The sequence below is a fragment of the Dama dama genome, chromosome 12 (genome assembly GCF_033118175.1).
Source record: "Dama dama isolate Ldn47 chromosome 12, ASM3311817v1, whole genome shotgun sequence".
Classification (NCBI taxonomy): domain Eukaryota; kingdom Metazoa; phylum Chordata; class Mammalia; order Artiodactyla; family Cervidae; genus Dama; species Dama dama.
The window spans coordinates 35,723,323-35,977,388 of NC_083692.1; the positions used below are offsets into that span (position 1 = coordinate 35,723,323).

At 43.5% G+C, this 254,066-nt stretch overlaps 1 protein-coding gene across 3 annotated transcripts; it reads right to left on the reverse strand.

Moving 5' to 3' along the window:
- Nucleotides 1-14,058: 14,058 nt before the first annotated feature.
- SAMD4A (sterile alpha motif domain containing 4A) lies at nucleotides 14,059-235,695 on the reverse strand. Of its 3 annotated transcripts, none has more exons than XM_061157011.1 (13): nucleotides 235,570-235,695; nucleotides 233,715-234,348; nucleotides 101,867-102,385; nucleotides 68,171-68,434; nucleotides 56,562-56,671; nucleotides 54,294-54,380; nucleotides 45,126-45,459; nucleotides 42,816-42,901; nucleotides 37,320-37,438; nucleotides 32,548-32,749; nucleotides 31,090-31,216; nucleotides 23,682-23,765; nucleotides 14,059-18,463 (listed from the first exon to the last, which is right to left on the reverse strand). In XM_061157011.1, exons 2-13 carry the CDS (start codon nucleotides 233,908-233,910, stop codon nucleotides 18,435-18,437), a joined length of 2,157 nt encoding a protein of 718 aa, XP_061012994.1. In that variant the 5' UTR covers nucleotides 233,911-234,348; nucleotides 235,570-235,695; the 3' UTR covers nucleotides 14,059-18,434. The 3 variants fall into 3 exon arrangements, with proteins under 3 accessions (XP_061012994.1, XP_061012996.1, XP_061012997.1); XM_061157013.1 differs by lacking the exon at nucleotides 235,570-235,695 and adding an exon at nucleotides 234,485-234,663; XM_061157014.1 differs by lacking the exon at nucleotides 68,171-68,434.
- Between the last annotated feature and the right edge of the window lie 18,371 nt (nucleotides 235,696-254,066).

Sequence of the window (254,066 nt, forward strand, 5' to 3'; positions counted from 1 at the left end):
TGGTGTGGGTCTCCCTGGCTGACTATCTTCTGAGCTGATGAAAAGTGTCCTTGCTCACACCTCCAGTCCCCTCAGGAGTAAGACTGCTTTGGCCTTGGCTTACCAGATGTTCCTGGATTCCAGTGTGGACAGGGAAAGAGGAGAGGGCGCTCTGCTGCTGAAGGAGGCTGCATGAGGGGGCAGCGAGTCACCAGGGTCTTCTCTCGCCATCTCTCCTCAGAGGCGAATGCTGCTTTGTGGTGGAGGCGCCCAGCAAGACGGGCTCATCTGCGTGGCAGCCAGTGCAGTGGGACCAAAGTCTCAGAGGCTCCCAGCTAACAGAGCCGCCTCTGCTCAGCAGGGGCCAGAGTGTGTGCAGAGCCTTGGAGGATGGCCAAGGGAGGCGCTGGTGACTTGAAGGCTAGGGATAGAGGTCACTTCTCTGCCTCCTTTTAGATGCTTGGGGAGACCAAGGTGTGTCCCCAGAGGGTCTTGTGTGTTCAGGAGCTACAGCTTCATGGCTGCATGGACATTCTACCCCTAGAGCCAGGAAAACCCCCTTCGTCCATGAACCCTGGGCTTCCGAGGTGGTTGATGAGAGTCTGCTGGCCCAGCTCTGGCTCTGCCTGTCTGGTGGGTCTGAGTTGTAATTTTGAGGGTTTGTCGAAGTGGGGTGTGGGGCAGGGGTGGGAGCCTTGGTTGTGGAGTCAGGAGACCCCGGATTCCATTTTCTGCCAGTGGTGGGGCCTGGGTCAGGTGGTACAGCCATATTGGAGGAAAGCTTGGTGACAGCTCTAGAAATCACAGATATACATATCCTTTGACCCAGCAATTCCTCTTGTGAAAAAGGGACATACATGCAAGAAGGTTCATTGTGGTGCATTTGTGCTAGCAGGAGACTGGCGGGAAACCCCCACCTTGGGCAAGTTAAATGACCTGTGGTTACTCCATACAATAGACTTTCGAAAAGAATAAGGCAGCTCTATGCATTTGCTGCTACAGAATGGCCTTCAGTGACATTGTTGAGTGAAAAAGACAAGGTTGAGCAGAGTGTATAGCAAGCTGTGCTGAGCTTAGCTGCTTTATCCACCAGGCCCTTCTGTCCGTGGGAACCCTCCCAGGCAAGAACACTGGAGTGGGTTTGCCATGCCTTCCTCCAGGGGATCTTCACAACCCAGGGATCGAACCCAGGTCTCCCACATTGCAGGTGTATTCTTTATCATCTGAACCACCAGGGAAGCCCATGAATACTGGAGTGGGTAGCCTAACCCTTCTCCAGGGGATCTTCCCAACCCAGGAAATAAATCGGGGTCTCCTGCATTGCAGGCAGATTTTTTACCAGCTGAGCTACCAGGGAAGCCCTGTATAGCATGCTACCTTTTGTGTTTTTTAAAAATAATTCTTTTTAGATGCATAGAATATTTGTGGACAAGTTGCAAGAAACTAGAAAGTAAGGTTGTCCCTGTGGTGGTGACCTGGAGGGACAGTGGTGGTGGGGAGATTGGTTTTTACTGTGAACTCCTTTATAAGATTTGAGTTTTGTACCATGTGTATGCTTTTAATATAAACACCCGTGCTTAACATCTTTGGCATTTCTCTGGCATCTATTGGCTGGCTGTGTGGCTCTGGGCAAGTCACTTACCTGCTCTGAGCCCTATCTGTAAAATCAGATAAAAGTCACATTGAGAGGGAATTCCCTATTGTTGGGACTCTGAGCTTTCACTGAGGAGGGCCCAGTTTCGATCCCTGGTCAGCGACCTAGGATCCTGTAAGCCACACCGCGGTGTGGCCAAAGATAAAATATTCAATAAAATAGTTACAGAAGTGATGCATGAGAAGAGCCTGTGCAGGGTGTAGACTATCGGGTATTCAGTGAGAGGAGCTTCTGGGGTTGTTATATTTAAGTTGTTACCATCCAGATGCCAGGGCAGGAGGAGCAAGCCAGGCTAGGAGAGACGTAATGGGGAAGGCTGTGAGCATCTCAGAGCCAGCATGGCCTCTTTCTCATTTCTTCGCTGCGCTTCCACGCAGCCCGGAAACGTGAGCTTATTTGCGCGGTGCCGTTCCCCAGCCGCCTCCCTGAGCACACGTGCGGGCAGCTGAGCCCAGACTGTCCACCAGAGGGCGTCCGCTGCCGCGCTGCCTCGTCTCGTTTCTGGAGCCGCCTGAATGTGATGGGAGGTTTGCCAGGGAAAAGGTTTGAGGTGGCCTTTGCTTCCTTGTTAAGTCCACCGAATACACTGCTTATTGGTTTCAGTTAGGCCTGGGGGATGCTAGTCACCAACGTGCAGCTAGGCGTAACATCCCTGGGGATGTGTGCATGTGCGCACGCATGGGCTTGCAAGGTGTGTGTGTGTGTGTGCATATGTGTGCAGAACGCTGGGCTGTGAGCTCCAGGTCGTTTAGCATCTGCCTGTAGAGTGACTCTGACCTGAAATGACTGAGCCTCCCCAGGCTCTGTGGCCCGAATAGTCAGAATGCCTTACACCCCAAATGTCACCATCCCAACCTGGACCGAGTTCTCCCTCACTTCTCACCTCCCCGTGGCTTTGTCAACAACCTCTGCCTAGACAGGAGAAGGAAGGAAGCACCAAGAGAATCCTACATCCCAGTTCGTCATTCTCCAAATGCTCTTCTCTTTGCACGATGATGTCCCCCAGCCTTTGCAGGCCGGGGGCTCTTAACAGGCTGTATCTGAACCCTCTGACTCCACCTGCTTGCTCACAGCAGACAGGCGGGCTACAGGACATTTACTTTCAGCAGCCCCTAGGTGGCAACATCATGGGAACTTCCCGGTCCTGAGTTTAGATTGTGTCTAAGCCTACAGCCATGGTTTGTAGATTCCAAAGGGAAAGAAGAGATGGTCAGTCCATAGGATGCTGGGGTTGGTGGGTGCTTCTAGCCTGGGGAGAGTGCTGAGAATGGCCCCGAGTCCTTACTTTATAGCTTATGACTCTTGTCATTGACTGGTGAGGTGTGGACTAGACTGTATTTGGGGTTTGTAACGATGATGATGTTAACCACTAACCCTCAATAGTGCAACCTAGGTGACAGGCACTGTTCCAGGTGCTTTGCACACATCAACTCAGCTGGTCATCTGAAGAGAGGACTAACTATCTCATTGGGCATTTAGTACCCCACTGGGTATCACTCCTATTTTACAGATGGAGAAACTAAAGCATAAAGGAAGAGTAATTTACCCAAGGACACACCCAAGGGGGTGCTAGTGATAAAGAGCTGCGTGGCAATGCAGGAGATATAAGAGACACAGGTTTGATCCCTGGGTCGGGAAGATCCCCTGGAGGAGGGCATGGCAACCCACTCCAGTATTTTTGCCTCGAGAATCCCATGGACAGAGACAGTCTGATAGGCTACCATCCATAGCGTCACAGAGTTGCACATGGCTGAGTGACTTAGCACGCATGCATAGAGCTGGTAGGAGGATTAACTGGGAACTGAACTCAAAATTCGGCTTTAAAGACCCAGGAGTTTGAAGCCAGCCTGTTCAGTTTTGTAGCACTTTCTTCAAGGTACCCAGAAGGGGAGAAATCCCATTGTCCAGGTGGGAGAAGCAAGATTCAGAAATGGGCACAGAGTTTCTCAGAGTCCCAGTCAAGGAACATCCCCTTCAGAATAAATATGAAAAGGAAAGCATCTTGAAAATGTGCCTGAGTTGGGGTTTGGGGCACACCAGGGTAACTGGTGGCCTTTACCTGCTCAGGAGCCGGGGTCCTGCGGGCAGTCTCTCTGAAGGGGCATCCAGCTCGCAGTAGCAGCGGCCTCTCCCACGCCTCTGGGCGCTGTAGGCTGGGAGGGGAAGGAGGAAGCCAGTCCCTCTGGGTTGCAGGGAGGGGCAGGGCTGAAGCCTCTTCATTCCCGGCACATCCAGTGAAGTGGGTGGGAGGCTGCTGAGGGCACTTCTGCTCACTCGCACCTGTTCACTTTTATTTTATTTTTTGAGCCAGTCCCTCAGATGCTCAGGTTTGCTAGCTCCCTGCTGGTTCCCCATTGAACACAGCCTTTGAATGGGAGACTGAGTCAGAGCTGCCTCAAACGTGCCTGGAAGGTGAGAACCGCAGCCCATAAAAGCACTCTTTATAGCACTAAATTCCTCTGTTTCAGACTCTTTGAACCTGGAGTGATCCACAGGTTGCAGCCCAGCTGGAGAGGTATGATAAAAGAAACTGGTCTGCTTGGAGTCCAGTGGGAGTTGACAGAGGAGGAGAGTTTAACAAAGGGGAGGGTGGGCTTGGTGGGGCCTGGTGACTCCACGATGGGCCACAGGTAGGGCAGGAGGTCATCTGGCCGCCCGGGACAGCTGCTGGTTCCAGGACGCCACTTCTAACTCCTCCAGACTCTGAGAGCTCCGAGAGACAGTGAACCCAGGTGAAAAAAAAAAAAAAATACAACCGACTAGTGAATATAACAAAACAGAAACAAACTTACAGATATAGAAACAAACTAGTGGTTACCAGTGGGGACAGGGAAGGGTATATTGTACAACACAGGAAATTTAGCCAATTAAAAAAATTAATTTATTTATTTTAATTGGAAGATAATCACTTTACAATATTGTGATGGTTTTTGCCATACATCAATGTGAATCAGCCACAGGTATGCATGTGTCCTCCCCATCCTGAACGCCCCCTCCCACTTCTTTCCCCATCCTGTCCCCCTGGCTTGTTCCAAGGCACTGGCTCTGGGTGTGCCAATTTTTCTTATATATATAATTTTATTTATTTATTTTTGGCTGTGCTGGATCTTCATTGCTGGCTTTTCTCTAGTTGTGGAGAGTGGGGGCTACTCTCTAGTTGTGGTGTGCGAGCTTCTCATTGCAGTGGTTTCTCTTGTTACAGAGCACCTGCTCTAGAGCGTGCGGGCTTCAGAAACTGTGGCTCCTGGCTCTAGAGCACAAGCTCAGTAGTTATGGCCCACGGCATGTGGGATGTGGGATCAGCTGCTCTGTAGCATGTGGGATCTTCTCAAATCAGCCATCAAAGCCATGTCTCCTGCATTGGCAGGAGGATTCTTTATCACTTAGCTACCAGGGAAGCCCTAGCCAATGTTTAATAAATGGAGCATAATCTTGAAAAATTCTGAATTACTATGTTGTACACCTTTAATTATATAATGTGCTTAGTTGCTTGCTTGTGTTTGACTCTTTGTGACCCCATGGACTGTAGCCTGTCAGGCTCCTCTGTCCATGGGGATTCTCCAGGCAAGAATACTGGAGTGGGTTGCCATGCCCTCCTCCAGGGGATCTTCCTGACCCAAGGATTGAACCCAGGTCTCCCACATTGCAGGCAGATTCTTTACCATCTGAGCTACCAGGGAAGCCCAAATTATATAATTATATAATATTGTACAAAATTATAAAATTATATAATATTTATATAATGTATATTTATACAATATTACATAGTTTATATAATATATACAATTATATAACATCATACAAAATTATATAAAATATACAAAATTATGTAATATTGTACATCATTTATACTTCAGTAAAAAAATAAAATTCTCCAACAGTTGGGAATTGGCCAAACAGGGACCCCAGGACCTTACCCACCTAGGTGCAGGGTAGGATGGTGCCGCCCAGCTGCCTTGAAGTCAGATGTGGCCATGTGATTTGCTTCTGTGGATGAAGTATGAACTGCAGTGATACTTCTGGTGGAAGCCCCATCCTTCTTTTCCACTGTCATGGCAATCATCGACACCCCGGGAGGTGGCCGCTGTGCCAGCCTCAGCTCCAGAGAGAGCTGTGTGGATTGGGGGCCCCAGCTGAGCTGGGATAGATGTACAGCACAGTGAGAAATAAGTCTTTGTGGTTTTAAGCCACTGAAATTTTGGGCGTGCCTGTTAATGCAGCATAATCTAACTTATGCTGACAGGTATGTGGATAATCAGATTGCTGAGTCCTGGCTGATGGATCCCTCGGCTAATATGTTATGTATCCAGGCAACAACATTCGTTAACCTAATTAAAGTTCACATAATTTCCAAAATTGAGTCTTTGGGGTAGGTATTGCAAGCACTGTTGCAAGTTAGTGGGGGGAGAAATTTGGGAAGTGGCCATGAGCCTACTTAAACACCACTGCCCTTTCTGCCCAGCTTAGAGGATTCCTGTAGGTAGGTCCCAAGGACTGACAAGTCAGGCACTTAGTTCTCTAATGTGTCAGTGGAACACCCGCCTTTTACCGTCATCTATCAAAGAAACAGAAGCACGGTCACAGACCACTTTGGTACAAGAGGAGAAGCTGGTCCCTTTAATGCGTGGGTCTCACTCCTGGCTGCACATTAGAATCACCGGGAAGCTTAACATCCCCACACCCAGGCTGTTCCCCAGATAAGTCAGCGTCTCTGCAGGTGGGCTTGGCGGCAGCAGCTTGTGAAGCTCCCCAGGTAATCCGTGTGCCTGGCCAAGCACCACAGCCATAACATCTCCTTTTCCTCCAACAAGGGCCATGTTTTGAACAATGTTTGAGGCAGTCATTTTGTAGAATTCTCCTGCTTTCCCCTAGCCATGTGTCTTAGGCTGCTGCAGATGTTGGAAAGAAAATGTCTGGAGATTCAGTCTCTGAAGGGTAAGTACTCATATGGGGAAATCCTGGAGCCCAATAGTCCCCTCCTAGGAGGATGTGAGTGTAGACAGACCTGGGCTCGCCCCCCTGCCCCATAACAGTTCTGTGACTTTGGACAAGTTGCTTGACATCTCTGAGCCTGCATCTGCAGTGTGGGAATAATCTAATGCCAGCCTTATTGGCTTAGCACAATAGTCTCTGCATAACTACTAGCTAAATTATTATTTCTCCCAGGTGACTTGTCTTGAATGACGAGGACGGTCCAGTTGTACAAGTTCCACCTGCTGCCCTTACCTGCAGCACTCCTTCAGCGGTGAACGGAACCTCAACTCTCCAGTGACCCCAGGCAGAAACTGGGGAGGCATTCTGGACTCTTCAGTCTCTCCCTCAATCCCCACATCCAGTTCATCATTAAACATGATATCCTGCCTCCTAAGGACCTCACAGATCCATCCTGTTCTCCCCATCCATCCTGCAACTTCCTTGACTTTGAGCATTATCTGAATTATGCAGTAGCCCCTGGTGGGTCTCCCCAGTGCCTCTCCTCAAATCCCTTTCCCAAAATGTAGTCAGAATGATCTTTCTAAGCTATAAATCTCCTTATTAGATATTAAAGCAAAATTTTCAGTTGTAATAATTAAAACAGTGGGGGTGCTGGTGGATGAATAGACAACACATCAACGGAGAGAAAAATAGGAAGTCCAGAAATAGATCTACATACATAGAGGAAGTTGGTATATTACAAAAGTGGCACTTCAAATCAGTGGAGAAAAGACAGATTATTCAATAAACACCATAGGCACAAGTGGGTGGCCATCTTTGCATAGAAATAAAATTGGATCTATACTTCATACTTTACACAAGGAATGGTTCACAGATATAAACATAAAAAGGTAAATCCATAAAAGTCCTAGAGGAAAACATAGTATAACTCAAAGCAGAAAGGGCCTTTTAAAATAGGATTCAAATTCCAGAAGCCAAAAAAGAAAAGATCAAGAAGTTCAACTACATTTAAAAAACTCTCTGTGGAAATAATCACCATAGGCAAAATCATGCTGCTGCTGCTGCTAAGTCACTTCAGTCGTGTCTGACTCTGTGCGACCCCATAGATGGCAGCCCACCAGGCTCCTCCATCCCTGGGATTTTCCAGGCAAGAACACTGGAGTGGGCTGCCATTGCCTTCTCCGAGGCAAAATCATAAGTCTGGGTAAAAGATTTTAATGCGTGTCACAAATCAAAGGTAAATTTCACAATATACAATGAGCTTCTACCAATGATTAGAAAAAGACCAACAACTTGATAATAAAATGGACAAATACATGGACAAATATTTCAAAAGAAATTACGAGTGACTATTAAGCATATAGTTTTTCCAGGAGTCATGTACGGATGTGAGAGTTGGACCATTAAGAAGGCTGAGTGCCAAAGAACTGATGCTTTTGAATTGTGCTAGAGAAGACTCTTGAGAGTCCCTTGGACTGCAAGATCAAACCAATCAATCCTAATGGAAATCAGCCGTGAAGATTTATTGAGGAACCATTGCTGAAGTGGAAGCTCCAATATTTTGGCCATGTGATGCAAAGAGCCAATTCACTGGAAAAGGTCCTGATGCTGGGAAAGCTTGATGACAAAAGGAGAAGGGGTGGCAGAGGATGAGATAGTTAGCTAGCATCACTGACTCAATGGGCATGAATATGAGCAAACTCCGGGAGACAGTGGAGGACGGGGAGCCTGGAGTCCTGCAATCCATGGGGTGGCAAAGAGTTGGACACAACTTAGCAACTGAACAACAAAATCAAGCATATAAAACTATGGTCAACCTCAAATAAGTGAAATGCAAATGAAAAGGACATATGTTATTTTTCACATATTAGATTGGAAAACATTTTAAAAATTGGTGACATAGGAATTGCTGAGTGTGTGTATGTGCTAGGTCGCTCAGTCGTGTCTGACTCTTTGCGACCCTCTGGAGCATCGTCTGCCAGGCTCCTCTGTCCATGGGATTTCCCAGGCAAGAATACTGGAGTGGGCTGCCATGTCCTCCTCCAGAGGAATTGATGAGACGGTAAGAAATCAAGCACTGTCATCCATCGTTGCCAGACACATAAATCAATGGAAGGGAACCTGGGAAACTAGCCAAATGACAAATATTAACAACTGTGATGGTTATCAACTTTGCAAGGCTCTAGTACCAGTTATTTAATCAAACACTAATCTAGGTGTTGCTGTGAAGGTATTTGGTAGATGTGGTTAACACTACAGTCAGGTGACATCAAGTAAAGGAGAGAGCCCTTGATGATGTAGGTGGGCCTCATCCAATCAGTTAAAGGTGTTAAGAGCAAAACCCGAAGTTTCTAGGAGAAGGAGAAATTCTGCCTCAAGACTGAAGCACCAGTTTCTGCCTGAGGTTCCAGCTTGCTGGCCTTCACTACCAATTTCAGACTTACCAGCCCCCGAGAATGAGTAATTTCTTAAAACAACCCCCTCACTATATATCTATTTAGTATGTGTATATCTGTCTGTCTTTCTTCTCGGTGTTTCTCTGGAGAACACGGGTATAATCTAACAATTTCACTTTTCTATTTGTGGGAACTTACACCTACGTCAAGCGACCCAGGAACAATGCATTTCATCACAGCAGTGTCTGTAACAGGAGGAACGAAGGCAGGCCGAGGGCCCGTCAACACAGCGCTGGTGGACAAGTCCTGTCGGCCCACCGCGTGGAGCCCTAGGTAGCCACCACGGGTGAGGCAATGGCCGAGTAGTTTCCAAACCTGATTTAAGTGAAAAAAGAAAAGTAGCGCACAATGACAGCGTGTCTTTGTGTGCTTTTCTTCCTAAAAATCGAGAAACTAGACTAGTGTTTGTAAACGTGTGAAGTATCTCTTGGTGGCTACAGAAGAAACTTAACTCCGAATGCCTCTGGCGGTGGGTGCTGAGTGCCTGGGGCAGGAGAAGACATTTCACTGATGTTCTTTGTTCTACGAAACATAACCCCTCATATAGATCGTATTGCTTGCAGGCAAGGGCGACGGGGAAGGTGGAGCCCACGCTTTTCACAGTCGTTGACAAGGCTGTGATCCTCTGATTCCAAACCCGCTCCCAGCCCCTAAACCCACCACTCCCTGTTCTCCATTCTAGTTGTCTGTTCCCTTGGTTCCTCTGACTCACACCACTCTCTCTTGCCCCCAAGTCAGGAATGCCTTCAGGCTCTCAGAACTGCTTTTCCTCTCTTCAGAAGAAGCTGGCTGGTGTTTGACTTCCTTCACTGGGAGGAGAGCTGCAGGCTTTACTTCTACACTGCCCTCTCGTGGACACCTTGACCTCTGGGCTCATATCATTCAGGCTACGAGAATGAAAAGACCCCCCAGGGGGCCTGCGGGGCATCTCAGGTTTTCTCTGGTTGGCCTGGGTAGATAACTCCCTAGAGGACTTTCCTACCAGATCCACAAGAGGCTTGGTGCAAGTCCCCTGCACGGTATCTGCTGTTTATAGACATGCATGTGGTCAGCACCCAGTCAGCAGGAAATCCTGTTGTATGAGGAAGACAGCAAACCTGGGGCCTGTCGCCTGAAGTCTTTTCTGGAGAAGGGGTTGGATATGAACACTTTAGAAGTGCCTCTGGATAAATGCAGTGACTGAAAGTGAACAAGGGCTCGGACGGTGTCTCAGGAGAGCAAAGTGGAGATGAAGTCATCTGGACCTCAAAGCACAGAACAGGAGAAAGCACGCAGGGTGTGTTTTCTCTGCCCGGTTTGGATATATGCATTTGGTAATGGAGGGAAGGAAATGATGTCAACATATGCATTTCATCCCTCAATAATTTCTCAAAGACACAATTTGCTGTCTTTGGACATATTCCATCTTGGATGAGTAATAGGGTCATAGGTCCATGTCAAAAGGGACTCAGTCAGGTATAGGTACTGGAAATCTATGTTCAGCTTTTTCCCAGTGAGCAGATCTGGGATCAACTTAACAGAAAGCAAAGTGGAGAGGTTCAACTGGACAGGTTTGATCTTGGGGTTTGGAGGTTCATCTGACTTCACTTCTGAGCCTGCTAGAATTTTATGGCATGGAAAACTGCAACTATCTCCCAAGGATGCTGGCACAAACAGGGACACCCAATTCTGGCTGTGGTCCCCACAGGGAGGTTTAATTGGAACCTCTCGGCTGTCTTGAGTTCCAGTAGTTCTGGTGGGATCATTTCACTCATCAAAACTCCGATTTTGTTTCTCCTGGATTGGTCTTAAAAACATAAAACCTCAAAAAGCTGTGGAACACACTATTTAAAAACATGCGCTCTGAGTCAAACGTAAACACAAAGCTGTCTTTTTATAAAGTCTGAGCTTTATAACTGTGCCAAAATGTTTCTCTGTCGGTTTTAAAAATTGAAGTAGAAACCACTGAAGAGTGAAAAATATTCCACGGAGGAAATTCTCAGACATCAAACGGCCAGGTTTATATCACAAAGAAGTCACTGTCTATGCACAAGGTCCCCTTGGGCAAGGCTGGTGGGCTGACACCCAGGAGGACAAGGAAGATCATGCGCTCCAGCGGAGCCCCTCGGTCATAATGATGTTGTGCTGACATTTGTCAAACTTTCCAACTTCCCAGGCACCCACATTTCCTACTTCATGTACCTGTGATCCTAATGGGTAGACAGATCCCTCCACCCACCACACACAGAGAAGCTACCCTCCATTCTCTATCCACCTGGGCCAGGAACCAAGAGTGGGAAACGTGAAGACCATGCTCAGGGTTACCATAGAAACAGTGCTCTTTCAGGTGACCCATTTCCAAACAGTTTCAGCGGGTTCTAACCTCCCACCGCCGGTCCCATTACCTTCCTCCTCTTCCAACATGTCACCTTTCTCAACAACTGTGAACAAAAGCACTGGCCATTCTTGAGTCAACATCCGGGCATCCCACAGACCTGATGGTCACTCCTCTGCCATGCCGTAGGCATAGTTAGCACTGGGGAGAGGAGACGCTGACCTCAGGAATTCTACCATCTCATCCTGAGGGCAATCCCCCAGATTGATTTTGCAGGCTGGCCCCAGAACTTAGGGAGAGGAACAGGACTACTTTTTAGCAAATTGACAGAATAATTTTGTCCTTTGAATCTAGAGCGAGATGGAGGTGGGGGGTAGTTGTAATTTTTTTATTTTTCTCAAATTTTGAAAAAGAATTGGACTCTGGGTTGGAAATAAACAGCCACCTCCAACAACTAAAATTCACAGGTGGTTTGAGAAACACTGAACTAGGCCATCCTAGAGTGGTAAAGTGAAGATCCAGAAGCAGAGATGCCCAGGGGAAGGGTTATTTTCAAATTTTGTGAGGTGTGAGTGGAAGATAGAAAATGCGCGTGGAAGGGTGTCTGTGAGATGGGTGCCCAGCTTCCACGTGGCAGTGTGGCAGCTGGGAAGGGGGCCTGGACAGACTGTGGGGGGCCACACTGTGCGGCTGGCAGGGCGGGGAGGGGTGGATCACGCGGACCAGTCAGTTTTCCAGAGAAGGATTAGGTTCTGGATATAGGTGAGCTTCTCCATACCCCCAGGCCCTCCCCTCAGCCTCTGGGGACAAGAGGTCTTGGGCTGATCAGGAGTCAGGGCCACAGACAGATGCAGTGTCTGTTCAGGGGACCAGACCAAGGTCCTTGGACAGAAGCCTGGATCCTTCCTGCACTCCCCTGGCTGAGCTCTCATTAGCATGGGGAGTGTGAGCGGATTGTGCCTATCTGTGCTCCTTCTGGATTCCTGGCTCAGACCCACTGCAGCCTCTTCCAAGCCAGCCCCCTATTTAATAAATACCCCTTTAATAAATGCAATTAAATCTCTTCTTGGGAGGGGCTGTTAGGGGAGTCCTGAAAACTTTACTATTTAAGTAACCTTTTCTCCAGGATTCCCTTACAAAGATCATTGACAAAGAGCTACAGCTTTGCCGATGAAAACTGCTAACCCACCCATTCGCATACTGTGCGGAGCCCTTTATGGTTCCTCTAATCTCACAACTCTCTCGTCTCCCTTCATTCCACGTATTTCACAAGTGAGGCTCAGCTTTTCTCTTGTACACTATCCTTTCCCCTTCAGAGTACCCTGAGTCACACACTGATATACAGCTCATTTGGGTTATGGGAATATAACTTTGGGAGGAATTTCATTTAACGTCTCAGCTACAAGGCATTTCTCACATTTCCAGGGATCATTTTGGACTTTTCCAATTTCTTGAGCAGCTTGGGGGTGAAAAGGGGGCCACCGGGTGGCCATTGTCACAATGTGAAGCTGTGGTTGCTTAGGTTTTGGTGGTAATAACCTCTGTATGCTATGTTTTCTTTTGTCTTTACCTTTTTCTTTGGGACTAGGTTTCTAACTACATAAACCTTGAGTATTATAGTTTCAAACCCAAGGCTCAGAGAGGTTAAGTAGCTTGCTCAAGATCACACAGGCAGAGAATATATACAAAGACATGTGGGTTATATATTAGTGAGGGAGGAAGTCTTCTGTTTGACATTATTCACATTCCTGTATTCTTCCTTTTCCTCCCAGAGGAATACACATTTCAATTTTTTTCTTTTTTAATTTACTTGTTTGGCTGTGCAAGGTCTTAGTTGCATCATGTGGAATCTAGTTCCCTGAGCAGGGATCAAAACTGGGCCCCTGCATTGGAAGCTCAATCTTAACCACTGGACCACCAGGGAAGTTCCCATACCATTCACTTTTAAGTAGAGGAATTTTAAGTAAAGATAGAGGACCCTGATGCTGGCAAAGATTGAAGGCAGAAGAAGGGGATGACAGAGGATGAGATGGTTGGATGGCATCACTGACTCAATGGACATGAGTTTGAGTAAGCTCCAGGAGTTGGTGATGGACAGGGAAGCCTGGGGTGCTGCTATCCATGGGGTTGCATAGAGTCAGACACGACTGACTGACTGAATTGAACTGAGAGGAATTAGAAAGAATAAAACTCACTTTGCTGAAGCAAGAATTCAAACCCAGGTTTGTCTCTCCAACCATATGCTTAACTGACTCATTATTTAGAACTTATATTAATATACACCATACTGGAAGGATTAAAATGAGATTCAAGCCATGTGTAGTTAAAACCTCAGATCTCCAAGGAGGTTATTGTTTATGCTGTGGTTAAGGGGTAAAATGTGATTTCAAAGGCATTGAAGGTGGAGAGCAAGCTATAAACAATACCACCTGCAAGGTTCGAGTTTTTATTTAGAAACACGCCCCTAAGACAGGTGATACATGTTTTGGTTCCTTGGGGCACAGATCAAGCTGCATAAATGTTTAACACCTCTTTCCCTTTCTTTTAAAAAAAAAAAAAAAAACACAAAAAAACGTAGTTCATGGTTGGGAGATACAGCTTTCACAGAATGGTCAGGTGGGAATAGTTTACACGATGTCAGGCTTATCCTTTCTGGCTGGCTTATTCAGTTATTTTCTAATCAATCATATTGACAAAAAGGAAAAAAACACACACACCAGTGTTACAAAACCTTGTATTAATCATTTCCCTTCACTTTCAATATAACGTTGATATGAAATATAGCCATGATTCTTAGTTACATGGGAGGAAATGAGTAATAAATACATTGTAGCAAGTTTAAACCACAAGGGTGTTTCACTGGTAACAACATTTGAAAACTGTACACTTGCAAAGAACAGCATCTTCAAACATTAGTATATCTGTATATCAGTAAAGCTTTTACATGTAACAAACATGCTATTTCCATATATGACAAATTTAAAAAATATGCATTGCTTGGCAACATGAACTAGGCAAAAATAGTTCTTTGTTCACTAACTTTATACAGGAAAACAGGACAAAAGGCATGCATGTACAATAGGGATGCCTGCACGGGGCATGCAACAAAAGAAAGCTTTTTAAAAGTCAGCTTACATTAGGCATAAATACATGAGGGTTATATATTAATAAGGGAGGAAGTCTTCTGTTTGACATTATTAACATTCCTGTTTTCTTCCTATTCCTCCCAGAGGAATACACATTCACCTTTAAGTAAAGATAAAGGAATTACAAAAAAAAAAAAAAATAGTAATAATAATAAAACTCACTTTGCAAACATCTCTGATGACTTGTAAAACAAACAAAAAAATCAACGTTAGTGTTATCACAGCCCCATGTGCAAATTTTCCCTCCACAGGGCCTTCTTGTATCAGGCACACCCGAATGCCTTGGTTAGGCTGCTTTCCTGCACCAGGGTTGGGGCCGCCTGCCCAAGACATTTCCAGAGGACCAATGTGATGGGGGCTGCCTCTCCCCCTCTCACTGCCCTCCTGGTTGTGCGCCTACATCTTCAACCCAGCTCAGCCCCCAGCCCAGGCTCTCGGGAAGATCCCAGTTCCGGGGGCGGGGAGCGAACATCTACAAGCCCTGCACCAGCAGTAGCTGAGAGAGGGGCAGAAGAACAGAAGACCCAGAGAAGGCTCCCATTCCGCAAAAGGCAGCCGACGACACCTCAAAAGAAAACCTTGTTTCCCTCAGTGTCTCTTCAAAAGGAATGGGAGAGGGGGCCCAGCTGTAGCTCTAATCCTGAGTACCAAAAACGGACTGTCAGTACACAGGATTGGAGAGCTTGGTGCAAACAGCCGCCCTCTGCAGGCAGACCCAGCAGCATCTATTTTGCTTGCTGGCCCTTGGTTTAAAAAAGTGAAACTCAAATAGCATGTGGAAAACAAAACAAAACAAAACATATCAGCAGCAATGTTTCATTTCTTGTACACAATTCATGTGTGTCTTCCTACTGTTTCTGGTAAGAAACCACTATGAATAAAAAGCACCAATAAAACATCATACATGATAACAATATCGTAGAATACCACTGTCCCTGGGACAGTGTAGAGATGTCAAATACACACTGCTTAAATCAGAACGAGGGGGGGGGAAAAACCCATGTAGTGAAATAGATTTTACTCTGAGATTTTTAATGTTTACTATTTACTTAATATAAAACAGTTGCATTTGGGGGTCAATGGGTAAATACAAAAAAAGGCACTGCCGCTTTATTACTAAATATCCGACTTCACAGCCTTATGCATGCAACCATTTGAATTTTTTTTTTTTATAAATAAAGTTCTTTTGCTTTAGGATTTTTAGATTGAACTGTATACCTGCAGTCAACACAGGACTCAAAACAAGGTGGGGACAGGCTCCTAAAATTCATCAGAACGCTCAACTTAAAAAAATTAAAACACTAAGAGCAAAACACAACTAAGTAGATAAATCTATACACAGTCAATGAAAAATAAGCTTTTCTTTTAAAAAAAGAATTATGTTGTTATTAATAACAGACTTTATCATGGTTACCAGCCATAGCAAGTTAATAAGTAACATATCCAAAATAATATCTCTAATAATCAGATAACCATTGTTTCTATATTCAGTGAAGGAATAAATAGAAATTCAGATTTGCAAATGCTTTAAGGTCTTCTTCCTTTTAAAGGATTCATGCTAATGTGATTGTGTTCACAATCTGTTTTCTGAACAACCCGAGTCTTTATGGATACATGTGTTTTGCAGCAGATTTGAATGCTTTCTCACTTCTCCACGAGATGTGTTATACTCCTGCTTCTTCTATTAACATTCTCAGCATCCAAAATCACCTTCACAAACCGTCTGGGTCTTGCCTTTGGCCTTCGACATCTTTGACCTGTTCTTCCCGGCTCACACATGATCGTCCATCCTAACACATTCCCCAAGTAACCCTAAGCTCGCTTAGAAAAGGGATGTGGAGGATGAATGTTAATGGCACTTGGTTAAAAAAAAAATCAACTACAAAATGCTGCCTCTTTCTGCACATGAATTTGCATCTTTAGAACATAGTCGTCACCCAAGGAGAGCTTTTTTTCCTAATGCAATGCAGGATTGTTGTGGATTCAAGCCTTCTTTGCTTGCTAAAGGCTCTCTGTGGCTAAGATGTTCCCACATTTTAGACCTTAAAAGGATTTCACAAGCCTCACAACATCCAAGGTTGGGTTGGGTGTATATTTTTAATCTTGAAGGTAGAAGGAAGCTGTTTGGATTTCATTAAGGCCTTGTAAATGTATATTTACTTCATTAACTTCTTTTTAAAAAAAAAAAATAACTCTAAGAAAATGCAGTGATTTTCATAGTCTGATGTCTTAAATTTCAACTCTGACTTTGCTAAAACAAACAAATAAACAAACAAATGGTACCAGACTCACCCATTCAGTAAACAGGCCTCCTGCCATCTCCCTGATCTCGCCTCTGGCCGAGCTGGCACACCATCATTTACACAACCCAATTTTCCAGCGCAGAGCACAGCTCCTCATGGATTTTCTCCAATACCCTCCATTGCATTAAATTCCGAAACATAGTCTCTCTCGCCCTTAAGAAATAGAGCTATTACTTTGTGGTAGCATAGTTTGTTAATCTCTCACCATGTAAGGAGTCGTTCTGTCTCCCTTCCCTGTAGGTAGATAAATCAGCCCACAGCACAGCAACTCCCTGACGTCTGTCATAGAACCTTCTTGTCCATCATGGAGTCAACCTTTCCCACATCATCTTCCTCGGCTCACCTGCAACGTCTCCCCGCAGCTCTCTCTGCCACTTGCTGACTGACCGTTTATACACTGTTGCTAGACCTTGCTCCTCTCCTCCTTTTCCTAGGCGGTGGGTGATCAAACCTTGGGGGGCTAGGCTCGGCTTCCTGCGAGCAATCCCCCGTAAGTGGTATTTTGAGCTTATCATCTGGATATCAAGGCCTCCTGCCAGGAAAAAAATATCCATCCTTGCCTTTTCTCCTCCAGTGGAACTTGTACCCACCTCTGTGCGTGTGTGGCCAGGAGCGACAGGATGAAACCCCCTGGTAGGGTGGGGAGAAAGAGGTGTCTCTGGGTGAGACGCAAATTCATCACAGAAAGGGCAGCAAGATTCTTACTGACTCTCCAGGTGACTGCGCGCAATCCCGTAACCGATCACACGGTGGCGCCCTCCCCCGGTGCTCCGCTCACTCCAGCCACATCCTCAACTCCGCCTACACGCTCCTGCCACCCACAGGTGGGAGACACCACTCAGGCCTACCTGACCGCATCCTTCTTCCCGAGAAGCAGAGCTTGGCAGCCATTTAAAAAGACAACCCTGCTGCTATTATAAAAATAGAGGAAAAAAATGAATCCCTATCAACAAATCCTTTACAAAAACCATAGTATGAAGAAAAGTTCTACCCCAACTCTTTACACATTATGTACCCTTTAAAAGTGTTATGTAAACAATACACAAATCAAAGTTTATCTGAAATTTTGTTGGAGCGGATTTCTCCCTTGCTGCCCCAGTTGCCACGTGGACTTCTTCTTGCGGCTGGATTTCAAGCAGGGGCCTCAGGGAATCCAATCAGAGGAGACATAAAAGAGCGAGCCGCCGTCACTCGCGTTTTGGTCGCGGGCATCCATGCCTTCCTCCTAGGCTCTGACTTCGAAGGTAGGCTTCTGAGAAGGCTCCCAAGGCAGGGGCGTCTTCCTCCCTCCCGCATCTCTCATCTCTTTCCAAGCGGTGCTCTCCCCCTCAAACCCATTTCCATCCAGGAAGCCACCTGCATTCCCTCCACCTCCTCCCAGTCCTATATTTCCCTTAGAGACCCCTCCCCATGCCCCACACCACGCCATCCCATGACAGAAACAAATGACAAAATAACCAATCCCAGGTCTACTGATATGTTTACAAGGACGACCTACGCTCTCACAAAATCAAAATGGGAGAGGGACCAGGGGAAAAAAAAGGCTGCAAAGTATCTTGGAGGATTCTGTGCAACCCTGAAGATGGCTAACACTGGACCCGCAGCAGTCGATTTCACGGCCAGCGCGGTCACTCTCATCTTCAGCTTCTAGATTGTGGAGGTCCGGTCAACCCCGTCTGGGAGAGAAAGCAGGACACAAATGGGTGCAGGTGAGCAAAGCAATTCCGTTCATGCCCACCAACTCCAGCATCATGCATGTTGGACTTCCCAGTCTCTGAGGACAGATAAGGGTTAAATTCATCCATCCATCCATTCGCTCATTCTTCACACACCCACCCATTCAAAATAACTTTTTGCCAGGAGCTATACAGAGCCTGGGAACCAAGCTGGGAAGACCTAATCTTCACCCTTTAGTCCAAGTATATATATCCTGGATGGGACACAGACATGTGAATCGACAGAGATATATAAGGGATAGGTGCCTGATGGAGTATGTACCAGATACAGCAGGAACATGGAGGAAGGAGTGTTTAAGTTGTTCTTGGAAGTCAAGGATGGTTTCACAGAGAAAGATCTGATAATTCTGTAGATTGTAGAAAGAGCTGATAATTGCCAGATCTGTAATTCTAACCCATCATAACTGAGCAGACCAGGGGGATCTGTCTGACCCAAACTGATCCAGATTCTATCTCAAGAATCTAATCTGAGGCAGAGACACCAGTGAGATTGGTTTTTTGTTTTTTTTGGCACCTGGAACTGAAAGATCCAATGGATGTGGGAGAGTGCTGAGATCACCCAGCATATGTCATGTCTGGGTTATAGAGAATCAATGGAACTGAGAAAGTGGGGGGCATGCCTGTCAGAAAGGAGAGGTCATGAGTGAGCAAGGCCACAGAGGGAGCCGATGGCCACCCAACCCCTTTTCACGTGGGACTATGGGAGCGTCCACAGAATCAGACCGTAAGGGTCTCCTGTACTGTGAATAGGAGCTTGGACATAGGCAGCTGGGGATTTATAAATGGTATAGTAACCAGATTTGACTTCAGAATGGCTTCTCTGGCATGGGTGGTGGAGGGAGGACCAGTTAAGAGGTCCCTACAACGGTCCACGCTAGAGTTTCTCCAGTGAGCAGAAAGAGGCATGGGTCAGTCATAGCAGGTAGAGATGATTAAGTTCATTTGACCACTAACTGAAAGCTAGGATGGGATGCAGTATGCCTCCCTGGTTTCGCTGATATCCACATGTCAGTAGACGTGTCCTGGTCTAAACCTCTTCATCACAAGCCCCGTCTAGCAGAGGTGCATCCAGATGCAATAGGCAGAGCTCAGGTATGAGAGGGTGCAACTGAGTGTTCAGGGAAAACTCGAGGACCTAAGTGATATGGAGGAGCTCTGAGCTCACTGCAGGGTCTCCTGACCTCCTCATGGGTGGTGCCAGAATTGCATCTTGCTAGCAGGGACTTGGGAGGATAAATGTTTCTTTAATTCATATTTTTAATGAGATCACTGTAGATCCACACAAGAAACAGCACCCTGTTTCTAGGTTTGCCCCTAAGGTAGCATTTTGCAAAATTATATTACCACCAAGATATGTTGATGTAATCCACCCATCTTACAGATTTCCCCAGTTTTACTTGTACTTTGTGTGTGTGTGTGTGTGTGTGTGTGTGTGTGTGTGTGTGTGTGTGTATTAAGTTCTATATGATTTTTTGAGAGATTTTAAAGAAGGGAAGCAAATAGCCCTGCGAGCATCTCTACTTTTGGATGATCAATCCTAAAGGTCCCCAGGTGTGCACTAATCACCTCTCCCACCTTCTGTGCGTATCAGTTCTTAGCCTCTTGAGTGCTGGCTCTGCCGTGGTAACTAGTAGTGGGAGTACAGTGAGCATGTGTATGTGTGCACACACATGTGTGTGGGCGAGGTAAGGGTGTAGAGGCCACTCCCTCATCTGTAGAAGTGCAGTGCACAGTCTTGCTGGGCCTCACTCATCCACTCATTAATGCCAGCCTTTCATAGTTGTCAAAGAAAGGATCTGGAAACAAGGAAATCTCAACTAACCCAGCCCCAAGTTGCATTTTCATGGAACTCTATCCCTGTACTTCACCCTCCAAGGGTGACGGTTGGTATTCAACTGCAGGGAGATAACCAATCGATGAAGTGCGGACTCAACATGTATAGTGGTGCAAGTCATGCACTGCACAACTCAAAGGGGCACCATTCACATGCAGTCATCATAGGTTTTATAATCACGGTGAACTTCAAACAGAAGATGGAACAGTGTCTTGAGAAAGTGGAGCCTTTTTCCTGTTTGCACAATGTCTTCATATCCCCCACTATAAGCGGGGCTTTAAGTCACAAAAAGAAGTGAGGAGAGAAGGTAAGAAGGAATGACAAGGGGATCAGGTGATGCATGAACCTCAGAACACCAGAGGGTGGACCGGGCGTTCCTCCTAATGGTTTGATTCACTATGGACTGCATTCTGCTGGACGGAGCCTCGTTTTTGAGGCTGTGGACATTCCTGCCCATGTGACCCCTCTGTGGGAGGAGGAGAATGGCCAGGCTTGGCACTGAGTCCTCCTGAATACCTGGGGCTACCAGTTGGGAGCAAGCCATATAGTGTCAGGCTGAAAGCCTTAAAGACTCACAAATCAAGATGGCAGAGGCAACCCCCTCCCCAACCCCTGGGCTTCCTCACAGCTTCTATCGGAGGAGCATGGCAGGGAAAAGAAGAGATGGGTAGAGAAGTCCAGAGAAAAGTAGCTTAGACCCACACTGAGAGGGCAGCAGTTACTGGAGGAGACAGACAGCAGAGATGTCATCATGAAAGGATGGGCCCAACAGCCTTAGAATAGCCATCCTGGGATGTGGTGTCCCAGGAACTTGGATACCTCTCTGCTCTTTCCATGAGATGCATGCAGAGGAGCATATTTTACTACTCTGCTTTCCTCTCCCGAGTCATTTGTCCTCCTGTAAGATGACTTCACTCATTGGCAGAAATTCTGTCCCCAGCAAGGTCATCTCCCCTGGCGCCTGGCAGGGGTCGGCCGGCAGAAAGGTGCTGTCACAGGGGGAGGGCACACCGCCCCTGCACCTAACCAGGCCATCCTGAACCTAATTTGCACCCGCTGCTCAGGAAACTGCTTACAAGGCTCCTCCCAGAAAGGGTTATTGAGAAAAAAACACAGCAATAAAAAGGCTTAAGAGATTAACAAGATGAAAACATTAACAACAACAACAAAAAAATCAGTTCACAGAGGTTCCCTATAAAAATAAAAGAACAGGCTAAAAAATGAAGTCTTTTCAATGAAAACCTCCTTTTATGAGAGTATTTGGCATTCTTGCTACTAATGATGACGATGTTAGTACTCAGCAGATTGATAAGAGCTGCCAAGGTGCCAATTATGTGAGCTCTATCAAGCCCTGGGGGAGTGGCCAGTTCTTGCTGACTCCCACAGGCAAGGTAGGACTGAGCAGAGTCCCCCCTAAGCCAGCCCCAGTCAGGCATCAGGTGGGAGGGCACCTGGGTGCCTGCAACCAGCTGAGTTTGGCCTGAAGTCTCAGGCCTGGAGGCCTTCCCTTTAGGACATAATTGAGATATAATTTGCATACCACACATTTCACCCTTTGAAAGCATACAGTTCAGTGGTTTTGAGCAAGAGCTGTGCGACCATCACCACCATCTAATTCCCAAATATTTTTGTCACCCCCCCCTAAAGAAATCTGGTACCCGTTAGCAGCCACTCTCCATTCCCACCTCCCTCCAAACCCTGGCAGCCACTCATCTACTTTCTGTCTCTGTAGATTTGCCTACTCTGAACACTTTGCATAAAGTGAATCACATGCTGGGTGGCCTTTGGTGTCTGGCTTTTTCACCTATTAGCATAACGCTATGCCAGTTCAGCCATGGAACAGCACTTCATGCGTCTTCAAGGCTGAATGACAATCCTGTGTGTGGCTACAGGTGAATCCTGTCCATCCGTGTTCATCTGCGGATGGACCTCTGGATTGTGTCCCACCACGCCTCAGGGGCTGTCAGAATGTTGTCCCAGTCTCCCTGGTTACCTGGAGAAGAGGAGCTGGTGACACCTCCCCCAGAGGTACCAGGAGTGAACCAGTGAGGCTTCTAGGATCTGAACTGAATGGCCAAGGGAGAGTGTGGTGCTGGCCAATGGGATTCCCTGGAACCCTGGCAGGGAGGGGTCACAGAGGGAGCCGTGCACCCCACCGTTCATCTGGTCAGAAACCCTGGGAGGCCTTCAGCTAGCTCCCTTCTGGTGCTGAGCAGAGGCTGTCCCTGGGCTTCGGAGAGCCTTGCACGGGTGAGGTCAGGAGGGTGCAGTCCTGGTCTGTGCTCCACACAGAGCATTTATCTGCCTCATATTTGGTCTCAGGATAAGACTGCGTTTGCAGAGACTAAAAGTCTAAACACCCCTGGTCAGGAGGACAGAGCTCTCTGGAGCAGTGGCCGATGACAGCCTTTCTCCGCACCGCCACCGGCTAGCACACGCCGTGGCTCTGCGTGTGCCCATCTCCGGGGTGGGGGAGCAGTCCAGCCTGGAGACGGCTGTCGGGAAGGGTCACAGGAGGCCTCTCTGGATTGCCGTGACTCACAGCCTCCCCGGAGGTTGGCAGGAAAGGGCGGACATCTCTCCTCTGCCTGCCAAACATCCCTGGGGCTGGCAGCGAGTCCAGCCAGAGAAAGGCACCCGTTTAGTACCAGCAGGGCACTGAAGGCCTCCCAGGGCTGCTGTGATGACGCAGGGCTGCAGGCCAAGCTCACAGCGGGACGACCCAGCCACCTCTGGGAGCTCCTCTGGGGCTGCAGCCCCGCACGGCACGGACGCATCCAACTAGACTGTCCCTGTCAGACCCAGAAGGACGCCTCGGGGCCCCGGGCGCCGTGGAAGCCATTTGGAACAGGGAGGTATAAAAACAGGCAGGGATTTTGGTTTCAGAAATTCTATTTTTAGAGCACGTTGGGATATGCTTGGACCAGACTGGGGGATCTAGTGCCGAGAAGGAAAGAATCCAATGCTGCGGGGGGATGTTTCCACTAAAAGCCACGTCTTGTGTTCCTGACTCCTCCAGTGCCCACATTTGGCCAGGACAATCATGGGGCTGGGACTCCAGTGTGCCCTGGGGGGTGGGGCCGCTGGGGAAAGAGGAACAGCATGCTCTCCAGGGCCCCGAGTCACCCCCAGAGGAGGAGCAGAGCAGGGTGCTGGGGCTCGCTGCGTACGGTGTTGTGTGCCGTGGATGGCGTGGCTTGACGAAGATCCAACAGCCCCCCAAGGCCTCTCTCCCCTGCCCCCTGCCTCCCCCACCCTGTGCCCTCAGGGCCAGTGGTTCTCCCAGGTGTGCCAGGCCATGCCATGCCGGGAGGACGCACTCACCTCCCAGGGCGTGCTCGGTCATACTGAGGCACAGGGACTCCAGCCTGTTGTTGATGTCAGGTTCAGTCACCGGAAGCTGGAATTCTGCAGGGGACAAAGGCTTACGTTGGTGACAGGGGCTCTGACAACAAGGAGAAAGTATGCGCAGTGCTGCTGGCTCCACCTGCAGGGTGAGGGTTTGGTGAGACTCCCTGCAAGGACTTGGGGGGACCGCCAGGGCTGCCTCCCTGCGAGGACTTGGGGGGACCGCCAGGATGGCCACGGACAGTGTGTTGCACTCGGGTTCAACTGACCTCTCAATCTGTTAGACACCCTGAGTCCACTGCAGCTGGATGAAAACCGGTGGCTAAATATAGCTGTCATAGTCACAGTCTGCCAGGCCTCTGCTCAGACCCCCCCAGCGGCTTCTCCCTGGGGTAAAAGCCAAGCCCTTCCTGCAGACTGCAAGGCCCTGCAGACCTGGCCCTTGTCACCTCCCTGCCCTCAAACAGCTTCCCCTTCCTTCACTCCCTCCTCCCAGACCCTCTTCTACCCCAGGGCCTTTGCACTGTGATTCCCTCTGCCCAGAATGCTGGTCCCTGGACGATCCCATAGCTCACTCTCTGCCTGCTGTCACGTCTCTGGCTCTCCTGTCTCCTTGGAAAGGACTTTCTGTTCATTGCCGTGAACAGAATTTTTCCACCCCGTCCTTTTGCTCCATCTTTTCTCCGTCACCATCACCTGATGTGTTATGTGTGTATTTGTGGCCGCCTCCCAGCTGAGTGTTTGCTTCACCGGAGCAGGACTTGGCTCAGCTCCCTGTGCCCAGAACTGGGCCTGCTGCATTTCTGCTTCATTATGAAGCACAGGAAAGGAAAACCATAGCCTGGTGGGAACCTCTTCTGAGTCCAACACCCTGCTGGGTGTCCAGTTCTCAAGTGGGCCTCCCAGAGGCTAAGTGACTTATCAAGGCTAGCCGGCTGACACTAGCTGGGACAGGAACCCACATGGGTCTGACTCCAGAGCCAGTGTTCTCCTGCACACCACACGTCTGCCGGTGCCTGTCAAGGCTCTCGGTCTCCAAGCACTTTGAAGCAAGGTTTTCCGCTGCCCAGGACAATATTGTGCATCCTAACGACAGAGCCAGCTCTATCGTCTGGACCCTCTCCACCCCTCCAGGCTCTGGGCCCTCCTGCTCCAAGGGAGAGGCAGCCCGGGTGCCTCCTCTATCCTGCTGGGGCTCATCACCAGCACTGCCCCCACTGGCCCCACCTTGCGGAGCTCTTGAACATCCTTGACTAGTTTGGAAGCACCTCGCAGACACTTCCACCATCGTCACCATGATGCTTACAGATTTCTCTGCCTCTCCCACGATACCAAGACCTGGCCTTCTGTACACCTCATACATGTCTATTGAGTGATGAAGAAGATGGAGCAAGAAATAGAAGGAAACTGACAGCTATTGTGAAACTCAGACAAAATTGTGAAATCCATGGGGGAAGGCAGAAAAAACCCCGCAGTGGGATGTGTTCTGAGTGCCTGGGAAGTGTCAGCACTGCCGCTGCCTTCCCATGTGACCCTGAGAAGTTCTTCCCTTCCTTTGGGCCTCCGCTCTTCTGCCTGCAAAGTCGGGAAGGAATCCTGAGGCCCCAACTACAGGCCACTTCCTGGCTCCTAAGAGTCTCCACTAGGGGGCGCTTGGGGCCAGAGCCGGGGAAGGAATGAAAAATGAGGTTGGTGGTTTGGTGGGAGAGGAAGTTGAAACCAATGGCTAAACCAAAGTATTTGTTTTCCTGGATGAGCTATACATTTAGGTCTCCTTTGCGATCTATGTTCCCCATTACCAGCTAATTCAGAGGCAGATGTTGTTTCTGTTATTTAAAATTCTCAAAGAGAAGGTTGGCAAAATGGATCACTATGAGGAACACCGGAGAGCAGATAGAGTTCTTTCTGACACAAGTTCCAGCATCCATGGGTTTGAAAGACAACTCTGCCAATTCATGAGCAGACAGAGGATGGCTGGGCTTCCAGGGAAGCTGGGAGCCATGGAGAACAGGTCTCCCCGGCCCCACCCACCCCTGCTCTCAGAGTAGGGTTGGGGCAATTAGACAATCCAGGGAAGAGTATTTTAGTATTTTCATCCATTCATGTGAAAATCATATGCATGCAAAAATTAGCAGCCTTCAGGGTGTGAAATCTATAAAATAGAAACACAATTATATATATAGCCAGTTAGCAAATATATATATAAAAAAACCCTTAGCAATTATAGCCATCCATATGCTCATTGTAAAATTTAGTTTACTCTCTAGCACTCCCCTTTAAACAAACACTGTGGAGAGATTTGGATAAATAAAGATGCTCGACATTTGGAGAGAAGTGTTTCAGCTGCAGGATTTCTTGCCAACACGCAGCAAAATGCCATTTTCCAAGCCTGGGATTGCGTGTTCCAAAAGCAGGGGGCTGAGAAATGTGGGGCTCTCTGCTCAAGAATCTCGAAACCTTCGTGGCTGCTCTTTTAGGTTGAAAGTTGGCATGCTCGCTTTTAATCCTCCAGATCTTCCCTCGGGGGCATGAGCGGAGTCATGACCCCCACCAGTCTCGAAGTGCCTCTGAAAAATTCTAAGTCTTGGGAGAAGCCTTATATGTTCACACAACAGAGTTTCCTAAGTGTGACTTTTTAATTGTGTACTTGATAAAAACAGATCCGAGGCATCTCCCTGCACATACAAGACAGAGGGTGAAAAGCAGCTTCTATCTCAGGCTGGGAGCCCTCAGCCATGATTGGCTCAGAGGGCAGCACTCTCAAAGCCCTGGCTAAGTATCTGGGCAACTCCTGCCCACAGATCCACATGAACTACAGGCCAACTCTTGTCCTGGTTCCTGCTCACCCTAGGGGCTCATCATGTTTATCCCGGCCCCCGCAGCAGTAAGGGACCAGGCAGATGTAGTTTTGAGTCTTTAGGAAGACAAATAAGACTCGGAGCCCTCTGTGTGATTGTCCAAGCAGGCCTGCTTCCTTAGCTCAGGTGGCATCTCTGAGAATGAGGGATTCTTCCCCTCTCCAACAGACCATTCCAGGATTTAGGGTATGTATTTGAGGATCCCCAGTTCTAGGATGCCCAGAGTCGAGGCTGAAGGGGGACTTTTAACTTTGCCCTTTTAGAAGTCCTACAAAAACACGGACTGCTGCTCAGGCCCAGGGTCAGGAGGACTCTGGAAGGAAGCAGCACTGAACCTGAACAAGGTGCTGCTGCAGGGTCCGCCTGGGGACCTCCACGTGGCTCTTCCTTGACAGAAGCAGCCGTGGCAGCTGAGGCTCATGACCGTGGTACCCGACATGCCCTTCTGCTGTGCTCTCCGAGTCCCTGAACTGAGGTAAAGAGGCCAGTGTCTTCAGGACTTTAGAATAAGAAACAGGCTGGGGCACTCTTGGAGCCACCTTGAGAATCTCACTTTGCCAACTACAGCTGGAGCCACTCTGCTGAGTAACCAGGAGGGCTTCGAGTCTGGTTAAGTGAGGAGCGGCACTGCTGGAAGTCGAGAAGTCAAGAAAGTCAGTCTGTTGAGGAAGGGACAGAGAATGCAGAAGTGGGAGCTGGCTGACTGTGATGAAAGGAGTAAGGGAGATGAAGGCAAGGTGGGAACCAAGAGGAAAGGGGGAGAGAGATGCTGAAAGGAAAAGAGAACCCCATGCCTGCTTGGGTGGTGGAGAGACATGGGTACCAGCTGCATCCTGAGTCTGCTGTGGAGAATGCAGTGCTTCTCGGGGGGCCTCACTCATAGACTTGTGAGACTAAGCACTGGGCAAATCCCCCAGGACCCACGCTTCCATGAAAATTGACGAGGAGAACATGGTACAAGATGGCATTGCATCATCTCACCCTGAGTTGCTCTCTCTGAATTTGACTGTCAGACATGGGGGGCACGGACCCCGCCAGAGTCTTGGTGGTGACAGAAGTGATGCACGTGACAGCCTCCCTGCCCATCATCTGCCCATCCTGAGCAGGGCTCACTGGAAGGGAAGGAGCCAGCGTGGATCAGGTACTTCAAGGAGGTCCCTGTTCAGGCCTCTGTCTCTGTGGGGCAGCGCCTTCCATCCTCTGTGGAGCTAGTATACCGATGAATCTCTGTCTTTCCCCAGTCTCACTAAAGGCAGTTCTCTGGAAGGAACCTGGAGCTCGCTCACACTCACCAGGAAAGGGATAATGACAGCTCTGTGCAGTGTGCTCCCAGGTATTCTAATGGCAGGATTTCAGTCATGAGCCGCTGCACAAGGGCGGCTTGCGACGCAGAGCAGGTAACCTCACATCATGCAATGCCACCATGTAAAGCACTGCCTCACAGCTGGGTGGTCTGGTACCAACGGTCGTCTGCACGTGGCTTTGTGCAGGGGAAGGACGAGGTGCTCGGGGAGGCCGCCCAGTCTACCCTTCTGGTGCTTCTCCTCAGCTTCTGGCCCCCCTGCCCCATCCTGTCAGGCTCTCCAGGCGGTGAAGAGCCTCCATGGCCTCCTAGTGTCACGCCCAAGTTCCTTGGAGATACTTTCTGATCCCGAGAGTGGCGGAGCCCCAGTCAGCAGGATCTGCTCCCAAGATATGATGTCATTTCTGTGAGCAGTCTCCAAACTATTTTTCCAGTTGGGAAAACACCCTGCCTCTGGGAGGAACATGACCCCCACTGGCCAGGCATCACATTGGTTGTGAGCTCGTCACCCTTCTAGTGATGGTATCAGCCCTCACTCTGAGGGGGACCAGCTTCATCTTTCTTACTCATCCCAGAGGCCAGCAAGGGGCCATGATTATTAATGTCTCTCCTGGCCTGTCCTGGGAAACATCTCAAATCTGTCCACAGCAGAGTGAAGTGAAGAATCACCCCTACTCTGGCCTCCAAGGGGTCCACAGATTCCGTAGATCCAGGAAAGAAGGAAGCGTCCTGATGATTCAAGCAAGGTGACTAATGAGTTGACATACAATATTGAGGCTGGTTCTAGATCCCAGTCTTTTTTATTCTTTGGAGACATTCCATCATCTTGATGGGATTAAGTTCACAGAATCAAAACTTCCTTGGAATGCACTGATGCTTATGGTCTAGTTCCAACCCCTGACCCCTAGGTCCTAGATGCAAAGGCTGAGGATGAACATTCTGTGCCTGGAGAGGAGGAGGGAACTTTCTGCAGCCTCTTTTCCCTTCACAACAGTGTCCTGCCTCACCCTTCACTGTCATGTCTCAGGAAGAGCCACCTCACATGGGCCAAGGGAGCTGGGCAGGACTTAGGAGTGGCTCCTGCTGCTGCTGCTTCTGTGCTCAGATGAGTCCATGAACTGTAGCTCACCAGGCTCCTCTGTCCGTGGGATTTTTCCAGTCAAGAATACTGGAGCAGGTTGCCATTTCCTGCTTCAAGGGATCTTCCTGACCCAGGGATTGAAGCCATGTCTCCTACATCTCTTGCATTGGCAGGCAGGTTCTTTACTACTGCACCACGTGTATTTACAGTCAGGAAATATGCAGCAGCCCTGTCCTTATGCCATGGTTACTAGAAATGCTGTGGTTCATCAAGGCCTTGCTGGAAGTGGGTTTGTCATGCTTTGGTGAGAGGCTGATTAAAACAACAACAACAATAACCCAAGGGTTCCAGAGCTCTGAGTCCAGCAGCATGTAAACAACATTACTGAGAGACTTGCAGGGAACTACCAGGAAAACTGAAATCAGTTGTTAAGTGCTGCCTCTGGGAGGTGGGACTATGGGCTGGGAAGGGAGGTCAGGGGGATAGTCATTTTTTCTTACAAGCTGTTCGGTAGTGTTTGCTTCTTTAACTACGGGAACAAGAGGCTTCATGGGAAGAGGGTGGAAACGATCTTAGGGTCATAGTTGACCTGTGCGTAAGCCAACTGTTCAACATTGCTGTGTAACAGAGAGGGGAAACAAAGTGCAAATGAAAGATTCATATTAACAGACCCAAATGGTTCTTCTCCCAGAGACGGCCCATCTCTTCCCAGTGGGCGTGGTCTGTTCAATTAATATGAGGGACAAACAGGATGATGGAGGACTTGGAAGAGAGCCACAAGGAGGGAAAAAGAGGTAGGAAAGAATGGAAAAGGCTACAAGTGTATCAGGATTAGAGGACAGTGGTCGGCTACGCCAGGGTACCTGGGCTGCCGTCCTGGGGGTGAGGTCAGGGTGAGCTATTCATTCATGGTGAAAGATCTTGTGCCCAAGATGTCCTCAGATTTTGTGGCCTGGGTGGGCATGGGAGGTTCTTGGAGGTGAACTTCAGGGAGCAGAGGGTGAAGAGATGGAGAGAGGGTGGAGGTGTAAGTAGAAGGAGCTAAGAGAGCCAAACCGCAAGGATACCAAGTCCCACAACGAGCTCCGCAGTGGTTTGGTGGAGGGCTCAGGCTGAATGAAGTAGCAGTGCGTAGCCCAAGGGAGCTGGAACGGCTGCAGCTGATGGTGGGACCAGAGTCTCCAGAGTCTCACTTTGTCTCCAGAGTCCCTTTTACTGGGAGTAAATTATACATAATTTTACATGAAAGCAGAGGCTGCGACTAAATGACCTGGGATCAGGCCTTCACAGCCCCCAGATTCTATCAAGTATTTTCTTCCTGGGAAGAAAAATATCAAGTATCAAAAGGAAGAAAAGGAGCTTTAAAACAAGGGTGTGCAAATAGGTGGAGTTTTAGAAGTCAAGAAGCAACTTTAAATCAGCATCTGGAGCATGCCGACGTCCCTTTCCTGACATACCTTGAGCCTTGGTGGCTTCCTGCCACTGGCACCTCCCCGCCCCTTGTGGCCTCCCCTCCTCCCCTCCAGCCTGCTCACTCTTCACTCCTCTATGCCTGTCCCCCTGCTCAAAATCTCCTATCAATCCCCACCAAGAGCAGCTAGAGTCCAAGCTTCTTGGCCTTGGGTTCAGGGTCCCTGGTGCACACCAGGCTGCTCTTTAACCAACTAAAGGGAAGATGGATGGACCAGCAATCACGTGTGCAAAGCACTCCCAAACCAGGGGTAGGTCTCTCAGCATCAACACCACAGAGTTTTCTCTTTCTCTATCTACACATCTCCCTATGTACATACCAACCACACACACACGCACACACACACACTATACATGGAACCCCTCCCAACTTCCCCCAAAAGCCCTCCAGTGATGTTACTGGGTTAATCAATCTAGAAATATGACTAGGATCCAAAATGCCCCCGTGTCACATCGCAACCAACTCTGGGGCTCAGTGTGCTGGCTCCCAGCCAACAAGCCGCTGTTCATGCTGGCAAGGCATGGTTTAAAAAAGGAAAGGCTTCTATAAGCTCAAAAGAATGCAAGGTGGCAGTCGAGGCTAAGCACTTTCCGCTTGAGTTCACTGGGGCATCTATTTTGGTGACCTGGCCTCCCCGACAGGACGACGAGGGACGGAGGGCTGGGCCCTACCTGGCTGCTGGAACATCAGCATATTCTGTGGAGAAGTGTGCACAGGCAGTGAGCGGGTCCTTTGGACAGAGCTGTGGGTGCGGCTTGGCATGCTATTGCTGCCCCCGGGGTTGGCGAACCAGAGGTTCTAGGGAAAAACACAGAAGCAGAACCCATTAGTCCAGACACCTGGGGGTGGGGATGAGAGCAGGGCCACCAGCCAGAATCCAGGAGGCAGATACCCTGGGAGAACTCTCTGCTAACTTCTGGGAAAGAGCTCCTAGGCCAGCGCAATCTGTCTGCTTATTTAGAGAGAGGGGCTTTAGATTCCATTTATTTTATTCAACACTACCCCTCAGCCCCAGGCTCTTCTCTAAGCCTCAGCTTAATCTGGACACCAATCTCCCTCGCTGGCTCCAAAACTCTTTTTATCCCTGCTGTTGTCTCTGCTTTTCCTATCACTTTTCTAGGAAATGGGGGGAGTTCTATAAATGTCTGCAACGAAGAGCACAAACTATTTCAGGGCTCTCATTTGATTTTCTCTTTGAGGTTCTTACAATTTACTACAAAGGGAGAAGGAGGAAAAAAAGAACCTCTCGGCTGGCAACGAGCTGGCACAACTCAGCTTGTGTGTTTGTTATTACGCGGGTGTCCTAGCGGTGGTTTCCTCCTGGATCCATCTGGTGGCTTCCCACAATGGTCAAGACTGGGGTTTTCTCCTACCCTGGGCTGCTTCCCCGGGGGAGTGAATCCTGCCTGTCTTGCCAGGAACGGTTTCCTGTTTTTTAAAACCAAGCTGTCATCCTTTAGTTTCTCATGACAAACCCAGAACCTCAGACTCACTTGGCGTCCCTCTAATCCCAGCCCCCACCCGCAGAGCCCCACAAAGCAGGGGCTACACGGGTGGGAGGCATCGGGTGCGAGTGCGGGGGAGGGACTCCTGAGACGACTAGCCAGGGGACTGACGCTGGCTCTAAATCCCACAGCGAGAACCTCTCGGCAGCGTGGCCTTGACGGACTGACGGCCTCTCTCAGTCTCTTCCCTTCCCTGTAGGGTTTTCCACCACAGCTGGGACCATGTCAAAGGAGTTATCTGCCTCAGGTATAAACGCTAAGAAAGCTCCTTAGATGCTCAGGCTCCTCTGGAAGCCAAACCTGGAAGGCACTGGGATCTGCTAGGGCAAGTTGAGGATCAAGGCAAAGATGAAATAGGTCTTGCATTTCTTCCTAATGGCCACTCTGAGCACGGCCCCCAAGTTTACAGTGGCCTTGGAACAAATCCCCATGGTGCCAGGTGCCGCCATGGCCTTGCTTTATCTCCCAGAGAAACTGCAAACAAACCTCTGAAGCATAGGGGCAACTGTCTTCAACCTAGCCCCTCTGCGCTTCTCCCTTCACCTTTGGGTCATTTGGGGGGACGTCCTGAGCCTCAGGCCCTGAGCTTGGCTGGCCCACCCTCCTCCCGGGGGCGGAGCAGACCTGTCTTCCTTGCTTCATGATGGTGGGGTTGGCTGCGGTATTGCGCTGGGTAGAGCTGACGAATCCGCTGGTGCCCAAGAGGCCAAGGCGGGCGGAAGGGACATTCCGCGAGGGGATCTGGTACTGGCGTGGGTTCCGTCTGCCCATGCCACCACCCACAGAGCTGGCTGTCGGGAGGGAGTTGGACTGCCCAAAGCCGCGGCTGTGAGAGTCAAGAGAAGAAGAGAGGTCATCAGTCACCCCCGGCCCTTCCCAGCCCCGGGGATGCCTCCCTGGGATCTGCTCACACTTTGATTATTATGGAGGGGCATCAGGGCTCTATCATTAAAATGGTAGCTAAGAACTGAGAGCTAATATCAAGTGCCCTAGGACTTTCACATTGATTCTTCAATCCTCACGACAACCCTATGAAGTAGGCACTCCTTTTACAGTTGGAGAAGTAAAATACAGAGCTTGATAATGTCTCAAAGGTCACACAGCCATTAGGGGGCAGTGCTGGAATATGAGCCCAGAAAGTTAACCAGTGTGCGCTTCAGCCTTCTTTCCACTGTGTCACAGGCCCTGAGAACCCATGTGCCCACCCAGAAGCCACACGGCAAGAAAGGGGCAGCACCAGGATCCAGGCCCCTTCCAGGACACCACAGTCAGTCTGTCTGCTGTCGGTCTGAGCAGCAGACTCGGGAGGAGTGGCCTCTGGGCCCCACTAGGACGTAAGTTCCTGGGACAAGGGATGGCATCTGTCCTCAGCAATCCCGCAGGTCCCACGCCTGGATGGCACAGCTCCTGGCAGTAAAGGCAGGGTGAACAAGAGAATGGCTGAGTCTCTTCCCTCATGATCACCTCTCCAAATGGCAGAGCGGACCCCAAGTCTGGGGCTCTGACTCCCAGGTTCACAGAAGGGATATGAGAACGAAGAGGATGATGGTTGCCGGCTTCCTGGACCTAGGGTACTGACTGCTTCCTGCTCCTCAGGCCCTCCCTGTAGAAAGACCCGGAGGTTCCATGCTTCTCTAGGGTCCACGCAGAGAGGAGGCTGGGGACCCGTGGCCTCACGCTCAGACACCGCGCTCCCATTGGTCCGGTGACCTCAGCGCCGAAGAACTCATCCTCTCCGGCAGGCCTCAAGTTCTGGGAGGGTGCACAGCCGCCAGCAGGGCTTCAGGAACCAGCACATTCTTTCCAAGAAGAGTCAGCTTTAGTCATTCACTGATGTCTCAGTCGAAATGCTTTACCTCCAATGGCCACAAGATGGAACAGACTTGCTTTCGCAGCCACACAGGGGAGGTTCCTACCAAGCCCGTGAGGAGACTCCAGGAAGATAGGGCTGACGTAGTTTAACCCTATGACGGGGCGGAGGGCACTGCAAATCAGTTATTTCCTGAGAAAGAGAGCGTTATGTGCGTGATGGGGTGGAGCACCTAAATCATCAGCATGGTTCATCTCAGAAAGGGGTTCTTCCTCAGAATTCCTAAATTTCCCGGTGAGGGGGGAGGGGGAAGAGAATTCCACAGTGAGCTGATAAGCACTGACTTTTGGGCTGTGTTTTACCACTTCTAGGCTTTTCTGACCAGATTCCAGTCAGAGGCTCATCCCCATGAGGTGAGGAGGATACTCATGGGTTCTAAGTCTCCTTATCTCATCCTTTCTCAGATTTCTCCACTTCCTTCCTTCTTTTACTAAGGTTTAAAATGTTTGGTTTGAAAGAGGAAATTCGGGCCAGGAGGAGGAGAAATAATTTCACGCAATGGGAGAGACCTCCTTTGGAGAATGGACAAGTGACAGGTGGGGACAAAGATCAAGTGGCTGTTTTCTTGGTTTTTGTTTTTGCTTTTTTTTTTTTAAACTACGGAAACCAATCCTTTGGTTTTTGGAGTCAGAATTTTGGCCACCTGGTAGATGATTTAGTATTCTGCTAAGACTTTTCCTTATTTAGTGCAGATAGCTTTTTTGCTCATTTTCCTTTTTGGTTGGAATTTTTAAAAGTTATTTCATATGCAAAACAGAGCAGTCAGCAAGTGATGCTAAAATAATTTGTGCTTCCAGGAAGGCAAGACTATATTCTTAAGCAATATAATGTAGGCAGAGGCTTCTGTAATGGGACGCTTAGTCATAGGAGAAAACGTGGACTCCTAAAGTTGGGACTCATGGAGCTGGTAGAGCTAACATTTTGGGGATAGACTGCATGCAGGTGAGAATTTGGTTAGGGTGTCTTTCTAATGACATTGGTTCTCACTGTGGAGTCCTAAGCTGATTACTATAAAGACGGACTTTTTGAAGGTTGCCACTGCTGGTAACCAGAGTGAAAGCTTAAGTCACTTAAGATCACTAGGCTTAATGAAATGATCATTCTTTCTTCAGCGAGAACTCAGTGACAAAAGTTTTCATTTCTCATTCTCTTACTCTGCTCATCTGCGTCTTTCTCTGCTTTCTTAAATCTAACCAACTGATTTCATTACCTTGAAATGCATGAAAAGACTGATAAAATAACATTAATAAGAACCAATTAATTTGGGATTTGTGATAGTTCAAGGAAGGGCTGGGCTGCAGTTACCTCTGTATTATGGGGAAAAACAAGTCTTTGAAGAAAATTAATAGCATAACAAGATCCCAGAGGTAATATTTATGAAAACAAATTATTTCCTACAATTTTTGTTGTTGAGTTGCTCAGTCGTGTCCTACTCTTTGCGATCATGAACTGCAGCATGCAAGGCTTCCCTGTCCTTTACTAAATCCCAGAGATTGCTCAAATTATGTCCACTGAGTTAGCAATGCCATCTAACCATCTCATCCTCTGTTGCCCCCTTCTCCTCCTGCCCTCAATTTTTCCCAGCACTAGGGTCTTTTTCAATGAGTTGGCTCTTCACATCAGCTGACCAAAGTATTGAAGCTTCAGCTTCAGCAACAGTTCTTCCAATGAATATTCAGGGTTGATTTCCTTTAGGATTGACTGGTTTGATCTCTCTGCTGTCCAAGGGACTCTCAAGAATCTTCTCTAGCACCACAACTCAAACTGTAGCAACTTCCAATTGAACATCCATGATCAATGATTGAATTTACTCTAATCAATATAAGGAGGTCCAATCCGGCAAATCTTGAGTTAACCCAATTCAAGCACCAGTTAATAACACTCTAGAGAAATCAAGGTTAACAGGCACTCAGATGTGGACCAAGGACAAAACAGGGCAGACAGACGAACAGATGGCACTTTGGGGAGGAGGAGCAAAGAGTTTCAAAGCTCTCTCTTTATCTTCAACTTCTGAATTCTTTCTTTCTCTTGGAACTTGTCTCCCAAGGACCTGGTTTGCAAGAGGGGTGTGGATCTTCCTCTTTCTTAGGGGATATTGCTGCCCTTACAAGAAGAGGTAGAGTCTAGGGAAGGGGTAGCCCCAGGAGAGAAGGCTAAGGAGCAGGCCTGGCCTTTCATCTGGGCCCCAGGAATTCTCAAGGTACACTGGTGGTCCAGCCCAACCCTCCAGGGAGGCTTGGGACCAAGGAGCTTGCTACAGAATGTTGTTTTATCTGGCTTTTCTGCACATCATCTGGAGACCAGGAAAGTGGCCCAGCATCCGTAGTGCTTAAGAATACCGACTCTGGAGCTGGCGTTGACCTGTCCGGTCCAAATCCTGTATGCCTCCCGACTCCCCTCTAAATTGGGGTTAATAATAGCCCCTCTACCTCATGTGGTTGTTGCAAGGATTAAATGTAATAATATTCTTAACTGCTTGGATACTCACTTGGCACAGAGCAAATGCTAAATGTTTGTTTAATAAATAACTGTGTTATATATGCTGGAATATGATAACACTTCAATTTTTACATTAATTTTTAATGAAGACTTTTCTCAAATTCCAACTGGCCTTATCTCCCTGAAGTACTATGAAACAGTGATGTTTCAAGGCACATTTATGCAAATAAATGCCAAACATTTTAACAACACAGACAGAGCTTCTACATATGCACTGAGAAATGAATTCAGAACTTTCTAGGTGCAAATGATAAAAATAATTATTTATATGCTCATGTTGAAAAGAGTAAAAAAGGATGTTGATTTTTCAGCATGTCGGCACCATCATTCTCTTGTCTCCCCGAGACGCCCTGTTATTGTTCAATGGTTCACTCCACCCCTCCCCATGATTCCTCCCCTAGATTGGCACTATAATTCACCTTTAATATGCAACTGGATTCTTCAATTTAAAACCAGATTAAAGTAATGGGTTGTAAAGTACAACGAGGCTTTTTTAAGCTGCATCCAAGAAGCTGAAGTACTATGAAAAATCAAGAATGGTACTGCTCTACTCTTAGATTGCAGCTCAGACCAAAATAGACTAGCACTGGGCTCTTCACCCTGCCACCAACTATAATTAGCTTGTCTGCAGCAAGAAGGGAGAAAAAATTACACTACCACTTAAGGTGCAGAGAGAACAACCTGTTTTTGTCCTTTCAGAGCCCCCTGTTGTGGATAAACCACCAAGTGTTTTGCTGGCACTCATTAAGTTGTACCCGCTCCCTACTCCATGCCCATCTGTACTAATAACATCATTTTGACCATGTAAATTGAGTTGACAAAGATCACATTCAGCTCTTCCTCTGGGAAGTCTTTCCCTCTATAGCCTTTTTCCCACCCCACCTGTTCAAGGAATGTGGTCTGAACTTGTCAGAGGACACTCTAAGAAACAAGTAATGATGCCCTGTGTAGTCTTGACCCTGGAACCCAAGCAGACAGTGAGGTCCTGGAACCACCATGCATTACAAAGACTGAAATCCCAACATACTTTCTTTGCTGTCGATATCCTGATATGTCTAGAAGGGTTTTCCGAGGGAAAGACCGAAAGAGCTTCTGCACCTGCTGTTTCCATGACAACAATCTTTTTTTCTGTGTCTCTGTAAATGCCTGCAAAAACAAACAAGACTTTTTAATGGGTGACGCAACCTGGCATTAGAGGGAGAAACATGCAATTAATAGGGGAAATATTGGAGTCCTACAGTTGCCTTTTCTTCACCTTGTTTCCAACCTGGTCCAAATAGCAGCCAATTTCATTTGAGAGCCTCCTGTACTGAAAATTCAAGTTATTTGACATTGGAGGTGCCTGGTAAGGTACATGCATTAAGCTTTTGGCAATCCTCAATTTCGGTTGCATTTCTGGCAGATCCCTACCCTCCTTCCTCTTTCCCCTGACTCCACTCTGGGCTCTATTTATTAACCAAGAATGAATTGCAAAATTGATTGTTGACTACTCTGGCTTTTGCAGGCCCCCTGCATTTTCATAATCAATGGAAATGCTAAACCACTCCAAAAATCAATCTTTTTGATGGTGTGTGCTCACCCTGGAGTGGTCTTCAGGGCTTCTGAACACAAGAGTATACACTGTACGTGTTAGGACTCTGCTGAGAAATCTCCAGTTACGAGCCCCATGTGCTACACAACCCCAGTGCACCGATCATAACCTAAATTTTGTCTAAGGCTTAGGAAAATGGGTAGATCTGATGTCTTCTCAAGTCTTTTCTGGTAAAATTGGTGTTTGGGGAGGTTTTGTCTACTCCCCCATACATAACACTCTCCCATCAATATCATGTGTCCTTCTGTGTACAGCCGTGTACTCAGTGCAGCCCAGGGAAGGACTTCATGGGGCTGTAAGTCCCCAAGGCGGGGACTCTCAAATTCAGGATATATTAGGATCCCCCCAAGGAGACTGTTAAAACCTAGATTTTGGACCGACTCCCACACACCAGAGCCTGATTTCATAGATCTCGGGAGGAGTCTAGGGGGGTTGTGTTTGCAGCAAGTGCCCAGGGAATTCTGCTGCAGGTAGGTCATGGCCATGTAATGTTCTAGATTGGTGAGGATCACACACACAATATAATATAGGAACTCCCTGTCAAGTGTGTAGAACTGTGGTCTATGTGCTGTCATAAGTCCACCAGATCTGACTAATGAGCAGTAATGGTGATGGAGATACCATACCCAAGTAGTTTTGTCAATAAAGCATGAAATAAATACTTTTTAAGTAGCAGTAAATGATTACTTAGAGTAATAATAAACTACATGCCTGTTTCCCATAAAGGAAGCAGATTCCTTAAACAGAGAGAAAAGAATGACAGCTTAATGTTCTTCTACTGACATTTAATCTTTAAAGACCTGAACACAAGAGAGCTATGTGAACAAAAGCAAAAAGATGTTAATCATATTATGGAAAAGGTACTGACGATTTGCAAACCCCTTCCTCCCAGGTGACCTTGGCCAGATGCCATTGAGGACAATCATCAAGGAGGGCTTCCCCACCAGGCATTCAGTGCCCCGTTAGAGAAAAAGGTGCTGATACCCCTTAAGGTGCATGGTGAATGGTCTCAGGGCTAAAAGGTGAGGATGTGGTTCTCCTCTATGGTCCCTCTCATTTGCTGATGATAGTAGGTGAATGTCCAGCTATACATGAGTATCTCCAAAAATTGCAAAAGGCAAGCATTTCTGCTAGACCATAATAAAGGGATGGGTAGATTCTGCTTTTGACTAGCTTAGTCAGCCAAGTGTTGAGCAATAACACAAGATGCCGGCATGCAGGTCAACATGACCTGGGGAGCAGAGTCCAGCTCAGTGGTCAGTAGAAGGCTCTGGATGCAAATGGGCACGGCTCATATCTCTGCACATCTTTATGTAGGTTCCTCCACCTGAGACTCAGCTCCTTTAACTCAGGACAGTAATACCTTATCAAAGGGATGCTGTAAGGATTCAAATTAATTCACACACAGAGGGCACTTAGAACACTCACAACACACCTAGCTCTTCATTGTGGTGCATGTGGTACTGCCCACAGACACCCTCACCAGGTTTTTCGGCTGCAGGGACTAGCCCTTTGGTGGTGGCGCATGAAAGTCCATCACATTTGGTATTCAACCATCACCTTTAACACCAACAAAAGACTTCAAGGTCTCAAAACCACAATATCAAGTGGGTCTGGAGCCAGCCTGTGTTTCCAGGTGACAAAGGAGTAAAGGGGTCACTTTACAGATGTGCATTCAAAGTGCTGCCGGGGACACTGGTTCATAAGTGACATTTCCCACGGTGACAAAGAACACCCAAGAAGATGGAAATGTTTACGCCCCCTCAGAGAGGTCAGGTCATCCACTCAGCGCCAGGATATCAGACTCACAGTAATTGGGACTATAGATAGGAGTGGGCCCCTTAGCAGTGCTGAGTGTGTGGCTGTTCTCAGTCCTGGAAGACACAGTTGGGAGGCTTGGAGTGGAGCTAGACTATGGCTGGCAAGGAGTGATTTCTGAAAGCTGGTTCCTGTGCATGTCTGCAAATAGCACTCCGTTGTGGGAGCTCTGCTATTGGCTGGGAGGCCAATACTTCACCCCAGCCCGCTCCAGGCAGATCTAGGTGGGGCTGGCAGAGCTTCTTTGGGGCTGGAGGGGAAGGAAGATTACACTCTCCAGAATGCCCACACACAGCCAGTCAGCCACTTCTGAGTCTTCTGCCCCTCTCGGGCCCTGACTCAGACGTGTGTGTGGAGGCAGACGTGTCCTACAGCTCCCGTGGCTGGATAACAAGGCTCATGAAGGGGGCGGGCAAGGGCTCATCTTCAGGGAACTGTCCGTCTAAGACGGTGAGGAGCTAAGAAGCCTGGGCTTGTAATCCAGGAGATGAAGTGATGGACTTCAGAAATAAGATTCAGAACTTTCTTGGCCTTCCTTTTATTGTTCTGGGGAGTGGCTCCTTTGTCCCTGGGGAGGAAGGAAGGTGTCTAGGCTTGGTCAGCACCCTCCCTTTCAGCAGCTGAACAGCCCAATCGGGCTGTGCAAGGGGCCCCGTCTCCCGGAGCCCAGGGGAGTCTTCAGCGAGGATGGAGGCTGTGCTTGGACAGGGCCTTCCGGGGAGGGTGGGCTCTGCACACACAGAATACCCTCAGGCTGTGGAAAATTATTCAAACGCCTTTCTTCTTTCTCACACTCAACTAATACAAAGCCTTGGACAATGTTTTCCCTTCCCAAAGCAGTGCACAGGTGCCTCCGTCCTGACACGAAAGCAGGGGAGCAGACTGGCACGAGTCCTATCTGCCCTGTGATTCCCGTCAGCGAGGCTCCTCCGCGGCAGTCAGGAGAGAGGAGCCCACATGGTACCACCTTGGCACCTAGAGCTTGGAGCTTCCAAGGGAGTAAAGGGGAAAACACGGAAGGGAGAGCCAGGGTGCAGAGGGAGCGTGCACAATGGCAGGAAAGTGAGCAGCACCAGACCACAACGTGGGCGCTGCGGGCCAATGAGGACGCCTGTGCACCGCCCAGCAGAGGCAGCTGGAGGACTCGTTATTTCATCTCCTGGGCTCAGCAGACTGGAGATGAGGTGGAAGGTAACTCGTCCTTCAGTCTCGCAGGCTCAATGCTGAGCGTGGGTGTGGGAGCGGAAGCAGGGTTCCGGTTTGCTTTTTCAGAAGCTTAAACGCTTGGCGATCGGTAGCCCCCTAAGCCCACCCCAAGCGCCCTCCTCCCCTCCAGTGCTGCTCCGTCCACCTGGACCCCTCTCTGTTCTGCCTCCTCGTGGAACAAGTCTCTCCCACTACGGCTCTGTTTGTCCTTCAGGTCTAGTTTGGAGGCAGTCCCTCTGGCCTCTAGAGAAGTACCCACCACACCTCCTGGGCTCCAGCCCCACACCGGCGGCCTTATGGTCACACGTGTGATGACCTGTTTTCCTTTTGTCTCACCCACTCCCCTCCTACTGGAAGCCCACCAGCCGGGGGCAAGGCCTAGATGCTTTATAAATACCTACGGAATGAATGAACTCTAAAATCCATCTCCTGTTCTGGCCTTCCCTTCTTTCTATGGCTTTTTGCTGGCCCAGATGAGAGCTGTGTCATGAATGGACGCTAAAAAGGGTGAGTGGGAGTTCACAGTGCTGTGAGAAGAAATCGCAAAAATGCAGGTTTCAGGGATGGGGAGGAGGGGCTGGGATGGAAACCCAGTGGGAGACCACACACCTGCGTGTGAGGGGCAGGTGGAGGCAGTCACAGCACAGCAGGGCCGACAGTGCAGAAAACCAAACAAGCCTCCAGCAGCAGATGGCCTGTGGGCAGCTGGAATGTGGGAAGTGTGGCTCTCCCCTCCCCGGGACCCGCTGGACTCCTGGGGTTCCAGCTACCAGCATGGCAAAACCCAGGGGACTTGGAGGCCTCTACCATCTTATTTTCACATCTAAGTCCCACAAAAAGATCTCAGTGACCTAGGCTTATCCAGTCCTAAGTTTTCTAAAACCATGACCCTATGTAATTCTCTCAGGGGAGGGGCGCTCAAGAAGCCACTGGGATCCTGGGTCTGAGGCACAGCTGCCTGTCCCCGCCACATCCCTTGGGACAGCCCTGGCCAGGACCTGCCTCGCTCCATCAGGGTTGCTCCATCATTGGCCTGAGGGTCTGGGAGGCATAGCATCAGCCTGACTTTTGTCAAAAGGACTGAGATTGTCATACCGAGTGAAGTAAGTCAACAGAGAAAGACAAGCATTATATGATATCACTTATATGTAGAATCTTAAAAAATAGTACAAATCAACTTATTTTTACAAAAGAGAAATAGAGTCACAGATGTAATAAACTTATGGTTACCAAGGGGAAAGGGTGAGGAAGGGTTAAACTGGGACAGTGGGACTGACATATACACACTACTATATATAAAATAGATAACTAATGAGGACCTCCTGTATAGCACAGGAAACTCTACTCAATACTCTGTAATGGCCTATATGGGAAAAGAATCTAAAAAAAAGAGGAGTTATACATATGTATGTATAACCGATTCACTTTGTTGGATAGCAGAAACTAACTCAACATTGTAAATCAACTACATGCCAATACAATTTTAAAAAAATTTCCTATAAGAATCAGAAATCACAACACAGCAGAAAGCCCTCAAACCACACACACACACACACACACACACACACACACACAGACACACATTATTCTGAACACTCTCCCCTTTCTCCCCGCTTGGTCCACCCCAGGCTTTGTCCCTCAGGGAGGCTTCCGGAGTCAGAAGCGTCTCTCAGGCATTTGCCTCCATGTCAGAGCTCAGTCTAGGTGAATCGCTGAACACCAGAGTAACACACAAGCTGCATTTAGGTTTGAAGTCACCACAGCTGAGTTCTGCTCGAGCTATTATTAATGACTGTCTACTCCTCAAAGACAAGAAGTCAGAGACCCAAATGATCACCTCACAGAATCTCTGAGAACTACTTCAAAGGAATGAGAAAAAGCAGTTTCATGAAACCTGTCACTACTTACCTCATGGATTAGACATTTGTCTATGAGCTGTAAATAGGAACTTATATTTTCCTCATCAGGTCTGGAGACCAAGAGTTGTGTGCACACTGGGAATTAAAAAAAAAAAAAAAGGATGAATTAGAAAAATGCACATCTATTCTAACCCCTGAGATCTGCCTCCGATTTCCTTTCAGGACCAATATTTTGAGAGGTATGTGTGACTGTGGCTTTACGTCAGCTTCACAAAAAAGGCCAGGAGGCTCCTCGTTCCACTGAAGTCAAAGGCTTGGTCACCACAGGAGCCCTTGCCTCCAGAAGCCCCTTTGGTTAATTCCACGCATACCATTCTATATTAAGCCTTCTGCAACCCGGCCCGAGACAGACACTCTGGGAGAAGAAGAACGCAGCAGCGTCCCAAGCCCTGTCTTTGAAAGAGCGTCCTTTGAGAGGGAGTTCAAAGACCCTAAAGACCATCAGCCCTTATCAGAGCAGGCACCATCATTTTATGAATGAGTTGCACATCTCATTTGGGGGAGTGAGGCTGGCACACCTTTTAGGATGTGAGGTGTGTGGGCATGCACATGAGTAAGGAGCCTGCTACTCATTCACTGGAGGGTGATTTTCTCAAAGTGATACCCACACATTTATATATACACACAGGTTCACCTACACGCCCAAGTTCAGAGACAGAATCACAGCACACACACACCCTGGACAGCTCTCGGCCATGCTAGTGTAGTTCACTCTATTCCCATCCGAAAGATCCTGGTGTTCTGCTTCTGATGGGAATGTTTAGAAGGACAGGTGGAGATGGTTAGACGAAGACATCAGTTAGAAGTAAAAATGTCTTGCTTTCAAGGAGATCATGCTTAAAACCTGGGCACCATGATGCCTTTCTCTCCCTCATCCCACATACCTGATCTGTCACAGAATCCCATTTATACCATGCCTTGGCATGTAGATTTTTCAGTATAACACTGTTGGTAATAACAAAACATGGAAACCGCCTCTATATCCATTAATTGGGGCCCTGTCAAATTATGGTTTATGCATATGGGGGAATAGTATGCAGCCTTTAAAAAAGAATGAGATGGTACTTTTGTATTGATAGAAATATTGAAAGCATATAATGTAAAAAAAAACTGCAGAGAAATATATAAACAAGACCTGTTCGTGTGTAAAAAGGATGCTCATATGTGCTTATATATAATTACAGTGTTTCTGAAGGGATATTCCAAAATGCTTATAGTGATTACCTCTGGGGAGGAATCTGGTAGGCCCAAGGGTGGAGGTGGGGGCTATTTTCACCTTTCATCATTTTTCATCTAGCTTTGATTTTTATGTTGAGTGTGACTTGATTTCATAATTTATTTGAAAGTAGTTAAATTTTAAAAAGCAGCCATGCCACAGGAATCGTGTCATGGGTAAGGGGGTGAAGTACAACATTCTCAGGTAACCAGCTCATCGGTACCTCCAGCAGGGGGTCACCTACTCTAATCCACACGGCAAGGAGCCCCTTGGGGGTAGGGGAGACTGAGAAAGTGAGTAGGGGGGACCCGTGCTGACCATGAAGTGGGGCTGGCATTTCAGCTCCAAAGGATGCTACAAGTCACCTCCTCTGAACCAGAATTCTACAGATCTCAGTCTTTCTAAGAACACGTACCACCAGGAGTCTCTCAATGTACCTATATAAGACTCATGTGTTCCCTTTCTTTTGATTAGAGCTCAGTTCTTTAAAATGGTCTGAAATATTGGACAATAGAAAACACATTGTTCCCCTTTTCCAGAGGAAAAGTACTGGCATTCACTACATTTTTTAAATAATCAAGATTTCTTGAGAAGCACCTGCTCAAGCACATATTAGTGTTGGACATGATACAGGATACGTGCATAAGGGTCTGGCTCGGGGCAGTCACGGGTAGAAGGGGTGCTCACCCAGGGACCATGTGTGAATTCTGTGTTGCCCCACAGACACAGGCAGCAAGGCTGTGGTACCTTGGGTGGCCTGTAGGAAGCCTGCCTTTAGCCTGAGAGTCCAAAGGCTCAGTGAGCAGTCCACCAGGAGGGTCCTGTGGGCCCTGATCTGAGGGAGGGGGAGAGATGGGAGCCAGGGTGAAGGAAGAGGCCTTGGGCGGGGTGGTTTGTCAGAGAGCTTGGAATCCAGATCCAAATACCTTTCCCTCTCTAGGCTGCACTTTCCCCATCTGTAGAATGGGCTAATGACATGGACTTTGGCAGTTCACCCCACACCCAGGGGAAGCCCATGGGAATGGTAGCTCTGGTCAGAGGTGTTGAGAAGAGAAAAGGGCAGGTGGGAACACTAGGCTTTACCTTTCCCCATGACACGTGTGAACTGCCCGGGGAGATCCCCCTCCGGCAGCGGGGTGACAGCCAGCTCCCCGTCACAGCTGCTCAGCTGGTGCGGCTGGAGCCCGCCACTGGCCCCGGCCGAAGCGGTGGCCGAGGCTCCCGCGGCCGTGGCACTGTCTTTGCAGTCCGGGCTCTGGCTCTCGGGGCCCATCAGCGAAGGTGGGTGCGGGGCCTGGGGCTCCCGGCGGCGAGCCTCTGGGGTGGTGCTCGGTGAGCTGTATGCCTTGATGGGGGTCAGGATCATCTGGTGCAGCTCCTGGAGGGGGAGGCGCAGGTTGCCCCCCTCAATGATGTCCTGGAGGGTCAAAGGGAGAAGGCCTCTGTTAGGGTCAGGAACTGGGGTGACCCACCTCCATACCTCCCCACCTCTGCCTGGAGCTATTCTCAGATGGGGCTCATGGCTGCTGACACTTTCATTAGAACGTTCTTTGGAAGATGGGATGGTTTACAATGTAATCATTCTGGGGACGTCCCTGGTGGTCCAGTGGTTAAGAATCTGCCTTGCAACGCAGGGGACATGGGTTTGAGCCCTGGTCTAGACTAAGTTCTCTTGGAGCAACTACTGAGCCCATGAGCCACAGTTAGAGAGTACATGTGCCAAAATGAAAGATCCTGCATAACGCAACAAAGATCCCAAGTGTCGCAACTAAGACCAGATGCAGCCAAATAAATAAATGTTTAAAAATTAAATCATTCAATATTAGCCCAGGTAGAAAAATTGGAAAATACATACATGTATAATGAGAAAATATAATCACTTTAAAATCCCACTAAGTTGATGACTAAAATGATTTTGGTATATTTCCTTCCCTGGCATCCTCTGTGCCTTTCTTTAAAGTGCATTTGATATAGTTTACATCCCACACTTTAGAAGCTACATAACAAAATTATACAGGGTCACATGGTGGTTTCCTGTCGTGTGATTTGTTTCAGATGAAGGATCCTGCTCATTCACACTTTCATTCAGCCCACGACAGAGGCAACACAGGCATGGCTTGAAGCACAGACGCTAAGACAGACGCCTGGGTCTGATACAGCTGTGTGCCCTTGGGTAAATGACTTAACTTCTCAGTGCTGCAGTTTCCCTGTGTATAAAATGAAGATTACTGTAGTACTTGCCTCATTGGTGGTTGTGGTGAGGTTAATATTTGTAAAGCTACAGGTTCCTATGTTATGTGGTTCTTTGTTAAGTTTATGTTTTGGGTGCTCTGACCTGCTGTGCCCTGAGCTAGTTGGTGTGGGGGGATGGGGATAAGGTGGGAAAGCTGTTAAGGTTCCTTCGGGGAGTTCCCATGCTGGAGACTGGGAAGCAGGGCGGGGGTTCTGGGAGGGGAGGCTCTGTGAAGGGGTAACACTGGAGCGGAATCCAACGGAACATGGGTGGCAGGTTCCTGGGAAAGAGTGCTCCAGGCAGAGGGCACAGCGGGGGCCGAGGCACCGGGGTGGGAGCCTGGAGCCTGTGAGGACCAGCACCAAGGCCTGAGCTGGAGCAGAGAGGGCGAGGGAAGGGGTGGGGTGTGAAGTCCAAGGAGCCACAGGGCCTGAGTGCAGAGGAGTCAGCAGGCTGGGGCAGGGCTGCAAGAAAGTCTTCTACATGAGATGAGAAGTCAGGGAAGGTTCTGAGCAGGGGAGTGACATGTTTTAGAAGGATCATTGTAGAGAAAAATAAGTATTTTACACAAACACACAAACATATATATACATATTTAATATATACTATAGAGGCAGACCTTGGAGATATTGCAAGTTTGGTTCCAGATCACGACATAAAGTATCACTCAAATTTTTTGGTTTCCTGGTACCTATAAAAGTTATGTTTACACTACACTATATAGTCTATTAGGCTTCCCAGGTGTTGCTAGTGGGAAAGAACCCACCTGCCAATGCAGGAGACTTTAAGAGTCGAAGGTTCAATCCCTGGGTCAGGAAGATCCCCTGGAGGAGGGCATGGCAACCCACTCCAGTATTCTTGCCTGGAGAATCCCATGGACAGAGGAGCCTGACGGGCTACGGTCCATAGGGTCACAAAGAGTCGGACACGACTGAGCAACTTAGCACACAGCACATATAGTCTTGAGTGTGTCATAGCATTATGTCTAGAAAAACCAATGTACATACCTTAATTAAAAAATGTTTCATTGCTAAATACTGCTAGTCATGATCTGAGTCTTCAACGAGTTATAATCTTTTCACAATAGTAACATCAAATATCACTAATCACACATCACCATACCAAATATCATAATAATGAGAATGTTTGAAATATGATGAGAATTACCAAAATGTGACAAAGAGACATGAAGTGAGCAAATGCTGTTTGGAAAATGGGGCCAAAAGGCTTGTTAAACTCAAGGCTGCCACAAACTGATTTGTTAAAAAAAAAAAAAAAGGCAGTATGTGTGAAGTGTAATAAAATGAGGTATGCCTATAATGTATATAATTGTATGTAATACATCCATGACTTTATATAATGAAATTGAATCCTTCTGCACATACAGTTTGATATCCTGGGCATTATTTATTGGAGAAAGCAGTGAAAGTTGATTCTGATAGATATCTATCTGTCAGATGCTCACAGAAGTGCAGAACAGGCTCAGATGCTTGGGGATGGTAGTCAGGGGCTGGGGATCTCCCTGGTAAGGCGGTGGGCTCTGCTCTCTGCCACAGTGCCGCCCAGTGCTTATGCAGCAAACCTCTCCCTAGGACCCAGGAAGGACCTTGACAATCAGGGCCCTGATTACTAATGAAGTATTTAATCTTCTGAGAGCCCAGAATAGCAAGAACATAATTTTAAAAGCCTGAAGCATGAGTACCAGCCCGTTCCTGGGATCCTCTCTTATCAAGAAAAATTGCTCGATGATGTCAAGCAACACAAGCTGATGGGACACGATCATTTCTGCACCCAGATCTCCCATCAATCAGTTAGAAAGAGGAAATCTGAGGACGCAGGCCTGTTTCAATTCTGGGCAGCAAAACACCGACAGCCCGCCCGGTTGCTGGCGGGAACTTGCTTTGTGTGGGGGGGTTGGAAGCAGAGCCCGAATTGTGCCTCGGCCTAGTTGGCACCCCAGGATTCCGAGGGAACTGAAATGCTAAGTAGCCACCAGAATTGTCTCAAACCTGGCCAGGGCCACTCTCCAGTCTATTTTAGGGGAGAAAATCCATTTTCCTTTTAAAGAAGTAGACTTTGCAGAGTCTACGCCCTTCCTTCTCAACCTGGCAGACAGGGCCATGGTAAGACCTGCCTGCAGCCCTTGCCCACCAGCTCAATGCCTGAGTCAGGATACTCCTGGTCAGCCTGAGTTTTCCAGATGCTGGGCTGGACCGGCCCTTTGCAGAGTCTGATGCTGTCACGTGATTGGTCCCTTGACTTCGGACATGGTATCAGGGCAGGACCAGTGGAGGCAAGCTAGCCAACCCAGACCAAGAGTACCCCTGCTGCCTTTTCTGATCAAACTACGTGCCAACCAGACGACCCCTGCCTCGAGGTCCTCTAGTTCCTGCCAGCACCTGGGGGGTGAGGGGTTCTGACCTCCTTGTCCAGCCCTGACTGGGGAGGGGAAGGGAGATGAGAGAAGGGGTGAGGCTTCCTCTTGGGAGGGGGCTGGGCAGCCAGAGCTGGCAGGCTCCTCTGGGTGACCACATGCACCCCTGCTGTGCCATCCCACGTGGCAGTACTGCTGAGAAGAGCAAATGGGTGCCTGCTGACTCTGTCAACTGCTACCGACCTTGCCTGCTCTCGACACGTGTCATGAAGGCTTCTGCAGTTACTCAGTGCTAGGGGAGGAGATCGAGGTTCTGCTAAGAGCTGAACTCCTTCAAACTGGGCAGATATACTTGTCCCAAGTTCAAATCTTCTCCAACGCTACTGGGGACACCCACACCAAAAAGGGAACCCATAAACATAGTGAATAATGTCGTACACTTTCTGAAAATATCACAATCAGGAATCATGCTTAGCTTGGTCTTTTGCTTTGACTTCAAGCCACTGTCTCAGAGTTGTTTTTTCAGAGACAACCCCTGGCTTATGACCAGGAGTGGCTCTGCTGATGCCAGCCTCCGGGCGGCGCACTATGACCATCAGGTTGCATTCTTGACTCTTCAGAGCGAATTTGGGAACTTAAGGGCCCAGGTGGAGAACGAATCTAGCTCAATCCAGTGCCCTCGACTGGCTGAGGGAACAAACTCCCATGTTGACAAAAACAGGGGATCAACCCAAGTCTCTATGGATCCTTTGTATCATAAATATAACCCTGCATTAGGAATTCAAAGAAGCAGAAATGAACACAAAGCAGCACAGCTGCCCTTTAACTACTGTGCGGAGCAGAGGTGAGAGCGGAGTGGGAAGGCCAGACCCTCCTACACGGCAGTCGGTCAGGCAGACGCAGCTCGGGGCCGACAGCAGCAAGGTGCTCCATCCTGACTGTCCCAGGCTTCCTGGCCTGGTTTTCTTAGGTCTTGGAAGAGGACTGGGTCAGAGCCTCTCTCGGGGCTTGTAACAGTCACAGGGTACAAATCATCTGGAAAATGGCAGCTGGTGGCATGCCCAGCACTTATGCAGCATCCTGTTGCCCCAACCATCCTTCTCTCTGTGTGAGACGAACTAGACCTCTCACCCAGCAGACAGCACTCCTGTGTCTACTTAACTCCAACCTCTCTATGGGCTGGGCACTGTCAGACACTGGGGGGCTAAAAAGGATGACAGAATCCTCACCCTAAGATGCTTATGACTCCCGGGCTGGACCCATACATTGTGAGGATGCTGTCACAATGGGGTGGCGGGGGTGGCAGGAACACAGAAGGGTGTGTGTGTCTCCTTTCTCCAAGCCAGGTTCCCAAGCTCAGAGAATGGTCAGTTTCACAGTTTGGGAGTCAACTGATAAAAGACAGTAAATAAAAGCACATGGATGTGAGAGTTGGAGTATAAAGAAAGCTGAGTGCTGAAGAACTGATGCTTTTGAACTGTGGTGTTGGAGAAGACTCTTGAGAGTCCCTTGGACTGCAAGGAGATCCAACCAGTCCATCCTAAAGGAACTCAGTCCTGAATATTCATTGGAAGGACTGATGCTGAAGCTGTAGCTCCAATACTTTGACCACCTGATGTGAAGAGCTGACTCAGAAAAGACCCTGATGCTGGGAAAGATTGAAGGCGGGAGGAGAAGGGGACAACAGAGGATGAGATGGTTGGATGGTATCACCGACTCAATGTACATGAGTTTGAGTGAACTCTGGGAGGCAGTGATGGACAGGGAAGACTGGCGTGCTGGGGTCCATGGGGTCGCAAAGAGTCAGACACGACTGAGCAGCTGAACTGAACTGAACTGAAAAGCACATGGAAACATTTTCACTATTAAAGATAAAAAAATCTGCCCCAGTGACTGTTCTAATTTTACCTTTCCCACCAAACATCTTGAGAAGTCTGCACTGCCTCACCCCAAGGCCCCAGTACCATTTGCACTCCCCAGTTCTTGGGTTCCTGCTTCCCCTCCCATCTCCCTGAAACCCTTTTGCATTAGGGCTACCAGGGAGCTGCTGGTGGCCTGTTCCGGGGAGCAGTGTTCAGTCCTCATTAGGTGTGACATGTTCATGGCCCCTGATGGGACAGTCCCTCCTTAACCCTCCCAGCCTCTGGGGTCTGTCACTGTTTGGTCCCTCCATGTCCTCTGGCGCTCCCCATCCAGGGACCATCCTCAGCTCTTATCACTCGTCACACAATTCTGACCATTTACACATAAACGACTCACAACTGAGTCTTTCGAACCCTTGTGGACTCTAGACTTGTTCTCTGGGCCACTGAGTTGCTACTTCCAGCGGGGTGTCCTCAGGTATTGAAGACGCAACTCATCAAACTCAACTCCATTTCTTTCACATCAGTGAAGTGAAGAAGTCTCTCAGTCGTGTCCGACTTTGTGACCCTACCAGTCTCCTCTGTCTATGGGATTTTCCAGGTAAGAGTACTGGAGTGGGTTGTCATGTCCTTCTCCAGGGGACCTTCCCAACTCAGGGATCGAACCTGGGTCTCCCATATTGTAGGCAGACGATTTACCGTCTGAGCCACAAGGGAAGTCCTTTCACACGAGTAAGTCCTCCTTTATTTTTGGTTCCCAAATGGTACGACACCCAAGCCTGCACCTCCTGCCAATGCCCAGACTCCTGCTAAGTGACTCTCTTATTCTTCCTCTCCACAGTCGTGGCCCACCCCGGCTCAGGGCCCGCTCTCCCCCAGCCCTCCGCCGGCACGGATGCCCCTCTGCCCTCTGTCCTCACCACAGCGGAGTCCTCTGTTTCATCCCAGGAGGACGCCCCCACCAGCCTCAGTGACGGCGCTGACCACTCTGGGCTGTGACAGTACCGCCACGCGTCTGTCTGTGGCACCTCGTGTCCCCAGCTCTCCGGGGGCGGGGACTTCGAATTCCTCACAGTTTGCCTCCAGTGAGGACGGAGGGGAAATCGAGTCCAAGGCAGCTGCTTAGTAAAGTGCTCAGTAGCTGAGTGGAAGTGCTCTGGACCTAGAGCTTATCTGCAGTGGCTGCTGATTATGAACTAGCCACGGGCGGGGCCCCAGCCATCTCCCTAGAAATCTCTGTGTGACGTAAGAATGCCACCGGAAGCAAGAACATGATGACACCGCTTCCAACAGCACCGTCAGCTGAGGGTCTGGGAATGCCAGAGAAATGGCGGATGGGAGCCTGTTGCTGGCGGCCTCTGTGGGAACAGGTTACCCACAGCCCTCTTCCTGCAGGGCAGGAGAAGTGCGGGTTCCAGAGAAGAGGGAACAGAGCTGAGGCTGAGTCCCCAATGGACACTGAGGTTCACTCCCAGCCCCAGGCCATCAGCTCCTAACGGGACAAGCTCACAAGTGTCTAAACTCAGGCGTTCTCAGGCAAGCCTGAAATGGTGGTCCACCACTTTCCTCCTCAGAGAAGTCATACCAAATAAACTCATCATGCTTTCCTCTTGGCCAGTAGATCTTTCAGATTCTGTGTCACATTTGTCATCTGTTTTAACATGCCCAATCCATTGGGCCAGGGAGAAAGCTTTTTTTGTGTGTGTGGAGTCAATATTATTCTAGGTGTGAAAGATAGGACATAGTGTCACCGAATTATCAAAGGCTAGCTAGAAAGTCAGTGGCATATGAGGGCCACCCGAACCACCTTGCTGCCCTTGAGTTTCCATGTGCTGGTTCAGCCCAGCACTGCAAGAGGTGGAGCTGACAGCGGCACCATCTCTGTCTCCCAGGTGGGTGCATGACCCTCAGTGACAGAGGACATGAATAAGTTCTTGAAGGAAGCTCCAGAAATAAGAGCAGAAAACATCGCTCTTTAACCATAATCTTAGCAATCAAATCCTTCTGCAAAATGTTTTCTGTGCTTTTTAACAGATAAGGAGAAAACTGGCCTATTGAATATTTCCCAAAAGAGAAGTTATATAGAAATGGCAATAATCACTCTGTTAGATGAATGGCTTGGTAAAGGAGTTGGCATAAAATTAAGAACAACAACAGTAACTTCAGGTTCAGTTGGACAGGTTACTTGTCATTTGTGATTCACTATAATTAAGAACAGGTCTTTCATCATGGAAGTACCCATAAGTAGACTCTGTCTATCCATCCAGAGGTTTTAAAAGCCACCTTCCTTACAAAGTTACAGATGCATATTCTATATATTACTATATTTTAGTAATATAGTAAATAAACTATATATTAATTTATATTTTATATGATAATTCATTGGGCTTCCCTGGTGGGGAAGTAAAGACAGTAAAGAATCTGCCCGCAACACAGGAGACTGGGGATCGATCCCTGGGTTGGGAAGATCCCCTGGAGAAGAGAATGGCAATCCACTCCAGTATTTTTGCCTGGAGAATCCCACGGACAGAGGAGCCTGGTGGGCTATAGTCCATGGAGTCTCAAAGAGTTGGACATGACTGAGCGACTAATTATTCATTAATATTCATTAAGCATAATTTTATATGTTGTATGTAAAATTACATACACACAGATCTTTGGGAATAAGTTAAAAAATTTCTACCACACTGCAATGTTTATGCGCTCACAAAATTTGCTTTAGACTCACCTGCCTTAGTACTTTGATCACTTTCAAAGGTACCCTGGGGTTTCTAGAAGGGGTTACAACTCTAGCTCTGAAAGCAGCAAATACCTTCCCACCCACCACTCCCAACAGCAATGCACAAGGATCTCCCCATCGGGTCTGTGGCAGCACCAGCTTACAAGGTCTGTTCTTTTTTGGACCTTAAAAAAAAAAAAGTTGCTCAGTCATGTCCGACTCTCTGTGACCCCATGGACTGTAGCCTGCCAGCCTCCTCTGTACATGGAATTCTCCAGACAAGAATACTGCAGTGGGTAGCTTTTGGACCTTAGATGGAGTCATAAAGCCACCATGTCCTAAAAATGACATCCACACTAGGCTGACATCCAGATACAAAGGCGAGAAGAAAACATACTTAGGCAGCAAACAAAAAGAGATGGTAACAGCAGATGAACTGCTTTTAACAGTGGAATAAACTCTTTTTCAGCATTTTGCATTTTGGAGACAGTTCCTTTCAGAGTCACAGGGACCCATTCTGGTAAGTTAATGCCTGAAATCATTCTCTGGAGAGTCTACTACGTCCATCCACCAAAAAACTGTGATCTCTCTGTGGAAGCCGGGGGTTAACCTGTGGGTGTTTGCCATGCTGTGGGCAGCTTTTCTCAAAGTCAGGTCCTTCCCTGGGTGGACAGCAGGACTGAGGCACATCTATTTGTTTCCTACACTGATGCTTCAAAATTTCAGCCTCTGATTGTGGGCTGAACACCCCCTTAATCTCTACAGATGTATAAAAGGTAGAAATGAATGTATGTAAAACATTTCCTGAGAGCTATGGGAGGGCCAGTCTCAAGATGCCTGGACCCAAGGCTTAAGTACACTTAAGCGGTCAGGTTCCATAGAAGCGTGTATAACCAGGAGATAAACTTCAAAATAATTTCATTTTTTTCTGACTTTGGTAAGGAGACAACCTATTGCTCTCTGTAAGGCCTGCCGATGACACTTTCAACTGAGAATATAATTTCCCTTGGCCCATTTTCCCACCATGAAGGTAGAAATGGTCCATCACCTGGTGATAGCTTACCCTTTCCAAAGACTTCAGGAGATTTTGTCTCTCTTTGAGCTTCTGAATACTGATGACAATTTTGTGTCTTGCGCCTTTGGTAACATTCTGTAATGAAGTAAAAGTTAGATTTAAAAACATATTTTTAGGCATCAACTTAAGAAATTCTTGGAAGCTATTTAGTACATTACTGTCTTCTTGGTTCCTGCGTGTCTGCAGCTTAGTAAATAGCCATTCATCTCTTTCTTCAACATCCACTGTCATCAACCTCTTACTAAATGTTGTAACTCCTCAATATCCATTATCATCAACCTCTTCTTACTAAATATTTTAACAACTCCTGACCACACAGGTGCTTGTGTCTTTTCCCTGTGACCTTTAGGAGAGCAAGAAACAGCCAATCATCCCACCCAGCATGAAATTTCTTCATAGTCTTAAAACATCATTTTTAAGTCATACACTCTTTCCTCTGTCCAGGTTTTATCGTTTTGGTCCCTACCAGTTTCCCTGAAGGTTCCAATCCCATACAGAGATATGCATTGCTTTCTCAAAGCTTTTCTATGTTTACCCATCTCGAGGAGATATGAAATCCAGTTCAGTTCTCATCCGGTGTTAGACAACACAGGCTGGTTTTTATCAGTCTGTAGGCCCTCCTAAGTCTCCACAAGGAAAATCAGAATAGAGAAGAACTTAAACCTGTAATAATGCAGTCATCACTTCAGGTAGAAGATTGGGATTCACAGTTAGGATTATGGATTTTATCTTAATAAACTGTGTAGCAGCGAAGAGCCCTAGGATTCAGTTAAACATCTGTTGACTAGAAAGACCGAAGATTTCCAAATGGAAGGTTCTTTCTCAAATCAGACCTATAATATAAACTTCTAATGACTTTCTGCAAAGATTCATAAAATTTCCCTTAAAGGTGGAAAAGATGAAAACACCAGGGGTGTTGCCTTTACCGAGGAAAATTAAGACTCTAGTGACATCTAAATCCATCTTTAAGATGAAACACTGGGAGCATGTTACTATTTAGCCTTGACTTTTGGTTTACGTGAATTTTTACTCTGAAAAGTTTGTGCTGGCCTTGGGCTTTGCCCTCTGTGTCAATTATTTCTTGTTTTTTCCTCAAGTTGACCAAGTGATGACTGAACTTTTTTTTTCTCAACTTTGACCCAAACACAAGAATGCTCTTAGAAGCAGTTCTCATCAATCCTGAGGATCTCAAGGAGCGATCGAGATAAAAAGCAGTGGGAGAAGCCTTAGGAAGTTGAAATTAGGGCTTTTCATTCTCTGAGAATGTGCAGTGACTTTGGGCTTTGTCTTACATCTCAATACTGGTATTCAGCCAGGCCTGCAAAGGTTAACTGCGGGTACTGAATATGCAATGGGAATTCAGGATCTGCTGGGAGGTCTGCATCCAGACCAGCCATGCCCCAACTGGTACAATCTCCTCTTCCTGCAGGGGAAATACTATTAGCCCGTTCAGACCATTAATTCTCTCAAATCACCGCTCAAAGGAAACTGAGGTCAAGTTGAAAATGCAAATAGCATTTTAAACAAGGGAAACAAAGACATTGGTCAGATCTATTTGCTCAAGCACAGCAGGGTAGGAAACATGCTTAGTTTCAGGGGTTCTGTTGACTGGCCTGGCCTTCTGCATCCACAGAAGGAAGGAGGAACTTGCCCTTTTATGGCACACAGCAGGGGACTGCCATCTGAGACCTGGGGTAATGTCATTCAGTGTGGTTAGAAAATATTTTGTACAACTCTCTCCGTTCGAATTAAGATCAGCCTGAATGTTTTTGAGCAGCTTCTGGGGAAGGTCTGAGTCAGGACCTGGCGCTTCTGTTCCCTAACTACTGGAAGTTAGCTGATTTGTAACCAGACTGAAAAATTCACAACCAATCTGTCATCCTCCAAACCAGCACTGGCCAAGCAGACAGAGGGGGTGGGTATGGAAAACAAAAGCAGGGACACAGATTCTTGGAGGTCTTGGTCAATGCTGTTTCTTCTGATTCCTCCCTGGCACCCTAGGAGTGTACACCTAGGTTATTTACTTTTTTCATAACACTCTTTCTCAACCTCACTTGTCCTGTGGTTACCCATTTGCCTTCCATCTTGTACTGGACCCCGAAGGCAAGAACCCAGCCTTACCATGTGATGCTGGCCCGCAGCTGGCAGTTCCTAAAACAAGGCAAGCTACTAGGTGGGTAGAGGTGTGGGTCCAGACAAGGTCTGCCTTGGACTTGAATGCAAGGTTCCGCCTGGGGCACCTTCCCGTGTACATACCTGAGCCTCCAGCTGACACTCAGTGAGGGCCATCATCTCTTCGTAGGTCATCTGGGAGAAGAGTGCGGCATACTTGTGCAGGCGGAGGCTTTTTAACCAGGCGGGAACATCTGTGGTGCACGATGTGCAGGACATGGGGAGAGAAATTGAGAGGGAAAGAGAGGAGATGACCAGAGATGTGGGAACAGAGGAAAGGAACGGAGATGGTGGTCAGAGAAAAGAAAAGGGGAAAAAAAATCATCTTGACGTTACTCGTTGTTTCATTTTGGCAGCAAATTACCAACTTAGAAGGCTTGGTCTAGTTCTGATATTCCCACTGTTGGGCTCCCTTTGTTTTATACCCGGGGGCCCCTGGGCTTCAGAGCACACAGCAATTCTTTAAAATTACATTCCAATTTGTGAGCATGTAGGTGGTTTTCTGGGCAGAGGGTCATCCACAGCTTCTATAGGATTCTCAAAGGGGTTCATAACCCCCCAGATGGCAAGGATTCACTGCTTTAGTCAGACTACTTCACTGTTGGTTTAGAAAGAACTGACTTAGAATGTTAAACTACATACGATGATCTTCATCCTCAAGATAATTTCTTTCTAGGTTTAATGCAGATCCCCATATGCTGTTCCCACTGCTTTCACAGTGATAGGGAAAATAAAACAAACAAACCAGGCATGGGTGACCATGGGTGGAGTCACTGTCATTAGCCTGATCATTCTTCTGCCTTCCTACACCCTAGTGGGAATCAGGGCATCCTGGACTCTAAACTACCACACAGTGTGTGTATGGCGGGGGGTGGGGGGGGGGGGGCGGGCGTGTTGCCGACCATTTCTTCAAGCTAAGGCATATATCTGAAATTGTCCTTGACTTTCTCCTTGAATGTCAACCCAATATCAGTTACAAAGCACATCTGAAATAAGTCTCATGTTTGGGATTCTACAGTTAGGAAAATTAAATAATAACTGTATTGAAAACCCACAGGAGAATTATTACCTTTCTAAGTACAACCAAAACGAAGCACTTGCCCATATTTTTTTGTCAGGGTTTTTGAGCAATAGGATCTTTGAGAAGTCTCTAGAATCATCTTCCCCAACCCCTGGCTTATTCTACAGATGACAGAATTAAGTCATAACATCTAGATCACAGGGCAAGTATGTGGTGAAACGGGGACCAGAGCCAGGTTGCCAGATTCCCAGATTTTTCCTATACTGTATCATCTTTTGTAGAATGAGGACCAATAATCCATCAATGGGAAGGCTGAATAAACAGTGACTTTATAGTCCTCTGAAATGCTGAAGCAATGGGAAAACGTTATTCAAGTTTTCTATGAATTATTACCCAGTATTAACCATGTTGATTGCAAGATATTGTCTATTGCTAAGTGCTTTATTCTGAGGCACTGACAGAGACCATAAACACTACAAAATAAGTAGGAACCTTCTAATTTTTTAATGTTTAAAGTAGTCAACTGGCATTAATTGAAGAGGCCTGGCCTACTCTGAAATCAGACCCTGCCTCCTGGGTGAACTGAATCTAGATTTAGGGAATGTAGGTATGGGATTACCACCTGAAACTCAAAATATAAAGTGGGGGAAAGTGGGCGGCCTGGCGAGGTTACTTTTTGATTTGCAGTCATATGAAGGCCAAAGAAGAGGAATTTCTGGAGAAACAGAATTGGATAACCAATGGCATTTTAAGAAAAGACTCAGTCATTTCAGGCAAAAAAAATCACTGATTCTGTGCTTCGAGGCCCTTCATTCTACTGTGACAAGTAGAGAGTCCCGCTGGGACCATCACTAACCGTAAAGAAATAGGGCTTCCCGAGATACATAGGACCAACCCCTATATCCCCCTCAACTCAAACTGTGGTTGGATCAAGAGTCCAGGTCATTCGCTTCCCTCATGTGATATCCTGGAGCTCTTTGACTAGACTTGATTCTCCTCCATGTTTTTGTTGCTGTTATGCTAATACTTCCACGGAGTGGGCAACAAATAGATACAGCTTCAGCTTTTAGGCCACCGACATGTTACTGCTTGGTCATCAGGTTTCAGGTTTGCTGTTTACATCTTTGAAAGGCCCCAAGCAGCTGTTCAGAAAACTCAGTGATCACGATTCAAAGAAGTCTGGGTAACCCAATGCCACACTTGGGTACAATCTGTCACAAAAGAGTATGGGGCAACTTCATGGGCTACATTTTCATTGGATGCCCTACAACTTAATTGTGCAAAATCTACTGATGATAAGACAAATAGAATCCTGAGCTACTAAATCATGTTGCAAACTGGTTGCTTTATAAGCCAAGATGACAATATGGTGTTTTAAGAGTCGGGGAGAGTGGGGCGCAAATCTCGGTGTGGCAAATCTCAGTCCAATCAGTGCTCATTTCTTTCTAGAAAAGTATTTTGACAACTAGAATTTTCCTGGTTAGAGGGATGAAGAGCCTGGCTCACTCATTTAATCAAAATATAGGTCACTGGGAATCATTTTCCTAGAAAAGGTTCCTATACAACTTTAGAACATGGTGAGTTAGACCTTCCTGAAGAGTTATTTCTGGATTTGTTCCAAGGAAATGCAAGCTCTTCTTGGCCATATGTCCCTTAGGCAGGCATGCTGATCTGCTCCTAGAGGGTCAGTTTCTAGCTCAGTGCTATGTGCACTCTCCTCTTACAACGTCAACTGATGAACAAAGAAGAGGAAATTCCACCTCTTAAAGAACGTAGCCTACTAACCTCTGCTCCCCACCCCACCCCCTGACTCCAGTTGGTGGTGAGGCACCTTCCTTTGCCAGGGATTAAAACAAAACTCCATTAAGACAGAAACAAACCAGAGAACTGAGTGCCTTGACCATTTCACTCCTCTGAAGCCAGGAATTCCAATGACTTGGGAGGCTAGATTCCCTAAGATGTTTGCCAGGGACAAACTCTAACTAAAAGCTCAGGTCCTTTCCCATGGTCCAGATGCTACATGGCTGGATGCAAAGCTGAGAACCAGCTAACTTAACCCCAGACCTTCTTTTCTTATTCTGCAAAGCTGTGGCTATGGTTGGAAGACATGGACAAACAGGGGTGTTTCCTGGAGCAGTGGATACGTGATTGAAAGCATGCATGCCTCTGGGCTCCTGCCTCTGGCTGGCACACAGTCGTTTAGCTTCATCGGGGCCATTTCTGATGGACAAGCCAATTCTCTTATGTAGTATGAGAAAGGTAAAGATGCTTTTACTATATGCTGACTTCCTTGCCAAGTGTGGGCATCCTGATATCTGCTCATTCAGTGTTGACTAAATGCCTGTTATAGGGGCCAGGCATGTCCCTGCCATCAAGGAGTTTTTAATCCAAAAAGAAAGGCTAACTTACAAAAAAAATGTATAAAAGTTGCAGGACAAGTGCTAATTCTACTCAAAGTTCTGCGGAATGGGCACAGAATAATGGGCATTTGGGTTGGCCTTGGGGAGTGAGGAGTAGCTTCACAGTAGCATTAGTCCTCGACTCACTGGGCAGACCATAACGAGGAAGCCGTCTCAGGAAGCAGGAGCAGTGTATAAGCGAGGCTGAGATCCAAGAGAGCATTCCAGGCCAAGCAAAGGCTTGGGTGAATGCTAGAGAAGAGCTTAGACACCAGCTAGGACAAACAGGTAGGGGCCAGATGACTGGGATTTGTAATGCCAAAACCAGGAAAGTTGACCTATGCTTGGGTGATGGAGGAATTGCTGAAATCTGAGCAATAGAGGCAGAATAAGATGCGTATGTGAGATCAGGGAAGGCTGTTGATGTCAAGGCAGGGCTGGAGAATGTGGGAGTGGAGGTCAGGGGATAAATCCAAACCCTCCAAGATGGCTGGGGAGGGCAGTGGAGAAGGAAAAGACATAAATCCACAGCCCCTGAATATCAAGGAAGAACAGGGAGTGAGGGAGGGAAAGGAGCCTAAGACAGCTCCTGAGTCAGGTTTGGTGGGAAAGTTCAGGGGAGCAGCTGGTCTGGGGTGAGAGGAGAGAGACGGTGAATGCCACTCTAGGTCAGCTGAGTGTCATCGCCTTGAGCCATCCAGATGGAGGACAACTGATCAAGATCTCTGAAGAGGAGGCTGAGCTCGGAGCCACTTCCCTCATCAGTAGCACATGGTAGTCGTTTCAGCCACAGAAGTGGGTGAGACCCTCAGGGAAGGAGGGAGGGCCCAGGTGGAGCCCTGGAAGCACTGGGCCTTTAGAGGAAGGTGTGGGAAAAGAAGCCCGTGAAGGAAACTGACAAGAGGAGGGTAAAGGGTAGGAGGTTTCTGGGAGAAAATGGTGTTATCCATTTGCAGACCACCATGCCACAGGGTCCATCCTTATGAAGCTCCTCTAGATCCTGCTGCAGTCCATAGTGGTTTATCTTCTCAGGGCCATTTTTGATAATAGTACTTCACCCATTTTTCATACGCCCTCTCTACCTCTTGGTCTTCACCAATGGGATCGAGTTTCCAATTACACTGATTTCTATTTACCTTTTAGAGTTTGTATAAATCAGCCACAGAGAGGCTTTGTGGTACACACACCAGCTTATACAGAATCTGGGCTCTGATTAAAACTTGGGCTGCTTTGCTCAAATGCCTCCTGCTGGAATACTATTCAAGTCAATAGGCTGGTGCAGCACCTATCCAACAAACAAGGAGGCCCAGCAAGAGAGAAAGATGGAAGTGATACTGCGAAGAGCCCACTACGGGGAGCGATATAAAGGGCAGGGAGTAAGGCGTCCCTGGAAAAGAGAACCATGAACCATCACATCCTCATTTTCCATAAGAAGCTTCACTGTGGTGGTCCTGGAAACTGCAATGGAAGAGCAGCTCCCATTCGCCACAGAAAGCCAGGCTAATCTCAAACAACTCCCTCCTTCTCTCCAAGACCCGACCGCATCCTTGGTCTTTGAGGGAGAGAAGAACGAACTTAGGAGGAAAAAGGGACTAATTCTTCAGTGTTGAAGTCAGAAGGAAAACATGTCTTTCAAAAATGAAGAACAGAAGTCTAGCAGCACCAGCGAGATAATTAGAGCCCGTGTGTATTTTTGACCAGAGCGGAATGAACAACACTACTCTGTTCCACTAGTAGCAGTAGTGTTTAGTCGTGCCTGACTCTTGCGACCCCACGGACTGTAGCCCACCAGGCTCCTCTGTCCATGGAAATCTCCAAGCAAGAATATTGGAGTGGGTAGCCATTCCCTTCTCCATGGATCTTTCTGACCCAGCGATTGAACCTGTGTCTCTTGCACTGCATGCAGATTCTTTACTGTTTGGGTCACAAGGGAAGCCATATTCTGTTCCAGGCTCTGAGCGAAAGAAAGAAGGCTCCTTGGTCTCTGGTCCCTGCGAAGCTGAGAAGGGGCTACACCATCCTGGACATGTCCATGGTGGCTTCTGGCTTCCACGCTGGTGGGGAGCATGTGTGGGTCTTGGAGGACACAGAGATGGCTGAGTTTGGGTAAAATAACCACTCAGAAGGGTTAGGTACAAAGAGAGGGACTAAATTTTTCGCAGTTTCCATTGGCTATGACATTCCTAAGCGGTGTTCTACTCCCGGCCTGCTTTGCATCAGTAGCGGCTGGGTTCCATCTTGAAAGCTGTGCTTGAAGTACTTCAGCAGAAGACACACATTTGGTAAGGAATAGTGGTAGTCTCATGACTGTTAGAATTTGGGGGTTTCCTGGGGATTTGCTTTTCAAAGACATCAGGGCTTCTCAGCCTATCTGAGAAGAGGGAGCACAAGTCTGAACCTATTAGGACCTAACCACAAAGGTCGTATGTTGGCATTTGGAAATAAAGAAAGCGAAGTAAATTTACTAAATCCTGGCCTTTAAGTTAGATGAATTTAAGACGGCATCTAGAAAGTCAGCTTTCAGAAAATATTAACTTGTTCCCGTGACAGCCATGCTGAAAAGTGTCCCAGCCACACACGGGGCTATGTCACTCCCTCTCTGTCACTCACACCCTTATGACCCTCAGAAACTGGATTCACAACCTTTCTTACAAAGGTTTCTGATGGGTTCCTTTGTCTTACAAAAATCACACTTCTCAATATATATTTTTTTCTAATCTCGTTCTAAGACAAGCAGAAGTTCAAAGGTCTACATTTCAAAAATAACTCAAAACCCCAAACGAGCTATTTCAGAATAGGCAATATTATTTCCTTTGCTATGGAGAAAAAATATAAGTTTCATTGAAGAAAGATTCTTTAGAAAAGAAAAACTGAGCTTATTTTCAGTCACTGGTCCCCTCCACTCTTAACTGCTATGTTTCTATCAAGGTTACTGGAACCAAAGCTTTCTATTTTGCCTTTATCATGTCTACAGGCAAACAATGTAAGTTTCAATTACCCCTATATTTTTATACTAACAGAACGCCACGCCTCCTAAGTATACCAGCCACTATTAATTTGTAATGGTGAGGCTGAAGCTCACATCAAGAGAAGCAGATCCCAGCCCCCCACCTCTACCCCTCTCACGCTGACAACTGCAATGAGAAAATCTTGGCGCTTCTAGGGAGCCTAAATCTTTCTTTTTGGCTGCATCCAATGGCATATGGGACCTTAGTTCTCTCACTATGGATCAAATCTGCACCCCACTGGACTGGAAGTGCAGAGCCTTAAACACTGGACCACCAGGGAAGTCCATTAGAAGCCTAAATCTACGGGACTTAGCCAGAAGTCCTAGATCTACTTCACTAGCCTAAATCTACTTCGCTAGCCAGAAGCCTAGTGAATCCCCCACATGAACTACACAGAGGGAGGCAGAATGCTAAAACTGCGCAGGGGAGGAGAGGAGCGAGGGCTGCTGGGGAGACTGGGCCAGGGGAGAGCATGGTGCAGGGTGGCCCTGGCTGGCACGCCTCCACTGGACTCTTCTACAGGTGCCCAACTCAGCCTGCTCCACTCCATCCCCTCAGTCTGTTTCTTTTCCTATTAACTATTTGCTATTGATGATACCATGGGCTACCCAGATGTCCCAGGCAAAAAACTGGGCATCGTCCTCAATTCCTCCTGCTCTATCTATCCCTGTCTACATTCAATCAGCGCCATTCAATTCAGAGCTCTCTCAAGCCTATCTTATCGAAGACCCCACGAACACACTCCTTTTGTCTCCTTTGCTCGGCTGGGTCCAAATTCATTTTTCTCCTTGGTTACTGAAACACCCCCCACCTCTCAGTTGGCCTCCAAATCCAGAATTCCCTCCCCGTCCTCTACCTTGACACAATTCCCACTCTTCCTTTCAGGTCCTATGTCTAACGTGTAAATCTAAACAGCTCATTTCTGCTGCTACATTCCTTCAATATCAGGATAAAAGCCCCAATCTTTTGCAAAGCCTAGCATCTGGCTTTTCCCTCTCCCAAGACTGTGTTCCCATGGGCCCTCAAGCCATCAGATGATGCACTTGGTCAAGCTGTCTCATAACCATGCTTTCAGGCATACTGTTGCCTCCGCACAGAATGCCCTTCCCTCACCTTATGTATTTGGCTAATCTGTAATCCTGCTCCAAGCTGAGGCTCCAGGCCTCTCCCCCTCCAGGAACTTTCCTTGACTCCCCTCCACTTGAATCAGGGCCCTCCGTGCTGCCTGCCTCGATCCAGGGCGAGCCTCTGAGACAAAATATTTTCACAGCTGCGCACATGCATTGGGCCCCTCACATTATAGCGAGTCCCCTGAGGCAGGAACCATCTCCTTCACCTCTGTCTCCCCAATAACTATTCCAAAGCCTCTCTCAGCAAGTGCTCAAGAAAGGCAGCTGACTTGACGAGCACAAAAATGAAACCTGTTAACCAGCCTTTCTTCCTTGTCTCTGTTTCCATTGAACAGTCACATCACTCAGCAACAGCCCTGGACTTCGAAGTCTCCAGGTGCTGAGTTTACACAAAAATTCTAAAGATATGATGCTAATAGAAGGGGCACATGTGCTTCTTCCCCCAATGAAATTCTATTCTCCATTTCTTTTTCTTGGAAGGGCGTGGTTTTTTTCCCTCTTCTTGGCCGCCTAAAGGCTTTGTGTGAGGGAAGGGTAAGCGAGCACGTTAGGTTCATGTGATATAGAGGAAGAGAAGAACATAATTGAGTATTCAACCTAGAATCAAGAATCTTTCCCCTGAAATAAATAAGTCACAATGAAGTTTTCACAAAGAATATGGAGAACTGAATTTAGAAACCACAATCAGCATATTCAGTCCAAACATGTATAACCAGTAGCCTCTGTGAGGCATCTTAAAGAGGAAACTTTCATATTCCCATTCAGGGTCCCACTTCTGTTCATTAATTGCTAGTTGAGTAGCTGATCCCATGATTCCCTGAGCCTGAGATATTAGTCTGAGATCCCTACTGCCAGGGACATCCACTCTGTGCCTTGGAGCTGACTTAAACCTTCGGGATGGGTGTTCACTATAAAAGGAAAAACAAAGCAAAGTGGGCAGATGATGTTAATCCTCTGAGAGCGGGAACTGATCTACTTGTGAGAGAACTTAGTGACAATCCCTGGCAGGGAACGCTGACACCAAGACAAAAAGAGAGATGGATGTTTGTGAAAAATAAAAAGGGCAGGAATGCTGGGCCCTGAGCTGTATTTCCCACTCCTGACCCAAGAGGCACATTCCTAAGGGACAGTGTAGCCAATCCTGGCTCATCTGTCTGGATGGAAAGGAAGGCTAGGATGAACACAGCATTTCAGCAAGGTATGCGCAGCTGCTGGCAAGAAAGATGAATTCACACTAAATTAAGCTCAATTACGGGAATTTTTGTTCTTTTCCCAAGGTGTGGGGTGAGGGCTGACATGCATCCCCTGGAGGTTTGGAACGCCTCCAGATTCTACTACAGATTCCATGTTGTTCTCGTAAGCTGGGCGTTTAAAGAGTAGGAAAATAGCAATCAGATGATGGCATCCTGAGATGGACCAGAACGGGGCTTTAAAAGGCCGGCACTCCTGCCAAAGGGCCCGGTCACAGAAAGGAAGAGACGAGGATCCAAGAGGAAGAGCTGGCTCTCTTTAAAGGCCCTTCATTTGATTTCAGATTTCATTTCTCAGAAAAATACGAATTAATTTGGAAATTGAACCTGGCCTCTGCTCTGGGACAGGGGAATTGAATGACATACTCTTAGGGTAGGCTTGTTACGGGCTGCTTCTGTGCTCTCCTGGGAGGCCATTCTGAGCAGCATCTGGTGGCAGGAGTCCCCAGGGGGGTGGCCTTCAAGGGAAGATGGTACCAGGTGGGGTGGGGAGGGGAATTCGTGGGGCACAAACGCTGGCCCCAACCCTCTGGGATGACGCTGTTTTCAGGTGTGGATGTTTCTACAGCTTGACTTATCAGCTGAACCGCAAATATACTTTTTCCAAACACAGAACGTTTCATCCTCTCTCATGTTCCTTCAAATAGGTGTTTCTATTTAATTTGCTAAGAACTTTATACTTTGAATCCCTTGCAATTCTTCGGGACAGGGACAGTTCAAAAATTCAGCAGAAGGTGGATACATACAGAAGAGCGTCCTCTGTTTAGTCCCATCACCAAATAGCACGTTTCTGACCACTCGTCTTGGGCCTATAAAGACAATTTTGGATGTAAAATCTTGTCTGCATCACCTTCTGATCAAAGAAGCTCTGAGGGGACAATTCGCACCAGTTTTAAAGGAAGGAATCGAAGAAGCTGATACACGGGATGTTCCTTGAACTTTGGAATATTTTGGCTCTTACTCTTAAACAGGGATAGGACATCAATTCCATTTTTCTCTCCTTCATGTCTCTTTAAAAGCCTACTGTCACTACTACTAATGAGTAGTGACTTTCTCATCTCTAAAAGTCAGCATGCAATGGGCAAACCTTCACCTGCTCTGAGAGAATGTCTAAAGTATACAGAGCGCTTCAGAATAAAAAACACAGAATGAAAGATAACAAAGAAAAGAAAGTCAAAGGAAAAAAGAAAGAAAAGACGATGAAGCTCCTCTAAGCAGATGGTGAACCCAGTGTCCCGGAGAACAAGGACTTCCCACAAGACCCTCTAAGCCCTTCAACAGGAAGGCCAGGCCTCCTTCCCATGGTTACCAGTTAGAACCTCACATCCACTGTCTTGGAAACCATTTGTCCAGACACCCCACTTGTCCAGACACTCGACTTCACTTGGAAAGAAGCAAGTCCAGAGAAACACTGGCTCCACCCTTCTTGGTCCAAGCATGGCTGAGCCATCCCTGCTGCCCATGCCCTGGGGCCCAGCAGCTTGAGCGCAGAACTCAAAAATAGGTTTTGGGAGGTCTCCAAAATTATGACACATTCCCCCGGAAACTATGAAAGATATATATAAGAGGACATACACCCTCTCCCTGCCAAAAGGGGCCATCGCTTCTGAGGCCTGTTAAACACCTTCAAATGACCCATTTGTACCACCTGAGAGAGAAAAAAACATCAAGATGAGCCCCATCTGTTTTGGACACTCAGCACAGTATCCATCACGGATGGCGCTGGGATGAGAGGATGCTGGCCTGAGCAGCTGGGAGGGACGGATACTCCAGGAAAGTGGCTTCACATCAGGTTCATTTCCCCTGGTTGACAGGCTCCATTTTCAGCCTCAGGCTCACTTACAACCAGCACCTGGCGAGCAGTGGGCATCTCTCTGTGCCACGCCTCTGTGGTGGGGAGGGGGCTCAGTTCCCAGCCTCCTGTGTCAACACTAATCCTTCTCAAGGGAAAGATCAGAAACAGCACAACCTCAGGATTGTGTACACCATCAATGAGGGCGCTCTCAGAGCCTCCTGTCAGCATTGTAGTCCCAGGGGCATGACTAGCTCTTGTATCTCCATCTAAATTGTTATTAGTGTGTCTCTGATGAGCATCTTTCCCTGAGGCCTTCCCAGCCCTTGAACAACTTGTATCTAAAAATACAGAATGTGCGTATCCTCTTTGAACCTACCATGGATAATTTGGAAATCTCTATCTCTCGATGAGTATCTTTAGAAGAGGAGAGATTTACAGGGCAGTGAAGGAACATTTATTGATGCTGCACAAAAGGTCTTTATCACCTGTATGCAAATCCGTTATCAGCCTTAAAACACTGTCAGCAAGTCTCACTGTTATTTTTTTCACGTCCCTTCAACAGATGCAGAGAAAAGGGTTTGCAGGTTTCTCTGGATATCAAAGGGAAAGGGAGAGAGGAAAGGAAGCACCAGTACGATTCTACACTAAGAGAGATTTTAAAAAAAGATCCTATGGTTTGTTTTGCTAAATTATTGACGGTTCCCTGGCCAGAGCAGTGAGGTAGAAGGCTGGAGCAGATCAACGTCTATACAGACAGGGCAGACCAAGGAACGGATGTGCAAACAGTAGATGCTATCGCCGCCAGCTGTGACTCATTTAATTGCAAGTCACTGCATTCAGAAAAAAAATAAAATAAAAAGGAAAAAGGAGGGCGTTGACCTCTCCTGCTCTTCCCAGGTTTTGGCAAGCAGCCCTCGAAGGGGAATCCGAGCCCTTTCCGCCATGGTCAACCCCAGAGCTCGGCAAGGGAGGGGCCTCCCATCAGCCCAGGGAGGGGTGGGCTCCTTCCTCCTGGCTGACTACCTCTCTCCTCACCCTTCTGACTCCAAATCAAGGGAGGGGCTCTGTTGCCGGTGGTTTTGTCACTCACCTTTCATACCACTACCTTCTTCTTGGAATGTGTTACGAGCAGTGGTCTGATCTTCTAAGTGTTCACTCCCACCACTTCCTGAAGAGGCTACACTGCTTTGTGGAGACAGGGGGGCATGATCGGATGGGAGGCACTGGGGTCCTCTAGCTCGTAAGTCCTCATGAGACATCCATCCATGTCCTAGAGGCTGGTTTGGCACATTCATGGGTGGGGTAAGGGACACAGATCGTTTCAAAGGGCTGTGGTGTGCCTGGCCTGAGAGAACTGGAAAAAAAAAAATAAAATGAAATAGGTTATTCCCCCCCTTTAGCCTGGGCCACAGAAGAACCCACAGTACCTCTTAACCCTGAGAGATGGCGCTGTCTGATCGCTGCATCCGGGGCCATGGGGTGGCTCTTCCCTTTGGGGTGGTTAAAAAGGATTGTCTGTACCTGTGGGTGAGTTGGGCTCTCCGAGGAGGCTACACCTATAAGGCCCACACCTGTGACCTTCACCTCTGTAGGTCGGTATCTGTTTTCAGTTCTAACTGTGGAAATCAGGATTCGGAGCAGTAGACCCCCAAATCAGGTGAGGATTGACAGCCTGCCTGGCAAAGTAGCGATCTGCCAAGATGGAAAAGAACATGTCCTGGCCAGTTTTTTCTGGTGGGGCGGGGAGGGGGGACCACACAAAACCGGACATGACCCATGTCATTAGGGTGGACTTTCTGGAAGGGGAGGGCAGACCACTCATCGTTGGCAATCTTGGCTAGGCTGAACTAGCAGAAGTGGACTAGTTCTTCCAACCAGGAATCAGGGGAGCTGTCACCTCTGAAAGGGGTACAGGCGCAAAAAGGGGCCTGAGACGAACAGGGACCTCAGGGTATGGGACACTGCAGCTGCGTGTGAAAGGGCCGATTCTCTCCCTTGGCTTTGCAGGTTAATGCCAGACTTTACATGAGAACACTTCCAGGTAACAAGGCTTTCATTCAGAAGCCAGTGGGGTGCTCTCTGTAAGCCGGGAACAGTTTTCCCCAGCATGTGCAGCCCTTCTGCACAGCAGGCAACATCTGTGTAGCCCCCATTTTTAATTTCTTTTCCAGAAAACCAGGAAAAAGCAACAAAACTCACATATAACTAGCCAAATTAAATTGAGGTCATTCAAGGGAGGGATTTAACCAAAATCAACGCCGAGGGAGCCGACGTTACCCTTGGTTGGTTTTTCTGGGCGTGTAAAGTGACAGCTTTACAAAATAAGTCTATTCATAACTTTCTCTCTGTGCTGGCCCCTGACAGGTCCAGTTTATTTTGACTGCTGCAGTGCTAACATGGAATTGAGCCACATGCATTTTTAAACATTTTTCAGGGAAGCCATTAAGTTCCATGTAGGGCTCTATCCCCTCCAATGAGGTATGATATTTACTCTCCCAAGTCCGGACTAGCACTGCTTTGCTGGCATTAATCCTTCTGGTGTTTTTTAGCCAGCAGACTTGACATCCCAGTGTGAGAAGTTCTGCTTTCTGTTAAACTGCATTTCTGGTGGGGCAGCATCCACATAAAGATGTGAACAGCAGGCTCTCCTGCCCCCACTTAAAAACATAAAGACCAGAGCCAAAAGGCTGAGTGTTTGCAAAAAGTGTGTTTGAGACAGTAGTGGTGTGGGGAGGCCGCTCATGGTCAGTTGGCATTACCCAGGCCCAAGAGCAATGGAGTTCACACCCCTGCTGTCCATATTTCTGTTTGGCTTCATGCGGCCAGAAGCGCAGCTTTGTTGTGAAAGAAGGACAATCAGAAGGGCCAGAAACTTCTTTATGAACAAAAAAGGGAGGAAAAAAAGGGAGCTGCCAATTTTACTATCTGTAACCTGAGAAATTTCTAATTTGGGTAGATTCTAGCAAAGGCAAGGGATTATCAATAATTTCAAAATATGCAAAGGAACATTTTTTATTTTTTTGATTCTAACAGGCTGAAACAGCTTGTATTTCTGCTAAATAGACTTAAGGAAGAAGCTCTTTTAAGAGGCTCCCTGCAAAATGCATTGCTACCTGGTTGGATCTGAATTAGCGAGAGAAAAAGAAAAAAAAAAAAAAGCAGAAAAAGAAAAAATAAAAAGGAAGCAGCAGCAAAAATGAAGAGAGAAGCCAACAGGAAGAAAAGCCAGACATCCAGAAAATTCATTTCATGCCTGTCTAAGTATTTATACAAAATTGGGTGGACTTGTTCAGGGCTGCCCCAAGTGATGGGACTTTCCAGCTTAGACGTCTTTGCTTCCTGGCACCCCTGCAACCATTTCAGAATACCTGGTGGGTGCTCTGAATGGCGCTAGCCAGGTGGGCCCAGAGTGGAAAGGCGGGGGTGGGGGTGGGGGCTCCTCTTCACAGCCAGGATTAGAGTGAGCCCCAAACCATAAAAGCAAGCCTTTCCCAGAGAGACATACACCCAAAGCTAATGGAACCCTTAGCACCCTACCTGGTTACAGGCAATAACTGAATCCATCACCATGAGTGTGATAATAAGCTAAGAGAGTCGCCATCCTTGGATGCAGAGAACAATACCACACACGGGTAGCAGTTGAATTCCAGTATTAGATGAAGCCAATTTGCTTCTTTCCATCAAAAGTTTTCTTAAAATTCATGTTAGTTCCCCACTGACAAGCATCCTTGCAGAGGCTGTCAGTGTCCAAGGAATCCACTAGATGTTTACCTAACTTGCTGGGACTTATAGGGATTCATTCATAAAAACCTAGACCCATTTCTTCATATGCTCCTGCCTTGACTGAGGTCATAGGGGATATGGCATGAATTTGGTCTCTGTCTCTTGGGCTTCTCTTGTGGCTCAGCTGGTAAAGAATCCGCCCGCAATGTGGGAGACCTGGGTTCGATCTCTGGGTTGGGAAGATCCCCTGGAGAAGGAAAAGGCTACCCACACCAGTATTCAGGTCTGAAGAATTCCAGGGACTGTATAGTTCATGGGTTTGCAAAGAGTCGGACACGACTGAGCGACTTTCACTCTAATAAAAATCACTTATACCTGAGGTACCAGGGCTTTTCCCCAGGGACTCTCTACCTAAGGTCTCACTGGGTCTGTATCAGACAGACTCCTACAGTTGGCACCAAAGTCAGAAATGTCCCCTTAGGAGTGAACCTGCTGTAGCAACAAGCAAAATGTCTCCCACTAAGCTTCTGCTTTGCAGAGAGGGCCATGGATTTAGAGTCAGGGTGGCACACCCTGACATGAAAGCCAAGCTGTGCATGGCAAATGCCTCATTTCTCCAAAAGGGACTGAGGCCTTCGGGAAGGAGGCTGGAGCAGGTGACAGGTGACCTGCCCACGGGGCCACTTTGGGGTGAAGACAGATCTTTCGGTGGAGCTAATAGTGATCACAAAGCCGAATTTGGTGTTACTTCATGTGCTGGGGGACTTTGATTGCCATAAATTAGCAGAGGAAAGAATAAATGCCGTGGACAGAGAGAGTGTAAGACCACAGACTGCACAGCGGTGGATGAATGAGCTGGCCAAGAGCAGAGGGTGCATGGCTGTCCCGCCGTTCCATTTTCTTTTCAACCAAAAGTATTCATCTGAAGTGGTGTTACATAGAGGAAGAATGGATATTCAGGTGAAAATAAATGAATGAAAGTCCTTTTCCTACAAGTAGAGAGGGGAGAGCAGGGAAGGCAGGCTTCTGAGAAGTTTTTCACACTGTGTTAGTCTCCCCAGAATAACTCTAGCTAGAGGCAGGCCTTCTGAACGTTCTCAGCGGCTGACTGCTGCGTGGCAGACAACAGCACACGCTCCATTCAGACTTAAGCTGCCCCAGAGTAATATTCAAATGCTGCAGAATTAAGCACAATTTGAAAAAAAAAAAAAAAAAAAAAAACACCTCACTTTAGATTAGAAGTTGGCAAGTTCCAGCAGAATTGAGGTCTTGAATTTGTGACTTCATAATAATGAGGGTTGAGGGGACAGCATGTTTCAAGGGGAGAGGATTCATTCTAATAATTGCCCAGGAGGGCAACACTGTAACCCTTGCTCTTGAGAAAACTGAAGCTAAGACTTAATAATGAGTATAGAGTCAATATCCCTTATATTTTTAGGAATCGCTACAAGAAATTTCAGGTATGTACACTTATATATGGGGCTTCCCTGGTGGCTCAGCTGGTAAAGAATCCACCTGCAATGCAGGAGACCCCAGTTCGATTTCTAGGTGGGGGAGATCCCCTGGAGGAGAGATAGGCTACCCAGTCCAGTATTCATGGGCTTCCCTGGTGGTGCAGATATCTGCCTGCAATGCGGGAGACCTGGGTTCAATCCCTGGGTTGGGAAGACTCGCCTAGAGGAAGGCATGGCAACCCACTCCAGTATTCTTGCCTGGAGAATCCCCATGGACAGAGGAGCCTGGCGGGCTACAGTCCATGGGGTCACAAAGGTTCGGACATGACTGAGCGACTAAGCACAGCACAGCACACTTACATATGTACATACATATGTATGAGTACATGTGACAATAGGGTACTGTAGTATCTGGAACATTTATAAATTCAAGCGAACTAAAAATAAATAACAAATACTGAGCAAGTCTAGCTGAAATATGGGAAGAGCAGCTAAAAATAATCTTGCTCCAGCAGTGCAGCAGCATGATGTGAGTACAGAGGGTCTTATAATCTGGTAATAAACTCTGTCATACCGTTCGGGGCCAGCTGCCGTCTGCGACCTCCTCTAACCTTATGATGTCTTTTTCATCTCTAAGCATCTTTCATGAGACTCCTTTCAACACTTTTTGAGGGGAAAATACGATACCTGGCGCTGGGTTGTGTTCTTTTAAGTATTTTCTTGAAAGCCTGGAAATCAGATTTCTTCCCCCTTTCCTCTGACCAAAATTGACTTTGCCTTGATTTTTAGTTATTGAAATAAGAGGCAGGAAAAGACTTTTCAGGATAGTTAGACTCTTAAAAAACAGGTATAACTACCTCTTTTGTCCTCTAATGTGACAAGTAATGGGGCTGTGCAAAGAGGAAGGTTGGGAGTATGGGTCCAGCTATCTCCTCAGTTCACTGTCAGGTTAAGAACTGCACCTCACTGTCAAGGAGAGAAGTGATCCCCATAAACAAACAATCCAGACGACTGAAGCTTAATTTTTAACACTGAAACTTTATCCTAATAAACGGCAATGGAGATCGTTCAAAGATACATTGCATTCTTCTCTGTTCTCCTTAAAGTTATACACTGAATGCAAGTAATACTTTAAAATTATTATGAGCACAGGTTAATAACATTTCAGAGCTGGAAGGCCCCCAAAGGCAATATAATTCAATAATCCCTATGTCGTGAGCTGTGGGCCCCTGGGCGGTGGAAGAACCTGGGAATTCCTATATGCACCAAGCCTGGTTAGTAGATGAAACGCTGTGCGACAAATGGTTTTGATACGTATGCAGAAGGTATTAACATTAATCAAATACAAATTATTTTATATTTGCTGAATTCACAGCTCTTTTTGTCATTTTTTTTCATCATCTGTTTGAAGTACAGTTATTTTATGGGGATTCCAGTTTTCTGGGATCTGAACTCAATGATAGAGATGACTGCTGCTCTCTGCTGTGTTTGCTGAGTCCCACGGGCACCTAATTGGCCTCAGGAACTCGTGTGCTTTAAGTCCTCTGATTCCGTTCACAGTTAACACTACTCCTCAAATTCAGTCCACCACCATTTCTCACTGTTCCCACTGTGTGCTTTCAACTATTTCCAGGCTCAGCGTTTTATCCTGGAGTCTAGAATCAAGACTGCTGCTGAAACTGACTTCCTTTTGAATAGAGCCATTAAGTACACCCATACTTCTAATATCATTCTTTTCCATCAAACCCAGAAACCTGTTTTCTCAATCCAAGGTTGGACTCTGCAGCCTCATGAGGCCCTTATGAGTTCAGCCACATGGACATGATTTGCAATTTCACTCTTCTTTCTTCCTAAGCCAGTCTTTCCATTTCTTTAAGATTATTTTTTAATATGGACCATTTTTAAAGTCTTTATTGAATTTGTTACAATATTGTTTTTGTTTTATGTTTTGGTTCTGTGGCTGCGAGGCATGTGGGATCTTAGGTCCCTGACCAGGGATTGAACCCACACCCCTTGCATTGGAAGGCAAAGTCTTAACCACTGGACCACCAGGGAAGTCTCAGTCTCCACTTCTAATTCAAGCTGGCGTCTTACAGGAAAATTTAATGCTTTGTTAATATTTCAAATTCTAGATGCTCATGTGATAGAACTCAATCCAACTGCAATTAAACTTTACAAAAAGCAGCTCATATTTAGGGATTTCAGAAAGCAGAATGAGAAAATGAAATATTTGCATATTATTTTAAAATATTTAACTTAGAATTTCTTTCCTGAATTAAAAGATCCAAGCCATTTCCTTACTCTGGAGATACATATTGTGTGTGTCAACAGGCTATGAAAATACATGCGGAAAATTCTACTTACACATTGCTAATGGTGTTATTTTAACTACATTGTCTAGATCTACTCCCAAAAGAAATTCAGAAGTATCAGAACTTTTGCTGACTACACCAATTTGAGAGTTTTGCTTCTGGAGATGGTCTGATACTTGTCAAGTTTAGAAGAGAAAAAGTTCAAGCCATTGACAGTTATAAAATAGCTATCACTATTGTTTCAAAGTTATTGGCAGGAAATGTTTCTGTTTATTCCCTTGGTTTAGGTTTGCTTAACAGGCATCTTTTGGGCACCATCCCAAGAGTTTTTCCGGAGAACACTGATTTCAGAGTATCTAAGGAACTGTTACTAAAGGCTTTGCATTTTCAAAGAGTGGAGTTCTGTTAACACCACTTGTATGCATAATTCTAGGCATTTGATTTTTTTTTTTTTTTTTAAAGGCAAACATTTTAGCAAAGCTCAGTGGCGAAACATTAGACCCTGGGTTCCTCTTCTTTAGTTGGTTTTGTGGTGCCACAACCAGTAATCTGAGGCCCTGTGGTGGGAATCTTTGGGGAAAAAAAGATTAATAGTACTGCAAGAATACATTTAAAAACAAAAACAAGCCTAGAGTATTTAATCAGTGACATCATGCAAAAAAGACAACACCAGTCACGTTTATGGCCAAGAACAGGTTTGTGTTGGGGGCAGGGGGAGGGGGTATTAATTACTAAGGTTAAAATTAACATGCTCTGCCTCATTGCTTCAGGGAATAGATTAAAAGCAAATCTGAAAGGTTATATGCCTCAACTCTGCATGCTTGCACTCTGCTTCTTGTCTAAAAGTTTGGAAAACCAGTGCTCACAACATCTGGACACCAGAAGATGATTCCCCCAAACCGCTTCAGACTCCACCTCATTCTGGGAGAAGAAGAAAGAGCATGCTACAAAGCAAAGATGTGGTGGGTGGACTGGGTGTTTCCCACTAGCCAAGGAGGAAGCCACACACTCTCTGAAGAGAAAATAAATACTAGCCTATGCAATAAAACCAAACAAATGGAGACTCCAGAAGAAGACAAAGCTGCAAAGAACATACCAAAAAGGTTGACAAATACACACTGCTGAATCTCTTTTTGCCTATTCAGTCTCATTTTCAGATCGTATGGAAGTGAATACATTCTGATGCAGGGAGAGGTTTTTCCATGATGTGAGTCCTTGCCACTGGTGTCAGCCCTTATTACTCCACAGATAACTCAGTCTTGGAGCAGAGCAAAGATGTATGCTTCTGCCTTCACGTTATTACTTAAACATTTGGGCTTTTAAGAAGTAAATTAGAATGTTTCTGGCAGACTTTTATTGCTGCTTTAATCTTGGGTACATTTCATTTGTCCTCTTTTGTCAGTTTCTATAATGGCAAAACTGGGTGTCATCCAGGGGAAAATCTATTTTAGATAACTGCTGTTTGTCTTTACACTGTCATTATTTATGATAAAAGTCAGACAAGCCAATATATACATTTTATAGAAATCAGTAGAATCTTACAAGTTGAACTTCAGATCAAGCTGTCCTGAGAGGAAACTGCCCCAATCCTCTCATTCCACCCTATCAGAACCAATGACATCAACTATGGAAATAACTTGACACCACCGAAGCAGATGTTTCAGCCAATTGGAGGGACTGTGGGATCAATCCAGCCATTTCTTAAAGTTCCTATATATGGGGGCTCACTTCTACTTTCCTGAATTATGCTCTTTTTCATATCTATAGTTATATCTATATGTACTTAACCCTTAGGTTTCTTGGCCCTTAAGTTTGTCTGTGGAATTTCTACCCTCGTGGAGAGCGAAGAGTTTAAGACAGAGCTGCAGAATTTGAATCATTTTCACTATGACACCAAGTAAAGAAAATAATTGAGTCAAGCAAGCGGCCAGGGGTGGATTGAAGCAGAATACATCTTTTTCATTTTCCAATGTGTCCATAAAAAATGCTCCAGTCACTGTGTTTAAGGAACAGGGTGAAGAAACTCAGGAAGATAGATTTTTGACAAAACTTCCTTCCTATCCCATCTTAAAAGATAACTCTCAAATTATAATCATTGTTACCTCAACTCACATGTCTATCCAGGAAGTGCTTCTTAGGTTTACTGAAAGCACCATCAATCCTGTGTTTAACACTCCCTGGCTGCTGACAGGGCGTGGCTACCAGCAAAGCCATTCAAGTTTGGAACTGCAAATAGCCAGAGTTTCATGACAGAGCAATTACACCCCCCAGGGCATCAATCCCAAGGCCACCACTAGAGTCACTGAACAAATCACTGGGGTATCATTTTACATCTTGACACCACAGCTCTTGTCCAGAGGAGAAGGAGGCGAGTTGCTTAAAGTGGGCTTACAAAAGATACCTTGCCTACTAGTTCCTGTCTTGAACTACAGGCAAAGTCTTCACTGCAACTGGAGCTCAAAAGTCTCCCAGATAAGAGGGCAAGATGGCTCTTAAATGCAACAGCACTGACCAGGCAAGGACTGGCAGCATTAGAAAATGCCGAAATCCTCCTCACATCAGGGTCTCAACTCAGTACCAGCCAAACGCAGGACGGGTGTCACAACTTCAGAGCATGAAACTCTGAATTTGGCCTTGATTAAAGCAGCAATCTTTTTCTTTTCTTTCTAGTGTTAGGAGAAGGGTTATAAATAATTAGAAATGTATTATGCAGTCCTGACTAATTCTTAACTTCGTTTCTTGATAGAAGAATGAGAACTGGAGATTCTCAGCATTTTGGCCAGCAGGGCAATTTTCTGATGAAGGAATTGGTCCTTGTTTTCATTAAAGCATTCAATCCAAATGTCAAGTGTAACAATACACATAAACGACCATTAAAAAAAAAAACCACAACCCACAATTTGAGCTTACACTGCTAATTAGATTATTTGGGGAGGGGGTTAATTAAGAGAAATTAGATGGTTTAGGCTCTCCTGGTTCTTAATTATATTTGATTGAATCACCATGTGATTCAAGACAAGCTATTGAGGCTTCACACGTCCCAATTCCCACTTTCTCTTCACCTTCAGCCTCTTCTCCAATTCTAAACTGTCACAACTGGACCCTGTGGGTATTGGAACACAGTGAGATTGGTACTGCGTTTGTAAAATTGATTTACTGTGGTCTGTAATTACACATAACGATTTGAATTTTTGACTTGGCACTGCATTTTTCATTTAAACTGGACAGTTCTTCTCTACCCTAGAGAAACAGCGTTTACATAATTGCTCTCAACTCATCTACTTGGGTATTATAAATCAGTCCTGCAATAAAAGACTTCCAAAGACACTGCAAGCACGAGGTTCCTGGCATAATTCAGGTCCAGGACTGTTCTAGTTTAAGGACAGGAATTGAACAGCATTCATTTCTTATTGGATATGAGATGGAGAGGGCTATCTGGAGCCTTAAGATCCGGGCAGCGAAGAGAACAAGCTGCAGGGCGATCAGGGGTAGCTGGGCTGACCTCGGATGGCCAGCTCAGATCCACAGGTCCCTTTGCTTGTCTACTTCTGGGTCCCCGTTCCACATATAAACTATCCAGGTGTGTTCCCCTTGTGTGTCTTATATACCATCGATCCTCCGGATTGACAGACTCTGTATTTGTGACTTCACCTATTTGCTAAAAATTTCTTATAACCAAAAGTCAACATCCGCGACACTGTCATCGTCATCATTCACAGACATGTGCAGAGTGGCAAAAAATAAGTCCCTGGCGCACGCTTTCCGGCTGGGGTCGAACAGGCGTTGCCCAGCCTTCCCGTGTCAGCGCTCGTACTGTAAACCAGGGTCCTTTCCCACGTTGTTCAGTGCCATGTGTTTCTAACTTTGGTGTTTTTCGTTGGTGATGTGCTGTTCAAAATGGCCCCAGGTGTAGGGCAGGGGCCGTGCTGCGCCTAAGGGAGAAAACACATGGATTGCTTCCACAGGCATGAGCTTCCCACAGGCAGGAGTTAAAGAGTGCTGTGGTCTTTGAATGCAGATGTTAATGAATCAACAACTTATATTAAATAAGACCTCTTTAAATACAGGGCTTCCCCGGTGGCGCTAGTGGTAAAGAACCCTCCTGCCAAAGGAGGAGACATAAGAGACGTGGGTTTGATCCCTGGGTCAGGAAGATCCCCTAAAGGAGGGCATGGCAACCTATTCCAGTACTCTAGCCTGGAGAATTCCAAGGACAGAGGAGCCTGGTGGGCTACAGGCCATGGGGTTGCAAAGAGTTGGACACGACTGAACGACTAAACACTGGCACAGCACAAAACAGTTATGTATTGACAGGTTGATGAAAATGTCATGAGGTTTGCAGGAACCTAACCTAGTATTCCCCATAGTAGAAGGGGTTCAGTGTTTGCTAGTTCAGCTTTCATAGGGACTTCAAAGAACATCAATATTGCAAATAATGAGAACTGACTCTCTAGTTATATAGACATAGATTAAAAATTCTTCATTCCATCCTGGGACATTTTTGTCATATCTACCACATTTTTGTCTTAGGCTAGCAGTTCTCAATCTTGGCTGCACATTCAACCCCTTCACAGCCTTAAAAAAGAAATCCCAGTGCTAGACCCCATCGCAGACCAAGTAATTGAAAATCCCTATGGTGGAGTCAGAGCATTCATACTTTCTGGTGCATGAGTGGTTTCAATAGCTAGCCAGGTTGAGAAACACCATCCTGGGCTGTCTTCTTACCTCAGTGCTCCTCTCAAACCCTGTCCACGTCCTGGACATTGCAAACCTCCCTAGGCTGGCTGATGCTTCTGCCTGGTTTTAATAAGATGTCCCCAAAGAATGGGCATCTTGTTGACTCTTTAAAAGAGTTGTTGCTTTAAAAGAAAACATAAGACATCACCGCTTTGGACTCACATGCAGAATTCTGCTCAGGCTTTTCAGTCCAGGATTTTATCACTCTTGTCTTGCCCTCCAGGTGAAATAGATATTTTGGAACCAGAATTCCAGCCTGACTGATACTTGGGCAGAAATTTCTAGAGTCCCTGGACAATGTTTTGATTCCTGGGCAATCATGCCTGTCCCGTGCTGTGGCCATTTCATCCTTTCTCAGCAGGAAGAGAGAAACAGGGGTCGGACTCAGGCCCTCTCTAGACATGAATCAGCTGCAGAAACCTCTGAGTATGTTTTCTCTTGGTCTGGAAATTCTGTAGGTGAGAGCGTAACTGATTCACAAACAACAACAACAAAAATGTGTTCTAGCTCCATGGACCAGCAGCATCAGCATTATTTGGGAGCTTATTAGAAAGGCTGGACTCTCAGGTCTCGCCCTAGACCCAGAACTGGGATGTGCATTTTAACATTCCAGGAGATTTGTGTTCACATTCAAGGTTGAGGTGTACTAGCTACACACCTAGCTCTGACTCACTGGCTTGATACCTGTCCTGCTGATACTGGAACAAGCATCGTCTACAACAAAAGCAGCCTGCTGAAGTGAGAGGAGCTTGGGGTGTGGGTTGGAGGACAAATGACCTTTCTGTGCCTCAGTTATCCCCAGCAGTGGATATCAAAGGCTCCATCATAGAACTGTTGAAAAAATTACATAATTTAAGGTACATGAAAGTGTTTTACAAACTGTGAAGCCCTGCAGAAATATTACTTATGAGTTGTTAGGGTAAGAATCACCCAATATAAACCAATACAAGCAAATTGAAAAATCAACTCAAAGTACTAGCCAGTCTAATGATATTCATAGAGCATTTTTAGTGTACTATGTGCAGTAAGAAAAATATGTCTGATTACTTGACAATGTTTCACAGCCTTACAAAAGATAATTTTCTACCATGGCCTACCATACCAAAAAGAGTATCTTCCTTGCTCTTTCAGGATTCTTATCTACATGGACAAACTCTTCTTGGTCCCAATCAGAATAATCTTCCTTTGGTTCAGACTCAACTTGGTCATCCCTTTCCTGGCATTCATTTTAAGTGTTCACATTTCATTTCTATTTTGGAGGGTCAAGGCAGGTGAATCACTTTCTTTTTCATTAAATTTCAGTGCCCAGAACCCCACATGAGACCATCTCTTTGTCCTGACAGGGGTAATCAATACTGATTGACTGGAGTCCTTATGGAAGAGTCTAAGTACTTCCATCCTATTTCAAGCTAAGAACCCATTACCAGCTATGTGACATTGGATTCTTTATATGCAGGACAGAGAGGTTAGACTAGACGAATTCCTTCCTTCATCAGACATTTGTTGGGTGCTCACCATGTGTGTCAAGCTCTAAAAGCTGAGGGTACAACATTGAACAAGCCATTAGAGCCCAGAGGATGATCCCTCAAGCCCCTCCCCCTAAGCCAGTCTCCTATGATGTTATCAGCATATTTAAGGAGTGCCTTTTCTCACTTGGACAAGATATTTTCCTCACATTGTTTATTTCTCCATAATTAAACAAAAGTCTGCCTTGTAATGGGGCTTCCCTGGTGGCTCAGTAGTGGTAAAGAACCTGCCTGCCAATGCAGGAGATGTGCATTCGATCCTTGGGTCAGGAAGATCCCCTGGCAAAGGAAATGGCAACTCACTCCAGGATTCTTGCCTGGAGAATTCCATGGACAAAGGAGCCTGGCCAGTCACAGTCCATGGAGTTGCAAAGAGTCGGACATGATTGAATGACTAAATAGCCTTGTAACACAGATAAAACAGTCAGCAAGGGTGTGAGGGTAGAGGATCTGCCACCTGCTCAGTACAGACAAGATTCTGCACAGGTAAAGAAAGTGAAAGTGAAGTTGCTCAGTCGTGTCTGACTCTTTGCAATTGCCATTTCCTTCTCCAGGGGATCTTTCCAACCCAGGGATCAAACCCGGGCCTCCCGCATTGCAGGCAGACGCTAAGGGGCTAACTAATCTCATCCCTTCCCCTTCCTGGCTTATCCCAATGCTCTCCTTTCTCCCACACATTTTAGACTTGCATGGAAGGAAGGGTGACTGAACAAATGAAAGCTTGGTTTCCTTAGTCTGTTTCTTTCTTACGGTCCTGGGCTAGGGATACTGCACTGTCCTTTTCCCAAATGCAACCCAAAAGCACATCCTTAGGACCACCTTTCCTGGACCTTCATCCCCGAAGAGGAGCCCATACAAGAGTGAGCACAACAGCGAGACAGGCGACCACCACCAAGGCCGATTGCATGTCAAGTACACTGCCGAAGATACACAAACACTGTTTCGTTCAATCCTCATGTAATGCCTTATGCCGTGGATCTATCATTAGCCTTCTCTGCAGGTACAGACACATGCTTCACAGAGAGGAAGCAGAGGTACAGAGTGTAGGGGGCTTGACAAAGATGAGACAGCTAGGAAGGGGCAAGAGCCTGGTTCAAAACCCAAGGTTCTCTGACATGCAAGCTTGACTTGTGTCCTTCAGCCCAACTCCACACTGTTTCTCATGGCAGGAAGAACTCTGGCCCTGACACTTGGCCCTGACTGAAGACACAATATCCATCCCCTGAGCAAGTCCACTGGCTTCTCATTCAGGGTCTCAGAGTGCTGCTGTGCTTATACTTAGCCGTTCAATCATGTGTGACTCTTTGCAACCCCATGGACTGCAGCCCGCCAGACTCCTCTGTTCAGGAATTCCCCAGGCAAGAATACTGGAGTGGGTTGCCATGCCCTCCTCCAGGGGATCTTCACAACCTAGGGATCAAACCCAGGTCTCCCACCTTGCAGGCAGATTCTTTACCATCTGAGCCCCCAGAGAAGCCCATGAATACTGGAGTGGGTTGCCTATCCCTTCTCCAGGGGATCTTCCCAACCCAGGAATTGAACCAGGGTCTCATGCATTGTAGGTGAATTCTTTACCAGCTGAGCTACCAGGGAAGCCCAGGGTCTCATAGTACTCATCTGGAAAATGGTTGTAACAATAATAATAGCTCTCCTACCCATCTCTCAGGGTTGCTATGGGATCATATGCTGTCCATATTATCCATCCACCCATCCCCTTGTGGCTCAGCTGGTAAAGAATCTGCCTGCAATGAGGGAGACCTGGGTTTGATCCCTGGGTTGGGAAGATCCCCTGGAGAAGGGAAAGGCTATCCACTCCAATATTCTGGCCTGGAAAATTCCATGGACTGTATAGCCCATGGGGTTGCAAAGAGTCGGACACAACTGAGCATCTTTCACTTTCACTTTTCACTTTCATCCATCCATCCATCCATCCAATACTTTATGAGCATCTGCTCTATGCTGGGTACTGGGAAGAATAATGAATGCCCACTAAGATGATGTATGCCAGATGCTTTTGAAATAAATTTTTTACCTTCCTGGAAAAAAATCAAGCTAACCTCCTTATTCATTCACTCATCCAACAAACAGTGAGCATATCTGTGCATAGGGCACTATGCTTGTAACCAGGGCTACAGATGCCCAAAAGAGAATAATAAAAGACAGGGCAGCACAGATGCAAACAGTGTCTCTATCATTTATTAAGCCATCACCCTCTATCATTTAGATGCACACAGCAGCTAGGAGCCGTAAGGCAGTGTTAATATTTTAAGTAACACTTTGCATGAAGGTGAAGAATTGCTGAAGGAAGTAAAAATTTTAGGTGACTTCAATTTCAATTAATTTACTACAGTATCTCAAGGACTAATGAGAGTTTGGGAGGAGGTGGTAATGCACCAGGACCACAAAGCCTCTCTGATTCCTGGCTCTCCTTTTTAGAACAACAGGGTCAGGAGAAATGCATGCAAGTCAAAAAGCTCTTCTCTTCTCTCCTGCTTCTACAGTAAACGTGCATGTTCCTGTGGCTATTCCATGCAGTCACTGCTCTGAACAGCATGAAGATTCTCCATAACTGAAGTAGACATCACCTGCTCAGCTGCCTGAAAGGCATCTGTCTTCACTTGGGGTTTCCCCAGCTGGCTCACAGAACTGGTGGCTTGGTCTTGTGTGAATGTTCAGAGGGCAGAGTCAGGTGAGAATTTGTATAAAAAGCCAAACCAAGATCTCTTCATTTTAAGTTAAATGCTAGAGGGAATTCCCTAGCAGTCCAATGGTTAGGACTCTTGAGTTTTCCATTGCAGGAAAACTGCAGTGAAAATCCTGTAGGGAACTAAGATCCCACAAGCTGTTTGGCCAGAACAAACAAAAAATTAAATGCTACGCGAGCTGCAGACTCAAGAGAAACAACCTAGTTTTTTTTCCTCCTTCAAAGATGTAAGATAAGCATTAAGTTTCCTTAAACAGACAGCTATGCGTCAAGAAGGCTCCCCATAAAATGAACAGTCTCACCAGCTGCCCCATAAGGTGGGTATAGAGCTTCTCATTCCTGAGTCAAGCCCTCAAGAGAATTGGCAGAGGGCAATGCCAGTGTTTATTGAAAAGCAGATGTTGCTGTTGTTTAGACACCTGGTGGAGCTGGTTCTGATGGAGTTTTAAAGATGGTGCTGCCGTTTCTTAGGCCTTCTCCAAGAATATTATTTTCAGACGACTGGAAGGTGTCAGGAGCACAGAAATTTGTTTTCCTCATTTATTTACTACCCAACTATCTCAGGATTCCAGAACATTGAACCAGGAAGGGACTTTAAGAATATGATTTAGATATCATCCAATCTGTCCTCCTTGCCACCTTATCACTTAAGGAACCAGGGGCCAAAAGAGATACAGCAATGGCCAAGGTCACTCAACAAAGCTGATATTGAAGCGAATACTAGAGCCCCTATGCTTTTGGTCTTTATCATTCAAGTTATATCAACAACCATTAGTCTTTATATCAATGGCATTGATACACAGGGGTAGCTTAATAGATCTGTGATTTAAAACAGATAATCCCTTGCTTAACACCAAAATAACACACTGCAGGACACAAAAGTTGAGGCCTTTGTACAATGTCATAAACAATGTGTCCCAAACACAGCAGGGTCTAGGGCCTCCAAAACAATGGTATGCCATTGGGTTTTTCCAGAACCAGAGCTGTTGTGTCTTCACAGAGGATTGGCTTTTTCCAATTCTGGGCACTCAGTGCACCTGTCCTTCTCATACCGGCTGCCCACCACTGTTCATCCATCTGCCACTCAAGACCTACCACAGGACCCTCTTGTTTTGGCCTAAATGCTCAGAGAGATTGCCAGCACTGATGGGAACTCAAGTATTGTCTGAAGACTGGAAAAAGCAACACCTTCTTCAGCCAGAATCTTCCCAAGTGGAAGACTGGTTTCTCCACTACAGTGAATCCTATTAATTAGTTTGTTTGTACTTATTTAATTCTGTGGTTTTTATTGTGACAATACATTTATGCAGAGGTTTACAACTGGGATGTCTATATAGATATCTAGAAGCCACCACTTAAATATGTAGTTACCTAGTGAACTGACCAATTTGTCATTTGAAAAGACTGGGCAATTTCACAGGGATATCATTATCTTAAGACCTGGGCCCTAAAGACGGTTATTAATTGTTTACTGCCACTTTATAATTAGCAGACCTGCAGAATCTGTCATTTTAAAGCCTGAAAAAGCTTCAGGGAATCATGTAATCAATCTTTCTGTTCTCCCCAGCCTACTTTCCAGATAAGACAGTGGAAACTGAGGGATGGTGGCTAACAGGCAGAAGGTCACATTATGAATGAGAAAAACTATGCTCTAGTTCTGGGAATGCTTCCACGTGGCAATGGGATCTTCAAGGTAGTCTCTTACCTTCCAAGAGACCTTACTTTAACAGACCGTGTGCTTTAACAGAAACAAGTGATACCCTATTAGTAAAGACAGCCATGGTGGAAAGATCACAATCAGGAAAAGTTTGAGCTTTTCTAGGGGAGGTAAGATATTTCAGATGCTTCTCATGAAAGATTTTAATTTAAGAGTCAGATTCGTTCCCATTTAAAATCAATGGCTATGAGGAGCATAAAGTCTGGTTTCAATACTTAATCCTCAATACTGAAATAATTACGCTTAAGATAGTTTATCATTTATTGGGCTGTAAGCATTGTAAAAATAGATTTATATTACATGTCATACATTCACTCAGTAAGTATTTATTCAACACCCATGATACTCCAGGGAGGGTTTGAGACAGCAGGAATACTGTAGTTGACAAGGCTAGGTCCCCGGCCCCTTGGAATTAATAATCACATGGGGGAGATAGATAATAGACAAATAAATGAGTTAAAATAAATTTCCAACTTATGTAGATGTTACTGTTTCTTCTGGAAACTCACTAAAAAGGCATCAAAGGCATAAATGCACAAGGACAAGGATGCAGACAGAAGATGACAGAGATGACAGGAGATCACTATGGGCATCAGTAGATTACTGAAGTCAACAAAATTTTGGAAGCTGGGAAACAGGAGGACATGAGGCTAACTGACCCAGTAGACCAAAGAAAGGTGACACATATGCCCACAGTGATGGGAGCATGACAGTTCACGCTGCAGAATTCCCAAGAAGTTTGGGCCTCCAAGATCAGGTACCTCAGAAGGCGGGGAGCTGGGAGCTGCTGGTAGAGAGCATGTGTAAGGTTCAGGGACAACCTTAGATTTTCTCCCCTCACCCCCAACAAAGCCAGGCAACTATCCTATCATCTTAGCACTTTTCTCCTAACAGCCCCCAGGACCCAGACAACCAGACCTATTCCTTCCAGAAGGAGAAAACAATTTCTCTAGGGAAAATGGACTAGTTCATGAGAAAAGAATTACAGCTGTGGCTCCCCAAGAAACAGCCTGGCCAGGGCCAACCAGATCTCTCAGTGGTAAAATTCATATACATAAATTCTAGTGCCTTTCTCTTAAATGAAAGGATCCTTGCTTGAGATAAAGGGTCCAAAACAAATAGAACAATTAACTCAAAGAAGCACAGACAATGTCCGGAGCTGAAAAAGACTCCAAAACACAGCTGAAACATCTTTAGAGATATTGGAAAGGCTTGCATTCATGAAACAAGAACAGAATGCAATATGAAAGGAACACTCAAAGAACAAGAACACTTGCAATTCAAAAATAGAAAAATTAAAAATTATGTAGTAGGTTTAGAAGATAAAGTTATAGAAATCATCTGGAAAGTAGAACAAAAAGACTGGAAAAATGTAGAGCAAAAAGATTAAAAATAAGAAAAGGAAAGTTAAGGAAACTAGAGAATCAAAAGAGAAGAGCTATTACCTCATTAAAATGGGAGAATTATTTTTTAAATTTGAGAAATTTTCCTAGAACTAAAGGAGCACGTTTTTCCATCAGGAGGGTTAGTGTAAAATCTCTCCAGAAAAAAAGAGGATTGCACTTAGACCCAGAGAGGACTTTCACAATCACTCATGGATGGTGATTATTACCCACTCTTTTAATATGAGGAAAGCAAAGCCAAGAGAGATTAAGGCATCTCTCCAAGGTCACACAGCTAGTCATCAGTAGAACTGGTATCAGTGGAATCAGTCAGACCCAGGATGGTCTGACTTCAGAGCATGTGCTCTGGACTCCAAGTTGATAGTGCCTGAGACCTTTCTGGACTCTGATTCTGCCATCAGTGCAATTGGCAACACTGCCAGATCCATGCTACCAGCAGGCATTCTTGAACTAGCCAAAGTATAACAGAGGAGGGAATGCTGAGAAATGGAGTCATTTGCCCCAGCTCTCCCTGTAATCATAAAAACTAGGTGACCTCTGTGGCTCTGTGACTCATCTTGGAATTATGAGACTTGAGGGAAAGCAAACTTCTCCCAGCATCAAACAAGACCCAACTATGCTGGTGATGGACTTAGGGATGGGGTTCCCACTGGGATCCTTATGACTGTCATGGACTCATTTGAGGTAGAAATTTCATCAAAGTTCCCATTTGAAAGACATGGTGTTGGGAGTTTATAGATTCCTTATGATGAACATAAATCTGTGTTTCAAGCAAGTTCCAACAGCTCAGCCGAGGGCCCCAAATCTTTGCCAGTCTAGATGATTCCAAGGGGCTGAATCTAAGCTGATTGATATAAAAGAGGGAGGGGCAGAGGGTAAAGATATTTTTCCACACCCTGTTCCCAAAATCAGAATTCTTAAGTAAATATCCCCAGAAAATATCTTGTCTTTCTCAGCCTGTGCCATTTAGGGTACCAGAGAGGTTTCACAATGTCAACAGCTACGGAAGTAAATCAATACCTGAAAAGAAGGAGTTGAAAAAACTGGCCTGCCGGCAAAAGCAGTCTCCTAGGTCAAGGAATTTCAGCAGCCCACCAGTTTGAGAGTTTGACCCCCTAAATGTATAAAGCTTCTTGCTCCAAAGCCAGTGCAGGGGCAGCCAAAAATACAAAACCTTGGTTAAGTATAAGAACATATCTTTGTTCTCCGCCACTTGGTAGCTGTTTTTCTAGTGTGAAGACCCAAGAAATAAAAGTGAAATCCTTTACTTGCTTTGTCCTAGGAACAAGCACTTATTTCTTGTGTTGACCTTGCTAAGGGCTTCCCTCATAGCTCAGTTGGTAAAGAATCCGAAAAGTTGGTTTCTGCAACTGCGAAAGGATGGAAGGCAGTGCACAGGCAAACACGCGGATGTGAACACGGAGATGGTCACGCTCATGACCCTGGTGTTGAGCTCCCCGAGCAGAGCGCTTTTCTCTGAGCAACTGCTTCTCCAGTACCCCATAATTAGCCTGCTCTCTGACCTGCATACAGATGGAGAGGCTGGGGAAGAGAAGCAAGAGAATAATTCCAAAAGCAGATAAAAATTATGCAGCTGTCCCTAGTGACAGAAAGAGAGATCATCACCAACAGAAAATTTGGGAAAGAACTGTGACCGTACACAGCTTTATATTCTTTCTCACAAATCTCACAGATTAAAAACAAAGCCTTCAAGCAACACTTCTTAGCTTGTAAGACATCTACCTTCTCTGAGTATCGACAATACTCATTCCTGAGCTGCGGCGAGCTAGGGGACAAGGCTTACCTTGAATTTAGGGTCTACAGCTCAGGTCCCAACTTAGGGATGGGCTGACCTCAGTCACATTGTCACCCTCATACCCAAATGAGAGACATTCTTGGGAATCAGAAACTCCCAGACTTTGTAGGGGAGTCCACAGTGCTGTGAAATTCCAGGTCAATTTGGACCTACCTTGCCAAAATTAAACAAACACAAAGATGCCATTATTGTACATGTAGTGAGTGCTGACTTTTAGAATAATATTTATATATAACATTCAGTGGGGATATTGAAATTATCCTGCTAAGCCTACTAGAGTTAATAACAATATCACAGGTATCCAATAATTTCTTGGATAATGATGAACATGTGTGAATAATCTTCTTTCTCACAACCGATCTCCCTGAGGCCTAATGACTACTGCAAAATCCTTCCAACTTTCCAGACAACGCTGCAGTCCTGAGCTTCCTCCCAACACACCCAGTGGATGCAGACCAGGCAGCATTCTAGCTGAGCCCTCACGTACACATCTTTTCTCAGCAAATTCTCTCTTTAGCTCCTGAAAGTATTTGGGACAGCTACATTCCCTCCGTTTAAAACACAGCTTGAGGCTGGAATTAGAACTGCCTGCCCTGCCCATCCAAAGCCACCTAAGTGTGACCTGTTAAAAACAGCAAACCCAAACCAAAAAAGTCACCTAAATCATTCTGAATTACTAATCAGAGAAGAGGACTATTGCACCCATTGGAAAAAAAAAATTATGTGATGAAATTCTTCCAGTATTTAAAAATCCTTTTACAGATTATTAACTTTGATTGAGAATCTCAAGAACTGAGGATCTAAGAGTTCCTGCTCATGAAGACTAGAAGCCAAGACAACTGACATTCCAAATCATAGTTTTAGTCCGTGGAAAAATGATTTGATTAAAAAAGATCATTTCAGGCAACTCTGAAAGAACATCCCCACTATGTAAATGATACTTGTGCATAGAATATGTTCTCTTCCATATGCTTCACCTTGATACTAACGATAGGAGAGTAAGCTAAGTTTCCTAATACTTGCCACTGTCATTCTTTTTCCACAGGAATTGAGTTTCCAGGCTCTGTAGGAGTTTTGGTGCCATAGTTATCAATTGATGCTACTCACAAATGCCTCTCGGGAAACTGGGTCTGAGGAATATACACCTAATTTATTTTGACTTGGGCATAGCAGAAGTGGTTGTGTGTGTTATGTGTGCATGTTTAAATCCAAAATGGGCAGTCGCTTTTGAGAGTGCATCCTACCGCTGTTTCCCTGCTCCCACTGTGGAGATGTTTGACTTACTGGCACAGGAAGATCAGCACCATGCCAAATATTTACCAGATCTCTTAAAACAACGGACCTTCAAGCAGTCCACTTTCTTCCAAAAAAAAAATCCCATTCTGATGACACTGCAACTGCAGAGCAAGAGTAGATTACAGGTGGCTTGCGATGCAGGCACCAGGCAAATGAACCTGGTGATCCTCTGGTTTTCTTTTTCTTTCCTTAAGCTCAGAAAGAATAGAAAATCTACATTTGGATTCTAAATGCCATGGAGTTTTATCATCACCAAGATCTTTACCCATAATTTTTGCAAATTTTCTTTTCTTTCTGTATGACACAGACCAAGGAACTCAAGACAGTACCTTTCATATTAATAAACTCTAATATGTTTCAAAATTACCAAATGACTCCTTTTTTTAGTGTTATTGCTCCAGGCTAAATTACCCTGTCTTTTCTTTCAGAATATCTTTTCCCCTCTTCACTGACATTGTATCATTTTCATTTTATAGGTATGCATGTTTTTATTTTTAACAGGTAATACACGGCACTAACACAGTACTCACTTCAAAAGGGAGAGTGAAAAACTAACCTCTCCCCACCCCTGTCAGACTTCCCAGTTCCACAGTCCAGGTAGTAATCACTGGTGTTCACATTCTTTTAAAAATGAGGGGGACCAAAATCAATCAGGTTCTCACTGACTGTGTATTTAATGATGAATATAGCAGGAGGATCTCTTCCTGGCCTTGACAGGTGCCAATTCTCTTAGACTAGCCCAGCACATTAGTTGGCATTCCATTTTCCTCCTCTGGCTCACCCCAAAGTAACAGCACTGTACAAACATCAGTGCTCTATGAATCAGTTTCTACCCCAGAAGCAGAGAATGAAAGCACTATCAAGGATCCTTCAGGGTCATCCAACCTCATGCCTTGATAAAGGAGGATGAGTTCCTAAGAGTGCAAGAGTCCACGCTGAGTTGCAGGTGGAGTGACTTGCCTAGGCAACTGACTTTTTCTTCCATACACTCTGCACTCTTGGAACTGGCCACATTTCCCTAGCCTGTACCTGTCTCTGTTAAATCTTATTCTGGGGCTGCCCTGGTGGCCCAGTGGTTAAGAATCTACCTGCTAATGCACGGGACATGGGTTTGATCCCTGCTCCGGAAAGATCCCACATGCCATGAGGCCACTAAACCCATGCACTGCAACTGCTGAGCCAGTGCTCCAGAGCCCTGAGCCACAGCTGCTGAGCCCACTCACAACTATGGAAGCCCGAGTGCCTAGAGCCATGCTCTGCAATAAGAGAAGCCACTGCAACGAGAAGCCTGCGTACTGCAATTAGGGAAGAGCCCCCACTTGCTGCAACTAGAGAAAGCCTGCCCACAGCAATGAAGATCCAGCACAGCCAAAAATAAACAAAAAACCAAATATTTTTCTGTTACTTAACGATCATTTAAATAAATTTGAATAATATCTTTACACTTATTGCCAATTAAAAAAATTATTTCTGTTAGCAATGGATCCTGAAGAAACAAAAACAAAATTTTGCCTTATTCTTACTCTTTCTTTTTCTTCTGGTCCATTTTAAGCTATTTAGGAAGACAGACCACAGCAACAATCCTTAGGGGTGATTATATGTATTTGTGGAGGGCAGCTCTCTACAGAGCTGGCAAAGTATCTTCATTTCAATTGCGTCTATCGGAAGAGCTGTGTTTTAGAACTGCCCTAGGAGGGTTGTTTCACCTGAGTTTACTGCCGAGCCTGGGTTGGGGGATGAATACCGCTTACTTGTATCAGCTTAACAACTAGTGCAGAAATAGCAATAATGAGGCCTATTATTTGTTGAGCACCCCTATTGGCAAGTGCTTTATATACATTTTTCATTTAATCCTCACAACCCTAAGAAGCTCTCATCTCATCTTCACTTGCCCAATTTGCTGGACCACTCAGTACTCTCCTTTCCCTTCCAACTACTCATGGATTCCCATGGCTCTTCGATGACTAGAATTTACTTGTGTTCTTCTGCTCCCATCAGCTGACTTGCAGGTGTACCAAAATCTATTTATCCTAGTTGTACTTGCTCTTGTAAATGAATCACTTTAAAAAGTATAACAGAAATGATGACATATGATTTACAAAAAAAGCTAACTGCTCAAAAACTTTGTTACAAGCTTTAGAAATACTCATTGTTTTACTTTTAAAAATCTACTGTTGTAAAGTAATTAGCTTCCAACTAATAAAAATAAATGAGAAAAAAAAAGAAAAAAAAATCTACTGTTGAATTCAGTGTTGGTGAGAAAACTATAAGGTAAAAGAGGAAAGCCAGAATCTAGAAAGAGTCTACGCTTTGTTTTTGGAAATGTCGTCAAAATTCCAGTTCCATTTTAAGGAAATCACAGACAATAATGCACCAAGGGTGTGATTTATGCACAAAAGAGCAGCCTCAGTCAGAAACTCTGTTCTCAAAGAAAGGACCATCGCACTATACAAAAGATGGCATGAAAATGGATTTACACATTAAGTTAAAATAATATGTTTAAAGTCTTAAGCCTTTACTATGATCCCCTGCTTTAAATGGCTATTGCAATGAACACATTAACTACCCACCCTGATAAAGCCAATTAAGAGGTTGCCTCAGTTCAGTTCAGTTCAGTTCAGTTGCTCAGCTGTGTCCGACTCTCTGTGACCCCATGGACTGCAGCACACCAGGCTTCCCTGTCCATCACCAACTCCCAGAGCTTGCTCAAACTCATGTCCATCGAGTTGGTGATGCCATCCAAGCATCTCATCTTCTGTCATCCCCTTCTCCTCCTGCCTTCAATCTTTCCCAGCATCAGGGTCTTTTCCAGTGAGTCAGTTCTTCTCATCAGGTGGCCAAAGTATTGGAGCTTCAGCTTCAGCATCAGTCCTTCCAATGAATATTCAGGACTGATTTCCTTTAGGATGGACTGGTTGGATTTCCTTGGAGTTCAAGGGACTCTCAAGAGTCTTCTCCAACACCACAGTTCAAAAGCATCAATTCTTCAGCACTCAGCTTTCCTTATAGTCCAACTCTCACATCCATACATGACTACTGGAAAAACCATAGCTTTGACAAGACAGACCTTTGTCCGCAAAGTAAGGTCTCTGCTTTTTAATATGCTATCTAGGTTGGTCATAGCTTTTCCTCCAAGGAGCAAGCATCTTTAATTTCATGACTGCAGTCACCATCTGTCGTGATTTTGGAGCCCAAGAAAATAAAGTCTATCACTGTTTCCTTTGTTTCCCCATCTATTTGCCTACTGAAATGTATTCCCATTTTATAGATGAGGAAAGGAGGTTTAAGGTCAAGTAACTTGTCCATGCTTACATACCTACTTATTGGTGAGGCCAGAATTTAAAACCAAGTCATCATACTTCAACATCACATTCTTAATTTTGATCAAGGTTGCCTCATCATTTATACTCTAAACTTGAATATCTAAAATGCCATTTATAGCCTTATAATTCTCTTTGCATTGTAATGTCTTACTGTGCAAAGGAGAAGGCTAAAGTATAAAATAATCTATTATAGCTTTTTTAGTTCCATACAGATTTTGCTGGGCTCTTCCAAAAGGATGCATCTCAGGAAGGTTGGCTGTGAAACCAATTTCTAAAGCAAATCTTGTTCTCTCAGTGGCTCTAACATCTAATTGTAGCCATGGAATTTGTCTATGGGAATGGTCCAGAATTTTGGCAAAGAACGACTACCTCAGGGCATGTTGGGAGTTCTAGCCTTTCTCCATCCTCAAAAATCCTTAATAGCATTTCCCAGATTTTGGAAGTCCCCTTTCCCATCTTGATACCCTTCTCTTATTTGACTTACACCAGAGATTTCCCGAGACTGTATTTTACCTAAAAGAATGTTGAGGACCAGGGTGTAGGTAGGGGGATGGCAGTGTTTAAAAGTTAGAACACATACCCTGAATTAATAGTAATTGCTTCTACTGAAATTTATCCTCATCTGTCACCATGGAATTCAAGATTCTCATTTGCTTAATATTAATAATATCAAAGAGGATTCCCACGTAGTGCTAGTGGTAAAGAACCCGCCTCCCATGCAGGAGACATAAGAGAGATGGGTTAGATCCTGGGTTGGGAAGATCCCCTGGAGGAGGATGTGGCAACCCACTTCAGTATTCTTGCTGGAGAATCCCATGGACAGAGGAGCCTGGCGGGCTACAGTCCATAGGGTCGCAAAGAGTGGGACACGACTGAAGTGATGAAGCACACACCACAGCTTATCAAAATGTAAAGCAATCATCAATTAAAAATAAGTAAATATAATTTTTAAAAAAGAGAAGCTACATTCATGATATATCTTTCCTCAGTGTAACCTGAGTTTGTCCCCAGAAATCTTAAAGGTGAGAAAAGAAAAAAAAAAAAAGCAAGATTAAAAGATTTTTTTGGTCCCATTATTCATGGATTAAGCCTATAACTCTAACTCTAAACTCTAACTTGAGAGCTTATAACTATAAATCTTGTGAAATAATAGAAATCCTAAGACTATAGGGCTCAAAAAAAAGTCTAAAAGAAGCCAGCCTGTTCATCTCCTTCCTCCCCTCTTCCAGGCTAGTCCAATTTAAGCCATTTATTCCAGCCAGAATCCATCCTATTTTTGAAGTACGGTGGGGAATTAGAAACACTACTGCCTTCCTCTGTAGTTCATCTAGTGTTTAATAACTCTCACTGTCATTAGAGTCTAAAAAAATCCCCGCGAACAGGGGCTGGATGGCACATCCTCATGAACCAAGGCACGTGTACCAAGGTCTTTGACTTTTCCCAAGCTGTGGGATCTCTGATGCACAATAAAACAAGCAGGCTTCTTGCTTACTACAGTGTTTTTTCTGATTTTTTCTTCCCAAGTCCCAAAAAACAAACACTAGACACAGGGAGGAAAAGCAAGATCCTGTAAAATCTTTGGACTCTTGGAAACGGGCAAAGGATCAGGCGGTGGCAATATTGGGTCCTCTGAGATATCACTGAGCCATCTTTACAATGTAGTATCAGGAAGGCCAGGGCCATATTTAAAATAAAGGTTCCCCCAAAGGGAAGGAAGCTGAAGCTAAAAATATATCATGCCAGCTGTTACAAATGCTTCTCAAAGGAAGCAAAGCAACTAGAGTTACCTCTTTGAAGAGCAAATGAGGGGTTAAGGAAATAATGGAATTTTTCAGTTGCATGCCAGGTTGGCTACATTTTGGGGAGGAAGAAATTTTCCACTGAGAAAGAAAAATCTGTTGTTAAAAAGACAAAATAATTCCATGAAAATTTAAAAAGTAACTCCAGTAACACCAGTGGCTCCGAAGGCTTAGGTGGAGATAACCTACAGCCAGCAAGATAGAAGTGAGATCTCCAAGCCTTGCCCCTCTTTTCAGCTTCCAGGAGGCCACTTGCCAAGACCTCTTCTTATTAGACCTTCCGAAAGCTGAGTGGTCTCTCTCCTCCCTTTGAATATGTGTCCTGAAGATTTTTTACAGGCTAGTTGGAATGAGCTTGAAGTAGACGGTGGCCTTGTAAGAAAATGAGAAGAGCAGAGGGAAAAGGAAGGACTTGAGCCAAATGAGTATTTTTGAAACAGCTGGCCTGGGCTGCCTAAGGGGCTGGTGGAATTGAAAGATTTTTTTTTTTTTCAATTGCAGATTCAGGGTTCCCAAAGGAGCCAATCTTCCTGAGATCTACATCACCTCTACTTTTTACCTTGCCTGATGAAGTAGTTTTGTTTTAGGTATTGGCTCCCTGAGGCCCAAGAGCCACCTTTCCATTAAGGGATGGACCCTAGACCCCACAAGAAGGTCGAGAAACAGGATCAAAGCCCAAGAAATATCCAGTATGCTCCAGTAGTTTTTACTTTCTAACTTTCAATTTTGAAATAATTACAGATCTATAAGAAACTGCAAAAATACTACAGGGAGAGGTCCCACGTACTCATTCCCCCAGCATCATCCAAGGCGACATTTTACACAACTGTAGTGTGTTAACGAAACTAGGAAACTGACACAAACATAATACTGTTAATGAGACTACAGACCTTACTCAGATCTCAGCAGATTTTGTACACACTAGTTTCTTTGGTATGAATTTGTGCATCTTATCACTTGCATAAATGCATATGACCACCTCCACAATTAAGATCACAGTATGTTACTAAAGGTCTATTAGTACTGAGATCAAGTTGGTAACATGTCACAAAGGAAGGAGGAGTAATGATAAATGTCACTGTGAGGATGATAACAGAATGCTAAATGATCAATATTATCACTGAATATTTAGTGAATTCCCAACAATACTTTCTCCTATATTTTGGAAATTTGATAATTTCATGAACATCTGTGTAGTGAGCCCAGGAATTTATTAAGTCCCTACTGCTGAGCAAATGTTTCTGGCAGGGCAGGCAGACAGGCTTCAGCTCACATGCCATCTCTTATTGAATTATAGTGGCTGCCTTGAGGGGCACATTGAGGAGGATGTGGAGGCCACATCTGGGCTTAGCAGGACACAACCATTATCTAAGAGATGGTCTACCATGGGAGAATGGCAGCTGAAAACGTGCCAGGAATTTGCCATCTCCAGTATTTCTGTGACTTTTTGAGGGTGTGAGGAAAGAGGGATAAAGAGGATAAAACCCCTGTTCCCAAGGGGTTCATAATCAGGAAGGGGAGGCAAAGATGTCAACCAAGAACTGGACACAGAATGCTTGCTACATGGGTCAGTGCAAAGCAAGCATACTTGGGGCATATGACTTAGATGGTCTGTGACATTGGTCAAGTTATTTAGCCTCTCTGTGCCTTAGTTTCCTCATCTGTCAAATGGGGATAACAATATTAGCCACATCATGGAGCTACAAAAGTTCAATGAGTTAATATTTATGTAAAGTGTTTTGAAGAGTACCCAGCATGTAGTAAACACTATGCAGTGGTTACTGATAATTTACTTTTCATAAGCTATGGTACTAAATTTTTTTAATGTGTAGCTTTTATTATCATAAAAGTCACCTGAGGTTAATAAAAAGAAATACTGAGATTCCAAGCTGTACCATGAGAATGCAGATGAAGTGGGCAGCTCAGATGGAGCATTCTGGAATAATTTTTGCAACCCAAAGTTTCTGAGTTTTTACCTCAGATGAGGCTAGCAAAGGTTGGCATGTTTTCAAACCCAAATGTAAAGCATGCTAAGAAAAATCAAGTATTATCAACAGTTTGAATGAAAACAAGCTCCTTTCATCTGTAACTGCAGCACATAGTTTTCCCCCAGGTCAAAGTCCACCAGCGAAGAGTAGAAAATGGTTAGAAAGTCAGTCTGGGGCAATGGAGGTGGCACTGACCTCTACACAGCAGAATTCTGTGTGGGCTCTTAAGAAAACCTGGATGGTTCTTTTCCTGGAAGATTTACTTTTTCTATAGAAGACTTGACACAGAAAGAAAACTTAGAAGTGCTAAGGCAGGCTCCAGGCACGCTGCATTTGGAATTGCTTGTGACAGCGAAAACAAAGTTGACTAAGACTTGTATATATAATTTGTGACAGCCAATACCTTGGTCCCACAGACTCATGATGAAGAACCTGCACATTCTTGCTCTCAGTCATCAGACCCCTGAGAAGCCTTAAAAAGAGAGCTAGGTACTGAAAGCAGATTCTTCCCTCTCGTCTAAAACACCTTGATGCCATCCAAAATGATGCCTCATAGGGTCTCAATTGTCCCAACCCATTCCTCTCTTATCTCATGGAGGACAAGGCCCAGCTCAAACATCCTATGAGATCTCATTTAACTTCTGCAGTCACTAAAAGGCACTCTCTCCTCTGTATAAATGGATAAAAATAGGTTGATTCTTATTAAATTAGGGCATAGTTTTTGCCTCCTACTCTTAGCCTCATCTTAATCCCTTCCTTCAACAACCTGCATGGTTCTATCTATTTTTTAATGCATCATTTTCTTCATCTCAATGTGCAAGCACCTCCTCAAAGTCAATATACATTCAAAATCAAGCTTATAGCTAGTTTCTTGCCTCTTATCTCATTGGAATCACTAACTCAACTGTCTTCATCCCTTAAATGCCTATCATGTGTGAAGCACTTCCAATTGATCTCTAAGATCTCTTTTTTTCCCAGTGGTAGTTATTTTATTTGGTGGTAGTTGGCAAGGTGCTTTTTGCCTGTGTCCCCTCTGACTCTCTGTTTCCTCTTCTTCCTGGGCACACAGCGAGATCTACCACTTCCCTTGCTATTAGACGTGCCCATGTGACACAGTTCTAGCCAATGGGATGTGAATGAAGGGGATCTGTCCATGAAATATTCCCAAGAAGACCTCCCCCATCTCTTTCTCCTTCCTGTGGTTTGACAAGCCTGGTCACTTTGGGCTACATGTGGTGAAGACGGCAGAGACATGAGACAGAAAGAGCCTGGGTTAATGAATAACTGCTTAGAAGAATGTCACATGTCAATCAGGGACACCTGTTCTAGACTTTACATTAGTCAAAAACAAACTTTTTTTGTGGGTTGGTTTCTTTTAGCAGCAAGGACTACCCCAAGAGATCAATGAAGGGTCCATTCTCATAAGATCTCTCTCTTGATAAATCCAATGATCACTTCTTGGTTCTCATTTTATTGGACCTATCAGTAGCATTTGAGTCACTTTTTCCTACTTGAAATCTTTTCTTCATTGCCTTGCCACACACACACACACACACACACACACACACACACACACACACACGACTTTTCTCCAACTTCAGTGGTTTCCTCCTTGATTTGCTGCTTCTTCCCCCTTTCCCCAGTCTTCATGATGATGTGCTCAGGCTCAGTCCCCAGTCTTCTCTATTTGCATCTCTACCATGGTGATCTTATCTCATAGTTTCATAATTTTAAATACCACCCATGTGCTGGTAACGCCCACAGGTCTATCTTAGGTCAGTCTTCTCTCCCAAACTGCATGCTCATATATCCAACTGCTTACTAGACATCTCTGATTGTCTAACAGATGTATAAAGTCACCATACAGGACACTGAACTTCCAACAAAAACTCCAAAAAACCCTGGAGTCATTCTTGAATTCTTCCCCCCGACAACTCATTTATTCTGTCAGGAAATCCTGTTGGCTGTACTTTCAAAACAAATCTAGACTTCTCCTCCTCCTACTGTGGCCATCCTGGTCCAAGTAATCAATATCTTGCCTGGATTACTGCAATCGTCTCTTAACTAGTTTTTGTGTTTCTGTCCTTGCCCTGGTATAATCTATTCTTAACACAGCACCAAAATAATCCCCTTAAAACATGAGCCAGATCACATCACTCATTTGCCAAAAACCCTCTGAGGGGGTTGCTTAGAGCAAAAGTCAAAGTCCTTGCAACAACCCACAATACCCAGCACGATCTGTCCCTCCCCATTACCTCTGCAACCTCTACCATGGCTGTCTACCTCACTCACTCATTTTTAGCCAACAACCTTGTTTGTTTTTTCCCAAACAAGCTGGCACTCTTCTATCTTGTGATCTGAATCCTTAAGGCCAAACCATTTTCTGTTGCAGTGAAATGGTCATAGCATATCCAAGTTCCCCTAGACCACTCTGCATGGCCTGGGCTCAGGAAAAGTACAATGTAAATGAGCACAGAGTCTGGGGAGGGCAGTAAATGCTAGAGCTTTGCTTTTCATGGTCTTACCTAGTCCCTCTCATTCATTTAGCAGACACTTACTGTTGCCAGCCCTGGCCAGGGCATTCACATACATAATCTTATTTACCCTCACCACAACCCTCGCAGATAGATATCATGAATGTTTCCATTTTGCAAGTGGTGACCTTGCTCAGAGAGGTGAAGTAACTTGGTCGAGTTGTAGGTAGCTAATTGCAGGTCTGAGATTTGGACCCAAGAAGCAGTGACACCAAAGTCTTTTTTCTGTTCACTTTGCCAAGCTGCCTCCTAGGTGCTCAGGAGATATTTGATAGAAGCGTTGAGTGAATGAATGACCCAAAGGACTGCAGTTTGGATAAGCACAATCTAGCCATTATCGGCAATACAGAGGAGTAAAGCAATGACATTAAGGTTTTGTTTAAGAGATGTTCTTAAAAAAAAAAAAAAAAAAAGAGAGATGTTCTTAAAATACAAGTGTTTGAATGAAACTTTCTGGAGGAAAGATCTGAGCTCTTATCTTCTTTACTGATGCTCTGGAAAAAGGTTTCTAATTCCTTTTGTAATATGTAGTCTTTTTTTTTATAATATGTAATATTACATCTTTTGTAATATATAATATTTTTCTAATACGTAATCTAGTTATCTTCTTAAACCTCCAAGTTCTTTTCAGCTCAAGTATTACACTGGACTCAAAGGCCTAGGAGACCATGACAAGCATCTAAGCATTTCCTTCCCATCTGCTGGGCTTGGTAGCCACAGTGAAATATAAAAGTGACAATCTGATAACCATCTCAAATGTACTAATCTTATCAAGACCTGACAAAATATGTTACATCAGCAGAGATGGAAATGTGATGACCCCAGACTAACTGCACGATGGACGACAGAAAACTCAACCCCTTAAAATACAAAAGACCAACTTTTGAGAGGGCAGGCAGCTCAGAGCTTGCATCTCTCCTAACTATCAAAGAATTTTGAAACAATTACTAGATTCTGTCACTAACCCAGGAAACTCGGGCCAAGAAGCTCTGTAGTCTCAGCCTGCATGTGTCTGTTTGAATAGTTCAAGCCATCACTTTCCATCACATGGAGGTTAGTGAAACTGTTTCCTGGATTACTAGTCTGTGAAAAAAAACTGTCACAGAACCTCTTACACAATAAATTAATGATGCAATAATCACCTAATTCCCCAAATATGCAAGTTATCAATATCTAAATGTGAAAATGGACAAAAGAATTTTAAAACCTTGTGTTGTGGCATTATCAAAGCAGTCTGTTAAGTATTTCTTTGATTATTTCACTGAAGTACTGTTTCAATCAATGTAGTGAAAATTCCACACATTTACGCATTTAAGAAAGCCATTTAAAAAGGCCCATTAGCCCCAAGATCCATGTGGAGGCAGAGGCCAAGAAGCTGTCACTGCCAATTCTTCATACTCTCAGATCTTTTCATTGGGGGTTCCTGTCTATTGACAGGCACACACAGTCTAACCGCGAAAGCTTTTCCCCAAGAAAGTTATCTCGGGCCTGACGCCGCCTTCAGAGAGACATACAAACTAGCATCAGGGAACTCTCTTTAGTGGTGGGCCACGCTCCCACGCAGTCACTTTATAGAAGTGCCAGTAGCATGCGTGCCACTTTGCTCAGCCTAAGTGGGGAGCCACAGAGAGCCACCAGACCCAGGCCAGGTCCCATCTGTGGGCAGAGCACTTTCCTTTAGTGTCCAAAGAGCAGAGGGCTGCCATCTGCTCTCCCCTCTGGCAAAGCCATTCCTGCCCCACCTCTCCTAAGGGGTTAGACTGAGCGAGAGAAGGCCACAGCATCCACACCAGGCCACAGACAGAGCAGCATTCTCAGTTAGCAAACCTGCTCCCCCTGGTCAGAAGGAAAAGTGACCCTGACAACCGGGGATTAAGACAAGGAGATGCAAGGGAGGGAACATTCCAGGGTGAAATTTAAAAAAAAAAAAAAAAGAGAGAGAGAAAGAAAGGAAGGGGGAAAAAAAGAGAGAAAGAAAGGAAAAGAAAAAAAAAAAAAAAGAAGTGGAAAAAGAAAAGAAAATGCACAAAGCCCATGAGGCTGTCTGGTTAAACATGGGTTAGAATCAGGTATAGAGCATCACACGGGAACTCAATGTCTTGGCAAATCCAAAAACCCCAGGTAAAAGGTACTGGGTGAAGGCATTTCTGTTTGTGGAAAGCGGAAGTTTCCTTCTTTCACCACTTAATCTTGTATTTAATTTTTTTTTCGTTTTGGTCTATTTGTAACCCAAATTTAAACCATCAATCATTTTTACCTGCCCAGGATTTTTCTGTTTCAGGAGTCGAAAGAACAACAAACACGGGGTCCAAAGAGCCCTTTCCCGCAGCCAATTCCAATCAGCCCTTCTCTCCCAGGGTTACGGGGTGCCCAGAGCAGACATTCCCAGCAGGACATGCCACACACAGCAAGTCACCAAACCAGACTGCACTAAAGGGCTTCCGGGGGACTTACTTGTACTTGTGCTGGTTCCAATCGTATTGATTGTGGTGGGGACGGATGAAGATGAGTAGAGGGGCACGTGGCCGTTTTCACACCCCAGACTTTTGTCCTGCCAGTTGGAGGCGTTGATGCAAATCCCAGAATCCCGAGAGTTCTGCCACCCATTAAGCTTGTCATCGGAGTTCTGTCTTTGGTGATAGTAGTGCGTCTGCCCATAATCCACAGAGTCCGAGCGGCCTCGGTTCTGGCCGCCAAAGCTGGTCGACGTGCGGTCTTCCAAGTGGTTCAGCCACATGGCCAAAGCACTGCGGTCTTCCAACGAAGTGGCCGGATGGATCAAAGCATAGGACAGCAGCTGCCTGCTCTCCTCGATGTGCTGGTTGTGTTCAATGGAGTGTGCCAGGATTTTGGGCAGCAGTTTCATATACTCTACTTTTGCGTCGAGGTTTCCTGGCTTCAGCAAAGGCAGGTGAGTTAACAGGAGGGAAATCACTTTATCCTTGGATTCCTGTTGCCATTGGTTAATGATTCCTGAAAAGTAAAATAGGCAGGGCAAATAAGCAAATACACCTACCATGGCACCAAGCGCCACACTGTATGAAGAGAATTTCTGGGGACTGGAGTCTCAACCTAGGTACCCCGGCTAAATTTTCTCAAAACAGCCTCTGCCTTGAGTGGAGAACTGACCTGAGGTTGTCAAGGGGTACTGACTTCAGTGAAACACTTAACGCTCTGAGATGTCTGGGTGCTCAATCTAACTCTAATGCAGGTCTCCAAAGAGGCTATGACCACTTTGGTACAAATGAATACAATTTACAGCTATTTTATTTCTTAGGAAAGTCTAGGCATACCTTCAGATAGGGGAATAAGGAATAAGAAAATCTCCATGGAAACATGAGTATAATTAAGGGTCCATATTGTAAAGTCCTCAAAGGCAAGGCTGCTTTCCCTTCCCTAGACATCCCTGGAAAGTGGCTGGAGCCCTGGCAAGGGCATTTGTGTGAAGTGGGTAAAACCTCCTAGATGGAGAAATCTATCAGGAAAAGAAAGATGCCCCTCATGTGGGTGAAGCCTGCACCTTCCTCATGAGAAGCTGACTCAGAAACCAACTGTGATCTCAAAGCTAGAATCAACAATGGACCCAAGATGGGTCCAGTGGCATCTCTGATCACACATGCTAAGCAAGCTATTTTTCTTTAAGTATAGAAGATCTGTGTGGTTATCTTCATTATGGTAAAATTTACTTTTAAAATATACTTAATATTTACCATTGTAACCATTTTAAGTGTACAGTTCTGTGGCATTAAGTACATTTACACTGTGGTACAGCCATCACCACTATCTACATCCAGATCTTTTTTGTCTTCCCAAACTGAAACTCCATATCCATGAACCACTAACTCCTCATTCTCCATACCCACAACCCCTGATGACCATTATTCTACTTTCTGTCTCTATATATCTGACTACTCTAATTACCTCATATAAATTGGGTAAATTGGGTTGGCCAAAAAGTTCATTCAGATATTTCTTAAGATCTTATGGAAAAACCCAAATGAACTTTTTGACCAACCCAACAGTATTTGCCCTTTTATGACAAGAATATTGCACTTAGCATAATCTCTTCAAGGTTCATCCATGAGAATGTTTTCAACACTCTTAAAAGGAATTCCTCTTATTCCTAACTACTCAAAACATAAACTTCTTGCCTTTAGGTAAACATGGATTACCTAATGGTAATGTTAGTAACATGGAGTAACTAAACAGGGGCTTCCCAGGTGGTACCAGTGCTAAGAATCCACCAGCCAATGCAGGAGATGCAAGAGACATGGGTTAGATCCCTGGGTCAGGAAGATCCCCTGGGGAAGGAAATGGCAAACCACTCCAGGATTCTTGCCTGGAAAAAATTCCATGGACAGAGGAGCCTGGTGGGCTACAGTCCATGGGGTTGCAAAGAGTTGGACACAACTGAACACATACACACACAAACATGGATTAACAGTACACTTTGCCTTTGAGAAGTAGTTTGTTCTGCAGACTGATAGTTATCCATGGGACCTGGGATGATAGGATGTCATTCCTAATACCTAAAGACCCGAACTCTGGCCCACTGATGACTGTATAAGGGCTAGAGCTTTCACAAAGTATCTGCAAGGTTGAAAAGGCATTTCTGGAATTTAGCAGAAGGGCTTCATAATTCTAGTGAGGCACAAACACATCAGACCAAGCTCAAGAATCAGTGTTGACCATGAGCTACAAATGCACCAGCTGCGAATGATAAGGCCTCTCAAGACGAAGGGATATATTCAAAGAACAGTATCAAGGGAGGAAGGCATGGTATGTCATAAAAGAATGTGGGCTTCAGAGTCAGGCACACAAATCCCAGCTCTGCCACTTAATTAAGGCAATGGAACTTTGGTAAGTTCCTCAACCTCTCTGAGCCTCAACTCGTCAGTCAAGAGTGCTACCAACAGCACCTGCCCCTCCTTGTGTTACAGGATTAAATGAGGTAATGTAACAAAAAGACCACAGTCAAGTACTTGATGATAGAAATAATTCCTTCTATTTGTCTCTGCCTTAGTCAGGCCCACGTTAGAGTCATGTTGGGTGGTTTCCGATACCAAGTTTTAAAAATAACAGAGGCCAGAGATGATCCAGGAAAGGCCAGTAACTATTATCGGAATTGATACAAAGCTATAGTAATCACGACAGCATGGTTTTGGCACAAAAACAGACATATGGATCAACGGAACAGAATAGAGACCTCAAAAATAAACCCACACACCTACAGCCAATTAATCTTCAACAAAGGAGGCATGAATATACAATGGAGAAAAGACTATCTCTTCAGCAAGTGGTGTTGGGAAAGTTGGACAGCTGCATGTAAATCAATGAAGTTAGAACATGTCCTCTTACCATACACAAAAATAAACTCAAAATGGCTTAAAGACTTAAACATAAGGCATGATAACATAAAACTCCTAGAAGAGAATACAGGTTAAACATTCTCTGACATAAATCATCCAGTGTTTTATTAGGTTAGTCTCCCACAGCAATAGAGTAAAAGCAAAAATAGACAAATGGGACCTAATCAAACTTACAGCTTTTGTACAGCAAAGGAAACCATAAACAAAATAAAAAGACAACCAACGGACTGGGAGAAATATTTGCAAATGATGTGACTGACAAGGGCTTAATTTCCAAAATACACAAGCAGCTCATACAACCCAGTAACAAAAAACAAACAACCCAATTAAAAATCGAAAGAAGACCTAAATAGACATTTCTTCAAAGAAGACACACAGCAGAACAACAGGCACTTGAAAAGATGCTCAATGTCACTAATTATGAGAGAAATGCAAATCAAAACTACAATGAGGTACCACCTCCCCCAGGAGAAGTGCCATCATTAAAAAAGTCTACAAATAACAAATGCTGGAGAAGGTGTGGAGAAGAGGGAACCTTCCTATACTGTTGGTGGGAATGTAAGTTGGTGCAGCCTCTCTGGGAAAGAGTATGGGGATCTCTCAAAAAACTGAAAATAGAGTTGCAATATGACCGAGCAATCCTACTCCTGGGCATATGCTTGTGCAAAACTATAATTAAAAAAAAATACATGTACCCTTATACATAGCAGCACTATTCACAATAGCCAAGACATGGAAACAACCTACATGTCCATCAAATGATGAATGGATAAAGATGTGGTACATACACACAATAGAATACTACTCAGCCATAAAAAAGAATGAAATAATGCCATTTGCAGCAACATGGATGGACTCAGAGATTGTGATACTAAGTGAAAGGCAAATACCATATGATATCACTTATACGTGGAATCTAAAATATGACACAAATGAACTTACATAGAAAACAGAAACAGACTCAGAGAACAGACTTCGAGTTGCCAAGGGTGAGGAGGAGAAGGGTAGATTGAGAATTTGGGATTAGCAGATACAACTTTTATATATGGAATGGATAAACAAGATCCTACTGTATAGCACAGGAAACTATATTCAATATCCTGTGACAACCCATATGGAAAAGAATATGAAGAAAGAATGTACATGTAGGTAAAACGGAACCACTTTGTTGTGCAGCAGAAATTAACACAACATTGTAAATCAACTACCCCTCAATAAAATAAAATTTTAAAAAATTATCAGAGTTGGAAGAGGTAGAAAGTGAAAAGTGAAAAATAATGGGGTTATTGAGCTTATAACTGAATATGAAGAGATGCTTTACTTTTTTCAAGTAGGGATTTCATAAGGAGATAGACAGTCAACTACTTGAAACAGAAGTCTTCAAACTGAAGCATGAGAGAAAAGGATTGGATGTGGAGAGTAAGTGAAGTGCCAGCATGACAAAAGACTCAGAAGAACCACCAAGGAAGGCTCTACAACTTCCGTCTTGGGGGCTTGAAGAACAGAGATAGATGCTCCAGCAAAGCACAGTCAGACAGAAATAGAATGCAAGCCACATGTATAACTGAAAATTTTCCAGTATTAAAAGGGGCCTTCCCTGGTGGCTCAGTGGTAAAGAATCCTCCTGCCAGTGCAGGAGATGCAAGTTTGATCTCTGGGGCGGGAAGGTCCCCTGGAGAAGGAAATGGCAAGTCTCTCCAGTATCCTTGCCTGGGAAATCCCACGGACAGAGGAGCCTGGCAGGCTATAGTCCATGGGGTCACAAAAGAGTCAGACATGACGTAGCAACTAAACAACAACAACAGCATTAAAAGAATAGTAAAAAGAGGAGATGAAATAAATTTTAATGATATATTTTATTTAACCATTATACAGTTATATATATCACTATATTATTATTTCAACTTGCAATCAATATAAAATTATTGATGAAACATTTTGCATTCTCTTCTTTGTACTAAGTCTTCAAAATCCTGGGTATACTTCATATTACCAAAGGCAATCTACAGATTCAGTGCAATCTTTATCAAAATACCAATGAAATCTTCACAGAACTAGAACAAATAATTTTAAAATTTGTATGGGAACACAAAAGACCCTGAATAGACAAAACAGTCTTGAGAAAGAACGGAGCCAGAGGACTCATACTCCCTGACTTCACGGTGGGCAGGCGTGCTAAGTCACTTTAGTAGTGTTCAACTCTGTGCAACCTTATGGACGTGTAGCCCCGCTGGCTTCTCTGTCCATGGGATTCTCCAGGCAAGAATACTGAAGTGGGTTGCAATGCCCTTCTCCACTCTAGCTTCAGACTATACTACAAAGATACAGTAGTCAAAAAAGTATGATACTAGCACCTGAATAGACACAGAGATCAATGGAACAGGATAGAGTCTAGAAATAACCCATGCACATATGGTCAATTAATTCACAACAAAGGAAGCAATAAGATACAACGGAGAAAAGACAATCTCTTTAATAAATGGCATTGGAAAAACTGGACAGCTACATGTAAAAAAATGAAATCAGAACATTCTTTAACATCGTATGCAAAAATAAACTCAAAATGGATTAAAAACCAAAAATGTAAGACCAGAAATGATTAAACTCTTAGAAGAAAACCTAGGCAGAACACTCTTTGACATAAATCACAGCACTATTTTTTCTGGATCCATCCTACAGCAGAGGAAATACAAGTGAAAATAAAATACACAGGACCTAATTAAACTTCTGCAGAGCAAAGGAAACCACTGGCAAAATGAAAAGACAACCTACTGAATGGGAGAAAATATCTGCAAATGATGTGACCAATAAAGGGTTAATTTCCATATATATGTATACACACACACACACACACACACACACACACACACACACACACAGTTCATACATCTCAACATCAAAAGAAATTAAAAAAGGGACAGAAGAACTGAATAGACATTGTTCCATAGAAGAAATACAAATGGCCAACAGGCACAACAAAAGATGCTCAATACTGCTAATCATTGGGGAAATGTAAAAAAACACCACAGTGAGATATCACCTCACACCTGTCAGAATGGCTATCATCAAAAAGACTACAAATAACCAAAGTTGGTGAGGGTGTGGAGAAAAGGGAATCCTTGTACACTGTTGGTGGGAATATATACTGGTGCAGCCACTATGGAAAACAGTATGGAGCTTTCTCAAAAAACTACAAATAGAACTACTATGTGATCCAGAAATCCTACTCTTGCATATATATCTGAAAAAAAAAAAACACCCAAAAACAGTAATTTGAAAAGATACATGCACAATGTGCACAGAAGCATTATTTACAGTTTTCAAGGTGTGCAAGCAATCTAACTGTTGATCAACAGACTAATGGATAAAGAAGATGTGGTGTATATACAATGGAATACTACTCAGCCATAAAAAAGAATGAACATGGGTGGACTTGGAGGGTATTATGCTAAGTGAAATAAGTCAGACAGAGAAAGACAAATACTGTGTGCTATTACTTATATGTGGAATCTTTAACAGGACAAACTAGTGAATATTAGAAAAAGAAAGCAGACTCAGATATGGAGAACAAACTTGTGGTTACCAATGGGCAGAAGGAAGGGGAAAGGGGAGTACAGGGGTAGGAGATTAAAAGGTGCAAACTATTATGTGTAAAATAAGCTACAAGAATATCTTATACAACACAGGGAATATAGCCAATATTTTATAATAACTATAAGTAGAGTATGAACTTTAATAATTGTGAATCAATCTATTGTACACCTATAACTTACACAATATTGTACATCAACTAATTTTTTTTTAATCCACGGTGTACTCTGCCACTGACAGCACATCTCAGCTTGGGTTAGCCACAGCTGAAATGCCCAGAGGCCATGTGTGGCTGGTGGCTACTAAATTGGCCAGCACAGGGCTAGAGACATTCAGATGGGGAAGTGGGGTGGGAGGGCACGAATGACCTCACCAGGTCCCTCCAAGGTTCCTGACTCTATATTTAGCAAATTGCCACCTGATGGAAGACAACCCTTGTGCATTCCAGTAAGTATATAGCCTTTCTTTTAAAGTTGCTCTAGGAGATGAAGAAATCACCAATTCTAATTTTCTCATTGATACATTTCCAGCAAACACCCGGCATGTTTTAAATTATGGATATGCTTAGGATGAAGATAAAGTCTATTCGTTAAGCCCAAGGAATTGAAGAGTCACTGGCAAGCAAAAGGGCCTGAGTAGAAGGTGAATCTATGCCTGATGCCAACGTTGATCACATGTAGCCAGTGTATACCCTGGAAAATGGATGTTTAAAAATGAAATCTGGGAACAAACTTTAATATAAATCCATGAGGCTAAGTAAGGAACTCCCTAGCTTTTTGTGAGGTCACTTCCCTGTTTGGGTAGTCTACCCTTCCACAAAAGGTCAGCCTAAAAAAAAAAATCAGAAACAAAAACAAAATGGAAATAGGACTCAGAGTACAAACTGAACCTCTGATTTCCATGTAAGCCCGCTCTGCCAGGGATTAGCCTGAGATCCAGGGGAGAAACAAGCACAGCAAAGAGGAAAAGAAAACCAAAACCTGCTGACCCTGGTCCCTTCCAGACCCGAAATGCTTCTTTCTCTACCTTTGGGACAGGGCTGCTTGGATGCTGTGGGGCTATGGCGTGGCCAAGGAGACAACTATGACTTTTATTTACTGCCTCTGGGAACATGGACATATGATGGCCTTCCGACGGCCAACTGGATCAGACTGTTTTTGCCGCTGCTCCAGCTGCGATGTTGACAGCTAACAGTACTCAAAGTTTTCTATGTGCTAGGCACTCTTCGAAGCTCTGTGTATGCAATTCCTCATTTAATCCTCAAATGAAGCTTATGAGACAGGTCCTATTACAGACTTACTTTATAGATGGGGACACAGAGGCACAGAGAGGTCAAGTAACCTGCTTCAGGTTCTCCAGCTAGTGAGGAGGCAGAATGAGGTATGCAAATTAGCATAAAGATACATAATGACTATCACGCTCGAGGAGCTTGGCTATAAGCTAAATATATTAATATTTATAATACATAACTAATTATATACTACATATATAATTATATACTGCATATATAATTATATAATAGATATGTAATTATATAATACAGTAAAATATAATTATATAGCATGCAATTACATATGAATCATTTATGTGTGAATTATATTTACAAATATAATAATGGAGAAACATTAAAAGAATACATGAATCAACAGAAGAGTTGGGTCAGCTGTGGAAGTATAGAAAAAAAGAAGTTACAGAGGACAGTGTACCTTTTGGGGTTTCAAAATATGTCCACTATGTCTCTGACAGTCCTCTCCAAAAGGTGGAGCCAACTTCTATCCAATGGAATGTATTAATAGCAGAAGCAACAGGGTGTGACTTCACGGATTGGGTTATAAGCAGCATTGCAGCTTTTCCCTTGCTCTCTCTTGGGTTAGTCACTCTGGGGGGAGCCAGTGGCCATGTTGGGAGGAAACTCAAGCAACTCAATAGGGAGGGAGGTCTGATGGGAAGGAACTAAGTCCTGCTATCAACAGCAGTACCAACTTGGAAACTGAATTCTTGGCCCCAGCGAAGCCTTCAGGTGATTATATACCAGAGAACATCTTGAAGGACCCTGAGTCACATTCCTGATCCAGAGAAACTGTGTGATAACACATTTATTGTTGTATTAATATTAAGCTTCTAAGTTTGGGGTAAAGATAACTAATACATCTATCCAAGTGCCCCTCTAGGAAAAAGTAAGTTTTAGCCCTTTGGCTTTGAGTAGTTCTGTCCTTTGAGGAAAGTCATCCTCATTCTGAGCTGGACTCTTCATGAAGCTCATCTGTTGCCACTAAACACTCCCCTCACTGTGTCCCTCATCCTGGTTATCCACTCACCAAACAACCTCTTGACTATGATGGCACTCCAGGTACCTTCAGGGAGAGGATGAACTGATCATACAGATGAGGGATTTCTAGATTCCATGAGGATGATGATTTTTCAGGGCAACTTAACAAGTGGTTTCTGATTATGATGTGTCTTCCTGTGGAGCCCTTCCTGTGCTGATTATATGGACTGTGAGTACATCTTGTCCCTCTGAGTACATGAGGTCCCTCCTCATGGCCCAGGGTCTGGGCCTGCTTTCTAGGTAGTACTGTGTCAACCTCTCAGGGGAGGATCCCCAGGTGCTAACAAGAGAATCTCCACCTTCAAATAGAAGCCAAGCAGGCATGCAGGGACTTGGGACAGGAATGGCAGGTCCTGACCGGTTGCTCACTGGCCTTCTTTGTAGCATACACACCACTTTCCAGGGAAAAGGGGCCTTTACTGAGATGTGTATTCAAGGGATTCTCTTCATTGAGGAGACCCAGGAATCCTCAAAGTGTTCAATTAATCACATCCATGATGCAGTTTCTATTATTATTCACGCCAATATCACCCTAGTCAGTTAAGACAGTCTAGAAATCACCCTAGTCAGTTAGACAATATCACCAATATCACCCTAGTCAGTTAGACAGTCTAGAAAACAGAAGTCCAAGAACAAGGTTTAGTCTCTTCTGTCAACTCTCCTCTATTACTTCTTCAAAATATTTCCTCTATTATTCCTCTGGATAAGGGGCAGAGATAAGAGTTTACTGGATGTCTTAGGTGGGCAAAAGCTAATGATTTATAATGTATAAACTGGTGACATATGAGTAGTAAAAAAAAAAAAAAATCCTGAAAGAGCTATAATTAAAGTCCATGAGGATTAGGAAACTGTCCCAATGATTCTTGGAGTGACAAAGAATGTGTTTAAATACCAAGTCTGGTATTATTACTACACAATGGTATGTCAATGCTTAAGGGCTCCAGTTGTTAGTAAATTACCCTTAAATTGCTATTTTATTATATCCTTGTTTTCAGTTTAATAACATTTACCATAAAAGGGTTTCTCACAAGTGTATTTAGGCAATTTGCTCATGCGAGAAATGGCTGGAAATTAAATGCACACATTCAAGAACTATGGGTTAAATAAAAGTGCTAAAAGTCAGAAATACCAGTGGGTTTTAAATGGTCAAATGCTCCCTGGAAGAATTTGTATTATAAACTCAATCCTGGAATATCATGTAATAAGGGCTTCTAAATGCAGTACATCTCTGCACAGATCAGGGACAGAGGGATAGCAGGAATACCACACATGCATGTGGCATGGGATGGGAACTGAGAGGGTACCTAAAAAATCTGGGGGAAAATGGCAAATACCAATATGGCAAATGATAAGATTCCTGTGTTGGCACCTGCATTTGCCTACTGTCTCTCAAGCGATCCTCTTGAGCTAGAGATGGCTAAAGAAACATCGCCATAATGTGGGGGAGCCCAGCAAGATATGTGGATTAGCCCAGCTGTGATGGGGGACCCAGATAACATGGGGTTACTGAGCTCCTAGAACTGCAAGAGGTGCTTTGAGCAGACACAAAGGATTGAGAAGATAGAAACCTCCTCCTAGGCTTCCCTGGTAGCTCAGGCGGTAAAGCTTTCCACCTACCGTGCGGGAGATCTGGGTTTGATCCCGGGCTCAGGAAGATCCCCTGGAGAAGGGAATGGTATTCTTGCCCATCCCCATCCCCCCACCACTACCTTCCCCTCCCAAAAAAGCAGAAACACAGTAGCACGTGACCGATAGAGAATGGTGGAGGAATTCTGAGGTTAGGTCACAAAAAGCATCGCAGCTTCCACCTCACTTTCTTGGTTCACTTGCTCTGGTGGACGTGATGGTCACACCAATTTATGAAGACACTCAGGCAGCCCCAAAAGAGGCCTGTATGGGGAGGAACTCAGGCCTCCTGCTAACAGCCAGCACCAACTTGCCAGCAATGTGAGTGGACCACCTCGGAAGTGAATTCTCCAGCTCTAGTTCTCTTCAGCAACCTTGCAAGAAATCTTAAGCCAGAACTACCCAGCGAGACAACCCCAAATTTCTGACCCTCAGAAAACTGTGAAATAAATGTTGTTTTGTGAAGCTATTAAGTTTGGGGGTAATTTGTCATACAGCGATAGTTAACTAGTACTAGTAGCTTCATGTTACTTGGTCAAAAAGAATCATTCGAGAATGCTTCTGCCCTTTGAACTTACCTGAAAAGTCAGGGACCTGTGTTGGTGGACTCTCAGCTCATTATAACCACCAGCAATTTCTCTAAGAACAGGACAGTGGTTAGGTGCTAGTCATTCACAGGCACCTGACTGTCCTCAACGGGCAAGAACCAGGTACCTCTGACCCCAACAGATATCTACAATGACCCCTCTCTGCTCCCAAGCCATCTTGTCATCTCCTCAATGAGGAACTTTCATCTGAGTCCTTTTTCTCCCAGGTATGGGCATGGCTGGCCATTCCAGGAGGTCTTTGCTCCTGAGCGATCTAGGCCAGCAGTGGATCTCAGCCCAGGTCAAGTTAGGGTTGGAATTCACCTGGAATTCGGGCTTCTGACCTCCTTCTGGCAATGACTAACTCTCGTAGGTCTGAGGCTGTCCCTTCCCTGAGGGCACATAAGACAGGCCAGCTCCCCCAACCACTTGCCTCAGTTCTGACTCTGGCCTGAAGAGTATGCAGACATCTCCCACAGCCATATCTCCAGCCCAGCTTAACATGTCTAAAACAGAACTCTTGCTTTCACTCTCACTAGATCTGCACCTTTGGTCTTCTTATCTATCTCAGCATATGGCTTTTCCATCTTCACAGGAGCTTAGCTGGAAACCCTGGAGTATCCTGACTACTCTCTTTCACATCCTAGATTTTATCTGTTAACAAATCCTATGTGCTGGGTCTTCAATATATATCCATAATCTATTCTTTAACCATGCTTCTGCATTCCACCTCCACACCCCGCAAACAGTCTGTTATCAAAATAACAAGCAGGATGATCTTTTTATATAAGAAGATAAGTCATGTCACTTCTCTGATCAAACATTCCAACAGTAAAAGGCAGAGAGTAAAAGACATATGTGTGCGCAGTGTTCAGTTGCTAAGTCAAGCCCAACTCTTTGTGACCTCATGGACTGTAGCTCGCCAGGCTCCTCTGTCCGTGGGATTTTCCAGGCAAAAATACTGGAGTGGGTTGCCATGTGCTTCTCCAGGGGATCTTCCTGACCCAGGGATCAAAACTGCTTCTGCTGAGTCTTCTGCATTGACAGGCGGACTCTTTACCCCTGTGCCACCTGGGAAGCCCTCTGGAAAGCCACAGAGAGGCCTACTAGCCCCTCTGTGATCTAGCTTCACCTCCTTCCACAGTCCCACATTCATGTCAGTCCATCCTCGCTCCCTTGCTGTTCTTTACATGGCAGACCTCGCCCTAATCCCCAACCTTTGCACTGGCTGTCTTTCAGCCTGGAATGTTCTTCCCTCAGATCCACATTCACCCTCCCGCAGCCCTGTCTCTCCTCAAACGTTACCTTCTTAGTGAGACTTTCTCTGCCCACACTTTAAAACTGCCCACACCAACCCCTCACCCCACACTTCCTTATCCCTCTGCCTGCTTTACCGCCCTCTGCAACATTTATCACATGACTTGCTGTGTACCACACTGCTTCCATCTTTCTCTACTAAAACAAAACTTCACGAGGGTAATGATTTGTCTCCATGTTCCCTTGCATTACCATCTCCTTATTAATCACATTTCAATATTCTACTTAGGATGGAAAATTTCCCCAAGTGCTAGAAAACAAAAGCGTAATGCGTGCTTTTTCTGCTTGTAACTGACACCAATTAAAGTAATCTTCATGATAAAGATTTGTTAGGCTGAGACAGCGGAATTAAATGCATTTAATACGACTCTTTGGCAAACATCTGTTGAAGAAAGAGACAAAACCAGTGCCAACAGGGTCGTGTTAAGACGGTTACACGTCCCAATTTTTTTGACCATAAGTGATCATGTTAAAATAAAACCTCATAGGAATGGGTCTCCAAAGAGTCATATATTAATAAATTAGAGATGAAGGAAATGTTACTTTACTCTTGACAAATGCGAGGCAAATCCTTGCAAACCACATTTGGCTAGTGTTGTTGTTGTTTTTTTTTTTTTTACTCAAAACCCCTCCGAGGACAGGCTATAAATGTTCCAAAAGCAAGAGGTTTTCCCACTCACTAATCTTCAGTGCCACTCTTGCCCTCCCAGACCACCACTGACAAACCCCACATACCACAAAATGACTGTCCAATCATATTTCAGAATAATAAATTAGCAATCCTCACGCTGACCTTACAGAGGAACAAAACAGGCTCCGCACCCCTGCACTTAGAGTGAGGCCTTGCTCTGCAAGAAGCAATGGAAACAAGAGTCTGAAAAGAAGCACACTGTGGTCCAGGGAGCCACTTGCAATGAGCTTTGTTACCGAAGAACTCCAGAACCAAAATCCTTGGCAATGTCCAGACGAAATCAACCAGGGAGTGTCAGGAGGAATGTAAACAGGCCAAATCACAAAGCAATAATCTGTGCTTGATCCAGCAGACCCAACTGAACAACAGCCGTTTCACACAATATTCAAACCATTCAATCCTATAGGAAATTAACCCTGAATATCCATTGGAAGGACTGATGCTGAAGCTGAATCTCCAATACTTTGGCCACATGATGCAAAGAGCTGACTCCAAATGTTGGGCAAGATTGAGGGCAGGAGGAGAAGGGGGTGACAGCTTGGATGGCATCATCGACTCAGTGGACATGAGTTTGAGCAAGACTTCGGGAGACAGTGAAGGACAGGGAAGCCTGGCATGCTGCAGTCCAAGGGGTCGCAAAGCGTCAGATACAACTGAGCAAGTGAACAACAACATGAATCTGGCAAGGGCCAGAGTGAACCATCTCTGAGCACATGGAGCCTTACAATGTCTTGAAGTGAGCCTGGACTATCGACTCACTAGGTCCCACACTTTCTAAAATAATGAGGAAGTTGTTTGACAAAATTTCCCATTTTGAGAGATGAGAATCCAAAGTGTGAGTGTGAATGTGAGTGCCCTGGGATGTGTGTAAATGTTATCACCAGGGAACAGCACACACATATGCCTAACATACCCATGATGGAAAAGTGGACAGTAAAATGTATGCATCACTCACTTAGGTAGGGAATCTTAAATATATGTACAAGTTATTCAACAGAGGATAGAATGGACAAGTATGTGAAGGTAAGATATTTAAATCCATGGTCACAAATTAACTGTTAATATATTCGAAAAAGGGGCCTGGTTAACTGCCCAAGGACAGAGTTGGGTGACCAACCCTAGGACAGAGCCAATCCCCCCCTGGAGTCCTCATTACCCACAGCCCTGCAGAGGGAGTTAAAGGCACACTGCCCTTTTGGGATCTCTGGAGCTTTTAGCCACCTCCAGGAATTTATGCAAAGGCAAGCAGAAAATGCAGGTTATTTTCACCTGTTACTTGTGCACTGAATTCATTTTCAGGTTAGTAGGTCTGTTGAGGCAATCAGAATGAGACGTTTTAGATTTTTTGAGAAGGAGTGTTACTTTTTAATTTTTGTAGTCCTCTCGGTTAGTGGGGTCTAAAGGAAAAAAGGTAGAAAGGACAGTAGTAAAGGATGAAATTCTCTAATCAGACATGAGAATGGCCAAGGCCATTTCCCTCCTTCTGGGCATCTCACTGTGAAATTAAACAGAGTCAAAGGCCAGTGGCTGGACCGGAATCAGGAGGACTGACCAGATGAGGACACTCTGTTTTAGGAGACTTTGTGGGAATGTTGCAAGAGGAGTCAAGAGCTCAGAGCCCATAGTTACAACGTCTGTGGACAAGGGCCTCTTGATCCTGCTTCCTGAGTCTCAAAACATACCATCTAGAATTCTAAACTAAAGGAAGACATGAAAACCGTGAGTAGACTCAGGCCACACTAGCTCAGAGTAGGGAGTGACAGAAGCTGCCTGTTTGATTTTAATCTGGCTTTATACCACCACCTTTGGAGGTGGATATATTTATTAATCCACTGGATATTTATCTTTTGTCCCTGTCCATATATGTGTTCTGGTTCCATGATCCCACTTTTTCAATAGGGTACAGGGTCAGAGAAGAGTTTTGTACCCCATAAAAATATCTGTAATACAAAGAATTTGGAAAAGAGTTAGACTAGAAGAGTGGAGAAATACTTTCAAAATATCTCCATTGATAGAATAGGCAACTCTGTAAGGAGCAGAATCCATTTTCTAAAAATAACCCCAGAGAATAGATACATTCATATGTATGGCTGAGTCCCTTAGATGTTCATCTGAAACTATTACAACATTGTTAACTGGCTATACTCCAATATAAAATAAAAAGTTTAAAGTTTGAAAAAAAAAAATAATAAAATAGCCCCAGAGCCTCCAGCAGACCTCCAGCCAGCATCTAACACATTATTTACCAGAAAAACATAAAGAAGAGCTTAATCAATTATGATTATAGTAATGGAGACTTAACCGTTGGCTGTTTAAATCCTAAGAGATTATTATTTATTAAGTATTCTTTGCTGTAGCTATGACCTGTTTAGGTCCAAACTCGTTCCCTCCTCCCTACCATCATCCATGACATGGTTTAAGAAGCCTCCTTCCTTGAATCCTATTGATCTACTCCAGCCCTCACTGCTTCTCTCTACCACACTGCCCAGCTCAATGACATACAATACTCTTTCTCTTCCATTAGACTATTGGCTCCTTGAGGGCAGGGCCAGCATCTCCTGCTTACATGTCTCCTATTTGTTTGCTGAGGTCACTGCTGATCACACATGCTTGCTAGACCAAACTGGACAAAGACATCCATGCTTTTCTATCACAGCTGATGATGCAGATCTGTTCCTTCTCAGCTTTGCTGGTCTCTGGTTAGCATGCCAAGTGTCAACAGCAGAGCTCTCTGGACCAGAGCAGAATGGTGATGGGACACTGGGCCCCAGCAGAAGGGCAGGGCTGGCCTTTCTTCACAAGTGGACGCCATTTTCATATCAGCCCCCTCCCAAGGGTCTATCCACTCTGAGAGCTCTTCCCACCCACCCACCTCTACACACACACACAGAAGTAGAGAAGTTGAGCGGCCTGGAGACTTGGATCCCTGGACGCAGGTTATAAGTACCTAAGATGGGCTCAGTTGTCTTGGGGCTCCTTTCTGAGGTATTCACTTCCAAGAACTGCAGGAGTACCAGGTGCTCTAAGTAACTTGAGGGAAAGGAAAAGAAAGATGATAAGGCTGAGTGGCTGCGAGCAGATTCCAGCTGTATTGTCTGGGTCTGGATCTCAACCTTCCCTTTAGTCAGCTGTGTGACCTTGGGCAAGTCTGCACGTGTCAGGGCCTCATCTGGAAGATGGGATGCGTCATGGGACTTTAGGGCTGTTTGAATTAATTAATCTGTGTAAAGCATGGAGACCCTTCTGGCCCATCATGAATGCTTGCTAATTGTTAGCAATAGTCCCTATTATCTGAGGGATGAGGATGTGGCTCCATGGGACCCTCCCTTACAGGATGGGGAAGGGAAGAAAGGGATGTTCTCCAAATGTAGGGGGCTGCCTACCTGGGAACTTATTAGAAATGCAAATTCAGGACCCCTCCCCAAATCTACTGAAATCAGAAACTGTAACATTAAAAACCCCTTCAGGTAATTCAGATCCAGGCTTATGTTTTGAGACCCACTGGTCAAAAGAGCTGAGGGAAAATCATGGTCTTCATGATTAAGGCACCTCCAGTTTCCAGCGCTTGGGAGGATCACAGCATAAGGCTGGTGTGAAACTGGGTGGGAAAACCAATTTCTTACTAGGAGAAAGGCTGAGAGGGATTGATGCAAAGGGCAGCAGGAACCTATTTTTAAGAGGAAGTTGTTGGATTAAACAATTAACTAACAAATAAGCCAGCAAAACGCCATAATATTTCTGGGACAGAGATGATTTCTTAAGTTTTCCATTCCTAGCCATCTAGCCAGATAAAAGGAGTGACAGCACCTTCCAAGGCTACACAGGGGAGTCAGGATTTGGCCCACGTGGGTTTTAAGAGTGTTTTCAAAACAAGAAACAAAGACTGACCAGGCCCGGGATGGCTGGTGAAGACAAAGAAGGTGAAAATTCCCGTTGGCAAGCATCGTTCCCATAGAATCACATGCCCACAAACCACCCCCATAGCTAGCTTCCCAGAGTTATGGGCGGCTCCAAGGAGGAGGGTGCAGAGGGGTCTGCAGGAGACGGAGAGGAGCCTGGACCGCAAAACCAGGGCATTACCTCTAAACGGTTGCTCCGGAGAGCCGTTTGGTGAAGAAGTATCAACTCACAGGTCTGACGATGAATCACGGGACACATGCAGCAAAAGGAGCAAAATTCACTTGATTAGAGGACCATAATATTTTGCTGCGTTTGGGGGGAGGGCACAGACGCTGTATAGGTTATATGGAGCTGAACACATTACAGTTGAAGCAGATGTTAGGTGAAAAAGTTGTGAGTTGCTGGAATTATCACATAAGGGATTGCTCCATCTCCTCCCTCTACACTTGATCCTCCTCCTTTTCTTCCCTCCTCTGGTGTCCACTGGGCACAGATCAGCATTATTGAGTGTCCAGTTGGGTATTGTGATGTCAGAGGCATTACCCACAGTGGACATGCCTGAAGAGACTAGCTGCCCAGCCATGTCTGGGGACACACGGTCCTCATTTGAGCTCCCATGACACCACGTGACACCACACTTCCTCTGCCCGACCACATCTCACATCTCCTACATCTCCAGAAGTCCTCATCCTCCCCTCCCCAAATCAGTCCAGTGCTTCAGGGAAACCAAGGCACAGAGAAACTCATCAAGGTCAGGCAGCCACGCTCTGGTAAGGCCATGAACATTGCCAAAGCTTCCTAACCGCCTGTCCACACCAGTCCAGGGAACCCGGCTGCCTTTTATAGAAAGTTTCCACACACCTTCTATTCCTAACCCCGATCACAAGCATCGCCGGTCTGCATGCCTGCAGAGCACCAGCCGACTCTGTGTCACAGCCTTAGTAACGCACCTCATTTAGGAGGATGAGCACAGCTTGTTTGCACAGGACACTGAATTCCTGATATTCTTCTTGGGCTGCTTTTCTGTTGTTGTTTTTATTTCAAACACAGCTAACTACACAGGCCTTTATATATCAAGAAAGCTGACTCGATTCTCCAAGAAAAATCAGCAGCTTACCACACACGATTGTTCTTGGTCATCCCCAAGATGCCAAGAATGTCAAGAGTCTGCAGTTTGGGGTTAGGAAGAATACGTTGTTCCTAACAGACAATGAAGAGGCAAGACCCAGCTTCTTTTGTGTTCGTCTTTCAAGCTAACAGTAACAGTACTGAGACAATGAAAGATAATCTAATATATAAATATACAGATCTGTACATGTACACACATATATGTATTTTAAAGTTATCAGAATGTCTTGACCTTGAGATCTAAAATGGGTAGTCTTTGGAAGAAAAGGAAGCAAGATCCTTAGAATAAGATCTGCATGTGAAGGTGAATAACAGATACATAACCTTTAGCACATAGCTTGCTCCACTAATCACTAAACAGATTCCAGCGCCTAAAGCCTCAGAAAGCACACATATGGGAAGAACTAACTCATGTATAAAACAACTGATGGGCTAAGACAGGGAGCTCTCGCCAGCCAATAAGGTAACTTGGTTTCTTAACATGACAGAAGTGCATTTCTACCATGTAGTAAATAAAATAAAACCTCATTGTACACGAGCCCCAGTGTCCCCCATGTGATCCACCTCCGCTGCCGCCTCATGTGACCGGCCTCCCAATTTAGAGCGTAACCAACTCCCAATGACCTGTAATAACACCATTCCCAAATTAGAGCTCTCAATTTGACTTGGCCTTGGTCCCTCCCTTAAAGCAAAATAAAGCATCCGTTTTCTCTTTTTCACATTCATAATACTCTCCTTTTGGAGTTGCCAACTCAAACCCTGCTCCAGTCAGATTGAGCCCTTCCTCTATTTTTTTTTTTTTTCTGGTTAGCCAAAGAGCCTGATGGAAAAACACCAAGAGACAAAAACAAAAACAAAATCAGATGAAAATTCCAAGTAAGTGACATTCAGCTGGAAAAGCGATGATTCACATGCAAATAAAAATCTCCCTGAATTCACTGTTATATGACGCAAGCCCCTGGCTTCGACATAAAAAGGGCAGAATGAAATCACCCACAATTAAACTTACCCTGGAATACTGGAATTCTCTGGCTAGGCCTCCCCAATTAATGATAAGAAAACCCCCCACTGTAACGGAATGGAGCTAATTGTGTTGGATCCCAGGGCATCCCCACCTCAGCTGACATTCACCGCTGGACACTCCCCGGTTCAGCTTTCCCCACCTGCCCTCAGCCCTGACCTGGACGAGCAGAGCCTACACGGAGGTGGGGCTCCCGTCTCTCAGGGGCAGCCCTCCTTTCTGGGAAGACATCAGGGGAATTGTGCTGAGAACCCTGGCCCTCACACCCACACCCACCTCCGGATGCTGGTGTGCAAGGGAGCTTTCTTAGTCACTCCGGGGAGCTCTCCCCAAGACTAAACAGCCTTGGTTGAAGCTTCGCAGCATCAGCAGCCTTTGATCTCAAGTTCAGCCAGAGACAGTTCAGCAAGGCACCTTCCCTGATTGACAGATAATTTGCCATTCCACTTCCCCTTTTTCTCCAGGGCAGAGGTGGTCAGACAGCACTTTCTTTTTCTCCACATGCTTCCCTTAGGAGGCACACTCCATCTGCCTGAGAATCACAGAATTCTGAAGATGGAAGGGCTGTCAGAGATTCTCTTGTCCTTCCTCTACCAGTTGTGGGGCTTCCACCTTTGTTCCTCCCTGACGGTCACCTGGTCTGAGCGACTCCCTAGCTACGGGGAGCCCACTTCTGCCATCAAAGAGAGTTAGAATTACTGAAATCCTAATCCACCTCTCTGCAACTTCTTTTCATTTAACAAAGGTCAGTTCTTCTGAAACTACAAAGAATAAGTCTATAGATACTCGTACATCCACGTTCGTAGCAGCATTTTTCACCATAACCAAAAGCAACTCCCAAATCCATCGTCAGAGAATAGAGAATGGATAAACAAAACATGGGTCATACATATAATGGGATATCATTCAGCTTCTAAAAGAAGAAAATTCTGACATGTGCTACAACATGAATGAACCTTGAAAACATTATGCTAAATGAAAGAAGCCCCATATAAAAGACAAATAGTCTATGATTTCAGTTACATGAGGTACCTAGAAAAGGCAAAATCATAGAGACAGAAAGCAGAACAGTGGTTACCAGCGATTCAGGGGAGGGGAGGTGCTATTGTTTAAAGTGGTACATATATATGATGGAATATCACTTAGCTACAAAAAAAGGACAAAGTAATGCCATTTTTTTGGCATTAGAGACTGTTAGATGACCTAGAGATTGTTATACTGAGTGAAGTAAATCAGACATAGAAAGACAAACATATATCGCTTATATGTGGAATCTGAAAAAGAGGGTACAAATGAACTTATTTACAAAACAGAAGTAGAGTCACAAATGTAAAAAAACAAACTTAATGGCTGCCACCGGGACAGTGGAGGAGGGATAAATGGGGAAACTGGGATTGACATACACACATTATATATAAAATAGAGAATAAGAACCTGCTGTAGCACAGGGAACTCTGCTCAATACTCTGCAATGGCCTGCAGGGGAAAAGAATCTTTAAAAAAAGAGTGGACATGTGCATGTGTGTAACTGATTCACTCTGCTGTCCACCTGAAACTAATACAACACTGTAAACCAACTACAATGAAAAAGATTTTTTTTAAGTGTAGAGTTTCTGTTGGGATGATGAAAAGGTTCTGGAAATGAAGAGTGGTGATGGTAGTACAACACGGTAAATATAATTAATGGAATGCAACTGCACACACAGAAACTTTTAAAATGGCATTCTATTTTATTATGGAAAAATACAGGAAAAATTAAATCAACTTCCCCTTCCACAAGATAGGCATCCCCCTATATTTTCTTTTTCAGCCTGAAAACCCCCAGTTCCTTCTAATAATCTTGAGATAATATGATTTCTAGACCCCACAGCCTCCTGGCTCCCCTTCTCTGAGGCCACTCACTGTCTCCCCAGGTCTCCCTCAGAGGCACCCAGTTTAATCCCCAGTGCAAAACTGCACAGGAGGGGCCTACTGACTGCCTGTTTTGGCTGCCAGGGCAAAAAGGTCCAGGTTCAAAACACATGCCCTATTCCACCCCCACCCTCCTGGGGCTGCTTCCCCAGTCCAGATCCATTTCCCAGACAGCTGTGGGCAGCTGCAGCTGAGAAGTGAAACCAGCAGAGGCAATTGGCAGAGGGGTGAGTGGGGGCGGGGGGCAGCATCTCAGCTGAGCACACTCTGGCCTTTCCACAGATTTGCCTCATTTCTTGTGGGTGTTCAGCAAATGGATACGGGGCAGGCATGGGAGGCATCTCTCTCCAGGCACTCAGGGATGCCTCTCATCAGCTCCCACTAGAACCCACCAGCAGCCTGTGGCCAGCATCATGGGGCTCAGGCACCCCGGCTAGACCAGCCCCTCTTGGACCATCTGGAAAAGGTTTGAAAGTTTGAAGCAGGAAAGTTCCCTTTTGGATTTTAAAGTATGTTGAAACCAAGCAGCCCGGGTGTTGGTCTGATTCCACAAGTGAGTAATCCATTTCCTGAAAGTAAACTGCTCACCCTTTGGAAGTAGACCAGGGATTTTGGGGTGCCATTTGAAGTGTCACTAGCTGGGTAAATATTTACTGGCACAAGCCATGGAGCTTTTCTAGGAATGTCAGTTAATTTACGAAATTAATGACCCTTAAGGTGGCACCTTTAAAAAAAGTCAATTTGTCTTTTGTACCGGGTGAGCGGTTTTATGCCTGGGACGGGGTTCTTGAGGGGAAGGGAGCTCCTCTGACTGCTTAGAATAACCACATAGAAATTAAAACCAGGTCTGACTTTAAAATCTCTACCTTCTAACTTTTCTTGACCCCTGATCTTCTATTAAAATCAGAGCCAGTGATGGGTTGACTTTGGAAAACTCCGTTTTCTATGCCAATCATTTGCCTGGAGTTTCAAATGACAGGATTTGAAAAATCCCCTCTCTGTGAGTCTAGTGGCCTTGGGGCTTCCATAGAGAAGATCTCCTCTATCCCCTCTTCCTCAGAGCTGTGCACATCTGGGTATAGCTGGAGACATGTCTCCCGTTCTCCCGCGGGAACAATTTAGACTCCAACCAGGTGGCTGGAAAAAACCTTTTGCGTTAAGGAATAAAAAGGTTATTTCTTTTGGGCTCAAATGATCACTTAAACAATCCTTTCAAAAAGACTCCTGTGTTTCCCACTTCATGAAACAGGCAGTCTGCAGGAAGGCATCTAAAGTTTCTGATTAAAGCTGAGCAGACAGAGGACTGTTTTCGGAGCTCTGCTGGGAAGAGGAGGAGTTTGTATGTGCGGCCGCCTCTGATGTAGGAATAAATCAAGCTGAGAAGCGATTCTCAGTGGAACAATCACAGAAGTTTATGAAGCTGATAGAGGAGAGGTTATTCTGGATTCCCCATCTCATGCTCAGCCTCCCGTTGGCACTCTTCAACATCTCACAGAATGAGCCCTTTTAGTAGAGAATCTGGGAAACCGTATGTGACTGTGTTGGGCTCAGGCATCACCACTACCCACGGGGGTCTTCCTAGACAGAAATGGGGGTTTCCCTGACTCTTGCATGGTCCTAGCATGGACTTTGTTCTGCCTGACAGCCACTGGTGCCTAGGTTTTAGGGCAAACCTATAGTATCCTAGAATCAGATGCCATCTCCCTGCTATTCCATTCCCATCAGGGGGTACCCCAGGAAGGATATAACTGTGATTCCAAGAGATGATGTCTCTCTCTGTGTTCCGGAGTCTGAGCCCGTAAAGGCCAGATCATCAGCATAGCCTTCTGTCCCTGGAGAACCAAGCACAGTGTAATCACTTGCGTACACAGCTGCCCCAGGCAAAGCCCACCTCTAACAGCACTGCCTGGTGGCTGACAATGGAAGAAAACAATATACTGGGTGCCAGGAACACAGGCTTGGCGATCCGGGTAGCCAGCAATGCTGAAAATGTTTTCCCTTGTTCATTCATTTCCTTCCTTTCCAATGGACCAGGACTACGTATGAGGCAGCACCGCTTAAACAGAAGTCACCGAATGCCTGAAAAATAGGACTGGGCTGTCCTGTTAGTAGAGTAGGAATTTCCTCTTAGTTTATTTCCTGTTATGCTTTAATTTGGCACATGTCTATTCTCCATCATATTATCTTTTATATTTATCTTTCAAAGAATGTAGCCATAGTCAGAGTACCGATCTGGAGCTGGGCATCATGGCTTGTTGACCGTGTGCCGAGAAACTCCATCTTCAAGACTTTTGGGGACAAAAGTAAATGCTTCAAATACAAGTGATGGTCAGTAAACATTAATCAACAGGGTCACTGGGAGTTGGGAAACGTCAGAGAGATTTTCAAGCTGAGTCTTCGGGGGGGTGTGTGCTGGGAGGGGCTCTGGTTGAGCCTTAGGGGTCCACATACGGTATGTGTCCCTTGGTTACCATCGGTACCAGGGCTCAACAGCCCCCAGGAAACCACCTTATTCTGCTGGGCTGGCCAAAAAGTTTCTTCGGGTTTTTCTGTACCCTCTTATGGAAAAACTCGAACGACCTTTTTGGGCAGCCCAATATTTTCTGTGATTCTCTTCTGTACAGATCTGGCCTGGGGAGATGGAGCGGTCACAGAGGAGAGCAAAGGCGACGAAACAGTAGAAACGGGAGGCCGACAGGGATCCGAACAAGCCTCAGGTATTTCTGCTGCTCCCTGAGTCCTGGGAATAAGGACACCTTACAGACATCTCCCCCTACAAACTCATACCTCAAGAGTCTTCCATGCAAGCAGCAGACACTCCATGACCTCAAACATTAGAAAGCCTGTATTATGGGCTGAGAACAGGGCTCCTTCTTCACCTAAGGATTCCTGAACCACACACACCCCTTTAATGGAATACCCACTTCAGATGTGTTCACAGTATTTACCCCTGCACTCCCAGTAGGGTCAGTCATATGACCAAACACTGTACGTCATAGTAGCTTTCTTCAGAAGCTCTGCATTTCTTCTTTTGTTATCCTTTATTCTTATTTTTTAATTTTTATTTCTGCATTTCTTCTTAAAGTAGGGTATTGCATCAAGCATAAATCTTTCCAGCACCTATAGCCTGTCACAACTTACTTCTACTACTGTCTTTGGGGAGATTTCCAATTCCCACTTTGTTTAAACATAAGAAAACTGCTGAACTAATCTCTCCGAATATTTTTCACTTGGGGTCTCATCAAAAAGTGCCCGGAGTCAGCAGTAGCCCCCCACAGAAAGACCAGTACACACACATAATAACCTATTCAACCTCTGGTTATTTCTATCTAACATCTGTTGAGGACTTTTTAAAAAAAGTTTGCAAAATCTCTTTCTGAACATTATCACATCTAATTCTCAAAACAAGTGTGACTGGGCAGGTGGTAAGGAAGTCGAGGCTGGTGGAGTGAAATGACGCACCTCACCCAGGTCCTCTGAGCACCCTAGACCCGGCCCTCCAGCCCTGCACTGCGGTCCTCTGTCCTCTCACCATGAGCCTCCACTAAGGCTCACTGGATGAACGTCTGCTTGGCCTGACCCATTCACCGTTTTCTTAGTTCTTCTTAGAAATGCATCTACGTGTCCTGGATAGACATTAGAAATGTAATAGTAGTTTAAGCACAGATCCCAGCATGTTTCCAATGCAATCGAAGAGTCGGATTATAAAAGCAAATAAGACACTGCTTTAGTCTCTCTTCTGGCTCTGCTGGCAGGGTGTGAGTGAGTTGGGTGTGTCAGTAAGGGGAGAAGAGCCTCCAGAACATACCATTATGATTCTCTAACAATAACAATACTTGCTGGCAGTGTCCACTGAGATTAAAAGCCTGAGGTTTCTTTTTTTTAACTTTTTATTTTATATTGGAGCATAGTTGATTAACAATGTTGTGTTAGTTTCAGGTGTTCAGCAAAGTGATTCAGTTATACATGTGTCCATTTTTTTCAAATTCTTATCCCATTTAGGTTGTTACATAATACTGAACACAGTTCCCTGTGCTATACAGTAGATTTTTGTTGGTTATCTATTTTAAATATAGCACCATGTACAAGTCACTCTCAAATTCCCTAACTATACCTCCCCTCCATCCTTCCCCCTAGGTAACCATAAGTTCATTCTCTCAGTCTGTAAGTCTGTTTTGTAAATAAGAGGGTGTGGAGGGAAGGGTACTCTCCTACACAGTTAGTGAGAATGTAAATCGGTACAGCTACTTTGGAGAACAGTATGGAAGCTCCCTAAAAAAACTAAAAATAGAGCTACCATATGATCTTGCAATCTCCTGAGAAAAGCATGGTCTGAAAGGATATACACACCCTGATGTTCATTGCAGCACTATTTACAATAGCCAAGATAAAGAAGCAACCTAGATATCCATGGAGGAATGCATAAAGAAGATGTGGTATATATATATGATGGAATATTACTTAGCCACTAAAAGCATGAGATTTCTTTTACTCTACATGGCAACAAGTTTTTGAAGTAAGAAAAAAACAAAGTAAAAATATAAAGTGTTATATTAGGTCTCAGTGATGCTGGGTGGGCTTCCCAGGTGTTGCTAGTGGTAACGAACCCTCCTGCCAATGCAGAAGCGATAGGAGCTGCAGGTTCAGTCTCTGGGTCGGGAAGATCCCCTGGAGGATGGCATGGCAACCCACTCCAGTATTCTTGCTTGGAGAATCCTATAGACAGAGGGGCCCAGCGGGCTACAGTCCATGGGGTCACAAAGAATCAGACGCGACTGAAACGACTTCACACACACACACAATGCTGGGTACTTTGAATTTTTTTAAAACTTCAAAATGATGAACTGAAAAATGTGCTGGAACAGAAATTTCGGGATCCTGTTTCAACTAAGTCACTTTTCAATTTTCCAGAAAAGGATATTTAGTAAATGTGGCTAAATTTAAGTAACTTAATTTAGTTAGCATATTAGTCACTCAGTTATGTCCAACTCTTTGTGACCCCATGGACTATATAGCCCACCAGGCTCTTCTGTCCATGTAATTCTCCCAGCAAGAATACTAGAGTGGGTTTCCATGCCCTTCTACAGGGGATCTTTCCAATCCAGGGATCGAACCTGGGTCTCCTGCATTGCAGGCAGATTCTTTGCTGTCTAAGCCCTTAAAATAACCCTATCAAAAAGTAATCATACACTAAAAAGCCCTCAATACTCACATTACAACCCTAAACCTCACCTCTGCTCACAGTCCAAAGACAAATACAATCCAAGTCTCTCAGTCACAGACCTGAGAATTGTACTGCCTTGGCAAGATGCATCCACGGCAGATGCATTTAAAAGAGAGTGGTAGCTATTAAGTCCCAATTTGCCTGGCATTGTCTTATTAAGTTTTATTTTCTGAGAAGTAACGTTTTTTCAGACAGAAAATCTGGCAGTTGTTTTAAGACTGTTACTTTTTCACTTGCACAGTTCTTATTCTATAGCTCCATGAAGCCTAAGAAAAGATTTCTGTATAAAGAAATATACAGTGATGTCAGACATACTGGTGAGATTTCCCACCAAACAGCACGGGAATGAATGATGGTGAAGGGCCGTAGAACAATACACACACAAGGGAACCTGGCGCCAGCGAGACTCTGAACACACACACTGCAACTTCTCTGGACACACATACCGGTCCCGTCACCTCTGCCTCCATATCTTCCAGGTCACATCCTGCCTCTTCTACCTCAGGGCCCAGACAAGACCCTCTCATCAAATCCTAAAGGTTGTCAAACAGAAAGACGTATTTCCCTTCGCACCATCTGGGAAGGGGAAGCAGATGGAAGCATAACCGTGCGGAAACCTGTGACACGGAATGGTTTGGTTCAGAGTTGTTTACAACTGCAGACGGGACCTCAGGGACATAGTCCTAGGTTCTAAGTCCAGGAATGTAATCTCTTGTGCCTCAGTTTCCTCATAACATCAATACTCTTCTGTCATCAGCCACTTTTGAAAATTTGACCCCTGGTCAAGGAACTAGATCCCACAGGTCACAACTAAGAGTTTGCATGCCTCAACTAGAAATCCTGCCACAACTCAACATCTTGAGTACCACAAGGAAGATGGAAGATTTCACATACTGCAACTAAGACCCAGTGCACCCAAATAAATAAAAATAAATATTAAAAAAAAATTTTAAGACAAAAAAAGAAGAATGACATGGTAAACATGATTTGTGCATCTATAGACTCAGCACAAAGTGTAAAGATAATGCATTCACTTTGAACGGCCTTGTCTAAAGTTCTTCACTTCTACAAGCTTAACTCATGCTCAGACCTCAAGGCATCCTCTGCAATCCAGTCTTTGCCTAGGACCCTGCATTGTCTGGAAAGGGAAGAAAGTTGAAATGCTCTTGGTTGCACATTTTTATTTTCAGCCTCCTAGAAAAGATGAAACTGTTTCTCATGTAATTCATTTCTCACAATATTAGCACTTGTGTTTTAAGAGCATGTAGCAGGGAGCTATTATTGGTAGAGAAGACAAGATTAGAATAAAATGGCTGAGTTATAAGGTATATTGCTCATTCTCTTCTGTGGCTGAAAATATCTTCTAAATATCTACTTTCCAATTGGCAGCTCCCAAAGATTCCTGGTCCAATGGACTATAGACATATAAGAATCACCAAATGCCATCTTTAGATATTTGACCTTCAGTCCCTATCTCTAAGATTAATGATGGGAAACTGGCTTATCTGTGAGTTTCCACAGTGTCCTACCAGTTGTCAGACACAAAATTCAAACCTGAGTCAGTAAAAAATAAGCATTTGAATATGTCTTCCTTGTTTCCCCCACTTCTTCCTGTTGCCTATCTCCTGTATTTTTAACTACTTCTACATGTTACATAGTACAAAGAAAGGGGAATGACACTTGAAAAATCTGAGGGAAAAGTTTGGGTCAAGCAGAAAGTAAAATAAAAGATTGGGATTATCCAGGATTTCAATTATCCATGCTCTCCCAGTAGGCTGTATGCTATATATAGATGTATATATGTAAATAAATATGTATAAATATATGTATATATATATACACACATATGTGCTGCATGCACACACACCTATTACAGATAGGTAAACAGAGTCACAGGGAGAGAGAGAATGAATGAATAAGATTTGGCTGCAAGTCATTACAAAAAGAATTCAGAAACTAGTGTAAACCCCAGGAGATGAATTCAGTAGACAAAAATGTCCTTTCAACCAAACAGTTCCAACATATGAGAGAATTTCCTCCTTTCACCAAAGCCAAATATTTGACTGTGCTTTAAAAGACTAATTAAAACAATATTGTGGTATTCAAGCATGCGTGGGTTATGAAGAGGAACCTCCACTTCATAAGCAGACACTGAATCTGTGGCAAGAGAGTTACGCTGGAGTAGCAGAGACCTTGCTTTGTTCCATTAATACTCACACATCCACTTGGTAAGAACTGTAGCTTGGAACAATGATTTCCATCACAAAGCTCCTGAAATGCCAGGAATGAGTCATGGCGTGGTGCCTGGGCATTGCACTGATTTTCTCCATTAACCAGGCATACGTACTGACAACTTCCAGGAGAAGAGCTGAATGAGTCAGGTTCAGGAATAAACCACATCAGAATACTATGTGTGTGGGGGAGGGAGGGTAACAGGAATGGCATTTTTTTGGTTATTGGTTTGTTCTCTTTAAACAGAAACATTCATAAAATGTATTTCTCCAAAGAGTGCCGAAAGCATAGATCCATCCAATTATCAAGATTCTAATACCACGGGCCCAATGGCTACCCAAACACTACAGTGTGGTAACAACCACTATGACCAGCGAGAGCTTCTCAGGAGCAATTCCACGGCCCCTTTTACACACACCTTTTAACCTCTTCCAAACATCTTCTCTTGTCCTGACTTTCTTCTTCAAGTGTCTTCCACTAGCTGACTTTCACAGAGAAATTGAACAGGTCAGGTAACAAAATGGCCAGAATTCCAGCAGGACACGTGCAGTGTTTCAGTGGGTACACACGGACCTCTGGCTCAGTGGGAAGCAAAATGCATAATGCAAGGCTCTAGACCATGGGGACCTCTTTTGCATCCTGGCATGCTCCCTCTTGCCATTCTAGGTAAGGAAATTGGAGTTCAGATCTCTTTAGACATCTTCTTTCTTGAAAATAGCTTCCTAGGTATAAGAGATAAAAACCTAGAACATCGTTATCCTGGCTATCTATTAAGAAAAATTTTCTTTGAGTATACTTTGGGAAGCCCAGCAAGGCAGAAATATTGAAAGTACAAAAAGCATCCATGACTAACATCTTTCCAGAACTTCTGATCTTAACTTTTGAACCTGGACCGTAAGATGGTTTGGAAACTGAGTGGAATCATAAGAAACAGAGAATTGTGACTATGCCAAAAGCACTTGAAAAGCCAAAATGTGCAGTTAATGAACAAGGGTGATGATGAGGAGTCAGTGGATCTCTTTTCTAACGAGGACCTGCTGTGGTATTCAGGGGCTCCTTTGTCCAGGATTAGACTCAATTGCTCTGCATCTTTCCTAGGATTGAGCCACAGGCTTGCTTTTTCTTTTTTTGGATTTGGCCTCCAATGCTGAGGCACGAGTCAGTACACACAGATGAATAGATTAGCTGAGCTAATTTAAGGGAGCCCTACCATGGAAGGATTCTTTTTTAGCCCTCTATATTTAGGTTAAGGTTTGTGCCTGAGCAAGACACTCACTGAAGGACTGAATTTTCTAAACCATGCAAGGAAGGAATCTCTCTTATGAGATCTTCTTCCTAACAGGCTACTGGCTTGTTCCCTGGGCTCTGATGGCCCTATAGCCACAGTCTTAAAACAGGCTAATTAAGGTGACCTCATTCATATTACAGGGTGACTCAAACCTCACTTTATAAATTCAGTGAGCATATATCGTGTTGGGGGAATCATGGCTGGTAAATATCCCAGCCAGATAAAACTTGATCAAACTTAATTGGATATGATGGCTCGAATCATTTGCTACCAGAAGCAAGCATTTTGATTAAATCACTGAGTTCCTAAATTTTATATTTGGTAACAAACTCAAGATTCCGAAGCTCTCCACCGCTGAAACATGAATTCTCATGTCCTTACCCTATTGCTTAATCAGACCTAATGCGTGGCTAAGGAATATGTTTAAAGGTTAGGCCTCAAGCAAACATTTCAGGAAGATCCGGTGGCTTCCTGTGTATAAGCTGCTCTCCATGGCAGGAGGTTCTAGGCCTTCTTTTAAAATCTCTCCCCATCCCATTGATTTGGGTGTCATTTGGTTGGGACATGGCTACATGGACTCTAAGGGATACACTGCACTGTCACAGTGACAATGTGTCAGTGGGTTTCCTTCTCATGGTTTTGACATTTAAAGCTTGCTGCAGAAAGGGAGACTCCATCTGTGTCCTCCTGCTGGTAGAGGCTAAACACCTGTAAGGTAGGAACCAAGGCAGGATCTGCTCAGTATCAGAATGGGCCTTTGGAGAACAGAATCAATAACCCACTGCCTTCTCTTTTGTTTCTCTAAATTCTTGGGCAAGCTGAAGAGGTCAAGTTTTAAGCAAGCTGCTGTTGCATTCTTACTTTCTTAGAAAATTTATATCCAAAAAGTAACTTGGAAGAGCAGCAAAACTCCTGCCCTTCTCTCCATCAGCGTGGAATGGATTGACTCAGCAGCCACTTTGCTGCCACTGAATATATGAATTTCTTAAACAGGACAAACCCCTTGCCAGGTTCTCACCCATATTCTGCAGGGACACAGGCTGCCTCTGCATAACCTCTTCTTCCCCTTGAAAAGAACACGAATGTCATGCTTTAATATTTCGGTATTTCTTTTTGGATGCAAGTGGGATGTTAAAATGGATTGAGGTCACAGTGGGGAGAAGTAAATGGATTTCTCACCCACCTCCCCCACTTGACTGTATGTGCTCCAAGCATGGTTTTTTAAGACTTGGAGATTAGCCTGCACGCTCAGATAGAGGCAATGGAGCCTTCAGAAGGCAGAGAAGAGTGGCCCTCAGAGTTAAGGTCTGAAGAAGAACCAATCCAGGTCCATGGGCTGAGGTTTGAAGGTGAAGAGTAATGGCTGGGACTGTTTACACAGACAGAAGACAGTTATTTAAGGGTGAAATCTGATCTACCTTCAGCTCAGCCAAAATGATGATCAGAGAGAAGTGTTATATACTATTTCTTCTTAGACTCAGCTGCCAAAGGGCCTTGCAGAACAGAGCAGTAGGGCTCCTGGGTCGGGGGGGGGGGGGGCACTGCTTCCTCCCAAGAGCCACCCACCCTCACCCAGGGGCCCCGGGCCCCACTGGAGAGCTTTCCCCAGGGATACCTTGGCACCCTGACAGCAGGTGGGGACTCAGGGGACTTTCAGAATGTTCCTTCTAAGTGGGCTGAGAGGGTAAATGAAACCAGTCCAAACTTCAAGTGCTAAAAGCAACAGGCAGCCTTTCAAGTGCTAAGAGCAACAGGCAGCCTGCTCTGCTGACACCGGTACAAAACACTCAAGAACAAGACAGCCATTATCTCTTCATGGATCCTGAGCGAGCGTCTCCTGCCTGGATTGTTTTCTAACTCTGAAGCACCACATAAGGATGACTTTGGGTTGGAGGTAGGAGCCTGAATGTTTATACAACCTCACTGTTTCTGATATAATGTATTAGTCTGGCCATTTAGGCCTAAGTTTTAAAGACTCAAATTCTGCCTCTGGACATGTGTTCTCCCACTGAAGTTGATGTGACTTGGCTGTCAGACAGCTAGGGGCAGATGTCACTTTTGTGCAAGGATGTGATGGATAAGTAGTGGTTTCTAAGACCAGAATACAAGGATTTGATAAAGAGCCATTGATGGAGGGTGGAAAAAATGCCTTTAAAGCCCACATCAACAAACACTCTCAGTCATTCTAGAACGTGCCCTGTGAGTCTACCTTCCTAGCTTGCAAGGGAACCTTTGAGCCAGGGCCCCACGCAGCCCCCTGGAGATCACCCTCAATCTCCTCAGGTGGCCCTGGGCTACAGGCAGAATGCAGCCTGAGCCAGAAGATCTCTCTTCCAACTGTTGAATAGGTGCTATTCCACTCTCAGTCACTGTGGGAAGATGCATAGCGGGTTTCAGAGCCACAAATGACTTTATAGTTGCACTCCATCATTTGATTGTTCCCATGTTACAGACAGACTTTACAGTAATTGATCTTGATTTGGTATGTACAGAGATGTATCGTGTGCTACTCTGTTCCAAAAATAATTTTAAATGACTTGCATGCAGTCTTAGGAACTGCTTGCACACCCCTGTAACACTTAAAAAATCGGTCTTCCCATCCACGGTTCTGCATCCTCAGATTGGAATCAGCGGTTGGGGAATCCGAGGACACGAGGCCTGACTGTTTTATACTCTGGTGACTTGGCTGACTTCTTAAAAATTCAACGGAGCCTTTACATAGCTGAAGTTGAAAGCAAATCAAACCTAAGGCATTCCAACCCTCCAATTTTTCACTTAAAAACAAACCCCAAGATGACAGGCGTCCTCTCAGGGGCCCTACGACTATCCACAGCCCTTTTTGAAGTCCTACTGATGCAGCTATGAGTGCGGAGAGGAGTGGGCAGACTGCGATAGCTTCCACGCCCACACAAAGTGTGACACCCACAGATGACTGAAAACAAAGTCCCCTGTGATCGGTTTTGATCATCTCCACCTCCCCGCCACCCTAGCACAGAGAGCAAAGATGACTGCATACATCCTGAGGCTTAAAAGAAACAAAAGAACAAATGAAGACAACAACAAAACAGCTGGCTAAACCCTAAAGAAAAAAATCTGTAACCTGAAAAGGAAGCAGTAGATGGGGGCAATGTGTGACATGTCCTGTCCCCCCACCCATGCCTCTGCACCTCCCATCCCTTTGTCCCCAAGGTTAGCTTCCTACTGGGACTCTGCTGCACATCTTAGCTGAGGTGTCAATTCAAGCCTACGTGTTGAGCCCTGATAATCCAGGCTTCGATTTCATCTCATGCCTGCTGGCATTGGGTTCATTGCCAAGTTCACTGGAACTGAGATGTGGAGACCTTCCCTCAGACAGGTTCAGATTCTGGCTTTACACACATGCAATTCTAGAAGACTGAGTACATTTCACATTTTCACAAAGTCCAAGGTTCCTGGCCTGACATTCAAGACTCCCCTGCCTGGCCCAAGTCATTTCCCAAGCTGCCTTCCCCACCCCTCCCATCTTCCCCAACCCTCTGTCTCAGTGTGGACTCCGCATTGGCTCATGCAACCCTCTGTGTGTGGAAAAACATCACCCACCTTCACTTGAAAGGTGAATCTATACCTGTCCTTCAGCAAATTTATTTAACAAACACTGACAGCATTCACTGTGTGACAGGCACAGTACTAAGCATTTCACGTCTCGCTTCATCCTTACAGCACCTCTGAGAGGTAGGTACTATCATTATCTCCATTTTAAAGACGATGAAGTAGCGGCACAGAGACGTGACCTAGCCTGGCACCCAAAGAGCCACAACCAAGCAGCAAAAGGCCAGAGTTCAAACCTGGTGGTCCAACTACAGAATCTATACTCTAATGACTATGCTAGGCTGCCTCTTTCATAAAACCTGTGTGTTCCAACTCCAGCCAAAACTGCTCTCCTCCTAAATCCCACAGCCCTTTAGCGGACTTCCCAGGTGGCGCTTGTGGTAAAGAACCCACCTGCCAACGCGGGAGACATAGAAGACGTGGGTTTGATTCCTGTGTCGGGAAATTCCCCTGGAGGAAGGCATGGCAATCCACTCCAGTGTTCTTGCCTGGAAAATCCCATGGACAGAGGAGCCTGGTGGGCTGCAGTCCATAGGGTCGCAAGGAGTTGGGCACTGAAGTGACTTAGCATGCATTAGTGGTATCTCTCTTACGATCCTACCATTTTCTTCCTAACCTTCAAGATGTTTATGGGCATTTCCCCTTTCCTGAGGACTGAATGCACATCTGATTCAATGTTGGCCCCTGAGCTCACGCCTGAGCCAGGCACGTGCTCTGTGGGTGTCTGTCAATATTTGTTTGTAGGTAGAAGAAAGCAGATAAAGAAGGAAGAAGGAACCCACTCAGCTAAGGGATCCCCTGCTAGAGTGAGGAAACACCTCGTTCTTTGTTTTCATCCCTATGTGGCTGGGATTTTTATGTTTACTTTGTTTTTGGAGCAATCTTAGCTGCTGTGGTAGGGAAGGCAGGTAGTTTTGAAGATTAAATCTGTGTGCTATATGCATGGGCAGAATCAGCCATCAAATTCCCCTTTGTTCTTCCCATATACCCAGCTACTTATAGAAGCAGTGGTAATGATAATGACGACAAGACCAGCAAAACAACACCAAAAACTACTATCAATTATCGCATGCCTGTGCTAGGCACTTTCTATCCAGTATTTGCAATCCTTTCATTAACCTTGCATCCAGGCCTTATCATCCTTATTTCATAAATGGGAACTGAGATTCAGAAAAGCTAACTCTTTCTGCCAAGGTCATGAGCTGTTAAAACATACAGCACAGAGTTGTGTACCCAGTTCTGCTTCCCCGAGGGTCAATCTGGGCTCCATGGAGTCCTGTAGGAGGGAAGAAAAGCAAGTCACCTGGCCCATTCCTTCCTTCCTTCCTGGACTCTCTCTGTGGTTTATTCTTCTAGGTGGAAAGCTACCCTCACACATGCACAGTTCTTGCAAGAAACCAGATGAACAGTAACCTACTTTCACATTGCTCAGAGAGCCCTTAATTACTAGGAACAGACAGGATCATGGTCACAGATATGTACTATGACATCTACAAGAGGGAGGGAGTGTGCATGGGAGTAGGGGGCAAGGGATGGGGCCAGACAGACTTGTTTGGAGCCAAAGAGTCAGAGAGAGAACTAAATGTTTTGTTTAGAAGAAGGAATAAATTCACTTTTCATTAAACTATAAAGTTGTCTTAGTTGGGCCACAACAAACACTCAATGCGTTCAGAACATCACCACAAAAACATGTTAGTGGTCTGGGGAGTAAACAACTATTTTTCTTCGTACAGGAAGAGCAAGGCTTTTCACCCTGCAGGGGCGGGGTCAGGAGGGAATTCTTCAAAATGCAGAGGACACTTAGACGTGCTTCTACTCAGATTCTTCAAATCTGCAACAGTATTCTGTTCACTTCAGGATTCCTGGTGCAAAGTGGTCTGTAAATGCTTACAAATTCATGTTTCCATGGTCGTTAAGTGATAGGCCACTTCCACTAATGTGCTCTAAAGCTCATAGCACATTTCAGTTAGACTTTCTGTGTATAAGAGAAAAGTGGTGCTGTCACAAGCAGAAAAACTAACAGCCACCGAGGGCCGAGTTAAAAAACCAACCACATTAACAGTGGACTAAATAAAAGAGTTGCTTCTCAGGATAAAAGCCTCCATTAAATAATCTTCATCAGCTGGTTTCAGCCAAACTTGACAGATAAACTACTCATTTGCAGTTGTGATTTCAAGTCTATGAATTTTTCCTTTAAGGAAGCAACCCATGGAAAGCACTTGTGGAGGGAGCCTTGGGGGAGAAAGTGGTAAACTTCCCCTCTCTAACCAACTCCGCGATGGGGGAAGGAATACTCCTAAATGGGCTTCCCTGGTGGCTCAGACGGTAAAGAATCCGCCTGCAATGCAGGAGACCTGGGTTTGATCCCTGGGTCAGGAAAATCCCCTAGAGAAGGAAATGGCTACCCACTCCAGTATTCTTGCCTGGGAAATCCCATGGACAGAGGAGCCTGGTGGGTTGCAGTCCATGGGGTCACAAAGAGTCAGACACGACTAAGCAACTAACACTTTCACCTTTTTACTTTGGTGTACTCCTTAACAGTCCCTGGACTAAATCTCCTATAATGAATAGACTATAAGGAAGAATGTATGGAGCTGTGTTTGGAGAGTTTCACAGTAATTAACTTACAACAGTGATCCAGGTCATAGCTACAGATCAGCAGCCTGGCCAACACTCTGGCTGATAAATGGTGCTTCGGGTCAGTCTCAGAAGGCAGCACAGGCTGCCAGTGTGCGCTCGGCCCTGAAGGATGGGGTGGAGGGTGGGAGTCAGAGATGTGGGGAGGCTGGCTGCTTCCTGTGGAGGAAGGATCCTGTGCAGAAACACAAGAGTCTTTGGGAACTAGGAAACGGAACATATCGGCTGCAGCTGAGAACAGGTTTGGGAAGAGCAGAAGAGACGACATACGAGGTCAGCTTTGGGAGGGCTGCTGCGTGAGAAAACAAGTGGTAGTTTTTGAAGAGGAAATACTGTCTGAGGTATGGGGAGGTACATCTGGTGATGGCCGAAGGAGGAAGCCGGGTGGAGAGAGAACAGTTGGAGGACAACTGCACGGGGAAGGGAGGCAGAAGGCGTGAGGAGGCATGGTCTGCAGCCCCTGGGCGGGAGGGGGAGCCCATGGAGCAGCTGTCGGGGTGCTCTCTTAGCCTCTCTTATCCACAGCTCTCTCCTGTTAACAAAATGATAACACGATGAAGTGTCAGCACAGTGCCTGCACCTATAAGAACTTAGTAAACGTTACCTAGAAAATAAAGTGATGGATGTGAGAAAAAATGTCAGTGAGGAATTACTATTCACCTAGAAAGGAAAAGTGTTAGTCGTTCAGTCATGTCCAACTCTTTGTGACCCCATGGACTGTAGCCTGCCAGACTCCTCTGTCCATGGGATTCTCTAGGCAAGAACACTGGAGTGGGTTGCCATTTCTTTCTCCAGAGGATTTCCCTGACTCAGGGATCGAACCTGGGTCTCCTGCATTCCAGGCAGATTCTTTACCGTCTGAGCTACCATGGAAGCCCATTCACTTGTAAGTCCCAATTATTGGTGAAACAAACAGTAGCAAGAAAGAGGGTGGCCACGGAGAATTTCTTCAAGTTGTCAGCACAGTGCTCTGGGAGAAGATGACAAAGAAAGGGGGTCACCCAGGAGATGTGGAGACACCGCAGGCACCTCTCCTTGACTCTTTAATCAGAATACCCCCAGGCAGTGACACTGCCGTTGCCATGGAGACTAAAGAGCGAGTAAAGTCAATGAATGGCCTTCCTGGCCCCGGAGCCCTACCCTCCATACATGGTCCCTGAGGAAGACACAGGGGTTCTACTCTCAATTCTCAGGCCAAAGTCATCAACAGGGCCAACCACAGAAATCACTGCATCCCGCAAAAGACAAAAGTAAGCATTACTGTTTCTCTGTTGAAGGTGAGGAAATTGGGCTGAGATCACTTGGTGAGCTGGTAACAGCTGAACCCAGAGCCTGGACTCTGTCTTGGACTTGAAAGCCTGTTCCTCTCCCAGCTGTCTCTCAGGCTGTTTTTACCCCAATCAGTCTTCACAAACAGATCTAAAACCACAGTGCAAAATACAAGACTGTGAAATTGGAAATAAAATACATCTGTTTAAATCCCATTTATTTTTAATAACTATTGAGGTTAGGCTTTGCCTGAAAGGTGAGATGTTAGTTTAAATCTTGATTTATCTCTTGGTTGACTAGTAAAATATTGTCATTTTGCTCAGGTGAAGGAAAGGCCTATTGAAAATGCCACACTTGTTTAGCTTTTCTTAAAACTAAGTGTGCACCTCCTGGGCACTTTCTTCCAGGGTCTTAAGCACCTGCGATTTGCTAGTTTTTAGTTTGCTGGTATATTCTATTCCTCCAATACGCGGGGGGTGGGGTGGAGTACCTATGCATATGCAACCAAAGGGCTAATGCTCACTCTGTCAATCACACAGAAATTTTCAAGTGGAATCTTTTGTCTGCTTAGTTAGCAGTCTCTGACAATATATGCCATTTGTAAATCAAAAGCATCTGGCTCTGAATGGGGGCTAAATACAACCACAATAAAAAATTTAATAATATAAATTGGTCAGCAGGAGAGTTTCCAGTATGAACAAAAACAATTACATCAATAAGCCTACCTTAACATGGAAGTGAATGAGAATAACAGGCCATGGACCAAGGACCTCACACAGATGTTTTTAAATTAAACCCACAAAGCATGGTTGCCCTAGTACCTCCCCTGAGTCCCTCCTTCCATGGATCTGAGGGTCTCCTCTTGACCCCAGTGGCCAAGAACACTTCTGGGGTTTTTCACAATCATCCTCTGCTTCTTAAGCCTTATCTCATCCCTGGGGCACCCTTTAACTGTCCGTCTTGCTTAGTCATGGGTGGCTTCGAGTCTCTCACCAGACTTAATCTAAGAACCCCAAAGTCTCTCTTTAGCTAGGTTTTACCTGAACAACAGTGGAAGCAATTTGCCTATTAAACTCACTCCCTGAACTTTAGCGTTCACATCCTGCTCAGTTTTGTCTTCTTATTACAAGGAAAGAAAATCTACTCTGACTCAAAGAAGGAAAACAAGATTTCAGGTAAACAGTCCTTTTTTCCCAAAAGCCTGAAATATCAGTGAGGAGTTCTCCCAATCTGTTCGGAGTTTAGTCAGCACATTTTGGCTAGTCTAGACTCAGAAAATCCTCAGAAACCAGGGCCGGAGAGAAATGCAGCGTCGGAGAGATGGAGATGGATGATCATCAAGCAGGAATTAATGAGGATTGAGGAAATCCAACCAATTTCACCTGGAAATCTCTGGAGCCATCCATCTTTTCTGCCATCTGCTCCAAATCTGGACCTAGGCCCCAAGCAGCAAAAGACAAATCCATCTATCTTAAAAGTCCACCCGGGTGAAAAGCCATGAAATTGCATTATTGTCCAGAACCGCAGAGAGAAACATTTCCTTTCTAGTTAACCTGGCAGCTATCAGTTGTTCCTCATTATCTTGAGAGCATCTGGTTTATGCTCTAGAATACGATACTTCAGAATCTATCAACATCAAACCCGTAAGAGTGAGTACTGAAAGGAAAGACAGCCTCTTATTCGTTGGAGGTGGATGGATTCATGCTTTCCCATGAAGTTCATGTTCTGGTGTACTTATCTTTGCCAGCCGCATTCCCTGGGTGAACAGGAACCCAATCATCACACCTGCTTTATGATTTTAAGCCTTCTAAGCCAGCATAAACTAGAGCACACTCATATGGCTTTTATTGTTCAAGACGACAACCATCTCACTGTAAAATATTATTCTTCCTGAGGTCCTCCGATACTTCTGTTAACATGTCCGAATCCACAGGCATCCTCACGTTTTTCCTGCAGTTGTTTGTGCTCTGATATAGAGTCTAGACACAGCCCAGAAGTAAAGGGAGGTCTTTCCACTCCGTTTTTAGACCAAAGAGGGTAGAATGCGACTTAAAACACACTGATTTTTAGGAGACTTCAAATAAGATTTCTTTTGCTATATCCTGCTCTCACTTCCTGAGAAACAGGTGTACTCCTAAACCATCTAATGTAAGCCACACTTTAATAAATGAAAGTTCTTTATTTAAAGGAATTCTCCTTTTCTCTTTCTGTTCGGTTCACATAAATAAACATATATTCAAACTTTTTTAAGTCAAAGAGTTTATTTTTCTTGGAACAAGTGGTTTGAAATATGTTGTTGTTCAACTCCAAATGTTTTCTCCCTTCCTTCTTTTGGAGTTCTTTGACCTAAACTACATTTGTGAAGGGAGAGAGGAGGGAGAGGTAGAAAGAAGAAGAAAAGGTGGGAGATGGAGAAAGAGGGGAAGAGAGGGCAGGAGAGAGAAAGCGAATGTGTTTCAGAGCAGGCGCAAAGGGTTCAGCCCACAATTTTCCTCAATTAGCATGTGTCCTTGGATGAGCACACTAAAGAAGGTGTGTGTCTGCTCTCTCCTCAGCCTGGCTCAGCTGTCTTGTAAATCACATAGTGTAAGCATCTTGACATGCTCAGTAGGCATGTATATTTTATACAACATGCAGTAGCTAAAAAAAATGTTCTCTAATCCAGCACATATAGTAGCTTGGACTGACATGTATAGTATAGTAGCTTGGATTGGGTACCCATATAGTAGTTGGATTGGGTTGACAATCTAAAAAAAAAAACTGGTAAAAACATTCAATTATAAAAATGATACTCTCATTATTTATATATATCAATTGACATTTATTCATAGATATTTAAATATATGAGCATACACTCATTAACAAATGTGGTACAGCAGCAACGCCTTGTATTTGATGATGGGTCCAACTTTCTGGAATTCCCAATTGTCTTTTCTGGATAAACCAGAAATCTGCTATGATTTTCAAATTTAGTGTCTTTAAAGGAGGAAAAAAAACTCCAAACAGCTGAAACGCAATCTGACTGGGGAAGCTGCCTAGATTTCTATGAATTTCCCCCTAATCTTTTAAAATTATCTTGTTTATACTTAATTTGGCCACAATTTTTGTTTTTTTTTTTTAAGCAAATTCATCATTGACAAGTCTTTCCAAGACAACAGTATAGTTTTCATAAAAACACTTTTCCTTTTCACACTCATATATCATCTGTTTACATAATATTTAGCTACATGTCCTCAATGGAAAAAGTACAACTGGCATAAACAGGTTTGGCAACAAACAACTCTCAACCGGCTTCCAACTGAACTGACTGAAGAAGGAGGAAGGCCACAAGAGAGCAGCTGATGACTCCAGTATGCCACAGACATCTGGCATTTGCCAGAGGAAGAGAGTGCAACTTGATGGCTGAGTGCATGCAATGAGCGTCTCTGTATCTCGTCTGAGGCTTAACCAAAGAAACAGCTAATGATTTATTTCCATAATGGAGGGGGAAAATGATCAGGTTGGATCTATAGAGGAACTGTAGGTTGGCCTCTAACCTGATGCCTTTCTAAGACTTTGAAGGGTAACTTTGCTTTTTTTACCTTTTAGATTATTGGATGAAACTTCTCATGAGATACAGTAAGTAACACTGCTGTAAACAGGATAAAAAGAAAAAGTAACTGTGCTTTTGGCTAAACAGAGAAAAATGAAAAGACAATGTATATTATGTAACTACATAAGTATATATGTTTGTATTATACAGATACATGGATACTTTTAAATACATAGTATATAGTATATAAAAGTACATACACTATATGGACTTCCCTGGTAGCTCAGTGGTAAAGAATCTACCTGCCAGTGCAGAGACACGGGTTCAACCCCTGGGTAGGGAAGATCCCCTGGAGAAGGAAATGGCAATCTGCTTCAGTATTCTTACCTGGGAAATCCCACAGACAGAGGAGCCTGGAGCACTACAGTCCATGAGGCCGCAAAGAGTTGGACATGACTTAGTGACTGAACAACAACATATACTATATAAATATTTTTAAGTATATATATATATTTTACTATATACTGAAAAAAAAACTAGCATATTATATATAAAAGTATATGTGCTATACATGTTAAATATGAAGTATATATTATATAAAAATACATATACTTTGGGAATTCCCTGGTGGTCCAGTGGTTAACACTCGGTGCTTTCACTGCTGGGGCACCAGGTTCAATCCCTGGTCAGGGAACTAAGATCCCACGAGCCATGTGCATGGATGCTAAATCACTTCAGTTGTGTCCCACTCTTTGTGACCCAATGAACTGTAGCCTGCAACTCCTCTGTCCGTGGGATTCTCCAGGCAAGAACACTCAGAGTGGGTTGCCAGGCCCTCCTCCAGGGGATCTTCCTAATCCAGGGATTGAACCTGTCTCATTATGTCTCCTGCAATGCAGGTAAGTTCTTTACCACTAGCACCACCTGGGAAGCCCCACAAGCTATGTGGTACAGCCAAAAACAAAAACAGAAGACATATATATATGTATATACACTTAAAAATATCTAGCATATTATATATAAAAGTATATATGCTATATAGTTTTAAGTATATGTATGTCTATATACATTATGAATAATATACTGCCTTTTAGTTACAAATATGTATAAATATATGTGTATATACAGATGTCTATTGTTCAGTTGCTAAGTCATGTCCAACTCTTTGTGACCCCATGAACTACATACAGCATGCCAGGCTCCTCTGTCCCTCACTATCACCCAGAGTTTGCTCAAATATATGAGTGCATATACTTATCTGATGGTATGTTACAAGGTATGGAGCTTCACATTGTATTTTAAGATCCTTTGATAAAAAACTTTAGTCCCTAAAATTCCAGCTGCATTGATCGGGTTAATTGCCTTGGTACAGTACTTCAGACCTCAGTCCATCATTTTACTCATCATTGCTATTATACAGAGTTTGGAAAAAAGTATTTTGGATGAAATGTATCTGAGGCTGAATCCAGTCTCCGTGTCAGGGAGTAAAAGCCCCTAATGGTCCATCATGGCTAGTTCCACTTTGCAATACATGCAGCTGTGAGGGATGGTATATTTAAAGGGGCTTTATTTAGCTCTTGAGTTTTATTTATTTATGATTTATTATTTACATCCTGCCTACTTCCACAAAGGATCTGAGGCAGTGTGGCTCTTCAGTTAAGTCCATTCTAAATCAGCTCAGTCACTGCTCCATCATCCTGCTACGTCCAACTTCAATGAGTCGTTTTCCCAGTGTGATCAATTAACCCGGACCCCTGTGGTCCGGGCCTCCCACCGAGCACCAAAGTGGCGCATTTGCAGTCTGTGGCCTTTGGTTTGCGCAGGGAGCCACCCAGCAGCGCAGGACATCCTGGCCGAACTTCCCAGGGCGTCCCCTTTGGTGGCCCAGCCTCTCTGGGGGATGCATGGAGTGTGGAGACCCACAGGGTTGTTGGCAGCTCCACATCCTGTGCCAAGCGAGCAGAAGAGTGGTCTCAGGACCCTGCCTGGTGAGAATGTAGGGCATCAGTAAGCACCCCAACCAGCAGAGGTCTCCACCAATATGTTCAATGATCACATACCCTTTCATGTGAAGCAAGAGAATGGGTAAAGCCTTGACCTAGGCTCCTAGGGATCCTCCACTCCGTCGCATCTCTGACTAAATGGAGCAAACCCCCAGAGAAAATGTTTAAAATAGCCCTGATAAAAATGGATACCACCAGGGAAGGTGGCAGGTCTCCTGTGAATCCTGAGACAGTCCTCAACCAAGAGGTATCTTAAACATATCACAAGCTATGGAGATACTGATCCCCTCAGCCTTTGAGCAGTCAGGGATGGCCCAGGGTAGCTGAGTAACCCCAGTGTGCTGAATAAATATTAGCATTTTCTCACGTGCCTGGGCACGCAAAGGACTAAGAACCAGTCACAGCCACACAGAAGTGCAATCCTAAACATCTCCTGTCTACAGTACGAGAGCTGGAGATAAGATGGCAGCTAGGTTCCCATTAATACTTCCTTGCCTGATTCCTCACGTACGATATCAGGCCCTCACAAGAACCCTGTGAGTGAGGCATCCCCAATTTACAGGGACACAAACTGAGCCTCAGAAAAGCCAAGCGACTTACTCAGAGTTATCTTTTTCAAAGCACCAGACTGGCCCCAATTCTGCTCATCTACCTCCTGCATAGTGTACAGGTGTGTCCAATTCCCATCTGATTTCTCTTCTAACAAATAGTCTTAAAAGATGTGGGCGTGGGACTCAAAAGTGAAAAGGAAGGACATTATTCTGGGAAAAAGAGTTCCTTGGAGAAGCTCTGTGAAGATGGAATAACCCTCATTTGGAGCATCATGAATGGTGGAGAGGGCAGACATGGCTGTAGGAAGAAGAGACTCTTCTTGTTGGGCAGGCTGACTGTGAGAGTCATGGCTACTTGAGCAGGATGTCGAACAAACTTCTGGATATGTGAGTCTAAGCCTCGCTGTAGGAGCTATCTAGTGATGGGACTTGGTGATCATTTGCTCAGGAAAGAAGGCTGAAACTTTGGGGCTGGTTGAAGTCTGGCAGGAAAATATAGACCAGATCTGGACCATGAGGGAGGTTCTCTGAGTTTCTGTGAGAGGACTGGAAGCTCAGCAGCTCCAGGCTAAAATTTCTAATGAACTGGAAAGCCTGATAGTTACACCTTCCCTTTAAGCTCCTTTCACATCTACTTCTTGGGGTTCAATTTAAGAATATTCGTGACCTCAGGGATACTAGAATGTAAAGCTGAGCTGGGATGTTAATTGTATCTTTACCCCACAGAGCCTTGGCTTCTGGGCCAAACGGAACAATCTTTAGACCCTCCACATCTACAGAACTGCAAAATAGAAACCCGAAGAGGACATTCTCACCCCCAAAGGATAGGTGGCAAAAAGGCTGGCTCTTCGTTGACCGATTTCAACAATCCTCATATGAAATTTCTTGACACTGTCACTTACTGCACATGGCTGACCTGGCCTACATGTGCAGCTGCTCCCTGGGAAGGAGCTGGGGGTCATTTTATATCACTGTACCACTACAGAGGACAGACTGGTGCTCATGCCTTAGCAGAGAAATCAGCACAGCTTTGACAGCAAGATTGCAACACTCTCTGAAAAAAAGCTTGACCACAAAACTAGAAATAGTACTTCCAGCTGATCTCAACTCTTCCCTTCCGAAAATCCAGCATCTGACTTCTCTACTGGTAATGAACAAGCAAGACCAACAGCCCAATCACATTGCTAATTCTAGCCACCTTGGAAAACAAAAAAGGAGTCAGGGAGGAAATCTGTGCTTACAGGGATGGGAACACAATAGGGCATTGAGGAAAAGTATCTCTGTGAGCTGATACCTCCTAGTTGGTCCAGTGGTTAAGATTCCGCACTCCCCATGGAGGGGTCCTGGGTTTGATCCCTGCTCAGGGAACTAGATCCCACCTGTCACAACTAAGAGCCTGTATGCTGCAATTAAGACTGGCACAGCCTAAATAAATAAACAAATAAAGATAACCATCAAGGACCTACTGGACAGCACAGGGAACTATATTCAATATTTTGTAATAACCTATGAAAGAAGGGCTTCCCAGGTAGCTCAGTGGTAAAATATCTGCCTGCCAATGCAGGAGACGCAGGTTCAATCCCTGGGTTGGGAAGATCCCCTGGAGTAGGAAATGGCAACCCACTCCAGTATTCTTGCTTGGAAAATTCCATGGACAGAGGAGCCTGGTGGGCTACAGTCCATGGGATTGCATGAGTCGGACACGACTGAGCACACATGCACACACGTACATAACGGAAAATAATTTGAAAAAGAATATATATAATTGAATCACTGTGCTGTACAACTGAAATTAAAACAAATCGCAAATCAACTATACTTCAAAATAAAGAGAGAAGGATTGGTTGATTACTAGTTTTAGTTTCTCATTACATCACAGATACGTGGTCGGTAGATTAATTTACTTCAGTGGCCAGTGTCCCTGGAATATTTTATAGTAAAATATTTTAATGGCTAATATTAACTATAATTTATCACTAAGTTTAGTGAGGAAATTGAAAAATGATCACACTACAGGTGTTAGACACATCTATGGATTAGATTGAATGCATGCATTCCTATAAAAGGCATCCTGAATACCAGTCAATTTGGCACTGGCTCCCCCTGGAAAATAGTTGTTAAGCTTCTCCAGGGGACGGAGAAATGGAAAATAATCAGGTTATTTGTCCCCTTGCCCTGTGGGCTTGGCAAAATATGAGAAAGTACATAAAAAGCTAGTCGTGGAATCAGCTTTACTACTATTTTTGCTACTTATTTTAAAGCACATCTTTACAAGTATCTCAGTACCTCTTACTATCTTAGCAGACAGGTCTGTCTCATATATCAAGAGCTACCACCACCAGATAAGCCAGGTTCACACTCAAGGGGCAAAGTCCAGGGAACACTGACCTATGGAAGGGACCCAGACAGGAGTCCACCACACCAAGAACAGAAGCCTCTCCAAAGGCACACGTTGGGGAGAGAAGACCTGACAGCTTCAAATCAAAGTGTCTCTCCACGTCAGCAGGGACTCGCACACCATAATGTAACCAGTGAGAAACAGCTTACAGTGACATGACGTCAATAGCTACTGAAGGGGTGAAGGGTAAAAACCAAAACCCAAGGTTATGGGAGGGCTGAATTCTACAATAAAGACACTTATAGTGTAGGAATCTAGCCAATTCTGCCCATATGATTTGCATTCATTTCTCCAATGTCCACCACAAAACTAGCATCCTCAATAGTATTCATTATAATAATAAATAGGTATTGATCATTTATTATATGTCAAACACTTTTAGGCATTTTACATGTATCAATTTCTTGCCTCTTCAAAGCAAACCTATGAAGCAAATTCAATTAACATCTCTATTTTACAGATGATAACTTGAAACCAGAGAGGTCAAGTACCCAGTGTCACACACCTAGGAAGAGGTAAAGCCTGGATGTGTACCCAGGCATTTTGGCTCCAGAGCTTCTGCACTTAACCACTCTGCTTCACTGCCTCTCAGTGAGGAGGAATGTCCAAGTGAGATAAAGAAAGCAATGGCAGTGAATAAAAGGGGCTCAATCTACAGCTTACTGGAATAAATTCAGTCAGCCAGTTCCTATTACTTTGAGTCTGTCTTCCCCAAGGAAAGTGGACACCAGGATTGCCCCCACTTCCACCAGCACCAATCCCATGTCCCCTCCACAGCAGAGAGGACATGGAACTTGGGCAGACTGATCCATTGATATGGTCTCTGAAAAAGTATATCTTCTACATGTAAAGTAACGAGCTGGCATTTTTGCTTATGGATTAGCCTCCATTAGCTTCCAATTTGTGAAGTGTGTCTTCCCAGACCATCCATGAGGCCACTAATCAAATCAACCTTCAGTTCTGCATAGCTGTAGGTCAGACCCCAGTCTACAAAGACAAGAAGCCAAAGAAAAGCAGTGTCCCTTGAAGCCCAACCCGAAATAGTCATTCTAGTGAACAGCCCAATTCTAACAAATCATCTCACTTCTAAGAGAGAATAAAAATAAACACCATTTACTGAACACTTCCTATTACTAAGAAGCTGTTTCACAGGCCATCTTCCTTGTGCATTCTTCTGTGTTCTCCCTGGGGACAGAACAGGAGTTTGCTAGCCATGGAATGAAGGCTGGCGGTTCCCAAATATCACAGCTTAGCACTTCTAGGACAAAATTTACATTAGCCTGGGCTTCTCTGGTAGCTCAGCCAGTAAAGAAACCACCTGTGATGCAGGAGACCTGGGTTTGATCCCTGGGTTGGGAGGACCCCTGGAGAAGAGAATACCCGTTCCAATATTCCTGCCTGGAGAATCCCATGGACAGAGGAGCCTAGTGGGCTACAGTCCATGGGGTCACAAAGTGTTGGACCTGATTTGAGCGACTACGCACACATGCATGTGGTTTAATAAGAAAAATCTAGACAACCCAATATGAGTTTTTCTGGAAGCTCTGTGTGTGTAGTATACAGGACTCTCCTTTATTTTAAGATTATATTCTTTCTACTTCTAGTATTGAAATATCTTTTATTTTATGAAAAGATTATAATATTATATGACAATTCTACTATTGCTGTTTTTAATATCCTTACTTCCCAAGACAAAAGCTAACAACCCTATGTTAGCTTAGGGTTAACTCCTGAATTAAAAAAAAAATTGTTGTTAGATCATAAAATATGATACATATTATAGGGTCACTAGCTTGGGGGCTGACATCCTGGGTTTTGCCTGACCTCAACCACAGAGAAAATTTAGAAAAGGGACCAGTGGTTGGTGGAAAATCCCCTGTGCTGATGTCTTCCCTGCTAAGCTCCTTCTGACCTCCAGTTACCCCTTTGGTCCCCAGTGGCTACTACCAGTAGGAATTCCCTGTCCTTCCTGGCCAAGCTGACGTGCTGGGCAGAGTTCAGGACACAGCTTTGAATGTGGTTTCCTGATTAGCAGAGAGACTCCAGTTAGGCAGGAAGGAGTTCAAGCTAGAATACTGTATGTCATAATCATCTACCAGTTCTTAGGAATGAATACATCAACAGAAGTGACCTGGAGCAAAAAAGCATTCCTGAGAAAATCCCCAGCAACTCAGCGAGAGACTCTTGTCACTGCACTTCATCTTTTGTGTATTCTTTTGACAAGAAAGTGACACATTTAAGACTCAGTTACTCTAAAATGTCATTCAAGATGAACGATATTTGAGAAGGTTAACGATGACTGAGAGAAATTAGTGCTAACAGGAACCAGATAAAATATCTTCACGACTTCCTGGCTAAGGAAGAGGGTGATAAGAAGAGACCCTCCCCACCACCACCACCACCAAAAAGGAGTCAGGAAATGGGATAGTTGCTATGGTTCTGCCATTAGATTGCCTCAGAATCTGGGTAGAAACCATTCTCAGGTCTACTTTGATCGGCAAAATGAGGCCGCTGGCCACTCTGAATCCCCAAATTCCATGATTCTGTTCATTGTCTGGAGAAAAGAACACACTACCTTCCTGTGTCAAGGACTGTGAGAAATAATACTGAAAGAAAACTTTGAGGGTCAAGTGGGGAGTTCTTCAGGGGTCTCAAGTCCCTAGTAGACACTGATGAAAGATGAGCCCCAGGAACAGAGCCCTCAGAACACCTCCAGAGGGGATCTCCCCAGAATGAGCTTCCAGTCAGAGAAGAGAAATGAGGAAGGGGGGCTTGTACTGCTGACAGCAAGAGACAGAAGGTTAGGAGGAGACCAGGAAGAAAATAGGAGGGAAAGAAACACAGAGAAGGCCAAGACCTATAAGAAGTGGGACCCTGTGAGTATCAAAAGCATGTGAAGAGAGAGCCGAAGTGAGGTGAACTTTGCAAGATGTTGACAGCATATGGAGGGGGAGTGAAGAAAAAGAAGAGAAAGCTGGAGAGAGAGAGGGGACAGAAGAGCAGACAGAGAGCAAGGAAAGAGGGAAAAAGATCATCGAGACCTCTGCCTCTCATTTTGAACACGAGTAAAACTTCTCAACTCTCCCACCATCCATTCACCAAAAAAAAAAGTCACCAGATGTGAGGTCCTGTGGTACCCTGCCAAATTAAATAGAGAAAAACTGCACCCTGAAAGAGAATAAGAGAGTATCGTTTTCTCTAATTCAGTGAACGCAGAGACAGCCCATCTATAGACAGATATGGAAGAAAAAACTCCAGGAAGGGTCCATAGCCTTAAAAAAAAAAAAAAAAAAAAATTCTGGGCTAAGCTATCCAGAAATAGAACATTTTGATTACAAAATAAAAACTAGGTCAATAAGATAATGGACATGATTTAAATGAAAATCACAGTATTTGTAATGGGCTAAAAATGGTATCAATATTACTGCAGAGAAGGAATATAATTAAAAGTATTTTTAAACAGCAGCTCTCCGCCCCAGCCCTACAAATCCCAGGCCGGCCACCAGCGCTCCTCCACCTCATCGCAGAGGAATGCGCTGGTATGCCACAAGTTGGTGTGAAGAATGCAGAGTTTCCTACTACTTTAGAAGATCCCAAATGACACTGGTGAGCTACATTCTTTCACTCAAAGATCACTGTGATTCATATAAAGCAAAGGCAGGGAAAGGTTAGGGATCTGACCGTTTCATTCTTTTACCATTTTGACTGTATGGCTAGGAAATAGGCCGTGGGGGTCTGACTGCCACAGTTCTCTCTGGTCCACTGAAACCAGAAGAATTCCAGACCATCCTAGGAGGTGGTTATAGATCCTCAGAGGTTTAGCATAGGCTAGGAATGAAGAGAAAGGGTAGAAGTGCAAACTTGTGGTTTTCTTTCTACAATCAGTGGTGTGAACTTGCGGAGACTTTCACACCTAAGTACAATGGATCTTTTAAACCCTCACAAGGAAGAAGGAGGCAAAGAGGAGCAAGATGAATTAGCTGGAAGCAACAATATTCTGGACAGTGAAGACAATTACTAAAGTTGGCACACAAAAGTGCTTGGGCATTGCCTCAGATGTCTATATAGAAGCCCAGGCCTAGGATTCTATTTGGATATCAAAGGCCCTTCCAAATTTGGATGCCCTCGGAGATCAAAGAAAGGTTATGATGAACATATTTCTACTTTAGAATATATATGTATATACACATATGTATAGTATTCCTTATTTAAGGAGATGGCATCAATATTTACACCACAGATACCTCAACTAAGCTATCAGCATGACTACATATACATATTAATCATCCAAAGTAGATTATTTTCAAAATCTCTTTGTAGGTAGTGCATATCTACTAGTAAGTTTTTTAAAAGAATTAACTCTTTTAATACATTTAAATTCCAACCTACCAATTTAGTAGCAAGGCATTCATTCATCCTTAGAAAGCACAAACTTACCTCCCATGAGGAAAATCTGTTAAATGACAACTGAACTTGTCAAAAAAAGAAGAGCAGAGAACTCAAGCATTTTATGTTACGACTAATGTAACTGAACTCCCTCAGGGCAATTAAGTGTGTGTGTAAAATATCATTAAGTTAGTGTCCACTTCACCCCCTCTTTACTTTATAATAAAAGACATTTCAATCAGCAGTGAGTTGACAGATACCACAGTCATGAGTCCTTTCTGTAAGTGACAGAAGGAGCTCTAAAGGTCTGGTATTCTGAGTCAAATGAAATAAGTCACTATAATAGGTCTTGAGGAATTCTAAACCAAGAGAAAGGCCAGAAAGTTAAGGACCATCTGAGCTCCTCCTATCACTCTCGGGATTGTTCTTATTTATAGTTCCTCCCTATCACCACAGCCTCTAAATCTTGAAATGGAAATAGTGAAGCAAAAATGTGCCAAGGGTCATCACAGACCGGGGAAAACTTCTGCGATCTCCAGAAAGCACAGAGATCCGTTTTCAGATGAAAAGCACTCAGGCAGTATCGGTTTTAACTCTGACCTTCCATGACCTCAGTCTGGAGATTCTGATAGGGATGAAAAAAAAAAAAAGAACTAAAAGGCCAAGCAAGTTGAAAACCACTGAAAGAACACTCAGTGCAAGCCTACGACATGGGCATGCCTCTGTTCTGCAAGTCTGATGGGGGGAAATGGATTATTTATAGGGGAAGGGAAGGAGGATGACAAAATAAGCTCTTGATAAAGAGGATAAAAGCTGATGCTGGGAAAAGGCATCAGTGTCATTTACACTTTCATGGGATGAACTCAGTCTAGCAGTGACTTGGGTATATTTTGGCTTCTCAGCAGGGAGGGACCAGCTGGGGGTTGGGGAAACTGGTGTTTGGGAAGAAACAGCTGCTTGAGCACGAACATCGGAAGGAAGTCCTCTTCCCTACTGCCAACCCACAAGACAGAATTGTAGCCCAGTCACAGGAGCTACTATAATGAGACAAAAGGGGACAAGATTGAGTCACTGCCGATCAGTGTCCCAAGAGCTTTGACAATGGGACCGTTCCAACAAGTGCAAGAAGGGAAAACACCAGCCACTAACAGAGAGATCCTTGCCTATAAACAGGACTTGGGGAAGGAATTCTAATTTTATCTATTTAGGCAACTATTAATCACTTATACAGGTTCAGGAACGGGATGGACGAGCGAGTCCATAGTGATGTCAGGGTTTCTCTATAAACAAGATATAAACCCTCTATTCCAAGTCTTTTATCTCAGGGGTCCCTAACTCCCGGACCACAGATTGGCACCGGTCTATGGCCTTTTAGGAACTGGGCCACACAGCAGGAAGTGAGTGGTGGGCAAGCTAGAGAAGCTTCATCTGTGTTTACATCTCTGTTTACAACTCCCCATCGCTCACATTACTGCCTGAGCGCTGCCTCCTGTCAGATCAGCGGTGCCCTACTGATTCCACATTATGGTGAGTTGTATAATTATTTCATTATATATCATAATGTAATAATAATAGAAATAAAGTGCACAATGTAATGTGCTTGAATCATCCCCAAACCATCTCACTCCCATACCCAACCCCAGTCCACGGAAAAACTGTTCCACAAAACCAGTCCGTGGTGCCAAGAAGGTTGGGGACCCCTGTTTCATATGATAAAAGTTGTGAGTCTGACTGATTTAACTCACTTTCCTTCACTTCTCTTCTGTCTACCTGCCAGTGAACTACCACACAGGAGGTAAGTGGGAAGACAAGAAAGCTCTTTCTGTAACAGTCATCTCCTTAGAGTTCTCGATGACCCCTCCATTACCCTATTTGTACATTAGAAGTCAGTGATTATAATACAAAACCTTGTTCCTTTTAATAGCTGTTCTTTCCAATGGCTAAAAGTCTGAACAGACTAGGAACGAGTACCAAATATATCAACACTGGCCATTTTAATGGGAAAAATATGAAATATATATTTTCATGTAAATGGAAATCCTGCATTATAAAAGCAGGCAAGATGATTATGTGTGACAAATACTTCAGGCAAATGAGAAAAAGTAGGAAAAAAGTTCCCCCTTCTAAAATAAACTAATCTTTTTTCAGCATACAATTCTCCTAAATTCTGACATTTATGCTTGCTTGAAAAAACAATTTAAATCAACACTTCCCACTCTGTTATTCCACCCTGAGGCATAAAAATTTGATTAAATAGCCTAAAAATGCTTTCATGCACAAGGAACAGGCAAAAACTGCCTTGCACTGTGACAAAGTCAAGTGACAGCCCGACTTCTGCCCCGTTGTGGTGCTGGCACAGGGCTAATCTTGAGTTCTGCCTGCCCGCGCTCTCACCCTCCCCTCTCATCCTTTGAGAACCATACCAAAGCTTCCCAGGGTGAGCTTTCCCAGTGATCACCACCACACTACGCCTGTCTCTTCAAAAACACCTTCTCTGTTTCAACATCACAATCGGAATGGCATATTCCTCTCCTGGGTCCATCCCAAAACAGGATCCTGCCACTTCCCAATTCCTGAAACCTCTGTCCCACTCGTGAATACTCTTGTCCATCTTCTCTTCCTCTTCTAGCTCCTCCTTTCCCCTAAAAACCTAATAAACCACAACTCGTCAAGTCATGGGACAACTCCAGGATCACATGTTCAACTGCCCACTTGACAGACAGTCCCACTAAGAAGTCTCATGGGCATTTCTAGCTTAGTATGTCCAAAACTGAATTCTTGAGGTCCCCAACTCAATAAACGGTAACACTCATGGCAAAAGTTTAGAATCACTCCCAACTCCTTTCTATCACTCACACCACATATTTCCTCTGACAATCAACAGAATCATTCTGCCTTGAAAACATATCTCCAGAACCCACCCACTTGTCTCCACGTCCACCAATGTTATCGCTGGTCCAAGTTATCAGCACCCCTCACCTAGAATACTAGAGTAACCTATCTAAGCTCCCTAGTTCCACCCTTATACTTTCGCTTAAGTCCGTCCTTAAGTGAAAAGACCACCTCAGAGTGGTCATTCACAAAGTAAAATGAAACCTATACTCCTTCTCAAACTTTCCAAAGGCTTCCCATTACACTTAGAATATAGTCCAAAGTTTTACATGGACCAGGCAGCTCCTGACAGCCCCACAGCCTGTAAAAACTACCACTCTAACTACATTTCCTTCCACTCTTTGCCTTATTCACCCCACTCCACTCACTGACTTTCCTACTATTTCTTAAATGCTGTTTAAGTCCTACTATTTAAAATCCTACTATTTTTTAAATAACTCTGAATGTTTTCTGTGGTACATGGATTAAATATTATTTCTATGTAAACATTAAATCTATTCATCTATCTACCAACCTGCTTCTCAGATACAGCCTTAGGATACACACTCTGTCTATAAGGCATCTCAAGCTAGATGTCCCTCTGCCAACATAAATTAGACACTGCAGAAAGGAGCTGTTTTTCCATCACTAGGCTGGAAGCCTTGAAGTAGCTGCCAACCTCCACTGTACTTCAACCCACAGTCAGTCAGCTGCCAAATCCCGCCACGTTCCCCACCACAGAAGTCCCGGTTTGCCCTTGCCTCTCGTCCCCTCTGTTCAGCCTTGTGTCGTCTGCCGCACTCATCGCATGTATGAAACCGCACACCTCCCCCAGTTGCCCTGTAGCTTCCTCATATTGCCATAACAAGTGTCCTTCCAGAGGGCTGACAAGGGCTTCTTTCTACACTCAAGTTCGGGTCCATGCATGTCAGCTCCATTCCTCCTCCTGTTACCTAATCCTTCCACTGCCTTCTTCTGTCCCTAGGCTGTCCAGTATGACAGCCACTAGCCACATGTGGCTCTTTACATTTCAATTAATTAAAATGTAATAAAGCTAAAACTACAATTCCTCAGCTGCGCTAGTCACATTTCAAGGGCTCAGTGGCCACATGTGACTGGTGGGCACTCTGTCAAACAGCACAGCTCCTCCATGAACTGAATTCTAATTCAGTTTCTATCTCTTTCAGTGCTTGCTCAGCTGTTACGTCCTTACTATCTGCTCAATAAGGTTTAGTATTTTAGATCGAAAGCTTTTGGGGGTGGGGTCGATACTTAATGATGCCAAGCATAAAGAACTCTTTAAAGAGTATGTTTTAATATGGGTGGTAGCACAGTGGGAAAGCACTCAGGCTTTGGAATTACCCTGCATCTGAGTTCTGGTTCTGCCACTTACTTGCCAAGGACCTTGGGCAAGTTATTTAATCCCTCATCATTCTCAATTTAAGCATCTGTAAAACAGAGGAAATAATAACTGTCTTCCTCATAGAATTGTTGTGATAATCCAATGGGAACAGACCTGTACATCTCTTAGCAATGGTTGATACATAACAATCACTCACTAATGTCAGTTGCTGCTCCTGCTGCTGATATCAGTTATTTTAAATAGTTGTAAACAGAATAAACTTCAATCCTTGAGGAAGCTGGAAGCCAGATGAAAGAGAAATTCTGAATGCAACGGCTCTTCTTACAGAGTCAAATGAGTATCTTCAGATACAATGTGATGGATATTACTTAAATATCAAACTGTGGAAAATATGTATCAGTGTAACATAAATTTGAACATTTCCATTCTGCTTCTTGTATAAAAGCTGCATAGAGTTTCCAGTTCTTTGGAAAATTTATTTCAGGGACAGTGGAACCTTGCTTGGCAAGTTGAATAACTTTCCATTAGTTAAATGCAAGAAAGATGATTTCATTTAAAAAGTGAAATGTGGAAAGTGGTTAAACGGGCAGGATATAACTAATCATACTAGTCTTTTCAAAAATCTGAAAAACAAAACAATAATAGAGAGAGAAGAAAGACTTATAATGGAAAGCACATGTGGGTATTATTTTACATTGAGTGCTTAAAGGTTCATCATCCCAGTGAACAAATAAGGTGGGTACACACATTCCACACTTTCAGATCATTAAGATCTCTGTCCTTTTATCCTCAGTAGCTGGAATTCAGAGGTGGGCCCTGAATCTGGGGTAGCCCAAGCAGAGAAGCCATTCATTAGGCCTCCTCTTGGACAGGGAGTATTAATATTAATAGTATCTTCAACTGGCTCTCACCTGTATAATTGCATGATATGAATTCAGCCTCCCTCACTAAGACTTGACTCTCTGATGTGAAAATTAGTGGCGCTGTTAACGATGTAAGCAGAACCCACGAAGGGGGCACCTCTGTGGCTCTAAGGCAGAGAGGGTCATTTAGAGGAGCTAACCCTGGAACCATGCATTCTATCTACATATAGAATAGAATCAATATCATACAGCCCCAAATCACAGGGTTCCATTTGCTTGGACTTTACAGGAAGAGTTACTGATTTATGATGAGACACAGAGTAACAATACAAAGGATAGCATATTGCAGCTAATCTAGGAAAGCCCCCAATACATTTTTACTTTTGATTGTTGTGGAAAACAAAGAAGCACAGAATTATATAACAAAATCCTACCAGCTATATGAAAAACAAAAAAGAAAGATACAGGAAATCCTCTCCAGAGGTTTTTCAAAACATAATACTTCTTAACAGTCAAAACTCATTTAGAGGGAAACAGAGAAGTATTCTGGATTCTCAAAACTTGAATCATCATGTGAAAGTTTTTTTAAGCAAGAAAGCCTTAAATGACTTTTACTGTCATTTTTTAAAAGATCTAAAACAAAAGGAAAGCTTACTTTAATACTTTGATGCTTCCATAATGTTGACAGTTATATTTTCACAATTCAAATATATTCTCCAGCAGAGCACCTGATTCAGTTTTTGGTGGAAGAAAATAAAATTCAGTATGCATAAAGTCTTGTGCTTTTTTTACAAACAGGTTTTGTTCAAAGGTTTTTGTTTTTGTTTTTTTACCAAGTATATATAGTCACATACTGTTTTTGTAATTAAGATAATTTAAAGAAACTAGCAGAGTCTTTTATAAATTCACACAAAAGATGTGTTGCATAGCTGTATATTCAGAGCTAATTTCCAACAGTAGTTACATCTGGGTAGTGGGACTCGGGGTTGGGAGGCAGAGAAATAAGACTATTACTTTTTCCCTTTGAATCCTGGAGGTCTATTCAAATTTAATATTGTAGATATTTTGTATAACTCTCTTTTAACTGTACTAGATAGAAATCAAATAAGTTAACTTAAAAATAATTCATATTATTGGACATTAACCTTTCATATCCTTTCACTGAATGTTACTTAATAACTCTAGGTACCATTTTCAGCTAACTTTTCCTACCATTTGAGCATGTGATCACCAGAAAACAGAGGTTCTCAACTGGTACAACTGAGTCAAGCTGTAAATGAAGAAGCCGAGATCCTGAGAGGTTAAAGGATTTGCCTGTTGCATCAGAATTCCTGATACTGGAAACCAGGCTCATCCTCATTTCTTGGGTATCTTGGTTTATGCTTTTTTTTTTTTATCATATCATGTTGTCCGTCATAGATTCTACAACACCACTCATGAGTTAATCTAAGGTCTGAATCATAATCACAAAGTTACTACAGTGTTACAAAAATGTAACTCCTTTATAACTAAAGGTGAACACTGTAATTAAACCCTGAGCTTAAATGATGGTCTGTGCAGAGCACCTGTGGAGGCAGCAATGGGAGGGCTTAAATCAGGGATTCAGCAATTTTCTGCCTAAATTTGACTCCTCCACTTCCTAACTATGTCACTAACTGCATGTAACCTCTTTTTTTTTTAAATGAATGGTTCTATTGTTCATTTATTTATTTATTAGCCGTGCCATGGATCATGTAGGATCTTAGTTTCCAGAACGGGGATCAAACACGTGCCTCTTGCAAAGGAAGCACAGTGTCTTAACCACTGGACCCCCAGGGAAGTCCCTGCATATAACCTCTTATGCTTTCTTTTTCTCATCTGTAATACTGTAATTGAAAACAATATCTACCTACTCAATGGAACTGTAAGAATTAAACGAAATCATTTATGTCAAGTATCTAGCCAAATGCCTGGCACATAACAGGCACTCAATAAAAGTTAGCTATCATCAAGTCAAATTTAAATTCATAAACTAAGTATAATTTAGAACCTGTCACACTAATTCCTGGCTATTTTCAATCTATTACAACCATAGCATCCTCCCCGAAATTTGATAACAAGGGCTCACCTTTGGGAAAATCTGCATTTACCACAAGTTAGTAACCTTAGAAAAGGCACACCTCTCCATCTCATTCTCCCAGCAGTAGGACAAAGAAGCTTGAAAGAGACTTCGTTTTTATCCTCCCCTGCATCATGGCTGGTCATCATGGTTTGCTCTCAAATCTCCAGATCACCCAAGTGACCTCTGACTGTGTCGCCAGCTCACTGCCAAAATGAGAGCTTGTCCTAACGGGTCCCTGGTGGGCCTGCCTGCCTTCCCAGCCTGCGTGAAGCCCCTTCCCTGGGCCCCCAGCTCCATTAGAGACCCTGTCTTCTCCTTCCCCCCAGAGGAGAGGCCTCTCTTCTCTAAGCCAAAAGTGAAAAAGAAAAACAAACCTGTAACTAATTTCTTTTCAATTCTAGAGAAGGTAGTTTTCCACTATTCTCTTCTCTAAAGAAGAAATGTGTAAAATCCCTGTGACCTCTGTAATACAAACACCCTTTGAAGGCACAACAGAATCAGCAATAACTGACAATTTAAACATACCTGGAATACTTTGCCACGCATACTTCTCTGAGTGTCTTATAACACCACAAAACTTCAAACAGCATACCAACCCCTGCCTACCGGCTTAAATGGAAATTAAACTATCTAAGCCCATTGTCAAGGCATTTTGAGGGTGTTTTAAAATGCTTTCTGGATATGATAACAACAACCTATTGAAAGCTCAGGCTGTAAATCTTCGGGTCTAGGAGACCTCCTAGCTCCAGGCTGGTACTTCCATCAAAGGGCAGACATTTGCAGAAGTCTGGTTTAGGAACAAAGTCAAAGGAGCAGCTTTGGATTTTTGGGTGTGAGGCATGCACTGGCTGTGACCAACTACTAGAGAAGAAGATTCATAGTCGATCCATTTGCATGGAGTTAGACCAATAATGAGCTTACTCAGTGAGTTTCACAATTAGGGCAAACAATTCTGAAGAATGTATTTCTTTTTTCCCCTTTCCTATAGTTCTTCTTTTTCAAAATCAGATTTCTTGAAGAGCAGAAGTAAAGTCAACAGAACAGGGAATGGAGTTCTTTAAAATTAAGATATAATGGAAGGACCTCCCTGGCGGTCCAGTGGTCAAGACTTTGCCTTCCAATGCAGGAGGTGCAGGTTCAGTCCCTGGTCAGGGAGCTACGATTCCACATGACTCATGGCCAAAAGATTGAAATATAAACAACAGAAGCAGTACTGTAATAAATTTAATAAAAGGACTTTAAAAATGGTTCACATCAAAAAAAAATTTTTTTAAGATATAATGGACATATAACATTTTATTCATTTCAGTTATACTACATAACGATATGATACACACACACACACTCTCAGGGAAATGAACAAAACAGTAAGTTTAGTTAATATTCATTATCACACATAGTTACAAACTTTTTCTTGTTCTGAGAACGTTTAAATCCACTCTCTTAGTGTGTTTCCAGTATTGCTTAACTACAGCTTCCCTAGGCTTGGCGGTAAAGAATCTGCCTGCAATGCAGGAGACCTGGGTTCGACCCCTGGGTTGGGAAGAACCCCTGGAGAAGGAAATGGCAACCCACTCCAATATTACAGTCTAGAAAATTCCATGGACAGAGGAGCCTGGCAGACTACAGTCCATGGAGTCGCAAAAGAGCTGGACCTGACTTTGTGACTAAACAACAACATTAACTATAGTAATCATGCTGTACACTACTCCCCCATTATGTCCATAGTAAAGATTTATTTATCTTATAACTGGAAGTTTGTAACTCTTGACCACCTTCACCCATTTCACCTACTCCTCCCACTTCACCCTTATCTCTGGTAACTACAAATCTGATCTTTTTTTCTGAGTTTGTTTTATTTGTTTGTTTTTAGATTCCACATATAAGTGAAATCATAAGTGAGATGCTATTTGTCTCTATCTCATTTATCTCACAGCATAATGCCCTTAAATCCATCCATGTTGTAAAAAATGGCAGGATTTCATTTTTTATGGCTGAATAACACTTCATTTTAATATATATATATGTGTGTGTGTCTTCTATAAGGAATAGAGTTCTTGGATCAAGGTTCTGACACCCCTGCTCTTGCCTGTTTTTTATGGGATTTTTACCCAGTTGCTGCTGACTCAATGCTTTATTCTTCCTGAACATATGCTTTCCTATTCAGATATTAGAGGAACTAAAGATATAGTTGAATCAGTACATTGACTTGAGATTTTGAGGAAAGGGAGTTGTTTTTCTTCACAGTCCAGGGCTTTCCAACTGCTTGCTGGATTCACTGCTGGGCTCTCCATCACTTAGAGGTTCTGGCAGGCCAGTGACACTGTGTAATACATCTCCTAGTATTTATTAGTGCTCACCAGCTTATGACACCATACTCAGAAAGGCAAGGGTTGCAGGTTTGATTAAAGCAGACTTGCCTCCTCCTTGGTTCAGAATGCTTTTCTCTTCATCTGAATTTCTGCCCTTTCTCCTCTTTCTCCTCCCCTCCCTCCTTCCTCTCCCTACCCAGGCACCAGGAAGCTGGATCATCCACTTGATAAGATCTTTCATTCCTGTTATTTCATGACTAACAAAGCACCAGACACACAGCTGATATTGGATGAAAGTCTGCCAATGAATGAATAAATGAATGAATGAACCTGGTTTCCATTGCTATCTAGGTGGCAAGGCAAAGACATTCCTGGATTTGGGGCCAGGTCATCACCAGATGAATTCAAAAGGATTCTTTTACAGCCAAGGCTAGACCAATTTGAGGGCAGCAGTTATATCTTGTTTGCAGAACCAGCTCTTGTTTCTGTGTTACCTCTGCTGCTGCTACTGCTGCTAAGCTGCTTCAGTCGTGTCCGACTCTGTGCGACCCCATAGACGGCAGCCCACCAGGCTCCTCCATCGCTGGGATTCTCTCTACCCACCTCCAGTTCTCAGATATTACCTAGTACTTCTCACAGTGTCCCCATGTATCATACTCCCCTAAATCGATGCTTCTGAACTGTGGTGTTGGAGAAGACTCTTGAGAGTCCCTTGGACTGCAAGGAGATTCAACCAGTCCATCCTAAAGGAGATCAGTCCTGGGTGTTCACTGGAAGGACTGATGCGGAAGCTGAAACTCCAATACTTTGGCCACCTGATGCGAAGAACTGACTCAACGGAAAAGACCCTGATGCTGGGAAAGATTGAAGGCAGGAGGAGAAAGGGACAACAGAGGATGAGATGCTTGGATGGCATCACCGACTCAATGAACATGAGTTTGAGCAAGCTCTGGGAGTTGGTGATGGACAGGGAAGCCTGTCATGCTGCAGTCCACGGGGTCACAAACAGTCGGACACGACTGAGCAACTGAACTGAAGACTACTCTACAGCCTAGACAAAGCCTCATTTAGTCTTCTACCTGCTGTGGGATATCAGAAAAGAAACCTGGTAAGTAGCTCAAGCCATAGTGCTGGGAGAAGACTAGATTTATGCATTTTAGAAATTAATATCTTATTTTTAAAGTTAATATGCATTTAGAACTAATATCTACCTTCCAGGAACTCAAAATTTATTGATGTCTTAGTTAAAGCCTAGGTTAGAAAATTAAATGTTATTGCTTCTCCACACACACACACACACACACACAAAGGGCTCCTCATGGAAACTACACTGGACTTGGAGTCAGAAGAGTTGGGTTTGCATCTTGGGGATGCCTTTTATTGGCTAGTTATGGTAAACAATACATGTACTCTCTCTGATCCAAAATGTTATCATATGCAAAATGGAGAGGGGAATGCACCATCACACCATGTTGTTCTACGGATTAACTGCAGTTTAATTTACAACATGGTTTGTCAAATCTGATGTAGTAAGTAAATAAGCAAGGTAAAACAGTACAGAAAAGAAAGAATAAGAAGACTAGTCCTTGAAAGTCCAAAATAAAAGAAGGGAAAACTGGTACCACATGAAATGAGTTTCAGAGGAGACCTGCTATGATATGCAGGGCCACACATAATCATAATATCAAAATTACAAGTAGTCTCTGCCTATAGACCCAGAATTATTGGTGATGCTGGTGATGAAGAAAGAGGTGACAACGATGATGCCCTTACTGAGTGAAGGCCAGGTATCTAAAACTATTCTGAGCACTTTCTATGTTTTACCTTGTTCAATCTAACAATAACCCTAAGAAGTAACTCTGCATGTGTGTGTGTGTGTGTGAGCGCGCACGCACATGCTCAACATGTTCAAGTCTTTGCGACCCCATGGACTATACAGCCTGCCAAGTTCTTTGATCCATAAATTTTCCAGGCAAGAATACTGGAGTGGGTTGCCATTTCCTACTCCAGGGGATCCTCGCCAGTTCAGTTCAGTTCAGCTCAATTCAGTCGCTCAGTCGTGCCCGACTCTTTGAAACTACATGGACTGGAGCCCACCAGGTTCCTCCATCCATGGGATTTTCCAGGCAAGAATACTGGAGTAGATTGCTATTTCCTTCTCTCCAGGGGATCTTCCCAACCCAGGGATCGAACCTGGGTCTCCCACATTGCAGGCAGATGCTTTACCATCTGAGCCACCACCCAGAGATCAAACAAACCCATATCTTCTGCATCTCCTGCATTGGCAGGCAGATTCTTTATCACTGCGCCACTGGGGAAGTCCCAAGAAGTAACTACTATCCCCATTTTGATTCATCATACAGTGCAATTCCCTCTGAGCATGTACATTTCTTTTCGATAGACTGTTGAATGAAAGGAGAAAGGCATCAGGAAGTAAAAGCAGACTTTTATTCATCAGGACTGAAAGGCTGAGACACAGAGAGGTGAAGGTCAAGAGCAGGGCTGGAATGAAGTTACGGACACTGAAAACAACCTGGGAGAAGCCTAGTGGGAAAGACCAAAATGAAATTCTTTATAATGGAAGACAAAACGTAGTCTGCCTGGAAGGCGAAGGCCAGTAGGAAGCAAAGAGAATGTAATTGTTGGGAAATCAACAGAGATTAGACCGTGGCATTTCCCCCACAGACTGCCCAGTGCAGCAGGCACACTAATCAGCAGTGTTATTCTCGGAGGCACGACCAGCCACTGTGACAACTGAGGGCCGGGGTGAGGGCACACTGATGGAGCTGCTGCCATCCCAAAGCCTCGTGCCACCTCTGAGTATTCAGCACCATTCCTGTGAGCAACGACAAGAGGAAACAGCTAGAGCTAGCTGTCACCACCAGACTGCTAATGAAACCAGAAAGTCTGCAGACAAAACCACCACCAGCTTCTTCACAATCAAACGACCCCCTGGAAGAGTCTAAATTCAGAAAAGGAGTCCCTTCTGCTGGGAACAGTTTCCCTCGTGGTGAGTCCCCAAACAGACTTGTCTTAGAGCCCATCAACCCAAATGAGATCTATAAATCCTGACAATGTCTTTGCTGTTTTCTATTTTTTTTTTTTCTACTTCTAAATCAATAAATAATCGATTCTGTGTCAGTTGGGACCTCTTACATCCCAAACAGAGATAAGAGATTTCAGGGATTAGCTCCAGATCTTTATGGCCATGCAACAAATTTACAAACCAGAGTAAATGGTGGAAATCCATGGCACAGAAACTGCCAGATACTGTAATGAGAGAGAGAGACAGAAGGAGACACAGAGAGGCAGAAAGAGATAGAGTGGAAGGAAGAAAAGAAGAATAGGGAAGAGAAAATATGTCTAAGGAAAGGGTACGTGGTCTTGCTTAGTTGGGGGAAGGAAACAGAAGCCATTCTCTGCCTTGACTTGCTTGGGGTAACAGCTCTGCCCGTGGTGATCTGAAGGCAAACGGAAAACAAACTGCAAAGGTTATGATTATTTTTTTTAATCAAACACAAGTACTGTGCTCTAATTAGCTAATTTATGCAGACTTTTTGGCCAAACAGATCCTATGAAAATAAACACAATTCTGAGGATTCGGCACTTTTAAAGGGGAAATTTGTCAATAGCAGCATGTTAGATCTCTTCATGTTAGATCCTCATCAAGGAGCCAGATGTATTAGAACTAGAAACTGGTAGCATGTAAGCATGTGTGTGTGTGTGTGTGTGTGTGTGTGTGTCTGTGTGTGTGTGTGTGTGTGTTCTAATCAACGCCGACTTGACATTCAAAACATCTAATCAACACAGGCAAGTAGCAGGCACGATTGGCATCCTGAGGAAATGGATGTAGTGTGATATGAGCTGGCCTCTTGGCAATCCCAAAGCAGAGAAGAAACAATCTAAAATCCGCAGGATTGAACATGGGTAAGCAGGCTCCGCAGAGAAGTGCTGACAGAGTCTGAGAGGGAGAGGAGCTATCTGAGTGGGAAGGAGGGAACCACTGATGCCCCCCTCCCCCAACAGGCCACCTTGGCAGCTGCTGCTTCATGTGACCCGGAATGCAGTGGCCGTGACGACTGGCCTGCGCATGCAGGGCTGGTTCCCCCCTCCGTCCCCCCACTCCCAACCCTGATGCCTCCACTGGAAGAGAAGGCAGAGCGAGAGGAGAACAGGATGCTTTAGACAAGCACGTAACGCACACGAGAAACAAAGATGCTGAGATATTTCACCAAGGCTCAACCGCAGTGTTTCTTGTCTTGCAGCTTCAAGACTGCAGGGTAGAGGAGATCACAGCGACAACGGTGATCATAGCTGCCGTGTATTCCACGCCCCCACACACCAGGCAATGTGCTAAGAGCTTCTCATGAAATATTTAATCCAATTCTCACAATACCTCTGTGATGCAGGTTATTTCCCCCATAACAGAGATGAAGAAACAGAGGCTGAGACAGATTAAAGTCATTGCTGGCACAGTCCACAGAGCTGCTAAGCCATGCCCCTTCCTCTAGTGCGCGAGCCTCGCTCAGCTGTTTAGAGAGAAATGGGATTCTGTGCCCTAAGGTTAATAAACCTCAACCTGGTCAGATTTTAACAAATAGTAAATGCTAAAAGGTAAAAGCAACCCTTCTAATATAGAGAGGAATGTTTTTTCAACAATAGCATTTATAATAGAACTGGCTACATGTCTACCCGCCATAACATCAGTAGACACTGGATCCGGAAAATAAAACTAACTCTTCAATTTCTAGCTTGGCTAGGAATTATTACAAATAGTTTTCGTGATAACAGAAATTAATTTCAGGATTCTATTATAACTCAAAGTATCCTCTACCCTGAAACAATAAGTGACTGGCCTGTCTCCTTGTTGCTGTTCAGTTGCTAAGTCGTGTCCAACTCTTTGCGACCCCATGGACTGCAGCATGCCAGGCTTCTCAGTCCATCACTATCTCCCAGAGTTTGCTCAAACTCACGCCCATTGAGTCAATGATGTCATCCAACCATCTCATCCTCTGTTGTCCCCTTCTCCTCTTGCCCTCAATTTTTCCCAGCATCTGGGTCTTTTCCAATGAATCGGCTCTTCGCATCATGTGGCCAAAGTATTTGGAGATTTAGCTTCAGCATCAGTCCTTCCAGTGGATATTCAGGGTTGATTTCCTTTAGGATTGACTGGTTTGATCTCCTTGTGGTCCAAGTGACTCTCAAGAGTCTTCTCCAACACCACAGTTCAAAAGCATCAATTCTTCAGCTTAATCTCCCAGAGAAACCTTTCTGACTGCTCAAAGAATAGTAACGAAAATGGAGCTTTTCTGTTGTTGATGATTTTTATTGAAGTATAGTTGACTGACAATGTTGTGTTACTGTCAGGTGTATAGCACAGCACAAAGTGTGTGTGTGCTTTTATACACACACACAAACACACACACACACACACACACACACACACACACACATATATATTCTTTTTCTGATGCTTTTCCCTTATATGTTATTACAAAATGTTGAGTATAGTTCCCTGTGCTATATAGTAGGTCCTTGTTGGTAGAAATATTTGACTTGTAGACGAATCTGCTTTTAAATCAGGAAATTTAACAAACAGTCTTTTTGATAATTTACTATAACTTCTCTTTTTCTTTCACATTTATTCACATTTATGTTAAGAGGGACTATCTATAAAAGCTTGTAACTGAATGTGCAAGCATGCTCAGTCATGTCCAACTCTTTGCAATCCTACGGACTGTAGCCCACTTCTGTCCCTGGGATTTCCCAGGCAGGAATACTAGAATGGGTTGCCATTTCCTACTCCAGGGGAATCTTCCCAACCCAGGGATTGAACCCACGTCTCCTGTATCTCCTGCATTGGCAGGCAGATTCTTTACCACTGAGCCACCTGGGAAGCCCCAAAAGTTTATAATACCTATCCCCAAATAGTCACCTTCAGAATGTCAATATTCTAGAATGCTATTGCGTATATTCAAGGTAAAATATTAATGTACACAGAAATTTGGGTAGGATTAATAGAGCCATCTTAGCAAGACAAATGGGGCAAATGCCATGAACAACACTGTGGGAAACATCAGGTTAGAATGCTCAGACCAGCTGCTCCGTGCTGCGGCTCCCAGATACAGTCACCCATGAATCATGAGGATGACAGTTGCCCTAAACCTGCGGTATTCACCAAGTGGCCTGCTCAAGCAAAGACAAGACTCTGCTTCTGCTCCTGGAGAGTGAAGACTCCATATGTTGCGCCATAATCTCCTTGGAGCAAAAATAGCTTGGGGATTTATATCCCTTCCAGGAAGGAAGGATGTATGAATGATGACCATTTGGCAAAAAGCGACCAACACTGGGACTTTGCAATAACTGAGCTGTTTTGCTGCCCAAGACCTTCCTTAAACATAATCAAGATGTGTCAGCAGAGGCTATTGAGTCTGGGCATTGTTTATTGGTATACGAGGAATTCTTAATAAAAATTTCAAGAATTCAAGAGATCCTCAGGGGCACATGAAACAAAAGGAAAAGAAATTTCATCTGCTGGAAATCCTCAAAGGCCACTTAGAACCTTCTGCAGACAACCAGTGTCAAAAAAGGGTCAAGAAGTCATCCAATGTCCTTAACAAGGCTACCTTCCACCCTTGCTCATTTCTCTTCTCCTTGAGGGGCCAGGACTGCTGGAGGAAGAGACTTCCCTTCTCTTCCGAGGAATGCCACTGACAGCTCTGCACCCACTAGGCCTCCTTCCACTCTCCTCTGTGCGGACACACAGGACTGACGGTCAGATCGCTTCTCCGTGTAAGACACTCACTTGACTCATGAGAAGCTTTGGACTTTCTCTCCTCCTTAATGATCCTTCTTCATTTGGCTTCTAAGGCTCCATTCTCTCCTGGCTTTTAGCCAACCTCACTGCTGGCTCCAGTTCAACCTCCTTGGCTAGTTCCTACACTACTCTTTGACTCTTGATATTGAAATGACTCAGTTCTTAGTCCCTGTCTCCCCCCATCTTCTCCCTCTCCCTCGGTAACCTCATACAATCTCATGCCCCATAGATGATACTTAAGGCAAGCAACTTCCAAATTTAATTAAATTTAAACTTCTACCCTTAATCATTCTCTTGAATTCTAGACTTGTACATCCAACTGCTTATTCAACACTGGACTTGGAGATATAATAAACGTCTCAAATTCAACATGTCCCAAACTGAAAGTATTTTACACATATTAAGTCATTTATTCAGAACCACCATGTGAGAATGCTGAAATTACTCTTATTTTATAAAGAACAGTGAAGCACAGAGAAGTGAAATAATTGCCTCAGGTCATGCCTCTAGTGAGTAACAGAACCAAGAAGCCACCATCATCTGAGGCTTCTCTCTCTGTCTTCCTCTCCTCTGCCCCCAACCCAGCTCCTGAGTTCTGTGTGTCCAATCCATTAGCAAATCTCGCAGGCTTCACCGCCCCCATCTCTACCACCACCCCAGGCATGCAGACACCATGCTCTTTCTCACATGGGTCACTGCAGTCCAGCATCCCTCCACCTGTCCTCAACTGTTTACTTTCAACCTCACGCCCCAAGAGCTCTCATAAAATCAAGAGTTATTCCTTCTTCTGGCTTCCATTCATCTAGAGCATGCTCCTGAGTAGGGTCTATATGAACTCTGCCTTCCAGGCCAACTCACAGCCTAGCACCCTCTTTTTCACTCACCAGCCTTCAGCCACAGTGGTCTGCTTTCATGCCTTTGAACACACGAGGGTCACTTCTGCCTTGTAGCTTAACCTCAGCTGTTGTGACCCTAGATCTTACACGGCTGGCTCTGTCTTAGCATCTAGGATTTAATCTCAATGTCACATCCACAGAATGAGCTTCCTTGATCACTCAGTCTGAAGTAACCTGTCCCTCTCTCCCACAGACTTTCCCTTATACACTCTAGCTAGGACTATGGATTGTGGTAAACTTCTCCAGACAGCCAGTTGGCTAAATCAATCAATACCTAAAGGCATATGCATAGCTATTTGACCTAGCAATTCTACTTCTAAGAATTCATTCTAAATATAAACCTGTACACATGTGAAATGATATATATTGCAGGATTATATATTTCTGTGCTGCTTCTAATTTAAAAAAGAAAAAAACCACTGGTAACAACCTTAATGTCCATCCACAGGAGCTCCTTAAATAAACTACCCAATTACCAAAAAAAATGGGCAAAGACTTGAATAGACATTTCTCCAAAGATATGCAAATGACTAATACACACATGAAAATAAGCCCAATATCACTAATCATTAGAAAAATGCAAATCAAAACTATAATGAGATATCATCTCATATCCATTAAGACAGCTACTATAGAAAAAACACAAAACCCAAGTGTTGGCAAGGATGTGAAGTTATTGGAATCCTTGTAGACTGCTGGTGGGGATGTAAAATGATGCAGCTGCTATGGAAAACAGTATGGCAAGTCTTCAAAAAATTAAAAATAGAATTACCATATGATCTAGCAATTCCACTTCTGGGTATATACCCAAAAGAATTGAAAGTAGGATCTCAGGTATTTGTACCCCCATGTCCACCACAGCATTATTCACAATAGCCAAAAGGAAGAAGCAGCCCAAGAGTCTATTGACAGATGAATGAATAAACAAAATGTAAACATATAAATGGAATATTAATCCATCCTAAAAGGAAGGAAATTCTGATGCATGCTACACACAGATGAAACCTAAGGATATGTCAAGTGAAATAAGCCAGACACAGAAAGACAAATACTGTATCATTCCACTTATTTGAGGTACTTAGAGTGTTCAAATTCATAAAAGTCAGAAAGTAGAGTGGTCGTTACCCAGGGTTAGAGACTGGAGAGAAACGGGAAATTTTTGTTTAATAGATAAGAGTTTCAGCTTTACAATGAAATGAACACTGCAGAGGGCTGGTGATGATGGTTACCCAACAATATCAATATACTTAATACCAGTGAACCACACACTTAAAAATGGTTAATTTTATGCTATATGTATTTTACAATTTTTTAAAACGCTAAAGACTTAAAGAGATCTCTAAGATACACATGTAAGCTTTAAAAAGAAAAAGTTTCAGTAAAATGCACATAATACAGTCCCATTATATAAAAATGAATGTACAGATCCACACACAGAAAGGAGACAAATTGTCATTGCGTGAGTGCATGCTCAGTCACTAAGTCATGTCCAATTCTTTGTGACTCCATGGACTGTAGCTCACCAGGCTCTTCTGTCCATGGGATTCTCCAGGCAAGAATACTGGAGTGGGTTGCCATTCTCTTCTCCAGGGGATTTTCCTGACCCCGGGATCGAACCCAACTCTCCTGCATTGCAGGCAGATTCTTTACCATTGAGCTACCAAACTGTCACTACCAGTTGTCCATAAGACGGGAACGGGGAGGTGAAGCATAATGGGAATATCACTGCATCACCGTGTGCCTCTGTATCGACTGAACCTGGTACAGTAAGGACGTATTTGTATTAGCTTCCCGAGGTGGCAGTAACGAAACGAGTGGCTTAAATTACAGAAATTTACTCTTTTCCAGTTCTAGAGACTAGAAGTTTGAAACCCTTGTGTCAGCAGTGCCACACTCCCTCTGAGACTCTGGGCAGAGGCCTCCCTGTTTCTTCCCAGTTTCTGATGGCGGCAGTCAATCTTTCCTTGGTGTTCCCTGGCTTGCAGCCGCAATTACTTCAATCTCCACCTCTGTCGTCACATGGCGTTCACCCTGTGTGTCTCTCTTCACTTGGCATTTTCCCTCCTGATAAGGACACCAGTCATATTGGAATAGAGCCCACCTTAATGACCTCATCTTAACTTGATTACATTTGCAAAGACCTCATTTCCAAATAAGGTCACATTCATAGCCACTGGGAGTTAGGACTTCAACTCCCAGTATGTATATATATATATACACACACATCACATCTTTATCCATTCATCTGCCGATGGACATTTACGTTGTTTCCATGTCTTGACTATTGTAAATAGTGCTGTTGTGAACATTGAGGTGCATGTATCTTTTCTAATTAGAGTTTTCTCCAGATATATGCCCAGGAGCGGGATTGCTAGATCATACAGCAACTCTATTTTTATTTTTTTAAGGAACCTCTATACTGTTTTCCATGGTGTCTGCATCAATTTACTTTCTCACCAACACTGCAGGAGGGTTCCCTTTTCTCCACACCCCCTCTAGCACTTATTGTTTGTGGACTTTTTGATGATGGTCATTCTGACTAGTGTGAGGTAGTATCTCATTATAGTTTTGATTCGCATTTCTCTGATATGCAGATGACACCACTCTTATGGCAAAAAGTGAAGAACTAAAGAGCCTCTTGATGAAAGTTAAAGAGGAGAGTGAAAAAGTTGGCTTAAAACTCAACATTCAGAAAACTAAGATCATGGCATCTGGTCCCATCACTTCATGGGAAATAGATGGGGAAACAGTGGAAACAGTGGCTGACTTTTATTTTTCTGGGCTCCAAAATCACTGCAGATGGTGATTGCAGCCATGAAATTAAAAGACACTTACTCCTTGGAAGGAAAGTTATAACCAACTTAGACGGCATATTAAAAAGCAGAGACATTACTTTGCCAACAAAGGTCCGTCTAGTCAAGGCTATGGTTTTTCCAGTGATCATGTATGGATGTGAGAGTTGAACTGTGAAGAAAGCTGAGCACTGAAGAATTGATGCTTTTGAACTGTGGTGTTGAAGAAGACTCTTGAGAGTCCCTTAGACTGCAAGGATATCTAACCAGTCCATCCTAAATGAGATCAGTCCTGAGTGTTCATTGGAAGGACTGATGCTGAAGCTGAAACTCCAATACTTTGGCCACCTGATGCGAAGAGCTGACTCACTGGAAAAGGCTCTGATGCTGGGAAAGATTGAGGGCAGGAGGAGAAGGGGACGACAGAGGATGAGATGATTGGATGGCATCACTGACTCGATGGACATGGGTTTGGGTGGACTCCGGGAGTTGGTGATGGACAGGGAGGCCTGGCGTGCTGTGGTTCACGGGGTCACAAAGAGTCGGACACGACTGAGCGACTGAACTGAACTGAACTGATAATCATTATAATGATGTGGAGCATCACGCAACTATCTGCCATCTGTATGTTTTCTTTAGAGAAATATCTGTTTAGATCTTCTGCCCATTTTTTAACAAGACGTGGAAGCAACCTAAATGTTCATCGACAGATGAATGGATAAAGAAGATGTGGTGTGTGTGTGTGTATATAAGTGTGTGTGTGTTGAGATACACACAGACACACAATGTAACATTACTCAGCTATAAAAAAAAAACAACAGTGAAATAATGCCATTTGCGGCAACATGGATGGACATAGAGATTATCATACTAAGTGAAGTAAGCCAGACAATTACCATATGATATCATTTAAATGTGGGCTTCCCTGGTAGCTCAACTGGTAAAGAGTCATCTGCAACGCAGAAGACCCCAGTTCCATTCCTGGGTCGGGAAGATCCCCTGGAGAAGGAAACAGCAACCCACTCCAGTATGCTTGCCTGGAGAATCCCCATGGACAGAGGAGCCTGGCGGGCTGCAGTTGATGAGGTCGCAACAAGTCGGACATGACTGAGCGACTAAGCACAGCACAAGTGCTCCATCAATGTGAGCAATTGTTATCATGGTTATCACCACTTAAGAATCCCTTAGAAAACATTCCTGGGCATAGAATGCCTTTATTTTTGCAGCACCTACTCACTGCCTTTCTCCATCATTCCTTGCCCAAGAATCTCATGCCTGACTTTCACAGCTCCAGTGATTTCATTTGAGATAGGATTACACCACTGCCCTAAATACTCCTGCTCCACACACTTATCCAGTTCTCATCCTGGATGCGATCCCATCTGCAGTGTGGCAGATGAGCACACCATGGCCATCCGGGTCTCCGGGCAGTGCCACGGATGCCATCAGGACACAATGCCCATCATGCCACGTGCTGCTCATGGAGGGATGCAGAGTGGTCCTTGGCCTCAGACTTCCCACTTTCTGTGATCAGTGCCCTAAATCTGGATTTTGATCTTGGCCTCACTTGGCTGCTAAATCTGTATCCACTTAATCTTACAGGTTGTGGGGGAGGAGTCATGTTGCTATGGCAACCCAACAACTCTGGGCAGAAGGAGAGAAGGAACAGAATTTCAGGACGGAGACCACCAAAGGATTCAGAAACTGCCATCTCTGCCTTTGTTTCCCAGAAATGAATCTTGATATGCTAAAATAAACAGACTTAAAAAATAAATAAATAAAATAAAATAAACAGACTTCTCTTCTCTTTTTTTATTTTACAAGTTTCCAGTCATTGATAAAAATAAAAGCCTGCTCATACAAGTATTCTATTCACATGTCATTTCCTAACAGGATAGAAACTAAAACTCACACTTCATTCAGCAAGTCAGGAAGTCAGCTGATTTCCTTTAAAGCTCTCTCTCTGCATGAAACAACTAATTGTCCAGTCTGGATTTTATATATAATATTACTTTTTGACCTGCAGTTTACAAATAAACTAACAGAAGGACACAAACAGAACTTCAGCTCTCTCATCTCCCAGCAGTTAAGAGCAACTGGAGAAGGGCAGAGAGAGATGAAAGAAACAGACTTGGAACCCTGAGACCTCATCTTCCAGTGACTTCTACGCTGCCCACAGCATGACAGAGCCTCTCACACACAGCAGAGCTGACTTGCTAGATTTTCCTGTCTTTGTTTTCCTGGCTACATTCTGGTGGAGCTTCTAAGGAATAGTAAAGTATGGAAAAGGTAAATCGCAGTCAAAAGAAAAAGACCTGAACCCAAACCAGGTATTGTGTACCAGATAGGCAAGTGCCAAATAATCTAAACTCGACCAAAGAAAATTCTGGTAGACTAGCGCAGGCTAAGACCGGCCAGAGGGCAGCAAATGTAACTAAAAGGCTTCATCTTTGAAAAACTACTCTGGGTTAAACTGAGAACTGACATATTGGGAAGCAGTTAAATTTTTCTTTAAATGAAAAAAAAAAAAAGATCCCAGAAGCACCCCTCGACCTGATTTTCTTTGCTTTCTATCATTTTTACCTCCTTTTCTAAGACAGTTTTTGGTTTTTTTGAGCCTAAGTGAGGACAGGGTCAGTACTGATAACTCAGGGGTCTGGGAGTGAGAAGGTAAAAAGATGATAAGTTTGCTTGGTTGCGATTATGTAATTTTTCTGAATTTTTAAGGAAATGGCAATTGCTTAAAATTACACAAGAAGATCATATGGTTAAACTGATGAGAAAAGTAGGATGTGACCAGGAAAAAAAAACTCTGGAACAGAAGTCACAGATTCAAGTCCTTGGCTTGGCTCTATCACTTAACCAGCCACATAATTACAGACAAGTTATTTCAACTCCCTGAACCTTGGTTGTTTTAACTATAAAATGGGTATAAAAATTCCTGCCTTGACCTCAATAATTCAAACTGAGGATCAAATGATGTCACATACATGAAACTGTTTTACAAAATAGTCACTGCTCAGTGAATGTGTTGTTAATTCTACTAGAATCTAGATTCTAGATTTACTGGATGTTCTCCTGCTTGGTACAAACTTCAGCCTCCATAGGAGTTCCTTATATCTAGTAGGTACAAAAATGCAATTGAAAGCAAAAATGTGCCAACCAAATATGCCTATAGGTTTTTAGACCAACTTCTGCAAAGTTGGTTTAAAGGTAAACTGTTCTATTTAGACCATCAAAGCCCTCGCCAAGCCATCAGGGATGCATCGACAAGGTAGAGAACACCCGCAGGCAAAGTAGTTTTTCTTCCTAAATGGCACTTGCATAATGAGTTCACTCACTGTTGTGCAAGAGATAAAAAGTTTTAGTTCATAAAATTCTAGTTGGTAGCCTGCCATGTCAATTAGCTTCTTACTCTATGTTCATAGCATTAACACTAAATTAGAACTAATTATCCTCTCAATTGACAATTTAGAGGCCATTAAAATATAGATTAGCATGAAAGAAATATAGCATCCTGTGGAAAGTGAAATTCTGATGAAAAGGAAATAAACTCTAACGTTTAGTGTGTTAATGACCCTGCATCAGGTGCTAAAAGAGATGTTAATTAAAGCAGAGTTACTACCTATCCTCACTTCTGGAACTTGGGTCTAAAAGGACAAAGCACGCACACACATACACAACACACACATGTATACACACACCTATCAGTAGAGCTGCTATCCAGTATGACAATACCAAACCTTGGTATTGTTTGAAACAGACTTTGCTTAGCATGCTTCAGAAAGAACTAGAAGTTTTTAAGCAGAAGTCAAAGAGATATCAAATTGAAGTGGGATCATTTAAAAGTACAACATATAGAGATGAATCAGGAAAGAAAATAGGGAAAGGAAGGCCAGGGAGACTATTAGTCATGAGCTAAACTGGCCCAATAAACAAAGCTGCACAGGGCAAATCAGAGAATTTATGTTTTAAATTATTTTACTATAAAGCTCTATTCCTTAAGTGCTCCTTGAGTTCTTTACATTTCAAACTGGCAACCACTTAACTATGGGGTCCTTTCTCTAAGAACACATGCAAATATGGGAACGGATTTTTTTTTTTAAAAGGTGTGAAGGGATTTACCATCTCATTGTGCAAACATCACCTGGTGATCAGAAGAGTAACAGTTTGTCAATAAACAAGCTCCACCTGGGCTCACAAACAAATCACATCAGCTTTTCCAGGTGCTGGAAAGAAACGTGTTCTCGCTATTTTCACTGCTGAACTTTGGGGCAGCTAATTACAGAATGGCAGTGTTTACGTTCCTTTCCGTACAACCTCACACCTAGAGCAGGGAAGACCAATGACAGTGTGGGGAGGCAGAGAGTGGGAGTAATTGTTCAGCAAGTCAGAGCGCTTGCACTCTGGATGGCTGCAACAGCAGGAAAGCCCATTACTCCAATTGCCGAAATTATGTCTCACTGGAGTCAAGTTTACAGAAATATTTATAGGATTAGCAAAACACTATCACTGGCAGTTTCCTAAAGCTTTTTTTCCCCCCTCAAGGAATGGATGGCTGGGGAAGGAGGAACAAGAGAAGACACCCACTGAAAAATGCAAAGTGTTAAGAAAGAAATGACTGGGCTTTTTGGGGCAGTACTGTAGTGTTCACACAAAGGATGGGGACCCAAACCCATGTCATCATTCATCCTAAAGAACAAACTGACTGACGACTGCTGTCAAATTTAGATGCAGGTTCCAAAGACTTCTATTAGCCAACAAAATCCTTACATTTGGAATGCACTCTGAAAAGTTGTAATTATTTTTCTGATGCTTTTAAAGAAAAATGCCTGCATATCTTTTGGTATCCTTCAAGTTTTAGTCATTTTTGGTCACTTTCCTCCACAAACAAAATCTCTTTTCCCAGGTTGTCCTGGATATTATGAAGTAATCGTGATGCTCATCAATTGAACTTAGTAATTGAGGATAATTGTACAGTCATATGAATAAAACTATTTGCTTTCTTGGCAGTTCTGTCAGTTCTCAGTCTATTAAAAGTCACTTGTGACTCAGAAGGAAAATAGCATTTACTTTCTAGGTCTCAACTGTAGGCTTTTTACCAAATCTCAGTGAGCACATCATTTGCACTCAGTTAAATTGGTTGTTTCTGAAACTTCCTGCTAGCATGGAAATAGATGTCCAAGCAGGTGGTCTCCAAAAGGCCTTAGATCGGTAATGCCTGGGATCCCTGGCTCAGTGAGGGTGTGTGTAATGAGTCAATGGAAGTGGTTCTAGGAGAGAAGTCCAGAGTCATTTAGTAATGTTTGATGTCTTTTTCCTTCTCACATTACACAATGATGTGTAAGTTATTGTGTGATTGGAGAAAACATGATAGAAATGAAATAGGACTGGATGAAATAAAATCAGTTCCATTAGACTTATCTCTTCAAACTAGATTCTTGTGAAAACAAAAATATCCTCCTCCTATTTTTCCTGGTTGTAAACTTACAGGAGAAGGACCCTGGATAACCATAGTCTATTTCCTTCCAGCATTTCAGGAAGAGTGGAAAGAATGAGAACATTCCAGGCCAAGAGATTGTAAAGGGGGCAAGGCAGTAATAACGGGGACCTCCCATATGTTATCTCCAAATGTGTTCATGGCATTTCTACATTGATGCCCTCCCTTAACTCAAATTCAACAAGTCCGAAACAAGCTCATCCTTCTCCTCTGCCAAAATAGACCCTATCTTGATTTCTCTATTTCCACCCATGAAATCAGCCATCATTTTCCCAGTGTCCAATGAATGATTAATAATTTGGAATCATCTTTTACACATTTCCTCCCTTTTCACGAATGATTAAGCTATTTCTTAACAGAATTGTCACCACAGTTATCAGTTACATCTACAGATTTGGGTTCTCTGCCCATGCTTGAAAATTCACTGATACGGACTTAGCTGTGAATGTAAATGCTCTCCCACCTGCTCAGGAGCTTTAAAAATGGAAGTGGGCTTTATGGTATTAAAAACAATCTATAAAGTACAAAAGGACTATTTCAAGGTCTTGCCGAGAAGCTAGAAACAGAAGTAAGATAGCTTCTGAGAGACAAAACATAGGAGTGATACTTGGGACAGGTGTATAGGCCAGCAAAGACACCTAATGGGACTAAAGAGCAACCAGGCCATCAAGACCTCAAAAGAAAAGAAGCTGGCCAGCCAGGGGGTTGGAGCACAAGGAGAGTCACTGGGGAGGCACTGGCGGAAGCCATGCAAGGCCGGGGCTCTCCTGGGAGCCGAGGGGAGAGCAGGGGACAGAACAAGTCTGTCCTCACACGGCTGTCAGTCTAGTGGAGGAGACAAGAAGCAACCAACCTTGGAACATAACCCTCCCCCCAATCCCCTGTTCACAAGCCCTCTTCTGGTGTGATCTGCCTTTTTATGTGCTTACAAGGAAGAAAAGTACTGCCCTGTGGCAGCCATATTTGTCACTGTAAATTCTGTATGGCTGGTTTTCACTCTTTACTCTCACGAGTTTGGAGATTTGAGTCTGCTGCCCCTAGAGATGGATCTCCTCCAGGTATGTTGACACATCACACCAAGGACTAGACCTAGGAGTGTGGTCCACCCAGAGCAACATCTTGGCATATCGTCACTTAACTGGGCAGAGTCCTCAGGCTCATAGAGTCACGTCACTCCCCATGATTCTAACTGTACTCAACAAATTCTGCCTTTATGGTAATGATCTCAGCAGCAGTGATATTTCTGTTTTCAAAACAATAAAATCTAGATGCTATTTCAATGGGTTCCTACAGTTTCTGGATCAATTCATCATCAGCTGCCGAACTAAACCACTTCCATCTTCAAGTGACATTCAGAGCCATCAGCCTGGGGTGGGAGGCGGTAAAGCATACTTCTCAGACTTGGCGGTCCACACCTGGAAAGCAGGCTCGGAGTCAGTAGCACTGGTGTGGGGCTGGAGATTCTGATTTGTAACAAGCTCCCGGGTGATGCAGGTACTGCTTCTCTATGAGACCCACCTTGAGGAGCAAAAATCTCAGTACACAGGCTGCATGACTGGCTAATCAGAGTCTCGGGGACTAAGACCAGGAATCAGTAATCCCAAAAGCTCTGGAATGATCCTGTGGGCAGCCAAGGCTGAGACCCACTGGCCTAGAAGCTGGTCCGAGGCCAGGAGCCTTCCCACAGCCTGAATCTCAGCTCCTGACACTCAGGAGCAAATCAACAAAGCCCTGTCTGCAGAAGCCTGAGCCGCTTCTACTTTTTGAGGTTCCATTTTACCAAGGCAGAATCACTCAAATTGTGGCATATTGTAAGTATTCACATTTATCAAGCCAAAGCCTTTACACAAAGTACAACTGTATGTATAAGCTCATTTGATGATAACATCACAAGTGTACATCAGAGGCTCATTATAATCCTACATCCCACCTCCCTTGATATACCCTGAACAGTGCCTCCACCAGTTGCCTGGTTATTTGAGAAAAATTTTCTCTGAGGACTAGATAATGAGAATGCAAAATGGAAGAGAGACATTATAACAACTGCCTTCTCAGTAAAACATCAGAATTGATATAACAAACCCTAAATGATTCATTTCTAATTTAAATAAAAACAACAGAATATTAATGTAAAAAGGGGGCTTTTCCCCCCATTAACAAGCTGTGTCCTAGTATCTCTACCATAAAACTATTCCCATGAAGGAAAATCAGTTTTCTAAGTCAAAATCACAAAGATTGTACACAGATAAAACACATTTGTACATGAAAAGTCAATGAAATACTTCCCTTCCTCCAGAGGAAAACCGGCATAAAGAAAATACTCATTATTCTATTCCTAAATTTCATATATTATGAGTAACATGGAAGAACTAAATGAATGAACAAAAACAATTCTTAAAATATTAATTGCTGCAGAATTCCCTCCAAAAAATTGTTCTCCTCTGCTTCACTGGCATATCAAAAATGAGTCTGATTGTACTTGGACACTTTCAAAATCACAAGACTTCCCCTTTTTTCTCTTAGACAATGTATTTGAAAGCATTGATGCTCTGCACATTTTAGGGAATAGATTGATTTTTTGTTTTGGGGTTTTTTGGGGTAGAGGAAACTAGAGAGAAAGGATCTGATCCAGAATCTAGAGATGATTCTGTCCCTCAAATAGGAGATCTGAAAATAAACACAAATTGAACCGTCTTCAAGCACTTTTAACACTGAAGGTCTTGCTTGCCCTTCTTGGACTCTCTGTGTTGGTAAGTGTTAGCAGGGGGAGGCTATTCCATGGTTGTGCCATCTGGGTTCCAGAGATGCTGTTTTAAAAATTCAAACAGGAAATCTGAGAGTTGAAATACACCAAACTTTCCCCTAGAGGTCACGCCATCAAAATAGCTCTCAGATTCAGCTCTTCCTTTCTCCCTTTGTCACTTAATCTGATATAAATTTCAGTCGCACATAAGGAAAAAGAGATGGAACAATGATTCCACCCCCCAGGATCAATTTTTAAAGTATGTCTGTGTGTGTCTGTGTTTAGTTGCTCAGTCGTGTCCAACTCTTTGCAACCCCATGGACTGTAGCCCGCCAGTCTCCTCTGTCCATGAGATTCTCCAGGCAAGAATACTGGAATGGGTTGCCATTTCCTACTCCAGGGGAATCTTTCTGACCCAGGGATCGAACCTGGATCTCTTGCATTGCAGGTGGATTCTTTACCGCTGAGCCACCAGGGAAGCCCTAAGTTGCTCATAAAACCTCCAAAGCTTTAGCTTATATTCCTTAAGACATCTTTCCTATCTGGTTTAATTCCAGTTTTTTTGTTTTTTTTTTTTTTTTTAAATAAAGGGGCTCAGATATAAGAACAGTCAAAATCACTCCACCTTATAGGGAGAGAAGCTGTTCCTAAACTGGGAAGGGAGGGCTAACAGCATGTAAACCTGTACCACATCATCCGCTGCCTCATCCGGGGATCCTCTGAGTGGACCACAGCCACCAGAGTGGAGAGAATGCCACTGCTACTCTGTTCGCCTGGCACGTTAGGCAGGACTGTTAGCTCCAGTTTGGGGATCAGGTTGACCTCGTTTTGATGATGGTGATGATGATGAAAGCTGAGGGCAGCTAAGATTCAACCAGTGCCTATTCTTGTTTCAGGCACTGTTCTCAGCAGTTTTCATTGGCTAATTATTTTACTCCTCAGAACAACCCTTGCGGATGGGCACTGATATGAGATCTCTTTGCACATGAGTTTGGGTTTTAGAGCTGCTCACTATGACTCCCAGGATGAGTTAAACTCCCAAACCCTTCATTTCAACATCTGAAAAGTGAGGATTATAATAATGCCAACCTCGTGAGATGAGGCTCTCCACACTGGTCTGGAGTATATATAGTACCCACCCAAAGGCAGTCATCTGTATGAGCAAGAGGTGCTCAGCACAGTCTCCTGGTATGCATCGCCTCATATCATGGCTGAGGCTAAAAAAACGAGATGTTGTCGGAGGTTAGCGTGGCTAAGTTTAAGGTCATCCAGATGACAGTTCTTCTGAGATCAATGAAAAAATACAAATATCTCCGAAGTCCAAAGGAGAACAGGATTTTTTTAAAAGTAATTAACTTGCCTACCTTTGTTTTGTCTTCTCGATAAAACAAAAAGGGTCCAGGTGGCGCTAGCGGTAAAGAATATGTCTGCCAATTCAGGAGATGCAAGAGACGTGGGTCAGATCCCTGGGTTGAAAAGATTCCCCGGAATAGGAAATGGCAACCCACTCCAGTATTCTTGCCAGGAAAATCTCATGGACAGAGAAGCCTGGCGGGCTACAGTCCGTGGAGTCACAAAGAGTCAGACACGACTGAGCGACTGAGCTCACAGCCACAAGTATGATCTCCTTCCCAATTTCCTAATAAGTTCTATATTAAATTTGTTCACATCATTTCTCCAAGTATATGTTACGTAGGGAAAGAACACCTGTTATGTCAAATGCAGTTAGTGCTAGGATGCCAGAAAAGAAAAATGTAAATGCAAAGGCAGGAGCTCAAGATTATCCCTCCTGCCTTCAAGTAATTAAAGAATTTTAAATATAAAGTAGAATACAATGGGAAGAAAGCTGTTATCATTTTCAACTTCTTGATAACAACTATATCTGAATACCAGAAACTTATCTTGGCTAATTAATATTTTGACTTGAAACAATTACCCGTTAATTATATCAATAAGTGGATTATCATTCTTAGCAATTTTTCCATTTATAATTCATGATATTTTAAATCACGGTTAACAGATTTGAAGGCAGTTGTATTCTCACATTGGAAATGATTCTACAAACCTATTCTCAAAATATATTATCTTTCTATATGAAAACTATATTTTTTCAGCATTTAAAAAAGATATGACTTTTTTTAATAGAATGCTAATCCTATTATATAGTTAGCCTCAGGAAAAAGTACATTGCTTTACAGAGATCCAATAAATAGTGAAATAAAACAAAACATTTTTCTTTTCTGCCCAAGACACCTGTAAATAATTTTCCAAAGGACAAGCATTAGGTTAAAAATAAAACAAACAAAAGGGGTAAAAAGGAAATGAAAGCATCTTAGTGACTGGCCAACTTCTGTGAGTACCAGGCAAGATTAGCAGCCCTGAGAAAATATACCTTAGTAACTACCTGGTTCTCTCCAAATTGGACAAAAAGCTGCCCCCAGAAGAATCTATTAAATCAATTTAACATTTAAAAATATATTTGAAGGCATGTTTATCTATCCTAACATAGGCTTAAAGTCTCTTGATTATTTTCAAGTTTGAAGGGAGATAAGTTTGATAAATGCTTAGATGGAGAAAGTTTGGCTAATTCTATGATTTCTCAATGTCAAAGGCCTTATTTGATATTTCCATTGTAACTGACTCTTCGTAGATATTTTATCTCTTGAAGTAGTATTATGTTAATAGATGCTTTAACAACTGATTCTCTGTGGGGCGAAAGGGAAAATATAGAGCATGTAGCAATTTCCTTGGTATAAAGACTACCAACACGGTTGATTTCAGACTCCCTAGGTGATGTCACCCGGTTGGGAAGAGATGTTCTCAGTCATCTCAAGGAAGCTGATGTGAGCTGGCTCTAGGACAGCATTGGAAATAAAGTACATCACCGATACCATACAGCTTTGGACCAAGTTTATTCTGAGATGCACCAAAAGCCACTTCATCCAAATTGAAAGCATCAAATTGTTTATTCTTCTGATGTCTGTCAACAAAAGACTAATATTTGGGGGGGTACAATCAATTGCAAACCCTTGAAAAAAAGCAGGATAAAAAATGGAATGACTCCTTAAAGAACAAATCCTTGTATACCAATCTCCTTTAGTAACTCAGGGCCAGGCCTAAAAGGTGTCATCTATCTTGGTGTCAGGAAGGCTTGGAGTCTTTCCCACACAATGTAGTCATCAATAAACTTGTGAAAACATAGTTTACATGGTGCTTAAAATCAGGAACCCAACTTCCAAGAAATTTCTTTTTTTGTTTGTTTGTTTTTTAAGAAATTTCTAAGTGAAGCACAGTTATGAGTTACAGAGAAAAGAATCGTTTGGGGTACGTTATTGAATGGTGATCCAGGTCCAGTTTAAAGTTACTATCATTATTAGTGCCTGACTGTTAATTCTATTGGAGAAGAAAATGGCAACCCACTCCAGCATTCTTGCCTGGGAATCCCATGGACAGAGGAGGCTAGCGGGCTACAGCCCATGGGGTCACAGAGTCAGACATGACTTAGCGACTAAATATTTAATAACAACATTAATTCCATAGATAATGTGCAAGTAGTAGTAATTACAGCTCTGAAGGGAAAAGAAGTAGGAAGACTTCTTAAAACTAGCAGGGAAATCTAATGGCTCATCAGGATGATGACGTGCAGTATGGGATACCAGATGTTTGTTCATTTTCTCAACTTCAAAAAGGAACAAAATATGAAGCCACCAGGGAACGGGCTACCCCTAAACTATCTTCCTACATCACTTGTCTCTGAATTGTGAGGTTCTTCCTCAAATAATTTTAACAAACCAAGCTTGAACTCATGTCTTTGAAGAAATGGTTTATTGCCTTCAATAAAATTACTGATATAGTAATTCCTACTTGCATGTTCTTATAACTTAATGATTATTTATGAATTTTAATGCAATTGTATTTCTCTTTGGTTGAAAAAGCTGATTGTGTTTGGGGAACCACAATCTTCTCATGTACAAGAAAGAAATACCCATGGAAAGAAATAGCCAATGGAATATATTATCTCAAGGAAATGAATGACCTTTTCATCTTCCCTCCTTTATCCTCAGAGAATTGCAAAGAATGGTACCATATTTACACACCTCCACTTTATTAACTATATAATTTCAGTACCTTTAAAAATCCTTTAGTTTGTAAATATATATTTTGTTACCAGGGTTTTGAATAACTTGTTTGACACATAAGAAAATCAAAGATAAATTTTACTCAAGGGTAAATTGACTGGAAACATATTCCAGTTTTGGCTTCAGCTTTCACTAGCTCACATTTAAAATTCTCCTTTCTCATTTAAAAGGCATTATTTCTTTATTACTACCTTATAAAATAAAATTTCATATTTTTTTGAAAACTCAGAATTCTTGAAGTGTGCATTGCTACTTCAGGAAAAATAAACAAGGTTCGTGACAAGACAGGCATTAAAAGGTTTTGAATCTGTTAAACAAAATAATTATATCAATTTAGCATCAATAAATTAACAATAGTAAGTTTAATTCTGTAAAACTTTAGTTGAACCAAAGGAATTCATAATAGTCAAATTTTCCTATTACTTAATTCTGGAATAAGCCAATGAGAGAGATTATGCTGACTATATCTGGTTATCTTAGACGGAGCAATTTGTTTTGGATGACTTGAGATATCACCTCAACTTGTTGGTCTCAACCAACAAGTCTTGAGACCTCAACCAGAACATTCCCACATGCAGATCTTACACTTTAAAGAATATTGACACATCACCAAGACATATGCAGCTTTACACAATGACACAAAGCTCTAACTGGCTGGACAGTCTTCTAATGGGACAAGAAAAGCAATACATTAGCATACGATCTTTCTAGGAAATGCCCCTCTTCATGAAAGACTTAAGTTCTAAGGTTCAAAAACAAAAACTAGACCTTGCCACATAATTCAACAGAGTTATGGGAAAATTATTTCCCCAGACTGTAAAAAAGTGTGGAACAACTCTAAGTACTTCTAAAGAGAACAATAAAGATAGGTATAAAATGTACATGAGTGGAGGGAGCAAGGCAATTTTCATCTTTCCCTAAAAGGGAAGGTTTATATTTTCATTCTTTATACTGGATACACTTAAAAAGAGGTAGCTATTTAATGGTACTTCTCTTCTCTAGAAATAATGTGTGGCTTATTCAGAATCTCATGGGATATACCATAAATTGTATAGTCACCTACGGCATGCGTGCATGCTCAGTGGCTCAGCCATGTCTGACTCTTTGCGACCCTGTGGACTGTAACCTGCCAGGCTCCTCTGTCCATGGGATTATCCAGGCAAGAATACTAAAGGTTGCCATTTCTTCCTCCAGAAGATCCTGCCTGCCCAGAGATCGAACCCGCATCTCCTGTGTCTCCTGCAAGGACAGGTAAAATTTTTACCACTGAGTCACCTGGGAAGCCCATAGCCACCTATAAATATAAGTAAATTTTATTTGAAAGAGTAGGGGGTACAATGAAATTTTATTTTTACACAGGAAATTTCTGATGAGAAATTTTTTCCCCACTCACTTCTATTATATAATTAAAGCTGCCTTCTTTGGGGGTAGGAGAGGCTCCTATAATTATTAATAATGTTTTATATATTATATAATAATGTAATATAATAATAAAGCTTTCAAAATTTGTATACTTTTAAAATTATCACTTTCATATAAAATATTATGATTTATCAGTAATACCATATTGTGATTTCAAATAAGACACAAAATAAAAATGATAAATATCAAAATACAGAACAGATAGTTCCTAGCTACAGAATGCTTTATATTCTAAAAGCTCATTTATATACAGGTTGTTTAGAACTTGGAGCACCTTTTTCAAGAAACAATGAGGTGATTAGGGTCCCAGGGTCCCATAATATCTACATACTCCAGGATGTTCCTGAAATTCTGAAGAACCACAGGCAATAATATTTCTATATGAAATAATTCAGAGTTCCAACTTGAGAAGTCAAATGCATTTCTTGTGCTCTGAACAGGTATTTCTCAAGGGCCAAGAGACTGGTTCATGTTTTCCTATTGTTAGGAAAAAGAAAAGAATTAAGTGTCATCACTTACTAGGCACATAATCTGAGGTTTTTCCTCAACTGTAAAGTCAAAAGTATTGATACCTGCCCAGGTTACTTAAGAGGTTTGCTGTAAGCACTCAATGAGACAGAGTACCAGAAAATTGCATTGTAAAGCCACCTCCACCCGCTCCAGGCAGTTAAATCCTCATTGGACAGATGACCCAGAGCATGAGGGAGGTTGGGTTGACTTGTCCGAGACTGTAAGGTGAGTCCTGAGAAGCAGTCAGGGCTGTTGGCTTCTGGTCCATCTCCTTCTGCACTAGAGGTGGTATCTAACTTACTCTTTTGGTAGTTAATTTATCGAACACACACTGGGCAGAAAACCAAAGAAAGATGACAGTAATAACGGTACATTCTGACATGTCTGAGCTGAACTCAGGAGAACCAGGTCCCAACCCTGGCCTCACTTCTGACTCCAGGACTTAATGAGACAATCACACAGCCATTTCCCATTTCACACGCTCTCCCTCTCTTAATTTTGAGAGAAATAAAGTGGCTTCTCCAGTCTTCCTCTTAGGAGGCTGTTCTCTGCTTTTTATTGTAATACGTAAATAACTGAAAATCAATGAAATTTTGTTGTAAAGCTCTGCATCCCTCAGGCAAAAAGGGCAAAAACTGCTTGCTTTTATTAAAGTATTGCTGGCAACTAGAAACACTTTATGAAAAGAGAATAAATAGTAACTAAATGTTTCCCACATATTTATACAAGGTTTACATCATATTTTACAGCTAAGGGGATTCAATTGGCATGTAACTGGAAGAATGAAGAGAGAAAAATGCTAATCACTGGTACAGAGGACAAGAGGGACCCAGATCAAGAGCCTTTTAAAAGTCACTTCTGTTATCAATATCTGATATGATGGTATACATTTATTTATGTCATTTAACAACCAAATTTTTGCATTATCCATAAAATGCATACTTTAAAGCTGCAGTTCTCAAACTTCTTAGTCTTAGGATCCATTTTAGGGTCTTAAAAATTATAGAAAATCACACAGAACTTGTGTTTATGTAGATTATATTTATCCAGTTTAACTATATTGCAAATTTAAATGAATAAACTTTTAGAATATTTATTCATTAATTTATTTTAAAATAAATAAGCCCATTACACATTAAAATAAATAACATATTTTAATGAAAAAGGACTGATTTTCAGAAAAAACTTCAGTGAGAAAAGCCACAGTCTTTACATTTTTGCAAATCTCTTTGATGTCTGTCTTAACTGAAGTCAGCTAGATTTTCATATCTCCTTCTGCATACGTTCTGCTGGGATGTGTTCTTTCAGTTAAAGTATATGAAGAATATTTAGCTTCACAGAAATACAGTTGGAAAAAGAAGGAGTATTCTAATAGCCTTTTCAGATAACTGTGATACTCTTCTTTGACAAACACTAAAACGTTAATAGCTGGTCATGTCTTGAAGGGTTACTTGCAACATGGAATCTGAATCTCTGTTGATGAACTTGTACTCTAAATAGTCATGAGATAAGAGGAGCAAATAAAGCAAATAATGTCATCGTATCACTGTGAAAATCTGCCTGACTTTGCAGATCCTCTGAAAAGGTTTTAGGAACGTTAGGGTTCCCTAGACCACACTTTGAAAACCTCTGCTTTAAAGATACAAATCGTCTTTTCTGATGTACAACTGGTAAAGTGAGGGATATACTATGTGAAACTTAAGGAACAAGGTGCAGAAGAAAGATCAAGTGCAAACAAATCAGTTGCCCCCTGGTCCACCATCATGTGGATGTAGAAACTGGAAAGTAGATGCTGGAAGGCTGGAGCCCCAGCTAGAACCCAGCAACAGTCATTGCACTATAATGGTCCACACATCTCAGACAGGGTGACGTTCTCAACAATATGTAAGAATACTTGGGCACACTGTGAAGACTTCTTTATTGCATCATGTCTGTTGAGAACCAGCCACAGACATTACACCAGCCAAGTAGGCACATACCACAACCTACAACCAACAGAGGCAAACTGGGAACCGCAGTTCTGATCCTGGTCATAGCTATGTCTGCTACCTGCTTCATTTCACCCCAACCTGCGCCCACCTCCCTCCAATCTCCACCCAGCTGCGGAGTCAAGCCTTCTGCCCCAGTATGCATCCTGTTTTTGTTGTTATAACTACAACAAATGGTGAGTATATTTGCTTTCCTTGGCTCTTCCTCTTTAGGAGGACTGTGGCTCTTTCCACCGCTGACAGTCTCAGGCAGTGCCCACTCCAACCTCCGCACTGGCTTTAGCCCCTCACACTCAAGTCCTGACACCAGGTAGCTTAGTGGGTGCAGCTTCCTCGAATGGGCCATTCAGGAAAACTGGTATTTTCCAGTCTTCTACAAATTTTTCTTTTTGTCTGTATCTTACCACAGCGTGACAGAGTACATGAAAATAAGTCATTTTCATGCTATTAGCACATTTAGGAAACAAGCTTCCACAGTAATTAATCTAATGAAGATGACCCTAGACTGAAGAAATAGGAATTAGAGTTGCCTGAATAGACATTAGGGGAAATGAAGACATTTGCATTCAAAGAAAGATAAGATTTTTAAATAAGAGGTAAAATTAATAGCCCAAATTCCATGGAGCAGGAAGGAGCTTCTAATGACTCAAAGAAGACTGGGATACATGCTGATTAGTCTGTCATATGCAAGTGAATACAAAAATGATGCTAGCCTATCATGAAAATATGGACATTAAGCAACAGGCTAAAAGAAATGGAAAAATTAGAAGAAACTGGCCAGCAATCTAGTGGAATCTAGTGGAAAGGTTTTTCTTTGAATAAATTTTTTTTCCATGTAAATTTACAGTTTTTATTTTCCAAACATAAGTAACCAGCTTTTTAAGTAATAATTCAAATTCTGTGCTATGCAGAGGTGCAATTTGGAAACCAACAGAAACCCCGTTCCAGTGGTGCAAGGAACCCACAACAACCTACCCAGCTGACCTCAGCAAGGGGTCTGCACATCTGCGGTTGATCAACAGAAGGCCCATCTAGGGGTTTCCGGCCAAACTGAGGAGATCTGTCGACACTATTATTATTAGCAATAACAACAGCTCTCGCTGGTTTATTTCCCATCAAACTCAGTACGTTGCTAGAATCTAGTATGTCAGGTTCTCTTTTTAGCCTGATAGGAAGCCAGGGGCCAAAACCAGAGAGGAAAAGCCTAACATAAAGAAGTTTATTCCAGTGCCTTCTGGAAGCTGATCTCTACATGAAGGTTGATCAAGTGGCACCTGGAGCTACTCAGGGAATTTCTGCCTACTCTGGAAAGCGACCAGTGTTTTCAGCATTGCACACTCACTGAGCAGGATGCAGGGCTCTGTGAGACCGGGAAGGCCACTTGTAGGGCAGATAAGGAATATGCCCATTATTGTTGATGCTATTGCTATTAATAAATGAGGCTTTATGAATAAAAGGGGAAGTGACATTATTAAATTTTCCTCATGACTTCTTTGAATTCTCTAGATTTTTTTTAAGATCCATATCTCCAGCCAAAAGGTAAAGGCTTCATTTTGCCCAAAATATTACTATATTTCCAAGCCATTATTATATAGAGCCTTGGGTAATCACAATTAATATGATATTATATACAAATTAAATGTGCTATAAATTTTAGTTATCATCATGCTGGTTTTTAATCATTATTATTAGGTGAAACCTTAGAAAAAATTTAAGCCTTTTATGGGCTGTATCAGCTTCTTAATTTAATTCTAAAGATTTGGGCATATCTGTGTTCAGAGAGAGAAAGAGAGAATCAAAGCTTCCTCTTTTTCCATCTGGCTACAAATGCTTTTCATAGTTTATTTTTTCCACACTCACCCCTAAAAAATGTTCTAGAGCTAGGCTTTCAGGAGATTGTGTCAGAGTCAAACAATTATATCATTGATTATCAGCTATTTCACAGGAGAATTGAACTGTCTGACTTTAAAAAAAAACCAGAATGGACTTTTATAGTAGTAACACTTTGTCAGCAGAGACTGAGTATTACATGCAACTTGGCTCAAAAAAAAAATTTGAAAGCTTCAGAAATTAACTTTATCACAGAAAATATTTAGCTGTAAGCAATATCCAGCTGTAGAGGCAGAGAACCAAAGGTCAGAAAAATGTGCTAAAAAAATAAATAAATACGTTTCAGACACCCAGTGGAGAGAATAGTAAGAGCTAGTGTCAGCCTGCTGCAGTGCCAGGCTGAGCTAGCCGGTAAGTTCTCTGGTAAAGAAAACGCTTTTCTGGGATGATTATAATGGGTACTCTGTGAGCTCTGGGGCCTGGACTTGCTTTTCTATAGATGACTTTGTTCCTTCTTTACATTGTAAAGTTCAGTTTATATTTTTGTAGAAATACATTCTCATCATTTCAAATGAAGATGCTGATTCGGCCACATTTCAGTTTCATTCTCATTTGAAGAAATAAGCCCGAGCTTGTTTGGAAGCGAAAATGCTCCAAAAACTCTTGCTTCCTTTTGAAACTTTTATTAAATATTCAGAACTGAATGAAAGTATTCTAGACCTTGAAGGGGATGTTTCATATTTACAATGAAAATAAAAACCAGGTTGTGGAAGGATGGAAAAACAACAGGAATTCACTAACTAGCTGAGAGTCAGAAATATAGCATCCATAGTTGAATCATCTGAGATCTGCAACTTAAAATCAGAAGTGCCAACAAGAGAAGTTTTCAGAAGCCATAATAGGCTCCCTTTTTCAAAAAGTAAACCAATTCCTTACTGAGGGGGAAAAAAAAAAAAAAATCACACAGAGATGGTGATTTTACTTTTATTTCAAAGACTAAACAATGCAGGAGCCCACAAACAAATTTAAACAATCCAACAAGATATTCTGAATGATTCTAACTTTTGCTGTCAGTCTAACTCAGGAAGAACTTAACAAAACTTTACTTTCTTTGATAGCAAGAAAGGTCCACTCAGAATAATTATGTGGCAGAAAAAAGAAGTGCCAATGTGGCCAAGAGGAACCCATGATGATTAACTCTAGTCAATTAATAGCTATTTCTTTCAAATCTGTGTCCTATTAAATGCACCTTCCTCTCCAGATGCATAAATTAGCCTTTCATAAAATGATTTGGATGCCAAAAAGTAAATTATTCTCTAGAGGTGAACCAACAGAAGCAGACAGAATCTGCCTTTGGTGACCATATTGGAACCGTGTTAATTTCCTGTCAGATGCCATAACAAATCACCATGAACCCAGTGGCTTAAGAAAACCATATATTTACTATCTTATAGTCCTAGAGGTCAGAGGTCCAAAACGGGTCTCACTGGGCTAAAATCAAGGTGTCAACAGGGCCATGTTCCTGTGGAGGCTCTGGGGGAGAATCTGTGTCCTTGCATTTTCCGACTTCCAGAGGCTGCCCACACTCCTTGGTTCATGGCCCCTTCCATCCTCAAAATCACCAATGTCTGATCAAGTCTTTCTCCCCTCACATTTCTCTGGCCTTAACTCTTCTTCTACCTCTCACTTTCATGTAAGGGCCCTTGTGATTACAGGAAGCCCACTTGGATGATCCAAAATAATTTTAGGGTAAATTAAGAACCTCAAATCAATCTGCATGTTTGCCATATAACATAATACTTCCACAAGTTCCTGGGATTAGGTTGTAGACATCTTTGGGAGGCCACTACTTTGCTTCCCACGGGTACCAAGAATAAAATGAAAATTTCACCTCCATCAGCCTCTCTTCTGTTCCTGACTATCCACCCATATCCTTGGGTACCAGTACCTCACCTTTAAAAAAGTAGTAATAATAGACCTTGCTTCTCCTGCTGTCTTTTCTACCTTTAAATCAATGACTCTGTGACTAGCAATTCTTTTCATGTTTTAACCTAATAAAATCAGAGCCTTCATCTCCCACTAAAAAGACAAAGTTGGGTTGCCCTTCCTCCAGCTAGCAAAATTCAGCTCAAAGAATTTGGCAAGACATTCATTTGTTCTTTCATTCAACAAGTATTAACTTGACACCCATGATATGCCAGGCACAGCAAGTCCAGTGCTGAACAAAAGAGATATACTTTCTGCCCTAACTGGGCTTAGTTTAGCATTTTCCAGTATTTGCTAGTGGGATACAGAGGAAAGCTATTTTCCACTATTTATGTCCTGGTTCTTTTCAACACATATCTAAGAACACATAACATATGATAAAGAAATGTGCAATGTAAATCTTTAAAATTAGGAAGGGTGTAACAAAAATTATTATCAATAACCTCAGATATGCAGATGACACCACCCTTACGGCAAAAAACAAACAGGAATTAAAGAGCCTCTTGATGAAGGTGAAAGAGGAGAATGAAAAACCTGACTTAAAACTGAACATTCAGAAAACTAAGATCATGGCATCTGGTCCCAACACTTCATGGCAAATAGGTGAGAAAACAATGGAAACAGTGAGACTTTATTTTCTTGGGCTCCAATATCACTGTGGACGGTGACTGCAGCCATAAAATTAAAAGACGTTTGCTCCTTGGAAGAAAAGCAATGACAAACCTAGACAGTGTATTATATAGCAGAGACATTACTTTGCATATAAAGGTCTGTATAGTCAAAGCTATGGTTTTCCCAGTTGTCATGTATGGATGTGAGAGCTGGACAATAAAAAAGGCTGAGTGCCGAAGAATTGATGCTTTCGAGCTGTGGTGTTGGAGAAGACTCTTGAGACTCCCTTGGACTGAAAGGAGATCAAACCAGTCAATCCGAAAGGAAATCAATCCTGAATATTCATTGGAAAGACTGACACTGAAGCTGAAGCTCCAATACTTTGGCCACCTGATGTGAAGAGCCGACTCACTGGAAAAGACCCTGATGCTGGGTAAGACTGAAGGCAGGAGAAGGGGATGACAGAGGATGAGATGGTTGGATGGCATCACCAACTCAATGGACATGAGTTTGAGCAAACTCTAGGAAATGGTGAAGGACAGGGAAGCCTGGTGTACTGCAGGTCATGGGGTTTCAAAGAGTTGTACATGACTGAGCAACTCAACAGCAGCAACAAACAAAAATTAATAGCTAATATAACAGACAAGGATCTGGATTGAAACACTGAGACTCATTGCAGATTTTCTAAGTTTCATATGTGATACTTCAGTAAACTAAGTCCTTTCCAATACATTATCTCTCCTGATCCATGCTATGACTTGGTCAGGTATAGAGAGTCATCCCCAACTAGCTGGTGAGAAATTCAAGTCCAGAAAGCTTTAGTAACTTGACTAAGGCCACACAGTAAATGGCAAAGTTAAGGACTCAGATTCAGGTCTTCATTAAATTGTTTGTTCTCTTCACTTCTGTCATTTTGATGCTATGAATAGAGAGTCCTTCCCCTTGCCTGGCTTGCAGGGTGCCATGCCACTTCTCCTAACTTCGTGACCCCTCTTTCTTCCTATACACTTCTTGCCATCTCCTACTACAGACATTGCTCAGTACTCTACTCTCTTCGCAAAGACTGAAACAGCCCTTCTTCCTAAATGGAAATAATTTCTACCTCCCACAAATGCACATCCCCATAAGGAGCTTCCCTCTGACATGGAGCTCTCTGCGTTCCAGCCCCAGCTCTCTCTGCCTGCCCATCAGAATTATGCACCGAGATGATGTAACCCAGGCTCTGCTCCTTCCTTGATCTTAGGTTGATTCCCTATTTGCATCACTGACACCACTTTCCAACCTGATAACCTTGATACTGTGGGCTTCCCAGGTGGCACAGTGGTAAAGAAGCTGCCAGCCAATGCAAGAGCTGCAAAAGACCCAGGTCTGATCCCTGGGTTGGGAAGACCCCCTGGAGAAGGAAATGGCAACTCACTCCAGTATTCTTGCCTGGAAAATTCCACAGACAGTCCTCTGGCGGGTTACAGTCCATGAGTTGCAGAGTCGGACATGACTGAGCACTTGTAAAGAACCATGATATCAATAAACTCCTGCCTCTCCTTTATATCTTGTTCTGTCAAAGTCTTTTGTTCTCACGACTCCAGTGGTTACTCAGCTTGGGTAAGAGTCACTCCCTCAGACCCTGTGGCATCTCCACTGGCCAGGCTACCCTCTGACCCCACACCCCACCATGAAAGAAGAAATATACAGCCCAGGGAGGAACTTCCCCCTAAGTAGACTCGGGTGTTCTCGATCCTTGGATAGCACCAAAGACAGAGCTGGCAAATATGTGAAGATGTGCTGACCACCCTTATTTCTGCAGGGTTTCCACAGTGAAGAAGAAACCCAATCACAGATTCCCTTCAGTCACCAAACTAAAGGACTACAAGGTTGGGGCAGGGGAGTGGGGAGGAATCAAAAACATGGTTCCCGGTACCATTCAATTTGCTGAATTAAGAACTTTCTGAGTCACTGATCTCTGTGGACTTAGAAAACTAAGCCTTTCAAACAGACATTATGAAAAGGCGTTTCACAGAAGACCCCCAAGAAATGCACTGAATGAATGCTGATGGTCTAGTGGCGATTTCTAGAACACGGAGTCCAAACAGGGTCCATGCCCTTCATCTTCCCGAGGTTACTGTTCTGCTTCAGAGAAGCAGCCTCGTGCCGGCGCAGGGCACATGCTCCCTGCCAGGGTTCAGCTCTGCCTCCCACAAAGGGACAAGTCAGAAGCGGGCGCATGCCACAGATTAAGCAGCACCAAGCAACATTCTGCAAACAGCTTGTAAACAGAAATGTCATACGAATCGGTGACGGGCAAGCAGGGTTGCAAGATGCTCTCTGATCTTGAGCTCTCACTATTGGAAACTACATGTGAGCCTGCCCGAGGCATGGAAGCAGTGATGCAAAAGCATGTGTGAACACACAAACACCACACACCAGAACTTAGGTTTACCATTTCCTCCCCCCTCTAGTACTCAGAACAGTCCTAATGTAAAAGTGGGCGCCTAATACCGAAATGAGTTCATTATTGTTTTATTCTTAGTTAAGCTCTAGTCTTTCTCTACCAGACAGTCAAAAGAATGAGGATAACCTCTTTTTAACTATTTAATAAGGATGTTTTAAAGACATGAATTTCTTAAAAAGTCTACACGTAGAGTCAGTCATAGTGGAAAGTGATTATTGTGAAAAATAGATTTTTAAAGTAATATATGTTGTGCTTAATGACCCAATCTATTTTTAACCATTTTTATTCAAGTATAGTTATTTTAGGAAAACAGCTTATTCACAAAGATTTTTATGAAAAAATTAATTATAATAGTCATATAACAAGCAATGGAGCAATATAGAAATTATATAGCCATTAAAATTGTATTTTTAAAGATATTACAGTGATAACAGTCATATCAGCATTGTGCTATCATAAGCATAAAAGGGTAAAAAACTCTTTATAGAATATGATTATGATCACAATGATATTAAAAATAGCACAGAAGAAAACAGAGCATAATATTAACCAAAATTATGTGTGGATAGTGGTATAAAATTTTTTCCCTGTTTTATTTCTACATAGTATCTAACTGCTCTATTATAAACATTATTACTTATAATAAAAAGTGAACAATTTTCTAAAATATTAAAATATCTGAGTAATCTCAGACTTCAAGAAATGCTCAACACGAACTCTCTACATTCTGCAAATCAGCTCTTCTTTCCTAAGCATGAACTTTATGCCAGACACTGGACCAAGTGCTCTGTCGTCTTTATTTCTTAAACCTAAGCACCACCCTAGGAGGAAGGAAAAGCTATCATCCTTGTTTTACAGTTAAGGAAACTGAGGCACACAGCAGTTAAGTGAACTTGCCCAAGGTCACAGAGCTATTCATAGTAAGTGGCTGAATGCCAATGAATGTCTGCCCAGAACTCATCCTTGGAATCTCCGTGCAACACTCTCTCTTCAAGACTCCAGCAGACATGGATTAAAGTAACGCAGCCCTGGCAGGGGCCACAGCCTCCCTCCCTGGTCCTCAGTTTCCTCATTTGTAATGGCACCTACTCAACAGAGTTGTTGTGAAATGATACATGTAAACACAGTGCTGAACATGACGCCTGTCACATAGCAAGCACTCTGTGTCAGCTCTGGTCGTTTCTAAAAAAGAACCAGCGCCTTTGGCCAGGGGCCCAAACCTGCAGCAGGTTGGGCATTCCACGGGGCCTCCTGAGAATTGTGCTATGAGGCATTTGCATCACTAATAGATTTCCCTTCTTATTTTAAGTGATGCAATGTAATGGCTACACAGTGTCCTTCACTCTCCTTTTTTCAAAACTCTGCTTTTCACCAAAGCATGTATTTTTTTAATGCATGCATCCAATTGTGCCTCCTTGGAATTACAGATGGCAGCAGAAAATCCACATCACAAATAAAAGTGTAGACTTCAATGCTCCTAGCACGCACCTACGAAACAACGCCCATCATCTGGATATAATGGTGATGAGTTAAAGAGAGTATCCATTAGATATCCTCTCCCAGTCTTCCACTTACTCCAAAGCCTGGGTGCATTTTCAGCACCCCAGTTCCTTGCTTTCTTTGCAGCAGAATCTCAAGCTGAAAGAGACTCATCCTGCGCTCAGGGAAGCCCCCGCTGCTGCAATAGTCACATGAGCAGAAAAATTAAAATCACAACAACGCTATTATTTTTCAGCAGGATACTCAGCTTGTTAAAGATCAGTTTCTAAGTGGTAAGATTTAACTGTTCTTAAGTCCAGAATCAGACAGACTGCAAACCTGGAAAGTCTGGGCATGAGGTAAAAATGGCTGAATCCCTGTCACCTGGTACCGAAAGATGCTTCTGCTCCCAAATGAGACACTGCAGCTCACAGGTCTGACACAGTAACGCGGCCGAGAAGCCCACATTAGCAGAGACAGCTTCAAAGACGCTGGTGATGGTCTGTTTCTCAGTTGAGGAGCGGGGGTGGTTACTAATCATTTGGGGGTCTATTACTCTTTAATCTTTAATAAATATGATATGCTCTTTTGTCTGAGTGATAGATTTTCATGACTTAAAAAAAGATTGGAAGTGCAACGGAAACTCAAACTTTTAAAAGTACATATTAGAATACAAATTTAAGGCAGGGAGCCCTTTTCCTCTTCATTTCAGATGGATAAATAATGTTTATGAATGTGAGAGTTCATAAAATTTCAGACTACAGGAGACTGAAGACCACCTAATTTAATGAGTTTCCAACAACAATCCCAAAATAAAATTCCACCTTGTGCAGACACACTGTCAATTCCATACTCAGAACTGGGAGGTTCTTTTTTTAAGAAAAAATGACTTTTATTAATAGTTTAGTATATTTTCAGAGAACTGGGAGTTTTCTTAGCACTAGAAGCTCACTTTGTAATCAGAAGAGTGGCCTAAATGTGTTACCTGCCATCAGCCCTGGTTCTTCCTTTCCTTCTTGACTTTCCCATCAGCTGAATTGTCTCAGTGAAGATGCAGATTTATGTGGCTTCAAGAAGTTCAGAAAGAAATGTACAATGGGCCTTAAAAAGACATATTCTATTTAAAAGGCATTATGGAAACCCACCATTCTTACTGAAACAGTTACCAAAAGAGGGATAAATTAGCAACTTGAAACACCAAAAACTGGAACAGCCAAGCAAGGAGCAAACTGTTAACCATATCTTAAACAACTGTGGTCAGCAAGGGTTAGCTGAGGGAATAAAGCACTCAAAAATAATAGCAGTGGAGACTTCCCTGACGATCCAGTGGTTAAGACTCCATGCTTCCAATACAAAGAGTGTGGATTCAATCCCTAGTAAGGGAACTAAGATCTCTCATGCTGCACGGCATGGCCAATAATAATAATAATAGTATACGTGGGAAGGGGGCCTACAGAAATCTTTGTACCATCTCCTTGATTTTCCTACAAATCTTAAAAGGCTCTTAAAATTTGTCTTAAAAAATTAAAATAAAATTTTAAGATGTAAAATAAAATAATGGAAGAAAAGATCTCCATTTTTAAAAGATGCCTTCTATGTACCAAATTGTAAAAGAATCCTAAGTGTCCCTGGGAATGACAGATCCATATACACCAGTCCTTGAATGGTCTAACTCCTTACTCACAGAGTCACACTCTCAAACAGGACTCATGTGCTCAAGCATACAGTTGGCCACAGGACAAATGTCCACACAACCATTTAAAAAAAAATCAATTTAACAGCCTAATGGGTATAATGGGAGCCAAGCTATGTACCCTGAACTCCAGAGAGCTGGGCACCACCAGCTTTGTAAACACCAGTACTGATTGGTTTCCACTAACTCGAAGCAAAAGGTAGCTATTGTGAAATTACCAGAGAGCTCATTTATGTTAGAATTCAAAACTCACATTCATACAACTAATTCCATAGTGTTCTCAGGCTTAATTATCTTTGAGCTAATGAAAGTAAGATAAATAAAACAATAACACTTTTAAATAGTAATGGCACTACAACCAGTTTTATTTCTTTTTAAATAAATCACTAGATTTCTCTATCAGGTTTGTTTTAGCAATTGGGAACCACCATGGCTCTGACAGAGATGAGACAAGCTACCGGAAAGCCTGAGTCTTGGGCGCTGGATACGATGCACCTGGCCTGGCCTCTCTCTCCCGCAGCCCCAGTGGCGCTCATACCTGCCCCAAGGCCCTGCCCACCCCCTCATCCGGGGTGACAACACAGTGTGAGCATTCAGTGGAAGGAAACTACTCTGTGAGTAGCCAGGGACCTACTGAAGTGTTCCTCAAACTCTAAAGGGCAAAAGAATCAGCTGGGGGTCTTGTTAAAATGCACGTTCACATGGAGAGAGCTGCATTTCTGTCAAGATCACAGGTGATGTCCATACTGTTGGTCCCTAGTCTGCACTTGAAGTAACAAGGACCTAGGCATTTGGACGGACAGACAGGATGAACTGAGAGAGAAATCCAGAAGTAGCTGTCTTGAGAGCCCAAACCATCTCATTTCTGGCTCCTCTGAGGCTGGAAAGGTTCCTGTTCATGGGAGTCTCATGTCATTCCCAAGAGAACCTATTTGTTGTTGTTCATTCGCTCAGTTGTGTCTGACTCTTTGCGACCCCAGGGACTGTAGCACACCAGGCTTCCCTGTCCTTCACTGTCTCCTGGGGTTTGCTCAAATTCATGTCCACTGAGTTGGTGATGCTATCTAATCATCTCATCCTCTGTCCCCCCCTTCTCCTTTTGCCTTCAATCTTTCCCAGCATCAAGGTCTTTTCCAATGAATCGGCTCTTTGCATCAGGTGGCCAAAGTATTGAAGTATTAGAGTACTGAAGTATTAAAGAGAACCTGTTTGGGTGCTTGCAATAAAGCCCCATTTCTTCCAGCCAGCTCACGCTGGTTTCTGTTTCATATAACCAGACAAGACTTCACTAGAATAGACTCAAAGGGAAGTTTCTTGATCCCTGAAGCCACTGTTGGTGCCATTCTGGTTTAAAAGGGATGGTGAGTGGGGGCAACTTCTAGCAATAGGCAAATACACTATCCTAGGTATAAAATAATACAGCAGTAGAGGGATGTGCTTCCCCATTGAACAGCAATTTTCGACTTAATTCTAAGGGAACGGATCAGACCTGGAAAGATGTTCCAAGTAAAGGGGCTGCTGATTCCATGCTTAGCTAAGCTATGACCACTCACTCCCACATCCTCCTTCTAAACCACATGCCTCCCTGGGTCCAGCCAAGACTGACAATAGAGAAGTTTCTGGTACCACCTGGATCCCAGGACCCTGCTATCTGTCTTGCTTTCCAATTTGTTTCTACATTGTTTTCCTTGATACTCACTCCACTATTATTGCCAGATGCCTTTGGAGTTCTCTCCTTGTTCTGATGACCTATAGCCATCGTCTCACTCTAAAGTCTTTAAGTCACTCGAGGCAAGCTGTAGCCTTATAGCCCCAGCACCCATATTAGGTCTTATGGAAAATGAGTGAAAAGAAACGTCTGAGTTTTTTCTCCAAGTCATTGGCCTTGGTTTCTGCTTAAAACAGCAACTCTAATAGCAAGAGACACAGAGATAAAGAACAGACTTTTGGACTCTGTGGGAGAAGGCGAGAGTGGGATGATTTGAGAGAATAGCATTGGAACACATATATTACCATATGTGAAATAGATCGCCAGTCCAGCTTTGATGCATGAGACAGGGCACTCAGGGCTGGTGCACTGGGATGACCCTGAGGGATGGGATGAGGAGGGAGGTGGGAGGGGGATTCAGGGTGGGGGACACATGTACACCCATGGCTGATTCACGTCAATGTATGGCAAAAACCACTACAATATTGTAAAGTAATCAGCCTCCAATTAAATAAATTTAAAAACAAAAACAAAAAACAGCAACTCTATACCCAGACATGTGATTCAACTTAAAAAAAAAATGCTTTATAGATTCTAACACCGAAGACTCTAGGGGAGCCCTGGGCCATGACATCCACCAGTTAACCTCAACAAAGTCCACTAGTCAATTATTCTAACCCTTATACAGTACCTAAGACAAGTGATGGCTGTTTGACTTATATGAAAATAAAAATATTTGCACAGTAGTCTTTATAATTTTATACTTCAGAATATCAAAATGTCACCCAGCTTCAGTTGAGGATCGTATTCCTTTTTTGCCCCTATGCCTGTTTTTCATCGCCATCCAAATGTCAATGAATAGATAGAGATAAAAAAGTTCAGAGGGAAGTAGGAGACTAATGGAGACTAACACCATAGACAAATCAATACTGTGACCGTGACAATAACACAAGGGATGCCATTTTATTTATAATCTGAAATCTACCTACTTCCATAAAGGATTTTAAATGGCTTAAAAGAAACACATGGACAGGATAACTGAAGTAAAGAAAAGAAGAGCTAATCCACATGGAAGAAAGGGGAGATAACTACCAGGAAACAGAGATGACAGTTATTGTAATGAAGCACTAATTTTGGCTCTCAGCTTAGGAAACTGCCGCTAACGAGGAAACATGATAGGTTAGGAATTCTCAATTTCGTAAATGGGGAAGCAGAAGGATTTGTTAGGAGAGACGGTCCATTTTCTACTGCTGATCTCAAAGTAGAATTTATGGTGTAGTCCCTTCACAAAATGAGCTAAGAAATAAGGAAGGGTGACTTCAGCTGAAGCCAGGTGGCTATTTCCTCCTTGAACTGTTGGAAGACGCCAAAATCCAGATGCTGAAACCCAGATCTGTGCACAGCTGGTGTACTCTAGGCAAGCTGGACTCTGGTGCTAATATGGTAAAATGGCAGCTCCTGGAGAATCGGAGTAACTGATGACCAGCTTGCCCTACAGACTGTCTTCCTCAAGGAAGGGTTAAGGTTTGTTGCTGTTGTTGTTCAGCTGCTAAGTTGTGTCTGACTCTTCGCAGCTCCATGGACTGCAGCATGCCAGGCTCGCCTGTCCGTCACTATCTCCCAGAGTTTGCTCAAACCCATGTCCATTGAATCGCTGATGCTATCCAACCATCTCCTCCTCTGTCAACCCCTTCTCCTCTGGCCCTCAATCTTTCCCAGCGTCAGAGTCTTTTCCAATGAGTTGGATCTTTGCATCAGGTGGCCAAAGTATTGGAGATTCTGCTTCCACATCAGTTCTTCCAATGAATATTCAGGGTTGATTTCCTTAAGGATTGGTTTGATTGCCTTGCTGTCCAAAGGACTCTCAAGAGTCTTCTCCAGAACCAGAATTCCAAAGCATCAATTCTTTGGTGCTCAACTTTCTTTATGATCCAACTCTCACATCCATACATGTCTACTGAAAAACCATAGTTTGGACTATATGGGCCTTTGTCGGCAAAGCAATGTCTCTGATTAAGGTTGCTGATGAACATTTCAAGTGCAGTGTGTGGGTACTGATGACTGATGTTCTGTTAGAAAGATGAAGGACTCTGTCTTGAAATCTTGCCAGGAAAGGGACCCTACAATAACTCCTACAGGCTAGACCCATATTATTTGTCAGTAGCATGCTTTTAATAAGTTTCACATGCTAAACCAGTTACATGAGAGATACCAGTACAAAGTTCCGGGCAACAGACAGAAATTATGTAAGTCTAGAAAGTAAAGGGCAGGGGTTCTCTGGTGGTTAACTCAATCACAAAACACCACAGCAGCAGCAGAATAACAAATTCTGAGAGAAATTACATCCTATTAAGAGGTCACCAGATTCCATGTGGCTGGGTCAAAGGAAGTACTAGATGAACTTAATAAAGATATTTTTTAGGAACAAATAGAAAAACAAAACCCATAATAACAGCAACAACATCCTGGAAAATGTCTTCCAAAGATCCTGATTTCAGGTGTGGGCACTCAATGCTACAATATTATTTCATAAGGATTCAGCTGCCTCACCAGACTGCCTGGGTTTACGACAGTGATGTGTACAGAGGAGGGGTCTGGCTTCCTTTTGGTCTAGCAGAAACCAGGCATCACTTGCCTAAAAACAGAAAAGGGCCATTTAGCTATAATTTAAAAAGAAGAAAGGCCAGGACATGGCTTGCTTCCTGGATTTTAAAATTGAAATCTGATCTGCCAAAAGGTTGTTATTACTCACTCCAGTCTGGCATTAGGAAATGGTGCGGTACAAGGTTTGGAGTAGAATTAAAAGTAGGATTAATGATCTGGGAGTATGGGGGAGTACATGTCTCTTCTCTCTGAGATCCAAGACTACAAATCCATAAATTCTCCTGAAGTTTGTATTCTGAATGGAGAAACCCCAGTATTTTAAGAAGAAAAGGGGCACAGAGTTTTGAAGGGATGTCCACCCAACTAATTAATCTGTAATTTAAGGACTAATCAGGAGTAACTCTGGGCTTCCCAGATGGCACAGTGGTAAAGAATCCACCTGCCAATGCAGGAGACCCAAGAAACGTGGGTTCGATCCCTGGGTAGGGAAGATCTCCTGAAGAAGGAAATGGCAACCCACTCCAGTATTCTTGCCTGGGAAATTCCAGGGACAGAGGAGCCTGGCGGGCTACCCTCTGTGGGATCACAGTCGTATGCACCTGGGCAATTGAGTGCACACACACTCAGAAGTAACTCTATGGGAAATCTTAGGGACAGTATTACTGCTGCTTCTGATGTTACCTGTATATTTGTACACTATTTTGTAGTTTACAAAGTACTCTACATTTTCACCTAGATATGATCTTACTTAATTCTTATGATAATACTGTGAGTCAGTGATGGCATTTTCCCACTGAATAGATGAGAAGGTTCAGACAAGCCAAGTAACCTGTCCAAGATCATATAGGCAGAAGAATACCTGGTCCAGAATTAGAACTCAGTTCTTCTAATGCTAAATCTTTTATCATAGAAATTGGAGCCCATTTCTCTTGATACAATTCAAGCACTACAGTTTTTTTTTAATCTTCTCATAAAAAGCAAAGAAAAAATTTTTATGCAAAATTTGTGGGCTCCACATTAATTGATGAATGGATAAATAAGAGGTGACATTTCCATACAACGAGATATTATTCAGCCATTTAAAAACAGAATGGATGGAGAAGGAAATGGCAACCCACTTCAGTATTCTTGCCTGGAAAAGTCCATGGACAGAGGAGCCTAGCGGGCTGAAGTCCATGGGATTACATGACTGATCATGTGTGCATGAGGGTGGAGGGAGATGGGTTGGTAGCAATAAAGTGGTAGAACTAAAAATAAAATAAAATAAATTAAAAAAGAATGGATACTTGCTACAACATGGATGAACCCTGAAAACATGCTACACGAAACAAGTGAGACCACATATTGTAGGATCCCATTTACATTAAAAGCTACTTCTATTAAAAATAGGACTATAGAGAAAGTAGATCAGTAGTTGCCTGGATTTAAGGGTGGGCACAGAGAATCTTCCACAGGGTGATGAAAATCTTCTAAAATTGGATTGTGGTGATGTTTGCAAAACTCTGTAAATCTGCTAAAAATTGTTGAATTGTACACTTAAAAATGGGTGAATTTTACTGCATATAAATTTCACTTCTAAGAATCTGTAAAAAGTAAAGATTAAACATTAAAAAAATTATGGGCTCCAGTTATCCTACCTATAGTTTACAAAATATAATTGATGGTGCTGAGATTAATGATGGTACTAGTAAATGAAGTATACAATGGGATCTTAAGGTGTATTCCTAGGTGACAATTTTATAAAAAAATTTGTTACTATGAATATTTGTTTCTAAATATAAATTTTGACTTAAAATCCTCAACAACAAAATAAAAATGTAGTGTGTTCCTATCATAAACATGTAACAGGCTGACTTTGTTTTGGGTTATGTACATCCATATCCGAGTCTTCACTTCTTCAAATGGTGGCTATCACTGCAGTTATACAGGTCAAGGTGACGAAAGAAATTAAAAGTCTTAATAAGTGTACTACTTGGAAATGTCTATCAAAAACGTAAATGTGCAATACTTCAGCAATTCCTCTCCTAGGAATTTACGCTAAAGAAATCAGGATAAGTGCATAAAAGTGTAACAATATATTCCTGACAGTGTTGTTTATATTACTAAAATATAGGTTATTTATTTTCTTCTTTGTCTTGACTTACTTATTTTTTGCCATGAGCTTGCATTCCTTTTAAAATCAGAAAAATAAAGCAACTTTTACAGAGAGAGTGAGACAAAAAATAACTTTTGACACAGCAAGCCTATTTTTCCTAATAAAAAGTTTAGCAAAAAAATGAAAAGACTAGGATCAGTGTTTGAAAATATGTGTGTAAAAAACAGAGCACAATATTTTATAATAGTGAAAAACAGAAAAAACAAGATTTGTTTTTTCTATCATAACAATATTTAACAATCACGGTATCTTCATAAGATTGGCCATTACAAAGCTATTAAAGATGTTGACGTTTGCTTTTATTACCAAATACAGAAAGCCAATTATAAAATAGGATGTATATAGTATTACCTCATTGTGTATACACACATTGTTGTTTAGTCACTAAGTCACGTCCAATTTTTTTGCAACACCATGGACTGTAGCCCATCAGGCTCCTCTGCCCATGGGATTTTCCAGGCATATATATATATATTTGCAGAGGAAAACTTTTGAAGTCTGGGTCTATATTGGGATTAGCCTTGGTGGACAGGATAACATAATAGTTATATTAGGTAAGGACTCCAGAACCAAACTGCCTGAGTTTGAATCCTGGATGTGCCATTTTCTGTTATAATCTTAAGCATTTTAATCTTCCTTGTTCTTCACTTTTCTCATTTGTAATGAGAAGAGCAATCACGACTGTCTCAGGGGCCTATTATGAGGAAGAAACAGGTAAGGCACTTAGCGGTGTGCCCTGCCCACAGTGAGGGTCACACACATGACATCATCAACATCATCACCCTTGATGATGCTTTTATATTTTACTGTATCTTCCAAGCTTTCTACAGTTTGTGTGGGTTTTACACGGATTACTTATGTAATGTTTAAAAATGACCAGTAGCACGGATTTGAACAGATATTGGTACACCTATGTTCATAGCAGCATTATTCATAATAGCCAAAAGGTAGAAACAACATAAATGTCCATCAGCAGATGGGTGGATAAATCAACTGTGGTATGCACACACAATGGAATGTCGTTCAGTCTTGAAAAAGAAGGAAATTCCAATACATGCACACATCTTGAAAATATTGTGCTAAATAAGCCAGACACAAAAGAATAAATACTGTAATTCCACTTACACAAGGCACCTAGAGTAGTCACATTTATAGAGACAGAAATTAGGAGGCTGGTTGACTGGGGGAGGAGGGAATAGGGAGTTAGTGTTTAATGCACAGTTTCCCTCTGGGAAAGATGAAGAGCTCTGCAGAGGGCTGGTGGTGATGGTTGTACAACAATGTGAATGTACTTAATTCCACAGAACTATACAGTTAAAAAGGGTTAAACTGGTAAATTTTATATTATGTATAAGTAAAGTGTTAGTTGCTCAGTCATAGCCAACTCTTTGTGACCCTGTGGACTATAACCTGCCACACTCCTCTGTTCATGGAATTCTCCAGGCAAGAATACTGGAGTTGGTAGCCATTCCTTTCTCCAGGGGATCTTCCCCACCCAGGGATAGGACCCATCTCCTGAACTGCAGACAGATTCTTTACCATCTGAGCCACCAGGGAATATAGTTACCTATATTTCAGTACAATTTAAAACAATAACTTAGACAAACTTTAGGCTTAAGGAGAGGGGAACTCTTGAGTCCATTCGTTTGGGCCCCAGGAAGTACAAAGGGACAAAGCAGCAATTTGGAGAAAAGAATGGACCAAGAGGGTAAAACGGCTCCTCTCTCCATTTCCAGAGTCTCCTCACCTTCCCTCTGGTTTGGAGTCTCCTGGGTTTCCCCCAGCCTTCCTCTTTCCCTAGCATACCCTTGCCCTGCAACAACAGATGAGCTGGGAACACATGCCCTCCAACAACCACTGTTCTAGGGGAAAGAACTAAAAGTCTAAAAGTAAACTTAGAGACTGACCTAAAAGGATAAAATTGGACTTATCTTTGCAAAACTTTCTCCCAGTTAGTCCAACAAACACTCAGACTGTGTCCCTAGGGACAAGATTAGTCTCCCTGTTTCTTTATTTCCTTGGTACAGAAATGTGTCTTCCAAGACAGAGTTCATTCTCTTTCGAGATTAAGTGTGACTCATCCGTCCTTCCTCCTCTACACTGCTTTGTGGAAACCAGGGTCACGAACTCAACGTCTACAGGGACCAGGCAGAAGCAATGTGGGTTTAAGACCACAATAGGGAGTGGCGAGGATTAAGGCAAAGTGAAGAGTTCCTCCCTGTCTAAAACGGCAGCTGTTACTAAGCTTAGCAGATGGGTTCCATGTAGGAATGCATCTTTAGTGTGCCCAAATAGACCACTTGCCAAAAGCTCGAAGCTCAGATTTTGATGTGAACCTCCCGAAAGACAATAAAGATTTTTTAATACTGTGACCCAAACGAAACACTTCTGCGTGGGGCTCCCTTTCACAACTGATTTAGAGGTTAGTCTGCAAGCAATAAAATCCTAAGAAATAAGGCACACCAGTTATTAACCCTTCAAATGAACACAAGAATGCTATGAACAGGAAAGGCTACTTTTCATAACTTAAGAGACCTCCCTTCTCTTTAAGGTCTGGATATTCCCCATTTGCCCCTCCAGATCCATCTCCGTTCTTCTTACCTTTGCTTCTTACCTTTCTTTCTTCTTAACCTCTGTGCCCCAGGAGGCTACCCTCCTCACACTGCATCCCTTGGCTCCCTGATCTCTGGGGTTCACTTGGGTCATCCAGTGGAATGGCCAGAAAGACCCAAAGGGAGGCAAGAGAGAAAGGTGGGGGTGTTTATTCCCCCAGATCTGCTCCACTGGGCTGCACTGACAGTGAGGGCAATCTCCCCCTGGAAGGCCACAGCTCCTGTTAGGCAGCCCTTTCCTACAACTAAATCTCTTTTATAGGGTTACAGGAGATTCTCCCTCTTCTTGTCTTCTTAGGACAAAGCAGTGGTAATGGCTCTCTGTGTTTAACTCTGGGATGCTTTGTTGACTTCCCTGATCCCTGCTTAGATTTCGTTAGGAATCCCTTTATTTTCTACGTTACTCCTTTTGAAGGAGCCAATCTCTTTCCTGCCAGGACCTGACTGGCACATCTTCCCATATCACATACCATGAGGCACTTACCGACCACACCAACGTTCCTCCCTTCCAGACCTATAAGTCTAGCTCTGTAGGGAAAGGAGGGGAGGCTGCTGTGACTCCATTTGCTGCTAGTCTGAAAAGATATTAATTCTCAAACCTTACATGAAGTCTAATTTCTAAATTACAGTTCTGAATCACTAAAATCCTTAGATGAGCAGTCCCACTCTGCCACAGGTAACATGAGAGGCAAAAAACGATATCCTCCCACTAGAAATAAAATTTGGAAATCATATATGCTCCACAGGGGCAAAGGTCTTTTTCTAATATTTTCCTGAAATGCCCACATAAAATGATATCTATGTGTTAACACATTTAGTACCAACTATGTACCCATTCCACTGAGGCTGTGAGGTATGAGGTACCAGACCTCGAAGAACTCAATAGCTATGTTATTGTGTGTTTACAAGGCCATGAGATAATGCTTTAGTAGAGACATGTCCAAACGTAAGAATATCACTGAGGGATCTGTGAAATCAGTCAGCAGAGCTGGAAAGGCTGGACATCAGAGGTGACCTTTGTGTTGGGACATGAAGGATGAGGGAGATGCTCACAGATGGAAGGGAGGAAGACATTCCAGATGGATAGGAATACACACAAGACACGATAGAGTAAGAGGGGCAAGTCTTACATGCTCCTACTACTGAGTATAGCTCATAGCTCAGGGCAGGCTTTTTTTTTTTTTTTTTAAAGCAATGAACAAAGTAGGTCTTTACATACGAAGAATTCTACTGTCTTCATTATTTAAGCACCTGTTAGAGTAACGATATAATCATTCATGGTTGGCCCAACTGGAAACAGACCTTGTGAAATGCATTATTTGCAGTGTTCTCAAAATTAAAAATCCTAATGTTAGCAATGTTCATTCCTATCATTTAAATTGCAATGCCAAAATTAAACTCCAACAAGTTGCTGATATGTTAATATGACTGAGACTAGTTTAATATTTTAAATTCATTCATGATTTAGTCATCTTGTCATAGTGACTAGTTTAACGTGTTCCCAAGGGAAAAAGTACAACCACCAATTAAATCTGATTCAGTGATAAAAATCTAACCTCTGAATAATAATATTGGGCTCCTAACTCCTTTCTTTTCTTAAGCTTTCCCTTCTGCTATAGTTTTCTACACCTAACAAGTTCTGTCCTGTTATTTGTGCTTAGTATCTTACCTCTCTCACCAGTAAAAACAATATGCAATCTCTAATTTCCAAGGTCTGGACAGTTACTGGTTATCTAATTAGCACAAGCATTTTAAAAGGTAGCATTTTTGTTCTGTACATTATGCAGATGTTGTTGTTGTTGTTTAGTCACTAAGTCGTGTCTGACTCTTTGTGACCCGCAAGGATTGTAGCCCTCAAGGCTCCATGGGGTTTTCCAGGCAAGAATACTGGAGTGGGTTGCCATTTCTTTCTCCAGGGGATCTTCCCAACCCAAGGATCAAACCCGTGTCTCCTGCATTGGCAGGTGGATTCTCTACCACTGAGCCACCAGGGAAGCCTTACATTATGCAGATAATATATGCTAATATGGGCATGGGGAGATCAAGAAAAGCATACACTGCACTGCTGACAAGGGCCATCCAGCGTCAAGGGGTATGGGTTTTGGGAGACTTTTGTTTGCTATGTTATACATATCTATTATAAAAATCTGAAAGTCTATTTTTTGTTTTATAGAAACCATATTTCACTTTGTAATGAAAGAAACAGACATTTTTTAGAGTAGGGGGCACATGAATCATCTTCTTGAATATGATCTGGTCTAGAAATTTCAGCAGATAGTGCAGAAGAAATCCTATCAGAAATAGGGCAACAGTAATCCTGCCTTCATTTTCACAGGGAACTAGTAATCCTACCACCCATCCAGTTCTCTCCCAATTACTCGTTCTCCCACAGCTCACAATGGGCCAGAGTTAAGAAAACCATCTCTCTCCACTGCCTGAGAAAGTATCTTTTTAAAGAGAAGCTGCATGTGCATCCTATCAGTTTCAAGATGCTGGGTGAGAATGGATACAGGTATGTGTATGCCTGAGTCCCTCTGCTGTCAACCTAAACATCACAACATTGTTAACTGGTTATACTCCAATACAAAATAAAAGGTTTAATAAAAAGATTAAGATGCTGGGTTTCATTAATACCAAATATACTTGTTAAAATACAAATTTAAATCAGCTGGATAAAAACACTTGTACATACTGGTTCAAGTGCCCTTTAGTTTAGACAGATGGTCACTACTTCATCCTATAAGAGGGGGGCCATTTTCCAGTCAAAATTAAGCAAAATTAAATATTTGTAAAATAAATTTCCATTGGGCAATACAATTTCTAGCTATTGTTTCTTCTGAAACCATTTTCTCCTTCCTTCTTACAACTGCCTCTTAAATTATCTGGAAAGTAAATACCATTCTTTAACATTGCCAGTTTTCAGGAGTTTTTTTCTCTAAAAAAGAGAATAGAGAAACATAACTTGTTACTGTAACTCACTTGAGACTCATTTTGGCTAGAACAAGAAATACTTGATGGATGGAAAAAAGAAAAATGACAGTGAAACCAGACACAGACATAAAATACAATAAAAATCCCAGAATACAAAACTAATAATAATCAGAGTTACTTAATCATGAAAAAATTAATTAGGTTAAGCAGGAAGCAAGAATAATAATTATGACAAGAAGAACAAAAACATAAGCATCTGTAATTACAGAAAACCAGAAATCATCTAAATTTACAATAACAGAGAAACGGTTGAATAAATTATGCATCATCCAAACAATGAAATGGTATGCATCCATTTAAAACCACATATTCAGAATGGCAGAATGTTGATCATGATTGAAGCTGAATGTTGGGTATCTAAGATTTATTATACTGTTCTATTTTTTGTATGTCTGAAATTTTCTGTAAAACCTGTTTTATATGTTTTCTAAGACTAGTGACAAAGGAAAATGCTCATGATATAACACTAAGTGAAATAAGCAGGGGGTGGGAATCCAGTACAAACCATATAAAGTATGAGATTCTAATTTTGTTAGAAACACAGATATACACAGAGTAGACAGCTTGAAAGGAAATGCTCTAAAATGATGGGTAGTGAGTGGTTCTGGGTGGGAGATCCATAATGATGGTTATCTTCTTCTTCCACTTTTCCATAAATGTCTTAACAATGAATATGCTTTACTTTTGTCATTAGCAACATGACAGATAGGAAAGAATTCATATTTGGGAAGGGAAAGAGGACAAGAGAGTGCAACCTGAGATCAAGAGCTGTCGAAGCAGTAAGCATTCCTAGACACTGCATGAGACAAAAAGACGAAGTCAAGTGGACTGTCTGAAGCTTGCAAGCTATTCCAGGAGATAACTTAAACATGAAAAGACACCTAATGTCACCAGGCTGCAGACAAGTGTTGAGTGAGGAGTTCTTACAAGTGCTACAGTAGTTTAAAAAAACAGAAAGTCATCGAGCTCTGGTAGTTGAGGAATGATGACTCCAGGAGGCTGCCTAGGGGACTGTGCTCCGATGGGTGAGTGGGGTTTATAGAGGGGATGATGGAAGGAAACTGGAGGAGAAGGTATAGTTGGAGGCATGGAGGGAAAGAAAATGTGGGGTGCAGAGCAAACGAATTTGCCTGAAACAGTGTTCATGTAGAAGAGTAGTAACGAAATATAACTGCTGTCAGGTTTAAGTGAAGGTTTTCAACCTCATCAGGCTCCAGACCCCCTTTACAATCTTGTAATGAAAAATCACAGGTAATATAACCTAATCCACAGGCAATTCAAATAAATCAACATCATGACCTAGCTGCAATATAAAGGAGAAATAAAAGGAAAATAATTTATAATGGTATAATATACATTATAATAGGTACATTTTCAGACACCAGATCTCCAGAAGACAAAATGAAGCAGTCAGATCCTCGCCTCTATCCCTATGAAGACAACAACAGCTATGCACATCAACTGATAGCCAGTTACAAACCACAAGTAATGGTGCCAGTGCGGAAGGTGACCCTTGGTAAAGTCCAGAAGAAAAAATACACACTTCCAGCCAAGCTGTGCAAAGAGTACTTGTTGCTTATAAAGTTGGACATAGGCTCTGATCATTATCAATAGGGTTTTCATTTCCCTGTTATCTGGTGGACACTGGGAAGTCAAGCAGGAAGCAGGGAAATTCTCCAAGGTGGTCACCTGCCCCATGCATTGCAGGATTTCTAGCCTCCTTGGCCACGCCCATTAAGTGTCAGTGACAAGGGACTTCCCCAGTAGTCCAGTGGCTAAGACTCTGTCCTCCCAGTGCAGGGGGCCCAGTTCACTCCCTAGTCAGGAAACTAGATCCCACATGCCACAGCTAAATGTCCTGCAGCCAAATAAATAAATGAATAAAATAGGCATTTTTTTAAAAAAAAGTCAGTGGCAAATCACCCCTTAACTCTGAAAAACAACAATGTCTCACAGGGTTCTAAACCCCCCCAGAGGCCACAACTACTCTTGCTGAAAAGGACTGGAAAAGAATGAGCATTTATGCTGGGGCACCTGGACAGGACATTTTTCCCATGAGCACAACTGTCTCCTGTCTCATGTCTTGTAGGATGTGGGTATCCCTATCATGGGTGCTAAAATCCACTCATGGCAATAACCAAAGAACAGCCTTCATCCATCCTCTCTGGGCCATACCAGTTTGCCTTTGAGAGATCTTGGAAGGTCTGAATGACAAGCAACAGAAGCAACAGGGAAAAGGGCAGGTCTGAGATAAGGAACTCTCATTTTTAACACCTGCAAGTCTTTCCATGATCATTTCTCAAATAACAAGTTCAGAATCACATGATTATTAGAACAAAAAAATGAAAACTAAATAAAAGAACCCTTGAACATTTACTAACATTTGACTTTATCTCAAACCCTAATGCAGCCTGTGGCTACTTTTGAAAGGAGAAAGCCGCTGGGAAGCCTGTTACCTGGGGGTCTGGGAAATACAAACTCAAGAGTTGACCACATTTGGATTTTCACTCAAGTGGGAAGGTCAACTTGAAGTGAGGCATGAAAAGAATGTAAAGTCACACCTTAGAAAGGCTCAGCACAACTGCCAGAGGGGCCAGGACACAGTTGGGAGGGGGGACTCAAAGACACTTGGGAGAAAGAAAAGGGACGATAAGGCTGTCTAATCAGCATCTTCTTACCTTTTGTCACTGAGACCCTTTTAAGATAGACATTTTTAGGATCTCTCTGTCTCTTTATCCTGCTTTATTTCTCTTCATGGCACTTATCACCACTTATAGTGCTAACACATCACAGGCATGTAAATAATCAGTGAATTAATTTATTCAATAAATACTTATTGTGTGCCTGCTATATTCCATGTTCTGTTTCTGACAGAGTGGGGGACGAGCAGTCAACAAAACTGACAACATCCTTCTCTCATGGATTTTACATTCTACCGGGGTGTTTGGATGATAAACAGATACATAATGTAATATGTCATATAGCGATGAACATGGTGAATAAAAGAAACCAGGGTAAGGGACTTAAAGAGAAGGTGGTTAGGAAAATTTCTCTGAGAAGGAGACATATGAGCAGAGACCCGAAGGACATGAAGAAATGAGCTACACGGACACTGAGGCAAAGAGGGAATTTCTACCTTATTTGAAAATTAAAGCTAAGCTATCACGATTAAAACAATGGATTTTGCTTTCAAATTAAGGAAAAGGCTATGCCATGTAGGCTTCCCTAGTGGCTCAGATGGGAAAGAATTTGCCCCCAATGCAAAGACCTGGGTTTGATCCCTGGGTTGGGAAGATCCCCTGGAGAAGGGAGTGGCAACCCACTCCAGTATTCTTGCTTGGTAATTCCATGGATAGAGGAGCCTGGTGAGCTACAGTCCATGGTGTTGCAAAGAGCTGGATGCAAATAAGTGATACACACACACACACACACACACACAGAGCCATGTATTCTGCGGAATATCAATTTCCAGCACCACAGGTATGGCTTCTTACCAAATGTAGTTTTGAATAGGCATAAAATAAAATTAGTGAAGGAATGAATGACACAAGTCACCTTATCACCTTCTGGAAGGACATGCATACTCTCCACATTGAGCATCACTGACTGTTATCGCTTGGCTATGTGAAGTGATGTATATAACTAACCTTACTGTGGTAAGCATTTTGCAACACATACATATATCAAATAATTATGTTGCACACCTTAAATTTACACAATGTTATATGTCAAGTCTACTTCAATAAAGCTGGGGAAATAATAAATTTATAAGAAAAGAAAAAAGTACTGCTTGGCTTCTGAAATAATTTCACATACAGTTGAGTCTTGCTACTTATACTGGTCACAGAAGTCTGATGCAGAATGGACCAGAAAAATATCAACATAAAAAAATCGAACCAAAGTATTCATACCACATATGGTTACAAAATTCCATCCCTGGAGTGAAAAGCATGAGGCTTTCTGACCCAGTAGGTGTCTATGAATCAGAAAATCATCAGCTGTGACAGGCCTATCGCAGTCATTGTTTCCATCCCCGTGTCTGGGCATTCCTGCTAGATGAGTACGTAAATTACTCCGTCTTTAGAAAATTTCACACACAATGAATCACTTATCCACTTTAACTCTTGTCCCACCTCCAATGTGTCCTGATAGAAAATAGATCAAACTCCAAAATGAGAACTTTCGAGGATGAAAGCACTAATTTCAGTTTTGGGTATACTATTCAAACAATGCAAATGTAGACATGTCTTGATTCTTAGAATAGTATAACTTGTATATGTTTTAATAACTTAAAATGTTTCTGAAGGGATTAAACTAAGACTAAGTGGTTACCCCTTCCTTCCTTTTGAAAAACTAAATGACACCGTACAGGGGAGAAAATAAACTTTTGACAGAAATATCACTTGCTCTCAAAAGTCTGTCTCCTACCAATAGACTGACTGCATCAAAATCTAATAAAACTTCTGAACATCAAATCACATTATATAGAAATGGGAAGGAAAAATATGTGATAAAGAGGGATCATAAATTAGTAAGCAAAAACAAATATCCTGATGGAAAGACAGAAAAAAAAGAATAAAAACTACAGCTGGATCATAACTATAGAAAGAAAATATCATCAAAGAAATGTATTGGAAAGTAAGAACCTACCAAAGGTTTCTTTTCCTTGTTTTTAATAATAACTATTGTAGGAAAGAATGTAGATGAGCTAAATACTTAAATGCTCACAGAAACAGTCATTTGCCCAACTGTGAGAAGGACAATATGGTTATGAATATACTACAAATGGAAATGTAAGGATGTGTAACCCAGAACTTGCACTTCTGGGCATGGATCCCAAAGTAATAACCATGCTTTAAAGCTTGTTTATCACAACACTGTAAAAAAACCTGGAAATAACCTAAATGACCAAGTGTAAGGCTTTGGTTTAATAAATCATGGAAATCATGGCACAGCCATACCATGAAATGCAACATAATCATTAAAAATATTTTTGTAAGAAAAATAATAAATGGTGATGCATTAAAATATGAATGATGTATTACGTTTTAAAAGACAGTTTAAACAGAACAGTATATAAACACATATCTACCACTACAATATGTTCATATAGTTCTAATTTTGTGTATGTGTGTAAAAAAATGTACTTGTGTATTAATGGTAGGGAAGAAGACTCTTAAATATATTCAATAAAATGAGAAATAAGATTACAGGGGTTATTTATGTGATCTCTCTTTTTCAATTTTTCTCCCATAGAAATGTAATTTTTCTTATAAAAATCGTTGGCTTTTAAAAAACTCTTCTACTCAGTTTGCTAGGACCTGATTTGCACAATATGATAAATCTTTTCAGACACAGGAGAAAGTATGCTTAATGAAACAGACTTCTCAGAAATAGCTTTTGTGACAAATTCCATTTCATCCATTTAATGCCTCTAATTCTTTATATTATAATCTTATCTAGTATAAACTTAGATGGGAACATTTATTTTAATCAGAAAACATGTTAACAATTGTGTTGCCAAGCAATTGGGTAAAGGGCAGTAACAGAAAGATCTTCTATTTCAAGTAATTAAATCATATTAAAAGTAAAATAATATCCCAAACAGAATTATCTAATTCATTCTACTGAACAAATTTTACTGTGAGTGCCTACTATGTGCTAAGCACTTCACTGATAATTATTTGATAGAACCCTCTCCGAAGAGGAAGAAACATTTAGGTCTAAAATGTTCATCTGAACAGTTGCCCCTTAAAACTAAAGCCCAGAAGAACAACAGCTCCACTGGTAAAAATTCCTCTGCTGCATAAAGAAGATCCTGGACGTCTCATCCCTCAGCTGCTATGTCTCATCTATAAAGCTCTCCTGTCCCTGCACACGCAAGACACCCCACCCTAAACTCAAACCTCAACACTCACACGGAATTTGCCAAAAATGAAGTCACTCTAGCACATAATCACAATTCCAATGGTAAAATAATGCAATGCTTTATTTGAATCACATTTCAGTGAACACAGGCCAACTGAAGCCACCTGTTACTTGCATAGACCTCTCTTTTAGCAGCTCAGCAAGAAAATACTATAAACATTCATTCTTTACGAAATTGCTCAAAGGTCACTTTTCAAGGGAAGGTTATCAATGGGAGACCTGGCAATAGACTCACGGTATTTTAAAGACTCTACACCTGCATTTTAAAAGGCACTGGTAATAGAGATCACTGTGTATACTATCACTGCATCGGTGAGGAAAATTAATGGAAAATATTACTACATGTATAATCCCTAGGAGTATATTTGAAAATTTGACTGTGAACATCAGTATCATTTAAATTCTATAAAATACTATTTGCCTGAACAGGGTGCACATCTTTTTAAAAGGTTCACTGAATAATACCAGTGTGCTGTACCAACTGCCTAGGTTTTCAAACAATTGTCAAAACAGATTCCAGTATCCATTCTACTCAAATATGTTAGAAGAAGATCTTAAAGTTGTCAGGAATGTCATGTAGGTAACTTATAAAATGTAACCCAGCTGACTCCACCAACTACAGAGAAATGAAGAAAGCTGTGCATCAGCTCAAAGAGAAAAGATCCATCAAAGGAGCAGGATGAGGAGGAGATCAAGTCCAAGAACCAGCAAAGTCCCAGTTCTGTGCTCAGACATGATGGATTTTATCTAATAGAAGACTTCAGATCAGGATTCTGAAAAGCCACGCCATTCATTCCCTGTAACAGTAGGTCGTCGCCTGGATGCACCTACCCTGCTGCTCCTGGGACAAGGTTGCCAACATCAGCAAATAAAAATACAGGTACTCCACTTAACTCTGAATTGCAGATACATCAAAACAGGTTTGTTTTTGTATAAGTGATACAAGTGCGTCCCATTATTCATGGTGCATCTGCAATTCAAAATTACCTGGACATCCTGTATTTTATCTGGCAAAATACACAAGGGTGATTTAAAAAAAAAAAAAAAAAAGGCCCTGCCTTCCTAGAGCCAGTGTTTCAGTGTTGCAGGATATCAAGAACTAAAAAGGTAAACAAGTTGAACTTTTTATTTTAAGAAAGGTGTTCTTGCATATATTTCACCAGAAAGTGAAGTCGCTCAGTTGTGTCCGACTCTTTGTGACCCCATGGACTGTAGCTCACCAGGCTCCTCCATCCATGGGATTCTCCAGGCCAGAATACTGGAGTGGGTTGCCATTCCCTTCTCCAGGGGATCTTCCTGACCCAGAGATCGAACCTGGGTCTCCCACATTACAGACAGATTCTTTACCACCTGAGCCACTAGGGAAGGTGCATTTCACCTGGATTCACCAATTCTTAATCTGTGTCACTTCACACATGACAACCACTTGAGAATAAGTTGCAGACATCATGTCCCTTCACCCCTGAAGACATCAGTATGCATCTCTTAATAATAAGGATATTTTCTGATGTGATCAAAGCATAAGGATAATATTAAGAAGATTTAAAAGTAATATAATATTATCCCCTATAGTAAACAGGGGCTTCCCAGGTGGCTCAGACAGTAAAGAATCTGCCTGCAATGCAGAAGACCCAGGTTTAATCTCTGGGTCAGGAAGAACCCCTGGAGAGAGGAATAGCTACACACTTCAGTATTCTTGCCTTGAGAATTCCATGGACAGAAGAGCCTGGCGGGCTATAGTCCATGAAGTCTCAAAGAATCGGATACAACTGAGCAATTTTTCACTCACTCAACTCATTCACAGTTAACTAGAGCCCACATTTAAATTTCATCAATTGTCCCAATACTATCCCTTATGGCAATATTTTTTCCCAATCCAGGATCCAGTCCAAAACCGCACGTGCGTTTCGTTGTCATCTCTGTAGCTTCCCTTATTCTGGAACCATTCCTCAGCTAATACAGTAATTACAAGCCAGTGTGCTAAGTGCTGAGCTGGTCATGTGCAGAGAGAGACGGGAAGGCACCTCCTGATTTGTCTACACACACACACACACACACACACACACACACACACACAATCTACTCTGTCCAAGAACTGAGCGCGCGCGCACACACACACACACACACACACACACACACACACACACACACACACAATCTGCTCTGTCCAAGAACTGAGCAGCTCCTGAACACCACTAGCCATTTTACCTCCTATGGAGTTCAACAAAACACCCCAGCATTTCCTATTTTAACCCTAGGAACATTTTTCTCTCAATGAAAATGCCGGAGTATCTTAAAGAAAACCAGTAGCAGCAGCAATTCTTGTCCAGATTATTCCTACCAAAACTACTGCACCATGGTGATTTCTGTGTAATGTATCAGCACCTTGATATCAGAATCACACACAAGGTCCAACTTTGATCTCACAGCTCACAATTTCAATATTTTAACTGTACTCTGCAAATACCGCAATAATCTGGAAAATTTGCTAACACAGCTCATTCTGCCAGTGAAAGAAAAATGTGAGAATAGGGAAGTTTTGTTTAAAAAAAAACCAACAAACAAGGACAACGGTAAAAGACTGTTCATTTCCAACTAACACTTGTTCAATGAAAGGGAAAGGTGAAGATAACATTAAAGAATAAAAAGCAGAGCATAATTATTTGCTTGTTTAGCTGAGATATGCAAAAATACTCAACGGTTTCCTCCTGCATAGTTTTAAGCTGGATAATAACTTTTCCAAAAAAATTACCTCTATAATAATAAAACTTAAACAAAAACTGAATTATCAACATTTTTAAAGAATTCAGATCTGCCAATTAATGTACAGAACCTCTGTGGCATGTTTTCAGTGGCTCCATGAACACTCACACCAGAATATCTGCAGGCAAGAATACAGCGGTCACCACACGGCATTTTATATAAGTTCCTTCAAAAGAAATTCTTCAACACTGACATCTGAAGTCCTTCATAGTGGAAGAGAATGCACTCAATGATCTAATCAATTAAAAAGATGAAAGTGGACACAAATTGAACTTTGACAAGCTACAGCCAGGCTAACCTGTGGGGACTCTGGGCCATCAGCTACAAGTCCCAGTTGAACCATCATCATATCCAGGCCTTGGTCCAGGCCCAGAGGTGTCTGGTATTCATTAAGAGAACCATGTGATTATTTCAGCTCTTGCTAACAAGCAAAAATTCTGAAAAAGAACCCAACGTTATCTTTTCCAGGATCTTTTAAACTCCTACCTTCCTGAATTTCTTTTACACATAGTATTTTCAAATTTATTTTTAATTGGAGGATAATTGCTTTCAGAGTTGTGTTGGTTTCTGCCATACAACAATGTGAATCAGCCATAAGTATCCATATGTCCCCTCCCTCTTGAACCTCCTTTCCAACCCCAGCCCATTCCACCCCTCTAAGTTGTCAGAGTCCCAGGTTGAGCTCCCTGTATTATACGCTCTGAATTTTTTATCCTATTGTTTCAATTGGTCATTTCAGAACGTCACCTGGCATTTCTATAACAGGTTGCAGCTTACAAAGTACTTTACACATACATGATCCCACTTCACTCTGGTAATAGCCCTGTGACTCCTGTAGAGGTAACTCCATTTCACAGATGAGGAAACTGAGGCTCAGAGAGTTTAAACCATTTTTACACAGTGATACATTTCTAAGTGATGATACCAAGATGATACTGTATATCTTCTGTTAAGGGACTGCAAAATAACTACATTTATTTCTCTTATCTGGCCTTTATCCTGTATCTGTTGGTAACAGCACTAGGATTATCACCTTGCTCTGTTTTACTATTCAACTTTTAAGCAATTAGATTTTTCTCACATCCAAGATGTAAGCCCCATATGGACAAGGGCTTTGAGTTCAATTTCTCTGTATTTACTTATCCATTTTTTCAACAAAAATGTACCAAAACCACTTAAGTCCAGGCACAATATTTGGTGAAGTGAAGTTGATCAGTCGTGTCCGACTCTTTGCAACCGTATGGGCTGTAGTCCTCCAGGCTCCTCCATCCATGGGATTCTCCAGGCCAGAATACTGGAGTGGGTTGCCATTTCCTTCTCCAGGGGATCTTCCTGACCCAGGGATCGAACCTGGGTCTCCCACATTGCAGGCAGATTCTTTACCATCTGAGCCACAGGGAAGCCAATATTCGGTGCTGGAGGCTTAAAGTTACTAAGACACAGAGCAGTCTGGAGGGTGAACAATGACAAGGACTTGTGACAAGTGCTCTAAAGGAGGTGTCTGCAGGGTGCCAGTGAGCCCTGAGGGGTCAGGAGACATTCTCAGGACAAGTCTCGGCTGCTCCACCACACCTTCGTGCAAAGGAACTGCTCCACCAGCCAGTGAATGAAATCCCTCCTACAAGTAGTGGGGCAGTCATGAAATGACACCCAGTTCTCTGCTGGGATTTAGGGTAACGCCAGTGGCTGAGTCAGATCCTGCATAAACCAAGAGGACATTACCGGAACTGTGATAAAAACATGCCAAAATAAAGCCAAACCTTCCTACACTATAATTCTCTGCCATTTCAAAATATGAGTGCTAATCATTCTCCAATGAAAACAAATCTGTGCTTTATGGTGAGTAAAGAAACAAAAAAGAGCGGAGTCTGGAAACAACTTAGAGGAAGGAGACCATCCCAATAACCAATGTCTTTGACAATCAAATAAACAGAACATCTCCGTGCCCAGCACAGTCATTCAATGTGGTGTCCATGGTGGCCGACTCAGTCGTGGGAAAGTTGCGGGAGACCAAGGTCTAGGTCGTAGATGGTCAGGAAGCAACTGGGTGGAACAACAGCCCTTCCCTACAAGCAGGTACCCTTAGCTGACCTTAGTCTTATCAAATCTTCAACAGAGGGGCTGGAGTAGATAAGGTCTCTTCCACCTTCTTAATTTTATGCTGCTAGAAAATGAAATAAGTAGAACTCACTCTTAGACCAACTATAATGTATGTTTTCTTAAACTAATCTTCAGAAAATGTCTACCATTTACAAACAACGGGAGAGCTTGTTTTAATTTACAGCCCTCAAGTTGGTGCTTTGCCCAATTCCAAATCCTAAGGAGATCCTGACCCAGCTCATCAATTGCCTAGTTTGTCAAAGTCAAGGATGTCACGAGCTATTAGATAACACATTCCTCATCCTTTCCTCTCTGCAGCTTGCCGAGCCTGTTTCCTTCCCCAAGTCCTGCCTGTTCAGAGAGAGGCAGTAAAAGCCTCCCGTCCCATGAATCTTCCTAATAGGAAGGGAAATGTTTGAATCAATGCCTTTTACTTAATTTTTTTTAAATGCCAGAGGAAAAAAGAAGCTGAGCCATATCAAGCTACATAGGATTAAAATGCGATAAATAAGAGGAACATTAAAATGGACAAGCTGAAAAGAATTCTTCCAATACTGAATTTATAAAATGTTACTAGAACTACCATTAAATATCCTTAAGTACTTTTCTTTTAAACATCAACATTTTATTTATCCAAGAACTGGAAAAGATCCACAGCATTCATACAGTGGCAAGCATTAAACAAGGGCTTTTAGATCACAAACACCTTGGTGTTCTCAGCACATTTTAAGTTTCCTCAACTGTAAAATGGAGACAAAATCTACTTTTTATTAGATACACAGTATTATATTACTTTGCATTATATAGATAGTATTATGCTACTTTGTATTATCTACAAAGTATTATGCTACCTTGCTTAATATACATATGTATACACAAAATAATAATAATTCAGAAACCAGGTATTAAGCCAGCGCTCCGTCGGTGCTTTGTGATGACCTAGAGGGGTGGGATGGGGGATGTACACACACAGCTGATTCACTTTGCTGTACTGCAGAAATGAACACAACACTGTAAACAGTTATACTCCAATAAAAAAAGAAAAGAAACCAGTTATTAAGCACTTACTATGTGCTGGACTCTCAGTAATAATAAGCACATCACCTAATTATTACAATAAATTGCATTTAATTTTCACAACCATTAGTTCTGCATCTTCATATCATTCATCTACTCAACAATTAAAGATAGTCGTGTGTGTATATAGCTATCTGCACAGTGCCTGACATACAAAAAAGAGCGGGAGGATAAAAGGTCTCTATTACCACACAAAGAATATCCTATTGTCACTTTTTATTTATTCATTTATTTAGACAGTGTCATGTGGCTTGCAGGATCTCAGTTCCCTGACCACAGATTGAATTGGGGCCAAAGCAGTGAAAGCCTAGAACCCTAACCACTAGGCTACCAGGAAACTCCCCTCTAGTCACTTTTAGAACTACACAGAGAGAACAAAAAAGATTTGGAGACATAGGCTGCATTTACGATTTACTTTGCTAATAAAGGATGGACACACTCAGAACTTATCACTCTTATTGTGTGACCCAAAAGAAATGAGACTGAACTGGGTTCATTGCGTCTCTTTTTAATTGTGGGGACCCTAGTCTTCATAGTGACTTAGCCTCACCTCAATGCCTACTTTAAAAAAGAACAGAAAATCCCTCTACTTTGTATTTTCTAAACAAAGCACCACAAATCTGTAGCCCAGGAGGAATATACTGGAAATCACTTGAAGAAGACTTTTAAAACCACCCTCGCTCATTCACTATTTCATTCATTTACTCATATTTTCTCTCTCTCTCTCTGTTTCTCCTCAGCTCTAGACAGTTTTGGATAAGTTTTCTTATCTTTATTCCTGATTCACAGAAGTCATAGAATCTTAAGGTTAGAAGGGACTCTGGAGGTCACTAAGAGGCCACGTGTTCTTTCTAAAGAAATACATACTGTGTCCCTGCAGAGGAGAAGCACATGGAGGAGTTCTGAAGCCTGTTTCTTCCCTGACCAACATAAAAAAGACAGTTTCTACCTCATCTCAAAGGGCTGCGGGATGAATAAATGTGATAATGTATGCAAAGAATTCAGCAAAGTGCCTGGCACAGAGCAGGTGCTCAAGAAATAGGAGCCCATCTTACTTAGAAGTCTTATAGCCCTCTTGTTATATCCTAATGTTTTGGATCATGATTCTGTCATCAAGGTCTGAGCTACCCCTCTGGGTCCACTCACATATTTAATAACTACACCTTCTCAGCTCAGTTTACACCCTCCGTCCTTGCTGTGGCCACCAGCTTCCAGCAGTTGTAACCAAACAGCACCCCACCTCCGTCAAACCACTTCTCTCCAGCTCTCCACCTTGGGGGTCCTCCGACACCAGAGCTGGGACACTGTGGAAAAGGCCAGCACTCGCATGTGTGCAAACCTCTAAGTGCAAGGACTTAGTGCCCTGAGGCAGCTCTTGACCAAGGAGAGGGGAGCCCATTGATAAAATACCCACCATGTCTGTCCCTTCTGAGGCACAGACTGCCTGGCTCCTCAGAAGGTCCCCAGAGCTCACGACAGTGACTGGCTTGATCACACAGGCTTGTGCCAGCTTCCCCTCCTTCCCTGTTTCTCTCCTCCCCAGCCCTCACCCCGCCTTTCCCTAGGATCACTGCCCAAAATAAACTACCTGCATGCCAGCCACTGTCTTGGACTCTGCTTTCTTAGGGACTCCAGGCTAAGTCACAGTCAACAGGAATAAGGATGAAGGACAAGTGAGCCCCAAGGCAGGCACAGCACCAAAGACCTCCTGTAAGGCCAACATGATACGGAGGTCACTCTAAGTGCACACAGTTAGCCTCTCATCCAGCCCCCAGGTCTCCATTTTACTCACCAAGAGGTTAAGGGGCTTTGTCAAAGGCTATGCTGATACTTAGATACGGGATACCTACCAGAATTCCTGTAATCTGCTCAGAATACAGAAGTCTCCGTAAATAAAAATGTTATCTCTCTTCCTTTCCTATTCCCCCATCAAAAGGGAAATGACATGAGTTCTCCATGACCCAGTCTTCCTATTCTTAGGAAAACCAGGCTGCCTCCTACTTCCTCATCCAAATATTCACGCATTAAGTTCCAGATATTCTTCTGGTATCTCCCACAAAATCACTGCTGACCTCACGTATCCTTACAAGGTACAGACTTTGCTTTTTCCCTCCATTTCTCTTTCTCAGAGACATCGTTACTTATGGATGCTTCTGATGAGTCCCCTCTTATTCCTTTACAACTCCAGAAATCCAAAAGTGGTTTTTGCATTGCCATTCTAGGCACGTATTTAAATCACATATTTGGTGCACATACTAACTCAGATAGAAATGTACACAATGAAAGTCCATATTCTATATGTATTTATGCTGTGCACACAAACACTTGAATTCTACTGACAGATCAGGATAAGCTGTCTCAGAAATTCCGATGATTGCGCTTTGCAGGAGTATGCTGGGGAAGTAGGAAGAGATCTCTCCCATCCGGTCTCTGGGATTAACACTCCTGCTCTTTCCAGCTCAACTTGACAGTCCATAGCATCAGCAAGAAATGAATCTTTCCTGATGCCTCATTTTCCATGAGACACTGACCATTAGAATGCCTGGAAATTCCAGCAGGGGCATGGCCAAAAAGCTCGGGAAATGCTGCAACAGAGCCCAGCTCTGCCTCCCTCGATCCCAGACTCAATTTAGGCCAACTGTCTCTGAGCTTGGGGAAATCAGGGATTTCAAACTGCTCCTTGGAAAGTTAGTGTTGGGGGTGGAGATGGGGTTTGGGAGGTGGAAACCATCAACTTCCCATAAGGTTTCACATAAATTTTCATTTGCAAACAAAAATCTGTGAAACTCATCCATAAAACTTGAAAGCCAATGTACCAATTACCTCTAAATTACCTTTCACCTCTAATAGACAATGATCTTTCTACTCAAAGTGTGGTCCACAGACCTGCGGCAGCAGAATCATCTGCGAGTTTACTAGAAATGCAGGCGCTCAGGGCCCCTTACAGACCTCCTCAGTAAGAATTTTCAGTTTAACAAGATCCCCAGGCAATCTGTATGCACATTACATCTTGGAAACTGGTTTAAGACACTTAATCTTTTCCTGTAAGTGTTTAAGATGCTTCTTCTTAATGCTAGTTCTAATCAAAGTAACATATTAAAGTATTCTACTGAAAGAAGCCAAGAAAACTAAGTCTCATAATTTTAATGGGCAATTTTGGGGATAAAAATTTGGGGTGAGCTGATGTATTCTTTTCTTCCTTTAAATATATTAGAAATCTGAGAAGTGTTTGGACTGCTCCTTCTTCCATTAAAGAAGATATTCCTGATGGACAATAGGCACCATGCTCCCCTCTTTCTAATGTACTCCAACTCATCCTTCAAAGGCCCAGGAAGCCTGCCCCTTACATGGCCCAGCGGACACCTCCTATATGTGTGGTTTTCTTAATGAAACGCTCATTAAAGATACTAAAAAGGCAAGAATCTCATAAGCTCTAAAGCTACGTGTTCCAAATAACCAATTCAAGTTTACATCTTTCATCCGTTACTTCTTAGATGACCCAACCATCCTGTTCCCTCCCCTTCACTGGAGTCCAGTTCTGTTCTCTCATTGGAAACACAGAAGTTAGCCACTCTTTATGGTCTAGTCATTAGATATACAGATCTTCCTCAGCTTACAACGGGACTGCATCCTGATACACCCATCAGGAGTTGAAAAGGCATTCAGTACACTTAACCCACCTAGCATAGCTTTGCCCACTTAAATGTGCTCAATCACTTACATTAGCCTACAATTAGGCAAAATCATCCAACACAAAGCCAATTTTACAGTAAAATGTTGAAAATATCTCATGTAATTTCTTGAATACTGTACTGAAAGTGAAAACCAGAATGGGTCCAGAATGGTTGTAAGACTATTGGTTGTTTTCTCTGGTGATTGTGTGACTGACTGGGGGCGGCCACTGCCCGGCATCACCAGAGAGGAACATAGAAAGATCACTAGCCTGGAAGAAGATCAAAATTCAAAATTCCAAGAATGAGTTCTATAGAATGCACATTGCTTTTTGAGTCATAAAGTCAAAAAACTGTCTAACTCAAACCATTGTAAGTCAGGGATCATCTGTATATATTACACATTGTTTTACCTCCACAACTCAAGTGTAAGATCCCTGAGGGGAACCATCACATCTATTTCACCTCTGGACACAGCTCCCAGCACTCGGCTGCAAGACTTGGTGAATTATGTGTACTGAGGAACTCGGTCCCACAGTTTCTTACCAGACACTCTTCTCCAGGTACTATTTAACAGTTTTATCTACAGTATAAAAGAAGCCACTGAATCATTTGATTGCCTTTATCCCCCTGGTAAACCAAGGCAAGGAAAACTGTATTAAAATGATGGTACCTTGGTGAGAACAAAACCCTAGAACTAGCTTAAGAGTCCTAAGGAGTGAAATGAAGTGAAGTGTTAGCCGCTCAGTTGAGTCCAACTCTTTATGACTCCATGGACTATAGCCCGCCCAGCTCCTTCGTCTATGGAATTCTCCAGGCAAGACTATTGGAATGGGTTGCCATTCCCTTCTCCAGGGGATCTTTGCGACCCTGGGATCAAATTCAGGTCTCCTGCATTGCACGCAGATTCTTTACCGTCTGAGCCATCAGGGAAGCCCAAGGAATGAAATGCTCCTACATAAAAGCAGCAGGTTCCTCTGTGCTCCAAGTTGGCTCTTGCGGGGCAGGCTTCAGGGCAAGGCCCATACCCTGACTAGTTAACCTCGAGAGAAAGCTTGGCTTCTCTTCCGAAAGTTCTGCTTTCCTTAGGAGATTCCTGCCTCAGGCGGCTTCCACAGAAGCAAAAAATAGCTCAGAGGAGACGTCTGATTCTGCGTCTTAATCTATATGACTCGGATGAACTCAGCCTTGGAAGGAATGATTTGAAAAGATGGAAAGGAAGAAACAGGCTAAAAACTCAAAGTAATTATATGTTTAAAAGAAAAAAAGGATTTTTATGAGCACCACACTTTTCCTAGCAAATGAACTACATAAGGCACTTCCCTCATGGATGAAAACCTCCAAATTTCTCCTCAGGTCAAGGAAGAGAGGTATTTTTTTCTTCTCTAGTGTTGTCAATTCATATTAGAATTAAGCTTCTGCATGATATACTGGGGAGTTTTCAGTTACTTCTCAGCGCTTCTGACACTCATTTCACTCTCATTTGTTTATTTAAACATAAACAAACCAATTTGACTGCTGTTAAGTTTGTCTGCCTTCTAGTTGCTTTGATGGGACCTGTTTATAACACATACTCATCTGCTGAAGCCTTTGAGCATCCAAGCTAAACAACCAAATCCAACTTATTCACAAGATCACAAATGTGTGTGACCTGCTCCCTGTCATCCCAGACCAACTGAAAGAAAATTACAACACTCAAAGTAAAACATGTTTCAGACATAAAGTCCCTGTACATTTCATTTCATAAAACGATTTCTCGTTTTCATGTTCACCAACTAAAGGGGAAAAGTGTTGACAAGTTATTTGAGAAAATTGATTTCAGTGCTGTGTTTTTTAGGACCCAACCTGACACTGGGAAAGATTGAGGGCCAGAGAAGAAGCAAGCGACAAGAATGAGCTGGTTGGATGGCATCACTGAATCAATGGACATGAGTTTGAGCAAACTCATGTGAAGAACAGGGAAGCCTGGCATGCTGCAGTCCATAGGGTCCCAAACAGTCAGACATGACTTAGTGACTGAACATCAATAATGATACAGAATAGAACAATACAGCTAAAATATAGGAGGTGGAACAAAGTGCTGTGTGCTAAGTCACTTCAGTAGTGTTCAACTCTTTGTGACCCCATGGACTGTAGCCCGCCAGGCTCCTCTGTCCATGGGATTCTCCAGGCAAGAATACTGGAGTGGGTTGCCATTTCCTACTCTAAGGGGTCTTCCCGACCCAGGGATTGAACCCACGTCTCCTGCGTCTCCTACACTGGCAGGTAGGTCCTTTACCACTAGTGCCATCTAAAATATAGGAAGTGGAATGAAGTAGATGTATCATTTCAGGGTTCCAAGTCATCTCCGATCTCTTCCAGATAATCCTTTAAATAAAAGATGTCTTATTTAGGAAAACATTATTTACATAAATTTCATATTAATACAGGAAAATTTAAACCTGGGGGAAAGAATAGGTCCTCACTGAATTGTTAACAAGTAGCTTACAGACAATAACGAAGTTTTGTTAGCTCCCTTCTACAGACAATCCATACAAAGCTCTGGTTTTTCCAGTAGTCATGTATGAATGTAAGAGTGAAACCATAAGAAGGCTGAGCAATGAAGAATTGATGCTTTTGAACTGTGGTGCGGAAAAGACTCTTGAGAGTCCCTTGGACTGCAAGGAGATCAAACCAATCAACCCTAAAGGAAATCAACCCTGAAATTCATTGGAAGGACTGATGCTGAAACTGAAGCTCTACTACTTTGGCCACTCACTGGCTCTACTACTTTGACTGAATCACTGGAAAAGACCCTGATGCTGGGAAAGATTGAAGGCAAAAAGAGAAGCAGGTGGCAGAGGATGAGATAGTTAGCGTCACCAACTCAAGGGACATGAATTTGAGCAAACTCCAGGAGACAGTAAAGGACAAGGAAGTCTGCCATGTTGCAGTCCATGGGGCCACAAGGTCAGATATGACAACAAATGAATTGCAACAAAGACTCAGAAATTAATTGACCAGCCTAGTCTGATTGATTTCAACATTCATACTCTAGGAATCCTCTAGACATATTCCCTCCTATAGATATAAATAAATGGCCACCTGATAATACCTTCTTTTCCTCACTATCTCAACCCTTCCTTCTCTCCAGTACAGCAATGCTGAGGGCAACAAAGCTGCCTTGGGCTGATGACACCACCATGTAGCCAGAATGGAAATCTGCCTCACTTCTCCCATGTTCGCCTTTCAGAAAATCATGCATACATCAGAAAGCTTTCCCAAAACTGTACACACACACACAAACCCCTCTTTCATCTTTTAACTCTCTTCCTCTTTCCTCATTCTCAGGACACCTGTGCCTAAAAGTCTTCTTGGGTTCTCTATCATCTCTGCAGGATCAAGTCAAATTCCTTAGTTTGCAAAGTCCTGCACAAACATCACCTCTGTTTTAACTTCTGTCTCTTACAGCCCAGCATTCTACAGTCTTCTAACCACTAAGAACTCATTATTTCTTACACACAACCAGGCCCTTTCATAAGACAACATTTCTATAAATGCTATCTCTTCTGCTTGGAAAACAGCTTCATGCCTGCTCTCTACAATCCTCTTTACATATTAAACCAACTCCTATTCACCCTTCAAAATTCAGCTCAAGCTATATCCTCTGCAGTGGGGTTTTCCCTGATTCCCTCAGGCAATTACCTGTATGTTCATAATGTTTCCAGAATCCCCACCCCACCACCCTTTTTATTGCTATGCCTCTGCACCTGTGATACGGTATTAGTCATTTACTTAACACTGGGTATCCATGGACCAGGCACTGGAATATAGCAAGTTACCTTTGCATTTCCACTGCATGACACAAGGCCAGGAAAGTAGTAGGCAGTCAGTAAATGTTTGTTGAATGAAAAAGCGAAAGAACTACAAACAAGATCTTATCCAGGAAATATCATCAGGAAAGCCCATACTCTTCTGCTTTCCTTTTACTCAATTTTGACTTAAAAAATCAACTCAGATGCAGCATACCTCTACTACAGAAACCAAAAATCATAAAAAAATCATAGAATTAACATCTTTATCCTCTAAAGAGAATAAATACACCCACAAGTCCTTTTTATTCTCCACAATTAGTTTTATCTCCAACATTACCATTTCAGGTAGTCTTTTCTCTTGTATTTATTTATAAATACAGTAACAATCCTTTTGCCATTTATTTATAAACATGCAATTTCTCCACAAAATATGAACTGCTTTGTTAGTAAGTCTGTGGATTCACTTGTGAATCTCCATTTATTACACTATTTCCACTGGAAAATATATTTCAAGTTCAAATGACAAAAGTCATACACCAGTGCCATAGAATCTATTTTTCTTTGAAGAACTGCAAGTAAAGTCAACAGGTTCCATTTTTAGGTATCAGATGACATTTTAGCATCAGAAACAGTCATCTATATACTGAGACTGTTCAGAAATCACAATGCTAACCTGTAACCTGGGCTGGTGGCTGAAGGACACGTCTCTGAGGTTATGAGGGTTCTAGAAGCAATCTCTTATCTCAGAGAGCTGATCATGACCAGTAACCACTGACTAAATCCAGAGTGAAACACACATCCATAAGGACTAACTAAAGGATGTCTTTGGATCTCTGATGACTATGAACCTGAGGCAAAGGATGAACCAGTGAACCTCTAGAATCTCAATAAATGCTAAATTTAAAAGAACAGAAAGTTAGTATCAAAATACATTCCACAGATTTCAAATAAACCATGTTTAATGTGAAGGATTATTTCCCTATTTAAAGTTAGTCCTGGAGAAAACAAAGTGTACACTAATTTTGTTATACTGAGATCAAGCCCCAGATATGAATTTCATTCTCATTTATCAAGTTTTAAAATCTCTCAACACCAGAAGAAATACGTGTGTTTGTTTAACTCATGATTACAAAATAAGGTAAGTGATATATGAGGATTTTGGTATAGGAAAAATCAGCCAGCCAATGAATGAGTCATTCTAACAGCCTAGTTTTCTGAATGGGTAATAGCTTTATGTAAAGCTCCAAAAGAGCTTCGGAGGTTAATTACCTTGAGTGTTAATATTTCCAATGTTTATGGCAGATTTCCCTTCCTTCCGAAAGAACATATTTAAAAATGTATCTTTTTTGGTCATTTTTTTGGTCCTTCACTCTCATTAATGGTAAATAGCAATTATGGACTTAGCTAATTACAAAGTAATGTCTGAAAGACCAGTTGAGATTCCCTAACCTAATATTCCCAAACCTTCAGGGCTTTTGCTCCCAATTCTTATATTTAAAGTTACAATTTTTCTATTTCCTACTTGTCAAATTGTCAGGGGTCAGTTTTCACTGTTGGTTACAGCAACTCCTCACCCCATTCTAAATTGTACTACCCGTATATTTGTCATGGATCATTTGTCAGATAAGAAAAAAAAGCTAGGACCGTTATTTAAAATAAAAGGAAGTTCCGAAAGAGGGTCTGAAGTATTCTCCCAGACTTTACGCCATCTATTTCAGTTGCTGAGTAGGCATATTTGCCCCTTTCCTGGTTCTTGGCTAGGTTCCAGATACTTAAGAGAGCTGTGCTCCAGACTCAGGCATTCTGTGACAAATCTTATTGCTCTTTATGATCCCCTTCCTAATGCAGATGTAAACCAAACTATCACATGACCTCACTAATGAATTTCTGTACTTGCCAAACAACAAAACAAATGCAAAGTTTCCAAGGAAGCAAAATATTCAGGTTGAGAGATTAATCCAGAAGCTGGAAAATGGTCCCTATGTTACATAATAGTTACAGTTTCATATATTTACAGCATTTAGCATCATGAACAGGAGGGAGCTTACACAAGTAAATATGGTTAAAAAAAATTTAGGGGAAAAATTACCAAATGATTTTTTTTAACTGACAGAAGTTCAATTTTTTCCCAGTTTATTAAATCATTAGATACTTAGGCTAAGAAACTTCTTTTTAATTTCACACATCTATTGACTTCACTTACTAAACTGATGACTGCTATACTGGGAAAAGTCTTCTCTTTTACTCAAAGGGGAAAATGGTTGCTCTAACGTGTGAGTAACCTAAAGGTTAATATCATTGTTTTAAACAGTCCCTACAAGCACTGAGGTCAAGCATGCAACATAAATTACTGCACTTAAAGTTTATATAACCTTGCTCATCAAACCTGAGAAAGCAAAACCAAGCAGGTGATCCAGGCTACCTTGTCACATTGAGAATGGGAGTAAAGAGAGTAGGTCATCAGTTATCCTAGTTATGTTTCCACACCCTTATGAGAAGGCTGGTCCTCCAGCTATTTACAAAGATAGAAATGAAGGGGAAGGGGGCTCTGCCAAGGCCACCCTTGTGAGTAACACCCAGGGTGGGCTGTTAGGTTCAGGCTGAATCCCCCGGGGCCATGTGGGCTTTCCCTCGGATTGGCCCACCATACTAGGCAGCCCTGGATCCCTTGGGTGCAGTCCTGTCTGGTCAGGAAAAGGCCTGTGAAGATTTCCAGTGGTCACTGCCAGCCTATGATTCTATATATGGAAACATCCCATCCTCCTGTATCCAGCATTGTGAACACCACACCAGGGAGGAGGAGTGCGCAGCAGACCAGCCTCCCTCTTGCAGCACACTCACTCCCACCAGCACACTCACTTTGGTGTCTCCCAGGCCCTGCTGCCCTGAACTGGACCTTGTCATCAAATGGCAGCCCAGACCTCTGCTGAGTCTTGCAGGCTGGCGGCTCTAACATGGAACAGCTGGAAGAGGACCCTGCATTCTTTTCTCTGCATAAACACTGGGGGCTCTGTTCACCCTCCTGCGGCAGCATGAACTAAAGAATTTCCCCATCCCAAATTACAACCAACAGACCTTTCCCCAACCCCCATCCTCACCCCCTACCCCCAGCCCCGGATATAATTCCAGTCTGTCACCACCCATGCTAGTAAATAGCAAACTGCTGAATATATCTCAGTACCTTCACTTTCTATACTAGTTGAGGTGTCTGTAAATACACTAGCAGGGTAATAAGAAACAATTCTGTTATGGTCAGTAAAGTTTCCTGACAAAAGCGTTAAAGACCCTGATTTCATGCTTGCTCCCTATGAGACCCTTTCTATAAGATGCGTATCAATATAAATAAAGTCGTGAGAGTTAAGTGTAACCACGTAGTACATGAAATGCAAATATCATTTTAATAGTCTGTAGCATCACCTACAAATTATTCTGAAAACAGAGCTCTAAAATTGGAATATCGGTGGAGAAAAAAAATGAATGTAAAATTGGGTTTTCATATATTCCTCATACAGTCTAATCAAAGCTCAGCTTCTGAAGGGCAGTCTCAGGCTTCTTCATGTGTTGCTGAAATCCAAAGAGCCACGTTGCCCAAAAGGAGGAAAGAAAAATAGCCCAGAAAATCCAGACTCTACGTGACCTGACTTAATTATTTCCCAGGAAACTGCATGAGAGAAAAATCAATCATTCATGCTACCGTAGCTACCACACGGAATGGACTGAAGGAGTTGACAGTGGGCAAAAAAAAACCCCGAAGCTGCCAGCGGAGGTAAGTGGGCGGCACGGCCTGGGGCGCGGGCGGCTTGCGGGGGAGATGCCAAGGACCCGGGGGCCGCGGGGGTTCGGTCCCCAAGGACCGGCGATCGGGGGCGGGGCCAGGCCCCAGGCTGGGCAGCGGTGGTTGGGGGTGGGGAGGGGAACCCGGACCGCGGGACGGCCGCGGCGGCCGCGCACTTACCCGGACTGTTGGCCTCGCCTTCGAGGACGTGCAGCTCGGCGCAGTCGGCCAGCGAGTGCTCCAGGCAGAGCTGGAGGAAGCGGGCCTGGGTCTGGCTCACGCGCTTGAGCAGCGACAGCAGCGCAACGGTCTGCTCGCACTCGTTCCAGCCCTTAAACCAGCCCGCCAGCACCCCGACCTGGTCGCGAAACATCATGGTTAGGGGGCGGCCCTCAGTCTACAAAGCCCCCGGGGCGCCCCAGCCCGCCCCGCCCGCCCCAAAGTTTGGCGGAGCCGCAGCCCCGCGGCCGCCGGAGACGCGTTCCCGTTCCAAGGTGGCTCTAGTGCCCGGACGCTGCAGGTACTGCCTCGGCTCCTGCCTCTCTCGTCTGGTTTCAGTTACGTTCTGGTGGTTCTGGCTGATTTCCCCAGAGATGATGACAGACAGTAGCACGGAAATATTTCTTTTTAAAAAAAAAATAACGATTAAAAAAAAATTTCCCCACAAGGCACACAAACTGAATGAAGAAGGCTCTCTTTCCCCCTCCCCTCTTCTCGCAGCTTCGGGATGGTGATTTCCGGCGTCCTGGGGTCTCTTCCCCGCTGGGCAGCAGCTCGGACCCTTCACACCTGCATTCCCGAGTGGCGATCACCACTGGAAGGAGAGAAAAGGCTGCAGTGAGACCTCGGCCAGCGAGGGAGCGCGCCGGGGAAGCGAGTGCATCTGAGGGGGCGGAGGGGGGCGCGCCGCGGGGTCTTAGTCTCCCAAATTCCGGCCGCCCCCTCCGCACCCGGATGCTGGAGAGGAGCTATTCTCGTTCTGGGAAAGGCAAGAAGCCTCCTTCCCAGGTGCGTGAGGAAGACCGCACGGCTTCCTGTTGCTGCCGCTGCGAACGGCTAGTGCTCCCTACACACCCCGCCCGGGGTGGCCTCGGGGGCTGTGCCTGCAAACGCCCGCACCAGCAACAGATCTTCCTCGCGCAGAAAACTTGCACTGCGGCTGCGAAGGGGCGCGGGGGTGGGGGTGGGGGCTAATGCAAAGCAGAGGCGGAGGCGCGGCAGCCCGAGTTCCTTCCTCCTCCTCCTCTCCCTCCTCCTCCTCCGCCACCTCTTCCTCCTCCTCCTCTCGGAGAAGCAGCCGAACGGCTGCAGCTCCATCTACAGCAACAGCCAGCATCTCCACCGCCAGGCGCCCCTCTGGATTTAGGCTGTGAGCAGCCGCGGCAGCAGCTCGAGACAAAAATAAACTCTCCCCACCCAGAGCTCAGCGCCCAGCGGGCAGAGGCGCAGCCGGAGCCTCGGCTCCCGCGCGCCGCTCGGCTCCAGCCCACCCGGGAGGTCTCTGAGGGTCCGCGTCGCCCTGAGCGATCGGATGTGTGCGTGCGTGTGCATGCGTGTGTGTGTGTGTGTGTACGCGTGTGTGTGCTGTAGGCATCTTGCCCCAGCTCCCGCCGCCTACGGGCGGGTCCGGCCGGCCCAGCTCCTGGCCCGCGCGTCCCAGGCCGAAGTCGGCACGGCCACGGGCGCACGCCGAGCGCGGAGACAGTCGGCGCCCACAACACTGCCTCCCCCGGCGGGCAGGGCGGTTCCGTGGGGACTGCGGCTCCGCGCCGCCGGCACACGCCCCCGAACGACCGCGAAGAAGAAAAGTTCGGTTTCGAGGGCTCCCCGGTCCTAACCCTGTCCCGGTGGCCGCCAGAGGCGAAGAAGAGAGAGCCCAGCGACTCGGCCAGCCCTCGAGGGGCGGCTCGCTCTCAGCACCCCCGTCTCCCTGTTCCCAGAACTTCTCGAGCGGAGGCGGGGGAAAGGCCCCCCTGGAAGGGGACCCAGAGACCACGGGCCCCCCGGCCTGGGGCGTAGGAGAGAGTGCGCTCACCTCGGAGCGGCTCATCCCGGCGGCTCGAGGCCCCACGCGCGGGTCCGGGGCGGCTGCGGCTCTCAGCGAGGTTGGGGGCGCCCGGAGCGCGGGCTGCGGGCCATGCCGTCGGGGCGGGCGGCGCGGAGAGAGTGCGGCGCTGCGGGTTCGGGCCGCCGCCGCCGCCGCTCCTGCTGCCTCCAGTGTAGGCTCGCGGAGGACTGAGCCGCCCGAGCCGGAGCTCCCCACATGCTACTGATTAACATACACCATTACATCATGGGCTTGGCAGGGAGCGCCCGAGCGGGGGGAGAGGAACCCGGGCGGCGGCGGCGGCGGCACGCGGGGGGAGCCGGGGGAGGATCCCCGGCCCCGGCCGGCGGCGGGGGTGGGGTGGGGGGAGGTGGATTCCTAAGTGGGGACCAGAAAAGGGGAGGGGAGCGGAGAGGGAGGAGCCAGATGGCGCAGAGGGGTCGGGTTGGAGGAACGGCGGGGCGGAGAGGGAAGAAGTTTGGGGAAGGGGAGGGGTCCAAGTGAATTCCTGCCCTCTGCTGCCGGCCTGTTCTGGAGGGGCCAGGGCGCTTGAGCAGCCGGAGTGCGGACCGCCGGGGGCGGGGCAGGACCCGGAGGGCGCTTGAGCGGGGGCGGTGTTGCCACCGGCCGCTCGTCCTTGGGAATGTGGTGCGCCGACTCCGGTGACCCCTCGGCCCTACTGGGGCCCGGGGGTGGCAGAGACCTGGGGTCAAGGACGCTGGGGCTGTGGACGGGTTCCGGGGGTCGCAGAACCCAAGGGCGGAGGAGGCCGAGGGGTCGTATGCAGGGCTGGAAGTGCCTGGGCACCAGGCTCCTGCGGCCCATGTCCTGTGAGCGCGAGAAGTTCCCGGGCTGCTCACGCCTCGCCCGGGCCGGACCTCAGATGTCCTTTACTCTTGTGGGCGGCCCCGGCCCCTCTGGGGCCTAGCTCTCCCCTGGGGAAGCCGCCCGACTTTGGGGGCCAGCCGGGAAACTATGCTTGGCGCGCTGGCTGCGGCTGCGGGCCTGGAGCGGAGAGGAGGGCCGCCGCGGGCGGCAGGGAGGCGGGCGAGGCCACCTGTCAGCGCGTCTGCGTCGTCGCAGGGCTGGGCAGCCTTCACCTGGCCCTGCAGAGTGCGCGAGGCCTGGGCCGGGCAGGGCTTCAGAGGGCCTCGCCGCGCACACCAGGGGGTGGGGTGGGATTGTGGGGTGGGGGGGCAGCTCTGAGGCCAGGCAGCACAAGGAGGTATGGGAAGGTGGCCTCGGCTAGTCTCCAGAGTAGAGAACTGGTTACAAATACCCTAAAACCTAAAAATCTCTCTATCTTCTAGCATTAATTGAATATGCACAAGAGGACTTGGTGACCAAATCCAGACTATTCCCCATATTTTAAGTGAGAACACTGAGCCCTTGAACATTTCTCCAGCAACCTGTGGCTTTCTTTATGTGTACTTCTGAGACATTTGTGAAACGCATGCTTCAAATCCAGCCTCTCTACTCTTGCTAATACAGTATTTTTGAAGATAAAGTGTCTGAGATATTATCCACGGATTTAACACTTCCTTCTTTAACTCCAGCATATGTCCCTGGATTTTCAATTATTTCTTCCTTCCTCCCTCAAACCTAGTTTCTGCACCATTTAGATCCTGTGAGACACGTGACTGCACCTAACCATCTGCTGGGGTAGTGAAAGGTCTTGTGGAGCTGCAGAAATTTAGGTGTTACCATTAAAAAAGGGTATGTGAATAATTTTCTTAAGCTCGTTATTAGCCAGCCAGGAAAGGTATCTGCATAATTTAATTAATATTTTGCTCCCAAAACAAGAATTCTAGAGTCAGTGTTTTAATTTTGTTTTGTCTTATTATTACAGAGTCAGGAAATCTTGAAGTATTTTCTCCAAAACGTTATTATCACTAGCTAGTATGGATGTGAGAGTTGGATTGTGAAGAAAGTTGAGTGCCGAAGAATTGAAGCTTTTGAACTGTGGTGTTGGAGAAGACTCTTGGGTCCCTTGGACTGCAAGGAGATCCAACCAGTCCATCCTAAAGGAGATCAGTCCTGGGTGTTCATTGGAAGAACTGATGCTGAAGCTGAAACTCTAATACTTTGGCCACCTCATGGGAAGAGTTGACTCATTGGAAAAGACCCTGATGCTGGGAAAGATTGTAAGCGGGAGGAGAAGGGGATGACAGAGGATGAAATGGCTGGATGGCATCACAGACTCTATGGACATGAGTTTGAGTAAACTCCGAGAGTTTGTGATGGACAGGGGGGCCTGGCGTGCTGCGATTCATGGGGTCGCAAAGAATCAGACACGACTGAGCGACTGAACTGAACTGAGTACGTAGTAATAATCGCTATCAGAAAATGGGGAAAGGCTTCCAGCACAGTCTGTCTCAGTATACACCTTGCTATCAATTGCAACCAAACAGAAATTGCCCACCTGGGGCTTCCGGAAGCCTCCAAGAGTGTGGTTTTTTTCTTTTAAAGAAAGTGGGAAAAGTCACTTTCATTAATTATTGTCACCTGCAGTTTACTAACTCAATAGTAAAACTAAAAAACAAAACCGACAAACCTTGACGCGAATTGAATTCTATTTAAGCTGAAGAAAGAAAATACTGCCACCTACTGGAAAAGTATACTGCTTACAGCAGCCTTAGACCTAAGGAAAGATTTAGCCAATTTTTTGGCTATTTTTTGAAAAATACCAAGAGGAGCATCAGTGAGTTGCCTTGTTTTTCGTGGGTTCACAATACTTGTGACTTCCCTTGCCTCTGGGCCTTTTCCCTAGTAGTGGAGATGAAACCCAGAGTGGAGATGAAACCCAGTGAGGCTGCTTCACTTCCTCACAGAGTGAAGTCACACTAAAGGAAGGAAACCAATACTCTCAGTTAAATGTATATTTTTGTCTTAAATATGGATTTTTCCTATTCGAACTTCTACCCAGTTTTTATGGATAATTAAGAAGTGGCTGTGCTCAGACACTCAGTCATGTCCGATTCCTTGCTGACCTCATGGACTGACTGTAGCCCTCCAGGCTCCTCTGTCCATGGGATTTTCCAAGTAAGAATAATAGAGTGGGTTGCCATTTCCTCCTCCAGGGGATATTCCTGACCCAGGGATCAAACCCGTGTCTTTTACGTTTCCTGCATTGTTAGGCAGATTCTTGACCACTAGCACCACCTGGGAAGATTAAGAAGTGGCTAAAATTTACTAAATACCCACATGACTTGGAAAAGGAGTTTTAGTGCCAATTCTAACTTCCAGAGAATAGAATATGGGCAGTAATATGGGAGGAGTGGGATTTTATTAATAGATGAGCTGGAAACATGGCTGGCAGGGAGGGAAGCCCAGGAGACAAGCCCAGGTACTTCTCTGTACACTGTACTCAGAAAGGTGCAGAACTGATGAGCATGGAGGCAAGAATAAGCTATGCTGGCGAAGATGTAGAGAAGGATTTGACTATGCAAATATTAAACTTGGGTGACTGAACAGAAGTACCCAGGAGTGAGGAAATCTGAAGACTGATTGACAGTGAGCCAAGCTGGCATCTGCCTCAGATAGAACTCTATCTCTGTAATATTTGCCACTAAGATCTAGTGTGCTTCCTGAAGAGTAAGCACAGCTACAGTCAAGTAGTTTCTGTACTGAGAATATTATTTAAAAATAATTATAACGCCTTCTCTCATAAACTTGTTAGGAGGTCTGAAAATAACTGGCATATTACTTTATACATAGTAGGTACTTGATATATATTAGTTTTCCTTCTTTGTAGGCACAGAGTATGTTAATTTGGCTAATTTACATCTTGGGTCTGCCTCATAAAGAAACATGCTTTTTCATTCTTCAAAAACGTGCCCTCTCAAAAGCCGTGTAATAAGGCCTAGGAGAGGATTGCCAGGGCTTGAATTAGGATTCAAGGGGATGAAGAGAGCGATGTGGAGGAAGAAACTGCAGAACTGGTGACAGATGGAATGTGGGAAGGCTAAATCAGGAGTCAGGTCTGCTAAGATAGCAACAGTGAAAGGCAAGCTGGGTGAGGCCCAGGAGCCGCGGCTTAGGGAGACTAAACTTGAGTTCATATCTCATTAGAAGGAGTTCAGAAATATCTCAGTGTTGGCAGGGGCACGCATTCAGATAGAAAGCCGGTATTCTGTTAGCCCAGGGTAGAGAGCTAATGGCCAGCACCAGTTTCCTATATCCCTAGCACCATTTTATGCCGGTGTCAGGATCATGGCTGCTGACTCAGTTCAGTTCAGTCGCTCAGTCGTGTCTGACTCTTTGCGACCCCATGGACTGCAGCACACGTCTTCCTTGTCCATCACCAACTCCCAAAGCTTGCTCAAACTCATGTCCATCGAGTCGGTGATGCCATCCAACCTGGGGTGTTGACTGGCCCAGGGTAAACCTGGCCGGACCAGCCAGTGGTAAAGCAGTGGGACTCTTGAGGAATCTGCTTTTGCTTTTCACTGAAGTTCTTACCACTCTCAGTATAATTTTCAAGTTTTCTTCAGTGCCTCAATTTAGAGGATTTTTCCAGGGGAAAAAAAAAAAAAAAAGACTTCTTAAACCCAGTGGTAGGAAAACTATCCATGATGACCTATAAAGTTGGGATAGGAGGGGAGAGGGAGGCTCAAGAGGGCGGAGATACATATATAATTATGAATGATTTGCATTGTGGTACAGCAGAAACCAACACAACATTGTAAAGCAATTATCCTTCAATTAAATTTTCTTTAATTAAAAAACAAGAAATGCCACTGCCCAAAGGCCATTCCCTGGTGGCTCAGACAGTAAAGAGTCTGCCTGCAATGTGGGAGACCTGGGTTTGATCCCTGGGTTGGGAAGATCCCTGGGAGAATGAAAAGGCTAGCCACTCCAGTATTTTGGCCTGGAGAATTCCAGACCAGAGGACAGAGGAGCCTGGCAGGCTATATAGTCCCTGGGGTTGCAGAGTCGGACATGACTGAGCAATTTTCATTTCATTTCACTTCACCCAAAGGCCATAACAGATGTGATTAGTTACTCTTGAGGAGTCAAACATGAATATGAATTGGATGGACTTGTTGGATCCATGAGGAAAAGCTTTTTAAAAATTTTGGTAAAATATGTATAACAAAGTTTACCCTTTTAACCAGGCTTAAGTATAAAATTCCATCACATTAAGTACATTCACATTGTTTGTACAACCATCTTGAAGTATCCATTTCCAAATCTTTTTCATCTTACCAAACTGAATTTCTGTACCTGTTAAACAATAAATCTTCATTCCTCCCTCCCCTCGGTCTCTGCTAACCATTTTTTTTTTTTTACCACTATTTCTAATTTTTGTCTCTATGAATTTGTCTATACTAGGTACCTCATATAAGTGTACTCATACAATATTGTCCTTTTGCGTTTGCCTTATTTCACTTAGCATATTGTTTTCAAGCTTCATCCATATTATGGCATGTATCAGAATGTTATTCCTTTTTAAGACCGATAAATGTTGCATGAAGACAACTTTTGAGACAGCTTTCTCTAGAATGGAGTTTGATAAGAAAGGTGAACTCTAGTTTGTAGGGCATATATTCAGGTAAATTGCTTTTTTGACTGATTTCTAAAGAGTATAATCCAAACTTACTACCTGGCACTTAAATGAAACACAAATTCAATTGAACCACAATTTCAAACGCAAATGCAGACGGGTTCACACTTTTTAAAAATAAGCAATATTTGAAATATTTGAAAGCAATATTTAAAAATAAGCAATGTGAAATATTAAACTATAGTTTTTTTTTATAGTAAAATATCTTATGTCATAGATAAATTTGCAAATAAATATAGTCAAAAGGTTAAATATAAGTGTTGTAAACTACTCCTATTTACAGGCTTTGTGTAGGTTAGGATTACAAAAGTAGAAGCTTAGATCTTTTAGAGGGATAAATTACCCTAGATTGTCATGAGAGAAAGAAAGCAAAAATTATTCTTTCTAGTAGGCAAATCCTAAATCTGATATTTGTTGTTGATTTAAGAATTGCCAGTATCTTTTCGAAGTGAAAATGCACTTGAAACATGTCCACAGTTTTAAATATTAGGTTCGCACAAAAGTAATTGCAGTTTCCGACCATAAATTTTAAATCATCATAACTAGGCTCAAACACATTTTTATTAATTAAAATAGGAACCATTAAATCAATACATTTTGCCAGTGAGAAATAAGTTTGTTTACTCCTATAGTGTAAAACTCTGTGCTTCAGGATTCAAGGAACTCTTGGAAAGCATTTTCTGCCTCCTACTGGTTGTGGAAGCATTTTCCCTGCAAAAAGTTGCTTTAAGAAGTGGGAGTCAAGTTGGTGAGAAGTCAAGTGAATATGGCAGATGAAGAAAAACTTCATAGTCCACATTTGAAGCATTGATTGTGCAATGTGTAGTCAGGCGTTGTTGTGGAGAAGAATTGGGCCTTTTCTGTTGACCAATGACGGCTGCAGGCATTGCAGTTTTTGGTGCATCTCATCGATCTCCTGAGCATACTTCTCAGATGTCATGGTTTCACTGGGATTCAGAAAACTGTAGTGGATCAGAGCAGCAGCCGACCACCAGTGACCATGACCTTTCTTTGGTGCAAGTTTGGCTTTGGGAAGAGCTTTGGAGCTGCTTCTTGGTCCAGCCACTGAGCTGGTCATTGCAGATTGTTGTACAAAATCCACTTTTCATTGCATCTCACAATCTGATCAAGAAATGGGTCATTGTTGTCATGTAGAATAAGAGAAGACAACTTATTTGACACCTTCAAAATGATTATTATTACTTTTTTAAAATTTGTGGTCAGCTCATGAGGCACCCACTTATCGAGGTTTTTCACCTTTCCAATTTGCTTTAAATGCCTAATGACCATAGAATTGTCCACGTTAAGTTCTTTGGCAACTTCTCGTGTAGCTATAAGAAAGTCAGATTTGATGATTGCTTTCAATTGGTCCTTGTCAACTTACGATGGCCAGCCACTATGCTCCTTGTCTTCAGGTCTCTTGTGTCCTTTACAAAACTTCTTGAACCACCACTACACTGTACATTTATTTCGTTAGCAGTTCCTGGGCCAAATGCATTGTAGATGTCTCGAGTGTTCTCTGCTGCTTTATGACTCATTTTGAACTCAATAAAAAAATTGCTCAAATCTGCTTTCTGTCTAACATCATTTCTATAGTCTAAAATAAATATAAAATAAATAGCAGGTATGTCATTAGCAAAACAAAAAACAAAAACATAAAGTGAGAAATGCACATTAATATGATGTATAACCACATTTGTTTGAGTGCATTCCAATATCGAATGGCAAAGTTCAACAATGCAAAACAGCAATTACTTTTTTACTAACCTAACAACTGACATTTTTTTCTAAGTTAACAAACTCCTCTTTATTTTTTAAGCTGTTTATTTTGTATTGGAGTATAGCTGATCATTTTTTATTTGTATGGGAGTATAGATGATTGATGAGTATGAATGAGGAGAATGAAAGAGCTGGGTTAAAACTAAATATTAAAAAACTAAGATCATGGCATCTGACTCCATTACTTCATGGCAAAGAGAAGGGGAAAAGGTGGAAGTAGTGACAGATTTCCTCTTCTTGGGCTCTAAAGTTACTGTGGATGGTGACTGCAGCCTTGAAATCAGAGATGTTTGCTTCTTGGTAGGAAAACTATGACAAATCTAGACAGTGTGTTGTAAAGCAGGGACATCACTTTGCCAACAAAGGCCTGTATAGTCAAGGTTATGATCTTCCCAGTGGTCAGATAAGGTTGTGAGAGCTGGACTGTAAAGAAGGCAGAGAGCTGACGAGTTGATTCTTTTGAACTGTGGTGCTGGAGAAGACTCCTGAGAGTCCCTTGGACAGCAAGAGACCAAACCAGTCAATCTTAAGGGATATCAACCCTGAATACTCATTAGAAGGACTGATGCTGAAGCTGAAACTCCAGTACTTCATTCATCTGATGCAAACAGCTGACTCACTAGATGCTGGGAAAGACTGAGGGCAGAAGGAGAAGAGGGCATCAGATGATGAGATGGCTGAATGGTATCACCGATGCAATGGATATGAATTTGGGCAAACTTCGGAAGATGGTGAGGAACCAGAGGCCCGCGTGCTGCAGTCAGTCCATGGCGTCGCAAAGAGTCAGACACGACTAGGTGACTGAACAATAACATAGCTGATTAACAGGCTTCCCAGGGGCGCTAGTAGTAAAGAACCCACCTGCCAATGAAGGAGACATAAGAGACGGGTTTGATCCCTGGATTGGGAAGATCCCCTGGAGGAGGGCATGGTAACCCACTCCAGTTTTCTTGCCTGAAGAAGTGCCCATGGACAGAGAAGCCTGGCGGACTACAGTCTACAGGGTCACAAAGGGTCAGACACGACTGAAGTGACTTAGCATGCACATAGCTGATTAACAATGTTGTGATAATTTCAGGTAGATAGCAAAGGGACTCAGCCATATATATACATGTATCCATTCTCACCCAAACTCCCCTCCCATCCACTCTGCCACATAACATTGAGCAGTGTTCTCTGTGCTATGCAGTAGGTCCTTGTTGGTTATCCATTTTAAACAGAGCAGTGTGTACATGTCCATCCCAAACTCCCTAACAATCCCTAAATAGCTGAAATTTTGTAATGTACACATCTAAAGTCATATTTCTATAATCTAAACAAAGATCAGACTCCCCTTCTCCAATATTCTTTAAAGCAACCTCTCTGTGATGAGAACATTCCAAGACTGCTGGCACCAACTTTCTCTTAACCAGATACTACTGTTGCATGCTGCTGCTGCTAAGTTGCTTCAGTTGCATAGGATATGTTAAATATTGATTAATCCCACACTTTCCACATCCTTGGAATGTCCCTAGTTAGAAAATTTATGAGAAACTGCCTGGTTGCACTTTTAAATTTTATTCCAAAATTCCTCAGAGCCTTTGTTATGCTAACGTTTATTGTGCTCTTCTGGAGAATACAGTATATGGCAGGTCCTAAAGTTACTGGAGCCCAGAACACATTCTTCATAGCTCTTGTAGTATAGTGTTGCTTGGGATATGGTTGGGAAATGCTGGGTCTGATAATGGGTTGATGAATTTATTTGTAAGGCAGCAGTGGAGAAACATACATAGAGAACAGACTTATGGACATGGGGAGAGGGGAAGAGAGAGTGAGATATATGGAGAGAGTAACATGGAAATTTGTATTACCATATGTAAAACAGATAGCCAATGGGAATTTTCTGTATGTCTCAGGGAACTCAAACAGGGGCTCTGTATCAACCTACAGGGGTGGGATGGGGAGGGAGATAGGAGGGAGGTTCAAGAAGGAGGGGACATATGTACACGTATGGCTGATTCATGTTGATGTTTCACAGAAAACAACAAAATTCTGTAAAGCAATTATCCTACAATTAAAAAATAAATACATTAAAAAAAGAACAAGGAAAACAATAAAAATGAAGAAAGAATTTAAAATTGTACCCACAGTTCAATATTGAAAAGCCAGGTACTTTTCAGCCAATGTAGGAAGGTGATTAGTGATTATGAGCACAAGCTTCAGGCAAAATAAAACAAAGCAGAACTGGATTCAAATCCTAACTCTACCACTTAGTGGATGTGTGATATGCGCTATTCAACCTAAGTTGGTCTCAGTTTTCTGTCTGCTGTGTAAATTGAGCCAGGTATCTAGGAGGTAATATCTAATTGTATCAATTAGTGTAGCCAGGAAACAGAAACCACTAGTTATTTTTTATCATAGACCATGAATATAAAGAGTTGGTTGCTGAAAAGTCCAAAGTACATGAAGGTTTCTCACAGGAACCAATTGCAGGAAGCAGCTATCACCCAGAGGGCTGGGGAAACAAAGTGAAGAAGGAATTATAAAAACTTAGAGGTTTGGAGGAGGGGCTCCTCAGACCTAGAACTCAGGTCTCTGAGGAGGGGGCACTGCTAGGCTGGGGACGGTGTCCTCAATGGGTTGAGGAGGCAGGTTTGGCAAATGTTGAGAGGACTGCAATCTGGTTTCAACTGCCACTCCTGGAATCAACCAGCACTGTCAAGGTAAAGAAGCGAGGCTTGAGTGATGCTCACAGAAATAGGAAGTCAGCATGAAGCTCACAGGAAACCAACAGAAAGGAACAAATCCCTTCTTCCTCCTGTCTTCCAGTTTCCCTCTATTGTTCTAGTTTACAAAGCCTCCTAGGGAGCCCACTGACAAAGCAGAAGTGTGGTGTGCAGAGTCTTACCCCAGCTTCGGGCTTCCCGGGTAGTGTGGTGGTAAAGGATCCGCCTGCCGAGCTGGAGAGGTGAGTTCAATCCCTGGGTCGGGAGGATCCCCTGGAGAAGGAAGTGGTGACCTATTCCAGTATTCCTGCCTAGGAAACCCCATGCACAGAGGAGCCTGGCGGACTACAGTCCATGGGGTCACAAGAGTTAGATACGACTTATCGACTGAGCACCTACACACACCCCAGCATCACAAAGCCAAATATAGAAGGGTGGGTTTGCAGCTGAGAGGCAATAGCAATTGCTGGCACAAATACAAAGTGCTCAGAGCGTCAAAAGCATATGAGAGCTATTCCTCCTCCCCAAACGTGACTGACAGTCAGTCCAGTGCCTCGTGTGGATTTGCAGAACTTCCATACGACCTATACAGTAAAGAGAGACAAAGCTAAATGCCTGCAAATTCAACTAAATAAGTGAAACAAGCCTAAATGTAGGCTTAACAACACAGCTCAAACTTTAAATGCCTAAAACTGAACTCCTGATTCTGCCCCTTCCACCCCCCGCCAAATGCATTCCCCCTCAGTCTTTTAAAAGTGCAACAAGCTTGCCTCCCTGCTTTGACTCTCCGATGTCTTCCCACTGCAGGAAGACCATCCTGACGCCTTCTCACAACAAGGCTTTGCCCTCTCTCCAACCACATCCACATACCTCCTCCTCCTTTACCCACTTCCAGGCCCATAGGACTTTTCTCTCTTCCTCTACCACACAAGCTCCTTTTCATATTGTGTTTTTTGCTTCTTCCATCCAATATCCTGTGCCCAGGCTTCTGACAAGGCTGGTTTCCTTAACCCTTAGGGCTCAGCTCAATTGTAGGCTCTTCAGAGAGACCTCCACCAACACCATCCTACCTAGTTACCTGGTAACTTGCTTTTTTTCTTTGGAGTATGCAGCATAAGCAGTATCATCTTATTTGTTAAATTTACTATTTATTGTTAGTCTCCTCCACTCATCCAAGTGAATTCCACAAGGGCAAAGACCTCACGTATCTTGTTCATCCTCTGGCTCTAGCACTAAGCACAGCAGCTAATCCAAATAAGACCCAAATATTCATTAGATGAATAGATGGTGTTCTGAGTGCACAAACATGAATAAGAAAGAGTCTTACCAGTTTTACCAACTGTTATCAACTTCACCCAGCCCACAACTAACAGCTATCCTAGACCCCTTGGACTTCAAGAAGATCAAACCCAATCAATCCTAAAGGAAGTCAATCCTGAATATTCATTGGAAGGACTGATGCTGAAGCTGAAGCTCCAATACTTTGGCCACCTGATGTGAAGAACTGACTCATTGGAAAAGACCCTGATGCTAGGAAAGATTGAAGTCAGGAGGAGAAGGGGACAACAGAGGATGAGATGCTTGGATGGCATCACCGACTCAATGGACATGAGTTTGAGCAAGCTCTGGGAGTTGGTGATGGACAGGGAAGCCTGGTATGCTGCAGTCCATGGGACTGCCAAGAGTTGGACATGACTGAGAAACAGAATTGAACTGAACTGAACTAGACCTCCCATCTCCATGATCCAAATTGATCAAGTCCTTAGGATCTTGCTGTTTCTCAACTGGATTACTGTAATAGTATCTCAATCCTGATTTTCCCATTGTTAGTCTTCTCCCATTTCAAACTCTAAAGTATCCTACAAGTTTATATATTTATTCATAAGTAATTGACATGTTCTGCAGCTAATCCAAGTTTAGTAAAATTTAATTTCTTATGCAGATAAAAATAAACATGAATTCCAATCTTTTCCCCACGTTCCACTTTGTAGATCGCTACATTCAAAGCATTTCTAATACTGACATTTCTTAAATGCGTATCTGACCGTATTGCTCTGTTTAAAATTACTGCAGTGATTCTTCAGTACTTTTAAGATTTTATCATCTGAATTTTATCCTTTGGTTAATGTGGTGTATCACACTGATAAATTTGCATATGTTGAAGCAGCTTTCACCCCCCCTGGAAATATTCCAGTTGATCACAATGTATGATTCTCTTCATTATTGTTGAATTTGGTTTGCTAATATTTTGTTGAGGATTTCCATGTGCAAATGAAGTTGAATCATATCATATACAAAATTTAACTCAAAATTGATTATTGACCTAGATGATAAAACTTAAAAAGAAATAGGATTAAACCTTTGTGACCTTGAGTTAGGCAAAACTTTCTTAGATGTGACAACAAAACAGTAGCAAAAGAAAAAACAGCTAAGTTGAACCTCATTAATATTAAGAACTTTCATGCTTCAAAGAGCACCACAAAGAAAATGAAAAGAGATACTCCTCAAAGAACAGGAGCACATATTTGTAAATCATATATCTGATAAAGGACTTGTATTTAGAATATAGACCCTTACAAGTCAAGAACAAAAAGTCAATTCAATTTTAAAATGGGTCATAAGTCTGAATAAATGCACAAATGGCTAATAAGCACATGAAAAGATGCTTAACATTAGCCATTAGGCAAGTGCAAATTAAAACCAGAGTTATGCTGTAGAATGGTAGTTGCCAGAGACTGGCATGAAAGGGAAATAGGGAGTTGTTATTTAAAGGGTGCAGAGTTTCAGTTTTGCAAAATGGAAGTTCTGGAGATCTGTTGTGCAACAGTGTGATGTATTAACATTGCTAAACTATACATTTTTAAAGGGTTAGGATGGTAAATTTTATGTTTTATATATATATTTTTTACCCAATTAAAAATTTTGATGCACTTCACACCCACTAGGATGGCAATAATAAAAATGTAATAACAAGTGTTGACAAGGATGTGAGAAAATTGGAACCCTATTCATTGCTGTTGAGGATGTAAAAGGGTAGAGCTGCTCTGAAAACAGTTGGGAAGTTCCTCAAATTGTTGAACATAGAGTTGTGATATGAGCCGCACTTCCACTTGTAGGCATATACCCAAGAGAAATTAAAACATATGTTCACATAAAAACTTGTAGCCAGTGTTCGTAGCAGCATTTTTCATAATAGCCAAAAAGTGAAAAAATCTAAATGTCCATCAACTGATGACTGGATAAACGCAATGTGTTACAGCTATACAATGGGATATTATTTGCAATTAAAAAAATAAAATGCTGATTTATTCTTTAACATGGATGAACCTTACAACATTATGCTAAGTATTGTTTTGTGGCCAGTTACAAAAGGCCACAAGTCGTGTGTGATTTCATTTGTGATTCTACATGTAATTACATTCTATTTAATGTCCAGAACAGGCTGGTGCAGTGGTAAAGAATGCATCTGACAATGCAGGAGATGTGACAGATGCGAGGACGATCTGGTGGAGGAAGAAATGGCAACCCACTCCAGTATTACTGAAGAATCCCATAGACATAGGAGTCTGGTGAGCTACCATCCATGGGGTCACAGAGCGTCAGACACGACTGAGCAACTGAGCACGCATGCACAGGCAAATCTACACTTTTTACTATAAAGAAGGTAAATTGGTGGTTCCACAGGGTTGGGGGAAGATGGCAGGGATTTGGGGTGATGGCTAAATGTACACAGGGTTTCTTTTGTGGGTAATTAAAATGTTCTGAAATTAATTGTAGTGGTGGTTGGAAAATTCTATGAGTATAAACTTTTGAATGGGGGAATTATATGGTATTTAAACTGTATCTCTATTAAGCTGTTAAAAAGAAAAAAGGCAAAAACAAAACAGGCCTTGCAGCTTTTGCCTTGTTTAGTAGGAACACTCACCCTTGGAATCCTGAGCCCCCATTTAAGGAATTTATCCTAAGACCACCTGGCTGTGACAAAGTCCAAGCCACCTGAAGAGGCCACAAGTTGTCCCAGCTCATCCCAGCTTTCAAGTCATCACAGCCTGAGCACCACATACTTAAGTGAAGAGCCTCTAGATGATTTTAGTCCTCTGGCCTTGAGTCACTTCAGTCATTTGGGTCTTCCCAACTAAGCTTCTAGACATTCCCATCCCTGCCATATCATGTCCCAATACCTGACCACACCATCTGAGAGCATAATAAAATGGTGGTTGTTTTATACAACTCCACTTTGGGATGGTTTGTAAAGCCCACTCTTCTGATTCTCTTTCTACCTCACTGTTTACTTCTCATTGTACTGGTCCCCTGCCACCCGCAGTCTGCCCGAATGCTGGAGCATCCCCTCAGTCCATTCTATTCCCACGCTCACTCCATCAGTGATCTCACGTGGACTCATGGCTTTAAATGCCATGCTGATGACGTGGCATCAAGGTAAGATGAAATTTACCAGTCAGACCTCTGCTCTGAACCTCAGAGAACTACATTCACCTGTTTATTTGAGATCCCTACTTGGATTTCTGACTAGCATCCAAAATGGAACAAAAACACAATAGCTCTTTTTCTCCAAAACCACCTTTTCCTAATTGTTTCCATCTCAGTAAAGTGCACCTCTCAGCCTTGCAGTGGTTCAGGTGTCTTTGTCTAGATATACACAGCTCACTTCCTGGTCTTCTAGACAGTTCTCTATTAATAAACTCCTGGTGAGGCCTTTCCTGACCGTTGCATTTGAAGTGGAATCCTCACTTCCATCCTTCTCATTACCGACTCACCATCTCAGCTTTGGTTTTCTCCCTAGCACTTAACCTCCACTTGATATATGGTATCGTTTACTAATTTGTCCTCTCTTTACTAGAATGTAAGGTCCATGAAGGTGAGGGATTTTGTGTATTTTTTTTCACTGTTGTATTCACATGCTCACACAATGTGTAATGTCTTTGGCACTCAGTAATCATTCAGTTACTTAGAGTTCAGGGAGCAAAAGAGATGAGATCAAGAATATAAGCAGTGTTGGCCCCAAAAGGAGATATAATACACTTCCTCTTTGGGGGAAGAGAGAAAAGAGTGTCTACTGGCTTTGAATATCTAAACAAGGTTGTAACAGTAATACCTGTCATACATAGAATACTATATGCTATGCCCAGGTCCAAGCACTTCACACACATATTAACTCTTAACACATATATTAACTCTTCACACATTTATTAACTCTCAACTCACATGTATAAAACTCTCAACAGCCTATAGGTAGGTTCTATGATCACTATTTTTATAGATGAGGAAGCTGATCAGAGTGACTGAGGTTGTCAAGGGAGAAGTGGAAGAGCTGGGATAAAAACTCAAGCTATAATGACTTTAGTGTCTGTCATTTTAACCAATCTTTTGAAGGTTCTTTTCTGAAAGTGATATAGAAGTGGTGGGATACAGAACTTTAGAAGAGTGGAAGAGAAATAGCTATTGAGAGTTCAGTAGAGGGTCCATTAGGAAAACAATAAAAGGATTGCTGAGCAGCAGTGGACTCCTGGGAGCGACTAAGCAAAGAAGTTTCTTAGTGGACTCCGTTAACTTGTCAGACCACTTGAACTTCTGTGGTAACAGCGGTAAAGAAGCATAATTGAGGTAAGCCAAGTATGTGAATTCCTGGGGCAGGTAGAGTGGAGAGGTTACGAAAGCAAGCTAAGCAAGTATAGTATATTTGAAACAGTTAAGCAAGCAACCCAGGAGCAAGTTAATGAATAATTAGAATAGACTTGGAGACCCAGAAACTAGAGGTTGTGATGACAAGAAAGAAGATTCAGGAGAAATATAGGGAAATACAGAAATAGAGGGGAATTCAGAGTTCAAAATCTAGGTAATGGAGTTCAGGAATTATCCAGTGGAACAGGATTCAATAGAGGAGGCTGCAATGAATCACGTCAACCCACTCCTCCTAAACCCCAGATTATCTATATTGATGCTTCAAATTCCCGCAAGTCAAGACAAAACTCTTCATTCCACAATTAGTGGGAAGGCTTAAAAAATACAATAGTTCCAATGGGAAATAATTCAGTGATTTGTGTTGAGCCGTTATGCAACAGTTTTTAAGTTCCTCCCCAAAGGTGGTTTAGACACTGTTAAGACATTAAGAACTCTCATAGGTGCCAAGCTGGGAAAAATGGGTCACTGAAAAAGGAGGTGGCTAGTCACCTATTAGATCTGCTTAATGTATCCCTGGTTCAGATTTTTGGAAAGTACAAACTACTCTATATAAACCACTTAGTGCACTTTAGTGTTAGTTGCTCAGTCACGTCTGATTCTTTGCACCCCCATAGACTGTAGCCTACCAGGTTCCTCTGTCCATGGGATTCTTCAGGAAAGAGTGGGTTGCCATTTCCTGCTCTAGGGGATTTTCCCAGTTCAGGGATTGAACCCAGGTCTCCTGCATTGGCAGGCAGATTCTTTACCATCTGAGCCACCAGGCAAGCCCTAAACCACGTTTCATCTAGTGATCCAGTCAAATAAAATGCTTTTATAGATGCTCTCACAAGATGTCTCTTATTCATTGCCATTGGCAAATTATGGCATAAGCCTGTAAGAGTCAGCGTACTTGTTTTTAATTGATTATTTACCAAATTTCTCATATTTATTACTATTGAGGTTAGGAAAAACAATTTTAGTTGCAGCAAAGGGGAATGAAGGGCAATCATCTTTAAGAGCTATGAAAAATGATGGGTGAATGGATAAACAAACTATGGTATATACATGTACCAGAATATTTTTCAGCCTTAAAAAAGAAATTCTGATACCTGATGCACCTTGAAAACATTATGCTTAGTGAAATAAGCTGGACACCAAAGGATAAATATTGTATGATTCCATGCCAATGAAGTACCTAGAAGAGTCAAATTCAGAGAGAGAGAAAACAGAATGGTGGTTGCCTAGGAGCTGAAGGGACAGGTAATGAATGAGGAGTTACTGTTTGATGGGTATAGAGCTTCAGTCTAGGATAACGGAAAATGTCTGAAGATAGAAACTGGTGGTGGTTACACAACAAGGTGAAAGTACTTAATGCCACTTCAGTGGCATTATATATGTATACTTAAGAATGGTTAAAATGGTAACTTTTATGTTATATCTATTTTACTACAATAAAAAAAAGTTATGAAAAATAGCCTAAGATTGCAGGTGGAATCTACCTAAGATGAGAAAGTAACCATGTGTCTAGGACAGTTTAGGTACAAACAGACCTGTAAAGGGAAGCAGGATGGATAAGGATGTCAAAATGACCCCTGAGTAGTCCCCTGCAATTGATACACAAAGTGAAGTTCCCAGATGAACTGCTATGCAGCTAGCCAACTGCAATGGGGACTGTAGCTTTTAACCACTGGGTTCCAGGCTTAGAACAGGGCTTTAGGAACATCTAAGTCAGGGATGTGATTCTCATAACCCATCAATGCTTCTGTTAGAGACAGATATTTTGAGGTCAGGAGGCTTGTCTGATTCTTTGTAGCCCAGACTCCCAAAAGGTATCTGGCCCCTAGAAGATATTTGTTACCTAGTTATTGAATAGAGATGAAATTTGATTTGGTTTATAAAATGAAGAAAAAGTAATGTCTTTTTGAGAGTGCTATATTTGATGGGAATAAAATAATATTATATAAACACAATGATAGAAAGATAAGGCATAATTTTTAATACAAACAGGACAAAATAAGGCTTGGAAATCTCCCTGCATGTCACAGTTTATCTGCCATGATATAATTTCTTAGTGAATTAAAGGTAATTTCCATTGAAGAAACAGGAAGCTCTGATTTACTTTATTCTTCTTAATCATCTTGGGAAAAGTGGGGAATGGGGCTTTTTTTGACTACCAGGTTCCTCAACTCCTAAGAGGATGTAACATGGGATAAACAAAGCGATTTAATATTCAGAAGGACATGGGGTTAATTTGGCATTAAAAAAAAACACACATACACTAGAAAAAAATGGTTTGTTTCTTTTAGTGATTTTTCTGGCTCTGAAACCTCTCCAGTTTTGGATGGATTCTTTTTGCAGGAGGAAATCTAAGGTAAAGTATTGAGAGTCTCACAGATCTTCCCTAGTAGGTCACATCCTGCTAATCTAATCATATTTGACAATAAATTTAATTATCCAAGAAATTTTATTATCCATGTTTTATATATCCGCTTCCTATAAATGCGTATCATTTAAATCTATGATACACTGAGAACAGTCAAGAATTATTTCTTGCATTTATAATTTAAGAAGCTATATTTAAAAATTAAGATATGTTTGTGTGACTATGATTAGAAGGAAAATGAGAAACCAAAACAGATGGATATTTATAAAAACTGATATTTCAGGAAAGGATTTAGAGTTAGAAGCCCTTTCCAACTCCTTTGTAAATTAAGAAACATACAATTATTTTAAGAATTCAGCTTTTACCCAATTGC

Bases quoted from the DNA above. Each gene is read 5' to 3' on its own strand.
- SAMD4A (XM_061157011.1), bottom strand. From the start codon at position 233,910: ATGATGTTTCGCGACCAGGTCGGGGTGCTGGCGGGCTGGTTTAAGGGC. The intron at 45,460-54,293 runs GTAAGCTATCAC...TTGACCCTCCAG, and splicing joins TCCTGAAGTCTTTGGAAAGG to GACATCATTGAGGGGGGCAA. The intron at 42,902-45,125 runs GTAAAGCCTAGT...TTTAATTCCCAG, and splicing joins CACACGTGTCATGGGGAAAG to TGTGCACACAACTCTTGGTC.